The sequence below is a fragment of the Biomphalaria glabrata genome, chromosome 8 (assembly GCF_947242115.1).
Source record: "Biomphalaria glabrata chromosome 8, xgBioGlab47.1, whole genome shotgun sequence".
Lineage (NCBI taxonomy): Eukaryota > Metazoa > Mollusca > Gastropoda > Planorbidae > Biomphalaria > Biomphalaria glabrata.
The window spans coordinates 22,217,583-22,468,540 of record NC_074718.1 but is presented as its reverse complement, the minus strand read 5'-3'; the positions used below and the strand labels follow the sequence as shown (position 1 = coordinate 22,468,540).

At 36.5% G+C, this 250,958-nt stretch overlaps 8 protein-coding genes and 2 non-coding genes across 22 annotated transcripts; 5 read left to right on the top strand and 5 right to left on the bottom strand.

Moving 5' to 3' along the window:
* Positions 1-7,865: 7,865 nt before the first annotated feature.
* Positions 7,866-34,499, top strand: LOC106054550 (uncharacterized). 6 transcript variants are annotated; one of them, XM_013210455.2, is made up of 3 exons: positions 7,866-8,168; positions 29,018-29,937; positions 30,263-34,499. In XM_013210455.2, exons 2-3 carry the CDS (start codon positions 29,615-29,617, stop codon positions 31,368-31,370), a joined length of 1,431 nt encoding a protein of 476 aa, XP_013065909.2. In that variant the 5' UTR covers positions 7,866-8,168; positions 29,018-29,614; the 3' UTR covers positions 31,371-34,499. The 6 variants fall into 6 exon arrangements, with proteins under 6 accessions (XP_013065909.2, XP_055894398.1, XP_013065908.2 ...); XM_056038423.1 differs by having other exon boundaries at positions 7,866-8,178; XM_013210454.2 differs by lacking the exon at positions 7,866-8,168 and adding an exon at positions 22,021-22,332.
* A 1,949-nt stretch (positions 34,500-36,448) lies between these two features.
* Positions 36,449-56,524, bottom strand: LOC106054551 (major facilitator superfamily domain-containing protein 6-A-like). 4 transcript variants are annotated; one of them, XM_056038419.1, is made up of 10 exons: positions 56,445-56,524; positions 52,996-53,049; positions 50,672-50,701; positions 49,863-50,039; positions 49,434-49,619; positions 47,889-48,720; positions 47,188-47,377; positions 45,662-45,926; positions 44,684-44,860; positions 36,449-43,636 (listed from the first exon to the last, which is right to left on the bottom strand). In XM_056038419.1, the coding sequence occupies exons 3-10, from the start codon at positions 50,685-50,687 to the stop codon at positions 43,563-43,565; spliced, it is 1,917 nt and encodes a 638-aa protein (XP_055894394.1). In that variant the 5' UTR covers positions 50,688-50,701; positions 52,996-53,049; positions 56,445-56,524; the 3' UTR covers positions 36,449-43,562. The 4 variants fall into 4 exon arrangements, with proteins under 4 accessions (XP_055894394.1, XP_055894397.1, XP_055894396.1 ...); XM_056038422.1 differs by lacking the exon at positions 50,672-50,701 and having other exon boundaries at positions 56,445-56,516; XM_056038421.1 differs by lacking the exon at positions 56,445-56,524 and having other exon boundaries at positions 36,449-43,633; positions 52,996-55,120.
* Positions 56,525-72,495: 15,971 nt separating this feature from the next.
* Positions 72,496-74,853, bottom strand: LOC106051117 (uncharacterized). Its single transcript, XM_013206245.2, has 3 exons — positions 74,617-74,853; positions 73,432-73,765; positions 72,496-72,829 (listed from the first exon to the last, which is right to left on the bottom strand). The coding sequence occupies exons 2-3, from the start codon at positions 73,738-73,740 to the stop codon at positions 72,773-72,775; spliced, it is 366 nt and encodes a 121-aa protein (XP_013061699.2). The 5' UTR covers positions 73,741-73,765; positions 74,617-74,853; the 3' UTR covers positions 72,496-72,772.
* Positions 74,854-97,508: 22,655 nt separating this feature from the next.
* On the top strand, positions 97,509-104,027 carry LOC129927755 (uncharacterized). Its single transcript, XM_056038429.1, has 3 exons — positions 97,509-97,592; positions 102,017-102,620; positions 103,965-104,027. Exons 2-3 carry the CDS (start codon positions 102,171-102,173, stop codon positions 103,980-103,982), a joined length of 468 nt encoding a protein of 155 aa, XP_055894404.1. The 5' UTR covers positions 97,509-97,592; positions 102,017-102,170; the 3' UTR covers positions 103,983-104,027.
* A 744-nt stretch (positions 104,028-104,771) lies between these two features.
* LOC106051118 (uncharacterized) lies at positions 104,772-122,570 on the top strand. The gene is made up of 7 exons (XM_056038426.1): positions 104,772-105,546; positions 113,467-113,657; positions 114,541-114,739; positions 115,749-115,843; positions 118,398-118,483; positions 118,891-119,011; positions 121,829-122,570. The coding sequence occupies exons 1-7, from the start codon at positions 105,388-105,390 to the stop codon at positions 121,890-121,892; spliced, it is 915 nt and encodes a 304-aa protein (XP_055894401.1). The 5' UTR covers positions 104,772-105,387; the 3' UTR covers positions 121,893-122,570.
* Positions 122,571-125,349: 2,779 nt separating this feature from the next.
* Positions 125,350-126,378, bottom strand: LOC106059079 (histamine H2 receptor-like). The gene has a single exon (XM_013216612.2). It carries the CDS (start codon positions 126,376-126,378, stop codon positions 125,350-125,352), a length of 1,029 nt encoding a protein of 342 aa, XP_013072066.2.
* A 712-nt stretch (positions 126,379-127,090) lies between these two features.
* On the bottom strand, positions 127,091-128,073 carry LOC106059078 (probable G-protein coupled receptor No9). Its single transcript, XM_013216611.2, has 2 exons — positions 127,432-128,073; positions 127,091-127,198 (listed from the first exon to the last, which is right to left on the bottom strand). Exons 1-2 carry the CDS (start codon positions 128,071-128,073, stop codon positions 127,091-127,093), a joined length of 750 nt encoding a protein of 249 aa, XP_013072065.2.
* Positions 128,074-135,640: 7,567 nt separating this feature from the next.
* Trnah-gug (transfer RNA histidin (anticodon GUG)) lies at positions 135,641-135,712 on the bottom strand. The gene has a single exon. It is a non-coding gene; the product is annotated as a tRNA-His (tRNA).
* An 8,512-nt stretch (positions 135,713-144,224) lies between these two features.
* LOC106056671 (mucin-17-like) lies at positions 144,225-250,519 on the top strand. Of its 5 annotated transcripts, XM_056038409.1 has the most exons (9): positions 181,801-182,044; positions 203,557-203,985; positions 204,078-204,203; positions 238,854-238,981; positions 239,138-239,975; positions 241,920-242,096; positions 242,548-242,958; positions 243,448-245,009; positions 246,587-250,517. In XM_056038409.1, the coding sequence occupies exons 3-9, from the start codon at positions 204,080-204,082 to the stop codon at positions 246,641-246,643; spliced, it is 3,297 nt and encodes a 1,098-aa protein (XP_055894384.1). In that variant the 5' UTR covers positions 181,801-182,044; positions 203,557-203,985; positions 204,078-204,079; the 3' UTR covers positions 246,644-250,517. The 5 variants fall into 5 exon arrangements, with proteins under 5 accessions (XP_055894383.1, XP_055894385.1, XP_055894384.1 ...); XM_056038408.1 differs by lacking the exon at positions 181,801-182,044 and adding an exon at positions 144,225-144,436 and having other exon boundaries at positions 203,557-204,203; XM_056038410.1 differs by having other exon boundaries at positions 181,800-182,044; positions 203,557-204,203; positions 241,932-242,096; positions 246,587-250,519.
* On the top strand, positions 152,166-152,237 carry Trnah-gug (transfer RNA histidin (anticodon GUG)). Its single transcript has one exon. It is a non-coding gene; the product is annotated as a tRNA-His (tRNA).
* Positions 250,520-250,958: the final 439 nt, after the last annotated feature.

Here is a 250,958-nt window from a genome sequence, read left to right as displayed (position 1 = left end):
TTCTTTTACTAGTTTCCACAATTACGGGTATTGCATAATGCCGTTTTTTTTTTATCGCGCTTAGGATTGGCGTTTTTCACATTTATTGACACCCCAAAATGACAATTTGTGTCTATATATTTCAGGTGATTTGAATGAGTTTTCTAAAGATTTTAATAATTTTGGGATACTTCCTGGACTTTTTCGTATATTTTGCAATTTCAGGAGATTTCCAGGAGCTCCTGGTAAATCGACAGGAGGCCGCGGGAAATCTGTTATATGTTATAAAATGGTTTCATTTTAAAATTTATACACCTAGAATTAGCGCTAGCGGTAAATGTGGGAATTTTAAGAACTCCCTCACGATGCTCTGACCTGGTCATAAGAAGCAGTGACATTGCCAAATAGATGTGATTAAATAATGATCTAGTTGATGGGTGCCAATCTTTCATCCCTGGTCTCTGGAAGAAGTCAGTCCCTTTAGCTAATGGTCACAAGGTTCTTTGGATTGACAGATAACCAATATCCAATACTGAGCATTGCACAATCAATAATTATCACGAACAACTGCCTTTTAAATGTTATTTAAAATATATTAATATAGTGTAACAAAGAAGTAGACAATACATTTTGAACTAGATAAATGACAAAAACATACCTTTATTTATATTAATTATATTGTTAGCTACCCTTCCTAACGTACAAAGCAATTGTGTTAGTGACGGTAGTACATTTGTTTGTAAGCATTATTTCGAAAACATACATATTTAATTTTTAAAAATATAAGGTTACTCTTCCACTACAGTTCCATAGTACCCAATGGGTAAAGATTTTTTTTCATTAAACAGAATCTTAGTTTCTGTATTGGATCTCTGGCCAACTAAATGAAAAACTGTTTCTTTGTCTAGAACAGAATTACGTTTGTTATGTTTAAGAGAGGGAGAGGACAACATTGGGTTTGATATTTCAACTACCACTAAGAAATCTTTTCATCTCTAGAGAAAGATCGGGAAGATAACAGCTAAAAATAGGCTTTCTAAACTACTGATGTAAAGAATGAGAACTGAATGGTGAGGAACAATTGAGAATTGTTTTTTGGTCAATTGTATTCTTTGTCTTCTAAACCCAAGGTTCAACTGTTTTAATTGCTACTATAGTTCAAGTTTCCTATGAATGGCCACACCTCTAAAGAAGACCGTATTTGCTTTCAGTTAAGTAGCACCTGTTATAACGAGAGAGAGAGTTTATACTATAGGAAGTTTTGCTTACGTCGCAACCTGGGGGCAGTGGAGACCAATACATCGTTGCCACGTCACTGGTCTTCACTACCCACAGGTTGCCACGTCACTGGTCTCCACTACCCACAGGTTTCCACGTCACTGGTCTCCACTACCCACAGGTTGCCACGTCACTGGTCTCCACTACCCACAGGTTGCCAGGTCACTGGTCTCCACTACCCACAGGTTGCGACGTCACTGGTCTCCACTACCCACAGGTTGCGACGTCACTGGTCTCCACTGCCCACAGGTTGCGACGTCACTGGTCTCCACTGCCCACAGGTTGCGACGTCACTGGTCTCCACTGCCCACAGGTTGCCACGTCACTGGTCTCCACTGCCCGCAGGTTGCCACGTCACTGGTCTCCACTGCCCGCAGGTTGCGACGTCACTGGTCTCCACTGCCCACAGGTTGCCACGTCACTGGTCTCCACTGCCCACAGGTTGCCACGTCACTGGTCTCCACTGCCCGCAGGTTGCCACGTCACTGGTCTTCACTGCCCGCAGGTTGCGACGTCACTGGTCTCCACTGCCCACAGGTTGCCACGTCACTGGTCTCCACTGCCCACAGGTTGCGACGTCAATGGTCTCCACTGCCCACAGGTTGCTACGTCACTGGTCTCCACTGCCCACAGGTTGCCACGTCACTGGTCTCCACTGCCCACAGGTTGCCACGTCACTGGTCTCCACTGCCCGCAGGTTTCCACGTCACTGGTCTCCACTGTCCGCAGGTTGCGACGTCACTGGTCTCCACTGCCCACAGGTTGCCACGTCACTGGTCTCCACTGCCCACAGGTTGCGACGTTAATGGTCTCCACTGCCCACAGGTTGCCACGTCACTGGTCTCCACTGCCCACAGCTGGCCACGTCACTGGTCTCCACTGCCCACAGGTTGCGACGTCACTGGTCTCCACTGCCCACAGGTTGCCACGTCACTGGTCTCCACTGCCCACAGGTTGCCACGTCACTGGTCTCCACTGCCCACAGGTTGCTACGTCACTGGTCTCCACTACCCACAGGTTGCGACGTCACTGGTCTCCACTGCCCACAGGTTGCCACGTCACTGGTCTCCACTGCCCACAGGTTGCCACGTCACTGGTCTCCACTGCCCACAGCTGGCCACGTCACTGGTCTCCACTGCCCACAGGTTGCGACGTCACTGGTCTCCACTGCCCACAGGTTGCGACGTCACTGGTCTCCACTGCCCACAGGTTGCGACGTCACTGGTCTCCACTACCCACAGGTTGCGACGTCACTGGTCTCCACTGCCCACAGGTTGCGATGTCGCAGGCCAGTGTTGAGGCCTACTCTAACGATTGGTCTCACGTGTTTCTGCTGAATAATGTTCAAAGAAATTGTTACGACACAATCATAACAAACTTCCGCTTTTTAAATATACATACATACATACATATATATATATATATATTATATTAATTTCCCATTCTAGTTAGGGTAGTGGTGCAGGAGAGGAGACAGACTAAAATTGATGAAAGAATTCCAAACCTTAGCGGAAATTCAACCACGCGCCAAAACTCCATCATTTGTTCCCTTGTTTAGCTTTTATTAAATCCCTCCGATCCTTCATAGGTAGCCAAGCCAAGTCAGAGTGTACTTAGCCTCTCGACCACGCATCCCACAATACATCGTGCATACTTTCTGTTGGTCTCAAGACCTGCAATCCTCAAACAAATGGTTTCGTTGGTAATACATACTAGATCTAGTAGTGCGGTGGATACGGACAATACATTGAATAACGTGAGAGTTCCGTCAGTGGACCAGATCTTCATGGAACAGCAGAGCCGGACAGGAAGGTCAGTGTTTGCTGCCGTTCCAAAGAAAGAGTTATTGTGTGTGTTGTTGTTGTTGTTGTTGTTTATGTTCACATATAAAAACAAGAAAAACATTAAAAATACTTTTTAAAACTTTTTTTATACGAAGTGTAATTGTATCAATTAGTTTAGGTCAGTCATGTCAATACATTTGTAATACATTTAGACAGGGGCGTAATGAGCAAGACATGCGCCCGGGGCAAGGTACATTATTGGCGCCCCTTTCCCCAATTATTCAATTAACATCATATAAAAATAAAGGCTGCACGTGGCACCCCCTTGAGTGTGGCGCCAGGGGCATCGTTCCCCTTGCCCCCCCCCCCTCACTACACCTCTGGATCTAGATTCTAGACCAATAACAAAATTAACTTGTGGGATTAGAATTTATTTACCATTTGTTTTTTGTTTAGCGCTACTTAATGCTTTCTCACTACACTATGATCCTGTCACTTATCTGGACCAGTTGGGAAAATTGAGAGAGAGGGGGGGGGGAAGAAAGAAAGGGATAGCTGTGTGAATTTTTAAAGTATTCGCTTTTTAATCTCGAATCAAGCTGAAAATTCACAAAGTTACTCATTAACATAGACAATACATGAATCAATAAAAAAAGTAACCAATTTGACAATTAATTACTGGTAATTCATTATTTTGTTTAATAGCATCAAGGGAAACTAATACTTCAGTATTCACAGATAGGGCTAAATTTGTTGGGTTTAAATTATTGTTGCGCTTTTTGCTCCCTCACGAATTCTCCGATCTTTAAACAATTATTTATTGTTTGAAATCGAATAAGGGAAATAACTTGTAAGGTAACTTTTAACTTGTAACTTTTAAGGACGAATTTCTTCTTATTGAGATATGCTTTCTTTTTGTTTTAACGGACACTTATATTTTGCTTGTTTGTTACAAACGTACTTTATAGCGTCGATAATTCAGATTATATCACCAAACAGTGCTATATTTCAGACAAACAGTGCTATATTTCAGACAAACAGTGCTATATTTCAGACAAACAGTGCTATATTTCAGACAAACAGTGCTATATTCCAGACAAACATTCCTATATTTTAGACAAAAAGTGCTATATTCCAGACAAACATTCCTATATTTTAGACAAAAAGTGCTATATTCCAGACAAACATTCCTATATTTTAGACAAAAAGTCCTATGTTTCAAATGAACTTCACGGCGTTTTATACATTAGGAAACTCTCTATACAGTTTTATCTTCTTAACGAGTGTTCAGTGGCTAGTATCTTGTTTCGGCCTCTAGATAAAGTACGCAGCTTTCAGCATTTTCTGTTGACACTCCACTAGGGAAAGTCTCACTAGTTCCAAGTATAGTTCTTTGATTCTGTTGAGAGCCAACTTTCTTCTGAAGTTTGGTTGGGACGATCTAACATATTAAACATTGAGTTGAAATCTGTTGATTGAGATGGAGTGCTGATATTGTTGAGATTTGACCTGGGGCTAAGCTTTGGTCCAACGGGCGTAAAGCTAGCATAATAAAATGTTAATGTAGGCGTCTTTGATTCAATGATATAGTGGAAAATATTAGAACTACGCTCTGTGAGCAGCTCACTGAACCTTATCAATGATCACAACAATTTAATCCATGTCATTTTCTTCATGCGAATACCTGGATCGTAAAGTTTGTGGGAAAACATTTATTGAGTTTAGTTGACATAACTGTCTCTCTCTCTCTGACTAAGCATCCACTCATAAACATGCACAGACATTTTTTTTAAATTTCATTTTGTTCCCTCTTGGGATGTCCCATGTCCTTGTTTCACACAAAGCAGAACTAATACTTTTAAATGTCCTTTTTTTTTTCGGCGTTGAATTTTTTAAATATTATTTTTCAAAGCGCAATAAAAAAAAATAAAAAAATTTATGTCTGGTTGTTAAGTGCCTTCATAGTTACTCAACTCTCTTAAATATACAATTACATACAGTTTAGTAATGGTCACAAAACGTTTCAAAATATAGACAAAAATTGTATTTTCATTAAAAACTACCATAATTGTTCCCAAGTTATGAAAGTAAGTAAAGAGCCGTGAGCTGTGGGTAGGTGAGCTGTGGGTAGGTAAGATGTGGGTATGTGAGATGTCTATGCACTGGTGTTCAGGAAATATAAATATAAAATACGAAGTGCTTTTTAATGCATACAGAAATTAAGTTTACAAAAACTTGTGTTATATACTCAATGTTTACAATTGTTTACATTGTCTTCAAACCAAAACTAAAAGAAGGTGCAGAATTATTTTTGAGCATAACGACATTCATGTGAACAAAATCTAATACTAATGAATGCATTGACCACCTTGCCTCTAATGTTAATAAATGCATTGACCACCTTGCCTCTAATGCAAAGGAATGCATTGACCACCTTGCCTCTAATGCTAAGGAATGCATTGACCATCTTGCCACTAATGCTAAGGAATGCATTGACCACCTTGCCTCTAATACTAAGGAATGCATTGACCACCTTGCCTCTAATGCTAAGGAATGCATTGACCACCTTTCCTCTAATGCTAAGGAATGCATTGACCACCTTGCCTCTAATGCTAAGGAATACATTGACCACCTTGCCTCTAATGCTAAGGAATGCATTGATCACCTTGCCTATAATGCTAAGGAATGCATTGACCACCTTGCCTCTAATGCTAAGGAATGCATTGACCACCTTGCCTCTAATGCTAAGGAATGCATTGACCACCTTGCCTCTAATGCTAAGGAATGCATTGACCACCTTGCCTCTAATGCTAATGAATGCATTGACCACCTTGCCTCTAATGCTAAGGAATGCATTGACCACCTTGCCTCTAATGCTAATGAATGCATTGACCACCTTGCCTCTAATGCTAAGGAATGCATTGACCACCTTGCCTCTAATGCTACGGAATGCATTGACCACCTTGCCTCTAATGCTAATGAATGCATTGACCACCTTGCCTCTAATGCTAATGAATGCATTGACCACCTTGCCTCTAATGCTAAGGAATGCATTGACCACCTTGCCTCTAATGCTAAGGAATGCATTGACCACCTTGCCTCTTATGCTAAGGAATACATTGACCACCTTGCCTCTAATGCTAAGGAATGCATTGACCACCTTGCCTCTAATGCTAATGAATGCATTGACCACCTTGCCTCTAATGCTAAGGAATGCATTGACCACCTTGCCTCTAATGCTAATGAATGCATTGACCACCTGGCCTCTAATGTTAATGAATGCATTGACCACCTGGCCTCTAATGCTAATGAATGCATTGACCACCTTGCCTCTAATGCTAAGGAATGCATTGACCACCTTGCCTCTAATGCTAATGAATGCATTGACCACCTGGCCTCTAATGTTAATGAATGCATTGACCACCTGGCCTCTAATGCTAATGAATGCATTGACCACCTTGCCTCTCTTTTCTTTGGTCATCGCTAACTTTTCTTTACGTCTAAAAGTTTTAAGCTCGATGTCCAACGTCTTTGGTTTCTCTATCCCGCCTAAAAGCCAATGTTTTTGCTCCTAGGGGAAGTAAGCTGATATCTGAGTTGGGTTTTAAAGGACTAGCACGAAACTTAAGTTTCATTTTTTTTTAATAAAAAAATCTAAACCAAAGGATTGCATCGGCAAGCGGTTATCTCCCATGACGTATTAATACATACCAGGACGGTGTTTGTTTTTAAGTGGCTCACCGCAGTTAAACTGTGTACAATTAAAACTGTGAAAGTTGGGCTCTGATCCTGAAGGAAGAAGTGAAGCTTTGGAAAGTAAATGCGACAGAATATCGCTGGCAATCGGATACATGGAAAAGAAGACAAACGAGTTTGACATTTTTGACTTGGCTGGCTCAAAGAAGGAATTCCTGAATACTGTGAATAGACGAAAGCTGAGCTGGTTGGGTCATATCGTAAGACTTGACACACACAGTCAAAAGTCATCTTTTCAAGGTACAGTGGAGGGAGCACGAAGAAAGGGACGTCCAAAGAAAAGCTGGCTGGACAACGTAAAAGAATGGACCGGCCTCTCTTGTGGATATCCTGCTAAGAACAGCTGCTGACCGAAAAAAAAAAAGAAGGATTCGGTTATGCATGGTGTATTAGCACCCTTAGGACGAAAGTTTTGTTTTTTCTACATAATCATTTGACGTGTATCGTTCTAGTACATTGTCTTCAGTATTCCCTTACACTAACAAATAAAAGCAGGCTCTGAGCTTAACGGAGCTCGGGGGAGACTGTAACGTCTATAATTCATGAACAGGTCAAAGACATCATCTATTTATATCTCTCTATATATAACAGCGTCATACATTCTCAGATTATTTCCCTCCACTGATGTAGCTCTTGCAAAAAAGACACAGGCGTCTATCGGAACAAGGCTTATTGTTTTGAGTTCTATATGTGGAAAAACAAATGACATAAAAAGTGTTTTTTAAAAAGTCAATTCCTCCCCATTCTTAACTGTGTGGTTTCTGTTGTCCACTTCACTGTGTAAATATAAAAGTATTTTAAAAATACTATGTCCTTGATTGGTTAAAACGAGGGGTAAATAAAGCCAACGAACTACATCTTATTGCAGCCGACACTTTTACCCTACCTTCCTGGCCATTTGTTGACTATCAATCTTGCCTTCAAGCCTACAGGATCTAAATCTACAAGTGTGTGGCGGGGGGAGGGGGGGGGGCTAAGAAATAGATAAACAGAAGATATAGGCCCCTACACTGAGAAAGAGAGGGGGGAAACTGTCGCGTACAAAAAGAATGAATGCACTGCACTAATCCAAGTACACACGAATGTGTCGGAGACACAGTGGGAATAACAAGGAAAGCGCGAGTTTGTTTTTATACGGCCGTCAACAGGTGGAATGCACAGACGTGTACGGCGACACATGGCCCCGGTGTTGACTGTATCTTTGAACATGTTTAATACATTCCTTTCACGCTAAACATTATCACTTCAAACACAGTGGTAGAAAGTGTTAACAGAGATATTGTTCCTTGGAGTACAGTCAACATTCAGCTTTTAGATCTAAGTACTCACAGTCCATTTGATATCGACTGGATATACACATCAAGAGAAGAGGTAAATAATTGTAAGCTTCAGTAGGTTTTCTTTCATGACTCTTTGTTTCAAATTCAAATTTATATTATAATAACTTTGTATACACACACACATATTATCATATATATATATATATAATAAGGCTTGTCTTCGAGTCCGAAGATTAAAGGGAAACTCCGATAGTTTTTCAAATTTTAGTTATTGACATATTTAAATTCTGCGTAAAAAGTTGTAATAGTAAACATTATATCATTTTTTATTTAAATGCTCGGAAAATTTTATATTTAATAAATTAGACAGAAAATTCTCCACGCCCCCAAAAAAACGGGGTTCTGCGAGATGTTTTTAGTTTTTAAAAACGTGACGTCACGAAGGTGCTGGCTAAATATAGATCTAGACCTATATAACCGATAAACTCTCTAGTCTAGATCTAGACCTATCGGATCGCATTTATTGTTACGCTTCACAGCTAGATCTAGTCTCCACGTTGATTTATAATCGGTCATTGTTTATAAACCTCTATTTCTACTTGAAGAAAATTAAATATTGTTCTTCAGCTTGTTGCAGTAGTTCCAATCACAAAGATAAAATCAGCAAGTATGCTGATACAGAAATTAGTGTCTCTTTTCATTTGTTTCCAAGAGATGAAGTTTTAAAGGGAAAATGGGGAAAATTTATTCGCCTGAAGAGCAAATATTTTACAAAGGCATTAGCTAATTCCTGTTTATGCTCAAACCATTTTGAGAGAAGCTGTTTCAGCAACTTCACTGCTGTGGAAATGGGATTTAAAAAAAAAATTGAAGTTAATACCAGGTGCAGTACCAACAATACATTGGATTTCCAGGCCAAAGAATTCAATTAATGATACTACTGAGACATTTTAAACAACTGAAGTTCATAAATATAAATGAAATCAGATTTGTGAGCTAGAAATTTACTACGAATACTAGATCTACTATTAAATTTCTTATTTAATAAGTAGATCTATCGTCTACGAAACTCAATTCCAACTTTTTAACTTTTGACTTGGGGGTGTGTCTCGCCGGCTGAGCCAGCGTCAAGCTCTCTCATCACTTTTTCCATGTCAACCAATGTTAGGTCGAAACAGCACAAAAAAATCATAATTTTCTTACGGTCAAACATACAGTCATAATTTATACACCATTAGAAATTTCTTTTAAAGTATTTTAATGATGTAATAACGAAAATTTTTTTTTATCAAAGATAATTTCTTTTTCGCCTCCCTATCAATGAGTATCAATAGGATTTGAGTGCACCGTCGTGACGTCACACAGAAATTCAGTGAAAATCTGACTGTTTTGGATGCGCAGAAAAATTATGTCACAAAAACATCAATTACTAAGTTATTCTTGCAAATAAAAAAAAAAGAATAATATATTCATTATCTATAAATCAAAACACATATTATATCAAAAATTGTCAAAACCATCGGAGTTTCCCTTTAATGAGGAATACAATATTTCCAGTGGCTGCGCAGCCCCAGCTGTGACCTGCATATTTTGCCACTTTTATACATGTATATATATATATATATATATTTGTATGAATTTAAAGGCCCAAACTACCGGCTTAACGGAGCTCGAGGGAGACTGTAACGTCTATAATTCATGGGACAAACGTATTTGCGAGGGGAAGATTAATGACTCGCATTGAACAGGTCAACCTTTATCTTCACTTTGCACTATTCAATGTCCTACTAAAGCACATAGGTTACAATTGGTTCCATCAAGAATTCAAAAGTATAGTATCTGATGGCACACAACCGCCAGGGTATGAAAGAAGTGGCAGAGAAAAAACCCAGAGCATGAGACAGGTAGCCTCTTGTTCGAGTCTTAAAAGCAATGCTTATGAGGCAGCTAGTGAAAACACAAGTATTATCTGAGAAGTCGGAGATAAACTCTGGTGCCCGATGGGCCGGAGGATATTCCAGCTACCCGTCGCCTCAGCGTGGCCCTCCGGTGGAAACATCCAGAGGTGGATCTGGACAGGCAAAGAACGAGTAGCGAACCAGGCCTTCTAGCAGGTCTCCCTGGGTGAGCTTTTGTTTTTTTTTTTTATCTCACTCGGGGTGGGGATGGAACAAGTAAACTGCAACCCAGTCCAAAAAGTCCGCCACGCCGTTCCACAAAGGGGGTCGTCATCAGTTCCGGATTGCTGGATTGGCGGCCCTTGCATGGAACAGTGGCGGTTACAGTATAGGAATATGAGACAAGCTCCCCGCAGTTAGCGCTGTCCCTGACACTTATAGCGGGTGACTTAAGATTCGGGGACGGTGCGCTGTGTACACGGCACGGCCCGGTCTGGCCCAGTCAACCGATATGGCCGCCTACCGTTGGGTGCCCTCAGACAGGACAGGGGTGAAGAGCCCCATGTCCAGGCCTGGTGGTTGGATAAAAGCCTTTCTAACCATCAACGGGATAATGGCGCCTCCGGCGCCGATTCCCTACTGGACTTCATCGAAGGTGCCCGATGGGATACAATGTTTCCCTAAGAGTCTAGCTCATATCTATTTTAGTTGGACACGCTGCTAACACGAAATTTGTTTTTATTTTTCGTATCAATACTTTGACTTGAACACTTTGACTTGAACACTTTGACTTGAACACTTTAACTTGAACACTTTGACTTGAACACTTTGACTTGAACACTTACAAAAGTACGCAGTAGGCTTTGGTCACATGGGACTGCTTGAAACAGGGGTGACTCAATTAAAACTCTCGAGCTAGTTGATTGTATTCTACTTTTAGATCGTTACATAGGGACGTTACACCTTTGACCTGATTAGGTCCACTCCGTGATTCAATGACTATGTGTAATTATTTATAGAAACCATTTCGCTTTGGGCGATTACCTGAAATGTTTTGAACTTAATCAGAAGCTAAAATATTCATGGAATGATTTTAGTTTGTATTAACCAAACAGACAGAATAATTTCATGGCTGTATCGTTTAATAATATATTATTTTTATAAAATACCACTCACTGACTGACTCATTGATTCTAAGATCTCTTAAACTGTCGTATTGATCAACACAAAAATACGTACACATGTTCATTTTACACCCTAGGCGCTCACTAAGAACCGGTTTCGACAAATTAGCAAACTGGCCATCGCTTTCTATCAAACCTTTGTATTTTATTGTTGGCAGTTTCCTTTAACTAGGTTACAAAGACAGTTAGTGTGGAAACACAAACTCAAAATCGGCCCCCGAAGTGGTCCATCCAGGGAGGTAAAAGGCAGGTTTCAATATTTTCAGAAAAATTATTAGATTAAAATTCTATCAAAGGCTAAATGACAAAGAAAAATGGAGAAAGAAGGTTGACAGATCTTGTGTGGTGCTCCAACGGTTCAGCACACCAAAGAGGTGAATGTGAAGCTGCATATGAGCATGTCCTAGCTGTTGTCTTATAATGATTATCAAATTGTTTTGTAAAGGGTCAATCTTTTATTCAAAACCTCAAGAACGAAAAATTTTCGTAAAAAAAAAAAAATCCCCTAGATATGTGTTATACAAGTTAGATTGGCTCTGCGTTCATGAGATAATATTGTTATAAACCTGGTGGTGGCACAAATGGGGGTAGTGGTGTGTGTGTAGTCAGCCTACGCAAATCGCCCCAGGCCAGCGCTAGACGAGCGGTCAACCGTGACGAGTTACGACGGTCAGCCGAGACGAGTGTCAACACGGCGGTTCGGGAAGGATCGACGTCGTGAACAGAGCTCAGGAGCGTCACGAGAGTTGTAGTCATCTGACCACCTAGAAACGTCGAGCGGCGTTCTGTCCGGTTCGAGAAGGCCAGTAGGGACCCTATATAAGAGCGGAGGTGTCGCAGTCAAGACGGTTCACGGCAGGGGTTCAGAGCCCGGTTCAATACAGTACGGTCGACTACAGCACAGTTCAGCGGTGTGGTTCTGTACGGAGCATTACGACGGTTTAGTGCGGAGTACTGTCAAGTACAGTTGAGACGACTGGCGTCTTGATCTTGGTCTGTGATCGAGTCCGACATAACGAGCCTAGTGTGTGAAGTCAGTCCTGAACTGTTGAACCCAGTGCAAGCCCGGAACGAGAAGGAGAGGCCAGTGCAAGAGTTGATACGGCGGAACGGTGTTATCGGAGAGATATTTGTACAGTGTACGTGTTGCCAATTGTACAGTATTGGCTATTATTTATTCCACTATTAAAGTGTTACGTTACTTTGGAGCCCTGAGTTGTCAAGTTCTTTAAGTTGGTGGTGTAAGGTGCAGTTTGCAGTGAGCCTGGATAGTGAGATTTGTAACAATATGAAAAACTATTTATTAATTGTTGTTTTAAATTATGTTTCACTGATATGTTTAGTAAATAGATTTTTTTCTCTTTAAAACAAAAAATAAACATTTTCTTTTTAGTAAATGTGGTAGTTAGTATGATATAACTTATTTAACTTAGCAGTAAAAAAAATATTTTTTATCAAAAAATCTATAACCATTTACATAAATGTGCTAAAAATAAAGTAAATAGTCATCTCCCTTACTCAATACTCAATTTTTATGAAAGAACTGCTTGCATAATTGATTTTAAAATTAGATTTTTCGCTTTCAGAAAAGAAAAAAGTAGCCGTTGCATCAGAACATTGAATGGTCTAAAATATTATGATGCCAGATTTTCACTATCTTTTCTAGTTTACGAGATCTTAATGGGACGGACGGACGGACGGACATTCCACACATAACTAATAGCGTCTTTTCCCCTTTCGGGGGCCGCTAAAAAATGGCATTAAAAAGACAAATCTAAATCTGTTTTTATTTCGCTACATTCAAAATGGGTTAAATAAACTTACAAATAATAAAAATAAATTGATATTCCTATTTATTTAGAGAAAAAATTAATAAAATAAATGTAGAAAGGGGAATGGGGCGTGGCATTCAAGTGGGGCTTTCGGAAAATGCATTTTTCTATTCTTGAGGCCTGAAACTAATCGTTCACAATGGAAACACAATAGAGATTGCATAAAACAGCCTAAGAAAAGTCATAGAGAGTACGAAAGACTAATTTTTATTTGATGGCGGGGGGCGGCGGGGAAGCGGCGCATTATGAAGCGGGTTTTCTTCCTAAATCAAGTCAAAAGTCTAAGTCAGAGAAATTACGATACGCAGGTCTAAAAAAATTGGGGGCTCCAGAGAGCGAAAGAAAGAAGGAAAGAGAGAGCGGGCCAAGAACTTTCATTCTAACAGATACACTCATTCACGGGCTACAAATGTAGGTTAGGTTGATCGTTAAAATGCGTCCCGTTTATTACAATAAAAAAAAAAGAAAAGAAGGGGGTGTACGGCCATAATAAACAATGTAAAGCCTGGGAACAAATCAACGGGCGTAACCGCGTATGTTTTGCTAGTTATCTATTGACAAGATCAAACAAACATTAAACATACACCTCTGACAATATTTTTTTTGAAAGAATGCTTTCGTTACGTCACTGAGAACCAACTCTTTCAATATTATAAATATTTCATTAAACTGTTGTTTTATAGCGACCAATGGAACATGTGCAGGTCAATCAGATTTCTGTTTGCTGTTCGTGCATTTTTTAAGGTTACCATTGAGTCTGATAAATGTGCAGCACTTACAGGATCTTTCCAATAAATCATTTTGTTCATGTCTTCCCCACGTCTGATCTAAGGATGCAATTCTACGTCCATGTTTCTCACGTTCATCCCACACAAACACACACACACACATGGAGCGACGTGTCTCAGCGTGGTGTCAGCGAGAAAACTTTCTAGAGAGGAAATTCTATGCTGCCGAGTTCATTGCGCTTGGTGGGGATGAAATTTTGTCTTAGTAATACGTGCGCAGCATAGTGTGAATATGGAAGGGTGCGAATGCGTGTTGAAAGAAGAAGAGAGGGATATCCGAAAACGGAGGAATGTAAATGAGGTTATTATTGACATACTGTTATTTGTTAAATCGAGATTAAAGTCCTCATAATCTACTAGAGACAAGTCTGTTTGGGGTATGATTAAGAGTCTCATCTGCTCGTAACACTCAGCTATGACCTCGCAACCTCTCTAGGTTGAATTTATTAGAGGGCCTCCCAGGAAACTGGTGAACACATGTTGGAACGAAGTTGATGATGTCACTGGCCACCAAGGTAACTTGCCGGAGGACCGGCTGAATCAAGTAAATTTGTATTAGCTAGTAATGGTTGTTCCTGGATAGCATGGTTTGTGTACACTTGAAATCAAATCCAAAAGTTTGAGCGGCATTAGTGTTACTATACTTAGAATTCAAATGCACGAACAAGTGAAACAGAAACTTACACAAACTTACAGAAACTTACAGAAACTTACACAAACTTACAGAAACTTACACAAACTTACACAAACTTACACAAACTTACACAAACTTACACAAACTTACACAAACTTACGCAAACTTACACAAACTTACACAAACTTACACAAACTTACACAAACTTACACAAACTTACACAAACTTACACAAACTTACACAAACTTATACAAACTTACACAAACTTACACAAACTTACACAAACTTACACAAACTTACACAAACTTACACAAACTTACACAAACTTACAGAAACTTACACAAACTTACACAAACTTACAGAAACTTACAGAAACTTACAGAAACTTACAGAAACTTACACAAACTTACAGAAACTTACACAAACTTACACAAACTTACAGAAACTTACAGAAACTTACAGAAACTTACAGAAACTTACAGAAACTTACACAAACTTACAGAAACTTACACAAACTTACAGAAACTTACAGAAACTTACAGAAACTTACAGAAACTTACAGAAACTTACAACTTACAGAAACTTACAGAAACTTACAGAAACTTACAGAAACTTACAGAAACTTACAACTTACAGAAACTTACAGAAACTTACAGAAACTTACAACTTACAGAAACTTACAGAAACTTACAACTTACAGAAACTTACAGAAACTTACAACTTACAGAAACTTACAGAAACTTACAACTTACAGAAACTTACAGAAACTTACAGAAACTTACAACTTACAGAAACTTACAGAAACTTACAGAAACTTACAACTTACAGAAACTTACAGAAACTTACAGAAACTTACAGAAACTTACAGAAACTTACAACTTACAGAAACTTACAGAAACTTACAGAAACTTACAGAAACTTACAGAAACTTACAGAAACTTACAGAAACTTACAACTTACAGAAACTTACAGAAACTTACAGAAACTTACAGAAACTTACAGAAACTTACAACTTACAGAAACTTACAGAAACTTACAGAAACTTACAGAAACTTACAGAAACTTACAGAAACTTACAGAAACTTACAGAAACTTACAACTTACAGAAACTTACAGAAACTTACAACTTACAGAAACTTACAGAAACTTACAACTTACAGAAACTTACAGAAACTTACAACTTACAGAAACTTACAACTTACAGAAACTTACAGAAACTTACAGAAACTTACAGAAACTTACAACTTACAGAAACTTACAGAAACTTACAGAAACTTACAGAAACTTACAACTTACAGAAACTTACAGAAACTTACAACTTACAGAAACTTACAGAAACTTACAGAAACTTACAGAAACTTACAACTTACAGAAACTTACAGAAACTTACAGAAACTTACAGAAACTTACAGAAACTTACAGAAACTTACAGAAACTTACAACTTACAGAAACTTACAACTTACAGAAACTTACAGAAACTTACAGAAACTTACAGAAACTTACAGAAACTTACAACTTACAGAAACTTACAGAAACTTACAGAAATTTGGATTCAATGTCACGCTTCATTTCACACTCTCACGAAAAAAAAATCTTTTACTGCTAGCTTATGGCTGTTTATAATTTGGAGCTATTTACTAAAATATTGAAATCGTGAGCGGAACATAATTATTGTAAAACATATATATCAACTCTCGGGGGCGAGGTCGCTGAGTGGTTTAGCACTTGGCTTCCGAACCAGGAGTCCAGGGTTCAAATCTCGGTGAAGACTGGGATTTTGAATTTCGGGATTTTTAGGGCGGCCCTGAGTCCACCCAACTCGAATGAGGGAATGGGGAAAGTAAAGCAGGTTGGTGGTTGTGCTGGCCACATGATAACATACTCTTTAACCATTGACCAAACAAAAAGATGACCTTAATATCATATGCCCCATACAGCGCAAGGTCTGAAAGGGGAAACTTTAATTTTTACTTTTATATCAACTCACTCTGTCTGTCTATCAGTCTGTCTGTCAGTCTATCAGTCTGTCTGTCAGTCTATCAGTCTGTCTGTCAGTCTATCAGTCTGTCTGTCAGTCTATCAGTCTGTCTGTCAGTTTATCAGTCTGTCTGGTAAAATTTGTTTACATGTTATTTCTCCCATACCCAATCTCGGATCAAGCTGAAATTTCGCACAAAAATTATTTCTTGTACCCGACAAAACAAGAATCAATTTTAAAAAAATAGCCAAAATGTTAATTAATTATTGGTAATGAATTGTCTTGTTTGGTATAGAACAAGGACAAGACAGACACTTTGACAGATGTGGTGGGATGTTGAATTAGTTCCCTTTATACTTTGTGTAGAGAATTACGTCGTCTCTTAAAAGTTTAAAACTGACAATAAATAGCTCTTGAAATCTTTTGTTCTCATAAGCACTTCGCTGGCACAGTGGTTAGTGTATTGACATGAGGATTGAGCCGTCGAGTTCGAATTCAAGTCGTACAACTTTTTGTTTGTAAAATACATTAAAAAGCGATCACGGTAACCTTCAGACAGAGACCCCCCTCCCCTTTTCTTTTCCGAACTGGTCCAGACAAGTGATAGGATCATAGCGTATTGAGAAAGTGATAGGATCATAGCGTATTGAGAAAGTGATAGGATCATAGCGTATTGAGAAAGTGATAGGATCATAGCGTATTGAGAAAGTGATAGGATCATAGCGTATTGAGAAAGTGATAGGATCATAGCGTATTGAGAAAGTGATAGGATCATAGCGTAGTGAGAAAGTGATAGGATCATAGCGTAGTGAGAAAGTGATAGGATCATAGCGTATTGAGAAAGTGATAGGATCATAGCGCAATCAGAAAGTGATAGGATCATAGCGTATTGAGAAAGTGATAGGATCATAGCGTATTGAGAAAGTAATAGGAACATAGCGTATTGAGAAAGTGATAGGATCATAGCGCAATCAGAAAGTGATAGGATCATAGCGCAATCAGAAAGTGATAGGATCATAGCGTATTGAGAAAGTGATAGGATCATAGCGCAATCAGAAAGTGATAGGATCATAGCGTATTGAGAAAGTGATAGGATCATAGCGTATTGAGAAAGTGATAGGATCATAGCGTATTGAGAAAGTGATAGGATCATAGCGCAATCAGAAAGTGATAGGATCATAGCGTATTGAGAAAGTGATAGGATCATAGCGCATTGAGAAAGTGATAGGATCATAGCGTATTGAGAAAGTGATAGGATCATAGCGCATTGAGAAAGTGATAGGATCATAGCGTATTGAGAAAGTGATAGGATCATAGCGTATTGAGAAAGTTATAGGATCATAGCGTATTGAGAAAGTGATAGGATCATAGCGTATTGAGAAAGTGATAGGATCATAGCGCATTGAGAAAGTGATAGGATCATAGCGTAGTGAGAAAGTGATAGGATCATAGCGCATTGAGAAAGTGATAGGATCATAGCGTAGTGAGAAAGTGATAGGATCATAGCGTAGTGAGAAAGTGATAGGATCATAGCGTAGTGAGAAAGTGATAGGATCATAGCGCAATGAGAAAGCTCCAGACAAGTGATAGGATCATAGCGCAATGAGAAAGCTAAAAACATGAAATAGAGCTAAACAAATACAATTGTATAAATATTTCTAACCACAAAGATTGATTATAGTTAGTGTAGATCAATTAGAAATGTAATGACATAAATTATCTAAACTTATTGATACAATTACACTTAAAATCAGCTAGGTTTTTTAAAAGTATTTTTTAAAAATATTTGACTTGATTTATAAACATACGTACACACAAAGCCACATGAGCTTTCTTGGCAGTATCCGGGATGTATTGACACAACTAGGCACGAAGATCATTGTGTATCATTGTGTCTGGATGAGGACTTCAGAAATACCTTCCACAGTCTATGGTCTATGTTCCTCAGTAGGATTCACATTAAGAAGATATCAGAAAGACTTCAAAATGGTGGATAGGATCATCGTATGGGGCTTTTTTAATATTTAATTTTTTTTTTTTTTTTTTGAGCTGGAGATTACTGCTTTTGGAGGTAGAAAATTGATGTGGGTTTTTTTTTTTTTTTTTTTTTTGTCGCTTTACGTAATTAAGGATACTATCTGAAGAAGGTATTAGCTCTATTAACTTAAGATGTTTTACCATAATAGAGATACAATACAATCTTATGGTAAATTCAAGCCATCGAAATGTAGGCCCTATCTTTAGGGTGACATATACACGTTTCGCCATCGTAGCGGAAAAACCATCTTGGAACAAATGAAACTTACACAAATTTGGATTTAATGACACGCTTCATTTCACAGGCTCACTTCTAGCTTATGGTTGTTTGTTATTTGTATTGACTAAACTCTTGAAATGATGAGCGATCTGTTGACAGGTTTGTTCTTATATAAATTCAAGTGTTATTACATTATCAATACGTTTTTACGAGGAAAACATCAATTTTCAGAAATAATTCCCACTACAAACTCCTAATAGTCTCCGATTCCTATTTGTCTAAAGTGGATGAACGAAATTAATGTTCTATTCGATTGGTTCTACCTTCCTTGTCATGACATATGTAGGGAAGGTGAGGTGGGGGGTTACAATCAAGTATTTACTAAGTGACTTTAAGTACTTTGCAAAATGTTTCAACTAGTAATGAAACTCTCTAAGTACATTTCTATTTATAACTTCATGGAGAGAAGTGGGAGGATAGTGTTTTGTTTCTGACCTTGGAGTGAGTAAATTGTGTTCTTTCTGACCTTGGAGATTGACATGTATTTGTTCTTTCTGACCTTGTAGAGCGACATGTATTTGTTCTTTCTGACCTAGTTGAGTGACATGTATTTGTTATTTCTGGCCTTTTAGAGCGACATGTATTTGTTCTTTCTGACCTTGTTGAGTGACATGTATTTGTTCTTTCTGGCCTTTTAGAGTGACATGTATTTGTTCTTTCTGACCTTGTTGAGTGACATGTATTTGTTCTTTCTGACCTTGTTGAGTGACATGTATTTGTTCTTTCTGGCCTTTTAGAGCGACATGTATTTGTTCTTTCTGACCTTGTTGAGTGACATGTATTTGTTCTTTCTGACCTTGTTGAGTGACATGTATTTGTTCTTTCTGACCTTGTAGAGCGACATGTATTTGTTCTTTATAGACTTTTCCTCCTTATGTTGAGCCATCGACATAATTTAACTTAATATTATTCTTACTCAGAGAGAGATAGAGAGAGAGAGACTTTGTGTGAGAAAGAGAGGGAGTGAGCTGGTATGTGAGAGAGAGACGGAGGAAGAACTATTTTGATAATAATGCACTCTAACACTGGACTTTTTATTTCTCTATTTGATTTTAAATAATGCACTCTAACACTGGACTTTTTATTTCTCTATTTGACTTTAAATAATGCACTCTAACACTGGACTTTTTATTTCTCTAGTTGACTTTAAATAATGCACTCTAACACTGGACTTTTTATTTCTCTAGTTGACTTTAAATAATGCACTCTAACACTGGACTTTTTATTTCTCTAGTTGACTTTAAATAATGCACTCTAACACTGAACTTTTCATTTCTCTAGTTGACTTTAAATAATGCACTCTAACACTGGACTTTTCATTTCTCTAGTTGACTTTAAATAATGCACTCTAACACTGGACTTTTCATTTCTCTAGTTGACTTTAAATAATGCACTCTAACACTGGACTTTTCATTTCTCTAGTTGACTTTAAATAATGCACTCTAACACTGGACTTTTTATTTCTCTATTTGACTTTAAATAATGCACTCTAACACTGGACTTTTCATTTCTCTAGTTGACTTTAAATAATGCACTCTAACACTGGACTTTTTATTTCTCTATTTGACTTTAAATAATGCACTCTAACACTGGACTTTTCATTTCTCTAGTTGACTTTAAATAATGCACTCTAACACTGGACTTTTCATTTCTCTATTTGACTTTAAATAATGCACTCTAACACTGGACTTTTCATTTCTCTAGTTGACTTTAAATAATGCACTCTAACACTGGACTTTTTATTTCTCTATTTGACTTTAAATAATGCACTCTAACACTGGACTTTTCATTTCTCTAGTTGACTTTAAATAATGCACTCTAACACTGGACTTTTCATTTCTCTATTTGACTTTAAATAATGCACTCTAACACTGGACTTTTCATTTCTCTAGTTGACTTTAAATAATGCACTCTAACACTGGACTTTTCATTTCTCTAGTTGACTTTAAATAATGCACTCTAACACTGGACTTTTCATTTCTCTAGTTGACTTTAAATAATGCACTCTAACACTGGACTTTTCATTTCTCTAGTTGACTTTAAATAATGCACTCTAACACTGGACTTTTCATTTCTCTAGTTGACTTTAAGTTTCAGACATTCACTAATCATCTCCCTCAACTGATGTAACTCTAGCAAAGAAGACATTCATGGAACTAGGCTTATTGGTTTTAGTTTTATATCTGATAACATGTAACATAAAAATTGGATTTTAGAAAGACAATTTCTTTTTTATAAAGCTGATGACTTTTTGTAAGAGCAATTACTTTATTTATAATAACTAATTAAATAATGAATAATACATTTTTACTCCACCCCTAAAAAAATTACGCCCTTGAATGAATCTACTCACAGAGTAGGTACAATTCTAGTTTGGTGATCCAGACTTAGACGGTTTCTAAATGTCTCTTTGATTTATATCTATCCTTCATGAACACACATATCAGAATACCCGCTGACGTTTCTGTGCTCAAGATTAAAAGCCAAGACTAAATTTAATTTTATAAAATCATATTTTGAAAAATTATAACGGTCAAACCAGAGGTTTTTTTTTCTGTTTGGCTAATCAGTTAGTAATTCATAAACTGTCAGATTCCTAGGAAAATCGTTAGAGCCGTTTTCGAGATCCGTGTCCATCCATCCAGGTTTTTGTTTTTTGCGTACATTTTTGTTCTAGTGAAAAACTTGCAGGCTGATAAGAGGAATTGTAAAAAAAAAAAAACTTTTCAAAAAAAGTGTTCTTGTTTCTTGTTTCTTGTTTCATTTTTGTGTGTAGATCTATGTTTATACCTTTATGTTTCAGAAGTTCCGTCAGAATTGACGATTATTTTGTCGCAGCACCAATAGTTTCTGGTCTGCTGGCAACTCAAGACCATCGCGACAACAAACTAATGCCCAAAACCTAAAATTCAGACAACTAGCCAACAAAAAACTATCTTTTCAACGTAAACATTATTGTCTGACTCCATGAGTTCTGATTCGTTCGAGCGACTACAACTGGGCACTAAGTTTTAGTTGTAAGTCTACGTCACAGCTGCTTCAAAAAGTCTCTTCGTCTGAGAAATAGTCTATTTAAAATAATAGTTTTTCAGCCTCTGATTTACTGGCATGTTTCCTCAATGAAATGGAAATCCTAGTTTTTAAAACTATTTCACTTTGTGTGTGTGTGTGTGTGTGTGTCCTCCTAGATAAAACTTCGTCTTTCTTTCTGTCCATCTTCAGGCGTGTTGGGTAGAGCCCCTGAAAGGGTAAGGGGTTGAGGGGGAAGGTAAAAGACAAAATCCTTTAAATAAAAAAAAAAACCACTATTTTTACCATTACAGGAAAATACGCAGTCAATGTAATGTACTACTAAAGGACATAGTCCACCACTTGTAAATACTTAGAGGAATAGTGCTATCAACATTCCCAATTTTCATTTCACATTTTACAAGTGTGTTTTTTTTTGTTACTACCACTGAAAGCTTTTGGTCAAGTGTTAACTTGGGACACAGGATTTGTTACACAATTCATCACTGGAATTCATCAATGGAAATGGAAAGTTGTTCAAAGTGTTGCTCTTGTTTTCTACAAGCAGGGGATCATGTTTGTTGGTGTTGGTGTCGATCGTGATGTTCTACCGAGTAAGCCTAGAGGTCTAGATCTTTATTGGGAAAGAAATGTAAAGTAAAATTGCCTTGTTTATTTTACTAGTTATAGTCTATTTGCTTAGATTCCAGTTGATGTCGCCCACACATCAGTTCCCCCCTCTCCACGCAGCAGATGTAGCCTATCCAAAGGAACGGTAGTGCCGATACAGTTTGGGATCAGCGGCGTCGCAGGTTCTGCCAGAGTGTAGCACTGGGTGCTGCAAACTGCCTTAGGGCAGAGTCATATACCCATCGTAGAACACTCAACCAAGAGATAAAAAAAATAATTTTTTAAATTATTTTTTTAACAGAAATTTTTTTCTTGAGGATTTAAATAAGAAATTGACCCTTTACAAAAACAATTAGATCAATTAGATAATCATTATAAGACATCAGTTATGCCTGGTTCACATCTAACTTCTCCTTCACTTTCACCTATCCTTTGGTCTACTGGACCGCTGGGGCATCGCACAAGATCTGTCAACCCTTTTTCTCTATTTTTCTGTCATTTGTCTTTGATAGAATTTCATTCTAATGTTCTTTCTGAAAATATTGAAACCTGCCTTTTTACCTGCCTGGGTGGACCATTTCAGGGGCCGATTTTGAGTTTGTATTTCCACACAAACTGTCTTTGTAACCTTGTTTGTTTTTTTGATTCCTATTTTTTTTAATGGAAAACGAATTATTGTGAAAAGTTTAATTATTACAATGATTCGAGAGAGAAAGAGAGAGGGAAAAATAACGTGGTCAAAATGTGTACTAGATAGACAGACGTAGTGAGTTGATATAAACTTCGTAAATTATGTGCATTGTTTTTTTTTATTATTTTGTTCCATAAAAATATTTTAAACTTTGGGCAATAACAGAAACTCAAATTGTCAGACAATTAGGTGGCTGGTCATTCAATTAGGTGGGTGCTTTTCTTTTTGGCTAGTATGCCGCTCTAGATCTGCCTAGTCTTAGATAAGTTGTCATCGAGTTTCCGTAACTGAACCTTTAATTATAATAATAATATAATAATAATCTCTATTGTCCGTATGGAAATGTGTCTTACAATTTGTGCATTACACCAAACAAAACATTATAACTATAAAAACAAAATGTACATTCACGCTGCCTTGTCGGGTAATTGAGAAACAAAACATACTGAGTCATTCAAGTGTCTAAACATGTCTTTCTGTCCTAGAAGTAAAAAAAAGTATGAGGGAGAGAGAAAGAGAGAAAAAGAATGAGAGAAAGAGAGAGAGAGAATGAGAGAGAAAGAGGGAGAGAGAAAGAGAGAGAGAATGAGAGAGAGACTTAGAGAAAGCGAGAGACAATAGAAACAGAAAGAGAGAGAGAGAGAGAGAGAGAAACAGACAGAGAGAAGTGCCCTTAACATCGGACAAGGTAGACAGAAGGAATGCAAAGTGTGAACACCCTACTGAAATTGGATCACCAGAGCACTGTAAATATTTCTGTCCTATGAAGTACACTTCTATCCTGTATCTCAAGAATGTCTCCAAATATATCAACCATGACAGTCTTCGAACGTTTCGTGATTGTTTTGGAGTTATCTTTCTTTTTTGACTCGCAAATAGTAAATAACTTTCTGATAGTGTTCGTCTGTTAGATCTAATTTTGTACAAATATATTTATGTTTATCTAAACCATTGGACTACCCTTGGTTACATCCGGGTTGTGACGTATACCAACATTTGTTTTTTTTTCCTCCTCCTCCCCCCCCCCCTTTTTAAAAATAGAGTGAGAAAGGACGTCAGAAAGTCAGAGAAGGCCCCTGTGGGTATGTCCTCTAACCCTGTGGGTGTCCCCTAACCCTATGGGTGTCCTCTAACCCTGTGGGTGTGTCCTCTAACCCTGTGGGTTTGTCCTCTAACCCTGTGAGTGTGTCCTCTAACCCTGTGGGTGTGTCCTCTAACCATGTGTGTGTCCTCTAACCCTGTGAGTGTGTCCTCTAACCCTGTGGGTGTATCCTCTAACCCTGTGGGTGTGTCCTCTAACCTTGTGGGTGTGTCCTCTAACCCTGTGAGTGTGTCCTCTAACCCTGTGGGTGTATCCTTTAACCCTGTGGGTGTTTCCTATAACCCTGTGGGTGTGTCCTCTAACCCCGTGGGTGTGTCCTCTAACCCTGTGTGTGTCCTCTTTCTCTATACACGCACCTAAATAGAATTCACAAGAGTGGCTGCGGTGATGACTTAATCTCATAATATCAGACGTCAACATTAAATCCAACAATTCGGTTTACTACAGAATCAACGAAGTCACTCTTTATGCATCTACAAACGTATTCAAAACTGATGACTGTCCTTCAAGCAACTATAAGGCTCTCACGTCTCTCACATTTACATTAAGACATTCGCACCGCGCTGTACTAGTTCAACCAAATAGATACATATAAAGAGTTGCAACTTAATGTCAACACTCCAACACTAAGCTACAAACACACACCCAAGAAAAATACATTTACACTTTGAGCATTAAAATGAAAGGACTTGTAGGAGAATTAAAAATAAATCTGTATGAAGTGTATTCACATTATTTCTAGGGCCAACTTACCAAACCTATATGTGGTGATTATGGCTTGGGTAGGGCTCTAGGAGTTAAATCTTTGTAAATGTTTTCGTATAATTCAAGAATATTAAAAAAATCATTTGAGATCAAATAGTCCACATGCAGTTCACCTTCCCGTATCCCTTAGTCTATTGAACCGTTGGAGCACCACGCAAGATCTTTTGGCTGTCTTTCTAAATCCCTCTCTGTAATACAGCTGGTGAATTACATTGGTAAAAAAAAGTTTTGTCTGTGAATACTAGGTGTACTACAAACCTAATTATTAAAGGCAAAATGCCGCACTCATAGTAGACCATACATAGGTCTAGATCTAGCCGCACCCAATTTTAACACACTTATAAAATTATGATTATGAATTGAAAGACTGTATTTACCTCGCGAGATGAAGCAGTATGACTTAAAGTTTAAACATGTTTCAACAAATGTAGTCTTTCAGAAGTAAAGAGGTTAAAAAAACAACATGGCGTCTTTTATATGAACTTAAATTTGTAAAAATAAATGTTATCAATTTCATATTGAAACAGACAGGTAGAAAGCACAAACACAATAGTTGGCAGCTACAACGAAAACAACTAGGTACAGGGAGGTACCATTGTATGAGTACAATAATTGTACATCCTGGTCAGTAGCCAGCAGATCGGAGCAGTTCACAAGTACAGTCACAACTTGAAAAGCTTGGAGATCTTCTGGACTAACTAATAGGAATGTGTTTTCTCTACTCATATACAGTTAAGAGGGGATAAAATAAGGGGGGGGGGGAATACAGCAAAGTTTTTAAAGGTCTAAGAAATCGGCGCAGTTCACAAGTACAGTCACAACTTGAAAAGCTTGGAGATCTTCTGGACTAACTAATAGGAATGTGTTTTCTCTACTCATATATAGTTAAGAGGGGATAAAATAAGGGGGGGGGGAAATACAGCGAAGTTTTTAAAGGTCTAAGAAATAGTGCCTGACATATTTCATAATAGATTTGGACTAAAATGTTTTACGATGCTGTCATTTCATGTGATGCATTTTAATATCAGGACTTTAGTGGTTCTTATATCTTCATGACAGTCTCTCATAATTTGGTGAGGGTCTTTTATTCGTTGACGTGATTTTCTCGCTCCCGGACCTTGCTGTGAGTCGCTCAGTCCTTGGCGTCAGTCACTAAATACAGGGATTCGACTCACGCAATTCTTTGATTTAAATTTCTCAACAATTAAGTAACCGTTTGTAGTTTCCTCTATATCAGGCATGTCAAACTCGTTAAGGTATATGGGCCGCATAAAACACTATGGCCGCAGCCAAAATTCCGTTGCAAAACAGCGTACTAGTTTTATGTAAATTAGAAACAATACAATAGAATACAATAATTAATGGCATATCTGTCCCTTAGCTAAATTTTTAGTGCAATTTGGTAATTACAAATTACCATGATTACGTTTTTTTTTCCCTTGTCCTGATGCTTGACATCTTCCTGGGATACAAGTTTATTTTATATCGGGTGGAAATTTGTTTGCCACTGACACTAACATCACTGACGACAAATTTTGATCCGATAATCTAGAACGGTGAGGTGATTTATAGCTTTTATTATAGAAAAGAACTGCTCACAGAGATCAGTGCTTGCAAAAATAGCTAGAATTCTGGCTGCAAATTTGTGCAATTCAACGTACCGTTTAGGTAAATAACTAAATTTTGGCGCACCCACTTCTTTATACTTCGCTTTCAACAAAGAATTCGACTACAATTCTATCAGCTCTAGCTGCCAGCAGCATTTTCAGAAGCAAAAATGAAAGTGGTTATAAAAACAACGAAAACTCTTGCTCGTATGAAACGAAGTCATGAAAACGGCCAGTGGAAGCATCTACTAACGATTCCAGGTGTAAGACATATTTACCAAATGTTGTAGCCGTATTTAATCTGTTTAGTTCCTGACACGTTGAGAAGTGGACAAGATTTTCTCTTCATATTTGGTTTATCCACAGTCGTAATTTTGCTTGAAGGTACTTTATATGATCACACGCAGTGGTGACAATTTAGTCTTTACTTTGAAGTTTCAAATTCAAGTCTTGCAGGTGACCAATGAGATCAATTGTAAACGCCAAAGCCTGAACCCATTCGTCAGTATGGAAATGTTAAACAGGCTCACCTTTCATGTTCAGAAACAATACAAATTCTTCACGCAGTACAACAAATCTCTTCAATTCTTTATGACAGGAGAGCCAGCAAATTCGTGTCCAATGTCATTCAGAAACATTGAAAATTGGCGATGATTAAAGCCATGAGCACGAATAAAATTGATAGTGACTGAAACCAGTCTTATGACATGTTAGAACTGTAATGGCTTTGTGCGTTATGTTTCTTGGTGAATGATGCACTGAAAATGAGCAAATTTAAAATTAGCATGTCTCTCTTATTTTTGCAATGGTTAGTGCGCCATCCGTTGTTAGACTAGCTAGCTTTACCAAAGGTAAATTGTACTGCAATATCACCTGTTATTTCTCAAAAACATCCTCGCTTGTTGTGGCCTTATGCATAAAACAAGTAGCTCCTCATGTATCTCAAAATTCCTGTCACAGGTCCTTATGAATATAGCCAACTGTGCTACACCCGTTACATCAGTTGACCCATCAAGAGCCAATGAAAATAATTCAAAATCTATTTTGTTCTTTAATTGTTCATGCGAGCTGATTGACATGTCATTTATTCTATCTGCAACAGTGTTCCTAGTTAACGCTATTTCTTTGAATGCTTTCACCTTTTCTGGACAAATTACTTCGGCAGCTTTAACGATACACTCCTTCATAAAATCCCTTTTCATTAAATGATTTGCTATGGCCTGCAATTAAGTTTGAAAAATGTAGCTGGCTTTCACTGCTGATTCATTATCGTTGTTCAGTTTAACAAATGCTATTTTTCAATTTAAGTAGCTTGTCATCTTTTATTTTCCAGTGTAATAGTTTAACATTATTTTGATAATTTTTGAGGTGGCCAAGGGGGCCGCATGCAAGGTGGTCGCGGGCCGCATGCGACCCCCGAACGCCGTGTTTGACATGCCTGCTCTATATGTTGATGGGATTCACTCAATATATTAATATCTTCATTGCAGTTCAAATGAAAAAGTTTACATGTATTAGAGCCCTAAAATTTAACAGTTCTACTACTGCTACCTGTTCTCCTTCAGAGATGCTGGAGATGGATAGGTCACACCCTTGGAGAGATTCGCATAGAGGAAGCTGCTTGGTGGGCTATGCCCCAGACGGGACAAAGGCAGAGATGAGTGCTGCTATCATCAAGATTCTAGAAATATGTTTCAAGTCTTTGACAAAGTGCTAAATCAGAGGCGACCATCTAGATGATAGATATAACCCTTTCAAGAGACAAGAGAAACTTTGAAAAGTGATTGAAAATGTATAAGACTTCAATTCTCGTAGACTACATATGAGAGATCTAGATGTAAAGATCTATAGTGATACATATCAGAGATCTAGATGCAGAGATCTATAGTGCTATTAAAATCCGATCTAACTAGGAAACAGATCTAACTCGCTCTACTTGGAAGATTTCTTTTTCAAGTTGTTTTTATCTTTCATTGTTTATCTTCTTGAGATCATTGTTTTGTAGGCTGTTAGACAAAGTATAAGCTTCCTTTCCCGGATGTATTTTAAGCTCAACGTAAACTTTGTACTTAACGGTATCTAATGTTATGGTGGCTGAGTTCTATAGCGCTTGGCTGTTATGGTGGCTGAGTTCTATAGCGCTTGGGTTCCGAACACGAAGTGTCTCTAGCTCGAATCCCCGTGAAGAATGAGATTTAGAGATTTTAAATTTTGGGATTTTTAGGACACCAGTGAATCCACTCAACTCTAATAGGTACCTGACATTTGTTGGGGAAAGTTAAGGTGGTTGGTTGTGGGCCACATGGCCTTCGTTAATCGCCATAGAAACATCTTCTCTGGCCTATAGCTCGAAAGGTCTGATAGGAGTACTTTAATTTACTTTCGATGTTTATGAATGGTTTATTGTAAAACAAAGAATCAATTTGTAATACATATCTAAACTTGTAATGTAGGATGCCTTTAACCTAATGTAGTAATCGTTCTCGTTTTATTTTTGTCATTAGGTCATTGATAACAGATCATCAGTGGTGCTCTTACTGACATGATTAGCCTACGTACTGTTCGTCGTTGACCTCACTGGTCAGTAGTGACCAATAACTGTGTCAACATATGGATAAAAAAAGAGAACAATAAAAGCAGACAATAGGCTAAACACAATGATTATCAACCTCAAGATGAATGGAAATGGACGAATGTTACAATGCTTCGAAGACTCCTCTGCGATCTAAATATTAGTCACATCAAATGTGGACTAAGGCAAATGTGCACAATTTATACAGACTCTCAGACAGCAAACACTAAAAACATATTTGTTTTATTAGGCTAGAAATGTTTTCAACTAATCAAGGTCTCGACTTTGACTTTTTGGAAACTACCTGATCGACACATTGTAAACACTACCAGAAAATGTGATGGCCTTTAGACTCTAACTGTATGTTTATGATAAATTCAGTTTATCGTATGCCGTATGCCCATCTCACAGTTTTACAGTAAGCAAAAAGAGACTTTTCAATGAAAGCGCTTCCTTGTTTCGAAGTTTGCATACGAGGTCACGTGTCACATCAGCGGGGAGATATTGAGTTGTGATCTTTGAACGGAACATGTCTCAAACGCAAGAGAACACAAGTCTGCTTAACGTCTCAAATGTATCCAGCCACACCTTGGAAGAGATCAACGATGAGATAGCCTTGACCTTACTTCCAGCCATGCTGGTGCTTGCAATTCTCATGGTCGTCGGAATCTGTGGCAACTCTCTGGTGGTCTACGTGTTCTGTTTTAAGATGAAGTCCGGCACACAGAATGTCCTAATCGTCTGCCTAGCAGTGTTTGACCTTCTCAGCTGCACACTGTCCATACCTAATGAAATAACGGACATGAGATATTTCTACACATTCCCATCAGAAGCAGCGTGTAAAATAATGAGGTAAACAATGACAGGATTACAATTAGCCGCATTCCATGATTACATATAGTTCAACTTTTATTATGATTTCTATGATATTTTTTTATAATAATAAATGTAAAGCATTCGCCTTCTTCTAAAGCAAACCTTGCCAATACTCCATCACTCGTCATAACCAATGTTTTGCCAACATTAAGCAACAACTAGACATTGGGCAGATTCCTATTTAAGATTATTAAAAGAGTCTAAAGATTTTTTTTGTAGCCTATAAACATTGAAAACTGATTAATTATTTTCATGAAATATTGTCCCTTACTTGAGTCCAAAATGTTTCTCTACTCTACAGATTTGTGAATACATTCTGTGCTATCGGTTCCATCATGACTTTGATTGTCATCGCTGTAGACAGATTCAGGAAGATCTGCCGACCTTTCAAAAGGCAGATGCACACCAAACACGTGAAGCTTTCTCTCATCCCAGTCATCGCCCTGGCCTTATTCTTCTCTCTGCCCGCCTTCGTCATGTACGGTTTGAGAACTGCTGATACACACGTGCCTGGGTTGGTTGGACAGGACTGCTCCACACCCAACGCCATCGGGAGCACCATCCTTCCACTGCTGTACAACTTGCTCCTCTTTGTTTGTTTCATCATCTTGAGCGTCACCCTTAGCGTCTTGTACTTTTGCATTCTCCGTGAAACCAACAGGCACAACCGCTACATGAAAAGAAACTCGGATTTCAGTTTGTCTTCAACGGTGCCATCCACGGACGATTCTGGGTCTAGCCTAGACCGAACACCCGTGGCCTGTAGCGTCTCTCCGACGGATACTGCTCTGGTGGTGTGCAATTCTTTGGTGTTCGACTACAGTTCCGAATGTCCTGCACTCCCAGAAGTTACCGTTGGCGACATCAATGCTAACAATAATGAGAACAAACATGCCTTAAACCAAACTGACTCTAATTTAAAATCACCAATACTTTTAGAGAAAGATGAGAACTCTACACATCCACTAGATGTCATAAACACAAGCACTCTACAGTCACCAGCAACAATTAGCGTGAACAGAAAACCTTCCATTTTAATTTCATCCAAAGCTGACTACGTCAAAAAAGATTTAAAAATTGCAATCCTGGAGCCGGTGGATTCCTTTAAATGTTCAGCTCTGACGAAACCTCTGAAGAGACATGTGCGAAGTAAAACGACAATCATCGCTTTCGTTGTGACCGTCGTGTTTATTCTCAGCTTTTTACCACACTTATGCTTGCAGGTGGCCAAGATGATCAAACAAGGTTTCGACTACAACCTCCAGGGGTCATCTCTTGTGGCCTATAACATTTTCCTGCGATCCTATTTCTTAAATTCTGTTTCGAACCCGTTCATTTACAGTATTTTAAACGTCAAGTTTAGTAGTGAAGTGAAACGATTGTTTCGTAAAATGTCCTGTAAAACATGATCATAATTTTGAATGATTTTATGAGTGAACAAATCTAGTCAACTATTGATATCTGGGTGTTCTTCGTGCAGCATTTAAGATTTTTACAAGGCTTATATGAACTCACTCTGATAAAAAAAAAAGTTTGTACACGTTATTTCTCCCACACCCAATCTTGGGTCAGAAATTTAGTACTTTTATTTCTTTTACCTGACAACACAAGAATGAAAAAAAAAACAACAACAATTAGTTAATTAACTATTGGTAATAAATTATTTTGTTTGGTAGGCTATCTCGAACAAGGGAAAGAAATTGTAATTGACTGAAGTGGTGATATACGCCGAATTAGTCCCCTTTATATGTCGTCGTCTGAGTCTTAGTGAACACAAACCTGACAAATAGGACGAGACAATAGATAACTCTACAATCTCCCATGTTCATAAGCAATGATTGGTTTGTGGGCTTGAAAGATTTGTACCGTGAAAAGCGTGTATCAAGTTAGAGACTAACTATAGATCTATAGATCTATGAGTTTCAAGTGTTGTTCTATAGATCTATGAGTTTCAAGTGTTGTTCTATAGATCTATGAGTTTCAAGTGTTGTTCTATAGATCTATGAGTTTCAAGTGTTGTTTTGAGTGTGTCTGTGTTTCGAGAACAACAAAAGTGCCATCAATGAAGTCAATGAACCATTATTAATTAACTACATGTAACATCTTAGACATGTCTCTCACAGTTGTCTTTCTTTGACTGCTTTATTTCCACTTATGCAATGTATAGAACTAATGTGAAAATAAGTTCTAAACTCGATTAATGTTCCTTTAACTCAACTCTCAAGAGCTTCTAGATCTAGTGCAATAATTAGTAGACACCAGAATAGTGCTCGAGTTTCCAGTAGTTACTTAAGCTCTTTGTCCTTTGAAATTCTATGGTACAATGGCTACATAAAAAGGTCATTGGACTTTAGTCTCTCCTTGAAAATAGGCCTACGATCCCCCAGTGGCGTAGCTAGGGTGGGGTGAGGGGGTCCAAATTTGAAAATCTCCCGAGCCCCTACTTGAGGGGCCCCAAACGAGTGTCCGAAATGTGTTTTTACATTAAATATTAAACCATTATCTCATGTCATAATTTCGAATGTCAAAAGGCAGGGGCCCCTAAAGAGGTCAAGCCTCTGGGCCCCCAAATGCCTAGCTACGCCACTGCAATCCCCTGACGACATTGGATCAAGTTCAATGGTCCTTGTTTAAGTATTAATTCGTGTTAAAGAAGCCATAAGACAAACTAATGCAGATTTGGTTTTAGTTATAAAACTATAAACTGTGTTAGAATTAAAATTATTAAAAAGATAAAGTCTTCTTGTAAAGCATCTTTTGCTGAATTGACTGGATCTTAAAATCTGATGACTAGACATTGATCTTTTGTTCGCGTTAATTTGATTGAAAATATAGATTGACTTTGCTGAAGCAGTATATACTATTTTTCTTTCGCACTTCTTTCTTTCTTCATTTCTCTCTTGGCGCTCTTTATGGCCTAGTCTTTATGATGGCCTAGTCTTTATGGCCTAGTCTTTATGATGGCCTAGTCTTTATGATGGCCTAGTCTTTCCCTCGTCTCTCTAGCTCTATAGTTTTTCTCTTTTTTTTTCTGTCCTAGTCAATTTATTCTTTCTACATTATCAGAGCAATTTTGTATTTGATCTCCTCTAGACCTATGTAACATCTCTGACGGAATCAATTTTGTATTTGATCTCCTCTCGATCTATGTAACATCTCTGACGGAATCAATTTTGTATTTCATCTCCTCTAGATCTATGTAACATCTCTGACGGAATCAATTTTGTATTTGATCTCCTCTAGATCTATGTAACATCTCTGACGGAATCAATTTTGGTTTAATACTTTTCTCTGAATCTCAATTAATTATTTCACGAGAATGCTTCAACATTCAAAAGTTATGACACTAACTTTATAAACATCTACCGACATTTTTTTTTAAATCTTCATAATGATCAATTCCCCATTCCCCCCCCCCGTTTCTTTTCATTTTGAAATGAAGATTATTATGTCCGAAGCTTCTGCAGGTAGACGGTGGATTCGAACACGGCAACATGTCGACAGACCATAATTCATGCTCACGCAGCCAGTTTTTCTTTCTAACGTTTTTCCACTGCTAACATAAGAAGGAGTTCTGGAGAAGTTCTGAAGGAGCTCTGAAGGAGTTCTGAAGGAGTTCTGGAGGAGCTCTGAAGGAGTTCTGAGGGAGTTCTGAAGGAGTTCTGGAGGAGTTCTGGAGGAGTTCTGGAGGAGTTCTGAAGGAGTTCTGAAGGAGTTCTGAAGGAGTTCTGGAGGAGCTCTGAAGGAGTTCTGAGGGAGTTCTGAAGGAGTTCTGGAGGAGTTCTGAAGGAGTTCTGAAGGAGTTCTGGAGGAGTTCTGGAGGAGTTCTGAAGGAGTTCTGGAGGAGTTCTGGAGGAGTTCTGAAGGAGTTCTGGAGGAGTTCTGAAGGAGTTCTGGAGGAGTTCTGAAGGAGTTCTGAAGGAGTTCTGGAGGAGTTCTGAAGGAGTTCTGGAGGAGTTCTGGAGGAGTTCTGAAGGAGTTCGCCTTCTCAGACGTTGCACATACTTTATCAAGTGTTCTCCGCTTTTCCTCCCGTATCGAACCTTTCTTGACCTTCGCCCTGATTATTTCGACTTTTGAGGCAACAAGATGTATCCTGCTTATTCTAGTTAAGGGGCTGCCTTTTACCAATGTAGAGGTCGCTGTACATTTCAGCTTGATTATTGTATGGCCTGCTCGGTCTCAAGTCTTTTTTTGGAACATGTTGTGCACTTTCATATATGCACCTAGTTTTAAGATTTCAACACATTAAGAGACATTAAGCTAAGTGATCAACACAGTTGAAGAAGCAAACAGAACCTTGGTGTCCATTTGGTTTTTTCTTCTTTTAGAATCTCTACTTTCTACAAAACATTCTCATTAGTATGTATTTTGTTTTTTTACATTGTGTAAACTATGACATCTGAAGTACATCAGATATGTCATCTAAATGACACGTGAAACAGTATTCTGTACATATATACCAATTGTTTTTATTAAGTTCATCTTTTATATCCCCTCACTCTGACTTCAATAAATATTTGATTTCAACCAATTCACTGTTTGGATTTGTAGACTTTATCCATTAGAATAATGAGAAAGAGAGAGAGAGAGAGAGAGTGAGAAAGTGTTTGAGAGAGTGAGAAAGTGTTTGAGAGAGTGAGAAAGTGATTGACTAAGAGAGAGAGAGAGTGTTTGAGAGAGTGAGAAAGTGATTGACTAAGAGAGAGAGAGAGAGAGTGTTTGAGAGAGTGAGAAAGTGATTGACTAAGAGAGAGAGAGAGTGTTTGAGAGAGTGAGAAAGTGATTGACTAAGAGAGAGAGAGAGTGTTTGAGATAGTGAGAAAGTGATTGACTAAGAGAGAGAGAGTGTGTTTGAGAGAGTGAGAAAGTGATTGACTAAGAGAGAGAGAGAGTGTTTGAGAGTGAGAAAGTGATTGACTAAGAGAGAGAGAGTGTTTGAGAGAGTGAGAAAGTGATTGACTAAGAGAGAGAGAGTGTTTGAGAGAGTGAGAAAGTGATTGACTAAGAGAGAGAGAGAGAGTGAGAACGTGATTGAATGAGAGAGTGAGAAAGTGTTTGACTGAGAGAGTGAGAAAGTGATTGACTGAGAGAGTGAGAAAGTGATTGAGTGAGAGAGAGAAAGTGTTTGAGAGAGTGAGAAAGTGATTGAATGAGAGAGAGAGATTGAGAACGTGATTGAATGAGAGAGTGAGAAAGTGTTTGACTGAGAGAGTGAGAAAGTGATTGACTGAGAGAGTGAGAAAGTGATTGACTGAGAGAGTGAAAAAGTGATTGTCTGGAAGAGTGAGAAAATGATTGATTGAGAGTGAGAAAGTGAATGACAGAGAGTGAGAAAGTGATTGACTGAGAGTGAGAAAGTGAATGACAGAGAGTGATTGACTCAGAGAGTGAGAAAGTGATTGACTGAGAGAGTGAGAAAGTGATTGACTGAGAGAGTGAAAAAGTGATTGTCTGGAAGAGTGAGAAAATGATTGATTGAGAGTGAGAAAGTGAATGAAAGAGAGTGAGAAAGTGATTGACTGAGAGTGAGAAAGTGAATGACAGAGAGTGATTGACTGAGAGAGTGAGAAAGTGTTTGACTGAGAGAGTGAGAAAGTGATTGACTGAGAGAGTGAAAAAGTGATTGATTGAGAGAGTGAGAAAGTGATTTTCTGGAAGATTGACAAAGTGATTGATTGAGAGCAGGGCCGGTCTTAGGCCACTGCAACCTATGCGGTCGCAGTGGGCCCCGCGTTTTCATGGCCCCGCGCTAATTTTATGTGTAAGTATTAATTGCAAAATATATACGAAAAATTTTGGAAATGTCCCGCACTTATTAAAATCTCCTGAAAACTCATAAAATTCTCATGAAAAATAGACAAAATTATCATTTGTGTGTGTCATTCATTATAGAAAACGCCATTTCTACGCGCGTTAAAAAAAGCAATGTCAGCTTTGATGTAATAAAATGTAATGATCGGACAATTTTTCCCCAAAACCGGAAGTTCTAATACCGTATTTACTTTTATAGTCACTGGCATAAAAATATGCCATTGGTTGCAAGATTCGTAAAGTTAACTTGATCGCATTTTTGTACTTAGAAAAGAAGGAATGAAATGCGAAAGCCGAATTTATTTTCTAATACAAAATCTTAATTTTCACTTACTTCTCACCTAGACTAGGCCCCGCGCAATCAGTTTCGCATAGGGCCCCTCAATTGCTAGGACCGGCCCTGACTGAGAGAGTGAGAAAGTGATTGACTGAGAGAGTGAGAAAGTGATTGAGTGAGAAAGTAATTGACTGAGAGAGAGAAAGTGATTGAGAAAGTGATTGATTGAGAGTGAGAAAGTGATTGACTGAGAGAGTGAGAAAGTGATTGTGTGAGAAAGTGATTGACTGAGAGAGTGAGAAAGTGATTGATTGAGAGAGTGAGAAAGTGATTGAGAGAGTGAGAAAGTGATTGACTGAGAGAGTGACTGCACACACAATCAAGAACAACATAAAATGTATCTCTATTTAGCTTTATTTGAAGTTTACGTTAACATTTTGGTTACACCAAGGCACAATTGAAATACACCCACATCCTACATGGCACCATCCAATGGTTGGCATCAACATGCTACACAATGTGAACTAGACATTGTTCTGTATCAATACATTGGTTAGGAAAGGACACACTATAACAGCACAGTGTTTGTTTAAGTCCTCCAGGCTAAGCCCTAGTAGATGTTAAGAAAGAGTTTAGTCAATAAATTGTGACAACAATGTTGATGTCTTCAATGGCATCATTCTAATTCATCTTAAAACACATGCACCAATTCATTTTCTTCAGGATGGAGTTGAACTCTAGGCAATTGAAATGTACAAGGTCAAGTACACATTTACAATGAACCTTAACCAATACATTGAAGAAACTCACAACATAACTTTGTACAAGGAACATAGAGGAGACTGACTGACAGAACTATGTAAGCAGAATCTATGGAATTTGGAGGCATTTTGAACTTTTTTTTGTTTACTTATGAACAAGCTGAATTGGTTTTAAGAAAGGTCATGCAAGAAAGAACTTTTGCTCTGCATATAAAAAAACAAAACCAAAAATCATGAAGTGGTTTGTCTTTTTTTTAAAGACTGCACAATTGTTTTTCTTTCTTTCAATTCTTCTTCTATCAAGTACTGGCCGTACATGCCAATATTGCAGAAATGTTTGATACAAGCTGTCCTCTGCCAACAAAGTGTTAGGATTCTATGCGCCAGAGCTCTATAAACAACAACAGCCTAAGCGGTGGTTACTAAACACACTGCATGGACTGAATTAGATGACAAATGATGACATAAATGTATTGTACAAGTTTCTTTGGATTCTTTGAACTCCTAATAATACTGACTCTGTCAGTTTGGTGTGCAAACAAGTTTGGACTTACATCATCAAATTAGACTTGAAATGTATTTGTAGTTGAAGATTAAAGAAAAACTAGAGACACAAGACTTTGGGTTGCTGAAGGTTGAATGCTCTGATACACAAGACTTTTAAAGAAGGGAAAATGTCTTGATGATGGGGTCTCACGGTAAAAAAGATTGAGGATCCTGGAAATGACAGCCTTTGATTGAAATCAGAAGTAAGAAATAAATAAGATTTTAGATGGACAATGAGTTAAGATTAGGTCTAGGATTAATTATTAATTAAAATTGTACCAGAGACACTATCTCACACAAACTTATTTGCCAGTTAACCAAACCTAATAGCATAATGCCTTGTCTACCAATGACTACATTCAAGTGCACAATGTAAAAAAAAAGGTACATACTTTGTAATCATTAAATATTTGGTTTTATTTCCTGATAACTTAAAAGAAAACAAAAACAAAAAAACAACAACATTTAAACAACATATAGATATATAGCTTTCAAAACCATAAAAAAAAATTTTTACATAAAATTTTTTTATGCCTGTGTAAAATATTTTTTTTTTATGTAAAACAATGTCAATTTGTGTATAAAACTACAAAGACTTTTTTTTTAGTCTCAGTTTCAATTTACTTTCCTCATTTCTCACATTCCTATCAAACTTTCAGAAAGAGATTTCTAAATAAACTAAAACTTTTTTTTTAATGCACAAGCTGATTAAAAGACAACATTTGAGAGAAATGGGGATATGAAAACAAACACACAAAAAAAACAACAACTTACAAAAACTTCTTCACTTTTTCTTTAAGGAACAATGGAAATTGGAACATTTAGTTTTCTTAAGATCATTTGACAATTAGTCAAAATCCATTTTTTTAATGCAAAAACAACCTTCTTTTAAAAAAGTAATACCATTTTAAAAACTTCTTAAAAATGGAACTGTTCATTCCTCTTGTAATGTATAAATAAGACAAATGTAACACAGTGAGAGTGTACTATTGAATCAATGTTTTACAAATTTTACACTGCAGCAAAAAAAAGGAGATTCTGTTGATTTTTGTTTGTTTGTGCCCCTTTGATTTCAACACAACTGAACACACTGATACCCTTTGATGGGTTTGAACCAATACAATGTTGGAGAGTGCATGATGAGAACATTATTGAATTAAATTAATAAACACACGTATACATACATACAGATGTCTGGAGACACATTTAAAAGACCTAGCTTGTTATAATACTGATATGTTACAAATAATGATTGATGTCCATCGCAATATTTACACATTATGTTTTGTTTCAAGAATTATAAGGCTTTGTCAATGAGTCTGCAGAATAAGCTAGAGTGCAGTATTGGACCATGAAGACCCAGTTGCAACCTGCGTATATTGTCACATTCACTGCAGACAAAGCCATTCAACAAAGAGGATTTATCTGAGAAGTAAATATAATTGTGGCTATTTTAACTTTTTTTTTTACCCTCATGCAGTTGCTTGTAATGGAAAGAATCCTTGAAGCAAAGGTGGCTGAGTGGTAAAGCAATTGGCTTCTGATCAGGGGCCCTGGGTTCAAATCTCGAAGAAGACTGGGATTTTGAATTTAGAAATCTTTAGGGTGCCTCTGAGTCCAGCCAGCTCTTGGCTTGACATTAGTTGGAGAAAAGTAAAGGCTGGCCACATGACATCCTCCTTAACTGTGGACCACAGAAACAGATGACCTTTACTTCATCTGCCTTATAGGTCGCAAGGTCTGAAAGGGCAACTTTTAGAATCCTCCACAAAACCTTCACTACTTATTATGTCTAAAGCCTTGGGAAGATTGACAATCCAAGTTCAGCTCCCTGCGTTTTATCTGGAATTGTAGATGCAAAGTATCCAATCTGAACCAAGCATTTTTAAAGTGGATTGGATAATGCTGATAAATACTACACTTAAGTATTAACTAAGTAAACAAATGTGAAAAGATTTTCATAACCAAAATTTTCAACAACTTCCATTGTTGATTATTTAGCAAATAACTGCACAGTGAGTCTTCACTGGAGATAATCTGCTTCTTTAAACATATTCCATGAGAACCTTGTTAAAGTGAAAAGTTGAATCATTCATACAAATAAATTGATCTCTATGTGGCTAACACCCATGGAAATTATAAGCAACATAAAAAAAAACACACAATGTTATGGTGAAACACTTACGATCACATTTCCTGATTTTAGGAACTTGGGTAACAAATTGTATCTATAACATCAGTCAGTGACTAGAATAAAACAAGATCATAATAAAAGTCATCAAAGTGAGACACTTGCCCTAGTCTAACAGTTAGAAAACTAAACAGAACAGACGAATGGGCTATGCTTAGTTGAAGATGTGAAGTGGTGGAACACTTTCTGGCACACTAACACTAGACTAGACAACAAGAACAAATGGCCATGAAATATCCTCCCACAATGGCCATGAAATATCCTTCCACAATTGGTCAATTCACATTTCAATATTTGGACAAGCCACACTTAATGTTTCTTTCCAGGTAAAAAAAACAAAACTTGCTCTACAGTAAAAACCTGATCACTTTGATTTCCAATGCACATAGTAAGTATAGAAAGTCTACTTTGAACAGAGCCCATGTGTTGTAGCTTTTCTATTCAAATAGAGTCAACTACTTTCAGTGCCCTTATGTTTGGGTATAATGAGGCATTAATATATTTAGTATACTTGTGTGAATAAGGTATAGAATTAGTAGCATGAATATAAATAACATATCCAAGGAATACACTAAGTTGATATAAGATCATGCTAGATATTAAAAATGAGACAACATTGTTTGTTTTAAAGCTCTATAGTATAGACAAGGTTTGAAATGTCATCTAGTATCTTACATAGGGAATATTGTATTTCTTGGATGCCAGGATCTTTGGAAGTCTAGTGAAGTCAGAGAATGACAAAAGTACAAAAAAAAAAAAAAAGATCCTGCTACAGCAGTAAACTGTTCTGATATATGAACCAAGACCTATGTGCTAGTTAGTTTCATCCAAAAATAAAATAGGTAAACAACATAGAATAAACTATTACCATATAGAATATGATATATCAATATGATCAGAGAGCTGAGTTTCCACTTGGCTGACTGAAATATTTTTGTTGCATCAAAACAATGTCAAATCAAGAAATGAAAAAGAAATATACATGCATACACAGTACACATCACACATGGAACAAACAAAAGTCTTGTTTAAAAATGACATCCAATAATGTCTAGAGCTGAAGCTTGAAATGTTGAAATAATCAAGTAACAAGTATAAGTTGAACTAGTGAAAATAAGAAACCTAAAAATATAATCCTAGAGTTATTTAAGAAATTGAATATAAATGTAAAAATAACCCAGGAACAGCAGTAAAAAGTATCAAGAAATATCAAAACTTGAACAGTGCAAAAGTCAGTAATAAACATTTTGACCAAAAAGCAAGTCATGCAAATCTGAATGAGATTCTGAAAACTCAATAAAAAACTAAAATTGTCATAGAGTATTAGATTTAGTACCATTAGTTACAGATAAAAATGTTTTATATTTATCAAAAATCTGAAGAAAAATAATTATCTGAAATAAATGTCATGATGACCTAAAAACAACTGATACCCACAAATGTTCTGGGAAAAGCGTATTCTGATTTGTTTTGGGAAAAAAGGGAAGAGGGTGTAGAAGTTTTGAATTAAAAGCTGTCCCAGATCTTATGTTTTATTTGTCAATGGGATATTTTGAAGAGATTTTTTTTTTTAAATCATACTCAACTAGTTCTTTATTGTTATTGTTTTTGTCACTAGCTCATGTACTTGCCTAAAATAGTGCAGCCAAAGTTCCTAACATTAAAGTTGCAGTTCTTATGTACTAGCTCTATTCCAAGGTCATTCATGAGTGTCTATAACATGAAGGTCAAACAAGTCTAGTAGACTACATATGGCTATTCTGAACATCAAATATATGGAATCAAGAGTCTCATTGAGTTCACTAGAACTAGAATATATTGATATAGTGGTAGTATTGTAAACATGGTAAAAATAAACTGATTATATTCACTATCAGTTATATACATACATTCAAAGGGAATACCAATGTTTGGTTACACTATATTCAATTGTATTCAAAAAATGATGTAAAAAGCTACAAGAACTAATAAAATAATTTTGAGGTAGTTGTTCCAGGAAAGTTGAGGGTATGAATGAAATGTTCAAATATCTCCCTCTACTCTGAAACTCAATGTCCAGTGTATCCATACTTTATCATAGGACAACTGTCAAGTTTTTCATTCAATAGATAACAAGCAGCACTTAAGACATTGGAAAGAGGTGCTCAATAGTAGAATCTATTTAGTAATACTACAACATCACTAGATGCTGGAGGAGTTAGGGTTGTTTAATTACTTGAAAGACTTGCAACTACTTAGATGTGACATAGCAACTTCAAGCTGACAGTCAACTGTTCCAAGTCCTATACAAATGTTCTGAACAAATTTTGTTCAAAATGCCAAATGTAAAAACTCACCCACCCCCCTTTATTTAAATTAAATTTAAAAAATACACAAAAACTAATAAGCAACAGTACATTGATTTAAAAAAACAAAAAGCGCTCTGGTCCACTCCTCACTCTGTCTTTGATTAGGTACTTCCACAAACAAACATGTCAACCTAAGCAGATGTCAGTGACCATACAGTTCAGAAATTAATGAATAAAGTTGTAAAAATCAGAAATAAAAAATAAACACAAGGTCAACAATTGTTAAAATGACAAGGCTAAAAATTCAAGATTTTTGTATCACCAGAATCCAATCTGTGTAACCATGACATACAAACCAAGGATCACAATAGCAATAACAAGATCAAAACAATTAGAAATCATACAAGATCATTAATGTATAGCATAATTCACATGTATCAAAACAAAAGTTTGTTAACAAACAATATATTTGCCTGACTATAATGGCATGGTCCTTTAAAAAAAATGATGGTCTCATTAAGAAACATGTTCAAATGACATACCCTATACATAGACTGGCTTTGTTAATATACAAACTTTCTTTATGTCAGGAAAGTTCTCTTTAAAAAAACAACTTGGCCTTAACTTTTTTGACTGAATCTATTAACACCAGGACTTCACTAGTCAAAACTAAATGTTGAATAATGCCAGTTTAGCAGAGAATTGAACAAATAATTTAACAAAAGACTAGTAAACTCAATTTATTACATTATTCATTGTGCTTCTTAAATGCTATACCTCTCCTATTAAGAAGTTACTTTTGGATAGTACACATATATTTGGGCTTCACATTTGTTTCAAGAGATTCTAGACATATACAGCACAATTCAATGCCGCTGCTAGTGTATTTTGTGCTAGGCATTTGTAAACAACAGACCTAATGAGCATTCTTTACATTTGAAGAAATGAATATCAATAAAATTTGATGTTGTAAAACATGACATTAGATAAAGTCACGAAAGTATGGGTGGAGAGCCTTAAATGAGTTGAGATTCAAAAATGATGTTCATAGGGAATGCTACTGAAGCTTGCATCATAAGGCTTTGTGCTTTGGTTCCTTGCAGTATCATCTGTTAGTTTGAAGCTAATAGCATTCAATTTCTAAAATCCAATTGAGAAAATTATTCAATGTTACATCTTGGATTTTTTTTTTTTAAAATCATGATTAAAAAAAATATTTATTAAATGAACTGTATCAAATTCTAAATAAATACATTTTAAAAAGACTTATCAAGGAATTTCCTTTTTTTCCACTTAAATTTGCCTAGTTTGCTAAATTGTTACTATATTATAAGCCATTTGTTTAGCAAGATTTAAAAAAAATAATAACTTTTAACATGTAATCAGTATAGACCTTTAAGTCTAAAGACTTTATGTAAGATAAACTTTGAATTTGCAATGTCAGAATTTAAAGTAATGTTACATATCAAAATTTTTTTACAAATTGAGCTCTGCAGTTTTAATTGCAATGCTAATTCTTAAAAATGTTTTCACAACAATATGAGTTAAATTAAACAAGTTTAACAGTGCAATCATTACATACATCACACAAAAGAACAATAATTTACTGCACATCTGTAAACAACATCAATTACAGAAACACATTAACTTGTTTGATTACAACATGATTCTATATAAACTTTTCCAATGTCTTGCCTCATATCACCAGTAGTGATGTTACACTTTCAGGCCACTTCCATAGTCTCATTCTGGTCTTTAATAAGATTCTCTTTTTGTCTGGTCTGTTCATCAGGCACTGCTAAAAACATATTGATTATGAATAATTTGTACTTGTATGACATGTAGATATATATATATATATATATATATATATATATATATATATATATATATATATATATATATATATAAAATTACCAACAATTAGCAAATTTAATATACAGACTTATAAATATTTTAGAGTAAATTTATTTTACATCATTGTCATTAAATGAAATTTAGAGATACCATTCATATCTTATATACAGCTTTGAAAACTACGCAACAAATTACAGGATAGGAATGAAAAGTATTAAACAGATTTTAGTTTATCCACCTTTCAAAAACATATTATAAAGCTTTTCATGGTATGTGTCAAACAAAATCCTTTCTTTTTTAGTCTTACACAATATTCATTTTTGAACTCTGCAATCATCACAGTAGACCCACAGGGGCCAACTATGAGTTTATGTGATAACATAAACTTTCATTGTGATATTGTTGTTTTTTCATTCTTTTTAATTAAAAGGAACTTTCTTTTTAATTAAAGGCAAAAAAAATTTAAGTGTCTTTTTTAATTGATTATTGTAATTAATAAAGGTTAAAAAAAAAGGCATTCATAAAATGTGAAAGAAAATTTTTAAAAAATCTAAGCAAATTAGAGCAGAATGAAACATTCTAATAAAAGAACTGTACAAAAACAAATCCTATTAAGTATGATGACAAATCAATTCCCTTGAGGAGTGTAAGATCTTATCACTTCACATCCAGCAATTGTTGTATAAAATTGAAACGGAGCAATGAAATCAACAGGGAAATGAAGTACTTTTAAGTCTATAGAACTATACAGAAATGAAGCACACCTTAATCAACTGCAAAATAACAGCTTCATAAATTAGCTTATCAATTAGTTTTCAAATCTCAAAACTCCAATATTGATTTAAATATAATTAGCTAAAAAAAAAACAAAAAACGAATGCCAGAAAACATTTTAGTTAGTCTCCCAACAAACGAGAGCTTGCACATTGGAAATGATTGTGAACATTTCAATGTCTTAGTAATTGTAGTAAAATCAAGATTTTCTTACCTGTAGCCGCTTTGTTTGTTGAAGTAGGGGGTTGATGGCTGCCAGTGAATACAGTTTTGTTTAGAATAAAGTATCCAATTAGAAGTAAGACTGAGGAAATACAGTAGGCCCGCCAGGTCCACGTGGCCCCAATACTGTCAAACATGAACCCAGTTATCAGACTTCCAATTCCTTTTCCTAATTTGAAAAATACAGCAAATACATTTTTTAGTTTAAAAAGAGCTGTCTTTACTTATTATTTTTCAAAATATATAATATTCATACACAAATTCACATCTAACCGCAAACAGAAAATAATTATGAATTGACCAATAAAAGATCATTATTATTTATGAGCTGGAAAGTCCTCATGAAGGTTGCCAAAGACACAGAAGACAAGAAAGGAAACAACGACTTTGTCTGCACCAGATATAGCAAAGTAAACAGGCCGCAACTGGGTTTGTATCATCGTTTGAAAATATGCCACTCATTCTTTGGAACTGAAGCAATGAACAGTCATTCTTGTTTGTATGTTTGCTGTATTTGTATGATGCACAAGGGACTTGAAACTGCATGATGCATTAAGCATAGCATGTACTATATAGTTAATAAAACCAAAACCAGCTTTTAGGATCCAACTGATTGTGTCCAATATTTAGTTTATATTCATATTTATGAAGAAAACTAAAATATCACTAGGCATTGTAGAAGATTTTCATTTATTTAGGAGAGTTCTCACATTGATTCTGAACTTTCTGGAGCAAATGCTTCAAGTTTAATATCTCAACCATAATTCTGCATGAATTGCTAGTAATATTTTATTTGAGCAGCTCATGCAGATGACTTGTCTAATGTAATGCCAAGAATTCTCTGTATGACAAGGATGAGGGAGAGACCTACACTCATGGGTTATACAGAATCTCAAGCATATATTTTATTACTGCCTGTTTGGTTACATAACTAAATTTCCATGTAACATAAGAAAAAGATTGGACTCACCAAAACCAAAATGAACCCCTCCTAGTAGACCTTGAATGGTAGCAGACATGCCAGGAGGTGCTATGATGCTGGCATAGGATGAGGCTGCAGCATACATAAGACCAAAGCAAATACCATAGAGTGGCTCGGTGATCAGAACATACCAAGGGTTGCTAATCAGTGAGATCACCAAAAACCGAAGGGCATAGCAGAATAGTGTCAAGTAAAGACAGTTCACTAAACCCAGCTTCTTGATAATAAACCCAGCAGTAAACAGCATAATTAACTGGAAAATATTTTAAAGTTATTTTAATAAACAATAAAACATAAAAAATACTCTAAAAAAACAACAAAGTTTATATTAAGTTTAATTATATCAATTAATTGGCTCAGTCATGAAATTATATGTATTATTGACCTAGACATAATAAATCTGTGCAATTAGAAATAGTTTTACCAATATGTTTAAGTTTTAAGCTTTCTCAATGTGCTATAATCCTATCACTTGTCTGGACCAGTCTTGAAAAGGGGAGGGAAGAAGGGGGTATCTTGGTGAATGTTTACACTAGTTTTAAAGAATTTCACATGACTAATTAGTCCTAGGGACACATAGCTTCTGAACTTAGGGTCCAAGGTTTAAATCCTGGTGAAGACTCTGGGAGTTTTAGTGCACCTCTGAGTCCAGCCAGCTCCTGACATTAGCTGGGCAAAAGTAAAGGTAGTTGGTCGTTGTGCTGGCCACATGACACCCTCGTCAACCATGGGCCACAGAAATAGATGACCTTTACATCATCTGCCCAATAGACCTCATGGTCTGAAAGGGGAAATTTACTTTACTTTTTAATTAGTCCAATTTTTGTCTGTATTTAACAGATTACTATTAATTTGAAGTGCATTCAATTGGACACATTTATTAAATAGTACTAGTTCAGTTGATTTTGTGGTACCTATAGGTTTAGACTCTAAGAGAAACAAAGAAGTTCAGATATCCTGGCATATAACCAAGCTTTGCATTTTTAGAAATAATAATAGCGATAATAGTAATCTTTATTATCATTGAGGATATTTGTCTTGCGGTTGTGAATTACATACTATATAGTAACATAATACATTATAAAGGCAAACAAATAATTGATAGCACACAAAATATATGTTCATACCAGAGTTTAACTTTTACTAATTTAAATGTAAAGTTAACATCAAAAAGATTTTAGTCAATAATATAATTTCCAAGGGAACATGAGAGTTTTTTTTGTTTTGTTTTGTGTGTAATGGTGATGGTAACATGTTAGTCTGGCCCTATCTCTATTGGATTGCATCATACATCTTTTAGAAAACCTTTTAGGCTAAACTGTCAAGACAAATAAAGTGTCTTATCTTTAAAGTGTAATAAACAAATAAAGTGTCTTACATCTGAAGTGCATTGGACAAATAAAATGTCTTACATCTGGAGTGCATTGGACAAATAAAATGTCTTACCTCTGAAGTGCACTGGACAAATAAAATGTCTTACCTCTGAAGTGCACTGGACAATGAAAATGTCTTACCTCTGAAGTGCACTGGACAAAGAGCTCCACAGCAAGCACCAGAGAGTCAGCTCCAATCCCAAAGAGATACACAAAGAGAAATGCTTCCAATGCCCCAGTCAAGATGCCAAAGTACATGACAACAAACAAAAATGTGGAGACCTTAGCGTAAGACAGAAGCTGGAAAACATTATGTACAAACTGGCCACACCTGAAAGAAAAGATTATAGTGGTAAGTATGGTAGAATGAGTAGTATTGAGTAACTATCCCTCTTAAGTCTGTTGAAATTAAAATGTTAGGCTCTAAAAAGGCAAACCACCTTTACTCTATTACTAAATATTTTCAACTGACTGTTGAACTGTTGAAAGTCTATTTGTGCACAATGATAGACATAGAAAGAGAGACAAAGAGAGAGAGAATAATCATCATCATAATCATAATAACCTTTATTAAATATGCATGAGGCTATTTGTCATACCAATAGTGCATTACACATAACAAAACATACCAACTCTAGCTAAGAAATATAGGCTAACACTAGTGTCCTTCAAACCTTACATGTGAAGTGTTTACATCAGATAGTTGGATTGTATTAAATAATAGGATTGCCATAGGAACAAAAGAGTTTTTCATGCTTACTGCTCTACTCTATAGTACTATTAAATACATTTTCATGACTAAAAATAGATTGAAATAAAGTTATAAAATTAAGAATACTTACTTAATATCTGATGATATGGGCAAGAAGAATGCTATAAAAGTTGACACTATGCACAGTGGCAAAAAAATGTAAAAGAAAACAGCAAAATCTTCTATTTGACCTTGTTTTATCAGCATAATGGTCACTGATGACACAGCAAAACCAAAAGTGCCCCAAGCACGCTGCATTCCCCAGTGATTTGGCTTTTCCCCTAAAGCCTCATATGCAGATGCATCAAGAATAGGGAAAATAGGTGCAAATGCGATGTTAGCCAGCAGGAATAGGAAGAAGAAAAAATAAAAGGTGGAGTCAAACAAGACTATCTCAGTTTCACATTGGTTGAACTTGGGGCAGGAAACAATGCAGTCGAGATCTGTCTCACTCTCACACAATATCTGAAATGCTTGGTGTGTAACCTTGTTTTCAAATTCTATGTTTTTCACATCATAACTCAAGCACTTGTCATCACTGGCCGATGTGTTTCTATGAATGAGTGTTGGCAAGCTGGGAATGGTGAAGTTTAAATGCTTCCCATGGTTCAATGTGCCGTTGCAGTTGTTGGGCTCATATGAGCCTGAGTTATCAGTGAAGCAGGCTCTAAACTCATGGACTGTTTCTTTAGCTGCAATCAAGCAGGAAAAGTTGCAAGTCACTGATTGGTTCAGGCTGTCAATTTTGAATAAGGTGACAAATGATTGCAAAGAGAGTCTACCCTGACAACTGGGTTGCATTGCATCTCTATAGCAGTCAGAAACATAGGAATCTTCAGTATTACATTTGAAAGCAGTCAAGACCTGAACATGAATAGACCTTGACCTTCCAGGAACAAGGATCAGCAGAAAGTAAAATACACCTGTACAAGAAACAAAAATCTTTTAGATAAAACCATGAAGACGATGTGTTAGGAAAAGGGAAGGTATGCTAGCATTGTAAAACATTATTTTTATCTCTAAGTATTTAACTCCTAATTACTAATTATGTCAGTGAAACATGAATATTAACTATTGAATCTATTTGATCAAAAAAGCTTCAGAAGAGTTAAGGAGTAAAAACAAACTGCAAATATGTAACTAGCAGTAAATAACTGGTCTTGAAAATCTGTCTAAAAATATATTGTAGTGTGGCCCCCAAAATGATAAATTAAAGATGAAAATGCAACAGGATAACCCATGATCCTTTAGAGGGCAACATACAAGAAAGACTTTAACAGGACCAATACTGAAAGGGTGAACTTAGGAACACTAAATCTATCAGATGATCTGTCATTGAGTAAATTTAACTATAGAATTTGAGTTAACTTTTTTTTAAAAATTATACAATTTTATAAAGGTACATGCAAAAAAATATTTTGTTAATCAGTGAAGAAAAAATATATAGTGTTGAGATACCATGTGCATGATTATACATTTATTTGTGTATTATCAAATGATGCTTTATTACATATCAATTTGTTTTTGTTTTTTTTATTATATAAGATCAAATGTTGACCTACCACAGAAGATATATGTATATATATAATAAATGTTATAAGCTTTAAGAAAATTACCATTAGTTTTGCTACCTTACCTGTAAGAACAGTGACTATCATCAAAGTCAATTTGTGTTTCTTAAACTTATCAGCTACTGCACCAATCAATGGTCTGATGAAAAAGCCAACAAATGGCATGACCCCATAAATTATTCCAATTTCTTTAGAAGACAGTTTAAGGTGCATCATATACAAGGCTACAAATGGCAAAAGAACTCCAACAGCTGTTTAAAAGAAAGAAAAAAAAACATTAGGCCACTATAACGCAAAAGAAAAATGTTCCTAATTGGTGAAGATAGGCATGAAGTATAGCCACAAAATATACAGCATTTGTAGCCTGTCAGGGCTACTGCTAAGCAGCAAAAATCACACACAAATACATATTTCAACTGAAATAATAATCTTAAGTGAAATTCATTTAAACATTACTACATTTTTAAATATCAATAATTGTAATATCTTGTTACCTGCCATGAAAACTAAATAAAACAATTTAATAGGTAACAATTTCAAATTGATGGTGTAGATGGAGTTATTGACTACTCTTCTAGCTGGTGATGGTGCTGGAGTCCTCTGAGGATGGTATTCCTCTGCCAACTGTCCATTTTCAGCCATATTTAGAGCTATTCGCTCAAAATTTGTACCTTTTGAGTATGGATAAAAAAATCATGATTAATTAATAAATTGTACTGACTGTATAACTATACACTTTCTGTTTAGATTTAATGTTTATATTGAACTAATAACATTTTATAAAGTGAATAGAATACTTCATTATTCATTGAAAAATAAAGTACATGTAGAACTTAGCTTGTTTCAAACATGTCTAAATAATGAAAGTACAACTGTAACAATTTTATTTAACATTAAAAGTAAAAACAAGATTAAATATACAAGGAAGAGTCAAATGTTAATGTAGCACAGCTATTGCAATGGCCAGGCAACTAGTGGCAGGGAGACTGTGACACGACTAACAAAGCAGGGGGTGGGATTAAGGTCAAGAAAATAATTTGAATGTTCATCTGGCACCATACAAGCTTTTTACTTTCTTCTACTCTGTGGGATTAGGCTTAGCCAACTGGTGGTTAACATTTTACAAGTCAATCTCATTGGGAGAAAGATTTAGACAAATCTTTTTTTTTTAACTGACTATTATAATTCAAGCATGCACTCTATAGAATACACAGAAGGAAGAGATGTCAACAGAGTGAACACAAAGCTAATTACACAAAAACAACAATAATAATAATAATAATAATCGCAACGATGCCATTACCAGTAGCATATTCCATTATCCTAATAGCAGCTTTAAGCAGCATTTTAAATACAAAGAAAGAGTATAGTATTAGTAAAACTAAATTAGTACCTACAAGTAGCCAATTACATGAAGATGATTTTTTGGGGTTTAAAATTGACATTCATGTCAATTACACTGTTAAAGCAAGAGAACAAAATAGCATTAGTTGTAAAGGATGACAAGACTGTAAATAGACTACAAATGCATAAATATAAGGAGTTCCATTACATTGTTAGCTACTAGGACTGCTTAATAACACTTCAAGAGGTTCAGATTTGGAACTGACATGTTTACTATATAGGGCCTCGGGGGGTGGGTGAATGAGAGAGAGTTAAAAAGAAATGTTACCACAAAACCAGACTATCTATATTAGGTGAAGAGAAACATTTTAGTTTTTTTGTGAATCTCAATATTGCGGCCTTGAACATTTTGAGTTGGAAAATTTACACTACTATTAGATTCAATAATATTTTTTTTTTAGAGATTGATATTTCATGCATGTGTTAATTTATGTAATGGTATTTTTACAAAGCTTATATCTCCTCACTTTGTTAGGGGGTTAAATTATTACATTAAGTTACATATCTCCTTTTGAAATGCTGGAGTTATTTCTAAATGAATGTATGTAAATTAAAGGATTATTAAATGTAGTTTAGTCTAACAAGGTATATTTCACTTGGTGTTTGAAAGGTATTAAGAGGTTAACACAAAATACATGAGCTAGTAATATTAATGAGATTGACTGACTGTTACAGATTAGAAAAGATGTGTTTATTTACAAAACAGATCAATTGTAACATTTTTCTCTTTGATTAGCACCAAAATTTCTGCTATCAAATCATCCTATACACAATTGTAATAATAATAATAATCTTTATTATCCATGGGGAAATTTTGTCTCACGATTTGTGCATTAAAAAATGCATTAAACTATAGAAATAAAATATAAATTCACACTAGTTTCACTCAAACATTACATGTGAAATGTTGACGTCAGATTGGTCAAATCTGTTCAATGATTTGATTGCTAGAGGAACAAAGGTGTTTTTAAAAGGGTGTTGTTTTTTTTCCATCTTTTTTAGCCAAAATGTTTCTCTCAAACAGTTGTCTAAAGAAAGTTTGTTTGCTACCATTGAAAATTTAAAAGAACTCTAACATTCTTCATTGTGAGATATTTAGATGCTAATAAAACTTGATTGAACTTTGATCAAACTGAAGCTACTATTGGACTTGTTAGGTAATAAGTTCAATTTTTGTTCAACTGGTATATTTCAGCTTGAGTAAGCATCTATGTTAATACTAAAGAAAATATAAATAAGAAGAGCTCACAACAAACAAGATATCATTGTAACAACTATTTTCATCTTAATCCCTAACCTATTGTTTTATTTCAAAGAAGTTTTGTGTTAAGTGACAAACTTCCCAATACTACCTAACTGACAGGCTATGTATTTTAGCACACTAAATCGAGACTAAATGAATGGAAAGAAAGGAAGTGAAAGTGTGATGATTAATGGTTGTGGATATTCCCATTGTTTTGGGATCTATTTTATTAAACTTGTTTTGTCATTGTTCCCTTGGCATTGAGTATACTCCTTTAAAGGTTATAACACTATAAAGCACCATGTAGGCTGTACCTATGTTCCATATAGAAATCAACACTGCTTGAACTATCTAGATGAAACTTTGCATGATTATTTCTTAGACCATTGCAGAGGTTGTGGGACAATTAAAGCCCCCACAACCATCTGCGAGGTTCTAAATTTTTAAAAAATATATAACTTCAGTTGTAATGGCTCTAATGTTAACTTTTAGAATAAATACTGGCAACACAGCGTATTTCTGCTAACAGATATCTATATGTTTAATGCAACATTTAAAGAGTTATTAGTAAAGAGATAGTTTCTTGCTCACAATACGACATGCTAGATAATTTTTTTGAAAAGCAAAGAATGAAAGACTTCCAGTTAGTGTGTTAAAAAAAAATTCTGAATAACAAACATCATGCCCACAAGGTAGAGTTATTACAGGAAATAAGAATTAAATCTTAATATTTATATAATAAATCAAATAATTGTCTTTGAATTCATTTTAGAAAAAATGATAAGTTCAATTAAAATCACTACTTAAACAATTCACTTTACTTGCCATAGTTTAACTTAGAAGAAATAGACCAAAGAAATATTTCTACACTGATTGCTTTTTTTTTTTTGTTACTTTTTATTTTTTTGGACACTATATTCTTGGTTTAATGATGAACAAGACATTTTCCCAATGTGAGACATATACAAGGAATTACTTACTTATGGAGACAAGTGAGGTGTTTTATGCACTGAATGTGAACTTGTGTTCACTAGCTGAAAATAAATGATTACCATCATCACTATCACACATCATCAGTATTGTCCTTCAATTTATAATAAACATATTGACTATAAGCACAGTCAGTCAAATATTAAGATGAGCCGACCCGCAGTGTAGCATACATCACTATTTAGTGACGGGTGAGCACTTCCTGAAAGACACAGTAGTCAAAATGGGGTAAGTTTGAGTTTTTGGCACATCAACACAACTTAGGCCATGTCGTGCCCGTAATCCTTCAAGGGTTACTCTCCCTTCATATCACAAAAGCTAAATTTTATACAGTTAGGTCATTAAAAGCAAGGTTTATTCAAAGTTAAGATAATAAAATTTATAAATTTAATAAAAATCTGTTGTAAAAATATTGTATGTTCACAATTTCTTTGCCCTATCACAAATCAAATCTTCGCAGACAACCCCACCTAACGGACAAAGTCTAGTACCTTCCTATCGTCGACATTATCAAACATCGTTTTTAAGCTGTGTGCTCCAAAATATGTCCCCCTAATATCCTGGTATATGAGAATATGTTCCACGGTGAGACAAGAGTCACAGTACTCAAAAAGTGGGGGCTCCTCTTTCTTCAGCACAAAGGAGTGCATGATGTAGGTGTGGCCAATTCTAAGTCTGGACATGGTCGTGCTTCCATGCCGTGTCAGACCCTTAGATGTGGGCCGCCACCTGACATCCACCACAATCTGTCTGAGTTTGTTGTGGGTCTCAGCCTCCCACCGATCCTGCCACTCTCGATAGGTGGCAGAGGCAATAATCTCTCTGGGGTAGGTTTGGGCAAACAACTGTGTGCGCATGCCTGGAGTGCAAGGAAGGCCTGGGTGGTTAGAGGGTTAGAGATTTGGCGTGTGTGCATGATGTCCCGCATGGTTGGGCGATGCAGAGAATTATATATATATATACATGTTGTCCCCCTCTTTTTTTTCTGAGCCGCACTCTCTGTCTCCAGGAATGTTACGTGACGTAACTCTAGTCCGACTTGCAGAAATAAAAGAGTTATTTTTCCATGACTTTCTCATCGAGGGTTAGAGAGTTGGTGTGCGTGCGTCTTGTCCTGCATGGATGGGCGACATAGAGAATTATATATCAGATTATTTTGTTTAAATTCTTTTTATTAAGTTTGTTAGCCTTTAGAAGGTCTGCAGGTTGAATCCTTTGAAAACTGGAAATTTATGTCAATTTTATTACGTCTTTTATTCTTACAGATCTAAGGGGTATGTGTGACACTTATTGGGTACTTATCCCATAAGTAATAACATTTAGTTGATTACTTGAAGACACCTTTTAACCCTCATTTTCTGAGAAACAGAAATTCTTAGACATTGTTGCAAAATTGGATTTGCATGTAATGCTGCAGTTGCTAGCTGATAAAGAGAAGAGACAACTCAGCTGTGAGAGGCTTACTAGCACATGTATACAACCTGTCCATGTGGTTTCAAATCTTGTATTATTTTCTTCCCAAATATTTTCATTGGTAGATGTTTTATTCTGTTTTCCTGCATGCATCTCTATAGGTTTATGTTGGATACCTTTAAGATTTGGTTTCTTTAGCAAGCTGTACATGAAATATAGATTAGCATTTGACTGACATTGTCCATTTGACAAGGCTACAGAGGCTTTTTCTACTCAGACACTTCATAGATTGTTGGTAATAGCTGAAAACCCTCAGCAAGATGTTGATTTCAGACAGTTTTTCCCAGTTGTGTCCTTTTCTCATTTCTGAAGGGAACTATTGAGAGTATCTTTATAGATCTTGTGTTGGCCTTCTTGAGAATTCTTTCCATAGCAAGCTCCCATAAAATTTTGTTAAGAAGTCAACTTTTAGTGCTTACATGACCAGCCTATCATAGTAGGGATCTTTTTATGTGATTACCCTCCATTTGTACAAATACAAATTAGGATTTCAATCTGCTATATGTGTAGAAATACAAAAAAAATAGCTTTAAATTTTTCTTAAAATAGATGGTAAGAATTGAGCTGTTTGATGTGGTGGGAATATAAAACTCAGAAGTCTAGAAAGCATATCCTTGCCCCTATTTGTTATTGAAGGCAAAATTAGGTTTGATTTTTATATTCCTGAAAAAAAAAAGATACTTTCTTGTTCTAATAAAATAAAAAATCCCCATAACTGTTTCTACTTAGTTTCTGTGCCAGATTTTTATTAAATATATATATATATATATATATATACAACTTACATACACGGAGAGAGAATGCTACATATATAACAAAAAATTAAATTTTATAATCATAGAATATAGTGTGTATAGATCTAGCATCTCTATATAGTCAATATATTCTAGTGAATAAAATACAAATAGTTTCTCTACTAGAGATCTAGAGATCCATATCAGATATTTTATACATCTAGATTAATCTAGAATCTAGATGCAAGAATAGTCTCTACTCTCTAGAATCCAGATCAGACACAACGTAATCTTATACATTGTAGATATGTTACTTCAAAAAAGAAAATAATTGTAACTGTTTTAATTTAGCAATATGTGGGCCCAGAAAAAGGGTCATATATTCTAGAATCTAGATTCTAGGTCTAACTAGAATAATAGTTTTATTTTTATGTATTGCAGTCTTTTATTTAAGTCATTAGATCTAGATCTATTTTAATATTAATAATATTTATAAATTATATATTATACATTATGTTTCATGGCAAAGGTCCCCTATAATATTTCTGTTGTATTTAAATTAGATTTGTATCATAAATACTGATCATGATGATACTATGTCATCTATATCTAGACTAAATTCTAAATAATATTTGAATTTGAATAACAAATGACAAATGTGTATCTAAAAACTAACTCTTTCAAATTCTTTGGACTTAGATCTAGTCTTAGAATCTAGGTAGACAATCTTGTAACTTGTGTTAAATTTATCTAAATCATAAATCTAGATCTAGATCTATGTCTATATGATATATATATCAATTATCATGTTCAGTTTCTGAGACTGTGATGTGACTACTGTGAGTCCGAGTATTTAATTATTAATTTGTAACCAAATTTGTTTTTTGAACTTTGATTGATACTTTTAAGTTTATTCAATTTATTCATTGATATTGAATCATATTGGGATTGGGTTTTCAATTTTTGTTTTTCTATCTTTAAGATTATGATTATCTTTAATTTAATATTAATCTTATACTTATTAAGTTATTATTATAATCTTACTATCAGTAACTATCTAGACTCTAGTCTCTAGATAACCTAGATCTACAAGGCCAAGATGATAAATAAAATGTGTAAATAAGCATTTGAAAAGCAGAACGACGCAAAAAGCAATTAATCTAGATCAACAAAATAAAATGAAAAATAGATGTAATATATCTAGGATTCTTTCTAGATCAACAAATGTGTACCATCATCCTCCATGTTTGTTATAGATTCTATTTAGAATCTAGATCTAGATCTAGTGCTCTAAGCGTAGTCTCCCTTCTTCTTTGTCTAACTACTAAAAAAATGGATTTCTAGGCGCCACAAAATAATTTTTATAAATAAACAAACAAAAAAGATATATTAATTCTATTATTTTGTTTCATCTGAGAAACTAATATTTATTTAGATCTAAAGACAATGTCGTCTAGTCCGAAATCTAATTGTAAAGCTTCTATGAATCATCTAATTCTCATGATTAGCCAATTTTTACCTCTGAGCGGAACGATGTCATTCACACAACAGTTTCTCCCCCAAGGGAACTTCAAACCGATACAGGTTGCTATTAGCTGCGTCGTAGGCTCTGACAGGCCTGGGTATACTATTCTGCCTCAGCGTGGCACCTCCTGAGGAAACGATCACTTGAAGAAGTGATTAGACTAAATAAATAGCAAAGCAAAAAACTCCAGTGGGAGTGTCTAAGGGAATGCGAGGGCTTTCCCATTGCACAGTGCGGAGTTGAAAGAGAGCTTCCCCGTCCCTGCGTCGATAATTCATGCGCCGTTCCTCAAGGGACCGTTTTCTAATGGTGAGTCCTGCACGATTAGCTTGGTAATACATGGGAAAATGACGGGGTTTCTCAATGTGCTTGGTCTTCGGCCATGTATTCTAGTCCATGTGCCCGAAGTTCCAGATATATCGGAAATAGCAATGTCTTGCATAGGCACTGACTTGGACCTCTTCCATACAGAACGATGTGTTTAAGCAGACTTACACGCCTAGATTTCGAAGAGCCTTAATCGGCTCAACTGTTTTGATAATCAGACGGCTCTGACAGGGTGTAAAACTGTGACACCGACTCCTGGCATGATTTTTTTTACTCAGAGTTGACTATCGAAGTTTTATCGAGGATTGAATTCAGCTTTCTTCTCCTGCGTGGGTAAAGTAAAGTGGGTAACCAGCCAATGGGTAAAGTAAAGTGGATAACCAGCCAATGGGTAAAGTAAAGTGGGTAACCAGCCAATGGGTAAAGTAAAGTGGGTAACCAGCCAATGATAACAAGCTTCACTTGCCGAAGCTTACTGATTTAGGCGCATGCAGTTATATGCCTTATAACTCTTCTGTTAGTTATTACAGTTCCACCGGACGCACTTCGCCCAGAAGTTGGACTAGTCAGAAACAATTTGAAACGAATATTCTATTGTATTGGATGCTTATTTTTTAAAATTATATATATTTCCACTAATTGTAGAAAACGTGACAATGTATAGGATGGCTTGAAAGCATTTAATTTCTCACATATTCTACAATAGATCTTCTTGCTAAAGTCAATGGCTCATCTCCTGGAGGAAGAGAAGAGAGCCTGGTCATTGGTTGGAACGTTGTCTCACACACAGCAGTGCATTCCCCCTTTTCCCAAAGCCTTTCCCTTGTTTGGGTTTAGTCAAAAGGCAACGCTGGTTTGGATTAAGAGTTATCCGCTTCTCCTAGGTGGGTAGTCAAACAAGATGAACGAGCCTTTCTTGTCCGAAGCTTTCTGGTTAAAGTACATAAAGGTAACGATTCTAAAGACGATCTTTTTTGTCAATTTTTATAAAATTATTATTAAACTCTTCAGGTATTACGCTAGACAACTTAATTCTTAACGAATCACCCTCCTACGTACCTTGGATTTGTCCTCCTTCAGAAACCAACAATGTAGGCCCTACGATTGTGACAAGGAAATCAAAGTTCATAATCGACAAAGACTACTTGGAACAAAATGGAATAAGCGCGAGGGCTGATGTGCTAGACATCGCTCTTCATGGTCGCGGCGGGCTCTCAAATGGACTATAGTGTACCAGAACAGTTGTTGTATGGGATTTTAATGCCCTATCCTGACATGTGGAGTTGCAAGGAAACTGACAGATCTGGCCATAGACTGCTCAAAATGTGTGCCTCTGTTTGCCAACAATCACCAAAGCCTTATTGATCTGAAGATAGAGAGACTGTTCTAACCTGACAGGCTTCATCACAATCTTTACACACAGTTTTGTAAAAAAAAAAAAAAAAAAAAAAGCTGCGGGGCTTATGAGAGATTGATATGGTGTTTTCCTGGCAGTCGCGAATGTTTCGAACAGACGGTCCATGCTCAAGAAGGTACAGTTTCGAAGCAGAAGTAGAAACAGTCAAACAAGCGTTAATTTTTTTTTAGATGGAAACATCAGTAAGGGAACCCTCGCCTGTAGCCCTGTAGTCGACGTGGTGAAATTAAAATACTTACTCTCAAAACACAAATTTAGGGGCCTTCTTAAGTGGGAGCCCGGAGGATTTTCAAATTTCCCCCCTCACTCCCACCCTAGCTACGCCACTGCTTCAACGGGCAACTAGCATGGTCTGGCAGATTGGAGAAGTACTTGGCGTGAGTGGTGCGCCTACCCATTGTACTTAATGCGAATGTTGTTATACAGAGAGAAAGCAAATGGTTGCAGTGAGAGAACCAATCTTAGAACAATGCCTGAAGAGCCACTCTCTCTAGCGCTAGTCTGTGAAAGAGAACAAATATTACGGTTTGATGGCTGGGACATGTCCGAACAGTGAACTAAATTGAAGAGCGCTTTGGGGACATCTGAGAAAACCTTCAGTGAAGTCTAGTAGGGCATCGGCACCATAGGCGCCATTATCCCCTTGGTGGTTAGAAAGGCTTTTATCCAACTACCAGGCCTGGACATGGGGTTCTTCACCCCTGTCCTGTCTGAGGGCTCTCAACGGTAGACGATCATATCGGTTGACTGGGCCAGACCGGGCCGTGCCGTGTACACAGCGCTCCGTCCCCGTTCCTGGGCCCCACTCGCTACAAGTGGCCGAGAACAGAGCTAACTGCGGGGAGCTTGTCTCATATTCCTATACTGTAACCGCCACTGTTCCGTGCTTGGACCGCCACTCCAGCCACGGGTCTCTGATGATGGCCCCCTTTGTGGAACGGCGTGGCGGACTTTTTGGACTGGTGTGCGGGCTACTTGTTCCATCCCTACCCCGAGTGAGATAAAAAAAAAAAAGCTCACCCAGGGTGTTCCGCAAGGGCCTGATTCGCTCGTACTTAGCCTATCTAGGTCCACCCCTAGACGTTTCCACCGGAGGCGCCACGCTGAGGCGACGGGTAGCTGGAATCCACCAGATAGTGTGGGTGTTCGATAGGTACCACAGCTTGAAGAACGGGCAGTCCATGCCCAGTTAAGAGTCGGCTACAGCCCTCTTCCTATAAAAAGAAAAGCTACAGTCACTAAATTACCGTAACATAAAAGTAGATAAAACGGATTTTGAGTTTAACCCCATATTTACTGAAGGATAGCTAGTCACCAAATTCCATAATCCTCTAGCCAAGGGAAGTTTAAACGTTAAAATCCAACTTCTAATTAAAAAAAAAATAAAGCTACAGCAACAGCATACCATGAGCGTAACCAAGAGAGGTTTAAGGTTAAAACTCCCAATAAATAAGTAGGTTCTAAAGGGAAACTAAAGTCAACACATTCCACGAGCGTAGCCAAAAGGGGTTTTGTGGTTAACCCCTCCCCAATAAAAAAAAAATTAAAAAAAAAAATAATAATAAAGCACTTTAATTAGAAACCCGTAGATATAATAATTACACTAATTCCTGGTATGTTGGAAGTTTATCCAAAATCAACTTCTGAAAATCCCACTGCATTAATGAGACATCAAGTTGAAGCACTGGCCATGGATAAAAGCCTTTCCTTGGTCAAAAGGTCCATAAAAGGGAACCGGAAGTTCTCGGACCTTAAGGACATCTGATTCCTGCTAATGACTATAAGGAATGTCTTGTATAGTGCGCTAATGTCATCTTATACATGCGAAATCAATTTTTTTTTGTAGTTTGTTGAGTTCATATAGATATAATGTGGTGCCGCTTAAAAAGCTAAATCCACAACCATGAGAGGTCGTTAAGTTGAGGCACATGCTCAATCTGTCATAAAAATCTCAGTTTCATGTCTCATTAAAAAATTTTTTTAGAACCTTTCCTCTTCTTAACCAGCGCACTGTGACAAGTCAAAAGCTTGCTGTCAGAGTCACTCAAACTTATCACAGCATTAATTATTATTAATTATTCATTGTATTTTAATTATTCCCCCGTCCTATCCCCAATTTTATCACCAGCCCCACCTTTTCCTCTTCAGCCTAGACTTGGTCCACCAACTTGGCGTCCTTTCATTTATCTGCCCTTGATCGGGGAAAGATAAAGACACAATCTCTTTTGTCTCACCCGCCGGATGTCTGACGGTCGCAGTTGACACCACCTTGGGTGGAATGCAAACCAATCTTTCTCCCCCCCCCTCTTCTCCCACGCCTCTCTTTGATCAAAGAGATTACTCGGGTCAACACGCCTCGTGACACTCCAAGGTGCGACTCTTGTCGGATTCACCCACGTGTATGATAATTCTTAGCCTGGGACATTTCCTGTTTCCGCCCATCTCTCCCAGGCCTTTAAAAGGTAAATTAATTCAGACCAGACCCGCTCATTTCTCTATCGCTGGCAATCGAGTCTGGACTATTACATTTATTCTTACTCTTAGAGGAATACCTGGTGGTAAGCCGAACTTAATCATAAGTTCCATCTTAATTACTCTGTGTATATTTCTCACTGGATACTATCATGTGTATTTTAGTATTTCATTTATATTTAATTAGTGCATTGTGTATTTCTCACTGTCGTAAGTAGAAAGCATAAACATGGCATATGTATTTATTTATGTATTGCATTAATCTATTAATATTACGTTGCTCAATTGATCGTTGATGCAACCATGTATATATTTGTACATCTTATTTGTGATGATTTTACTAGCGCACTAATACTGCGTTTAGAAAAGAGATATGAATTATCTCCTCTGTAGTCATTCTACTTTGACAAGGGTTGTGCCCCTTGAATGGACACTCTCCCCATTCAAGCGCGCTCCATTGTTCTCGGCCGACGGTCGTATGTAAACAAACCGTCAAGTCATGGTCGCTGACCACCGCCCATTCCCCCCCCCCCTTTGTTTTTTCTCTTCCAACTTGTGTTGTTTATTTGAGATTATTATGTCCCCTTATATGTGCATTTTTATATTATTACTTTCCCATTTTATGTACATTTTTATATTGCTACTATCTGCCGTCTATTTTCCAAATCCCACTTGTCATCATCTCCCCTTTGTGCTCTAAAGCAATTTTTACCTCAGTCGAGGGCATCGATAAGATGCATGAGAGACATGTCCTAACTTGTCTTTATTTATCCGCAGCCTCCCTCAGGTGTCTGCCTATTTACCTGCCTATTTATTTGGCATTGTCTGCCTAGTCAACTATTGCCTTCGTACTTAGTGCTATTCAGCACTGCACTACTGCCTACTTGTTATTGAGTATCATCTCCTGTCTACTGGGGTCTACTCACTGGCGGATCCAGGGGGGGGCGGTAGTGGCGACGATCGCCCCCCCCCAGTCGGCCGACCCCCCCCCCCCCCCCGGCCGAATTTTAGTATAGAATTCACACAATTTTTATACGAAATTATTACTTTTGTTTATAATATATACTAATTATTTATATTTCAGCCTATTTTTATCAATCCCGCCCCCCTCCATACACTTTCGAGTAGGGGGGGCGGTCCAATTTATTTGTAGAAATCACAGCTTGCTAACAGAATCAATTAAATATCTATATAATTAAAACTTGTTATTGATATTTTAACCGATCTGTATATTATGTCGTTCCCTGTTTGCCGAGGGGGGGGGGCGAATATTTCTACTGCTTTTCCCACCTTAACCCTTTGAGTGGGGGGGGCGGTCCTACTTTTATGGAGAAATCATAGTTTGTGAACAAAATTAGTTGAGTTAATATATACATTTTATATTATGTCGCTCCGTTCTGGTATCTTGGCCGATTCGGTGGATTTGAAGGGGGGGGGGAGGGCGATTGCATGTACTGCCCTCCCACTCTAGCCCTCTGAGTGGGGGGGGGGCGGTCCTATTTTTATGAAGAATCATAGTTTGTAAACAAAATTAGTTGAATATCTATATAATAAAAACTACGTATTGATATGTGGACCCATTGTATATTATATCGTACCACACTCTAATCTCAAATTTTATCCTCAGTAAATTTAAATGAAAAAGGGTTGTACCAGGGTTGTACCAGGTGGGAGGGGCGATACATGCAATCGCATTTCCCCCATCGGACAAACCAATACTTTTTCTTTTAGTATTATAGTTAAGAAATTGCAAAATTAAAAAAAAATCTGTCATTAATATAATTTATATATGCTATTAATTAAATTATAATATCGAGTCGCCCCACCCCTATTCTTTAATGCCAAATGCAATCTTTAGCAGAAATTATTAAAGAAGCGAGGATTAAACTTTTACTCTACCGCCCCTTCCATTTCCATACAGAGTTTATGTAATTTCACATGAATTTATCATAATTATTTTAAGAAAGACTTGGAAAAGTTAGAATTCAAACGAAATTTTTCAGTATAAGAGTCATGATTGAGATGAGTTCTAAACCCAAATAATGAATTTATAGTCGCCTTTTTCCAACCTTTACTCAATCTTATATTTTTGTAGTTGAATAAATTTGGGACTAGAACTCACAACTTATACTTATATTTTATTGAATATTATTCATCGAATAATTTTTTTCGGCGGCGATCCTCAAAGCCAAAATCTAAATATGTGGGGTATCTTATCTTTTTAAGGAACAAATCGGTTTTATCTGCAATATATTAAGGGCTATAAATTCATATTAGAATATTTTTCAAGTACAACATTATTCAAAAGTTCCTTTTTAATAGTATGAATAATGAGCTTTAGGTCAGGAGAATGCGTTTCTTCTAGGAATTATGCAAGAAAACGCTTTTGGCGTCGGGGCTTCGCCCGAACCCCACTGATGAATAATGAGCTGTACTTTTCAGGAGAATGCATTTCTGCATTCAAAAATGCAAGAAAACGGTTTTGGCGTCGGGGCTTCGCCCCGAACTCCATTGATGAATAATAAGCTGTAGATGTCAAGAGAATGCGTTTTTGCAATGAAGAATGCAAGAAAATGCTTTTGGCGTCGGGGCTTCGCCTCGAACTTCATTGATGAATAATGAGTTGCAGATGTCAGGAGAATGTGTTTCTGCAGTGAAGAATGCAAGAAAACGTTTTTGGCGTCGGGGCTTCGCCCGAACCCCACTGATGAATAATGATCTGTACTTGTCAGGAGAATGCGTTTCTGCATTCAAAAATGCAAGAAATGGCTTTTGGCGTCGGGGCTTCGCTCCGAACTATATTGATGAATAATAAGCTGTAGATGTCAGGAGAATGCGTTTCTGCAGTGAAGAATGCAAGAAAACGCTTTTGGCGAACGGAGCTTCGCTCCGAACTATATTGATGAATAATAAGCTGTAGATGTCAGGAGAATGCGTTCCTGCAGTGAAGAATGCAAGAAAACGCTTTTGGCGTCGGGGCTTCGCCCCGAACCCCACTAGGGGACCTTAAAACGCTGCCCCAGTTGTTATGTTTTTCGCTGAATGTTTAGAAATTCTGCTTTTTTTAATTCTCATATATATATAATATGTGTGTGTGTGTGTGTGCTGTACGCACGTTTATGCATAGGGTTAGGGTTTACTGGGCGTTAGGGTTAGGGTTTGGAAAAAAATCGCCCCCCCTCCAAAGTTCTGGATCCTGCCTATTTGCTGTTGAGTATCTTCTACTGTCTGCGTAGATCTACTCAACTCTACTACTTGGCGCTATCGGCTCTACTTGCTCGCCTATTCGACAGCCCACCTGTCAACTTATTAGGTGCTACGTCCCTATAGACCCAGATCTGTGCGAGACGTCATAGCTATGCCAACCCTCTGCAGCTCACTGGACTTACCCTGTTAACTACGCTGCCTACAGCAGATCAGCTCTGCCCGCAGTACCCTTGTGCCCACGGTAGTCGGCCACCCGCCCTACTGTGCCCACTACCGATATCAGAACTTTGGATTGAGACTCCATGAGAACTGTATCACCGGCGTCCCTCTACCCGCTAGAGCGCCACCTCCAGCTGCAGAACCTCAAGCCAGGATCACAGCCAGCTGCGACATCAACAGGACAACCAGCTAAGTTCAGAAGACAAAGTGACATACTCTCTTATTAAGTGCACGAGTGATGATTAAATATATTATTGATTAGAGATAGATGCAAACCCTCCCCCTTTTTATTCTTATCTGTAAATATTTATGTAAATAAATATTCTTCCTTTTTAACTTTGTATCTTTCTTTCATTGTTTGTCTCGTTGCGTGCCTGCTCCCGATTTATATGCTGACGGATTGGTGTGTGATAATTTCAAAAACAATAATCCCCTAGACATTAAACGCGCCACACAAGTCACTTTCTCCAAATTCACATAGTTCTGATTCCACACCTTGCCATAGAGGTTACGTTGACTACATTTGATCTAATAACTTATGCTGCCAGTTTGCTATGACATCCTGGATGATCCAGTCATACTTCTGGTGGTATCCGTATATATAGACACTTCTACTAATGTCTCACAAGACGAGAAACATCCTCCATATGTCTAAAACTTCTATGAACGTTTTTTGCAGTGGTGGTTCCATGCACGTTCCTCCTAGCAGCTATCTCTTCTGCGATTTTAAAATTGCTTTTCGTACAGCGAATAAATAGCAAAAGTCGAGAGGTTTCAGATATTTCGGAGGTAGTAGTAAACATTTCGAACTCTGCTGTTCTATCTCCTACTTTTAAATTGAGATTTCTAATTGTCATGCGAAAAAGGGTGGCGGCTTCAACTGCTTTTTTAATTTCATGACACATTTCTTCCATCACTGATGGTAACCCCTTTTTACGCATTCACCATCGAGAAATGGCTTCATGTCACTACATATAAAGTGTCGTTACCCCCGACTCATTTTCTTGTCCATTCTTGGCAAATATTCTTGTCAATCCTCTAATCTCTAGACGTTACTTAGCAATCTTTTCTTCGTGTCTCAAATTAAAAATGCCGCCATATTTGTTTATGTTTTAAATTTCATAGTGCTATTTAACGTTACGTTCTAAAGAAACAGCCACAAATAGCTCTATACAAATCATACCTATTGGATTATTTCATGCTCCACAAAAAAAGTAAAGATCTGTCCACTTTCCTGGTAGTCTCTACATTCAGAGTCTTCTTTTCGTTTCTTCGAATCTCCCATTTCATTATTAAATTTTCACTACCTTTACTTTCTTAACTGTGAATAGAACTTGTTTTTAATAACTTAACTAAATAAAATTTAGCTCTCCTGGTATGAAGGGAGAGTAACCTTTTAGGGATTACGGGCACGACATGGCCTAAAGTGTGCCGATGTGCCAAAAAACTCAAAACTCAAACTCATTAACGCACAATTATATAGTGATGATACCAAAAGAAGACAGCCCAAAATGATGCAGGAAACATGCATGTATAAGATGTAGCCTACAGACACGGCTCAAGACAGCAGCAGAATTTCCCAAGAATTAAAAAGAACTGTCTCGCTGAAAACTGGTTGTTTTTTTAAAACACTACTGCAAAATCTTTGATTCAGTTCGGTTAAAGTAAGGACATTTTGTTCGGTTCGGTTCGTACCGATCGTAGTTTTAAAGTTCGGGTTCGGTTTCCCACTGCTAGGCTCACACGGAAACTATATTTTTTGCTTTATTTTTTTTTTATTGGAAAAGGGGAGGGGGTAGCAACAAAAAATCTTTTTGCTACGTCCCTGGAATTTAGTGATTGTAGCCTTTCTTTTCTGAAAGGGTTTTTTAGCCTCAACCCCCCCCCCCCCCCATGGCTACACTCATGGTATTTGTTACCTGTACTTTTCCTTTAGTTTTGTTTTATTGGAGGGTGTTTAATCTCAAACCTCTCTAGACTACGCTCATGGAATGTAAATGCTGTAGCTTTGCTTTTTTTTATATAGGAAGGGGAATTTTAATATCTAAACCCCTCCCACCCGGCTACGATTATGGAATTTGGTGACTTGACAGTTTTTTATTGGGAAAAAAAGTTGGGAGTCTCACATTTATGGAGTTAAGAGACTGTAGAGAGAGCATTTTCTTTTAATTGGTGGTAGAGTTTAAAATCGCACTCCCCCCTTCCCATTGCTACGCTCATGAAATTTGGTGACTTAAGGTTGGGGTACTACCCCCCCCCCCCTTTAATCCGGCTACGTACATGACGTATTCACACTTCTTTATGCTGTTCATAAAATGCATGTCAGTGACTCTGAACCGGAAACCACTGTCTGTTATTTACTCTTCAAAGAAAGAATTACAAAATAAACAATAGTCAGGTGGTTTATAGAGTCTCTATAACTATCTAGACTAGATCTATATTAATCTGATCCTAGATCTAGATCTAGTATAGATAAAGACTAAAGAGTCTATAATATTAATAGTATTATTAATAGTCTATAGATTTACCCTTTGCTGATAAGTGGAAAGTCTATTAATCTAGTATAGATCTATTCTAGATTTTTTTCTAGAAGTAGATCTAGAAGTCGAGATCAAAATCTTGAGTGAGTTTTGGCTTTGGGTTTCAGTCACTTCTTTTTTCTGTCAATTCTAGTCTAGATCTAGAATCTAATTTGTAACTTTAAACTTGTTCACTTGTGTTTTGTCTTGAGTTGAATTCACGTAGTTTCTTGATTGAGAAGATTCATCTCTACTATTTCTATATAATTTTAATTTTTAATTGTCAATTCTTGAGTTATTCTATCTAGAATCTAGATCTAAATCAGTAAATCTAGCTAGAGTCTAAAAAAGTCGTATCAATTCAAAGTGTCGAGACCAAAGATTGAAATATTATATAATATCTATATAATATTATATATTTAATACATATATATAATATATATGTTATAATATATTATATATATATTTGTAAAAGTCAGGGTCTGAGGGTGTGAAAGTCACTGAAAGAAGTCAATGTTATTCATTTATGAACTAATAAAAGAGAATCTAGATAGATCTTGTCTTATTCAACCAATTAATTTAATAATTAATTAATTGTCTAGACTCTAGTTTATTATAGAATCTAGAACTAGCTACAGCTAGAGTGAGTAGAGATCTTATACTTTAATATTAACTTAATTAACATATATATAGATCTCTCTATTACTATACTCTCTCTATATATATATTTATATATCTAAACTTCTATACTGTCTAACTATAGTAGATAGATCTAGAATCGAGTCGAGAGACGAGTAAAGTGTTCAAACAGCAACTGATCTAGAATTTAGTTTTACCAAGAAATTTTAAGAATAATAATATGTATATATATAATTTATATAGATCTAGCTATCTATCTACTATTAAATACAAATACAGTGCTTTTTTTGTGACAGTACAGCGTGCCTGCACTTTTTTCAATGTGGGGAAAAAATTATTACTTTTATTGTATTTTAACATTTTTATTAAATTTAATTTATTAGTACGGTAGTTAAAAGTTAGGCAATCCATTACTGATTACCGGCACCAATTTTTTTTTTTTTACAAAAAAAAAAGCACAATATATATATATATATAGTATACAAAATATCATTAATTATATATATATATATATATATATATTATTAGAATAATAACTTAAATCTATAATCTAGATCTGGATCTAGTCTAGATCTATATTATAAATTCTATATGATGAATGATGATCTAGATCTAGTCTAGTAGAGATAAAAATTAACTTTACCACTGGGGGCACTGGCACTGCAAAAGATAATTATGAGTAATAATGATAATGTCTTCAAAAGTAGGACACCAGTAGATAGAAATGAATGAGTTGATGTCCTTAGTCTTAGTTGTTTTGTATTGATATTATGAAATATGTTTCTCTAGCTACCTCCCTGTTATAGATCTATATTATATGTATATATTATATACTAATATAGAATTTTAGATCTAGTTAATATTAAATATTGATTCTAAAGTAAACTTCTATAAGATTTATTTGTCCAGACAATATCATGTTAGTAAAGAAGAATTAACCACATAAGATAAAGGAGTGAAAAGGAAAAAATGTTAGAACTATCCCTTTATCTTATCTCATAAATTACAGATGTTGCTTAAAAAAGAAGATAATTATGTCCTACGCATTTCATGTGTCAATTTAGTCATGCATGTTAATCAGTGACTTAAACTCTGATAAGTCGCTGGTTTTCCTGGCTGACTCAGGCAACCCATAATGTATGCAAACTTAAGACATTGGTTACTGCTTTCTCTATGCAGACATCATTCAAACATCTACATCAATGGCTAAGTACCTCTGTTACCTATATGTATGTCCCACCAACATGTCAAGGCTTGTATAGTTCTTGTTAAAATAATTTTAAAATATTTTTTGTATTTAATTCATTACAAAATATAAAATTGTGTCTTCACAGTATTCCAATTGGTGATACATCACATCTAAATCCTCAAAAATGAATGCGCCCAAAACAAGACCAGTCAACTCAGTGATGAACACTATGCTCGTTTTCACTATTATGATGATTGTCCTACCTATATTCTCATATTTCTTTAGTAAATCTTTTATTTTTGAAGGTAAAATATCTTTAGGTTTTGTAGATGCAACTTAATGTTTGTGTATCAATTTAGTGGAATTATGATAATTTAAATTTGCTTCATTGTTAAGAGTTTTTCTCAGTTCTTGTTGAAAAAAGGCATTAAACACTTTCAGTGGGAAGTACATAACTAGTTTGTTTTTTTAACTCAACCATAACAATCCAGTGATTACTGGTGTCATTCACCAATCTTAACCCTAGCACACTGCTATTGATTTATTTCTATCTTGGCATTGTGTGTGCTTTTGGCATATATTTTAAAATATAATATTTTAATTTTGTTAGTTTTTGTTGTTCCTTTAGTATTGAAGATTATTATGTCGTAACCCAAACCTTGTTATTATTTTAAATCAAGCAGGCTTGCTTTTTGTTGTATTCTCTGAGGCATATAACACCACTTATAATCATACAATGCCCCACTGTTGGCCACCCTTAGCATAACCCCTCTCCTTCTTTGTGGCTGAACATGTGGACAGTGTTGTAGTCACTTAACCAAATTAATCAATACCACTTCTTTATTAACTTTAAGACAAGTGGGGTAGCTATCTCTTAATTGTTTCTTTGAATGTAAGACACAACAATTCAACATTAAGTTTTTGGATTTATAACTATATAATATTGGTTCTTTATTTACCCTAATTTTCAGGTTTGTTTGGAATGGTACACTCCAGTAGCTATTTCTATGCTGCAGCAGTGGCTATTGCAATTGTGCATGTGATCCTTGGTATGTTCATCTATGTTGCTTGGACAGAGGACTCCAGGCCCATACCCCAGTTTAAAGCTGACTAAACACAAGAGATTATGTATGTAATGGTTACTTTTCTAAAACAAAAAAGTATAAGTGCTTGTGATTGGCAGTTTTGAAAAGGGTGTAAGTATTGTGTAACATTTAGTGATGTATGTTAGCTTGATGTTCGCTTATGTAAATAATAACAAAGTTTATTTATACTTATGTATTACATTACTTCAATGCTTGTTTTATTGAGATCGTAAAATGTTTCTGTTAATTTTTTGGTAAATAAAATAATAGTCAATAAAATAGTTTGGATGTTTGCAAAGTTCTAGCTGAACTAGAAGAAGTGGACAATTTTGTTTCAGAATCTTCAGTATCTTAAGTTTTTATGCCTTTGAAATTTTAAAATTAAATTACCAAAACATTACTCACAAAGCTTCATTAGACAAGATTTCCCAACATGAACATTTTGTTTGTTTATTTTTTTTTTATTTCGCTGCACCTCAATGGGTATTGGTGTGACCAAAGTTAATGTATTTTGGAATCTATCTTAACTTTTTTTTTCTTTTTTTCTGAATTTTGGGTTTGTTATACACCAATTAAAATATTAAAAAAGTTTTAAAAACTTGAAATTTTATTTGTGTAAATTTCTTTGGACATTGTTGAAGATGCTATTGTAAAATATCTTAGAGCATTTATTATGCCATCTTTGAATTAGTTATTGAATAAAGTTTTTACTTGAAAGAAGAAAAGGTTATAAAACTTGTGAATGTTAATATAAAATATATATATGAAATATTTTCAAACAATACATTAGAGTCTAGATTTGTCATGTGACAGAAGTTCACTGAATAGATCTGTATTATGACAACAAAATGTTGAAATTGGTTTGAAAAATGTTCAACTTATTCAACTTGAGGCAACTTTTCAATTTGAGTTAAGCTTTCGATTCTGGCTTTTTTATCCAAATCAGCTAACTCCACCAGGATATCATGATAACTTTATTGCATTCATAATACAATTTTGAATTTAGCTATCATGTATAATTGTATAGAAAGTGGCGTAGAAAGGTACCCATGGGTCCGGGTTCAAGAAGATCTCGGTGGGACCCCTTCCCCAATAAGACTAATGTAGAGTGTGACAAAAAATTGAGTGATCTGAATGTATTGGTACAGTTACTAAAGTTCTCTATTCACTCCACAAGGTCTAGTGTAACCAATATGTGTATTTAGTATCCTAAGCATACATAAATTTTGGATGAGTGAATGCAATACTTCTTTCTCTTATACATTAGTAATTTATGTTAGCAATATTCTTATTTTCTTGTCACTAGCATCTTTTAGTGTTGCTCAATTAATATTTCTGGTCATTTTATAATGGCATCGTCAAGCTGAATATGTTGAAGCACAACAGAAGATTAAAAGACAAAAGTTCATTGACTTAAAATGTCCCAGTGAAATGAACAAAATGTCTCCGGGATTGCCACTGACCTTTGATAAAGAGAAATTAATAGAAAAAGTTGCATTTCATCTTAGATCAGTGAGGGAGTCCTAGACCTAGTCTTTTAACAGCAAGACTATTTCATATTACATTCTAATCTATGTTTGGGTGAGGTGAAGAAGTATTTGCATTATCATCTGGTAGGCATAGCACATTTAACTTTTTGCTGGCCAGACTATTATCATTCCATTGTAACTTTTTCTTCATTGTGAAGTTCTTTCTTCTGACCAGCATTGCGACTTGCCAATGTTCATTACTAGATTATTATCATGTGTTGTGTCATTGTCTTTGTCTAGCTAACATGTCACACGGTTCTAAACATTATTTGCTATTCGGAGTGTGTTCATTTAACAGGATTATCTCTATATGTTATTGCATTGTATATAGACTCATACAAATTAAATATTTTGTTTGTCTTAACGATTCAGCTTTTGTGTTAGTATTTGTTAAAAAAAAAGGTTTTATTTCAGGTAATCAAGAAAATGATGTCTATGTATTACAACTTGGCTCTTCTTGTATTTAGACTACTTGTAAGAAAACAAAAAGTGTACTTAGACTGAACTGATTTAAAATTGTGAGTTTCTAAAGACAGATTATCTTAATAAAACATTTATCATAGATGTGTGTTGACTTAAGCTAAAGAGTTTTTCGACGACATAAGCTTCTTAAGATGTGGTACCATGGGAAGACTTGATACTTGGTCATCTCTGTAATGGAAACCAAGAGGAGGGAGCACAAACCTAATACAATAGATCTTCCAACAAATCATTGGTAGTTTTTAGTCTAAATCTTACTCAAGCTAACAAGCAACTCAGCAGTCTCTTTCTTTCATACCCTTTCACACCTTGACATATATAGGGCAGATGATGTAGAAATTAACTGTTTTTATGACGAGGGTGTCATATGGCTAGCCCAACAACCAGCCATCTTTACTTTTCCCGAGTTGAGTGGGCTTGGGGGACCTCCTAAAACTTAAGGAATTCAAAGTCCCAGTCTTCACACAGATTTGAACTTGAGACCCCTCAATCCAAGCGCTTTACCACACAGCCACCATGCCCCATAATAAAGTCAAACAAGGTAGACAACACTTGTACCTATTGGTTATCGACCTTCTCTTAGCGCCCAGAAGGTCTGTTTGGAATTACATTGAAGAAGATTCTTATTTCCCTTGCTCAACAACTTGAAAGTACAAAGTGAACAACAACTCAGTCTAAAGCACTAAATCATTTATTCAACAAAAAAAAATCGCCTGGCTGCTCTTATAGTAGGCCCTAATCAACAAGAATGCTTTAGAAACAAATACTGGTACCAGTATATAACTATGTTTAAATGTATTAAAATGAAAAGCATTGTCATTATATGAAGTCTAAAATAAACTGATGTACCGATGATAATATTTCTTTCAAAACCAGTAGCTAGACTTAATGTTGTTACTTGTATATACTTGTTTGGAGGCAGACGTCAGATGGGTCAACATTGTAGTAGTCTTCAGTCTTTTTTGTCTTGCTCACATGGACATGCAGCTGAATTCTCCACGAAATGTTTCTGTGAAAGCAAATAAAAGGTTGGTCTTGGATTGTAGTTGTTGAAAACGCCAACATATGTATACCAGTACTTAGTCCTCTAAGCACTGCTGGTATGGGGCTTATGGTTTATGATCTTTGACTTACGAACAGCTAAACTTTATTCATAGCAATCGTTGTTGGTTTAATTTTTTAACATCAAAAACATTTATTTCCATTTTTTAATTCACGCACAGTTTATACAAATGTGAACAAATCTTTGTATAAAAAGTTGTTGACACAAAAATATGATAATTATTTATTCACTTTTTAAGTGCCTATGTTTGCATGGATCATTCAATGATAAAAAAAATTTAAAATAAACTTACCTTAAAAAAGTGAAATTTTTCACAATAAATAGGGCAAAATAGTCACACACAAAAAATAAATACTCATGTCAAGATATTTTCAAATTAATTTATCACTACAGACACACACACACAGACTCTACCGCTGCACTGACTTTGCGATGACTACATTCACTTAAGTTTATTTCGATAGATCAACCTTTAGGACACGACATACAACTGTGCTATAAACAAAAAGATCATCAAAGAACTCACAAACATTTTTATGTAGACCTACCATGAATACTGCTACGTAGAAGATGCTGTGAATAGACAGGACATAAAAGGCCTCCAGGCTGTACATGGACAAAATGGCCGGCGTGATGAAGAAGATCCCCAGTGTGATCAGTCTGCAGACCAGGCCAGCGTGCATCAAGAAGATTGTGTTCGGCACCAGTATCAAGCAGGCAAGCTCAGCACTGATGGCAAAGGCTGCCAAGTTGACAAAGAAGAAGCTGAACAAAAGTGCCACCCTTTCGAAGGTCAGCAGTTTCAATATACAGCAACGTTGGAAGAATGGCAAGGGGGGGTCTTTACGTTTAGCCATTGCAAGCTGTTCACTCTTATTTTACCTGTTCAACCAAAGGAAATGAAACAATGACCACATTAGAAGCTATTGTCAATTGTGGAGATACATCATCATAGTCAGTAAAAACGTCAAGTGTTGCATAAGAGACAAAGAATCATAGTCAAAATGTCAAGTGTAGCATAAGAGACAGCATCACAATGAGCACTTCGTTTTGACCGAATAGTCTTTGGTGATTAATAGTAATTACTAGTATTCATGAGAAAAATCTAAATACAAAGATTGAGTGATTCACCATGTAGGAAACATCTAAATTATCGAAATAGTCCAATAGCCCAGGACTTCAGCTTCATCCTAATACACAGGTTCAGTAGCTCAAAGTACAATCTCTCTCTAAATCGGTTGAGCAGTTGGAGGGCATGAGATCACTAGATTCTCACCTTTCTGTTACACTCCTAAAGGATTTTTATCAGAATAACAGATTCATTTGCACACATTACCCTCTAATTTATTTCCAGGCTAATTTGCGAGTTGACCACGTGACTGCAGCCTTGACCATTTTCAAACTTTGCATCCCATTATTTTCTTGGTAAGCCTCACATTTTTTAAATCAATAAAAGGGGGGGGGGGAGGATGGGGTAGGCAGTAGGCTGGATAATCTTCTGGTGTATCAACATAAGTAAAAAAAAAAAACAAAAAAAACCCTTAGACTCTAGATCTAGATCTGGACCGGATCTTTAGATGTAGGCTACAATAGACCCGATGGACCTCATTCCCCAAGCGTAAACAAACAACACTTAGCCACGTGATAATATTGATAAAACAACGAAAAAAACTGTCACGTGATAGCCTGTGTGTATTACGTAATTTGTATAGAAGAGATAGAGAATCACATACCTGTTAAAAGTTAAATAATAGCCAAACATTCTTCTGTGACTTTAGAACAACTACAACTAATGTTCAATACCTAGACTTTCTTCTTGTTTAGCTTCTTCCATGTAGGGCTTACTAAGCTTTAGATCTACTATAGACTACAATTATTATTTTTTTGTAAAATAAAACCTAGATTGAGTTAGAATCCAAGCCCCCCATAGAAACCCGTTTCTTGCAATTTGCTTGAAACCATTCACTTAAAGTGCACACCGACCTACAATGCACAACACAATAAAAGATATGAAAAAAAAAGTGAGAGATGCGAAAATTGTAAGTTGCATCATGGACCTTTCTAACATTTGAGGGGAGATAATAGTTCTAATTAGTAATACAAGCCAAGTGTCGAGCACTGTCCCAACATGGACTCAATGAATCAAGAGCAATAAGTGTTAGAAGTATCACAGCATGGACTCAATGAATCAATGGTAGAGAGCAATAAGTGTTAGAAGACTATCATAAGCTCATCAGAACATGGACTCAATGAATCAATGGTAGAGAGCAATAAGTGTTAAAAGTATCACAACATGGACTCAATGAATCAATGGTAGAGAGCAATAAGTGGTAGAAGACTATCTTAAGCTCATCACAACATGGACTCAATGAATCAATGGTAGAGAGCAATAAGTGGTAGAAGACTATCTTAAGCTCATCACAACATGGACTAAATGAATCAATGGTAGAGAGCAATAAGTGGTAGAAGACTATCTTAAGCTCATCACAATATGGACTCAATGAATCAATGGTAGAGAGCAATAAGTGGTAGAAGACTATCTTAAGCTCATCACAACATGGACTCAATGAATCAATGGTAGAGAGCAATAAGTGTTAGAAGACTATCTTTCATGGGAAGACCACCTTGGAACTCTGACAAAGAAAACAGCCCAGCGACTCTTTTTTCTATACAAACTCAACAGTTTTAAATTAAATAAGAAGATCCTTGAGACATTTTACGGCGCGACTGTACAAAATCTGCTAACATACGGAATAAGTTGTTGGCAAGGCAACGCCTCATCTAAACTGTTGCAACGTCTAGAAAACATCATTAAAAAAGCATCAAAAATTACACTCACAACATTACCACATTTAAAGGAACTTTTTGAACAAACGTGCCTAAGAAAAATCGAAAAAATCTTGGAAGACAACGGCCACCCGCTCCATCAGAACTACGCCAGGTCGTCGCGAAGTGGGCGACTGCTGTCAATCAAAACAAGAACGGAGCGGTACAAAAACTCGTTCGTACCTCACTCGGTCAGACTCTATCACCGCCACTCATTGATCAGGGAACATGAAATGCACCAAGATACCTGTGTGTAGTCGCTGAATGAACTCTTTATGTTGTCTGTTGTATTTATGTGTTTTTTTTCTGTTGTGTTGTCTTTATATGAGAAACGAGTCCTTGTAATCACAACAAATTTCCGTAAGGATCAATAAAGCAGTCTTAGTCTTAGTCTTAAGCTCATCACAACATGGACTCAATGAATCAATGGTAGAGAGCAATAAGTGGTAGAAGACTATCTTAAGCTCATCACAACATGGACTCAATGAATCAATGATAGAGAGCAATAAATGTTAGAAGACTATCTTAAGCTCATCACAACATGGACTAAATGAATCAATGGTAGAGAGCAATAAGTGGTAGAAGACTATCTTAAGCTCATCACAACATGGACTCAATGAATCAATGGTAGAGAGCAATAAGTGTTAGAAGACTATCTTAAGCTCATCACAACATGGACTCAATGAATCAATGGTAGAGAGCAATAAGTGGTAGAAGACTATCTTAAGCTCATCACAACATGGACTCAATGAATCAATGGTAGAGAGCAATAAGTGGTAGAAGACTATCTTAAGCTCATCACAACATGGACTCAATGAATCAATGGTAGAGAGCAATAAGTGTTAGAAGTATCACAACATGGACTCAATGAATCAATGGTAGAGAGCAATAAGTGTTAGAAGACTATCTTAAGCTCATCACAACATGGACTCAATGAATCAATGGTAGAGAGCAATAAGTGTTAGAAGTATCACAACATGGACTCAATGAATCAATGGTAGAGAGCAATAAGTGTTAGAAGTATCACAACATGGACTCAATGAATCAATTGTAGAGAGCAATAAGTGTTAGAAGACTATCTTAAGCTCATCACAACATGGACTCAATGAATCAATGGTAGAGAGCAATAAGTGTTAGAAGTATCACAACATGGACTCAATGAATCAATGGTAGAGAGCAATAAGTGTTAGAAGTATCACAACATGGACTCAATGAATCAATGGTAGAGAGCAATAAGTGTTAGAAGTATCACAACATGGACTCAATGAATCAAGAGAGCAATAAGTGTTAGAAGTATCACAACATGAACTCAATGAATCAATGGTAGAGAGCAATAAGTGTTAGAAGTATCACAACATGGACTCAATGAATCAATGGTAGAGAGCAATAAGTGGTAGAAGACTATCTTAAGCTCATCACAACATGGACTCAATGAATCAATGGTAGAGAGCAATAAGTGGTAGAAGACTATCTTAAGCTCATCACAACATGGACTCAATGAATCAATGGTAGAGAGCAATAAGTGTTAGAAGTATCACAACATGGACTCAATGAATCAATGGTAGAGAGCAATAAATGTTAGAAGTATCACAACATGGACTCAATGAATCAATGGTAGAGAGCAATAAGTGTTAGAAGTATCACAACATGGACTCAATGAATCAAGAGAGCAATAAGTGTTAGAAGTATCACAACATGGACTCAATGAATCAATGGTAGAGAGCAATAAGTGTTAGAAGTATCACAACATGGACTAAATGAATCAATGGTAGAGAGCAATAAGTGGTAGAAGACTATCTTAAGCTCATCACAACATGGACTCAATGAATCAATGGTAGAGAGCAATAAGTGGTAGAAGACTATCTTAAGCTCATCACAACATGGACTCAATGAATCAATGGTAGAGAGCAATAAGTGTTAGAAGACTATCTTAAGCTCATCACAACATGGACTCAATGAATCAATGGTAGAGAGCAATAAGTGTTAGAAGACTATCTTAAGCTCATCACAACATGGACTCAATGAATCAATGATAGAGAGCAATAAGTGGTAGAAGACTATCTTAAGCTCATCACAACATGGACTCAATGAATCAATGGTAGAGAGCAATAAGTGGTAGAAGACTATCTTAAGCTCATCACAACATGGACTCAATGAATCAATGGTAGAGAGCAATAAGTGGTAGAAGACTATCTTAAGCTCATCACAACATAGACTCAATGAATCAATGGTAGAGAGCAATAAGTGGTAGAAGACTATCTTAAGCTCATCACAACATAGACTCAATGAATCAATGGTAGAGAGCAATAAGTGGTAGAAGACTATCTTAAGCTCATCACAACATGGACTCAATGAATCAATGGTAGAGAGCAATAAGTGTTAGAAGACTGTCACCGCGTTATTTTATATGTTATGAATGTGGCTGTGGTTATCAATGTAGGCGTGGTGGTGACATTGGGTTCTTGTTACAAATCACTGAATAATGAAATGACGCTGGGTGTAGCAGATACAATAAGTTTAATATAACACCACATAGTGAATACACCATACAATTCGACCCAGGAATGGTCAGTATTAATCCAACAGTAATATACGAATATCACAACTTAGCACTTATTCTATAACCAACTACTTTAAACATCTAACTCTACTGCTTATATCTTAAGTCACTCAATACAAGTGCTTGCTACGAGATCTCTATGTGGACTGACTGCCTTTAACTCTCTGGTTCACCTAAGGTCAAAAGTGTTCACCTTAGTGCAACATGGGTTGTGAATAAGATTCACAATATGGAATTAACATACACAATACAGAATTAGGGTTTCTACTCTATGGCACCAACTTTGAGGTGGTGACATTACCTATCACCCCCCTTTTGAAAAAAATTTTGAAGAAATTTTTTTCAGCTTGACGACATAATTATCATAAGTAGGATCAATTGGAATTCTTGGGGTCTATCAAATGTACAATTGCAGAGTTCAAATAGAACTACAAACTTCAAATAAAATATATAATATGACAGTGTTACACAAAATATTTGCTGAATCAAAAAAAATTCATACAAGGGCAAAATTCTCTAATTCATCATATTCTTGTAAGGCAATTCAAATAATTGTCTGAGTCAAATACTTAACCTCTCACATAATTCTTTACATGTAGTTCTAATATATACATCAATATTCAAATGTGTTCAATATTTACAAGTCTTCTTCATAATAATATGTGCAAAGTGTGACAAAAATTTCAATGACAATCTCCTATGTCATAATGTGAAAAATTAATACAAGTTTTTTTATTCACAATATCTATTTATAAAAAATCTTTGACACTATAGAAATGTTAGAAGTCTGTTTTTTTTTTAACACCAATAGTACAATATGTACAAATCATGTAGAAAATGTTACAAGTAAGTCTCAATATGTAAGTGATAAGTATAGAAAAATTCAAAATATGTGTCAAAATTCAAGATTAAATTGCTTAATGATCATTGTTACAAAGTCAATGTATCTGTTTACTTCAATATGAGGTTTGACATCTCCATAAAAAATTGTTGTGCATTAATATTACACAAGTAAATATGTATGATTCAAGTATCAAAATATTGGATCAAAAGTATGAACATCAAATCAAAATAAATATCTTTCATGGTGCTTGTTGCATGCACCTTATGTTTCAATTAAGTATTTCTCCATATGACAGTTCAAATAATTTGTAGCTAGTAATGGCAAAAGTTTAATGTTACATTGTTTATCAAATAATTATTGTGTACAAAGTTCAAAAAACTCTTTTGTCAAAAAAGATTCAACTGAGAAAATGTGTCAGTTGTGATACAATCTTTGAGTTTACATTAATTTGTTCAAGCATATATATACAAGCATAACATCATAATGGTTTAGTTGTATTTATTTTAATCTGTTGTGAAAAAAAATGCAAGTCCAATTTAAAAAATAATATCAAGTGTCTCTTTTAGTACTTGAAATATCAAAAAGTTTGTACAACAATCTTCTTGTTTACATCAATGATTGTTACAAAAAATATAGTCCATAAGAATAGTTTGACAAAAATGTTTTCAAAAAAATACAAGTGTATGTCAATATTTGATTACACTAATTGACATTAAATAAATAAGTTACATTATGAATCAATCTCTTGTTTCAATAGTATTGGAAATGTGACTAAGTTATATAATTGTGATAAATGACATAGTAAAAAAAAATTCCAATCTTGTTTACAATAGCTGTAGAAAAAAAAATTTGTCACAGTTGTTCTCAATACAATGAGAAAAAATAATGTTTACATTGTATGGAAAAATAAATTAAGCTAGGTACTGAATAAGTTTGGAAAAAATTCAATGTTTGTTTACATTGTTGAGTACAAAAATGTTATTCTTGTTGACAAAAGAATGTGAAAAAATTGTTGGTTACAATGTAGTAATCAAATTCCAAAGTTTGTTTACAAATAGAGTTTTTTTTTTAAAAATGGTTTCTAGTTCAATGTTTAAAAATAGTACTCATTGTTTACAAAATAATGCTCAATGTTCACAACATAATGCTCAATGTTTACCAGATGCGATGTATTAAGTCAACAACACTGATATTAATTGTGAGTCCTTTAATTGGTGTTCCATATATTTTATGTAATAACTCTTTGTAATGGCCAAAGTTTTTTATTTGTACCCACATTGACTCTCCAAGTTCTGGATGTTTCCAAATTTTTTTATATCCAAAATCACAAGTTATATCTTGTACTATTTGAAAAATTTCTTTCTGAAAATCAGAATCAGACAGGTCATAAAACCATATTGTTTTATGTATTACTGGCTTTTGATGCACTTTAACTTTTGGATAAGATCCAATAATTACTGGACTGATAGTATTTTCAAGTACTACAACTTTTATTTTCCCTTTTATAAATGGTGATTTGATTTCAGCAATGGCAGTTTTACATTCTATCTTTCTAGAGTTTGGTAAGGTTACAATGGCTATATCATTCAAATAATCTTCTTTTTCTACTAAATTGGGCTCTACAAAAGTGATTGTGGATTCTTCATCAACTATGCATACAACATCCTGATAATTGACTTCTAGATCATATACTTCTATCTGTTTGCTGTTTTTAAATGTCAAGGCTAATATTTCCTCTGTTATTATTACTTTAGGTGAGCTAGTGTTAATGTCATTTTGTATTTCTTGTTTTTCAGCTTTATCTTTATCATCTATTTGTATTTCATCTGTTTGTATTTCACTATCATTTGTGTGTTAATTGTTTGGCAATCTTTATTTAGTTTAGATGCTTCTGTTAGCAAGTGAGTTTGACATTCTACATCTATTTTATTTGCATTTGTAATTGACTGATTATCTTTAGTTGCTTCATGTATACTGACATTGTTGTAATCATGTGAATTAGTAGTTGATGCTAACTCAATGTTTTCTTGATTCACACTATTAGCCCATTTTACTAAGGCTTCTTCTGACAGTTCAACTATGTTTTCTATGTTCCCTATAATTAGTTCTTCAGCTGGGTTGTTCATTACTATGGCTTTGTATTGACCAGTGAACCATGGTGATTCAATGAAAACTAATGCTGTTTCACATACTTCCCATAAGTCTTTATTCGCATAAGTCAGTGTGACCTTGTCTTCAAGTATCTGTTCAGGTTTTACTAGTGATTTCTTCACAATGATTGAGGTGCAGCCGCTGTCACGTAATGCATATACCTTAATGCCATCCACATAGGCAGGATACACTTTTAATTTGGCTACCTTTGTATGTATATATGCTACTGTTTCATATTCTATTGGTGTTTCAGTTGCTACAGCTGCTATGTTTTGTCTGGTATGATTGTTATAGTGGTAAGTATGTTGTCTATCTTGAAATTGATCTCTCCTAGACATTCTGTTGTTTTGCCATCTTCTGTTTGTTTGATGTGATCTACTGTTAGTTGGACTGTAGCTTTGCCATGTTCTTCTGTTAAATTGTTGTTGATAGGATCTATTGTAGTTAGGACTGAAGCTCTGGAAAGTTCTGTTATCTCTTCCATATTTATGGTTTTTATTTACATATTGCTGTTTTTCTGATGCCATTCTCTTTCTGCACTCTGCTTTGGTGTGACCCAATATGCCACAGAAAAAACATTGTATGCTCTTGGCATATTTAAATTTATTTGTAGTTCTTGGATGGTTTTCTGTCTATGTTGCAGCTACAATTTACAATTCCCTTTTGTCAATGGTGATGTTTGGGTGGGAGTCCTTGTATGTTGTTAAGTTTGATATCAATTCAGCTTCATTTTTTATTTTTCTCTCCTTCAGGAATGAGAAAGCTGCATCTGTAACATTTATTAACACATTCTCAATGAGAAAAAAATCTAAGATCTGTTTGGGGTCATCTAAGTTACAGTTTGCGAGTTGTAGCCACTTTGTCATGTTCTGGCGCATGTCATGTATTGTTCTTTTTAAATCTGTATTCTTTGCTAGTTTTATTTCTCTAAAAAGTTTTCGATAGTGCTCCTCCGTTTTGCCAAAATGTTCAATTAGTCTTTGTTTTACTGTGTTGTAGTCTTTTCTTTGCTCCATAGTTAGTGTGTCGATGATGTTTAGTGGTTCACCTCTTAGGTTAGCTAGCAGTTGTTGAGCCATTTGTGCACTATTCATATTTGCTGTTTGACAGATGTATTCAAATTGAATAATGAAATTTTCCAATGTGTCTTCTTTTGGGTCAAAGTTCCTAAATTTGCTATGATACTGATGATGAGATGAAGTTTGACTTGCTGAATTGTCTTTATTTTCTTTTGCTAGTTTTGCCATTTTTTCTTCATGTTCTTTTAATTTTATTTCATGCTGGCGTTCTTTTTCTTTCTCTAAGTTTTCTTGTTCTTTCTCTCTGAGTCTTCTTTCATGTAGCCTTTCTTCCCGTTGCTTGTCTTTTTCTACTCTAATTCTATCTATTTCAATTTTAATGAATGCAGCTCTATCATCTTCTTTTAACTTTAGTTTATCCACTATCTCTATTAGTTTTTCATACTCAGCCATTTTCAAAGATTCAAATTAGTAATATAGTTTAGTAATAGATATGTGTACACTAGGTAGTTGTAAATGAATATTGTACGATAAATAATTATTATAGCTCAAATAGTAATTGCAGGTAATAGTAGATATATATTTTGTGCGAAACAATTGAGGTTATGAGGTATCTTAAGTTATTCTTGGTACTTTGTCTAGTTCGTAATGTAATACTTTACTGATCAATTATGTGATTATGTATTTTTAGTATCTCCACTTGCAATGTAAAAATTTATTGCAACAAATAATTCACAATTATGTGAGCCTTATTAGTCTGATAAATAGTGATCAATGTATCAATAGTATCAAAATAGTTCAATGTGCTCAAAGTATATATTATATACAATCAATCTTGTCACAATCTCAAATCAAAATATATCCCATAGTGTATCAAGTGTGTAGTGTAGTGTTGATAATAATAAAAAATAGGTTGAAATAAGAAGTAAAATAAATATATATATTAATAAGTAATTAGACAAACATAAATACACTATAGATACTAAACAGTCTGCTTTAAAGAGACATTACAAGATAGTAGAAATAGTAGACAAAAGAATTACAATGAGTAATAACAATGACGCAAAAGAAAATTCAACAAATGTAAACAAGACAATATCAATACAAGAGTTTAACAATATGATAGATACTTGACAAATACAAACTTGACTAATACAGCTATACGATCAAGTATTTACTTTATCTAAAGAGTCCCTACCAATACCTGGATGCTGACTTGAAAAAAAAATATAAATGCTCAGACTCAATAGATAATTAAATTTAGTCCCTAAAGGTCAGGTGTATATATAAATACAAATGTAGACAATGAAAAAAATTGTGGTGTAGTTCAAAGAGAACTAATCAATACTGATAATACTAAAGGGTAATTAAAGTTACTTCCCTTAAATATTCACTTGATGCTTGACTTGTACATAAAGTTCCGGTGATGCTCCACATAAAATATGTCCACAGTACAGTTCATAAGTAATCCACTTGCTAAATCCGCAGCACAACGGTACAGTTCATAAGTAATCCACTTGTTAAATCCACAGCACAATGGTACAGTTCATAAGTAATCCACTTGTTAAATCCACAGTACAATGTTACAGTTCATAAGTAATCCAATAAATACTTCAGATGTTTGACAGGTAATCCATTTTCATACAGTTGCTGAAACAAATATAAATAACTAAAAATGACCATAGGTAGTGACGACAAGAGAGGTCTAAGAGTAAGAGCGCTCTCTTATTAAATGTGCTGTTAGACAGCGACAATAGGAGTGTGTCAGTAGAATTATGACGAGCACTCGATGTAGATGATTCTTGAATATGTCAGCTACTTCGACTGACCATATATCAGCTGTCTTCAAACGATGACTTGAATGACTTGTAGTACTAGATTTTCACCCACACCGGTTGTAGTATCACGGTTGTCTAGTTTCACCCACACAGGTTGTAAGATCAGGGTTGTCTAGTTTCACCCACACAGGTTGTAAGATCAGGGTTGTCTAGTTTCGTCCATGCAGGTTGTCTCAGCATATCATGTTAAAGTGACTTTGAACAATGCTGTCATAAATGTAGTTTTCGGCCGCTTCTGACACCATAAATGTCACCGTGTTATTTTATATGTTATGAATATGGCTGTGGTTATCAATGTAAGCGTGGTGGTGACATTGGGTTCTTGTTACAAATCACTGAATAATGAAATGACGCTGGGTGTAGCAGATACAATAAGTTTAATATAACACCACATAGTGAATACACCATACAATTCGACCCAGGAATGGTCAGTATTAATCCAACAGTAATATACGAATATCACAACTTAGCACTTATTCTATAACCAACTACTTTAAACATCTAACTCTACTGCTTATATCTTAAGTCACTCAATACAAGTGCTTGCTACGAGATCTCTATGTGGACTGACTGCCTTTAACTCTCTGGTTCACCTAAGGTCAAAAGTGTTCACCTTAGTGCAACATGGGTTGTGAATAAGATTCACAATATGGAATTAACATACACAATACAGAATTAGGGTTTCTACTCTATGGCACCAACTTTGAGGTGGTGACAAGACTATCTTAAGCTCATCACAACATGGACTCAATGAATCAATGGTAGAGAGCAATAAGTGTTAGAAGACTATCTTAAGCTCATCACAACATGGACTCAATGAATCAATGGTAGAGAGCAATAAGTGTTAGAAGACTATCTTAAGCTCATCACAACATGGACTCAATGAATCAATGGTAGAGAGCAATAAGTGTTAGAAGACTATCTTAAGCTCATCACAACATGGACTCAATGTATCAATGGTAGAGAGCAATAAGTGGTAGAAGACTATCTTAAGCTCATCACAACATGGACTCAATGAATCAATGGTAGAGAGCAATAAGTGTTAGAAGACTATCATAAGCTCATCAGAACATGGACTCAATGAATCAATGGTAGAGAGCAATAAGTGTTAGAAGACTATCTTAAGCTCATCACAACATGGACTCAATGAATCAATGGTAGAGAGCAATAAGTGGTAGAAGACTATCTTAAGCTCATCACAACATGGACTCAATGAATCAATGGTAGAGAGCAATAAGTGTTAGAAGACTATCTTAAGCTCATCACAACATGGACTCAATGAATCAATGGTAGAGAGCAATAAGTGGTAGAAGACTATCTTAAGCTCATCACAACATGGACTCAATGAATCAATGGTAGAGAGCAATAAGTGGTAGAAGACTATCTTAAGCTCATCACAACATGGACTCAATGAATCAATGGTAGAGAGCAATAAGTGGTAGAAGACTATCTTAAGCTCATCACAACATGGACTCAATGAATCAATGGTAGAGAGCAATAAGTGGTAGAAGACTATCTTAAGCTCATCACAACATGGACTCAATGAATCAATGGTATAGAGCAATAAGTGGTAGAAGACTATCTTAAGCTCATCACAACATGGACTCAATGAATCAATGGTAGAGAGCAATAAGTGTTAGAAGTATCACAACATGGACTCAATGAATCAATGGTAGAGAGCAATAAGTGTTAGAAGTATCACAACATGGACTCAATGAATCAATGGTAGAGAGCAATAAGTGTTAGAAGTATCACAACATGGACTCAATGAATCAAGAGAGCAATAAGTGTTAGAAGTATCACAACATGGACTCAATAAATCAATGGTAGAGAGCAATAAATGTTAGAAGTATCACAACATGGACTCAATGAATCAATGGTAGAGAGCAATAAGTGGTAGAAGACTATCTTAAGCTCATCACAACATGGACTCAATGAATCAATGGTAGAGAGCAATAAGTGGTAGAAGACTATCTTAAGCTCATCACAACATGGACTCAATGAATCAATGGTAGAGAGCAATAAGTGTTAGAAGACTATCTTAAGCTCATCACAGCATGGACTCAATGAATTAATGGTAGAGAGCAATAAGTGTTAGAAGTATCACAACATGGACTCAATGAATCAATGGTAGAGAGCAATAAGTGTTAGAAGTATCACAACATGGACTCAATGAATCAATGGTAGAGAGCAATAAGTGTTAGAAGTATCACAACATGGACTCAATGAATCAAGAGAGCAATAAGTGTTAGAAGTATCACAACATGGACTCAATGAATCAATGGTAGAGAGCAATAAGTGTTAGAAGTATCACAACATGGACTAAATGAATCAATGGTAGAGAGCAATAAGTGTTAGAAGACTATCTTAAGCTCATTACAACATGGACTCAATGAATCAATGGTAGAGAGCAATAAGTGGTAGAAGACTATCTTAAGCTCATCACAACATGGACTCAATGAATCAATGGTAGAGAGCAATAAGTGGTAGAAGACTATCTTAAGCTCATCACAACATGGACTCAATAAATCAATGGTAGAGAGCAATAAGTGTTAGAAGACTATCATAAGCTCATCACAACATGGACTCAATGAATCAATGGTAGAGAGCAATAAGTGTTAGAAGACTAAGTGTTAGAAGTATCACAACATGGACTCAATGAATCAATGGTAGAGAGCAATAAGTGGTAGAAGACTATCTTAAGCTCATCACAACATGGACTCAATGAATCAATGGTAGAGAGCAATAAGTGTTAGAAGACTATCTTAAGCTCATCACAGCATGGACTCAATGAATTAATGGTAGAGAGCAATAAGTGTTAGAAGTATCACAACATGGACTCAATGAATCAATGGTAGAGAGCAATTAGTGTTAGAAGACTATCTTAAGCTCATCACAACATGGACTCAATGAATCAATGGTAGAGAGCAATAAGTGTTAGAAGACTATCTTAAGCTCATCACAACATGGACTCAATGAATCAATGGTAGAGAGCAATTAGTGTTAGAAGACTATCTTAAGCTCATCACAACATGGACTCAATGAATCAATGGTAGAGAGCAATAAGTGGTAGAAGACTATCTTAAGCTCATCACAACATGGACTCAATGAATCAATGGTAGAGAGCAATAAGTGGTAGAAGACTATCTTAAGCTCATCACAACATGGACTCAATGAATCAATGGTATAGAGCAATAAGTGGTAGAAGACTATCTTAAGCTCATCACAACATGGACTCAATAAATCAATGGTAGAGAGCAATAAGTGTTAGAAGTATCACAACATGGACTCAATGAATCAATGGTAGAGAGCAATAAGTGTTAGAAGTATCACAACATGGACTCAATGAATCAATGGTAGAGAGCAATAAGTGTTAGAAGTATCACAACATGGACTCAATGAATCAAGAGAGCAATAAGTGTTAGAAGTATCACAACATGGACTCAATGAATCAATGGTAGAGAGCAATAAATGTTAGAAGTATCACAACATGGACTCAATGAATCAATGGTAGAGAGCAATAAGTGGTAGAAGACTATCTTAAGCTCATCACAACATGGACTCAATGAATCAATGGTAGAGAGCAATAAGTGGTAGAAGACTATCTTAAGCTCATCACAACATGGACTCAATGAATCAATGGTAGAGAGCAATAAGTGTTAGAAGACTATCTTAAGCTCATCACAGCATGGACTCAATGAATTAATGGTAGAGAGCAATAAGTGTTAGAAGTATCACAACATGGACTCAATGAATCAATGGTAGAGAGCAATAAGTGTTAGAAGTATCACAACATGGACTCAATGAATCAATGGTAGAGAGCAATAAGTGTTAGAAGTATCACAACATGGACTCAATGAATCAAGAGAGCAATAAGTGTTAGAAGTATCACAACATGGACTCAATGAATCAATGGTAGAGAGCAATAAGTGTTAGAAGTATCACAACATGGACTAAATGAATCAATGGTAGAGAGCAATAAGTGTTAGAAGACTATCTTAAGCTCATCACAACATGGACTCAATGAATCAATGGTAGAGAGCAATAAGTGGTAGAAGACTATCTTAAGCTCATCACAACATGGACTCAATGAATCAATGGTAGAGAGCAATAAGTGGTAGAAGACTATCTTAAGCTCATCACAACATGGACTCAATGAATCCATGGTAGAGAGCAATAAGTGGTAGAAGACTATCTTAAGCTCATCACAACATAGACTCAATGAATCAATGGTAGAGAGCAATAAGTGGTAGAAGACTATCTTAAGCTCATCACAACATGGACTCAATGAATCAATGGTAGAGAGCAATAAGTGGTAGAAGACTATCTTAAGCTCATCACAACATGGACTCAATGAATCAATGGTAGAGAGCAATAAGTGTTAGAAGACTATCTTAAGCTCATCACAACATGGACTCAATGAATCAATGGTAGAGAGCAATAAGTGGTAGAAGACTATCTTAAGCTCATCACAACATGGACTCAATGAATCAATGGTAGAGAGCAATAAGTGGTAGAAGACTATCTTAAGCTCATCACAACATGGACTCAATGAATCAATGGTAGAGAGCAATAAGTAGTAGAAGACTATCTTAAGCTCATCACAACATGGACTCAATGAATCAATGGTAGAGAGCAATAAGTGTTAGAAGACTATCTTAAGCTCATCACAACATGGACTCAATGAATCAATGGTAGAGAGCAATTAGTGTTAGAAGACTATCTTAAGCTCATCACAACATGAACTCAATGAATCAATGGTAGAGAGCAATAAGTGGTAGAAGACTATCTTAAGCTCATCACAACATGGACTCAATGAATCAATGGTAGAGAGCAATAAGTGGTAGAAGACTATCTTAAGCTCATCACAACATGGACTCAATGAATCAATGGTAGAGAGCAATAAGTGTTAGAAGACTATCTTAAGCTCATCACAACATGGACTCAATGAATCAATGGTAGAGAGCAATTAGTGTTAGAAGACTATCTTAAGCTCATCACAACATGGACTCAATGAATCAATGGTAGAGAGCAATAAGTGGTAGAAGACTATCTTAAGCTCATCACAACATGGACTCAATGAATCAATGGTAGAGAGCAATAAGTGTTAGAAGACTATCTTAAGCTCATCACAACATGGACTCAATGAATCAATGGTAGAGAGCAATAAGTGGTAGAAGACTATCTTAAGCTCATCACAACATAGACTCAATGAATCAATGGTAGAGAGCAATAAGTGGTAGAAGACTATCTTAAGCTCATCACAACATGGACTCAATGAATCAATGGTAGAGAGCAATAAGTGGTAGAAGACTATCTTAAGCTCATCACAACATGGACTCAATGAATCAATGGTAGAGAGCAATAAGTGTTAGAAGACTATCTTAAGCTCATCACAACATGGACTTAAGGAATCAATGGTAGAGAGCAATAAGTGGTAGAAGACTATCTTAAGCTCATCACAACATGGACTCAATGAATCAATGGTAGAGAGCAATAAGTGTTAGAAGACTATCTTAAGCTCATCACAACATGGACTCAATGAATCAATGGTAGAGAGCAATAAGTGGTAGAAGACTATCTTAAGCTCATCACAACATGGACTCAATGAATCAATGGTAGAGAGCAATAAGTGTTAGAAGACTATCATATGCTCATCACAACATGGACTCAATGAATCAATGGTAGAGAGCAATAAGTGTTAGAAGACTATCTTAAGCTCATCACAACATGGACTCAATGAATCAATGGTAGAGAGCAATAAGTGTTAGAAGACTATCTTAAGCTCATCACAACATGGACTCAATGAATCAATGGTAGAGAGCAATAAGTGTTAGAAGACTATCTTAAGCTCATCACAACATGGACTCAATGAATCAATGGTAGAGAGCAATAAGTGGTAGAAGACTATCTTAAGCTCATCACAACATGGACTCAATGAATCAATGGTAGAGAGTAATAAGTGTTAGAAGACTATCTTAAGCTCATCACAACATGGACTCAATGAATCAATGGTAGAGAGCAATAAGTGGTAGAAGACTATCTTAAGCTCATCACAACATGGACTCAATGAATCAATGGTAGAGAGCAATAAGTGGTAGAAGTATCACAACATGGACTCAATGAATCAATGGTAGAGAGCAATAAGTGGTAGAAGACTATCTTAAGCTCATCACAACATGGACTCAATGAATCAATGGTAGAGAGCAATAAGTGGTAGAAGACTATCTTAAGCTCATCACAACATGGACTCAATGAATCAATGGTAGAGAGCAATAAGTGGTAGAAGACTATCTTAAGCTCATCACAACATGGACTCAATGAATCAATGGTAGAGAGCAATAAGTGTTAGAAGACTATCTTAAGCTCATCACAACATGGACTAAATGAATCAATGGTAGAGAGCAATAAGTGGTAGAAGACTATCTTAAGCTCATCACATAATGGACTCAATGAATCAATGGTAGAGAGCAATAAGTGTTAGAAGACTATCTTAAGCTCATCACAACATGGACTCAATGAATCAATGGTAGAGAGCAATAAGTGGTAGAAGACTATCTTAAGCTCATCACAACATGGACTCAATGAATCAATGGTAGAGAGCAATAAGTGGTAGAAGACTATCTTAAGCTCATCACAACATGGACTCAATGAATCAATGGTAGAGAGCAATAAGTGTTAGAAGTATCACAATATGGACTCAATGAATCAATGGTAGAGAGCAATAAGTGTTAGAAGACTATCTTAAGCTCATCACAACATGGACTCAATGAATCAATGGTAGAGAGCAATAAGTGTTAGAAGTATCACAACATGGACTCAATGAATCAATGGTAGTGAGCAATAATTGTTAGAAGTATCACAACATGGACTCAATGAATCAATGGTAGAGAGCAATAAGTGTTAGAAGACTATCTTAAGCTCATCACAACATGGACTCAATGAATCAATGGTAGAGAGCAATAAGTGTTAGAAGTATCACAACATGGACTCAATGAATCAATGGTAGAGAGCAATAAGTGTTAGAAGTATCACAACATGGACTCAATGAATCAATGGTAGAGAGCAATAAGTGTTAGAAGTATCACAACATGGACTCAATGAATCAAGAGAGCAATAAGTGTTAGAAGTATCACAACATGGACTCAATGAATCAATGGTAGAGAGCAATAAATGTTAGAAGTATCACAACATGGACTCAATGAATCAATGGTAGAGAGCAATAAGTGGTAGAAGACTATCTTAAGCTCATCACAACATGGACTCAATGAATCAATGGTAGAGAGCAATAAGTGGTAGAAGACTATCTTAAGCTCATCACAACATGGACTCAATGAATCAATGGTAGAGAGCAATAAGTGTTAGAAGACTATCTTAAGCTCATCACAACATGGACTCAATGAATTAATGGTAGAGAGCAATAAGTGTTAGAAGTATCACAACATGGACTCAATGAATCAATGGTAGAGAGCAATAAGTGTTAGAAGTATCACAACATGGACTCAATGAATCAATGGTAGAGAGCAATAAGTGTTAGAAGTATCACAACATGGACTAAATGAATCAATGGTAGAGAGCAATAAGTGTTAGAAGACTATCTTAAGCTCATTACAACATGGACTCAATGAATCAATGGTAGAGAGCAATAAGTGGTAGAAGACTATCTTATGCTCATCACAACATGGACTTAATGAATCAATGGTAGAGAGCAATAAGTGGTAGAAGACTATCTTAAGCTCATCACAACATGGACTCAATGAATCCATGGTAGAGAGCAATAAGTGGTAGAAGACTATCTTAAGCTCATCACAACATAGACTCAATGAATCAATGGTAGAGAGCAATAAGTGGTAGAAGACTATCTTAAGCTCATCACAACATGGACTCAATGAATCAATGGTAGAGAGCAATAAGTGGTAGAAGACTATCTTAAGCTCATCACAACATGGACTTAATGAATCAATGGTAGAGAGCAATAAGTGTTAGAAGACTATCTTAAGCTCATCACAACATGGACTCAATGAATCAATGGTAGAGAGCAATAAGTGTTAGAAGACTATCTTAAGCTCATCACAACATGGACTCAATGAATCAATGGTAGAGAGCAATAAGTGGTAGAAGACTATCTTAAGCTCATCACAACATGGACTCAATGAATCAATGGTAGAGAGCAATAAGTGGTAGAAGACTATCTTAAGCTCATCACAACATGGACTCAATGAATCAATGGTAGAGAGCAATAAGTGGTAGAAGACTATCTTAAGCTCATCACAACATAGACTCAATGAATCAATGGTAGAGAGCAATAAGTGGTTGAAGACTATCTTAAGCTCATCACAACATGGACTCAATGAATCAATGGTAGAGAGCAATAAGTGGTAGAAGACTATCTTAAGCTCATCACAACATGGACTCAATGAATCAATGGTAGAGAGCAATAAGTGTTAGAAGACTATCTTAAGCTCATCACAACATGGACTCAATGAATCAATGGTAGAGAGCAATAAGTGGTAGAAGACTATCTTAAGCTCATCACAACATGGACTCAATGAATCAATGGTAGAGAGCAATAAGTGGTAGAAGACTATCTTAAGCTCATCACAACATGGACTCAATGAATCAATGGTAGAGAGCAATAAGTGGTAGAAGACTATCTTAAGCTCATCACAACATAGACTCAATGAATCAATGGTAGAGAGCAATAAGTGGTAGAAGACTATCTTAAGCTCATCACAACATGGACTCAATGAATCAATGGTAGAGAGCAATAAGTGGTAGAAGACTATCTTAAGCTCATCACAACATGGACTCAATGAATCAATGGTAGAGAGCAATAAGTGGTAGAAGACTAATTTAAGCTCATCACAACATGGACTCAATGAATCAATGGTAGAGAGCAATAAGTGGTAGAAGACTATCTTAAGCTCATCACAACATGGACTCAATGAATCAATGGTAGAGAGTAATAAGTGTTAGAAGACTATCTTAAGCTCATCACAACATGGACTCAATGAATCAATGGTAGAGAGCAATAAGTGTTAGAAGACTATCTTAAGCTCATCACAACATGGACTCAATGAATCAATGGTAGAGAGCAATAAGTGGTAGAAGACTATCTTAAGCTCATCACAACATGGACTCAATGAATCAATGGTAGAGAGCAATAAGTGGTAGAAGACTATCTTAAGCTCATCACAACATGGACTCAATGAATCAATGGTAGAGAGCAATAAGTGTTAGAAGACTATCTTAAGCTCATCACAACATGGACTCAATGAATCAATGGTAGAGAGCAATAAGTGTTAGAAGACTATCTTAAGCTCATCACAACATAGACTCAATGAATCAATGGTAGAGAGCAATAAGTGGTAGAAGACTATCTTAAGCTCATCACAACATGGACTCAATGAATCAATGGTAGAGAGCAATAAGTGTTAGAAGACTATCATAAGCTCATCACAACATGGACTCAATGAATCAATGGTAGAGAGCAATAAGTGGTAGAAGACTATCTTAAGCTCATCACAACATGGACTCAATGAATCAATGGTAGAGAGTAATAAGTGTTAGAAGACTATCTTAAGCTCATTACAACATGGACTCAATGAATCAATGGTAGAGAGCAATAAGTGGTAGAAGACTATCTTAAGCTCATCACAACATGGACTCAATGAATCAATGGTAGAGAGCAATAAGTGTTAGAAGACTATCTTAAGCTCATCACAACATGGACTCAATGAATGAATGGTAGAGAGCAATAAGTGGTAGAAGACTATCTTAAGCTCATCACAACATGGACTCAATGAATCAATGGTAGAGAGCAATAAGTGTTAGAAGACTATCATAAGCTCATCACAACATGGACTCAATGAATCAATGGTAGAGAGCAATAAGTGGTAGAAGACTATCTTAAGCTCATCACAACATGGACTCAATGAATCAATGGTAGAGAGCAATAAGTGTTAGAAGACTATCTTAAGCTCATCACAACATGGACTCAATGAATCAATGGTAGAGAGCAATAAGTGGTAGAAGACTATCTTAAGCTCATCACAACATGGACTCAATGAATCAATGGTAGAGAGCAATAAGTGGTAGAAGACTATCTTAAGCTCATCACAACATGGACTTAATGAATCAATGGTAGAGAGCAATAAGTGTTAGAAGACTATCTTAAGCTCATCACAACATGGACTCAATGAATCAATGGTAGAGAGCAATAAGTGGTAGAAGACTATCTTAAGCTCATCACAACATGGACTCAATGAATCAATGGTAGAGAGCAATAAGTGGTAGAAGACTATCATAAGCTCATCACAACATGGACTCAATGAATCAATGGTAGAGAGCAATAAGTGTTAGAAGACTATCATAAGCTCATCACAACATGGACTCAATGAATCAATGGTAGAGAGCAATAAGTGTTAGAAGACTATCTTAAGCTCATCACAACATGGACTCAATGAATCAATGGTAGTGAGCAATAAGTGTTAGAAGACTATCTTAAGCTCATCACAACATGGACTCAATGAATCAATGGTAGAGAGCAATAAGTGTTAGAAGACTATCTTAAGCTCATCACAACATGGACTCAATGAATCAATGGTAGAGAGCAATAAGTGGTAGAAGACTATCTTAAGCTCATCACAACATGGACTCAATGAATCAATGGTAGAGAGCAATAAGTGGTAGAAGACTATCATAAGCTCATCACAACATGGACTCAAATAATCAATGGTAGAGAGCAATAAGTGGTAGAAGACTATCATAAGCTCATCACAACATGGACTCAAATAATCAATGGTAGAGAGCAATAAGTGGTAGAAGACTATCTTAAGCTCATCACAACATGGACTCAATGAATCAATGGTAGAGAGTAATAAGTGTTAGAAGACTATCTTAAGCTCATCACAACATGGACTCAATGAATCAATGGTAGAGAGCAATAAGTGTTAGAAGTATCACAATATGGACTCAATGAATCAATGGTAGTGAGCAATAATTGTTAGAAGTATCACAACATGGACTCAATGAATCAATGGTAGAGAGCAATAAGTGTTAGAAGACTATCTTAAGCTCATCACAACATGGACTCAATGAATCAATGGTAGAGAGCAATAAGTGTTAGAAGTATCACAACATGGACTCAATGAATCAATGGTAGAGAGCAATAAGTGTTAGAAGTATCACAACATGGACTCAATGAATCAAGAGAGCAATAAGTGTTAGAAGTATCACAACATGGACTCAATGAATCAATGGTAGAGAGCAATAAGTGTTAGAAGTATCACAACATGGACTCAATGAATCAATGGTAGAGAGCAATAAGTGGTAGAAGACTATCTTAAGCTCATCACAACATGGACTCAATGAATCAATGGTAGAGAGCAATAAGTGGTAGAAGACTATCTTAAGCTCATCACAACATGGACTCAATGAATCAATGGTAGAGAGCAATAAGTGTTAGAAGACTATCTTAAGCTCATCACAACATGGACTCAATGAATCAATGGTAGAGAGCAATAAGTGGTAGAAGACTATCTTAAGCTCATCACAACATGGACTCAATGAATCAATGGTAGAGAGTAATAAGTGTTAGAAGACTATCTTAAGCTCATCACAACATGGACTCAATGAATCAATGGTAGAGAGCAATAAGTGTTAGAAGACTATCTTAAGCTCATCACAACATGCACTCAATGAATCAATGGTAGAGAGCAATAAGTGGTAGAAGACTATCTTAAGCTCATCACAACATGGACTCAATGAATCAATGGTAGAGAGTAATAAGTGTTAGAAGACTATCTTAAGCTCATCACAACATGCACTCAATGAATCAATGGTAGAGAGCAATAAGTGGTAGAAGACTATCTTAAGCTCATCACAACATGGACTCAATGAATCAATGGTAGAGAGCAATAAGTGGTAGAAGACTATCTTAAGCTCATCACAACATGGACTCAATGAATCAATGGTAGAGAGCAATAAGTGGTAGAAGACTATCTTAAGCTCATCATGACGCAAGTTTGGAAGTCTAGTGACAGGAGTCGAATGAATTCTTAAACTGGGACTCTTCACATCACTAATGAACAACTTATTTTAGTCATACAATCTTGAATCACTAAATTTAGAAACCTATCAGGATTGAAGACTTAAAAGTAAAATAGCAATTATACATAAAACACTGAACCATAATCTTTAAATACAAAAACAAAATCTGATAAAAAAAAACAAACTCGGTAAGACACAAAGGCACCCCTTGTTCCATATGCCAATACAAATTTATACAAATGCTCCTTCTTTCTTAGAGCATGGAAGGAGCTGCCTGAGTCAGCTAGGAAAACAAAAGACTTGACAGAATTTAAGTCATTGATTAAAATGCATGTCTAGATTGACCTAGGAACATGCGCAGGAGGCAATAATCTTTTTACAGTAACGTCTGTATTTTAGAAGATAAGATAAGATAAAGAAAAAAGCAGGTGTTGAAGAAACTCAACAGTTCCGGATTTCGGTAAGTGGGAGCCCCACACTTTTTTTTTTATCTTCAATATAAATGCATCTAATAAAATGAATAAATCTAAAATCATGTCATAGTGCTTGTACATTGGTCTTAGTTCCCTTTTGTATATTTCATTGACCTATACATGACTCTTTGTATGGCCAACTAAGTGAAGGAAAGCGCTCGCAAAGCGGTCAAAGAAAACGCTTCAGGGACACCCTCAAAGCTTCTCTGAAAACGTTCAGCATAGACCCAGCCACCTGGGAGACAGAGACACATGACAGAGCATCATGGCGTCGCGCTGTGAAAACTGGCGCACAGGTTCCTGAGGAAAAGAGAACAACGCTGGCAGAAGAAAAACGCCAGAGAAGAAAAGCAAGGCCAATGACACTTAGCTCCAGCTGAAATAACCTGCCCAGTGTGCAGCCCAACATTCCGGGCTCACATAGGTCTCACCAGCCACATGAGGAGGCACAAAACCCCAGTGCAAAGCCCTCAGCCCCCTGGATGACAAAGTGGTCATCATCGAACCACGATGGACGAACTATAACATATTTTGTTACAAATTTTATTTTTGTAATGTGGATGCTGCCTGGTCGAGTGATTTGCGATTTGGACTGTAGTTAGGTGGTCTCAATGGTCCCTGGTTTAAACCCTGTCCGCGTCCTGCGGGGCGTTTGGACTAGGATGTAATTATCTTCAAATCTGAAGACACATCCGAAAAACGTATGAGAGAGGTATTGGGTCTCCCAACATTTGGACCCTTGGTAGATAAAAATGATTAAAATGTGAAAGATATGGTTAGATAACGCCTACTACCAATAACCCTAATGGTGCGCACTTTCGACGCGTATTGTCTTATGAAAGTACACTAAACTGCACTTGAAAAAAAAAGAACAATACGTTAAAAAAACAAAAACAACAACTCATGTAACACGCACAGCATGAAGGGAAACTTGCAGCACTAATTTTGTAAGTGCACAAATCACAGATATTTTTACTCTTACTTTAGATTTTGCAATCTAGATCTAGAACCGAAATAGACTTAGGTGAACCTAATCTAGATCTAGATCTTAGATTAGTTAGATATATCAACATCTACTCTAGATTAGTAGATCTATCTAGATCTAGATATAATAATGATAATCTATATATAGGTCTATAAGACTCGATCTAGATAGATCATTAGATATCTAAATAATCTAAGATCTAGATCTATATTAGGTTCATCTAGCCTAAGTCTATTTCGGTTCTAGATCTATATTTTACTCCTCTCATCTCTGCCTGTGGTCCCTATAGGTCACCAACCAGCTCCCTCCAGGCGTCTCGGTTCTGGGAGAGTCCAACTGTCCCAACGTTTTGCCCATCTGATTGACATTTGCTTCCAAATCGCGGCGCCAATAATTCCTGGGCCGTACCCTCTTTATTTTATCTTTCCTTGGGGGGGGGGGTTCCAGGTTAGGCTTGGCTTGTTAGGCCTATGTTGGATGCAAGCTTGCGAAGGGTGAGACCTAGATCTATCCATCTCTAGCGTCTCTGATGGATATCTACTTCAATGGGCTGCTGCTTTGTTCTTTGCCACAGATACTCATCTTGTCTGGCCAGCGGATCATAAGAATCTGCCCCTGGCAGGTATTGATAGAGCCTGTTAACGTCTTATACTCTAGATGACTAAATTTAGGAGCCGTGAATGGACCTGGATTTTTTGCATGGTGGGGATAGTGCTTCTCCACGTCTCTGCTCCATAAAGTAGTGTTATTTTACTTAACTATGTTAAATCTGGCTAGAGTCCAGGACTGGCCAAGTGTTGACACTAGCTTTGGGTGTCTCACAGTCTTAGCTTATGCACGGCGCCCCCCCCCCCCCCCGCCACCAATTGTCCCCATAAAATTATCAATAAAAACAATCGTTAGTTTGTTCATTTTGTTGAACGATATCTCACTACTGTAAAATTGATGTATAATTTGATTTTAAAACTCCGTTGTTTAACACAATATATCAAAATTTATAAGACTAGTTATCTTAAAATTAAAGATAATTAAATTTAGTACCAGACTTAACATCAACTGAACATCGCTGAACATAGACCAAACTATTAACGTTCACGGCTCCTTAAATCGAGTCATCTAGCGGGTATGGGACGTGAACAGAAGGCTGCTAGTCATACAACGTTACTCGGGATTCTGTCTGCTGAGAGAAGAAGACCGGTAAACTCGTATCGGCGAACAGGTTGTGAATCGAAACGGCTCTAACGACTTTCCTAGAAATTCCACAGTCTATGTATATCTTTGGGAAACAATTACTAGCTAATTGACTACACGGGGAAAGCTCTGGTTAGACAGTTAAACTTTTTCTCAAAATATGATTATCTTACAATTAAGGAGATCTATACCTATCTATAATATGTATAAGCTACAATGCAAATATATAGACGTTTTATCCTTTGAAAAAAAAAATGCTTTGCGCCCCCTTTTATTCAAATGTAAACAATATCTAGAATCTAAATCTAGCTAGATTATTTCTATAGGTTTCTATAGGATATAACTAGATTTGAATATAAATAGACATGACCTACATAAATTCCGACATCAGAATCAAACATCTACGGACGGGTTTGTAACTATTTGGATATCTGTGAAATAATAGACAGTGAAACAAGGGGGTGGGGACATTACAAGTAACTATTTCATAGTTATACATACACTCCTGCTTTATTGCTAGACTTGCACATTTTAATGATACATTGATTCTAGTGACTTATTTCAATTAGAGCAGTGGTTCCCAAACTTTTTTGTCTTGTAGACCCCTTGCCACGTTTTCTGGTTTTCTGTAGACCCCCTGCATGACTTGCAATTTTTTGCAAATTCATTGCCATTTCTAAAAAACTTATTTCTAACTGTAGTGAGTTGAAGAGATTAAAATTATTTAAAGCTACAATAAATGCATATTGATCTATTATTTTTTATTGATAAAATTCAAATTTAAACCAATTAAAATAACAATTAATATTATTATTATTATAGCTTTTATATAGCGCTACTTTCATGCTTATAGCATGCTCAGAGCGCTTTGGTCCAATCTCACTTGTGGTGGGTGGGGGGGGGGGGGGGAGGGGTATCTAGGAGTTGGTTTTCCGTGCTGCCTTTAGGCGCTCAGTAAACACAACTCTGCCCGAGTCGGGTGTCAAACCTCGAGCCCCCTTCTAGGTAGCCAAGCCAAGTTCAAGCGCACTTAGCCTCTCGACCACACTTCCCACAATATGTACTGCAGGAACCACTAAATGCGCTGGAAATGTGTTGTTGTTTTTTTTTTAGGATATGCATCCGTTGCTACGGATATTATGTTTCATATAGGAATTTGTTGTTGTATAAAGTAGACATTCAAACATTAAATATCAATTAATCAATTGATTTGGCTTAAGTATTATTGTAAAAGTTTTTGCAAAGAGTAGTTTCCAGTGTATCTCTTGATCTTTCACGTCTGGCTCAAATATTGGTTCCGTGGAACTATTTTTACCAAGAGGAGAAGGAGCAAAAGTGAGTAACTGGCGCCTTAACCAGTACGCTTCAAGCAGGAATGGCTCATTAGCCTTGGCTTACCATCCACCTAGTTGATGGAAAACTGAATTCAAACCTCTGCTGCCTTGCAGTTAAACCCAAACATAGGAAAGCTTCTTGGGTTAACCCTCAGCAAAAAATATGGAGCCGGCGACCTTTATGCAGTTTGCAGCCCACAACGTTTACCCTGTCCAAGCCTGTGACGCCGCTGATCCCAAACTATATATATGTCATTTGCAAAGAATTACATAAGAAGCTTTTAATTTTATAATTCATGCCACCAATGAGCCCTTGAGCTGTATTGTTGTTTAATGAAATTCTTTTAATAACATCAGATGTAGGTTTGTGTAAAACAGTTTTTACAACTACAACGGCTGGTAATATTACTAGTTTTACCTTTTGTGTTTTCCATATTTTGTTATAAGTAAAGAGATATTGTAAGACTTTCACAAACCATCATCTTCTCTATATGATGTCGAAGAGAGATTTTGTGGGTCTATTATTAACTTTGAGTGTTCGAAAGTTTTTCAAATCTGTATCTATTTTGACAGGGTGGCATTGTCTCAGATGATCCTCCAGTCATATCATCATAAAAAGGCGACCGCTTGTTTATTAATGAAGAAATGAATCCCAATTTTAAATAATCATTGCTGTACAACCCATATTTCTTTTTGTTAGACATTAGTTACATATGAATAAATTAAGCTATTTTAAAAAATAGTATAGAAATTAAATACAACAATTTTTTGTTTGAATAGCAGGATAAATATTTAAATGATTGATTAAGGTACAAATCATATATTAATGTATTAAAGAATTACATTAATGGGATGTAACAGTTAAAGTCACGACCTGATTAAATGAAACCTATTATCGTAGACCCCCGTGGACATCTCATTGACCCCCAATAATATTTTTCACTTTCGTAGACCCCTTGGAAGTCTTCGTAGACCCGTAGGGGTCTATATAGATCACTTTGGGAATCACTGCATTAAAGTGTTATAATTGTATATTATTGTTCAATACTATATCATATAACAGTATGTTGCTATTGCTTTTGTTTCACTTATGTATCGTTAATTTATTTTAGTTGTTAAACTTAAGCATTAGAAACAAATAAAGATGGTGCTTTTTGTAAAGTGTTATCTACAGTTCATCTTTATAATCACTAGCGCCGCGAGAGTGCCGTGTCACAGCGATATCCAAGAGTCTCTATTCATTTAGAACTAATCAGTCTTAGCGGAGCAAGAGATATTAGGCCTTTCTAGTTTTTAATCGAGTGGTAGCCAGCTAGAACTAATCAGTCTTAGAGATAGACCTTTCTAGTTTGTATTCGAGTGGTGGCCAGTTAGAGCTAATCAGTCTTAGAGATAGGTCTTTCTAGATTTTATTCGAGTGGTGGCCAATAACTGATTGAAATAGGTTCCATATGGCTACATCTTAGAGGCGTTTCCTTGTTGTTTCCCCATTTCCCCATTCACGTCTTTGGACGTTTTCAGACCGACGTTCCATTGAATCCAATCATCCCTTCGTTTACGACCTTCTCGGCGAATTGTTTGCTTCATTGAGAGATCAATAGTTTGCACGCACTTTTTGTCTCTCCCATTCTCCTAAGTTGTTCATCTAACGTTTGAGAGGTCTAGAATGTTCGGTAGATTTCTAAACAGCTCATTCGTAAGTAACCCTAACACATTATTTTGTATGTATAACGTTGGCACCTCCAGTGAGGTTGTATTGCTGTATAGTGTGTGTCCTGGAAGCATTGCCATAAGACTACATTTCGTATAGAAGTAAAATATGTAGACATTGAAATATTTTTTTTTTTTAAATTCTCCACAGCTGCCCGGAGACAAGAAACCATCAGAAATATCAACGCTAAAAACAAATACATCTATTTAGGGGCGCATATTAACATCAGTTTCAAAGTGGCAAAAAGAAAAGCGTGAAAAAAACAACCCAGAACACATTAGAAAAGAACATATATAAACTGTAAATGACGAAGAAAGATTTTAAGGTCGAGCTCCATGTGGGAGATAAGCTCATAAGTAAGCTGATAAAGCTTGCGCCACAATTCCTGAATAACCTTGCCCCATTAGCTGAAGCACTCAAAGTAAAACCTAAGAAACCAAAAGACCCCGTGAACAAAATGTCTCCCGGCAGAAAAAGTCAAGCAGTGTCCTTTATCAGCAAGTATGATTTAAATATCCTGGTAGTGATCATCTTCATCGCGGCCAGCGTGGCGTCCATCTTCATCGACCTGGTGTACGGGGTGATGCTGTTTACTGAGGGTCTTTTGATGCTGGGCTACTTTAACAGTGTCAGAATCATTTTTCTGCTGCCCTTCATGCTGGCCAGCCTTGGTTTCTTGATTTACCTCTCGGTGGAATCTTTCTGTGTCCTGGCAATTCACTATTTATTTCTCATCACTGTAGTTTGGATTCAAGTAAGTTAACTTTATAGAGACTGTAAGACAAACGATTGACTGTTTAACCTGACAACCGTATATATTCGAACCTTGAAATAAAAGAATATAGGCCTACACTCAAATTTTGGTATTTAAAAATGGTCTAACATATTAAATGGTCTAATTTTGAAAGTTGTTGACATTTGTGCACCTTTGTGACTGTCCAATTAGTGAGAAGAAAGGATTGCTTCCGAGTAATCACAAATGAGTTTTGCCTGTCAATGACTTCTCTGTCCCCCATCATTGATGATCATTTAATCGTATCCGTTTTGCGAGGTCAGTGCCCCATTTCTTCTGCCCTATTCCTACATTGTATAGTCACATAGCCGTGTAAGGGCCGCCACCATATAAGGACCCCTGTAAGGAAACGATTCGGTTGGCAAGCCTTGCTTTCATTCTTACCTAGTGCAATTTAGTTGGCGCTGAGGCAGCTCAAGGAGGCGATGTAATAGGCACCAAGGTAGCTCAAGGAGGCGATGTTATAGGCACCAAGGTAGCTCAAGGAGGCGATGTAATAGGCACCAAGGTAGCTCAAGGAGGCGATGTAATAGGCACCAAGGTAGCTCAAGGAGGTGATGTAATAGGCACCAAGGTAGCTCAAGGAGGCGATGTAATAGGCATCAAGGTAGCTCAAGGAGGCGATGTAATAGGTACCAAGGTAGCTCAAGGAGGCGATGTAATAGGCACCAAGGTAGCTCAAGGAGGCGATGTAATAGGCACCAAGGTAGCTCAAGGAGGCGATGTAATAGGCATCAAGGTAGCTCAAGGAGGCGATGTAATAGGTACCAAGGTAGCTCAAGGAGGCGATGTAATAGGCACCAAGGTAGCTCAAGGAGGCGATGTAATAGGCACCAAGGTAGCTCAAGGAGGCGATGTAATAGGTACCAAGGTAGCTCAAGGAGGCAATGAGGTAGCTCAATCATATCTTTTACCACAAGAATCAATTTTAAAAATTAACCAATTAGCCAATTGACTATTGGTAATAAATTATTTTGTTTGGTATATCAAACAAGGGAAAGAAATTGTACTTGACTGAAGTGGTGGTATAAGCTGAATTAGTCCTCTTTATAGATTTCCATTTGAGGCTTAGTGAACACAAATATGAAATAGAAACAATATATAACTATACAAAATTCCATGTACATAGACTCTTCACTAGTAGAGGGGTTACCGTATTGGCCAGAGAAGGCTTTAGCCCACATGTTAGAATTCAGATTGTTCCCTTTTTTTTAATACCCCGTTTTCTCTCCCCCCCTCCCCCTTTCCAACTGGTCCAAGTGTCAGGATCAAAATGCGTTCATAAAGATTTTGTCTGTATTTCAGAGTCGATTCATTAAATAGACACGACCTGCTGAAAATGACGACTACAGAACTACATAAGTGAGTATTTGGAAAATACTGTTTTAGCAAACATAATTATTGAAATCAATTGTCGAGATAATAAACACAATTGGTTCTTGTGTATACATTTAGATGTAATGGAAATGTTTCAAGTTTGAAGGTGAATTATTTGAAATCAAATGGTCAAGGAACTTAGTTTTTTTTTATTGACATTATTTTCTTTCATCAAAACTATTACGAATCGTAGTTTAAGATGAAAGCTAGTGCCATCAAATGTCAAGAGTCTACATAAGCTAACGGAAATGACAGTAGGAGTCCCAGGGTTACTAGAGTGATTGGACCCCACGATGACCTGCTAATTAGTGTCAAAAAAACGTAAACTTAAACTCTGTGGCCATATTACAATGTCTTCGGGGCTTGCCAAGACCTTCCTTCAGGGAACAGTACCAGGAAAAAGAAGAGGGACAGAAAGAAAAAGCGATCTGAAGACAACATAAAAGACTGGACGGGCCTGCCATTGAAGAGGTTCAATCTAAGACAACGAATAGTGAACAGAGAGCCCTTTTCCGCTCTTCTATGTCTAACAAGTTACTTATATCAGGTCAGTAGCAAGTCAGTTCAGCTTCATGGCCTTATTCTAGTTTGTGCAAGGAGGACAATGTGTCGCAGTGTGAGTATTGATTCATGTGTTATAAGTATGTCTATACTCCAGCTGTGCTCACTACGCACATGACATTTTTTTTCCTGTCATTTAAAAAAAATTCTTATGTGTTTGGGAATAAAATAAGAGTAAAAAAAAAATTGGAGGGAGTCACAAAGTCATTAAAAAAAGGAGAATTCGATAAAGTTGATTTTATTTTAAATTTTGTTCCACGACTTTAAAAAAATCATATTATCTCAAAATCAAATGTTTACATATCTATTCACGTCTGCTCGACATAAAGTGAATTATTTCCCCTTTACCTATTAATACAACAAAGCTGAGCACACGACGGGTGTTGTGCTTGACACGTCTGGCGGAACATATTCTGATAAATTAGTCACCAGCATGAAAAGGAAGAAATTCGATGAGGTTCATGGTGCGATCAACTAGAAAAGTGTTTGACTATTGTTTACCATCGTGATTTGTTACTCTGATACTATTATTTCAGTTTATGAAAGTAGCCATATTGTGATGTGGTTAAGAATTTCTAGCAGCAGAGGACGCAATAAAAACGTTTCCACGCCATTGTGTTCCATTGACCGTGACAAAAGTCTTTCCCCTTGAAGCCCTTCAATACCAGGAGCAAGTGTGTGAGAAACAAAAGTGGACATTCTCCTCCTTTTCAAAGTCCAAGTTTCGCAGACAGGAGGACACGTTCCACATCGGCTTCAAGAGAACTGCAATTTGTTGAAGGCAGTAACTATGTGGTTTGATTCCATGCGCCCATACGCCCCGGGGGCTGGAAAGTTTGCGTTGTGCTTGATATGCCTCCAGATCATTGCAATCGCCCTGATGGTAAACGCGACAATTGCTTTTGCACTGGCTGTGTCTGTGGCTGCCATTCTTATAAAATATTATAAGGTTAGGTCATTATTTGTTTCATTTCTTCCTTAGTGAAGTACTTTGACTAATCGTTGGTACTACAATGTATTATTTGACCAAGCATTGGTACTACAATGTATTATTTGACCAATCATTGGTACTACAATGTATTATTTGACCAAGCATTGGTACTACAATGTATTATTTGACCAAGCATTGGTACTACAATGTATTATTTTACCAATCATTGATATTACAACGTATTATTTTACCAAGCATTGGTACTACAATGTATTATTTTACCAATCATTGGTACTACAATGTTTATTTTACCAATCATTGGTACTACAATGTTTATTTGACCAATCATTGGTACTACAATGTTTATTTGACCAATCATTGGTACTACAATGTTTATTTGACCAATCATTGGTACTACAATGTATTATTTGACCAATCATTGGTACTACAATGTTTATTTTACCAATCATTGGTACTACAATGTTTATTTTACCAATCATTGGTACTACAATGTATTATTTGACCAATCATTGGTACTACAATGTTTATTTTACCAATCATTGGTACTACAATGTTTATTTTACCAATCATTGGTACTACAATGTTTATTTGACCAATCATTGGTACTACAATGTTTATTTGACCAATCATTGGTACTACAATGTTTATTTGACCAAGCATTGGTACTACAATGTATTATTTGACCAATCATTGGTACTACAATGTATTATTTAACCAAGCATTGGTACTACAATGTATTATTTGACCAAGCATTGGTACTACAATGTATTATTTGACCAAGCATTGGTACTACAATGTATTATTTTACCAAGCATTGGTACTACAATGTATTATTTTACCAATCATTGGTACTACAATGTTTATTTGACCAAGCATTGTTACTACAATGTTTATTTGACCAATCATTGGTACTACAATGTATTATTTGACCAATCATTGGTACTGCTATGTATTATTTGACCAATCATTGGTACTACAATGTATTGTTTCACCAATCATTGGTACTACAATGTTTATTTGACCAATCATTGGTACTACAATGTATTATTTGACCAATCATTGGTACTACAATGTTTATTTGACCAATCATTGGTACTACAATGTATTATTTGACCAATCATTGGTACTACAATGTATTATTTGACCAATCATTGGTACTGCTATGTATTATTTGACCAATCATTGGTACTACAATGTATTGTTTGACCAGTCATTGGTACTGCTATGTATTATTTGACCAATCATTGGTATTACAATGTATTATTTGACCAATCATTGGTACTACAATATATTATTTGACCAATCATTGGTACTACAATATATTATTTGAGCAATCATTGGTACTGCTACGTATTATTTGCCAAATCATTTGTACTACAATATATTATTTGAGCAATCATCGGTGCCATGTGCACTTGTAGCTAAGATTGTATTCTCTCTCCATTAGTACATGTTTTATTTAGTTATTTTTTGGTGTTCATAATTCTAGAAGCGAACGATGTTTTAAAGCAACATTAGACTTACAAATAACTTTCCCTATAGATTCATAGATGATTTGTTTTAACACAACAAGCCAATAGTGAACTGCAGAAGGCAAACAAATCTAGACTTCCGTTTTAAAGACTTTAAACAACATGATGATGATTTATCATTATGATAATAACAAGCTTGTGACTTTTTATTTTTATTTTGGGAGTGCAACCTCTCAATTGCCCATGCAGTTTAAAGCCCAAAGCTATTTGAGATAGGAGGCTCTTTATAAATTTATATATTATATGTCAATGGTAAATATTTTTTGGGATACTAGGCTATTTTTTTTTATTATATACTTTTGACAGAACATTTTCCATTTTTAAAAATAGTAAAAGGAGCGGTATGAGATCTTTCATTACTTTCGACATGTAGCCTCTACATAATAGAACTGTTTGGTGTTTGGATAGGACGTAGTCAGTTGTAATTGAATAATGTATATAATAGATCTGTTTGGTGTTTGGTGTTTGGATAGGACGTAGTCAATTGTAATTGAATAATGTATATAATAGAACTGTTTGGTGTTTGGATAGGACGTAGTCAGTTGTAATTGAATAATGTATATAATAGAACTGTTTGGTGTTTGGTGTTTGGATAGGACGTAGTCAGTTGTAATTGATAATGTCTATAATAGAACTGTTTGGTGTTTGGATAGGACGTAGTCAGTTGTAATTGATAATGTCTATAATAGAACTGTTTGGTGTTTGGATAGGACGTAGTCAGTTGTAATTGAATAATGTCTATAATAGATCTGTTTGGTGTTTGGTGTTTGGATAGGACGTAGTCAGTTGTAATTGAATAATGTACATAATAGAACTGTTTACTGTTTGGTGTTTGGTGTTTGGATAGGACGTAGTCAGTTGTAAATGATAATGTACATAATAGAACTGTTTACTGTTTGGTGTTTGGTGTTTGGATAGGACGTAGTCAGTTGTAATTGAATAATGTCTATAATAGAACTGTTTGGTGTTTGGATAAGACGTAGTCAGTTGTAAATGATAATGTACATAATAGAACTGTTTACTGTTTGGTGTTTGGTGTTTGGATAGGACGTAGTCAGTTGTAATTGAATAATGTCTATAATAGAACTGTTTGGTGTTTGGATAGGACGTAGTCAGTTGTAAATGATAATGTACATAATAGAACTGTTTACTGTTTGGTGTTTGGTGTTTGGATAGGACGTAGTCAGTTGTAATTGAATAATGTACATAATAGAACTGTTTGGTGTTTGGATAAGACGTAGTCAGTTGTAAATGATAATGTACATAATAGAACTGTTTACTGTTTGGTGTTTGGTGTTTGGATAGGACGTAGTCAGTTGTAATTGAATAATGTATATAATAGAACTGTTTGGTGTTTGGTGTTTGGATAGGACGTAGTCAGTTGTAATTGAATAATGTATATAATAGAACTGTTTGGTGTTTGGTGTTTGGATAGGACGTAGTCAGTTGTAATTGAATAATGTATATAATAGAACTGTTTGGTGTTTAGATATTACGTAGTCACTTGTAATTGAATAATGTCTATAATAGAACTGTTTGGTGTTTGGATAGGACGTAGTCAGTTGTAATTGAATAATGTCTATAATAGAACTGTTTGGTGTTTGGTGTTTGGATAGGACGTAGTCAGTTGTAATTGAATAATGTCTATAATAGAACTGTTTGGTGTTTAGATAGGACGTAGTCAGTTGTAATTGAATAATGTCTATAATAGAACTGTTTGGTGTTTGGATAGGACGTAGTCAGTTGTAATTGAATAATGTATATAATAGAACTGTTTGGTGTTTGGATAGGACGTAGTCAGTTGTAATTGAATAATGTATATAATAGAACTGTTTGGTGTTTGGTGTTTGGATAGGACGTAGTCAGTTGTAATTGATAATGTCTATAATAGAACTGTTTGGTGTTTGGATAGGACGTAGTCAGTTGTAATTGATAATGTCTATAATAGAACTGTTTGGTGTTTGGATAGGACGTAGTCAGTTGTAATTGAATAATGTCTATAATAGATCTGTTTGGTGTTTGGTGTTTGGATAGGACGTAGTCAGTTGTAATTGATAATGTCTATAATAGAACTGTTTGGTGTTTGGATAGGACGTAGTCAGTTGTAAATGATAATGTACATAATAGAACTGTTTACTGTTTGGTGTTTGGTGTTTGGATAGGACGTAGTCAGTTGTAAATGATAATGTACATAATAGAACTGTTTACTGTTTGGTGTTTGGTGTTTGGATAGGACGTAGTCAGTTGTAATTGAATAATGTCTATAATAGAACTGTTTGGTGTTTGGATAAGACGTAGTCAGTTGTAAATGATAATGTACATAATAGAACTGTTTACTGTTTGGTGTTTGGTGTTTGGATAGGACGTAGTCAGTTGTAATTGAATAATGTATATAATAGAACTGTTTGGTGTTTGGTGTTTGGATAGGACGTAGTTAGTTGTAATTGAATAATGTATATAATAGAACTGTTTGGTGTTTGGTGTTTGGATAGGACGTAGTCAGTTGTAATTGAATAATGTATATAATAGAACTGTTTGGTGTTTAGATAGGACGTAGTCAGTTGTAATTGAATAATGTCTATAATAGAACTGTTTGGTGTTTGGATAGGACGTAGTCAGTTGTAATTGAATAATGTCTATAATAGAACTGTTTGGTGTTTGGTGTTTGGATAGGACGTAGTCAGTTGTAATTGAATAATGTCTATAATAGAACTGTTTGGTGTTTAGATAGGACGTAGTCAGTTGTAATTGAATAATGTCTATAATAGAACTGTTTGGTGTTTGGATAGGACGTAGTCAGTTGTAATTGATAATGTATATAATAGATCTGTTTGGTGTTTGGTGTTTGGATAGGACGTAGTCAGTTGTAATTGAATAATGTCTATAATAGAACTGTTTGGTGTTTGGTGTTTGGTGTTTGGATAGGACGTAGTCAGTTGTAATTGAATAATGTCTATAATAGAACTGTTTGGTGTTTGGTGTTTGGATAGGACGTAGTCAGTTGTAATTGATAATGTATATAATAGAACTGTTGGGTGTTTAGATAGGACGTAGTCAGTTGTAATTGAATAATGTCTATAATAGAACTGTTTGGTGTTTGGATAGGACGTAGTCAGTTGTAATTGAATAATGTCTATAATAGATCTGTTTGGTGTTTGGATAGGACGTAGTCAGTTGTAATTGATAATGTATATAATAGATCTGTTTGGTGTTTGGTGTTTGGATAGGACGTAGTCAGTTGTAATTGAATAATGTCTATAATAATACTGTTTGGTGTTTGGTGTTTGGTGTTTGGATAGGACGTAGTCAGTTGTAATTGAATAATGTCTATAATAGAACTGTATGGTGTTTGGTGTTTGGATAGGACATAGTCAGTTGTAATTGATAATGTATATAATAGATCTGTTTGGTGTTTGGATAGGACGTAGTCAGTTGTAATTGAATAATGTCTATAATAGAACTGTTTGGTGTTTGGTGTTTGGATAGGACGTAGTCAGTTGTAATTGAATAATATCTATAATAGAACTGTTTGGTGTTTGGTGTTTGGATAGGACGTAGTCAGTTGTAATTGATAATGTATATAATAGAACTGTTTGGTGTTTAGATAGGACGTAGTCAGTTGTAATTGAATAATGTCTATAATAGAACTGTTTGGTGTTTAGATAGGACGTAGTCAGTTGTAATTGAATAATGTCTATAATAGAACTGTTTGGTGTTTAGATAGGACGTAGTCAGTTGTAATTGATAAAGTCCAATGTCCATTGTTGAATATTTTTGTTGTAGCAAGTGCCAATCAATACCTTGGCTCGCTGAACAATGCAATCGTGTGTATAAGAATGTTATCTACCAGAGTTGCGTGTGTAGGGAGAGGGGAGATAGCTTCGATATGACTCACATTGACAATATCAATATTGAATGCAGTCAATAGCAAAAAGGCGCAGCTGCTCTGGGCATAGTCTATCGAAAACTTTGGAGATTGTTTTTTTTTTTTTTGTTTGTTTTTTTTGTACTTTAAGAAATTTCTAACGCGATGACTTTCCTCCCAATGTAGTGGAACTATTTTGTTTCCAACGAGCTCGCAATTACTTGCAATGTGTATCGCTATTGGGTTGATCAACGTAAAAACACGTTCGTCCTTGACCTTTTTTATGCAATTCTTGTATTGTTCACTAACATTTTCCTCCGCGGTTTCATCGTTGAACTCTTGTTCAGCCAAAGTAAAACTGTCATTTGATCAACAGTTTCTATTGTTGAACTCTTGTTCAGCCAAAGTAAAACTGTCATTTGATCAACAGTTTCTATTGTTGAACTCTTGTTCAGCCAAAGTAAAACTGTCATTTGATCAACAGTTTCTATTGTTGAACTCTTGTTCAGCCAAAGTAAAACTGTCATTTGATCAACAGTTTCTATTGTTGAACTCTTGTTCAGCCAAAGTAAAACTGTCATTTGATCAACAGTTTCTATTGTTGAACTCTTGTTCAGCCAAAGTAAAACTGTCATTTGATCAACAGTTTCTATTGTTGAACTCTTGTTCAGCCAAAGTAAAACTGTCATTTGATCAACAGTTTCTATTGTTGAACTCTTGTTCAGCCAAAGTAAAACTGTCATTTGATCAACAGTTTCTATTGTTGAACTCTTGTTCAGCCAAAGTAAAACTGTCATTTGATCAACAGTTTCTATTGTTGAACTCTTGTTCAGCCAAAGTAAAACTGTCATTTGATCAACAGTTTCTATTGTTGAACTCTTGTTCAGCCAAAGTAAAAGTGTCATTTGATCAACAGTTTCTATTGTTGAACTCTTGTTCAGCCAAAGTAAAAGTGTCTTCTTATCAACAGATTCTATTGTTGAACTCTTGTTCAGCCAAAGTAAAAGTGTCATTTGATCAACAGTTTCTATTGTTGAACTCTTGTTCAGCCAAAGTAAAACTGTCATTTGATCAACAGTTTCTATTGTTGAACTCTTGTTCAGCCAAAGTAAAACTGTCATTTGATCAACAGTTTCTATTGTTGAACTCTTGTTCAGCCAAAGTAAAAGTGTCTTCTTATCAACAGATTCTATTGTTGAACTCTTATTTAGCCAAAAGTAAAAGTGTCATTTGATCAACAGTTTCTAGTGCATTTTCTGCAAGTACAATACATGCACTGCATGTTAAGTTTTTGTTTATATTCTAACATTGACAAATGTTGCTCAGCAGTGTGCATCATTGTGTTGACAATATGGCGTTTGTGCCAAGTTTCTTTTTATTATTTAAATGTACTTCAAGAAATACTTTTCATCATCATCATAAAACTCCATTTGAGTGAGGGCTTGAGAGGCTCAAATCCTCTCATGCTAAAGCCCTGGACAGAAACCCTGCTGTATTGCGTAGTGCATGCATGTCGAGAATTTTTGGTTTCCCAGACCTGTCGATACGGAGATCAGCAAGTCTGGGGCAGTCAAACAGAATATGAGGCACGGTTTCCTCTTCTTCCCCGCAGCGGGGGCATCGTGAATCGAACTTTGGCCATAGCCGTGAGAAATATGAGCCAACGGGACAATGGCCTGTCTTGCACTGTGCTTGCTCAGGCCTGGACAGCCTCCACCACGGGGAAGTGTGGTCATGCGCTCCCAGACTCCTCGGGCTTTTTGGGACTTGTCCCAGCACTCAAACCACTTTTCCATTTCTGTTTTTTGAATTATAGCCAGAGCATGGTGGAAACTTACAGCCTGTTCGGTGGGTGGAATTAGCCCTCCCTGGTGGGCCAAGGAGTCTGCAATAGTGTTGCCAGTCACACCTATGTGACGCGGTACCCACTGCATTATTACAGGGTTGCAATAACTTTGCTTTATGCTGTGTGAAGCCATGATGACATTGTCGATATTGGGGGGCCATGGTCAGGGGCTTTGCAAAGCCTGTAGTACAGGTTTTGAGTCAGTGACCACAACAATCTATGTTGCCCTCAAATGTCCCTCGCCGAGTTGAAAGTCAATGACTTTTAAGGCTTCACAGACTGCCATGGCCTTCGCATCAAAACTGCAAACACTACCACATGGTCCAAAGATTTTGACTGTCAGAGCCAAGAAAGTCAATGTAGGCTCCAAAGCATGCTCTTCCAGAATCTAGTGATGCCGATCCATCAGTGTATGCAAAAATAGCACTGGGCTAAAGGCGTTAATGGTCTCCAGTGCTAGAATTTGAAGATCGTTAGACGAACGACTTAGCTTAGGGTCTACTAGTTTCAAGCGTATGTCTAGGGTCGTTGGGCGACTTTTAACCTTGAACATATCTTTTCAGTTTCACTTTTAAAAAAATACTTAGAAAACTCCAGCTAAGTGAACACTGGAACTACAATGGTTGAGTTTGTAAATATGACAGGCTGAGCTAATGTTTTTTGTTTCTCCCCAGATTGACCCCGAGCCCCTCTTTCTGCTCCTGATGCATGGCATTGTCAGTGTCTCCATGTTGTACGACCCAATTACAACTTTCGCTTTCATTCTAGTAATTGTGTCCGTCATTTTCACCTTTGGAGACTGCGACCTACCCACTGAACGCCTGGTGATTTTTGTCATATCTGTCACAGTACCAGCTATCTTTGGGTAAGTCACTGAACGCCTGGTGATTTTTGTCATATCTGTCACAGTACCAGCTATCTTTGGGTAAGTCACTGAACGCCTGGTGATTTTTGTCATATCTGTCACAGTACCAGCCATCTTTGGGTAAGTCACTGAACGCCTGGTGATTTTTGTCATATCTGTCACAGTACCAGCTATCTTTGGGTAAGTCACTGAACGCCTGGTGATTTTTGTCATATCTGTCACAGTACCAGCTATCTTTGGGTAAGTCACTGAACGCCTGGTGATTTTTGTCATATCTGTCACAGTACCAGCCATCTTTGGGTAAGACACTGAACGCCTGGTGATTTTTGTCATATCTGTCACAGTACCAGCTATCTTTGGGTAAGTCACTGAACGCCTGGTGATTTTTGTCATATCTGTCACAGTACCAGCTATCTTTGGGTAAGTCACTGAACGCCTGGTGATTTTTGTCATATCTGTCACAGTACCAGCTATCTTTGGGTAAGTCAACCCTTAGTATGGAATAAGTCCTAACAGTTAACGGCTTGCTATAAATAAAGAGAAAGGGTAAACAATCAAATCCCCTTAGACGAATCTCACTATCATATCATCTTCCACCTAGTAGTTGTAGTTGTTGGTCACCCAGAGTGATCATTTCATCCTGTTATTGCTAAATATCATATGTAAAAATTTAGTTTTTATTTTTGTTTAAATTTACGATGTGTAAGTAATATAGAGTAGACAGATGGTATGTTGTTGTTTCATTTGGAAGTTTATAAGTCCAATACGAAATTTGATTTTGTAAGTATAGCAAACAAAAAATGTAGTTCATAAAAATTACTGACATTATTATTATTATTATTATTATTATTATTATTATTATTATTATTATCACCCTCATCAGGAAGGTGGCAGCTTCCATCACATGCGTCCTTGTTGGAGTCGCCATCATCTTGTACCGGTTGCGCCCCTTGTATCCTGAATCATTGGCCCTGCTGGCTCTTGGTTCCCTGGCAATCACTCTCTTGGTCAACAAGGTCGTTGCGACAATAGTAGTCTTCACTTTAATCACAATATTGACTGGACTTTATGTACTTAATAAAGTAAGTCTCACTTCTGTCCTATCTAGAATATAATTTTAAAAAGCTTATATCAACTCAAGCTGAAATTTGCACAATTATTTCTTTTATCTGACAAAACAAGAATTTAAAAAAAATTAACCATTTAGTAATTAACTATTTGTAAATAATTATTTGTTTGGTATTTTGAACAAGGGAAAGAAATTGCACTTGACTGATAACTTGGTATAAGTTAAATTAGACCCCTTGATACTTTCTAGAGATAGAGATAAACGTTTGAAATTAACAATAAATAACTATAAACTCTTCTATTTTCATTAGCATTTCCTTAGCTCAGTGGTTAGTATATTAGCTTGAGGAGGCCCACGAGGCCTTAGCCATCGAGCTCGAATTCAGGTCGTTCACCTTTTTTTTAAATAAATGCAATTAAAAATTAATCCCTCAGATACCCCCCTCTTTCTCCCCCATCTCTTTCCAACTGGTCCAGACAAGTGATGTGAAGTTCTTATAGATGCATTTACCAACGAAAATGTTTGTTTAGACATTATCTGTTGCCCATTTACCAGAGAAACCTGAAAAGTACAATCTTTTGCACAGCTTCTCAACTATTTTTGTTTCTTTTTCACTGTTAAGTATCTTACTCCGTGTGTTTAATTGTTTGCATATTTTGCTTCTCTGTGTGTGTGTTCGAGTAAAGCACTGTCGAGTGGTGTTGCTCTTGCGTTCAATGAATGTGCAACATTGTCTTTACCCAATATTTCTCCATCTCTTACTTCTCTGTTATTGACCAGCATAATGTAATAGACGGATGGACTTATTACAATAAACATTTCCATTGAAACTTGAAACACTGTGTATCTCTGTTTCATTGATGAACTTTCAAACTGTCGTAAACGCAATACTACAGTACCACGAGATGAATGCTCTGGATCTAGGCTCCTATTTGTTTCATGCATGTAAACTTCTAAATTAAATCTTTGCTCAATCTTCTTGAAGGTTTCCATTAATCCTTTGTTTTTGTTTTGTTTTTTAGGTGAAGAAAAGAGCATTAGAGGTAGCACCTGTAACAACTCAACCTCCACCCAGAAACATTTCATCCCATCCGAATGGTTATCTCCCTTTGAGCAAGTAAGACAGATGGGACACAACTCTGTTTATACTTAAACGTAGACCAGTTGCCTAAATACAAGCTTTGTCGCGTGGTTGTGTTTGTAAGTGAATGATTGACAGAAAGAAAAGAAACAGAGAGAGAGAGAGAGAGAGAGAGTATGAGAAAGAAGACACTAAAGTCTGACTATATTTATCTATAAAATCAACTTACAGAACAACCAATGTAATGAGTGGCCCTATTAAACCAATCCATACGTCAATGTCTCTTGTTGTCATTAAGTTTTGTTTACAATTGAACAGTTTCTAGTTTTACATTGATCACAATTTAGTGTTTATAACGTACTGAAAGACCCAAGCCTCCATTGATGTCATATGACATATTACATTTAGAACTACTTTGTAATCCTTCTTGCTCATTTTAAAGGAATGAAATCTTAGGGGAAATAAACAATTATCTTTACTTCATCAAACAAAATTTGAATAACTTAGGAATGTTCTGTCTGCTTTCATCATTGGCTAGACATGGTAAGTGAATCTACCAATCTGTTTGGCGGTGGTTCTGAACGAACTGTCCTCGTTTTGAAGACTAGGTTTAAATCCGCTTTGCTGAAAGAAAACAGTTGACTAAGTTAATGAACAAAGTTCACCGAGTCTACAAACGTTAATGTGGGATGTTCAGAAATTAAAACAGTTGACTAAGTTAATGAACAAAGTTCACCGAGTCTACAAACGTTAATGTGGGATGTTCAGAAATTAAAACAGTTGACTAAGTAAATGAACAAAGTTCACCGAGTCTACAAACGTTAATGTGGGATGTTCAGAAATTAAAACAGTTGACTAAGTTAATGAACAAAGTTCACCGAGTCTACAAACGTTAATGTGGGATGTTCAGAAATTAAAACAGTTGACTAAGTTAATGAACAAAGTTCACCGAGTCTACAAACGTTAATGTGGGATGTTCAGAAATTAAAACAGTTGACTAAGTTAATGAACAAAGTTCACCGAGTCTACAAACGTTAATGTGGGATGTTCAGAAATTAAAACAGTTGACTAAGTAAATGAACAAAGTTCACCGAGTTTACAAACGTTAATGTGGGATGTTCAGAAATTAAAACAGTTGACTAAGTTAATGAACAAAGTTCACCGAGTCTACAAACGTTAATGTGGGATGTTCAGAAATTAAAGGAAACGTTGTAACAGAGTGCCCCCCAAGAAAATACTTAAAAAAAACCAGCTCAGGCGCCACCTTGCTTCAACTGTCTTAGAGGAGAGCATTAGCAGACGGCTGGAAATGTCTAACCCAGGCCGCGAGCTACACACTCGAGAGCATGAGAAATCGACTGCCCGAGACAGACGAAGACATCGCAAAGAAACTAACATCGACTAGTGAAACGGTTTTAGTCTGCATTGGATGTGGCAAAGCTTGTAGATGACAGCTAGTACTGCGTAGCCATGTCCAATACTGTACTCCTCCTTATCTTTGGACTCGCTTTATTGTTTTAGTGCTAGCTTTCTGAATGAGCTCGTCTACAGAATACGGAGGCTATGTCTATAAAAAAGCATATAATACTTTCTATACACTTTTTAACATTTCTAGGTCTTTACCACTTGTACAAATAATTTTACCAATTAGATGTTAAAATTCATCGTTCATAATAGCATCATTACTCTTGCAGTATTTTCTTACTAGCATTTGATTTTCGAATGTCAACCTATCATTCCTGTAAACAAAGAGCGAGCAGCTCTTTCATGGTATATAATTAATAGAAAAAATCTGTATATATTTTACTACTAAATTTTGTGCAATAAAACTGCTTAGTAGTAAAACTACAATAATGAACCAGGCTATAAGCACAATGTCTTATACTGTTTGTCGCAGTATATCACGCTAGATTCATTGTTTGATACTATACTATATACAATTTTAAGAAAGTATTATTCAGTATTAAGGTTAGTGTGATTTTCAATGCGCCACAAATAACAAAACAATTGTTTGAAATTATGCATAGGCCTACATGTGCCTGTTTTCTTTCCAAGTATAAACCAATCAGACACATGTTCAGGCATAGGGTGTCTCTGAAAACAGAATAAACAAAGGTCATAGGCTTCCACAATTAAAAACAAATTAAAATAGAATCTTGTTGAATCTCTCTGCAGTTCGTGTCCGTATCCTTTATTTTTGGTGTGTGTGTGTGTGTGTGTGTATTAAGTTCCTACTTCTTTTATTATTATTGTGTTTATCTTGACGGAACTAAACACTCATTGTTGACCAAACAAAAGTTTTAAATTGTGTTTATCTTGACGGAACTAAACACTCATTGTTGACCAAACAAAAGTTTTAAATTGTGTTTATCTTGACGGAACTAAACACTCATTGTTGACCAAACAAAAAGTTTTTAAATTGTGTTTATCTTGACGGAACTAAACACTCATTGTTGACCAAACAAAAAGTTTTAAATTGTGTTTCAATTCAACATGTCTTGTACTTGTACATTATGTTGTAATTCTGTAAAGCCATTCATATTTTGTGTTTTCATTGGACTGAAGTCAATCTCCCTTGTTTGTGTTTCAGTCCAACAGAAAGTCTGGACCTCCATGGACACTCAGTGACCGGTGCCATGAAAGTTTTGCACATGTTTCTTCAGGAGCACGAAGAAGGTAAGTGACGTCATTAGAGTCATTTCTCTTGTGAAAAAAAATTGAAACATGAATGAGACTGGAAAGTTAGCACAAAATCGACATTTCGTTGTTTCACATAGCTGATGTAATGGTGTTTTAATAAATCTAGTTTCAGTTGAATAATAGATCATTAATAATGTTAGTTGAAGCCAAACTTTAAGCACTGGTATTTTTTTTTGTGTTTCTTAATTGATCTTTACATTTTTATTTATAAATGTTTATAACTGATAATAAATAAGGACAATAACTTACTACTACTACTAATAACTACTAATGTAGTTCTATACAATATCATTAAAAACTATTTGCCTAGTTTGATATTGACATGCACGCTGACACGGTATTTAATTTAAAAAAAAAAAGCCTTATATTTGTTGTGTGTCCAGAGTACAGGAAGAATCGCTCCAGACACATTCGTCACGTGACTATCATTACTGGCGATACTTGCGACAACAAAAACCTCATCAGACCCACAGTTGAGAATTTCTTAAAAATCAACAGATACAAGTAAGGTCATCTAGTCAATTTTTTTCAATTCCTCAATTCAGCTTGCTAATTCATGTGATCAAAAACCTGGGTGGGTGTACGCATTTCTCGAAAACAACTCTAACGTTTTCCCTAGAAATGTGACAGTTGATGTAAATCTTTGGGAAAATAATTACAAACTAATATGCCACACTGGGGAAACTCTAGTTTGACCGCTATAATTTTTCAAAATATATTTAAGATTTCATAACTTTAACTTTTCAACTCTTTGCATTAGTCTGAATGTGAATCAGATTGAGACTTGTGTGTAAGATACACATTGGTACAGGATGGAAAGCACTGTCAGAATAAGATGGACATTTAAACCGATTTGTTGTTTGGTATGGATCTAATCCTATATTATTAATTGTTTGTTATAAAAAATATATTTTAATTTTAAGATAATCTAGAATATTCTAGACCAGGGGTGGGCAATCTTTTTGGATCGAGGGCCGCATTTCTTTAAATTTGGGAATGGCGGGCCGCATATGTATATACAACTTAGAAAGATACTCTGGCTATAACTTTTAATTCATAGTAACACTGTATTATATTCACGTTTCTTTTTTTTCCACACTCCACGTTAATGAATTACAAGAGAGTTAGCAATTTTTTTAATCAATTAATATTTTTTTTAAATTGCTGTCGTCTTTTTATATTACAATAGCCCCACTAATATATAGTTGTACTTAATGTACAGCATTTTACTTTTTACACTCGTGCATAATGTTCCGAAACTGTGGAACTAGCTTACTAGTTGTTACCCTTGTGACTGCTGTCAAATTACAGTCAGTCGAAATCGACCAGTAATTATACTTGTATAGTTTCCCCACACCCAAAATCTAATGCTTTTCACTGGATGAGACAATATATGTTCCGGAAGTTAAATATCGGGACGAGCGAAACTTGCCCTTTTGGAGCATTACCAGAGAATGCTGGCCATGTCCTTCAATGGTGCATAATACATCAGAGACCCGAATAGGACTCTGGCCCCAAAGCCCTCCTATAGAACCAAGGCTATTTGGAGAACTGCCTGTATCTGGAAAACATTGCGCGGTTCATCTTAGATATAGGATTACTGATCTGAACCCTCCAACATGTAAAATGAGAACAAAGAAGAAGAAGAACAGATGTATGTGTACACTAATAGTGTGAACAGCAGCACATTTTTTAAAGTGTTGACATACAGATTCTGGCACCCAATAAGACTCCTATGGAAGTATTGACTAGAAATTCTCTTTGCTCGGAGTTATGTCCTCTGGAGCTAAATCAGCTTCTGCGCTAAATGGTGAGCTAATGGTATTGAAAACCGGTTCTTGACGTCTTAAAATTTGCTTTTATAAATGTGTTGTACTTTTAATCATTTCACTAGAAATAATTTCAACTTTCGGCAAAGGAAAATGACAAAACCTGTTTTCTTTTGCTTGCTTGTAGGAATGGGAAGGCCATTTACCATCCATTTACATTTCATATGCAAGGGAATCATTGCAATGGCAATTATAAAACCTGAAATCTGTCTTCCACTCTTCAATAGAAATATTGGTAACAAGGTCACAGTCAATGTCCTTCAAGTAACAGAACAATTTCTTCCTTGAGATTTTATGGTGTTCTCGTTTACCTTGCCCATGCTTAGATGGCGGATATATTGGATTACTTTGTTCATAATCGGAACTACCCTATCTCTAGTATGTTTGATTACTATTTATATTCTGCAATAATTTTATGAAGCTTTGTGCAAACTTTCCTGTTTAAAGTTTATGGTTGATGTATTTAAAAAACCCACAATTTTACTCAGTCAAAGATCGAGCTCCACCAGTTGTCACCCTTGCCATCTTCTTCCAATCATACCCAACATTCAACATAGTTCTTCATAGCATTGAATAAATACTGATCAGAGATTGTGTCTTGAATTGAGTGTATTGATGTATAGCCAATAAGCATAGTCTTCGTTTGCTTGAAAGTTTTTATAATGACAGTTTCAATAATTTATATTTATATTATTTTTAATATATTTGCATTTTTATAAGTATATACTGTGGGCACACCTGACTTCTGTAGGTGTCGGCGGGCCGCATAAAACACTCCGGCGGGCCGCATGTGGCCCGCGGGTCGTAATTTGCCCAACCTGTTCTAGACGAATGCTCTTTCATATTGAGAGCTAGTTCAATGAATAAATACAAATATTTTTTCGGAGCATCTCACATTCATCTTACATTTCTATTACATTCATCTTACATCTCTATAACATTCATCTTACATTTCTATTACATTCATCTTACATCTCTATTACATTCATCTTACATCTCTATAACATTCATCTTACATCTCTATAACATTCATCTTACATTTCTATTACATTCATCTTACATCTCTATAACATTCATCTTACATCTCTATTACATTCATCTTACATCTCTATAACATTCATCTTACATCTCTATTACATTCATCTTACATTTCTATTACATTCATCTTACATCTCTATAACATTCATCTTACATCTCTATTACATTCATCTTACATTTCTATTACATTCATCTTACATCTCTATTACATTCATCTTACATCTCTATTACATTCATCTTACATCTCTATAACATTCATCTTACATTTCTATTACATTCATCTTACATCTCTATAACATTCATCTTACATCTCTATTACATTCATCTTACATCTCTATTACATTCATCTTACATCTCTATAACATTCATCTTACATCTCTATAACATTCATCTTACATCTCTATTACATTCATCTTACTTTCATCTATCGCGACTCTTTGAACTTGAATTTCAGATATGACGTGTCCACTGAGGTGCCAGGTCTAGTCAAAGTTGACCTTGAGTCTCATGTCCTGTAAATGACCTGGTGACCTACCATGACATAAACTTGTCTGGGACGATGTGAAGGAAATGTTTCAACCTGGCTTGGACTGTTATGAAACATATTTGAAATACATGAATGCTCGGTTTTAATAAAACCTCTGACACAGTCAATATTTTCCAGTCTAATTTGATGGCCATGGTGACAAATATTAGTTTCATCTATACTATTGTAATATCCAAAAAAAAGTTAAGTTTTTTTTTTCATACAAAATTATCAAAGATACAAGCTTATGAACTGAATGTATATATTATAGACTTATTACTGCTGATTGTTTTTTGTTCAACCACTGTGAAACTAATGAAAAATAATCTTAATGTCTTAAATGCTGTATATTGATTGAATGGATTTTATTATCTGTTTCATTTCTAGTCAAATTATACTTTTAGCTTTAACTCTCTAACTGTACATCAAATGTAAATAGCAGTTCTCTTTCGTCTCTTCTCCTTCTCTCTCTTTCTCTTTACGTTTGTCTCTCTGTCTTCTCTCTCGATCTCTCTCTCACTCTCTCAGATTCTCTCTCTCTCTCTCTCTTTATCTATGTTAACACTTTCTTTGTAATTCCTTTTGATTCTCTCTACTAAATGTTTTACATCTCTGTCTGGTGCTGAAACAAACTATTTGTCAACAAAATAAAGATGTTGACCTATTTAGCGTTCTTTAAGTTTGATCCTTTTTTTTTCTTTTGCCATAAATTGAACTGATATTTGATCTACATTTTGTTTAGAATGAAGAATGAATTAACTTATTATGTGTTTCAATTCAGCTACGCACAAGTCAATTAAAGGAAAAACAAACAAAAATATAAAGTTTACATGAGATTTAAAGTCTTCGACTCACTCAATACCATGTTCAAGACTCACTAGCTAGCTACAGTACATTGTGTTTGACTCACTAGCTAGCTACAGTACATTGTGTTTGACTCACTAGCTAGCTACAGTACATTGTTTGACTCACTAGCTAGCTACAGTACATTGTTTGACTCACTAGCTAGCTACAGTACATTGTTTGACTCACTAGCTAGCTACAGTACATTGTTTGACTCACTAGCTAGCTACAGTACATTGTTTGACTCACTAGCTAGCTACAGTACATTGTGTTTGACTCACTAGCTAGCTACAGTACATTGTGTTTGACTCACTAGCTAGCTACAGTACATTGTTTTTGACTCACTAGCTAGCTACAGTACATTGTTTGACTCACTAGCTAGCTACAGTACATTGTGTTTGACTCACTAGCTAGCTACAGTACATTGTGTTTGACTCACTAGCTAGCTACAGTACATTGTTTGACTCACTAGCTAGCTACAGTACATTGTTTGACTCACTAGCTAGCTACAGTACATTGTGTTTGACTCACTAGCTAGCTACAGTACATTGTGTTTGACTCACTAGCTAGCTACAGTACATTGTGTTTGACTCACTAGCTAGCTACAGTACATTGTGTTTGACTCACTAGCTAGCTACAGTACATTGTTTGACTCACTAGCTAGCTACAGTACATTGTGTTTGACTCACTAGCTAGCTACAGTACATTGTGTTTGACTCACTAGCTAGCTACAGTACATGGTTTGACTCACTAGCTAGCTACAGTACATTGTGTTTGACTCACTAGCTAGCTACAGTACATTGTTTGACTCACTAGCTAGCTACAGTACATTGTGTTTGACTCACTAGCTAGCTACAGTACATGGTTTGACTCACTAGCTAGCTACAGTACATTGTGTTTGACTCACTAGCTAGCTACAGTACATTGTTTGACTCACTAGCTAGCTACAGTACATTGTGTTTGACTCACTAGCTAGCTACAGTACATTGTGTTTGACTCACTAGCTAGCTACAGTACATTGTGTTTGACTCACTAGCTAGCTACAGTACATTGTGTTTGACTCACTAGCTAGCTACAGTACATGGTTTGACTCACTAGCTAGCTACAGTACATTGTGTTTGACTCACTAGCTAGCTACAGTACATTGTTTTTGACTCACTAGCTAGCTACAGTACATTGTGTTTGACTCACTAGCTAGCTACAGTACATTGTGTTTGACTCACTAGCTAGCTACAGTACATTGTGTTTGACTCACTAGCTAGCTACAGTACATGGTTTGACTCACTAGCTAGCTACAGTACATGGTTTGACTCACTAGCTAGCTACAGTACATTGTGTTTGACTCACTAGCTAGCTACAGTACATTGTTTTTGACTCACTAGCTAGCTACAGTACATTGTTTGACTCACTAGCTAGCTACAGTACATTGTGTTTGACTCACTAGCTAGCTACAGTACATTGTGTTTGACTCACTAGCTAGCTACAGTACATTGTTTGACTCACTAGCTAGCTACAGTACATTATTTGACTCACTAGCTATCTACAGTACATTGTGTTTGACTCACTAGCTAGCTACAGTACATTGTGTTTGACTCACTAGCTAGCTACAGTACATTGTTTGACTCACTAGCTAGCTACAGTACATTGTTTGACTCACTAGCTAGCTACAGTACATTGTGTTTGACTCACTAGCTAGCTACAGTACATTGTTTGACTCACTAGCTAGCTACAGTACATTATTTGACTCACTAGCTATCTACAGTACATTGTGTTTGACTCACTAGCTAGCTACAGTACATTGTGTTTGACTCACTAGCTAGCTACAGTACATTGTTTGACTCACTAGCTAGCTACAGTACATTGTTTGACTCACTAGCTAGCTACAGTACATTGTGTTTGACTCACTAGCTAGCTACAGTACATTGTGTTTGACTCACTAGCTAGCTACAGTACATTGTGTTTGACTCACTAGCTAGCTACAGTACATTGTTTGACTCACTAGCTAGCTACAGTACATTGTGTTTGACTCACTAGCTAGCTACAGTACATTGTGTTTGACTCGTTTCACTTTTCCGTAATCTCTTTTTTATTTGGTAAGTGCACTATAAAACTACATTAGGAATAATCAAGTTTATTAATGCACTGGAAATACGTCTTAGGAACATACATTAAATAGAATGGATCTATTATGTTATCTTATTAGTTACAGACTTTCCTTAAAAAAAGAAATTTATATTCTAATGAGAAGTTCTTTTACTCTTACCAACTAGTGCATACAAGAAACATTGGAACAAAAGTTTGTTTCGAAAAAGTTCATTCTCTCTGTTTCATAGCATGAGACCGGTAAAAAAGTGAAATTTTTAGAAAATCAAGTACTACTTCGTGTAAAGTATCTATATGTTATGGACAAATCCCGTCTAAAAATGTTTTATCCGTAGTGAGACTTTGTAGCTGTTGGAAGTGTCTTCGTTCTTGTCTTCATTGTAGTACATACAAATAGTATTTCATGCTAAGATTTGTAATTGTTTTTTTTTTTTAATGTAGTCGTTTTGCTCATCTGCAATACATTATGAGTTACCTCCCTTTGCAGTGCATCCCGGTTTAGCTTATCGGGTAGAGTTGACATCTCGGGTAGAGTTGACATCTCGGGTAGAGTTGTTTGGCAGAAATCGTTTCAAGTTCAGAAGTTTGATCAAAGCTCCACGAAACTCTTTGTTCTGAAATGCGAATATAATAAAATTCATGCCAGAGTTGGCCATAGCCAGCATGACTAAGAAGCGGTAGAGGGTGACAGGAATGGGCACAAAACAATCCAGACCCATCGCCACTACCACTGGAGTCAGACACAAGAAGAATACACCGAAGAGAGTAAGGAAAAAATAGAAGCCTCTGTGATTTCCTACAGTGGCCGAGCTAACCTGGCTGTGTGGCCCCGTGTGTGTTTCCACGGCAGCAGCGGTGACGCGAACTGCGTTTCGCTGTTTGAGGGCAGTGAGAAAGATGAGAGAGTACATGACAAAGATGACCAGCGACACGCTGAAGTACATGGTCCAGATGCCGGTGAACAGGTGCCACGTTGGCAGAAGTTTTGTTATTTCACAAGTTTCTGCCTTGCTTCCATCTTTATGAATGACATGCGGCATGAAGAGAAGAAGAACGCCAATGGCCCAGGAAGAGGCTATGAGTGCGGACACCAGCCGAGAGCTCATGACTTGCTCGTAGTAGTACGGCCGCACGATGTAAATGTACCTGTCCACGGAGATGACCAGCATGTGCATCAAGGACACAGTGGTCATGCCCGTGCTCAGACCGTTCATCAGCAGGCACATGTGGACGTTGCGATTGAAGAGTCCAACTCGCGTGGGCGGGAGGAAGTACAGGGACATCGGAAGCAGCTCCAGGCCAACCATGAAATCCGCCACGGCCAGACTGACCACGTAGGCCACGGTGAAGGTACGCAATGCTGGAGTGCGCCATACGACGAGGATGGTCAGGACGTTAAGTGAACAGATGAAGGAGGCCAATGCGATACACAGAGTGGCTATTAAAACATCCACGCTAGTGACTTGAGTCGTCTCCTGGTTGGGTGACGTCTTATTCTCTGTCGTATCACTATTTACGGAGGTAACATTCATTCTGCGTTAGTATGTAAGAACTTTGACGTCACATTCATTACCTGCTCTTCTTTTGGAATTCGTTTTTTTTTTCTCAAGCGGAACTAAGAAAACGTGTACTAATCTAAAATCCTTTCTTCGAACGAAATAGTTGGTAATACATAACACATAAAATGCCATCTATCTTTCTAACTAAACATATTGTAATAATTGTAAAGAACATGTTTGCAAGACACATCTGTTTTACTAATAAAATAATAACCAAGTACTTTTTACAAAGTTTCTGCTCGGAAGCCTAGATGCAGTTGCTGTTTATTAGGAAGAACACAATGTCTACATGTCTTGTGTACTGGTGAAATTTCTAATCAATATCGCCATTGGTCGGTTCATTTAATTCTAAATTTCCTACATGTAAATGATTCTGTATTATTCACTACAATTGAACGGAGCGACACTTTATTCAATAATTAAGTACGGTCGAACTAGCATTTCAAGGTTTGGAAATCACTGACCTGGAAATATGATAGGAAATCACTTTTTCACTATCAATGCCATCTAAGTTTTAGTCCTAGACCTCTCTTTCTCTCTCTGTCTCTCTCTGTCTCTCTTTATATATATATTAGTGCATGTGTCATGCGTGTTCTTCTTCCTACTTTTTCTCTACTTAGAATTGAACTTATTTATTAACACACACTCATACGTGTGTTAGTGAAAGATTATTGAAGGTAAAAGGTTATTCATGTTTGATCAACATACACTTCCAATGGTTGCTTTTCTTGGATACAAACAATGTCCCGAACCTAAACTCTTGCACAATGTCCAGAGCTGATGACGAAACTGTCTGTTTTGTAATATCAAAACCAAAAAATTCATTCCAGAATTGAATAGAGCCAGGACGATGAGATATCTGTACAACCAAGGCGGACTACGAGTGACGTAGTCTAGCCCCGAGCACAGTACTACAGGAGTTATACACACGAAGAAAGCTCCAAACATTGTTAGGAATAATTTAAAACTTTTATACGTAGATCTTGAATGTTGTTTACCGGTGTCCCGTACGCGAGAAGACGCTACTTTCCAAGCGTGGATACGCCTCTGGTGCTTGTAAGCAGTTCGAAGGACGATAATGAACATGGTCAAAATAATGCAAGCAGACGTGAAGTAACCTGTCCAGGTAAAGTAGAATAAGTACCACCTGGGGAGAAGCTGGGTGGCATCACAATAGCTGGCACTCGGGCTATTGCGGAAGACAAAATATGGAGGAATCATGTAGCACAGGCCGACGACCCAGGCCACTGCAATGCAGCAAAGGACGCTGCGGAAGCTGACGAGCCTCTGGTAGAGGTAAGGCTTGACGATGTACAGGTACCTGTCTACGGAGATGACGGTCAAGTGGGCCAGTGAGTTGGCGATCATGCCCACGTTGAAGCTGTTGATAAAGACGCACAAATAAATGTGACGATAGTAAAGGCGGACCCGAGAGGATGGAAGAATAAACAAGGAAAGCGGAACCAGGAAGAGTCCCACAAGGAGGTCCACTGAAGCCAGGCTGACCACATATAAATTGGCAAGCGTCCGGAGAGTTGTCGTACGCCAGATAACAACAATGGTCAAACTGTTAGCTGTACATACGACCAATGACAAGATCAGAGTGATAGCAAATAAAACCTCTCCGAGTAGATCATCAGGAAGAATTTCCGTCTGATTAGCCGTCATTGCAATTTTCAGTTTTATTGTACGAATAGTCCTTGACCTTCAAAGTTCAATTTTTTGTTGTTGTTTTTTTCCGAGTGAGTTCGGTATTGAAGCAGTGTGGAGACAATGTCAATGGTGTGAAGACAATGTCACAGTGTGGATACAATGTCACCGGTGTGAAGACAATGTCACAGTGTGGAGACAATGTCACCGGTGTGAAGACAATGTCACAGTGTGGATACAATGTCACCGGTGTGAAGACAATGTCACAGTATGGATACAATGTCACCGGTGTGGAGACAATGTCACAGTGTGGATACAATGTCACAGTGTGGATACAATGTCACCGGTGTAAAGACAATGTCACAGTGTGGATACAATGTCACAGTGTGGATAGAATGTCACCGGTGTGAAGACAATGTCACAGTGTGGATACAATGTCACAGTGTGGATACAATGTCACAGTGTGGATACAACGTCACAGTGTGGATACAATGTCACCGGTGTGAAGACAATGTCACAGTGTGGATACAATGTCACAGTGTGGAGACAATGTCACCGGTGTGAAGACAATGTCACAGTGTGGATACAATGTCACCGGTGTGAAGACAATGTCACAGTGTGGATACAATGTCACCGATGTGGAGACAATGTCACCGGTGTGGAGAAAATGTCACAGTGTGAAGACAATGTCACCGGTGTAGATCCAATGTCACCGGTGTGAAGACAATGTCACAGTGTGAAGACAATGTCACCAGTGTGAAAAAAATGTCACCGGTGTGGAGACAATGTCACCGGTGTGGAGACAATGTCACCGGCGTGGAGACAATGTCATTGGTGTGAAGAAAATGTCACCGGTGTGAAGACAATGTCACAGTGTGGATACAATGTCACCGGTGTGAAGACAATGTCACAGTGTGAAGAAAATGTCACCGCTGTGAAGACAATGTCACATTGTGGATACAATGTCACCGGTGTGAAGACACTGTCACAGTGTGAATACAATGTCACCGGTGTGAAGACAATGTCACTAGTGTGGAGACAATGTCACCGGTGTGAAGACAATGTCACCGGTGTGAAGACAATGTCACCGGTGTTAAGACAATTTCACAGTGTGGATACAATGTCACCGGTGTGAAGACAATGTCACAGTGTGGAGACAATGTCACAGTGTGGATACAATGTCACAGTGTGGATAGAATGTCACCGGTGTGAAGACAATGTCACAGTGTGGATACAATGTCACAGTGTGGATACAATGTCACAGTGTGAAGACAATGTCACCGGTGTGAAGACAATGTCACAGTGTGAAGACAATGTCACTGGTGTGAAGACAATGTCACAGTGTGAAGACAATGTCACAGTGTGAAGACAATGTCACCGGTGTGAAGACAATGTCACAGTGTGAAGACAATGTCACCGGTGTGGAGACAATGTCACCGGTGTGAAAACAATGTCACAGTATGAAGACAATGTCACAGATTGAAGACAATGTCACCGGTGTGAAGACAATGTCACAGTGTGAAGACAATGTCACAGTGTGAAGACAATGTCACAGTGTGAAGACAATGTCACAGTGTGAAGACAATGTCACAATGTGAAGACAATGTCACAGTGTGAAGACAATGTCACAGTGTGAAGACAATGTCACAGTGTGAAGACAATGTCACCGGTGTAAAGACAATGTCACCAGTGTAAAGACAATGTCACAGTGTGGAGACAATGTCACTAGTGTAAAGACAATGTCACCAGTGTGAAGACAATGTCACCAGTGTGAAGACAATGTCACAGTGTGAAGACAATGTCACAGTGTGAAGACAATGTCACCAGTAAACAAAAACTTATTCACCATGTCCAATTCTAAGAAAAATATCTCAGATATTAGAATCTCTGAAAATTTTCTTTTTCATCCAAGATTTAGATATCTACAAGTCTCCATCTTTTTGTGGTCAATTCATTTTTCTTTTAATTTTGAGATTTAAAACCTTGGATTGCACCAGTAATGCTGTCAGCTTGAGTGAAATAATGTAGATCTAGATCTTCACTGACTACGTCTGGATATCATGTAATAGAGATGTAGATCTTCACTGACTATGTCTGGACATCATGTAATAGAGATGTAGATCTTCACTGACTATGTCTGGATATCATGTAATAGAGATGTAGATCTTCACTGACTTCGTCTGGATATCATGTAATAGAGATGTAGATCTTCACTGACTATGTCTGGACATCATGTAATAGAGATGTAGATCTTCACTGACTTCGTCTGGATATCATGTAATAAAGATGTAGATCTTCACTGACTATGTCTGGATATCATGTAATAGAGATGTAGATCTTCACTGACTATGTCTGGATATCATGTAATAGAGATGTAGATCTTCACTGATTATGTCTGGACATCATGTAATAGAGGTGTAGATCTTCACTGATTATGTCTGGATATCATGTAATAGATATGTAGATCTTCACTGATTATGTCTGGACATCATGTAATAGAGATGTAGATCTTCACTGACTATATCTGGATATCATGTAATAGAGATGTAGATCTTCACTGACTATGTCTGGACATCATATAATAGAGATGTAGATCTTCGCTGACTATGTCTGGATATCATGTAATAGAGATGTAGATCTTCACTGACTTCGTCTGGATATCATGTAATAGAGATGTAGATCTTCACTGACTATGTCTGGACATCATGTAATAGAGATGTAGATCTTCACTGACTTCGTCTGGATATCATGTAATAGAGATGTAGATCTTCACTGACTATGTCTGGACATCATGTAATAGAGATGTAGATCTTCACTGACTACGTCTGGACATCATGTAATAGAGATGTACATCTTCACTGACTATGTCTGGATATCATGTAATAGAGATGTATATCTTCACTGACTATGTCTGGACATCATGTAATAGAGATGTAGACCTCCACACGTCTGAATATTCTCTAATAGAGTGAATGTGAAGTTGTTTCTCTTTGTTCTTTTCTTTAACAGAGATAATACTTAAAAAGCTCCACAGATCGACCTAACTTGATCAATGCATTGAATTCAAAGACACTCTGGTAGTTCTTGGTTCATGGCGATACCAGAATCAGATTAGAACAGTGATGCCCAAACTACGGCCCGCGGACCATATCCGGCCCGCGACGTGGTTCCATCCGGCCCGCCGCAATGTTGGCACTAAGTGTAGAAATCTACCTTCCAAACAAAAAAAAAAGTTCAAAAAATGTATCTTTGCTTACGTTTGGGCCCTCACTTTTTCTCTGATGGATTGGTATCATGATCTTTAACATTTGTGTGTTTTTGAACATGATAATAAGCCAACATATTTATTTTATAAAGAAAGTGTGGCTGTTTGATAAAACAACAACATAAAAACGGCATTATAAAATTAATATGGTGGCATTCTAGGTTTGAGCCGCGAAAAAAATTTTTAAACTATGTTTAGATATTGGAGAATCCATGGAAATTTATTAAAAAGAGACCACAAAATGAGCCGGTGTTGCTCACATTTAAGTAGAGCAGGGGTTCCCAACCTGTGGGTCGCGACCCCCTTGGGGGTCGATTGACCATTTGCCAGGGGTCCCCTAAGACCATCAAACTATGGATTGTTATTATCTATTCTTCTATTGCTGTATGTGTGTGTGTGTGTGTGGGGGGGTCGCGGCAGAGTGGGGGATTGTAAAAAGGGGTCGCCGAACTTAAAAGGTTGAGAACCGCTGAAGTAGAGAGATAATTGTATTATCTATCGCGTAAAAAAAATATAATTGTCAAATAACCTATTAATTAAGTATTAAATCCATAGGTTTCTACCGAAATAGTTTCAGATCAATTTCATTTCATTTTATAACTTTTCGTTCATGTGGCCCGCGAGACGAGTGTAGAAAATTATAAAGGCCCGCGGGCCGAATTAGGTTGGGCATCACTGGATTAGAAAACTGGTAACACTATTGAATGTAAATGAAGCTAATTATTTCTTTCAACACAAGGGAGACAAACATCATCGATAAACACAAGAACTGATTGGAAATCCACTAAATGATGAGTTATCTGCCTTACTAATATTTCGAGTTTTGTTGTTTTTGTTCCAAACCTAGTATCATAAATGTTTGTACACGTTATTTCTCCAACACCTTATCTCGGATCAAGCTGAAAATTTTCACAACTATTTCTTGTACCTAACAAAAAAAGAATTAGCAAATTAATTATTGATAATGTATTATTTTGTTTGGTATTGAACAAGTCAGAGTACCCTTCTCCTAGATGAACTGCCTTACTAGGCTGACGAGCTCCACCGACTGTGGTAACATAAGAGGACTATATGAGGGCATGAGAAAAGCCTTTGGACCTCACACCAGCAAGTGTGCTCCGCTCAAGTCAAAAGATGGCTCAATCATCAGCGATCGTGCGCTGAAAATGGAACGATGGGTTGAACACTATGCAGAACTCTACCAGATTGAAAACGCCATCTCACCAAATGCTGTTTCCAACTTCCCATCACTTCCAGTTTTGACGGAATTAGACGAAACGCCCTCAGTAAAGGAGCTGAGCATTGCCATTGACATGCTTGCACATGGGAAAACACCCGGAGGAGATGGCATTCCTGCTGAAGTAATTCAGGCTGGAAAACATGCCCTAATCAAACCACTCCATGAACTGCTAAGCTTGTGCTGGGAACAAGGAATGGTCCCCCAGGAATTGAAAGACTCCAACATTGTTACAATTTATAAAAATAAAGGCGACCGCTCTGATTGTAACAATTACAGAGGCATCTCACTGCTTAGCATAGTCGGAAAGGCTTTTGCTAGAGTATTACTAAAGCGATTACAGATCCTGGCAGATCGTGTTTATCCAGAGTCGCAGTGTGGCTTTAGGGCAGGTAGATCTACAACAGATATGATTTTCTCTCTGCGGCAGCTACAGGAGAAGAGCAGAGAACAAAAGCAGCCCCTCTTCATAGCTTTTATTGATTTGACCAAGGCCTTTGACCTTGTTAGCAGAAGCGGTCTGTTTGCTGTACTAGAGAGAATCGGCTGCCCAAATAAGTTAAGAAAACTAGTGTCAGCTTTTCACGAAAATATGCAGGGCACCGTTCAGTTTGAAAGTTCTTCCTCCAGGCCATTCTCCATTAAGAGCGGTGTAAAACAAGGATGTGTACTGGCCCCTACACTATTTGGCATCTTCTTCTCAGTCGTACTATCCAGTGCTTTTAAATCCCTGGAAGACGGAATATACATCCATAGCAGATCCGATGGAAGGCTCTTTAACCTGGCACGTCTTAAAGCCAAAACGAAAAGACGTCGTATCTTGATAAGGGAACTGCTGTTTGCCGATGACGCGGCACTCGTATCTCACTCACAAGGAGGTCTACAGAAGCTAGTGAACGCCTTAGCAGCTGCTTGTCAAGAGTTTAGCCTTACTATAAGTCTCTCCAAGACCGAAATCCTGGCACAAGACGTCGCAGAAATACATATAATACAAATTGGGAACCACACCCTTTCAGTGGTGCAGGAATTTACCTACTTGGGTTCAACAATTGTCAGTAACCTAGACTTAGACATCGAGCTGACAAAAAGGATAGGAAAAGCTACCACAGCATTGGCAAAACTCTCCAAGCGCGTCTGGGAAAATGGTAAATTGACCACAGCGACCAAAATCCTAGTCTACAACGCCTGTGTTGTGAGCACTCTCCTTTATGGCAGTGAAAGCTGGTCAACATACATGTACCAAGAGCACAGATTGAATAGTTTCCACTTGCGCTGCCTGAGACGCATAATGGGCATCTCTTGGAGGGACCATGTCTCCAATCAGGAAGTTTTGAGATTGGCCAATATGAACAGCATGTATGCTCTCCTGACACAAAGAAGATTACGCTGGCTCGGACATGTCACCCGCATGCCAGATGGTAGAATCCCGAAAGATATCTTATATGCTGAGCTTGTGGAAGGAGTCAGACCCAAGGGCCGCCCAAGACTAACATATAGAGATGTCTGCAAGCGAGACATGAGAGCCTCAGGCATCAGTGAAAGTATGTGGGAAAACATAGCCAAAGACCGGAGTGCATGGAGACAGACTGTGCGTGCTGGGACAACCCTTGCTGAGAACAAAAGAATTGAAGCGGCTTTAATCAAGAGGGAATAAAAGAAAGCTGCCCTGTCTGCTAGCCCTAAATCAGAGGCATACACATGTACGAATTGTGGCAAAGTCTGCCGTTCTAGAATTGGCTTGATTAGCCACACCAGATTCTGCCCCGTCTCAAGATTAAGAGAAAACCAGTGACTCACTTGGGCGCATCCATTGCCTTTCGAGACAAAAGGAGCCATATATTGAACAAGGGAATAAACTTGTACTTGACAGATGTAGAAGCGTAATTTGAATTGGTCCCCCTTTATGCTTAGTGCAGTAGGTCGTGGCTTAAAGAATTGAAACTATCAACATATAATAATAAAACATTATATTTTCATAACCTTTTAGCTGGCAGAGTGGTTAAGTGTATCGGTTTGAGAAGGTTTGGGCCCTTGAACAAAATCGAATCGTACAAAGTTTTGTTTTTAATTTAAAAAATGCATTTAAAGAGCTATCACGGTAGCCTTCTTTAAATCATTGTAATCATAAAATCAGCACATTTTGATTTTTTACAAGTTTCCCATAATAGGCTAAGGCTTTATAAAAACAGGCACAAAATTTGACATGAAGTTGTTGAGAAGAAAAAAACATTACCTCGAAATTGTAGAGACTAAAAAACATTTTAATTTTAAATGTTAATCCATCACTTGCCCCTGATAAGCTTCAGGGGGAGGGGTGGTTTGAGGTTAAAACACCCTCTTCAATATTAAGAATAAACCATACCCCCCTTCATCCTGATAGTTTTGACGATAAAATTCCCCTTTTCGATAAAGAAAACTACAATTGCCAAAGTACATGAGCGTAGCCAAGAGGGTTTGGAGGTTAACCATCCTGTCAGGAATTTAATTATGTATTATTAGATATTTTAAATGTCTAGGTAGCTGAGTATAATTTATAATATATCAGTTACTAGGTTCAGTCTAACAGACACACCATGCGCACACATTCATACATAGAGTAATAAACCATATGTGTGCGTGTGCGCGCGCGCGTTTGTGTGTAAAGACCCCTCCCCCCCCCAAAAAAAAAAATTCTTGATACTCCCATCATGGCCTATGATTGATATAGTATAGGTAATGTATAATTTAGTTAATAGTCAGAATGAAAAATTAATCAATCAAATTTAAGCACAAAATCTATTTAGGAAAAAAAAACAAAAAAAAAAAACAAGACAAATGTCTTGAATGTTTTGGATGTTTTTTTGTCAGAAATTACAAATATTCTGTTCTAGTTGAAACCAGACAGGCTAGCCATTGAGTTGTTTTTTAAATAAGATTTTACAGCAAATAGAGCTGATATAATTTTCGGACAGGAAAAAAAACAACAATTAACATCTAATAATAAAGATTCAATTACAATTAAAATGAAATTCTAATAATTATAAAAAAAAAAATAATTAAATAAAAATTATGTGAGCTTGGCAGTGCGAGACCACACAGCAACATGCCGTGACCAGGATTCGAACCTGGGTTGTCGCGGCCACAACGCGAAGTACTAACCACTATACGATCACGGCCAGCGCGCTCACATTGAAGGTATTGAAAGTAATCACAACAATTTTGTCTGTTCCTAACTCCCCTTGAAAACTACATTGCCTTGAACCAGAACCATAGGTCTGAACCAGAAACTAGTTCTCACTATCACAAATGTTCGTTTATAAAGCCTTATCCTAGTATACAAAACTTGTCAACAATCAAAATATACTGATTTTATGATTACAATGATTTAAAGACTTGATTTTGTCTGCTTCATACAGCAAATGGTCAATAACACAATAGCTTTCAAAACTAGGTCACGGAGGTCACTATCAACTCCCCACCGCCCACTGTATGTATCATTTAGATCTAGTTGAAGGATGCAGAAACTCGGACCTGGACATGTTTGCTTGGACAGAAGTTCATAATCTAATTCGGCGAGTTCGCTTTGAGGAAACGAGACAAAACATCAGAGAATTGTAAGAATGAAATAGTCGCTCATTCGAGTCTATATTTATAGGCATAGTATCAAACAGCCCACCGTATGTATTATTTAGTTCTAGTTAAGGTGATAACAAGTCATATTATTATACCGTACTATTAAGTCAATCCATAGTTGTCCGAAGGGAGATAACAAAATACATTTTATTTATACCAATATATGCAATTAATTCCCTTGATTTAATACTTGTAGATTGTAGAGAGATGGGTTAATTTTAATTAAATTCTATTTAACAAAGGCTAAAAATATAAACTTTTAACTTCAAAAGAAAACAAAAAAAAATGTTACAAATCTATTATAATCTTTAAAAGAGAATATATTAACATTCTACGCGCTTCCTTTTGATTAGCTGATATAGGCCCACACTACAGTACGCCTATTCGAAAATTATGTGAAGTCATTGGTATTTCCAAGCTGATTCAGGCATACAGTGGTGAAATTTTAAATAATATAAACTTGAAACTGCCAAAAGTTTATTTATAATAAACAATTTGAGAGAACCCCCCCCTCCCAAATCCTTTATAATCGTATCGTAATTAATCATTAAAGTCCAACCCATACATGGGCGTAGCCAGGGGGGGGTTCTTGGGGTTCAAACCCCCCCCCCCCCGAAATGAAATCCCCCCCCCCCGCAGGGGGGAGAACGGAATTAAGTGACTGATTTTTGCTTTCATTTTGTTTATTTTAGGTGAGATTTTAATACTAAATCATCACTTACCACAGCACAGCCAAGGCAGTTTTGAGTTAAAACCCTCTACCAGGGGGTTTTGAGTTTAAATCCCCCTACCAGGGGGTTTTGAGATTTAAAAAACACCTATCAGGGGGTTTTGAGATACAAATCCCTCTACCAGGGGGCTTTGAGTTTAAAACCCCCTACAGGGGGGTTTGAATTTTAAACCCCCTACCAGAGTAATTTTGCAGTTAAATCCCCCTCTTGTATAAAACAAAACAAAAAAAAATGCAAACAACAATCCCCAAATTCCAACAGCACAGTTGAGGAAGATTTTGATTTTAAAACCCCCTCCAAAATTTACGATAAACCCCATCTTCAATATAAAAAAAAGCAAATTACACACTAAAAATTCTATGAGCGTAGCAAAAGGGGTTTTGAGTTTAAACCCCCATCCCCTCCAGTTAGGGTTTGAAGCTAAAAAGTACCTCTTCAATATAAAAAAAAAGCAAATTACACACTATAAAATCTATGAGCGTCGCCAAAGGGGTTTTGAGTTTAAATCCCCCTTCTCCAGATGGCTTTTTCTTTAAAGTTTAAAACCCCTCCAGATGGTTTTGAGTTTAAAATTCCCCTACAGTGCGTTTAGAGTTGAAAACCTCTCTCTTCAATATTATTTTAAAGCAAACTTCAGTCACCAAATTCTATGATCGTAGCTAAATGGGGTTTTGAATTAAAAACAAAACAATAAAACTCCAGAGATTTCTTAGTTTAAAACCCCTCAACAGATGATTTGACGAAAAAACTTTCCTTTTCGATATAAAATCTAAAGCGAATACAGGCATGTAATTCCAAGAGCGTAGTCAAGAAAGGTTACAAATTTCTACCAGTGGCTTGGGCTCCATTAATAAAGTGTGAATAGTCTTCTGCCGAAATTGAAAATCATTAAATATGTCTCAACAAAGATGGCTAAGACAGATTTTAGGAGTCAGTCATAGAGATCGGGTCTAAATCAAAGAAATCATATGCCGAACTGTGAGTCGAATCCTTAGTAAGGTTGTGACAGAGCGTCGCATGAGGTTCTCACACAAAATGAATTACGCAAAATAAGAGTTGCGGAAACAGCTTGCCGGAAAATGCGCCGAACGGCGCGAGAGGGTCTAAGTCAGTAAGAATAGCACATTAGGTTTTTGAAATAAAACTTTTTAATAGCAAGATAATGCACTGTAGATACCTCAGAATATGCATTTTGTTGGCTTTCAATACCAGAATTAGTGCTCGGCGGCGGGGCTTCGCCCCGCGCTGGGGGAGCGCTGCGAACTCCCCCAGACCTCTTGCTTGCAAGGGCGGGGAGTCTACAATAGACAATAAACGTCTTCCGAAAGGGTCAGAATGTAATAAAGATTAATTATGTACACAAACACATATATATATATATATATATAATTTTTTTCCGCGGGGGGGGGGGAAGTCAGGGGGGAATCTCCCCCCCCCCCAAAACCCTCCCCGAAAAAAAATCCTGGCTACGCCCATGAACCCATATCTACCCTAATAGGTAACACCACCAAAGCTGAAAATCATTTGTTTCAAAAGTCGCAAGGCCGGAAGTCTTGTCCACTCCGAGGCACTCGCATGAATATTTCTTTTTTTTTTGTTTTTGTTTTTGACTAGGCTACTCGTTAACTTAGAGAAAACCACGATTTTCAAAATGTTGACTTAGGGACATATATATTTTGAATTCAAATGAGTAATTATAGAATAAATCTTTTTAAAAACATCTATTTCATTATGGCTTTTAGAGGTACTAAAATATTTTTCTAACAATGGAATTAAGATGCTACAGATAGATCCTAGGTATTACATTTAAAGGCCACATCGCAAACGAAGAGATTAGAGACAAGGTTACTGCAGTGATTGGACTCCACGATGACCTGATAACTAGTGTAAAAAAAAACGTAAACTAAACCTCAATGGCCATATTACAAGGTCTTCGGGGCTCGCAAAGACCTTGCTTCAGGGAACAGTACCAGGAAAAAGAAGAAGAGGCAGAGAAAGCGATGGGAAGACAACATCAAAGAAAGGACGGCCCTAACATGGAAAGAGGTTCTATCCAAGTCAAAAGACAGAGAGGAATTGAGAAAGACGGTCGACAAATCTTGTATGGTGCCCCAACGACCAAGAGCTATGTGAAGGTTATAATATTTGATTGCGCGTTTTATAATCCTAAAGTCAGATAAGAGATATTTTATACAAAGTTTTGTCGCATCTAGTTGTTCCGTTCTGTCTGATGTAATCCCAGAATATTCTCTAAAGTTCAAGAACATCTTCAATGGACTTGGTCATGAATTGATCAGTTTTAATCTCACAGCGAATAACAATCACAAAGTCTGTCTGCTTGCTTCGTTGGATTTGTGAAAACTTTCAAATTTCATTGCATTCACATCTAATTTTGCTTTCCAGATGTTTCTCCAAAAGGTTTCATAATCAACGTACGGCGTATTTTGATTGGCTTTCTACCCGTTGTGAATCCTACAATTATTGGACTGGGAAATCTCCTGCTCGCAGATAATCCTACGCAATAATGATGAAATAAAAGAAGATCGAAATGTGAACTGAATGAAAACAAAATGGATGCAATATTTTGTGGTTTAGTTTGCTGCTGCAATACAGACACTATTCAGCACTGTGGAATGAAAATTAAGTTTTTTCAGCTTGCAAACTCCCTGGCTCAAAACAGGGTTGGAAAAAACTAAAAGTATAAAATAAAGTAACCTAAATTTAGCTAGAGGACTAGACAATTTTATTTTCAACAGACTCTCGTCCATCTTCGGGTATTTCCGTAGTCACTTACAAATTGTATCCATTAATAGACTTTATGGAACACTCTGCTCACCGTCTTCAAAGTCTGCAACTATAGGCCTATCAATACAGCTTTAAAAACTTTTCTAAATTTAAATTTTCGCTTAACCAGAAATTTTTTGTTCTCGGGTGGGGAGGAATGGGGCGGGTAAAAAATGATCATATTAATTTTTTTAAAATTTAAATCTAACATTCATTAGCTATTAAGAGTCAAACAATCGCTCTATAAGCTGTATCAAGGAGGAATGTCTTCTTCTTTCTTACGTTTCGGCCCAGAGGTCTTCCTCAGCTACAAAACAAACTAAAAGACAAACAATTAACACAAAATAGTAACTTCTCTGTCCGATGAGACGAAGGCCTCGTGGCCCACAAGTGCTTTGTTTTTACTGGGTCCGGTACGGTTACTTGCATGGGCGTAGCCGGGAGGGGGGGTTCACCCCCACCCCCTAAATGAAATTCCCACCAACCCTCAAGGGGGGAATCGGAATTTAATGACTGATTTTTTGCTTTCATTCTGTTTATTTTATATTTTAATATTAAACCATTACTTGCCCCAGCGCAGCCAAGGGGATTTTGAGTTTAAAACCCCCTACAATTTCCCCCTAATTCTAGGAAGAACCTATTCTAGGGTATAATAAACGTCTTCCGAAAGAATGAAGAGGTCAGAATGTAATAAAGATTAATTATGTACACACACGCACACACACACACATTATATATATATACATATATTTGCAGGGGGGGGGGTAGATAGAAATCCTTGGTTACATGTTCGCATGTTAATTGCATGCTCTATAAGTCGTGCACCCATGCTGCAGTACATCTTTGTTAACTATTGGCAATTGGTATCGAACAAATGATCGTACTTAACAAATGTGGTGGTATAAATTGAGTTTGTCCCCTTGAGGAGGTTTGAGCCCTGAATGAACTATTGTTTTATGCATTTAAAAAGCGATGACTGTAATATTAACACAGATATCACTTCTCCCCACCCCCCCATTCCCACCTTGTCCAGATAAGTGATAGGATTATAGCGCATTGAGAAATTTAAAAGCGTGAAATTGCGCTAAATTTGGTAAAAATATTTATAATCGCACAGATTTATGATTGTGAGTCTATTATAAACTAATGGATACAATTAAACATAAAAATGACTTTTAGAAAAAAGTATTTTTTATGTTTTTATTGTTATTTTGTTTTTTTATTGTTAGATTATTTTCTATTCCACTATATCGCCACCACGTTTCTTCTTTCCTCACTCTATTAGAAGACACAGAGCAACAACAAAAAAAAAGAGCCGATGAACGTGATGAAGTTGTAGTGTTGAAATCTCCCGTGAGATAACTCTGCGCTTCTTGTTACATCTCCAACCTCGTCCCACTGATACACATATTTTTAACAACTGGCTCACTCTGCGTCATGTGACTTGTGTGGTTCCGAAATAACACAATCACAAGAATAATTAAGGTAAGTCAATAAATTGATAACAAAAATAAAATACTCCACCATATTGCAAGGGCCCACCAGCCTGTAAGCCCACAGAAAGCCTTTAGAAAGCGCTCACTCCAGACGTCCTCCATATTTGTGTACTCAGCTAATGCAGTCCGTCAGCGTATACTCCATCATTTAACGGCGTCACGTGACTGGCACGGTGTGTTTCCGGTCAGTGAGCTCTGATCTGATGAAGACATATTAGCTAACATCGACAAATTTATTTGTTTGAGTTTTCCCTTATGACGGGCTCTGGTCCCCATATCGGGTAGTGCTGAGGTTTAGCGTTGGCGAAGTTGACAATTTGCTTAGGACTTTAACAATTCGTTCTCATAAAGAGTTCTTGGGTAAATGAATAAGTAGCTCTTAGTTGTAATTGGTCGTTGGCTTGTAGCTCCAAACAGCTAGTAGCCTACAACTGAACCGATATAGGCGTAGTATAGTTTTAATAAATAAGCTTTAACAATTCTCTTGTAAACAAAAAGTCAATTTAAATTGTACTACAATCTACATAGGTTCAACCTGAAGTGAGCTAGAAATCTAACTTAAACCAAATCTAATTTACAACGAAAACAGGTCTTTATTCTGTAAGTCTCTAGATCGTCTCCCGTTCTCAACACTACTTAACATACATTGACATACCCTATAGTGACTAAAAATGAATGCTCTCTACCTTCATCGTCACCCAGGAAATACACAGACTCCATAACACACTTTCAGACCTATGGGGGGGGGGAGGATGTAATAGGTTATTTGTTCTTATGACGGCTAACTAGAGTAGAGTAACACCTTTAGTAAAATCACTAAATTTAAAAAGCCTTCAGGAGGAGAGAGTAATAATAATAAATTAGCAATTGTGCACAAAACACTGATCCATAATCTCCAAATACAAAAACAAAATCTAACAAGGTTACAAAGACAGTTTGTGTGGAAACACAAACTCAAAATCGGCCCCCGAAGTGGTCCACCTAGAGTCTTCCCCAGGATTCGAACACGGGATTCCGTTTCCCAAGTGCTTTACCCCTCAGCCACAGCATCTCCATATATTCATTTAGCGTACACTTATATAACCCTAACCTTATCCATACATTCAAAATTAATAACATGTTACATGTAATAAAGAGAAACTAAACAAGATTTATTCTTCTAACAAAATTAGATAAATAGGCAATACGAAAAAAATAATTCTTGACCTATTTTAGTTACAATTGTGTATACATGACTTTACAAGACATACCCTTCGCAAATAAGACATTGCATCTCCATTGTCATTTGTCATACAAACTAGACATAGACCTAGCTAGATCTAGACCTAGTTTTAGATCTAAATCTAGATTCAAGATCTAAGGCTAGGTCTAGAACTACATCTAAGTCTATATCTAGATTTAAGCCTAGATCTATAGAACTAGATATTAAATCTTGATATAGAATCTACTATATCTAGATTAGAACTCGTATGAATTTACACGTTTAATCTTAAAATTACTAGATTTAGGCCAATGTTATAATCATGAATAGTAAGCCTTTTGTTACCGCGTAATGGTGTACTATGCTGTTCGTATCCGATTCATTTCTTAATGTGATAGGCCTACCATTGTTTACATAATACATAAATCTGCACCCCTAAGCTGTCAGAAGATAAGTTATCGCCTTAATAATTAACATTTTGTTCAAATTATCAATACATTTATAATGTATATATTATAAATATATCTAGATCTAGGTTTTATCTAGTCTTATTTAGACAGTTCAAAAAACTGCGCGCAATAAAAGTAATTCGTTATTTTTGAAACTTTCAACTAAAACGAAGTTCGTATCAAAATTCTTTTTTAAAAACATCATTAGAATCAGTATTCTATTCAATAGTTAAGAAATGGAAAATATATTTTATAATAATCCATTGAAACTTTTACCATTGTGACCATAGATGAAAATCTTTTGTACCAATGCGCGAATCTATGAATGAAGCTTGAGTTATTAATGAAAAAGTCCATGACCTTTAAAAAAAAAGTTACCTCCCCTGAAGTTTTCATTGAAAAGTGGTGTAATTGTTTGAAAAATCTGCTTGCATATGTAATTTAAAAAATTAGATGGTTCGCTTTCGGAAAAGAAAAAAGTAGCCGTTGCATCAGAATGATCTAAAATATCATGATGTCCGATATTCATTTTCTCGTCTAGTTTCTGAGATCTAAACGGAACGGATGGATGGACAGACAGGCCACATAAAACTAATAGCGTCTTTTCCCCTTTCGGTGGCCGCAAATGAAATACTCAGAAAGACACACACATTCCTCGTTCCATATGCTAGGACAAATTTGCACAAATGCTTCTTCTTCCCTAGAGCTATTAGAGCATGGAATAGGTTGCATAAGCCAGCCAGGAAAACCAGTGACTTTGCAGAATTTAAGTCATTGGTCAACATGCATTTTTGAAGTAACGTCTGTATTATATAAGATAAGAAGATAACTAGATGACTATTAAACATGTCCTGTTCACTAGATACACCAAATAGGTAGCTTTCTAAAAACTGTCCCTATAAATAAATGAACTACGTTAGCTTTCAAAACAACTAAAACTACTCTTTAAGTAGGATAAATACATTACAAACATAAATACATTACAAACATAAATACATTACAAACATAAATACATTACAAACATAAATACATTACAAACATAAATACATTACAAACATAAATACATTACAAACATAAATACATTACAAACATAAATACATTACAAACATAAATACATTCACTTTAAAAACATGTAGAACTACTCTCGAAGTCTAAGCCTGTCGCGCTCTCTGGAACTGATGTGCCCTGTCTCACTCACGCGACATCACGTCACCATCCCTTTTCCTTGCAATGTGCTCACCTCCTGAATGACAAGGGGAATAACTCATCCCAGCATTATGACGGTCTGCAGGTGTGCTGTTTTCACAGAAATAGCTCTGTCCTCGGAGAATTTCAAACAATGAATGTATCATTATAGAATTCCTATTGAGCGTTGTCTCCTACCCTGGGGATGTGCCTATGTATCTACACACAATGAACTACTGACAGATTATATTGTTTTACCTCTTCTTGATGGTGTAGTGATAAAAGATTTCTAACAGATTTGATGGATGTACAAACTCAATGAAATACATACTTTGTTTGTTCAATAAGGATTTTAACTACATTAGGCCCAGACCCACATCCCACAAAACTTGGTTTAGTCTTGCCATGTTTCAGTCAATGAGTAAGTAGCCTGTATTTCATTAATATAGAGTTTTCTAGTTGTTGTTTTTTTTTTTTTACTGAAAACAGAAGGTTAGATTAGTAGAACTAAGGTAGAGGTAATTAGCCCTGAAGTGGGGAGATAGAACTGTCTAAAGGTGGGCTATTCAACACAGTGTAGGTTTATTTGGAGGCTAATTTTAAGTCTATTGATTTGTAAATAATTATGGCTTTACCTTTCACTTCGCCCATCAATAGTTTGTAAACAAAAATGTTTTGCATGTTTCGGATGTTCCTTCAGAGATGAAGATATCTACATCCTAGTCCAAACCTCCCGCATGACGACCAGGTGGTGGGGGCAGCGGGAAGGGTATGAACCCAGGACCATGGAGGCGACCGAACAACAGTCCAGCGCGAATACTGCAAGCGACTTTAGATAGTTCAGATGTCATACTTATCACTTTAAGAACTGGTGTCTTGATTACCTTATAACAGCAGAATATTCGCTTTGACTTGGCTCAGTTAACATTTACATATGAACTAGGCAGGTGGATATCTGCCTTCGTTCCATTCATGAACTCTATGAAGCATCCATTGATTTGTTCTCTAAATATTTCGTTTCTAGTACAGTTTCTATGTAAATAACAAAAGGGGTAAACAAATGTTTCTTCCCTTGGTCACGCTTGTACAAATATGTCAAGAAGAACAAATGTCATTGAGTTTCCGAAGACACCCTTGTTTCAGTCCATTATTGCTTCACCATCACCTACTCTATACACACTATTGGTAGTTGACTATTAAGACTCTACTACTGAAGAAATATAAATCCTATCAATAATTCAATACCAGTGCGTTCTAAGTCAATAGTCTCAACCCACACATCTTTTTTTACAGCCCACCTTTCCATTTATGTCGGTCGCTAACCTTTCTTTCTGGCGGAACTTTTTCTTTCCCCTCATCTGAACAAGACGTCAACACAAGTGGGGGAGGGGGGAGCGCCATAAAGAACTCGCAAAACACGCGCTACTAGCAAAACGCCTGGATTATAAAGTAACCTCTGCAAACGTGTCACGTGACCAACTGATCAATGGGCTCTCCTCACCTCAATGATTGGGGAGGGGGGGGGAAGTTCATCCGTCCGTATCGACACTCATCTACTGAGCACAGGCCAGACAGATTCTGAACTTTCTCGATCAATACGTAGTTCAGGTGGTGCTGGGGTCTGTTCAAGAACAAAGCATGAGGAGTGAGTTCTGTGATCTGGGTGATCGGAACATAGGGATAAAAACTTAGAACTTGGTTGATTTACTGATCACGAGCTGATGTTCAACTTTGTAGTTTGTTGCGAACAATTAATTCCAAGAGAGTTCACAGTGAGACACAAATAATTCGTATTAAATAACTGAAACTTAGAACATTGCTTAATTAGCTTGGGCTCGTTGATTGTCAGATGGCGTTAGTTTCTTGTCAAGTTGCAAGATATATCCCACTTTAGATGGGATCATTGATCACCACTTCACCTTCACCTATCCCTTAGTCTGTTGGGCCGTCACATATGAACCGTCCACCGTCTCTCTCCATTCCTCTCTGTCTCTTGGCTTGAATTAAATCTCTTTCAATGATATGGCCGTCCATTCTTGAATGTAGACATTATTATTTAAAACTAGACTAATCTCTTTTGGACTGTGATTGTTGATAGGAAGACATGTTTTGAAATGCAACATCAGAGAGGTCGGCCTAAAGACTTGTTAATTCTAGTTGATTAATTGCCGACTTCTGAGCTAGGAATAACCTGACAGACCTTTTTTAGTGGTGTGTATGTATATTATATCACTTGACCATAGAGCGCACGATTTGTCGTCTCCTGACAAATTCCCCAATACAATTTATTTGTCGTTGCATTTTTATATATTTTTAAAATACATACACCATTAGATTGACATTTTAAAAATACATACACCATTAGATTGACATTTTAAAAATACATACACCATTAGATTGACATTTTAACAATAAATTAAAATGTCTGTGTGTGTGCATGTGTGTGTTTTTAATTTTAAAAAATTTGAAAATAAAAAAACAAAGAAACCAAATTCGTTTTCTTGCCATTCAAATAACAGTCACGTGACTGAACCGTGGGCTCACTAAACAAACAAATATTTGTGTATTTCGTTGAATTGAATCGTTGACTTCGTCCAATAGTTACAAAGGGAAGGAACATGTTTCTAGGTCAGTGACAAAGAAATTTGTTTCTATGTTGTTTAATGTAGATCTAATGAGTTCATTTCTAGTCAGTACTACAAGTACTAGTAGAGTCTTTGAAGTACTTAATGGGCTATTACTGGCGTTAGAAACAGTTTTAGAATTCAAATTATGCTCCAATATTTCCTCCCGTTATTCCGACAACGTTTAGATATAGGCTATTTATTGTTATCGAATTAGTTTTTTTTTTTTTTTTACATTCTTTGACTCCTTCATTGAAACAATTTAGAGAAAAAATATTTTTCAAATTGATCTTGCCTTGAAATAATTGTTTTCACTGGTGTGAATATATTCAATTAAATGACTACATTTGAATTGAAGAGTGATCCTTGATTCCCCCGCATGTGCCAGTGGCCAGTTTGAGTATAGCGATAGTACCGAGTTATGTCTCTAGCATATTTTATATCCTCTATCCTCATTGCCCATTATTTTAATCTTATTTCCATTAGACCGGCGTTTCCACGTTGTTTTGTTAAATCATATAGATTTGCTAAAAATAATTATATTTGAATTAGACAAAGGTTTATGACAGATAATTTAATGGAATCCACCTTGATGATACGAATCTTTACATAAGCATATAGTGCTGCATTATAATATACAAGTGGATTGAATTCGTTGACGTAAGAATGAATACTTAATGGATAATTATAACGTTTTATTTCTGTTAAAATTCGGCAATCCCTTGACCCGTTTCAATATCGCAAATTATTTTAATTAGGTCAATATGACTGTAAAGAACCAAATATGCAAGCAGAAGTGCCATTTATCCTGTACGATTTAAAAAATCTGACAAAAATATAATCGATCATTATTGAATGCAATGGTATGGTTGTGAACGCATTGGCTACGTATTTTGATTATAAATCTTTAATATACCGACGTTATTTTAAAAAAAAGATGATTACGTCCTTCGCGTGTCCTCGAGTCATGCATGTTCATCAATGACTTAAACTTAGATCAATCGAGTCATGCATGTTCATCAATGACTTAAACTTAGATCAATCGAGTCATGCATGTTCATCAATGACTTAAACTTAGATCAATCGAGTCATGCATGTTCATCAATGACTTAAACTTAGATCAATCGAGTCATGCATGTTCATCAATGACTTAAACTTAGATCAATCGAGTCATGCATGCTCATCAATGACTTACACTTAGATCAATCGAGTCATGCATGTTCATCAATGACTTAAACCAAGACCTTTGTTTTCATTTCTGATTTATGCAACCCATTCTAATTAGGGAAGAAAGAGTTTTTGAACAAATTCTTCCTGGTATGTGGAATAAGAAATGAGCCTTTATCTTTGTGTCTTTCTGAGTATTTTATTAGGTTTTGTTTTCACAAATCTTATACCAACTTACATTGTCTCTTTGTTTTTCTGTCTGTCTGGTAAAAAGTTTGTACAGTTATCTCTCCCACACCCAATCTCGGATGTACGGTAGTTGAAATTTTGCACAATTATTTCTTTTACCTGACCAAAAAAAAAAAAAAAGAGTTAATGAAAAAGAACTAACTATTTAGTTAATTAACTATTCGTAATACAATATTTTTACAAAATATATAAAAATAAATAAAAAGAAGTCGTACTAGACAAATGTGGTGGTATAAGTTGAATTAGTCCCCTTTATTCTTTGTGTAGAGAATCAGTTCGAGTTTGAAACGAACAATAGATAGCTATGAAACCTTAGATTTTCATCAGCATTTCGTTTAGTGTATTGCAATTTAGGAGGTTTGAGTTCTCGAGTTCGTATTCAAGTACTCAACTAGTCCAGACAATAGATAGTATCATAGTGCATTCAGAAAACTATAAGTATGAAATTTGCGCTAGACAAAAAAAAAACAAGATTACAAAGAGAGTTTGTGTTACACAAACTCAGAGGCGGCCCCCGTCGAAGTCGGATCCCTGTCGGATCTGCATATTCGCAAATAATATTCAAGAGGTGATTTAATTTTGATGTAAAATGTTTTACACGTTTCGGATGTTCCTTCAGAGTTGAAGATAATTACTTCCTAGTCCAAACCTCCCGCAGGACGACGGGGGATGGGAGCGGGCAGGGTTTGAACCCTGGACCATCCATAAATCTGAACGACAGTCCAGCGCGCAAACCGCACGACCAGGCAGCCATCCGATGGTCAAAAGTAATAATGTTTCAAAGATTCATTTGCCGTAAATTTAAATTTAATAAAAAAAATAGTAGATTAGTTTTAGTATATTAAAACATTACAATATTGATCAAAACGTTTGGAAATGAAAATCTACACTTTTTTTTTACACTTTAAGTTTAGAAATTGAAATTCTACATCTTAATCTAGTCTATTTTAGTCTAAACTAGATCTAGAAATTCTAGATCTAGACTCTAAAATAATTTTAATTAGAATATAAATCCAGATCTAGATATACTGTAATAAAAATCTAGATCTAGTTTAAAAAATCTAGATTAGATCTAAATCAAGATATCATTCCTTTTTTAAACGCGAGTCACATAACGAAGCTTAATAAACATTACTATACCGAGTTCTTTTTTCATTTCATTTGAAGAATTAATTCCATATAACGTCAGAGGGAAAAAAAAAACACTACGTCACACGGCCTAGCTAGACTAAAAATCGCCTTCATCTATAAGAGCCATTTATCGAGTGTTCATAGACTTTGGTGCACCGAGTGCGTTCTTTAAGCATTTCATTTAAAGAATTCATTCCATATGACGTCAAAGGAAAAAAAACACTACGTCACACGGCCTAGCTAGAATAAAAATCGCCTTCATCATAACGAGCCTTTTATCGAGTGTTCATAGACATTGGTGCACCGAGTGCGTTCTTTTAGCATTTCATTTAAAGAATTCATTCCATATGACGTCGAAGGAAAAGAAAAAACACTACGTCACAAGGCCTAGCTAGACTAAAAATCACCTTTATCAACACGAGCCATTTCTCGAGTGTTCATAGACATTGGTGCACCGAGTGCGTTCTTTTAGCATTTCATTTAAAGAATTCATTCCATGTGACGTCAAAGGAAAAAAAAACACTACGTCACAAGGCTTAGTTAGACTAAAATATGTTTTCATTAATACAAGCAATTTTTTCGAGGGTTAATAGACATTGGTGCACCGAGTGCGTTCTTTTAACATTACATTTAAAGAGTCCATTCATATGACGTCAAAGAAAAAAAAATCCATTACCTCACAATAGGCTAGTACCGGTACCATAAAAAAAAATGTCTTTATTTACACGAGATATTTAACGAGGGCTCATAGACATTGATGCACTGAGTTCTAATAGATATTATTTAAAAAGGATCAAAGCCACATTGTTTTTGCGTTTTGTCTGTCAGTCGGTCTGTCCGTTATCTTGATATAAAAAAAACAACTAAAAGTTATTAAAAATTGATTAACCTTTATTTTACGTTTCAAAACATCGCAATAATTTGTAGGTATGAACACAATTGAAAAGTTTATATAATAGATTGTTCCGGATGTTTGTATAAATAGTAAAAGAAAAAGAGAATTTCAGATAAATGTAATACCGTTAATTAAATTTTTTGGATGGTCTCGTATAAAAATTAGATGTACTACAGCCACGTGGAGAGATTTTCATACCTTACTTTGGTGTTTGGATTCTGTTTTCCTTAAAAATCGGAACATAATATTAACGATAATTAGATTTTTTAATGTTTTAGGTAGAAAGTTAAATGTACTGTAAGAGAGTAGTGAGTTAAAATATTTTTCATAAAAATCCGTAAAAACATTATTTCGTAAATGAGAAGATTATTTGTTTATTAATTAGAAGAGGGAGTTGAAACAATTATTTGGCGTTAGTAGATTTTTAAATAAATTCGGAAATTTCTGGCGACGATTTGTAAGAAAAAAAATCCGGAACATTCTTTATCGATTACAAAACTTCTATGTTATGTTTTACAAGAAAATTAAATGTCTAAAAAGTAATTTTCAGTAATCAATTCTAGTAAATTACTTTTTTTAAAAGCCTTATGCGATTTCAAACAATCATTAGGTATAATTCATGTTTTATAAAACAATATCCGGAACATTTTTACACTTAATGAAATATAAGTCAGTATAGAGATTATGATTTAGCATTAATATGCTATTTACCTAAAAAACGGAACAACATATTATTGATAATGTGTTTTTGCAACGTTTAAGCATGGAAATTGAATGTAATATAAGTTAGAAGAGCAAACAAACATTTGTTGGCGTTGATTAGTTTTGCACAAAAAAATCCGGAACAATCAATTTTAGATACTTAAAACTATTGAGATGTTATGGGAGGAACATTAAAGGGTAAATCAGATTTTCAATAGCTTTTAGAGTTCTAGTTTTTTAAATCTAATCGTGACGGACAGACCGACCAACAGACAAAACGCACAAAAATAAGCTTCTTTTATTCGGATGGGGGCACTAAACAAAAAATAAATAAAATCTGATTTTTAAAAAAAGTTTAAGGAATTGGTTTAGCACCTGTTCATGTTGCGACGTTACGCTACTGCACGAAAATCGCTGCATAAAAAGTCCATTTAAAAAAATGTGCGTGATATTTACATACTAAGTGCATTATTAGCCTTTATAAACAAACAGAAATGTTTTCTTTTAATTTTAGCAGCTAGTTGACCAGAAAAAACGTCTTTAACTATTATTTGTATTTGTTGTAAACATTTCCTGTACATTTTAAAAATATATTTGACTTAGTGATACTGAAAATACACAAAAATTGTCCATCTTTGTTAGCATATTGTAACATTGCCTCCCTTACATTTACGTAATTGTTTTAGAATTGGTGTATTTTTATGAAAAAATCGCTTGCATAATTAATTTTATAAATTAAACGGTTTGCTTTTAGAAAACCAAAAGTAGCCGTTGCACCTAAACTTTTCAAGCCGGATTTAATGATGAAATAATATTTTTCATATCTCTTCTAGTTTTCGAGATCTGAGTGTGACAGACGGACAGACGGACAGACGGACATTTTGCACAAACCTAATAGCGGCTTTTTCCCCTTACGGGGACCGCTAAAAATTGTAAATATTGTTCTAATAGCACAGATTTATTTTTTTGGTCTTTATCTATTCCAAATTGAATTACATGACTGGTCCAAACCAATTGATAACAATTACACTTACCATAAAGGTATTTGTGTGTGTGTGTGTTTAGTCATTGTAGATGAGGCTATGGTTCTCAAGTTCAGTGTTTTATGTAAAACTGGTACTTTACTTTATTACTTTTTAGTCTTCTATCCGAAGGGTTTCTAAATGTAATGATTTCAACTAAATGTGTTACTTTGAAGACTATAGTGTATACCTTTGTAGACCTAAACTTGACCGTCAAACTTAACTTTTTAAAAACATTTCTTTGTTAATTTTGTGGGGCAAGTTTTTGTTTATTACACAGGATCATGACAAGTTCAAGGGGAGATAAGAACAGACAAAATTGTTCTGATTACTTTCATTACTTTCAATGTGAGCGCGCTGGCCGTGATCGTATAGTGGTTAGTACTTCGCGTTGTGGCCGCGACAACCCAGGTTCGAATCCTGGTCACGGCATATTGTTGTGTGGTCTCGCACTGCCAAGCTCACTTTTTAATATTTTTTTATTTGACCAGAAATACATGTAAACTCTATTTTAAAAAGCTTTTTGACTACAATAAAAAAAATTATCTATCTGCAGTCTTCTCTTTTCTCTTTGTTCTCTGTATTAAAAATTCTTTCCAGTTTATTTTGATTTCCCATGTTAAACTATTTCTTCACTCCTTTATTCGAGGGTTGAACACTTGTCGAGAAGACCAAGGAAAAGCGATTAAACTTAACTATAACCTTTTCATTTATGTAATGAACTTAACAAATATTACAAAGTCTCTGTTTTTTCACGGTTTTTATTTGTTTTGTTTCTCATTCAAGTTTTTTTTGTTTCCATGGAGAAAAAAACAGCAAAAAAAAAAAAACAAAAAAAAAACGTTTACGAAAATGCTTTAAAAAACAAAAACAAAGCTTATCAAATTAACCGCAAATTCACAGACACTACAGTTAAAGACATTTTAAAAAAAAAACAAAAAAACTTTCTTTGATACGGTAAAAAAGGTTCTGCGTCCACGACCTTAATGATACCAAGGTTGCAGTTACAATTTTAGTTCGCCTCCGCCCCTGACTGTAATCAACAAACAGCACCCCACAAAAACTCGGAGAATTAATTAGGTAAATGTGAACCAGTGAGTCCACTATCACCAAGGTAACCAGACACGCGAGACGCAGAGAGTAGTCCAATCCTTCCACTGTGTCCCATGACACCAGACTGAGTTGTCTCCAGGGAGATCACCCACAACAATGCTGATAAGAAGAGTTGTTTTGTTTGTTTTCTAGTTAGAAAAAGTGACAGTTTCTCTTTAAAATACATTGTAATCATCGCTGAAAACTATGTGTCATAATTATCAACAACTTTGCTATGTACATTTTGTTACTTAGTTTGTAACATTATTCCAATACATAATTTCATAGTTTTCTCCTGTATGGGTAACCGAAACTTAGGTTGTCGTGGCCACGCGAAGTAACTAACCATTATTCGATCACGGCCAGAGAGCTCAAGATGAGTAAGTAATAGTAGTTGAAACATTTTTGTTGTCCTTATCCAGATATCAAGTCAACTGACTGCATATACATTCACATTTTTAGCGGCCCCCGCAAGGGGAAAAGACGCTATTAGTTTTGTGTGAAATGTCTGTCCGTCCGTCCGTCCCATTTAGATCTCGTTAACTAGAAAAGGTAGGGAAAATCCGACATCATAATATTTTAGTCCATTCAAAGTTCTGATGCAACGGCTACTTTTTTCTTTTTTGAAAGCGAAAAATCTCATTTTTAAAATCACTTAAGCAAGCAGATTTTTCATAAAAATACACCACTTTTACAACTACACACTATTAATAGTAACAAAACTGGAGGCTCTTTATTAAGGGAGATCACCAATTACCATAGTTTTAACACATCTATGATAACGGTTGTAGATTTTTTGTCAAAATTTTTTTTTACATTCGTATTGCTAAGTTATGTAAGTTCTGTCGTACTAATTACTACATTTACAAAAAAAAAAAAGTGTTTAAATTTAAATCTATTTAGTATGCATATACGTTGGACATAATTTAAAACAACAATTGATAGGTAGTTTTTTATGTTGTCGCGTGAACTGTAGAGGCACAATAGCAATACATTTAACACTATAGAGGAATTATTTTTCTTTAGATTGGCTCTCTACAAAACATTGAGATCAATTAGATATACATTATAAGACATCAGGTAGGCCAGGTTCTTATCTAACTTCACATTCACTTTCGTCTATCGTTTGGTCTGCTAGACCGCTGGGGCACCACACAAGATCTGTCAACCTACTTTCTCCATTCTTCTATGTCAATTGTCTTTGATAGAATTTCATTCTGATGTTCTTTCTGAAAATATTAAAACCTGCCTTTTTTTACCTGCCTTCGGGGGTCGATTTTGAGTTTGTATTTCCACACAAACTGTTATTGTAAAAAGGAATTGCGTATTTATCAGTGGTTTTTTTTTTTTTGTGATAATACGCACCGGTACGGCGTATCGGCACCTAATTCAATAGGGGGAAAAAGTATTGCTTTTCTTGTATTTTAACGTTTATTATTAATTTATAAGTATTTAAAAGTTAGGCATTCCATCACTGAGTACCGGCACCTATTTTTTTTTTTACAAAAAAAAAAAAAAAAAAGCACTGGTATTTATACATAAAGCAATTTAGTTACGTGGCTCCACAAAAAATAGGACGTTATAAATGGATGAGCCCTAATGCTTCAGTTTCCCGTGTTCAGCATTCACACAACTAGATCTAGCCAAAGGTGTGATGTCGAATGAACGTTTTTTCCTTATCGAAACTCGAAACTGTACAAATGATTTGGATTGAGCTGCAGACTAAACATTTTTAAATCAAGTAAAAAGGGGACGAAGATTTGTATCCAAATAAATAATAAATTAAAATAAACATTTTAAAAGGAAAACACGTCTTTTTCCTCATCATTTCCAAGATTTCACAACATCACGTGACCTCACAAAATCATCACGTGACATCACAACATCAACTTATTTTGGATCATAATTTATTTGTTTTTTTTTCCGAATGATGATCTTAAAAAAAGTTCAATTTGATGCAGTCTTTATCTTTTGCTCTCAATTTCCTCCCCCCCCCTTCTCTCTCTCTCTTTAAGCCTCTCCCTAGAACTAAGCAGTACTCTCTACAAATATATCAATGGACTCTAGGCCTGCATGCTAGTTAAAAATGTATGCTGTAAGAGGATCGATGGCCAGTAAGCGGAGAAGATAAAGAGAAAGAAAAATCTAATTAAAACAAGTATCGACCGCATAACTGAAGTATCGATTCTAAAATGTGCGCTATGAAAGAAGTTTGGGGAAATCACCAGAAATACCGACAGGGGGACGTAACCATCATTGATAGGGAGACAATTAAGTCCACATAAATTTGTGTTCCCTTGAAAATGTTGGAGGACATGTGGCGGGCTCCTCTCGTAATGTATTGATGTCAGATGTTTTATGTCTCAACTAGAGTCAGATGTTTTATGTCTCAACTAGAGTCAGATGTTTTGTGTCTCAACTAGAGTCAGAAGTTTTATGTCTCAACTAGAGTCAGATGTTTTATGTCTTAACTAGAGTCAGATGTTTTATGTCTCAACTAGAGTCAGATGTTTTATGTCTCAACTAGAGTCAGATGTTTTATGTCTCAATTAGAGTCAGATGTTTTATGTCTTAACTAGAGTCAGTTGTTTTATGACTTAACTAGAGTCAGATGTTTTATGTCTCAACTAGAGTCAGATTTTTATTGTTTAATAATTATATTCAGTGGATTGCAAAATGTACACACAATTTTTTGTATCTACTTTTTACAAATGTCTAAGTTTCTCGATATATTCCTAGTCTCTACACCGGAGACACCAAACATTGTGCTATTTATAGTTTAGCCTCCATTTTAGGCATATAAACAATAAAGACTTGTAGACACATATACATTGGATCGATTGATCATTCGCTCCATGTAGATAGATAAATGTCACATAAATGTAACATAAAATACTTGTTAAAAAAATACCTCTTTTAGACAACGTATAGAACGTATAGAACGATTATTTTGCTCTGAATAAACGAATGAATGTAAGATTCCGAGATCCCGAGAACAAACATCCTCGTGAAGCGAATGTTTAATCTACTCAACTTTATCCTAATGATAGACATTTAAAGCCAGACTTAGAAGACGGTTTGCTAAATGACCCTGAACATGACTTCAAACAGGACCTACACGTGGAAATACCTGAGGATGTATTGTTCGATCAAGTTATTTCCTAGTTCTCTAGCCAAAGTTTAATTAATTTCTTTTTATACTTTGAAAATAATATTGGGCAAACTAGAGTTTTCTTAGTGTGGCCAATGAGCTAATAATTCTTTTCCCAACAATATTTAGCAACGGTCAAATGTCTATGAAATTCGTCAGAGCCGTTTTAGAGATCCGTGTCCACCCAGGTTTTTAAAAATTTTATAGCCCACCCACCCAGAAGGTTTTAGTTTCCACGAATGTTACGATTTGAATAGAGGTGCTGTAAAAACAAAACTGTGTTGGTTACAAACAATGCCTTTTTGTAGAATACTGGCATTAAAACAACTCACTGCATGTTAAAGCTAACCTATAGACTGTACACCTAGACATAGCGATGCAGCCACCGCTGGTATTGATTACTACATGTATCGATTGACATGCATTGTTACCTTGAACGTGAGAGCATTTCAGTCTCATCCGCCATACTTGAACGTCTCCACACTCCTGAATTCTGTAGACACATCCGCCATACTTGAACGTCTCCTCACTCCTGAATTCTGTAGACACATCCGCCATACTTGAACGTCTCCTCACTCCTGAAGTCTGTAGACACATCCGCCATACTTGAACGTCTCCTCACTCCTGAATTCTGTAGACACATCCGCCATACTTCAACGTCTCCTCACTCCTGAATTCTGTAGACACATCCGCCATACTTCAACGTCTCCACACTCCTGAATTCTGTAGACACATCCGCCATACTTGAACGTCTCCACACTCCTGAATTCTGTAGACACATCCGCCATACTTGAACGTCTCCTCACTCCTGAATTCTGTAGACACATCCGCCATACTTCAACGTCTCCTCACTCCTGAATTCTGTAGACACATCCGCCATACTTCAACGTCTCCACACTCCTGAATTCTGTAGACACATCCGCCATACTTGAACGTCTCCACACTCCTGAATTCTGTAGACACATCCGCCATACTTGAACGTCTCCTCACTCCTGAATTCTGTAGACACATCCGCCATACTTCAACGTCTCCTCACTCCTGAATTCTGTAGACACATCCGCCATACTTCAACGTCTCCTCACTCCTGAATTCTGTAGACACATCCGCCATACTTGAACGTCTCCTCACTCCTGAATTCTGTAGACACATCCGCCATACTTGAACGTCTCCTCACTCCTGAATTCTGTAGACACATCCGCCATACTTGAACGTCTCCACACTCCTGAATTCTGTAGACACATGCACCATACTTGAACGTCTCCACACTCCTGAAGTCTGTAGACACATCCACCATACTTGAACGTCTCCACACTCCTAAATTCTGTAGACACATCCGCCATACTTGAACGTCTCCACACTCCTGAAGTCTGTAGACACATCCACCATACTTGAACGTCTCCACACTCCTGAAGTCTGTAGACACATCCACCATACTTGAACGTCTCCACACTCCTGAATTCTGTAGACACATCCGCCATACTTGAACGTCTCCTCACTCCTGAATTCTGTAGACACATCCGCCATACTTGAACGTCTCCACACTCCTGAATTCTGTAGACACATCCACCATACTTGAACGTCTCCACACTCCTGAAGTCTGTAGACACATCCGCCATACTTGAACGTCTCCACACTCCTGAAGACTGTAGACACATCCACCATACTTGAACGTCTCCTCACTCCTGAATTCTGTAGACACATCCGCCATACTTGAACGTCTCCACACTCCTGAATTCTGTAGACACATCCGCCATACTTGAACGTCTCCTCACTCCTGAATTCTGTAGACACATCCGCCATACTTGAACGTCTCCACACTCCTGAAGTCTGTAGACACATCCGCCATACTTGAACGTCTCCACACTCCTGAAGTCTGTAGACACATCCGCCATACTTGAACTAAGGCTTTATTGATTTAATAAATTTTTAGGAAAATTTTGCGCGTCGTATCCTAAGTGTAGATCTAAAGACCTATCCTTGGGATCGGTACGTGACGTTTTGGCGCCGCCGTTTTGGCCCCGCCGTTTTGGCGACGGGACGTTTTGGCGCGAGCCGTTTTGGCGACGGGACGTTTTGGCGCGAGATATCATTTGACGATAATTTAATAAGCACGTAGCTTTTATAACAATGTTTTTTTCACTCTACCATAATATTGTATGTATAGTATGAATTCTAACACCGTTCAGCGAATTTATTTTTTTTTTAATTATAAAGGTTTTGGTTATTTCATGAATATAGGCCTATAATAAGTCAGATTCCTGAATGGTAATGACATGCTATATGTGAGTTCTGCTAATCACACTGGATGACATTTTTGGATTTCTTTCCAAAAGATTTTTTTCTATTTGACATTAGTGTAATATACGAACTAGCTAAGTGTCACACTTTAATATAACAAAAACCATGTTAACATCTAAAGCTCTATTACGCTGAATGATGACAATAACTCCACACATAGTAAAGATCAAGACACGGAATGTGGTCAGTACAAACTCTAACGTGAAAAGATATATTTTGAGAAATTGGGTAGGGGTGATTTGTGTGACACATCTCGCATTGACGCAGGTAGAGTTAAACAAATGAAGACAAGACCAGCACCGAGCACTGGTCGTTGGCGTCATGCGTCTGGCGATCATCTCCTTGGGAATGGTCATTACATGTGACACCTATCCAGCCCCTCTCTTCTGCTCACATTTCACTCCTTGTATATACTCTTTTCTTCACCCCTCCCCTCTCCACGCGATTTTTGTTTTTAATTTTAAAGTAATATCTTAAAAAAAAAATTTGAAAATAAAAGTGTGCCTCTTAATAAACACACATACACAAGCCAAAATGTTTATTAAAGAAAATGATGTGAAAAACAAACACACATTTACATTTAGAACGTGAAAAATATGTCTTAACACAAACACTCATGCAAAACATAGATATGAGTAATTCTTTTAAAAGAAATAATACAATAAACGTACATAATGTATTTCGCGCCAAAACGTCCCGTCGCCAAAACGGCTCGCGCCAAAACGACCTTCGCGCCAAAACGGCGGGGCCAAAACGGCGGGGCCAAAACGGCGGCGCCAAAACGTCATGCTTCGATTGGGATATATTATAAACTGTATTAGATTTATACATTCGCTTAACCAGGATTCTTTCCCAGAGAAGGGGGTGAAAAAATGTTCAATTGTTTTTTAATCTAACATTAATTAGTTATTAAGTTAAAAACAATCGCTCTATAAGTTGTATACAGGAGTTATTGTCTGTTTTAAAACGTATTTTTAATGTTTTTAGCGAAATGGAAAAAGACGCTATTAGTTTCGTATGGTTTTTCTGTCCGTCCCGCTTAGATCTCGTAAGCTAGAAAAGAAAGTGAAAATCCGACATCATAGTATTTTAGTTCTGATGCAACGGCTACTTTTTTCTTTTCTGAAAGCAAAAAATAACATTTTAAACAGTTTTTTCGTAAAAATACACCATTTTTACAACTATTCACTATTAATAGTAACAAACACGGGAGGCTATTTAGTAAGGGCGATAACTATTAACCATATTTTTAACACAATTATGCAAATGGTTTTATATTTTTGTAAAAAATTTTTTTTTTACATTTTATTGCTTATTTAAGTAATTTCTGTCATACTAATTACTACATTTACAAAAAAAAAATGTTTACAATTTTTTTAAAGAAAAAATATCTATTTAATATGCATATAAGTGGAACATAATTTAAAATAACAATTAATAAGTAGTTTTTCATATTCATGTTTAAACTACACTGCGCTGCAATGCCTGCTAAATGAATTATTTTTTTTACGGAAATGTTTTGTTTTTTTCTTGAGGCTTTGAATAAGAGATTGACCCGTTACAAAACAATTAGATAATCATTAAAACACATCAGTTAGGACATACTCATGCGTACGAGAGCATTCATTTTCACGTATCTCTTGGTGTGCTGAACCATTGGGGCACCACACAAGATCTGTCAACCTTCTTTCTCCATTCTTCTCCTACATTAGCCTGATCATCATCAAACTCCATTTGAGTGAGGGCTTGAGAGGCTCAAATCATCCCTTACTAAAGCCTGGACAGAAAGCCTGCGGTCTTACGTAGTGTATACATGTCACCATGAGAATTTTTTGGTTTGCCTTTGATAGAATTTCATTCTAATATTCTTTCTGAAATTATTAAAACCTGCCTTTTTACCTGCCTGGGTGGGCCACTTCGGGGGCCGATTTTGAGTTTTCCACACAAACTGTCTTTGTAATCCTGTCCTTGTTTAATACACTGAATGTCAATGTAGTGTAGCAAAGCAAGCAGTAGAAACACTTAGTAAGGGAACTCAGGACGTCATACATCCTACAGCTCACATACACGTACAAACAATGAGGAGTTATTTGCTCTTGAGTCACTCATGTATCCTATTTTACTTCTCCCTTTTGTGCTTATTATTAGTACCGTTATTCAATTTGTTTGATCCCTACGAACTAGTACTTGAGTGTCTGTTAGATCTGGCCAGGTTTGCCCACCAGTCTTGAAATCACAGGAAGTTATTGATTGTCTCCCCCTAATGATCTGATGAGTCCGCCTTTGGGGTTTCATTGACATTGCTGACCGTAAAGTACTAAGGGTTCATTGCCTAGGGGAAGATAATTAAATGATAATCTTTTTAACAGGGGAGACAACCCAAGAGGATTTCAATGGTCACCTCGTAAAGAATCCTGTCTGTTTAGTCCACACACGTAGTGGTGCATTATTTACTTAACAAAGTAACGAAGTGGTGCATCATTTTTTTTTTCCAAAATGATTTTGTAATCTTCAAATAGTATATTTTTTTAATATTAGCATATATGTGATACAAATATTTCATATGGTTGGATAGCATATTGTTATTGTTTTAGTAGTGTAACAATGAGGCGGACAACTAATAACCTAATTGATTTTGATAAATATAGGTTAATAGAATAGTAATAATCTTATTTTATAGTTATAAACGTTTATCAACAGTGAAACTATTTGAAACCATTGTTGCTTATAAGCAGTTTCTGTAAGCAGACGACCAGAAGATTTAACCCCCAGGTAGTTCTACATGTTGGTCGAATTAGAGTATAGCAGATGTTTACATTTCAATATTTTGATGTGATAGTGTGCCATTACCTCAGTGTTATGACTTCTTTATCAAGATATCTGTTGTTTACATATACAATTAAAACATTATCTCTGGTGCTACACTGGTAGTAAAGGCATTACTTTTTACAGATAAATTCATTTAACATCATGTCCTTACTTACAATAAAGGAGAGAGGGAGGGAGAGAGTCAATGAACATTATATAGAGATATATGAATTATTTATTTCTTGTAAAGGTTAAACGTTACATGTGTTGTTATTTTTTAATAATTATTTTAGAATTATCTCCCGTTGAAACGCCTTGTAATTTGAGATGTAAATAGCTTTGGTTCTTAGAATGAAACCATTTTGAAAGAATTCTAACACTTTGAATTCAACTTGTCCAACTTTTAATGAACTCACCCATTTTTTACATGGCCCCCCCCCCTCTCTCTCACACACACACAGACTTCCCAACTCTCTACTTTTCATTTTCAAACGTTATCTTTTTTTCCTTTTTTTTTTCTGGCCACTCTTCCCTTAAACATTGTCAAATTTGTGGCAACTAAAAAATGGCACCCTTTCCAAGATCATATACGCCCCTGGCTACGACACCGGCCACTCCATCAACTGTTTCAGCTAATCACCGCCATCAACTTCAGGTCCCTCCTCCACATCCTAGAGCATCCGTCACATCATGTCAAGTTAAGTTGGCTGGAATCTCTTGTCTTCATCACTACTGGCCGTTTGGAGCTTCACTGGCATGCACTATGTCTCTGGACGTGCAGATAGCATCTCTGTTTCCTGTTTCATTGACTTGATCTGCTTGAAAGTACCAGTAGAGTGCAGAGGTCTGGGGAGGACTTCTCTGTTTTTTTTCATATAAGGTGTATATGTGCCCTTACTTTGATCAATCGTATTAATGTAAACCGAGGTTTACTGTTGACATGAAGGAGGGCAATAATGACCTAGTTGTTCCCAATATCAACGAAATACCCTTGTTTTTATATGAGCACAAAATAAGAAGGTCAGAGTATGGGTTAACCTATTTGTTGCTCCCTATATTTGTTACTGATTGGTACCATGCTTTTCCTTGTTCAAATACTCCATACATAACAAATAGTTCAAAAAAAAAACCTTTACACTATGACAAGGAAGAAAAGAGGGGGGGGGAGAGAGAAACAGTTTGAAGCAAAGAATGGATCTGAGATCTTGGTAAGAAAGAACAAAAGTTCCTGGGTTACTATTGGCTTACATAGTAGAAGTCCCTGATTTAACAGAGGGATTTTAAAACTAGTCAGTAAATGTTGTCTTGACATCAAATAGTTGCAAATAGTAGCTACATGATATCTGTGTCATTTCTTGTAGTAATAATTCAATGAGTATTTCAGTTCTATCGGCTACCTCCCCATCTCCCTGTCACTTGGTCCCCTCATCACCCACGACGTCTCTCAGCATCATCATGACCCTCTCTACACTCACCCCCCCCTTTCCTTGACATCCACTCTCTCATTTCTGTACAACCAAATATCCGCTTCGAGTTCAATCATGTCTTCAGCAGTGGTCTCATGTGCGACCCCAGGCGCGGACCTCATCTGCGGCCCTCTCGGCAAATCTGCTCACCCATAAACACACAGGATGCTCTCACCACTTCCGAACTCAAAGATCACGCACGTACTACAAGTGTGCACTGCTCAAAATTGGATTTTAAAAAAAACAGTATCGATTCTCCATTCCATTATTTTGTGTCACAACGTTAAATTGCAGACATCGATACATGAAGACATAGATACATGAAGACATATAGATACATGAAGATATAGATACATGAAGACATATAGATACATGAAGACATAGATACATGAAGACATATAGATACATGAAGATATAGATACATGAAGATATAGATACATGAAGATATATAGATACATGAAGATATAGATACATGAAGATATATAGATACATGAAGATATAGATACATGAAGATATAGATACATGAAGATATAGATACATGAAGATATAGATACATGAAGACATAGATACATGAAGACATAGATACATGAAGACATAGATACATGAAGACACAGATACATAAAGATATAGATACATGAAGACATAGATACATTAATACATAGATACATGAAGACATAGATACATGAAGACATAGATACATTAATACATAGATACATGAATACATAGATACATGAAGACATAAATACATGAATTCTGACAAATATTTATAGAGCTATATCACAAAGTGGTACGAAGTGTCAGTGTTTTAGATGAAAGCAGATTTCTATAAACATTCTAATCAAGACATAAAGTCACATATTTAAAAGTACCATAAGCTTAAGCATAAGCATGAATGAAATGAAAAGGATTTTTCAATAGTTTTTTTAATTTCATTTCAAATCTGAACATGACAGAGAAACAACATAACGAGATTTAAAAAAAAACAATTCCCCCTCCTCCCAATAAATTGTATTTGTTCTCACCGTGCTATTGACAATTGCAAAAACCTATTAGAATGTGTGTGTGTGTGTTTGTTGGTTTATATTTGGGGTAAAATATTAGTGATCATGATACGTCATCATTCCATATATATATATATGTTTGTTTAATACGAGAAAGCTTCTCAAAGATCATGGGTCTCTACCAGCTCTAACATGGTCCCCAATCTAAATGATGTCTGTACTAATGTACACAAGGGGAGTAACGCCCAGAGGTTGTGAAAAGATTCAACATTTGAAAATAGGAAGCACAGGTCACAGAAGAATGAATGACATGCAGAGTTATCCTCCCCTGATGATGTCGCCGCGTCTTACAACACAGATCCTTACACCGGCAGCCTGAATGGGCATTTGGCATGGAATTAGCCAAGACATGGCATGTAGGATGGATGGAAGGGGGGGGGGGGGTAGTGAAGGGGGCTGAGGCAGGAATCGTGTGACAATCTGCCTTCAGGGGTCGTTCATCAAGGGAAAGACAGCACATGAGTTTTTTTTTCTCCTTATGCTAAAAACTACACTTATAAAAAACAACTCAGTACGCTAGATAAGTTGAAAGGAATATTTTATTGAAATCTGGGAAATTTCGAAAGTTTTCGAAAGGATTAATGAAATGTATTATTTGAAAAGAACAAGTGCACATTTGGAATAAAACCACTAAATATACATGCATATATGTCAGACATTCATTCCGCTATGCCCACAAATCTATGTAAGTCGCTCAGCTAAGTTCGAGAATGATTTACTCCTTAATCCGCTTGCTATTGACAAGACCAGGCAATGGACTTCTTGTCTTCTCTACGTGACTAATTTCGTGTCAGCGGCCTGGTCATCTGTCACAAGACTTGAGGGACGAGGCCCAGAGGTCAGACATTATTTGTCTAAGTTCACGCAGGAAATCGCCAGGTTCTTGAACCGGTTCTGGTGAAACTTGAGGACACACATCGTGTTCCGACCACTTTGGTATTCGTTGAGAGACATGGGATACTAGAGAGACATGGGATACTAGAGAGACAATGGCATTAGACAGTGAAATGAAATCAGTTTACAAAAAGTTTACAAAAAGACGCTTAAATAAAGTGTTAGTTTGTGTTTCTGGAGAACTATAAATATATATTTATAAAAGAAAAGACAGAGAGAGAAAAAGAAAAAGTAATTGGTGGAGAAAAAGATGAAACAATTTAGTTTACAGTTTCAAAATAGAAGCTTTTAACAGAAAGTTATATAAAGAAAACAAGATGATCTCTATTAACGACCCTTCGTCAAAGTAGAGAGTTATAATTAAGTTGATAAGTTCTTTCCAAAAAGATTATTGTGGAGAGGACTACGGCGCGTACTGGTTTACTTGAGACCATTGTTAATCATGCTAATAATCAGAAATGTAAATTGTACTAAATAATTGTTTTTCTGTGTTAATATAACTTTTTACTTATTATGAATAAATATATTAATTATGAGCTAGATATTAATTGAGCTGCTTTTACAGTGTAGATTTCAATGAACTACATTCCGACTGGTTCAGGAAAAAATGATATGGATCTAGAAATGCAAAGAAATGAGAAAACAATGAGAAGAAAACAAGAAAGAAAAAAAAGAGTTAAATGAAGAAAATGAGATCAAATAACAGGAAAAAAAGGTCAAATGCCATGTTTTCTTGGGACTACTTTTTGTCTCGTTTCGTTAATTGAATACTTCTTCATATCCCTTCACGTAGGCAAAGATTGATATAACCGATATATATATATATATATATATATATATATATATATATATATATATATATATATATATATATATATATATCCTTTGATTTCAGACTAACAATTTGTTGCATTAAAGATTAATTAAAGCAAGTAAGATTTAATTTGAATATCAATTCACCCAATAAGGACCTGGTTAGCAAATAGAAAGGATCAGTGTCGTGTAGGTATGGAAGTCATTTTTTTAGTCAACATTTCTCCCATAATGATGGTCGTGTAGTGGTTTCAACTCCATGTTGAGACACACACACAAGTTAAACGTGAGACCTGTTGAGACACTTTACATACTTCACTGGTCTTGAAGTTCGATAAGATATTCTAGAAAATACAGGTAAATGACCAATAATGTAGACTTTTACTCAATAACTCAGTCAGTCAGTCAGTTTGACCATGCCTGAGAAAGGAAGAGTATTACGTTCCAGCCAAACATCAGTGACGTCAGTGGTTGAAGGCTGGCAGGGTTTGAACTCAGGACATCATGATGACAGACGAAGTGCATACCACATGTCTAGGCCATCCTTAATGCATACCACATGTCTAGGCCATCCTTAATGCATACCACATGTCTAGGCCATCCTTAATGCATACCACATGTCTAGGCCATCCTTAATGCATACCACATGTCTAGGCCATCCTTAATGCATACCACATGTCTAGGCCATCCTTAATGCATACCACATGTCTAGGCCATCCTTAATGCATACCACATGTCTAGGCCATCCTTAATGCATACCACATGTCTAGGCCATCCTTAATGCATACCACATGTCTAGGCCATCCTTAATGCATACCACATGTCTAGGCCATCCTTAATGCATACCACATGTCTAGGCCATCCTTAATGCATACCACATGTCTAGGCCATCCTTAATGCATACCACATGTCTAGGGCATCCTTAATGCATACCACATGTCTAGGCCATGCATGTTACTACTTATATGTTCGGTTAGACAGCACTAAGTATGATTATCTAATCTATAGTCCATGCTTATCTGATAATCCTAAAGTGACAGATGATTAGGGTAACAAACATTTCAAAATGCCAGCCTTCATCGATTCGTGTAACAAACAAATACCTCCAAAGTTTATCTCCCTCAATGTTGACACTTCGTGCCCTTATGGAGTTGTTAGTTTTACTAAATAATCATTGTTATTGGTAGTAATCAATAGTGAAGGACGATGGTCAGTTCATGGGGTCAAAGGTCAAATGTTGTTTACACGAATGTTCAAGTTAATATTATGGGAGGATCTAGTTCTTTTGAAGGGAGGGGGCGATTTTTTTAAAAATTTTTTGTTTACTAGAGCCTTACTCAAATCTTAGCCAGAACTTTGCATATCAAACTGAATGTTTTTATATATGAATGTATGTCCCACATAGAAATCAAAACCGTTTGACCAATAGTGATAAAAATTGGTAGAAATGTTCCTCAGATCATGGCAGAAACTTTAGTGAACGTTTAATGTCCCTCCGACAGCCGGAGGACCCTAAAATAAAAAAAAAATAAAAAAAAAATTCATCTCTATTAAGAACGAAACTTTTTAACAAATCACACTCTAGTTATATTTTCATGAGAAAATTAAAAAAAAAATGTCAAGGGAACATTCTCCATATTTGATGGCTGAAGTTTAAATTTAATCTAATAGATCAGTATAAATATCTATAAAAGCAAATTTATTTTGATAAATCAAGACTTAAATTTGAACCTGGTGTAGGCCTATAAGCTCAGTCTACAAACACAATGGTAAACATCATTGACGAAATAAAGACCCAAAATTCTTTTTTTATTTAATGCTTCATTGTCATCTATGGGGGATTGCTTTAGGTGTGAGCATATCAATTACTACTGATATAGTGTGCAGACATTAGCAAGACCTAGAGATGTAGTGTGCAGACATTAGCAAGACCTAGAGATGTAGTGTGTGAAATAAAAAGGTAAAAGAAGGGGTACATAAATTACAAATCTCAAGAGAGTCGTGTGCATTGTGAGACCTGGAATATCGGCTATAGAATGTGGGTAAAATGTTAATTTATTTTTTATTGAAAATCTTTTTCAAAGCTAATATCATCTCACTTTGTCTAAGTAAAAATTGTGCACCTTATTTCTTCTACATCCAATCTCAATCAAGCTGAAAGTTTGCACAATTATTTTTTTTACCTGACAACACAAGAATCAATTTAAAAAATTTAACAATTAGCTAATTAATTATTGGTAATTTGTTTTTGGTATCTCAAACAAGGGAAAGAAATTGAACTAGACTGAAGTGATGGTATAAGCTGAATCCGTTCCTTTCATTAGTTGCTGCTTTATAGTTAGTTTAAAACAAACAATACATAACTATACAATCTACTATATTCATAAGCAGCTCACTAGCAGAGTGGTTATAATGTCGGCGTAAGGAGGAATGAGTCATGAGTTCGAAATCAGGTCGCTCCAACTATGGGCGTAGCCAGGATTTTTTTCGGGGGGTGGGGGGGGATTCCCCCCCCTCCCCCCCGAAAAAAAAATTTGTATGTATGGATGTGTGTGTATGTGTGTACATAATTAATCTCTATTACATTCTGACCCTTTATTCTTTTGAAAGACGTTTATTGCGCCCCAGAATAGGTTCTTCCTGGAGTTAGTGAAAAAAGTGTAGACTCCTCGCTCTTGCCATCAAGGGGTCTGGGGGAGCGCTGAGAGCTCCCCTAGCTCGGTGCGAAGCCAAGCACTATTTCTGGTATTGAAAACCAACTAAATGCATATTCTGAGGTATCTACAGTGCATTATTTTGCTATCAAAAAGTTTTATTTCAAAAACCTAATGTGCTATTCCTACTGACTTAGACCCTCCCGCGCCGTTCGGCGCATTTGCTGGCAAGCTGTTTCCACAAAAATCTGTCACTGGCAATGTCTGAAGCCTCTTCCCACCTGCTCTGAGGACATCCGCAAAGTTGTACTAGGATGTCATCGCAACTCTTTTTATGCGTAATTCATTTTGTCGGAGAACATGTCCCGCAAACCTCATGCGACGCTCTGTCACAACCTTACTAAGGGGTCGACTCCCACTTCGGCATAGGATTTCCTTGATTTAGACCCGATCTCTATAACTGACTCCTAAAATCCGTCTTAGCCATCTTTGTAGAGACACATTTAGTGCTTATTAATTTCATTGCACTTTAGTAATGGAGTCCAGCCACTGGTAGACATGTGTAACTTCTCTTGACTACGATCTTGGAATAAGGTGACTATTTTGCTTTAGATGTTATATCGAAATGGGAAGTTTTATCATCAAAATCACCTGTTGGGGGGATTTAAACTAAAATATATCTGGAGTTGTTGTTGTTGTTTTTATTCAAAACCACATTTAGCTACGGTCATAGAATTTCGGTGAATGTAGTTTGCTTTAGAAATAAAACCTTAAAACTCTCTGTAGGATTTTAAACTCAAAACTATCTTGAGGGGTTTTAAACTTTTAAAAAAGCCATCTGGAGGAGAGGTGTTGAAACTCAAAACCCTCCCATTGGCTTGGCTACACTCAAAGAATTTTAGTGTGTAATTTGCTTTTTTTTTTTATATTGAAGAGTATTTTTTAGCATGAAACCCCTCTGAACCCCAAACCCCCCCCCCCTAAGTGATAGGATCATAGCGTAGTGAGAAAGCTAAAAGCATGAAATATCGCTAAACAAAAATAATTGGTAAAAATATTTTTAATCGCACAGATTTATTGTTGTTGTTCTACATTTAATACAAATTTAATTCGATGCCTGATCCAAACTAACTGATACAATTTTACACTTCGTATAAGCATTTATTTAAAAAGTATTTGTGCTATGTTTGTGTTGTTATTCTTATATTTTTGTTTTCTAAAACCAAGTGTGTCATCGAACGGGGAAACAAAAATAACTTCTGATGGTCCCAGATAGAAACAAAGCGCTTTCAAAAAGGCTGTACGTGCAGACTATGCTATGTGGTTACAATGTCGTTGTCATCTCTAGTTTCTTGCCTGTGTATAGGTTGTCATTTGTGTTGTACAATTGGTCTGGTCCCTGTGCTAATGGAAAGTGCGCGAGTAAAAATCCATACCCAATTGAAGTGTAGGAACTGTTGAGAGAGTTATTTGATTCCTCCATAAAGACAATGTGTCCCTTGTGGACGTGGTTTGCTTCTAATGGAAGTACTAGCAGTTCACGTGAGAGACAATTCAGGGACAATCATTGCAGCACTCGTAGAACTTTCTTTTATAATAGCTGTATTAGATTTGATACATCCTGTCATGGAGTTCAATATTTTAAATTGAAACAAAGGTTATAAAATGATTCGAAATTGACTTTGCGTTTATTTAATTTTTTTATATAGCCACATACTATCTAGTTGATAACGTATTGTCATAATGTATATCATATTCTTATCATTCTTAATACTTTCTTGCTACAGCGTTTAAAAAAAATACAATTATCTATTCAAATTCATGTAATAATTTATTTGGTCAAGTTAATTATTGATTCAAAAAACTGATTCATTACTTATTCTTAATACATTTTCTCAAATCCCTGGACATATAGCTAATAGCCTTGGACGTCCGAATCCATCTTTCTATATTTAGGCCCCTTGAAATTTGAAGTCACGCTGACCTAAATGAGTCCTAATTCTGGTCAATTTCTAATTTTCGGAGTAGTCTATGTTAGGTCATGAAAAGAAAAAGGAACATTTCAGTCTCTACCACACCAACCCCACCACACCAACTCTAATGTAAAAGATCAGCTAGAAGCTGTGTTGTAGCCTAGTACAGCAGTTCATAGACACGTTAGAGTTAATATTAAGATTTTCATGCCATAAAACAGTACAGATCCATTCCTATATATCATCCAAGCACCTTTAGAGCAAAGGTATTCCATTGAAGTCATCATGTCAACACACTAACAGAATGACAATCATTGAGTTACAGTTTGAGTTGTATTGTAAGCCCAATTATTACTTCAATGATACAATCACCTTTGTTACGTTCTGGAAGAACCACTACTGAAACTGTCAAACAGTTTTATTTGCACCAAGTCTTTTTATTTTCAATTAACATCAAGGGTGTCAGTTTCGTTACAACCAAGAGATAATCAACATAAAATGGTTGGTCTACTACCTCTGATTACTTTTATATAATTGTTTTATTAAACACAGTTAGATTTAGGTGCTTGTTAGGGTGGAGGGAAAGAAGACAAAAAGTCTATTGCGGTAAGTGGCAGTGAAGTAGGACACAAAAAATGTCGACAATTTCCGTTGCATCTTAGAGTTCAACGTGTCAACTCAAACTTTATTTCAATTGATGTCTACGAAGGTTATGTATCTATAGTTCGATGATGACCACTTTTCTCATCCAGGGGGCTGAGGGCTTTGCACTGGGGTCTTGTGCCTCCTCGTGTGGCTGGTGAGACCTATGTGAGCCCGAAATGTTCGGCTACACATTGGGCAGGTTATTCCAGCTGGTGCTAGTGTTATTGGCATTTTTTTCTCTGACGCTTTTCTTCTGCCAGCGCTGTTTTCTTGTCCTCTCCAATTTGTGCGCCAGCTTTCACAGCGCGGCGCCATGATGCTCTGCCATGTGCTTCCGTCTCCCAGATGCAGGGTAAATGCTGAAGGCTTTCATGGAAGCTTTGAGGGTGTCTCTGAATCGTTTTCTTTGTCCACCTTGAAATTGCTTCAATTCCCTTTTTTGGCAATAAAGGATTCATTTCAGGGATGAGGGAGTCTTCCATTCTGCAAATGTGATCTGCCCATCGCAGCTGGGACTGCATCAGGAGCTTTGCAGGCCCGTTCTTCGAAGGACTTTTTGCAATATAACATTCAGTATTTTTTCCAATATTAGTATTCTTGTTCTTCAATATTTTTAAATGCAGGTCTTAGTATACAAGGCTTCCAAATTGTCGCGGTGTACTAAGCTACCAATGGGCAGTGGTGTATTAAGCTACCAATGGGCAGTGGTGTACTAAGCTACCAATGGGCAGTGGTGTACTAAGTTACCAATGGGCAGTGGTGTACTAAGCTACTAATGGGCAGTGGTGTACTAAGCTACCAATGGGCAGTGGTGTACTAAGTTACCAATGGGCAGTGGTGTACTAAGCTACTAATGGGCAGTGGTGTACTAAGCTACCAATGGGCAGTGGTGTACTAAGTTACCAATGGGCAGAGGGGTAATAAGTTATCAATGGGCAGTGGTGTACTAAGCTACCAATATGCAGTGGTGTACTAAGCTACCAATGGGCAGTGGGGTACTTAGCTACCAATGGGCAGTGGTGTACTAAGTTACCAATGGGCAGTGGGGTACAAAGTTACCAATGGGCAGTGGTGTACAAAGTTACCAATGGGCAGTGGGGTAATAAGTTACCAATGGGGAATGGTGTACTAAGCTACCAATGGGCAGTGGTGTACTAAGTTACCAATGGGCAGTGGTGTACAAAGTTACCAATGGGCAGTGGTGTACAAAGTTTTGTTTGGTTAAAACAACAACACTATCATCTCTTGATCTCACCATGTCTCTCTAGTCTCAATTGTTAGTGCTCAGATGACGTAGTACAGACATCACGTGACTTGCCGGACATTGATTAGAAACTGAATAACAAAATGTTTCGTGAAAAAAAAAGAAAAATATACCATGAAAAAAGAATAAATAAAATTTAATAGAAACACATCTTAAAACTATTTTATCTAAACATTTCTTGCTACTAATCCGATATTGATCAAACGTGTTCATCTTTGTTTTGTAACACACACTCGCCACATAACCTAAAATGTACTGATGTGTCAAATAGCGACACACGCTAGCACACACTCTAAAATCATCTCAATTATTATACCTGGGACGAACAAGCTCTCAGTCCAATTATTGACCAGCTGACCAGCTCTTAGAAACACTACTGCAATCAAACCGGAAACAATCACTTGTATCAGCCTCTCGGTTCGGATAAACTGTCTCTCATGTTGTGGCTATCGGTTGGTTTCAAATTAAAAACCAATAAACATGATCAATATTAGATGACCATATCTTGGTGAACAGAGAGACACATCCGGGTAGCTCTGACATATTCAATGTCTTTGAAGTAAACAAAAGAACTAATCAATGAAACAAAACTGGCAGCAATGTGTACGTCCTAACACTGTGGATCCTTAGATCGAACTGTCCACTATTGACATTGATAGACAGAGAGTTTCGTTGAATAGAAAGTTTAATGTATTGCATATTGTCACAGATGCCATTATAGATTTATTTGTATATTTCACATTTAAAAGCTTATGTGTAAATAGAAATATAAACCCTTGACTGAGCCTCAGGAATTACCCCACAAATCTAGATCCTTGACAGCGCCTCAGGTTTTACCCGAGACGTAATTACGATGTTGCAAATCTATTGGTTGATTTGAAAATAAATAAAGACATTTTAGCGCCAGAGAATTGACGAGAGTAAAAAGAACGCCAGTCGATAAAAGAATTTCCTAGTAGACAGTCGCGTTTTCTAAGAGCTCTGATTTAAAGCCTTTGTAATGTTATTTGTGCTTGTTGATCTGTAACATGTACATAAGCTGTACTTACGTTTTATATTTAAATAAAGTTCCAGAGTTGTGTTTTAACAAAGAATCTTTTATTGTGAACCCTAGATCGTCATTTATTCAATTATTTTAATTCAAGTGAAATCCCCGGCACCACAACACACGTTGTGACACATATAAACTGTTATTGAATGTGTGTCTCTGGTTCAACCAACACAACATCTCATCAAATGGTATTTAATTACACGCCAGCTTAGACCTGGCGCAGTGACCAATCATTCCAATAGATCTTCTAAACGTAACTAAGCTATGTTTTTATATTATGTAAGGTCTATGTCAGGGGTGGGCAACATTTTTGTATCGAGGGCCGCATTAAAAAGTTTGGTAATGGCGGGCCGCATATATATATATCTTAGAAAGATACGCTTGCTGTGTAGAATGTCTTTTAATTCATATATACACTGTATTACGATTTTTTAAAATTGCTGTTGTCTTTTTATATCACAATATACCCACAAATATACAGTTGTACTTAATGTGCAGTATTTTACTTCTTACACTCGTGCATAATGTTTCTTAACCGTGAAACTATCTTACTAGTTGTTACCCCTGTGTTTGAATGCTGTCAAATTACAGTCAGTCAACATTGACCAGTGATTATACTTGTTTAGTTTCCACAAAAAATGCTTGCCCACTGAATGAGACAAAGTTAAATGTCGGGAGGAGCGAAGCCTCCATCACCAGAGAATGCTGACCATGTCCTTCAATGGTGCATACTAAATCAAGGGACCCGAACAAGACTCTCCAAGGACTATTGGGAGAACTGCCTGATCTGGAAACCACTACGCGGTTCATCTCAGATATAGGATTGCTGATCTGAACCCTCCAACATGTAAAATGAGAACGAAGAAGAAGAACAGATGTATGTGTACCCAAATTGAGTGAACAGCAGCAAAGTTTTTTTAAGTGTGGAAATACAGCTTCTGGTACCCATAAAACTTCCGTGGTAGTGCTGACTGGAACTTCTCTTTGCTTTGAGTTATGTCCTCTGGAGATGAATCGGCTTCTCTTAATAAGTGTTGTACTTTTAATCATTTTACTAAAGAGAGTTTCACCTTTCAGCAAAGGAAAACGACAAAAACATTATTTTTTTGCTTGCCTGTTGAAATGTGCGAGTCCTGTTTGAAGAGATTTTAAATGCATTTACATTTCATATGTTAACGATCAATTGCAATGCAGATTATGCAAAACATTAAATTTTGTCTTCCACTCTTCATTAGAAATATTGGTAACAAAGTCACAGTCAATGTCCTTCAAGTAACAGAGCAATTTCACCCTTGAGATTTTATATTCTTCTCATTTGCATTGCCCATGCAAGGCTAGCGGATACATTGGATCATTTATTCATAAATCAGAGCTACCCGTGGTTAACTCCCCATACCTTTAATAAGTTTTTTTTCTTTTAAATTGCAGAATTACTAAATGTTGAATTATATGCAGCTTTGTGCAAACTTTCTTGTTTAAAGTTTATGGTTCTCAGTCAAAGATCGAGCTCCATCAATTGTTACATTTGCCATCTTGTTCCAAGCCTACCCAACACTCAGACATAGTGTCCTGAATTGAGTGTATTGATGTAAAGCCAATAAGCATAATCTTCGTTTACTTAAAACTTTTTATAATGAGACAGTTTCAATAATTTATATAGATATTTTTTTTAATATTTGCATTTTTATATCTATATACTGTGGGCACACCTGATTTCTGTAGGTGTCGGCGGGCCGCATAAAACACCTCGGCGGGCCGCATGTGGTCCGCGGGTCGTATTTTGCCCACCCCTGGTCTATGTTATTATTGGATCGTATTAACAGCTTTATGAGAAGTACATTTATTTGTGAAGTACATTTATTTGTGAAGTACATTTATTTGTGAAGTGCATTTATTTGTGAAGTACATTTATTTGTGAAGTACATTTATTTGTGAAGTACTTTTATTTGTGAAGTACATTTATTTGTGAAGTACATTTATTTGTGAAGTACATTTATTTGTGAAGTACTTTTATTTGTGAAGTACATTTATTTGTGAAGTACATTTATTTGTGAAGTACATTTATTTGTGAAGTGCATTTATTTGTGAAGTACATTTATTTGTGAAGTACATTTATTTGTGAAGTACTTTTATTTGTGAAGTACATTTATTTGTGAAGTACATTTATTTGTGAAGTACATTTATTTGTGAAGTACATTTATTTGTGAAGTACATTTATTTGTGAAGTACATTTATTTGTGAAGTACATTTATTTGTGAAGTACATTTATTTGTGAAGTACATTTATTTGTGAAGTACATTTATTTGTGAAGTACATTTATTTGTGAAGTGCCTCATTTACTCCGGAAAGTCAGCACAATTGTTTTAAAAACTTTTCTTTGTTCTCGAGTATCTGGATCTGAATGCTGGGTGAGTGGAAATACATCTATGTAAAAGCTGTGAAATACATCGTTGTAATAGCTGTGAAATAAATCGTTGTAATAGCTGTAAAATACATCGTTGTAATAGCTGTGAAATACATAGTCGTAATAGCTGTGAAATACATGGTTGTAATAGCTGTGAAATAAATCGTTGTAATAGCTGTGAAATACATAGTCGTAATAGCTGTGAAATAAATCGTTGTAATAGCTGTGAAATACATGGTTGTAATAGCTGTGAAATACATCGTTGTAATAGCTGTGAAATACATCGTTGTAATAGCTGTGAAATACATCGTTGTAATAGCTGTGAAATACATAGTCGTAATAGCTGTGAAATACATCGTTGTAATAGCTGTGAAATACATAGTCGTAATAGCTGTGAAATACATCGTTGTAATAGCTGTGAAATACATCTTTGTAATAGCTGTGAAATACATCGTTGTAATAGCTGTGAAATACATCGTTGTAATAGCTGTGAAATACATCGTTGTAATAGCTGTGAAATACATCGTTGTAATAGCTGTGAAATACATGGTTGTAATAGCTGTGAAATAAATCGTTGTAATAGCTGTGAAATACATCGTTGTAATAGCTGTGAAATACATCGTTGTAATAGCTGTGAAATACATCGTTGTAATAGCTGTGAAATACATCGTTGTAATAGCTGTGAAATACATCGTTGTAATAGCTGTGAAATACATCGTTGTAATAGCTGTGAAATACATGGTTGTAATAGCTGTAAAATACATCGTTGTAATAGCTGTTAAATACATCGTTGTAATAGCTGTGAAATACATCGTTGTAATAGCTGTGAAATACATAGTCGTAATAGCTGTGAAATACATCGTTGTAATAGCTGTGAAATACATAGTCGTAATAGCTGTGAAATACATCGTTGTAATAGCTGTGAAATACATCGTTGTAATAGCTGTGAAATACATCTTTCAAATCATTGCCGTAAAAAACAACTGATGATGTTGACTTAGCAAACCAAGTGTGGCTCAAAGTTTCAAACGCTCATCGTTTTATTATATTATTTTAAACAAAATGTCTAGATTTTTAGAAAGAACTTGTTAACCATTTTGACTCGACCAGAACAAAATAATTTCTGACTAAATACTTGTGGCTTTTAACAGCTATTGAAATGAACTTTTTTTCTACACTTGGCAGTTTGAACAAATATTCGGGACATATTAGCTCAATCAGACGGTCAGAGTAGTCCCCACTACCACAATGCCACAGCTTTTAGCGTCAGTAAACTTAGCTCTTGAAAACATCGAAGAGACCAAAAGCTCCCCCGCGAGCTTGAAGATCTAATGAGTCATGTTTACACTACAGGCTTTCAAACAGTAATAAAAAGCGAATTATGGGTAGAGCAATATTTGTTTTACAAGATACTTAACATGTCTATAAGCAGATAACGTTTTATTCCGGACTGTGAAGGTTTGTCCTTTGTTTGGTTTAAATGTTTGTATGCATAGAATTAAGTCAACTAAACGTAGACTGCTGTTGTTTGGTCTGCAACATCTGAATAAAACTTTAGTGCTGTTATCTTACTGTAGCCGCGCTTTGGTGCTTTAGGAAATAAATAACAGCTCCGAAGTTATATCCTAACAGCCACTTTCTATGAACAATTGATGACTCAGAAAGACGATACGACTTGTGTCTTCTCTTTAAACAAAACAACAAACAATTACGTTCATTTCTTTGACAATTGAATAATAAGTAAACAATAGCACACTAAGCATATTAAAATACAATAGCAGACTAAGCATATTAAAATACAATAGCAGACTAAGCATATTAAAATACAATAGCACACTAAGCATATTAAAATACAATAGCACACTAAGCATATTAAAATACAATAGCAGACTAAGCATATTAAAATACAATAGCAGACTAAGCATATTAAAATACAATAGCAGAATAAGCATATTAAAATACAATAGCAGACTAAGCATATTAAAATACAATAGCACGCTAAGCATATTAAAATACAATAGGACGCTAATATATTAAAATACAATAGCAGACTAAGCATATTAAAATACAATAGCAGAATAAGCATATTAAAATACAATAGCAGACTAAGCATATTAAAATACAATAGCACGCTAAGCATATTAAAATACAATAGCACACTAAGCATATTAAAATACAATAGCAGACTAAGCATATTAAAATACAATAGCAGACTAAGCATATTAAAATACAATAGCAGACTAAGCATATTAAAATACAATAGCAGACTAAGCATATTAAAATACAATAGCACACTAAGCATATTAAAATACAATAGCAGACTAAGCATATTAAAATACAATAGCAGACTAAGCATATTAAAATACAATAGCAGACTAAGCATATTAAAATACAATAGCAGAATAAGCATATTAAAATACAATAGCAGACTAAGCATATTAAAATACAATAGCACGCTAAGCATATTAAAATACAATAGGACGCTAATATATTAAAATACAATAGCAGACTAAGCATATTAAAATACAATAGCAGAATAAGCATATTAAAATACAATAGCAGACTAAGCATATTAAAATACAATAGCACGCTAAGCATATTAAAATACAATAGCACACTAAGCATATTAAAATACAATAGCAGACTAAGCATATTAAAATACAATAGCAGACTAAGCATATTAAAATACAATAGCAGACTAAGCATATTAAAATACAATAGCAGACTAAGCATATTAAAATACAATAGCACACTAAGCATATTAAAATACAATAGCAGACTAAGCATATTAAAATACAATAGCAGACTAAGCATATTAAAATACAATAGCAGACTAAGCATATTAAAATACAATAGCAGACTAAGCATATTAAAATACAATAGCAGACTAAGCATATTAAAATACAATAGCAGACTAAGCATATTAAAATACAATAGCACACTAAGCATATTAAAATACAATAGCACACTAAGCATATTAAAATACAATAGCAGACTAAGCATATTAAAATACAATAGCAGACTAAGCATATTAAAATACAATAGCAGACTAAGCATATTAAAATACAATAGCAGAATAAGCATATTAAAATACAATAGCAGACTAAGCATATTAAAATACAATAGCACGCTAAGCATATTAAAATACAATAGGACGCTAATATATTAAAATACAATAGCAGACTAAGCATATTAAAATACAATAGCAGAATAAGCATATTAAAATACAATAGCAGACTAAGCATATTAAAATACAATAGCACGCTAAGCATATTAAAATACAATAGCACACTAAGCATATTAAAATACAATAGCAGACTAAGCATATTAAAATACAATAGCAGACTAAGCATATTAAAATACAATAGCAGACTAAGCATATTAAAATACAATAGCAGACTAAGCATATTAAAATACAATAGCACACTAAGCATATTAAAATACAATAGCAGACTAAGCATATTAAAATACAATAGCAGACTAAGCATATTAAAATACAATAGCAGACTAAGCATATTAAAATACAATAGCAGAATAAGCATATTAAAATACAATAGCAGACTAAGCATATTAAAATACAATAGCACGCTAAGCATATTAAAATACAATAGGACGCTAATATATTAAAATACAATAGCAGACTAAGCATATTAAAATACAATAGCAGAATAAGCATATTAAAATACAATAGCAGACTAAGCATATTAAAATACAATAGCACGCTAAGCATATTAAAATACAATAGCACACTAAGCATATTAAAATACAATAGCAGACTAAGCATATTAAAATACAATAGCAGACTAAGCATATTAAAATACAATAGCAGACTAAGCATATTAAAATACAATAGCAGACTAAGCATATTAAAATACAATAGCACACTAAGCATATTAAAATACAATAGCAGACTAAGCATATTAAAATACAATAGCAGACTAAGCATATTAAAATACAATAGCAGACTAAGCATATTAAAATACAATAGCAGACTAAGCATATTAAAATACAATAGCAGACTAAGCATATTAAAATACAATAGCAGACTAAGCATATTAAAATACAATAGCACACTAAGCATATTAAAATACAATAGCACACTAAGCATATTAAAATACAATAGCAGACTAAGCATATTAAAATACAATAGCAGACTAAGCATATTAAAATACAATAGCACACTAAGCATATTAAAATACAATAGCAGACTAAGCATATTAAAATACAATAGCAGACTAAGCATATTAAAATACAATAGCACACTAAGCATATTAAAATACAATAGCAGACTAAGCATATTAAAATACAATAGCAGACTAAGCATATTAAAATACAATAGCACACTAAGCATATTAAAATACAATAGCAGAATAAGCATATTAAAATACAATAGCACGCTAAGCATATTAAAATACAATAGCAGACTAAGCATATTAAAATACAATAGCACACTAAGCATATTAAAATACAATAGCACACTAAGCATATTAAAATACAATAGTACACTAAGCATATTAAAATACAATAGCACGCTAATATATTATAATGCAATAGCGCGCTGATATATTATAATGCAATAGCGCGCTAATATATTATAATGCAATAGCGCGCTGATATATTATAATGCAATAGCGCGCTAATATATTATAATGCAATAGCACTCTAAGCATGTCAGAATAAATAAGATGATATTAAACTCACAAATTACTAAACCTCATAAATAATGTGTAGGCTCACTTGCCTAAATAATCTCCAGAACGTTAGTACTTTTAAGTGTCAACCTAGAATGCCATTTCCACGATCCCTCATCAAATACTGCGAATTCCGAGTAGGGTTGTTGGGCAAACCATTGTCCAGAGAATGCCGGGTATGCGGCTCCAATGTAAGAAATTCCTTTTTAACTCAGTCCCCAAGGTAAAGTCATTCTATTGGTAGTTTGACAGTCGAGTTCCACAGTCAAGTTTCCCAGTCAAACGAAAAGACTGAAGACATACCTTCCAACGATTGAGTCTTGTACACTAGAAATGATTGAAATTCTTGTACAAAGTTATGCATTGAGACCGAGTTTCGATCAGTTCAATGAAAAAAAAAAGGAAATGTCGGGCGTGAATTCAGAAAGTTGTAAGGGAAAATTGTAATTTTATTCATAGCGCACTCCTTCGTTTTTCGCTTCTTGTATGTATGCTATTTCTAGGTCATAACCAGTAAAAATAGGTGCCGGTACTCAGTGATTCTAAGGTGCCAGTACTCAGTGATTCTAAGGTGCCAGTACTCAGTGATTCTAAGGTGCCAGTACTCAGTGATTCTAAGGTGCCAGTACTCAGTGATTCTAAGGTGCCAGTACTCAGTGATTCTAAGGTGCCAGTACTCAGTGATTCTAAGGTGCCGGTACTCAGTGATTCTAAGGTGCCAGTACTCAGTGATTCTAAGGTGCCAGTACTTAGTGATTCTAAGGTGCCAGTACTCAGTGATTCTAAGGTGCCAGTACTCAGTGATTCTAAGGTGCCGGTACTCAGTGATTCTAAGGTGCCGGTACTCAGTGATTCTAAGGTGCCGGTACTCAGTGATTCTAAGGTACCGGTACTCAGTAGTTGGTTGCCTAACTTTTAACTACTAAAAATTAATAATATACGTTAAAATACAAGAACAGTAATTTTTTTTTTCAAAAAGGTGCCGGTATGCCGTACCGGTGCGTACCGTCACAAAACAAAAAGCCCTGGTCATAACTCTCTAAAGAGTTCATTGAGACTAAAAGATGTTCAGATTTGTATTCAAACGCAAGGCTATTTCCACTAGGTCAATATTCATGATGGGAGTAGATGCCACAATAAGTTAACCACCTAGATCTATACAGTTTTTGTGTGTGTATTCATTATAAGCTTAAGAAGTGCTATTATTCAGTTAGATTTCTTTACTATAATACTAATTGCAATAGATTAATAATAATAATAATAATAATAATAATAACAATAATAATAATAATAAACTTTGAATTTACTTTAACCTAACCTACTGCAACCAAATTAGTTTTGTGGATTAAATATATTTATAATAGATCAAGGAAAACTTCAGGATTTCACTATTTGACATTCGGTAGTCTTTTGGCGATAATCCCTTATAAAATAATGTGCATGCTGAATATTAAACTTCACATGCCAGAAGTTGATGTGCTCCCCTTGTTGACATTGTTTCCCACACCTAGTCCTGTCCCCCCCCCACACACACAACGTTACTGTGTTTAAATTTAATGTGACACCCCCCCCCCTTTTCACCTCCCCTCTCCTTTTATTTCTAGATCGCCCCCCCACCTCCCAAGCAAGACTTCCCCTATATTGTGCCCCCCAAATCTGATCCCCTCCCCCCTCCATTGCGAAGTTTGAGTCCGCTGAACGTTCGGTACGACCCCTTCGACAGCCAGCTTGGAATCACTAAGCCATGTGCCGCGTGCTATGTCAAGCGTTTCACGACTTTGTCGTCGGGTGTACACAGAAACACCCATACACACATACACGGTCAGGCAAAGTTTGTGTACTGAGATTCAAAAATGACGTTAGAAGTTGACACATTCGTATCTGAAATACGTCTGGACGTTCTTCTGTGTACACAATGGATATATTTGTGTGTTCTGTTGACAGACGGATACTAGACCTATACCAACAATAAAGGTAGTTATTTCAAGAATATAATCTAGACTCTAGATCACTAGCTGTATATCGGTATATCTTCATTGATCGGAGATATATTGCATATAGATTGGATGTAGATCATATAAATCTAGACTCCAACTAGAGTGTTGTGCTATTGGAGATTTGTCTTTTTGTCATTCATGGCTGGGAAACAAAAAAAAAAAAAGAAATAATTAGCTTTTTGGTGTATCCGGTGTGCAAACTCAAGAAGCTGTTGATTCAGTGTTGATTCAGTGTTGATTCAGTTTGTTGATTCAGTGTTGATTCAGTGTTGATTCAGTGTTGACTCAGTGTTGACTCAGTGTTGACTCAGTGTTGACTCAGTGTTGATTCAGTGTTGATTCAGTGTTGATTCAGTTCGTTGATTCAGTGTTGATTCAGTTTGTTGATTCAGTGTTGATTTAGTGTTGATTCAGTGTTGATTCAGTGTTGACTCAGTGTTGATTCAGTGTTGATTCAGTGTTGACTCAGTGTTGATTCAGTGTTGACTCAGTGTTGATTCAGTGTTGACTCAGTGTTGATTCAGTGTTGATTCAGTGTTGATACCTAGACCTAGGTGCCTTTTTCAAAAGTACGTGATCATTTGCGTACACTTTTGAGCACTACAGACTCCAATGTTCCTAAGCTCTTCTGTTTGTAGCACCAAGTCATTTCAATGTAGACAAAGTTTTAGATTTTCATTGATCACTTCAAACTTGTTACAAAACAATGGACAATTAATCAGCAGTAATAAAAGAGAGTAGATAAGAGGAGAGAGGTGTAACTGCCACGCATTAAGATATTAGAGCTTTTTTTTTTTTTTTATTAATTAAGATGACAGCAATCGAGTCCAATGTAGCGTCCTTGACATTTAGCTTATCATGAAAATCTCCACTATAGATTTTAATCTAGATTCTAGATCTGAATCTAGAGACAGTAGAGTATTCTAGACTCAATCCCCCTGTCTTGTGTTCATTAAATGTGTCAAATGTCTGTAGATTTATGTCATGAATAGCTCAAAATATTTAACTTATGAACTTAGATCTTTGACTATTTGATACTAGATTTAGATATAATATCTAAAAAGACTAATCTAAATTCTAATAAATTAGATATCAGTCGGTTAGATCTAGATTATTTCAAAAGTTATTTTCAAAAGTAAAGGATTTCAACACCTTAGATCTAGAGTCTAGATAGATTGCAAGTTATCGTCTAATCCGCGGCTAAAGCCTTACAACTACAAGATAGGGGAGAAACAGTTAATGCTGTTAATATGAGCCAATATTACTAATTTACCAAGATCTACTTTAGATAGACCTAGATATCATGGTCATAAATCAAGTAAAAGGCTTTATGCATTGGCTTGTTTGTGTGAAATGTTGAATGGATTAAAGCGCTTCGAACTGATGACACGAAGGGCCGGGTTTGAAACTCGCATGCCAAACAATGTTGTCTAATTTGTTTGAAATGGTTACTTATAAAGTGAGTTTGCTTGGTATAACTTTGTTGCATTGAAACATTCAGAAAAAAAGTTTCTTAGAAGTAATACAACAAACCGTGATATAGGGATGATCAAACTACGGCCCGTGGACCATCTCCTATTCGTGACAAGATCCTTCCAAACTACGGCCCGCGGACTATCCCCGGTCCCTGGCAAGGTTCTTCTAAATGTCTGTCTACAATTCGCAATGAAGCCGCACATAAATAATGTCCATAGGACGGCATGGGTCGTTTTGAAATAGACATGGCCTTTTTGTCGAAGAAGGTTGCGCCTCAATGACTATGTAATCTATATAGACTATGTAAGGCGCATTAATGTCTTACAGTCTTGTAAGGGGCCTCAATGACTTATAGACTATGTAAGGGGCATTAGAGATTTAGAGATTATGTGAGGGACCTCAATGACTTATAGACTATGTAAGGGGCATTAGAGATTTAGAGATTATGTGAGGGACCTCAATGACTTATAGACTATGTAAGGGGCCCAATGTTATAGACTATGTGAGAGGCATCAAAGATTTATAGACTACGTGAGAGGCATCAAAGATTTATAGACTATGTGAGAGGCATCAAAGACTTATAGACTATGTGAGAGGCATCAAAGATTTATAGACTATGTGAGAGGCATCAAAGATTTATAGACTATGTGAGAGGCATCAAAGATTTATAGACTATGTGAGAGGCATCAAAGACTTTTAGACTATGTGAGAGGCATCAAAGATTTATAGACTATGTGAGATTCATCAAAGATTTATAGACTATGTGAGAGGCATCAAAGATTTATAGACTATGTGAGAGGCATCAAAGACTTGTAGACTATGTGAGAGGCATCAAAGACTTATAGACTATGTGAGAGGCATCAAAGACTTATAGACTATGTGAGAGGCATCAAAGACTTTTAGACTATGTGAGAGGCATCAAAGACTTATAGACTATGAGTAAGGTAGGAGGGTGAGGTAGCTAATTCGAGGAAGTTGGAGATTGTTTTTTGTTTTCACTGTATTGATTGTAACATTAAACGCTTCTTCAGAACATAGCTTCAAAGTCATACTATGAAGTTTTTGAGGAGCCATGATCGTTCCTCTACGTCACGTGGGCAACAACAATAGTCTGCGATCATTGCTGGATGTATGGATCTATACATCTGAGGGTTTATGAACAGCATGCACACAACTTAAAGAAGAACTGTGTTACACGCCAGCATCTTGGGACATAGTGGAACATGCTCAAATGGGCTCTTGATAATTGATAAGTTTCACATTCTCAATCAGTAGCTCTAAGATCTTAACTAGAACAATTATTATTATTTAAACCCTCGTTAAGAAAGCCACTATAGACGCTAATGACGTAAACATACTCAAGAATGCGTCTACTATTTAAGATGTTTACATAAATGCCGTGCAATGTGTTGATAGTTCATTGATTTTGTTATAAACATTTCTTGTGTTACGTTGCATTGATGTATACTTGTAGTGCCAACCATTCTTGTGACTGTTACACGCACCCATCTCGACGCCTGCTTATTGGCTCATACTTTTGATCTAAACCTTGTTGGGGCAAGTGCTAAGGAATCTCCCCCCCCCCTACTCCTTGACCTATTTCCATCACGATCTACTTGCCTCTTGCTTTTATCACCCCCCCCCCCTTTTCTGCTTTAGTCCGATGTGCACTACATATGATCTGACAACCGTCTCTATCCATTTTTGTTTGTGCCATAGACAGGCCGACCATTCATTGAGGTTGTCCTCCTGCCGTTGCGTTTATCTGTCTCCTGTCACTTCTACTGCTTCAAGTTTAATTTCTGCAGAAAAATCTTATTACATATAATGTAGTGGGTTTTTTAGCGATCAGTAGGCCATCATGGGCCCAAATGCCATTGTGATACAGTTTCGTGTTTTCCCCATGACGGTATGTAGAGTTAATATTTGACACAAACATCTGTAGTGTTAATCATTAACTTTCTAACACTAAGTTTTAATTTGCAACATTTGTGGGCATACTAACATTGTACAATGTCCAGCATGTCCAATGTCAGTATATCGAATAGAGATTTGTTATAGACTTATCTCTTACCTTTCAGTCTTCCTCCATTATTTGATTTCATTAATCTATTTGTAAACATCGAACTCCGTACTGTGACCAAGTTATACTAACTAGTTCACCAATCTTACTCTAGTTCTCCAAAATACTACTGGAAGTATTCGTGGATCGAATTCACACTCCTTCTCTATGTCCCGCTCTATGTCCCGCTCTATCTTCTAGTATCCTGCAGGTGTACCAGAATTATGTTGCCCTTCAGCATGGGCTCAGGAATTATGGGATTAGTCGACGCCACCCTCAACATTTGAAGACTATTTGAAAGAAAATATTGACATTCTTTAAGTCTTCTGATATGTGAGATAAATGGTGACACAAAGAGCCCGATATCTCGGTGATCCCAGTACCGCTGGGATCTTTAGAAAATGTTCAACAACTAGCACCCCCAAAATAAACATTTATCACACCTTCTACCATTAAGTACCGCGAGATAATGGCTACTGGACGTTTGCTATAGTGACAGATGAGGTGCATTTAATCTTTTATTGTGTACTATTGACTACATTGAGTTTTCTCGACTCACTAAAGTGTTCTTCCATCAAGGGCCACTGAAAGAAGTAAACCTAGAGAGTACTTACTATATCATAGAGTACAACATACCATACTGGCTAGTATTTAGTGGCTACGTAAATGTCGATGTGCATATAAGGATGAAAAAAAAAATCTTTGGAGGGTCATTTGAAAAAAAGAAAGTTCTCATGCAGTCACTTAAGCTCAGAATGTACTCATAACATAGCCACTCTCTCTCTCTCTCATTGTTGTCAGTGTCATGTTCCACCATATATAACATAGCCTCTCTCTCTCTCTCATTGTTGTCAGTGTCATGTCCCACCATATATAACATAGCCTCTCTCTCTCTCTCTCTCATTGTTGTCAGTGTCATGTTCCACCATATATAACATAGCCTCTCTCTCTCTCTGTCATTGTTGTCAGTGTCATGTCCCACCATATATAACATAGCCTCTCTCTCTCTCTCTCATTGTTTTCAGTGTCATGTTCCACCATATATAACATAGCCTCTCTCTCTCTCTCTCATTGTTGTCAGTGTCATGTTCCACCATATATAACACCCAAATCGACGTATCTCCCCCTCCCTTCACGTGTCCTCCCGTACAAATTTGACCAGCTTTATGAAACAAAAGTATGACCAAAAGTAAACATCTTTGTTCGTCTTTGATCTCTCTCCTAGAGTCACACAGAGTCCCAGAAGTCTCCACTAGTATGGACTGGGTTATTGAGTGCTCAGCGAATAGGAAATTGTGTTAGAAGAGCGATGCGGTAGAAAATAGATCGTTTAGAAATATTAAAAGGTATTTAGTTATACAAAACAACAATTTGTCAATAATCATCTTACAATTGTTATGCTTTATAAAACTTTAACACTTGGTCTCAGGGGCTTGACTCTCGCGTTTAGTCAGTAAGTAAATACACAGTCTATTTTAAACAAGTATTTGAAATGAAGAATACAAAGGATAATAATTGGCTTTTTATTTTCATTTATATATCTGGAGAGTCTGATCACAGATCAGCCTTATATGTTAGGCCAATACATTTCTTCAATCTACTGCACTCGGGTACACACATTGATCTAGACTTGTGATGGTTGATAACAACTAGGTGTAAGGTCACCGGGTCGAACAGGAGACATCCAATAGGTGTTGTTTAATTAGCGCATTCATAGACGAAGAAATGAGCGCGCACACATACACACACACTGGGACAAGGATTTCAAGTGCACTGCACCACATTGTTGAGGATTAGACATTGACTAAAAGTTCAACACTCAGACTAAAAAAAGGGGTGGGGGGGGGGGGGGTAAGGTGAGACTCAGTGAACTTGCCATGTGTAGACTACAGTGATTCTCACGTCTTCATGTCACAGGCTTAACGGGCTTGAAGTATGGAGGCAATGCTAAATGTGCTGCTTCGAGCACACTCTCTCCTGTAAAAGAACACACAACACGTTTCTATTGTCTTACAGTTTGTGTGCGAATAGCGCGGGAATATTGTCTCCCCGTGAACAAGCCAGTCCGTGGTAAAATAATTGAAGACGGTTGAATCAGAGGCGGCCTTAGTGGGTGGCGAGTGGGGTAACCGCTATAGGTCCTGCGTCTTGGGGAAAAGAAAATCTTTTGTCCCCTTCAGCCCATAGTACACATATTCGTGGCCTGATACTCACCCAGGCCCCCGCGCACTGCCATGCTGCCTCAGACTGATACATTTTTTGTTTCAATATGCCGCGATGCCCGCATGTCTAAAAATTGTATGTATTTTTACTAATGTTGGTGAACCTGTTTGTTATACTCATCTTTGTTATTATTGTATCAAGACAACTAGTAGTCACTATTTGTGACTTGAAATTAAAAAAAAAATGTTTTCTAAAGAAAGTTGTAACAAAACGTTTCAATTGTTCTCTTCATTGGCGAGGTTATCAGTAGGCAGCTGGATAGGTTCTGTTCACGCTTCTGTTGTACTAGTTGAGAACTATTCCGGCTGAACAAAGACCTATATTTGTGTAGCTTGGCGTCTATTTCCAGCCCTAGACTATTCTAAATAAGGCATCTTTGGTTTAGAAAAGGTCAACAGTAGACTAGCCCTGTTCCTTTATTTAGCTCGCTTTCAATACATTCAATGTTCTTTTCTTGACTTTTGACTTAGTCAAAAAAAAAATAATTCTCACATAAGTTAGCAGAGTGTTCTCGAATTGTCTTCTTAGCTCCCCATTGCTTTATCGAGACTTGACAAAATCTTGTAGAAAGCTTATTGTTTTGTAAGCTAGTATGGAGAGCTTTAGGAATGCATTTTTTTTTTACCGAAGTCGTACATCATTCTTTTTAATCAGAATAAACTACTAAATACATTTTAAGAAATGAATTAACTTCTAAATGTAAAAAAAAAAAAGTTATTATTATTTATTTTTAATGACATGAACAAAGTTTTCCACCAAGAAAAAAGAAAAGCATTGCTATTTCATTATTGTGTGTGTCCATTAGGTAGCACAGTGGTCATCGGGGTCACCTTGTTGTGTTAAATACCTGATATTTCTTGGTCACAGATGAATTGAAAAATGAAGTATCACATTGACCACCAAGTCTAATGAATACTTGACCGTTTACCTCATAGTCTAACCTAACAATCAGATAATGTCACCGTATTTTTTTCACATGGACTACAACTTTAATCGTAGAATATAAACTTCTTCCTATTTATGTAAACATTGATTTTTTTTTATAGTTTAGAGAGATTTGGCATTACCAATACACGAGACACAGTAGCTGCAAACCAACGTAACTAGGAATCTCGTTGAACTTTCTGAAACGTTTTTAGCGGCCCCCGAAAGGGGAAAAGACGCTATTAGTTTTGTCTGTCCGTCCGTCCCATTTAGATCTCGTAAACTAGAAGAGATATTGAAAATCCGACTTCACAATATTTTAGACCATTCAAAGTTCTGATGCAACGGCTACTTTTTTTTTTCATGAAAGCGAAAATTCTAATTTTTTAAATTAATTATGCAAGCAGTTTTTTATAAGAAAAAGCTAATTAGTATGCATTATATGTTAGACCTAATTTCAGACGAATAGTAATCTTATAAACATCATTTTCGTGAACATTTTTTATATATGGCGGAATTTTTTTTTTTTTGAGGATTCGAATTGAGCCTTTTCAAAACAATTAACTTATTAACGGGTTCGAATCCTGGTGAAGACTGGGATTTTCAACTTCTTAGTCTACCCAGCTCTAATGGGTACCTCACATTAATTGGGGAAAAGCATAGGCGGTTGGTCGTTGTGCTGGCTACATGACACCCTCGTTAACCGTAGGCCACAAAAACAGATGAACTTTACATCATCTGCCCTATAGACCACAAACTAGTTAGGCCAGGTTCACATCTAACTTTACATTCACTTTCACGTATCCTTTGATCTGCGGGACGGTTGGGGCACTACACAAGATCTGTTAACACTTCTTTCTCCATTCTTATCTCTCATTTGTCTTTGATATAATTTCATTCGGATTTTCTTTCTGAAAATATTGAAGCCTACCTGGGTGGACCACTGGTCGTGCGGTTTGCACGCTGGACTGTCGTTTGGATTTATCGACGATCGAAGGTTCAAACCCTGCCTGCTCCCATCCCCCGTCGTCCTGCGGGAGGTTTGGACTAGGAAGTAAACTATCTTCAACTCTGAAGGATTATCCGAATTATGTAAAACATTTTACTCCGGGGGCCGATTTTGAGTTTGTGTTTCCACACAAACTGTCTTTCGTAACCTTGTTTTTTTTTTAGTGTTAATGAACTTTTAAAAAGTTTCAAGCCTGAATGTGCTGACGAAATGACAAATCAGTGTTAACTCTTGGACTTCTGTGGAACTACTTGACGCTGTCAGGTGGCACAAGCAGCATGCGGGAGCCTCATTCTCACCTCCTTTGTTTTGATCTTCCAGCTTATCACTGGCGATTCTTCCTCTCAGCTCCAACGTAAGAAATGGCAGGAGGTACGAACCTGGTCGTGACCTTTTCAAAGAAATGTGTTTAATTAAAAAATACCGCGTTGACTTCTGTTTACTCCCCCACCTTTAGTGGAAATATCACACGCCCCTCTCATCCCTTCTCTCCTTAAATCTGTTCCCCCCCAGGTTCAACTGTCCCAGAGTGGGAGAGGGGGGGTAAGTCAACAGAAACGTTCTTGAAGGAGAGACCCGCACATTGGGGGGGGGGGGGGAAAGGGTAAGAGGAAGAAAAGGACTGGGGGGGGGGGTCGTCGTATTAAAAAAAAAAAGATATCGGAAGAACCTGGATTTGCATGAGTGTCAATTGAAGTTAAGAGGGGGGGGGGCTTGTCTGATTTCCAGAAGATTACAATATAACTGCCTTATCGGCCGTGAGATCTTTGATGTCAGCCCGTGACCAAAAAAATATAATTAAATATTTCTTCCGTGGAACTTGTGTGTAAGCCTGGGATAACTAAACATTTCAACTGAACTTAAGGAGACCCCGCAAATTGTGGACTGGATAGAACTATCCTAAATATTCTTACCTATAAAAAAAACACTTTCTGGAACAAATTTGCTGCTGATCTTTCATTTTTGGAGTATTGTACTAGCAAAAACAACTAAGGAAGTTTTTATTAATCTAAATTCTAAATAGTGGCAATTATTTTTAAAAAGTTATTCGCTGTGTAAGTATTTGTGAAAAACACTTTTATTGATTTGTATGAAGAGGTCAACATCTTTAGAACATGTTGTTGGATATTGTGTTGGTCAAGGTAGTTTGGTTTTGGGCGCTAAAGAAGCTAATACTGGCCAAAGTTTCGATAAGTTTCTTTGTACATTTTTAAAATGTGGATTTGTGGAGATAATGTTTTGTATGTACTTAGTGCTCGTGAGCTTAAAACGTTTCCTTGGACATCAAGTTTGAATATTGTAATTCTATCACTAGAGGACATCAAGTTTGAATTTTGTATGCTATCACTAGAGGACATCAAGTTTGAATTTTGTATGCTATCACTAGAGGACATCAAGTTTGAATATTGTAATTCTATCACTAGAGGACATCAAGTTTGAATATTGTATGCTATCACTAGAGGACACCAATTCAACATTAGAAAACAAAACCCCAAAACATCATGTTTTTGTCCTTACGTAAGTGTCTCAACTAGTTCTAACAATGAGAAACATTTATTTGTGCACCACTGACTAAGTCCTAGTTACCGTCCTAGTACGAGGTATATACGAGGTTGGAAAATTCACACAGAAATCTGAAGTGACTGTTGGACATCATGCTATCCTGACTGACCTTTTCTTCGTGGTTCTTCTAAAGTTTGGCAGTACACATTTGTTTCCGTTTCTCTGACATTTCCGTCAATAGTTGACATTCTTTCGAAAGTTTACAGTCTTTATCTTTGTCTTCCTCCACGGTTTGAAACTATTCTCCCAGGAGTTTATCAAGTGGTCAAGTGGACCTGAACTTAGGTCTTAGATTTAGACTTTGATCTTTAACTTAGGTCTTCAAAAATGTTTTTACAAAGCTTAAATCTACTCTGTCTGTCTGGTGAAAAAATTGTTCACGTTATTTCTCCCTCACCCAATCTCGGATCAAGCTGAAATTTGTGCAATTATTTCTTTACATGACAACTCAAGAACCAATTTAAAATAATAACCAACTTACAAGTGGTAATTATTTTGTTTGTATCAAACAAGGGAAAGAAATTGTATTTGACTGATTTAGTGGTATAAGTTGAATTAGTTAGTCCTCTTTAAATTATGTAGAAAGAAATAGGTGGCCGCTTGAAAGTTTAAAACTAACAACAGAGAACTATAACACCTTCTATGTTCATAAGCACTTCCCTGGTAAAGTGTTTGTATATAGGCTTGAAGAGGCTTCAATTCGAATTCAAGTCGTCCTAACTATTTAAAAATTCTATAAATGCATTCAAAAGTGATCACGGTAACCTTCACATAGATACTCCCTTCTTCTCCCCCCCCCCAAAAAAAAACAAGTGATAGAATCATAGCGTAGTGAGAAAGCGAAAAACATGAAATTGCACGAAACAAAAAAAAAGGTAAAAATATTTATAATAGCACGGGTTTATTATTGTTAGTCTAGATCTATTACAAATTTAATTACATGACTGATCCAAACTAATTGATACAACAACGATTTTTAAGTATTTTTATATTTCTTGTTTTTCCTTAATACAGTTTCATCTCCTCATTCTTTCACATTCTTGTATTTAAAAAAAACATGTTTGGAGATGGCAGTAATTGTCTATCACATTGTGACATTGAAATGTCTGGCAAGTAAGTGTCACATGTTTGAAGAGTTTCTGGCTTGTGACGGACACTAAAATGGCCCCGTTTTGACAATGTCAATGTCTCTGTCACCAGTATTCTTTCGCTTTATCACGGCGGCGCTGCATTTCGCTATACACGTGTGTCTGTATCCAACTAACTCTTAAGTACTACATTACATGAGTGTCTATGTAACTTTCAGGAGCCCCAGTTCAGGAATTGAGGCACTGAAATATCTTTGTGAAGTCCTGTAGGACTAAAAACTTTGAAGACCGTTACAAACGACCATTCACTGTCCTGCGACCTCTGGAGCGACTTAGACTACTGCAGTGACTTCTGTAGTGACTACTGGGTTAAAGATAACAATGTTACTATCGTCAAATATTTAGGCCATGATGTCATGGTCAGAATCAACTGTTGACATTTTATACATGAAATAGAAATAATTGAGATCTTATGTAACAGGCTTGTAGTTTTTGATTAAGAACCATTCTTTCACTGTGCACTATTTGATTGATCTAATAGAAGGATTGTAATGACATATTGAACATATTGTTCATTTTAAACAGATCAGGTGGTATCCATCAGGCTGTCGTAACCCTAACCCTGGTTTGAAACCCTTCTTCGCGTCCTTCCCCCCCCCCCCGTCCTACTTCCGCTCTGCAAGATGTTTAAGCTAGTCAGTTCTGAAGTAATTTTTTGAGGTATTTATCAAAATCACCCGATTTTTTTTTATTGGCGTAAACTTCTTAAAATCGATCTAAAACTTAGTTAAAAACAGGATAAACCTTAAATATACTTTCAAAGAAAAAGAATTACCTCCCTGTATACCACTTCTAGAACGATTGTTTTTCTCTTTATAACGTATGAACGATTCAAGACAACAACAGTGAAACGGTGAACCACTCTGGACCTTTTTCTTTATATCTTGTATACTTTGATAAATTAGAACGGTCAAACCGTGTGACCAACGAGCAAGTAATTCTTTTCTTAGCGATATAAATCAACTTTTAAATTTCTAGGAAAATTGTTAGATCAACGTCCAGGTTCCTCCATGAGGTTCTGACTTGAATAGAGGCATTGTAGAAAAATACTTTCTACACTTGCATATTTGATCTATACCTCCTTAAAGCGCCACCTCTGCTATTTTAGATAAGGAGGAATAGGGAACTAAAAGAAGGGTGGGGCGTCAAGCCTCTAAGTGCCGAGCATTTCAAGAGTTCCCCAAGCAATCTACTGCACGGGGTGAATCGGCACCCCGTAGTCTGCTTAATGGTCCGTTAGAACTGCTCTTTTGACGACTCCCGGCTTTGTATGCAGTCATTCTTACTGCTCCTGCGAAGGTCTTTAAAAAAACAAAATTCGCCAAGTGCTTTGAAGAGAACCCTAGCAGTGGTTGCCCTTGTACGCCAGCTTTATTTAAAGTGTCGCTCAGAGCCGCTTCACTAATTAGTAATCGTATTCTCCTCCTCAGCACCGTTCCTTTGACGAGTTTTGATGACGTGTCTATCTTCAGCATCGCCCCGTCCCACTCCCAAGAAATATAGAGTTCATTAATGCTCTATTAAATATGAAATGGGGATTACAAATGCATCTGGAACAGCAAACAGTGAAGTTTAGCATCCGCTGTGATAGACGCCACATCTAACGCTGCTATGTTATAGAACCCCCCACCCCCCTTTTTCAGATTTAAGTCATTTGTCTGGTACTATTTGTGACTAACTAGGCGTAATATAGTTCAGCCGCGAGGATTATAAGTCGGTGGTTGTAGCCTTGCTGTACCAAAGATAATTATTCTAAAGTTAATCCTTTTTTTTTTTTTTGTTTAAAAGCCTTGGTTCTTACAGAATTTGTAGTCGTGTCTTAGTATGTACAGGAACAGATGTAACTAGTTTGACAAGGGCTGATTAAAAATTGGATAAAATGAAACTATAGATAGTTAATGAGTTTTTGGTTACGATTATTCAGAAATAATTTGAAAACGTTGACTTAAACATAGAAGTCTTTGGTCAAGCTTCAATGACTGAAACATAAAAGGACTGAATTAGTTTTTAATTTTTTTTTTTAAAGTACTTTTGATGATACATGTCACAGTAACCTTATTAGACTTTATTCAAAGCCAATAATTAAAAAAAAAAAGTTACATGATTGAAATGGTAACGAACATGTATTTCTTTATGACCTTCATCCCAGTTGACCTCTGGTTAATTGGCTGACGCTCACGTCCGTATCAAACTTCTCTGCACCCTCCCCCCCCCCCCCCGCTATCGTTATCAATGTCCCAGACAGAGCAGGGGATACGACGGAAGTCTGGGGGCTAATTTTATTGCCTCTCAGGTGACGTGCCTTGTTGTTTTTGTGCTAATCGAAATAGGAAGATTGTAAAGAAATGACTACAAGTGAATCAGATAATGAGCGGCACAAGCTGATCAAGTCAAGGGGCGGCTACAAGCTGATCAAGTCAAGGGGCGGCTACAAGCCTCTGACACAGCTGTTGTCTTTAATTACGTTCACTGACATTTTGTTCTCCATGTTGAACAAACAAACAAACAAACGAGTGAAGTGTTTGAAACTAGTTCGTCTGATCAGCCAAATGTATTGTCCCTTGCTCCACTGTACTAACAAAATTACATCTTACTTGATAGATAGTGAGAGTGATTCATGAGGAGTACATTATTTCACGTGGCTACGCAGTCCCATCTGCAGCCTACATATTTTGCCACATTTAGTTTCTACTTTGAATAGTAAAAAGTAAAATTAAGTTCCCCTTTTAGACCTTACTATCCTTAGGGCAGATAATGTTAAGTTCATCTGTCTCTGTGGCCCATTGTTAACGAGGGTGTCATGTGGCCAGCACAACGACCAACCGCCTTTACTTTTCCCCCAACCAATGTTAGGTATCCAATAGAGCTGGGTGGACTCAGAGGCGCCCAATGATCCCGAAATAAAAAATCCCATTCTTCACTAGGACGTCTGGTTCGGAAGCCAAGCACCTAACCACTCAGCCACAGCGCCCCCTCTCTACTTTGAATAGAAAATCAAATTTGTTTGCGTGCAATTTGAATGGGTATACTTTTGTTAACATTCTTTTGATCTTGTTAGAAATAAACATTTACATCTAGCACAACATTCCTACCATTAAGATTGCCAGATTGTTTAATACACAAAACCCGACAAGACTTTTTGTCTTTAGTAACAGAAAAAAAAAACTTTCTCAGTTAGTGCATAATTTAACATTCATCTGAAGTTGATGCTCGCTTAACAGAACCACTTCACCAGGATTTGAGACTCCATGCCTTCAGTTTGTTGCATGTGATGAGCTACTTCTGAAACATGAGACTAGGAACTGCCACGAAATGTTGAAATGACAACTAAATAGAAGCAAACCAGGTGTCACCTGAAAAACATTGCCGCCACATAATGTCACTCTATATGTCAACGTCACAATGGATTTCTTTATTGTTAGACCATTTGTAATCATTTGAAGTTTATGTATAGAAAATGTAATGACATTAATGTCACAATTCTATTGTGGCTACATGTGGCTGTATTGACATGGTCACACCACACGCAAAGTGTCGGCCTTGTGTCCTCTGTATTGTCACCTAGCAACACCATTGTCCCAGAGAAGGCTTGCACGTTGATGCGGAATGAAGGCCGAAATCCCGAAGGGTTATATTGCCTTGTAATCTTTACGCCTCTGGGCAACAACTTTCCACCAAGGAAACAATTGGTCAGGGGAGCACAACTTTTGTACATCTTTTTGTTACCGGTCAAAACGTTTGTTCATCTTTAGCCACTGGACCGTGTTCGTTTTGTAACCTCTAAGTGGAGGGGAGAGGAGGACATACTAAAATCTCTGTCAAGACATCACTAGGCCATCTTGACCCAACCATTGATTCAATAAGACTAGTCCCAGATGTTGTGCCTGTAACCCCTCCCCTTCCCCAGGGACTGAACTCTGCACACATGATTTCTTTGAATCAATACTTTGTTGTTTTTTTTCATTTTAACAGCGAGATGTTTTGTTTTCATTTCCTCTTCACTAATGTCAACAATGTCAGTGACATACAAATAAGAACTTTTAAACGTCCTTCTAAAGCTGAATAAGCAGCTGAAGGGAAGTTATCATGGACGGTCATTGAACTAGTAGGAGCTGCTACAAACTAACAACTGATATCAGCGACCTGAAGAAACTATATTTGTGCACTCTAGTCCCAAATCGCTGTAGTGTTTTGACTATGTTACAATGGATGCATTTATTTCAGTAGTTCACTAGAGACTACCAGACCAGCAAGTGGTTTATTTCTTTCAACTCGTTGTGTAGCCCAGTTGTAACGTTCAAATAGAAATGCCTGGCAGTAAAGTCGTCCCTCCCCTCCCAGCTGTGTGTAACCGGCCCCCCCCCCCCCCGAGCGATGTTACCATGCCTAGTCCATCACATGTCTTGCTAGTTGATTGCTTCTGTAATTCCGTAAAGTTCAATCTTCAAGTCATCTCTCTTTTCCCTCAATGTCCTATCCGCTTCATTACAAGAGCGAGTCCTCTGTCCGTAATGGTGGATTAAGTTGCATCGATGTATCCAAGCTATGACTTTGGTGAACGATAGTCTCAGAGTTGACTTTTAATTTAGTCTTTAAGCAGATCAGATCTCTGTCTTTGTATATTTCAAACACATTCACACCCAAAGTTCAGAATTGGAGAGTTCATTAATTATTGAAACTATTATCTGCTTTCAAAATGAACAATGATCAAATCTGTTGAATAGAGTAAACAATGTCTTGGTTAGAATGTGATATAACATTTTCAGATTATGATGGAACATTATCCCCACTTCCTACACATCTTTTAGCCCAAATATTTTGGTAGCAATGATAGTTGTTTCTTCTTTCCCTGTCAGTCAAGTGAATGTTTTTTAAGCCCACTGACCTATGTAACAGTTGTAAAAGTGTTAAATTTATAATACCAAGTTATTCTGCCAACGACACGACAACTGTGTCTAAATACCTAATCTATTCCCCGTCCACAATGAACCCTGTGTCCCAGCTACCTTTGTCTCGTGGACTCAGGCTTGTTCCCTTCGACCCTAACCCTCTCCCATCGTGGACTCAGGCATGTTCCCTTCGACCCTAACCCTCTCCCATCGTGGACTCAGGCTTGTTCCCTTCGACCCTAACCCTCTCCCATCGTGGACTCAGGCATGTTCCCTTCGACCCTAACCCTCTCCCATCGTGGACTCAGGCATGTTCCCTTCGACCCTAACCCTCTCCCATCGTGGACTCAGGCATGTTCCCTTCGACCCTAACCCTCTCCCATCGTGGACTCAGGCATGTTCCCTTCGACCCTAACCCTCTCCCATCGTGGACTCAGGCATGTTCCCTTCGACCCTAACCCTCTCCCATCGTGGACTCAGGCATGTTCCCTTCGACCCTAACCCTCTCCCATCGTGGACTCAGGCATGTTCCCTTCGACCCTAACCCTCTCCCATCGTGGACTCAGGCATGTTCCCTTCGACCCTAACCCTCTCCCATCGTGGACTCAGGCATGTTCCCTTCGACCCTAACCCTCTCCCATATCTCCATTATTAAATATGATGTGAGTGTGTGTGAGTGTGTGTGTTTCTAGACCAAGATCCATGCAGCAAACCTACCAATAGGTGATTGTGCCTGTCTGTGTGTGTGTGTTGAGACGTTCTGATTAACTCCCTTGATCTTTTACTAGCTCCCTGGTTAAGAAAAGAAGCCGAGGTCTCAGGGGCCAACATTGTGTTTCAAATTTCACTTGCACTCGACGAGAGATAGTAGGTAGATCTAGCTAAGAGTCAAGTTTTGACTTAGATTGAATTTTAAATGAGCGCGGGGCTTAACCAAGATAAACTAGTAGCCTATTAGTGTGTGTTGGCTTTTGTGTGTATGTGAATTGAAAAGATAAGATTTACCTGAATTCCTACTGTATAAAAAAAAAATAAACGCACTTTGTAATGTATCCATACGCGAATACGTTAATCTGATATCGATAACTAATACACCAAAGTATTCCTGACGGCGATATCACGCTGAAAAGAATAAATTCCTTGTACACCCTCACAGCCATGAGCTGATTGAATATGTAGCTTCTGACAGACTTGTAATCAACACATTCTTTGGCTCTCCCTGTTTCGAGATAGAAAAAGAGTTTTAAAAAGATTATACTTGCATAAGAACCTTGTTTGTGCACAATATCACTGACGTATGTAATGTGTGATTTTAACAAACATTGAAGTGCTTCATCTTGTTTGATTCTATTTCATTGCTAAGATCTGTACACGGTAGAAACAGAACGAAACTATTCTTGAAGAGAAAGGGACTCTTCCATGGCAACGTTTTTCTCGTGTGAACACATTGGTTACAGTGAACACATTGGTTACACGAACACATTGGTTACAGCGAACACATTGGTTACACGAACACATTGGTTACAGTGAACACATTGGTTACAGTGAACACATTGGTTACAGCGAACACATTGGTTACAGTGAACACATTGGTTACAGCGAACACATTGGTTACAGTGAACACATTGGTTACACGAACACATTGGTTACAGCGAACACATTGGTTACACGAACACATTGGTTACAGTGAACACATTGGTTACAGTGAACACATTGGTTACAGCGAACACATTGGTTACAGTGAACACATTGGTTACAGCGAACACATTGGTTGCAGTGAACACATTGGTTACACGAACACATTGGTTACAGCGAACACATTGGTTACACGAACACATTGGTTACAGCTAACACATTGGTTACAGTGAACACATTGGTTACAGTGAACACATTGGTTACAGCGAACACATTGGTTACAGTGAACACATTGGTTACATTGAACACATTGGTTACAGTGAACACATTTGTTACAGTGAACACATTGGTTACAGCGAACACATTGGTTACAGTGAACACATTGGTTACACGAACACATTGGTTACAGCGAACACATTGGTTACAGTGAACACATTGGTTACAGTGAACACATTGGTTACAGCGAACACATTGGTTACAGCGAACACATTGGTTACAGTGAACACATTGGTTACAGTGAACACATTGGTTACACGAACACATTGGTTACAGCGAACACATTTGTTACAGCGAACACATTTGTTACAGTGAACACATTGGTTACAGTGAACACATTGGTTACGCGAACACATTGGTTACAGCGACTAGCTTGACATCTTGATGAAAAGTTTGATCTGCAAGATCTGCAATCAATTTTCATGGACAGTGCATTGTTCGAATCTATGAGTATCTCTTTATACGCCCACGCTAATCCTATTTCATGTCTACAGATGTTGTACGCGTGCTGAACAAGGAAACCTTCTCCCCGAAACATTCAATGAGTAGTATATTAGCAATACCTGTTTTTCTATAGCGCTATTAAAGAACCCTTAAATGTATGGCTACATATATAACACTTTGAAACATTTCATTTGATTCGATGTAAGTAGCTGTCCCTTATTATGTAGGTAACAGTCTCATACATTATGGGTAGCAATCTATCTAATACGATTTGAATAGCTGTCTCATACAATGAAGGTAACCGTATCATATAGTCTAGAAAACAATGGCATGCTATGTGGGTTGCAATCTCATACAATGTAGGTAGAGTCTGGTAGAATTACCCAGTATGTCTTGGCGTCTCTTAAACTATTTAAACTTCGTTTGTGTGACAATCTTTTCGACGTTTTAAAATGTTCTTCCTAATTCTACAACTGTGCATGTTCTCCTGTTATATATGACCTACTTTACATACCTACACTTCTATGCATATATTCACAGAACAAACTCACGTGGAAGAGTGAGGTAAATACGCAGCCACTCACGTTTCCCTATTCTTCGAGAAAACATGTCATTAGACATTGAAAAGACATGCCATTAGACATTGAAAAGACAAGTCATTAGACATTGAAAAGACATGCCATTAGACATTGAGAAGACATGTCATTAGACATTGAAAAGACATGTCATTAGACATTGAAAAGACATGCCATTAGACATTGAGAAGACATGTCATTAGACATTGAAAAGACATGTCATTAGACATTGAAAAGACATGCCATTAGACATTGAGAAGACATGCCATTAGACATTGAGAAGACAAGTCATTAGACATTGAAAAGACATGCCATTAGACATTGAGAAGACATGTCATTAGACATTGAGAAGACAAGTCATTAGACATTGAAAAGACATGTCATTAGACATTGAGAAGACATGTCATTAGACATTGAGAAGAGATGCCATTAGGCATTGAGAAGACATGCTTTGTAGAGGCGTCTCATTTCTAAAATAGAAATATTCTAAAATATGATTTCAAAGTATTTGATCTAAGGTGCTCAGGTCTGCAGACCGTGGTATGGTTATCACACAGCTACTGAAGGCAAATTCTTTTATCAAATGAATGTGAAAATCTTCTATCTGAGGTCATTGGTAAACTTCAATGAAATGCGGAAAGTCACTCTGTGCTTACTGCACTTATTAATGTTGACACATGTATGCAACTTAGCGAGCTGTTAAAACGTTGGCAGTCATGCAGACATTGCTACGAAAGATCTTCACTTTGTCCACATTTTTAGTGCCATTACCTTGTGCTGCATCCGGTTTGAGTTCAGGTCAATCACTTGTCGGGGTCAGTACACTCATTTCTGGGCCACTCAACATTGGTTTGGGTAAATCTGACTAGGTCTGAGGAATCAGCCATCCATATAAAAAGAAAGATAAAGTGCATTAAGAACGTTCATTTCAAAATCAAATCCATGACTGCAGATGATTCAATGTGAATGGTTGCTCAGTTGTTGCTTTCATTGCACTTGATCAGTGTCATTCTTACAGATTTCTGGCTTTGCTATTCTTTCTTTTTGAGGATCACCCGATTAGGTTTCTATCTATAGACCTGCCTGTTTTTGTTTTTTAGCATCGAAACAATTAAGCGGTGTTCTATACTTACTAAATAAAAAAAAAGAATCGAAACAAATATCAATAAAAACAACAAATAAAAACACACTGGTCTTACTAATATGAAAAACAACAACAATAACAGACAGGTTTATAGACTGAAACCAAAGCGCCTGTTTATTTCATGAATGTATTGCTTTTTTTTTTAAATGTGTGATTGAGTCCAACCTGAAAGAATGAATTGGTCTGTCAAAAACACAATTTCTTGTTCCATCATCTCAGGACCGAGAATCAGACTTTATGTCACTGTTTGAAAACGTATTTAAAATCAAGTATTACGAAGTTTAGTGAAGGCGATTTAATAATATGCTGCAATGATCTTTGATTATAGTCACTCTAGTACGGTGTGATTGTATATTTCTTAGCCATCTTCGTCTAATGCTCTACTAATTTATGAAACTTTTGACTTTAAAAAATATGTGAAGTATTTGTTAAAAGAGTGTCTTCTCTTATAAAATACAGACGTTACTTCTTATCTTATAAAATTCAGACGTTGCATCATTAGGTCAATCTAGTCATGCATGTTAATCAATGACTTAAACTCTGCTAAGTCATTGGTTTTCCTGGCTGACTCAGGCAACCCACCCCACGCTCTAATAGCACTAGGGAAGTGTCGTGTCTCGAGAATGAGATTTCCTTTATAAAAAAGTAAAATTTGTTGACAAAAGTGATACTTGCAATGTGTGTGTCTCGCTCTACAGTCTACACGAAGCTAACAGACTAAACGTTGAGGTGCTTTTGAGTGTCGTGTCTATTATTCCTCTACGTTTGGTGTCGTGCAAATCAAATGACCCCCCGTACAGTCCGTACATTGCTCGACTACACTGAAGTGCTGGCCCTCAGAGAGTCGTGTCTGTAATTTGTTGATTCAACGCCGACACTCCATGTCGTTCAACTTTTGCCACCCCCCTCTCGGGACATAGTTTATGGAAGGTCAATAAATCTGCTAAATGACTTAATCGCCATTCTAATAGAATGTTTGTTGGATTAGATCTGATGTTGTATTGTATCATTAAAATAGAACTCTGTGCAAGTTAACCTATTAATTCCATAAACTAGAGATATTATTACAGTGGACACCACATTGAGTTTACAAAGTCTGACTACAAAAGAACACAGTGAGTAATAAAAGCTCAAGCTTAGACAACGAATATCCGAGTCATCTCAAGGAATAGGCTACTAAATGAGAATTACAATTTGTTATATTTTTTACATTGTTACAATAGGTTATATTTTTTATATTGTTACACTTGACCAAAAGTTTGAATGACTTGAATCCTGCATGTTACTGTGAAGTAAATATTTACATCCAAAAGGATAATTTATCAGTCGGTGTTAACAAATATTTGGTTTTCTTTTAGACATGTCTGGAACTAATCTAACAGTCAATAAAAGACACTATTGAAGGCCTATTTCTTATAACTTACTAATGTCTAGAACGTTTTGAAATGTGACAAGTATAAAGACAGACTGCATTGAACTGGTTGGAATGTGTTTCCTATGTACAGAAAGTGTTTATCAAAGAAACTTGTATATTTGCTTTCCGAAGTGGAATGTTAAAAATGTTGGAGGCTATTGATCAGTCTGTTGACAAAAGGTCACCAAATGTTTCAATGTCTTGTGACATCTTGAAGATGATATTAACTAGGAAATATTTGACTATGTATTGGCTATGAAAACTATTTCATTCATAATTCAACCCTCTCCTGATCGGATTATGTCCATGGACAAACGTATTGCTTATGTCTTTATGAGGTTATAGTTTACAGTAGAACTGCTACATTTGTTAAGCAGTTGTACAATTTTGGATCACAGAAAGAACACTTTGGTGTCAGGAATTCAGTTGTTAGGACACTTTTTAGGTGTTAGGACACTATTCAGTTGTTGAGACTAAGCTTACAAATGTTAAGACATTTCTTTCCATTTTTTAGATAATGATACCATTATAGTTCTAAAGCATAATATAGCAATGCATATTCATAATTTTTGCTAAGTGGTGTTGTATTATAATTTTGATATAGCACTCACACATTTTTATTGACATTGAAAAAAAATCCTTTTATGTAAGACTATAAAAAAATTAATTAAGATCTAAATCTATTTTCTTTCTTTCTCTGATTACAGAGTTCATCAAGAGTAGACAATCCAGACTTCTGTAAAGTCACACACCTATAATTAGACGTACCCCAGGCATCAGTGACTAAACTACCGTATGTCAATAAGATTCCCGCAGCCACACCTGGACGTCCAAGAGAAACGCTCCAGATAGAGCGAACACAATTTATCACCAGAGCGAACACAATTTATCACCAGAGCGAACACAATGTATCACCAAGACTAAGATTTACTTTGGTGTAAACGTAGTGTCAGACTGAGCAATGGTCGTGTACGTGCTACTTTACAAATCAGCCTGGCCAGTTGACTGCAGTGACGTCATAGAGGGGAAATAGATACCAAAATGATTTCTGTGATTTCCTTACGACCTTGTTAAAAAAGTTGAGATATAGATCTGCCGAGCTCTCTCTATATTTGACACATTCAGTTGGCGTTGTTGTAAGCTAGGATTCTCATCTTTTTTTTATCAAATTTAAAGTTAATTTGATTTTTTAAAAAATGTGATTGATTACAGTGAACATGATTTCCAGACATGGATCGTGGATCACCCAATGGATATGTACCAGCATCAAAAATGGAGAGGTGCTCCATCATCCATGGATTACACTGGATTATTTTAACTCTTGGGATTTTACAATCTCGTTTCAGTGTGGTCGGTAAGTTGCAATCAATAGTCAGATTTGTACCTGGTTTAAACCTATAAATTAATACATAATCAAAATGTTATTTTAAGAAATCTTATAAAATTTTATATTATTTATCAGTACCTCCATTTGTTCCCATCTATGATAACCAGACATGTGACATGTATATAGAGACTCGTGAGCTCTTTGCGTTAGGCAGATCTGTCAAAATCATATAAAAAGTCAGAATAAGAATCAAAGTGTTTGAAATTTTTGTAACTGAATTCGTTCACCCCATGAAACCATTCAAGTTCAGTATATTGTTATGACTTTGCCATGCGCACCGCCATCCAAGATAGTGCAGAAAGAAGGTGCGCACTATCAGTGACCAGACAAGTCGGATGTTGACATAAGAGACTAACGATTTCCGCCCAAGTAGATAGCCAATATGGAGATGCTGTACTCAAGGCAGATGCCCTTTGTGTTTGTCATGTCTCCATGTAAATAAATGTCTATGTCTCGTTGAGTTGCCTCCCTTAAGTTATTACAATTGGTTGTCAGAAGTGGGATTATAGGCAACTCAACGAGAGGAGGTAGGATTTACAATGGCAGCTTTGAAACGATTAGACCAACTCTCAGTTAGAGAGCTTAGGAAGGAACTTCGTAACCGATATGAGATAATTGGTGGTACCAAGGAGGTGCTTACAGCTCGTCTCCGGCAAGCCTTGATAGATGAAGACGAAGATCCAGATACCTACTTATTTGAAATTGAACCGGAGATTTATGAGCTTATTGGCAAGATAAATGAAGCAATGTGTGAACAAATTAACAGTATGGGGAACAAGGTAGATAAAATGGTGTCTCGAATGAAAGAAGGGGTAGACTCGTTGGTAAAGGAGCAGTTGCCTGTAGACTCGTTGGTCAAGAAGTTGCGTGGTCAAGACTGTGGTTGCACAAACAGTGGTGACGGAGACGCTGGGGATTTGAGCGCCGTCTGTGTCTGTGTTGTGGGCAAGTCTTGTGGTTGTGACTTTCAAGACGAGAAACGTGACAATGATTGCTGTGATGATCTCAACGAGGTGTACCGAATCGAAGGGAAAGAGACAAATGAAGAAACTGAAGACTGTTACGTGCCTGAAGCGTTTGTTCCTGTTGTACCTGTTACCAGTACCTTAACTGAAGTCTGTTATGTGCCTGAAGCGTTTGTTCCTGTTGTACCTGTTACCAGTACCTTAACAGAAGTCTGTTATGTGCCTGAAGCGGATGTTCCTGTTGTACCTGTTACCAGTACCTCAATGAGTCTGACGGAGCAAGACAACGTTGTGTCTGCGTTCAAGCCTGTTGCTATGGACCTTAAAGACCTCTGCCTATCTGTCGGTGCTCACGAGGGAAATTCGAAGCTTGACAACTGCATCCAGAAGTTTAGCATGAACTGTACGTGCGGCGCTTCACATATAGAATTTAGATGCCAAGAAAACCACCAACAGCGCATATGTACTTCTACCATCATCATCGACATTGGCATAGATGAATGTCAATCAAATCACTCTAAATATGAGCTGTCAAGAGAAAGACATTTTTTACTTGAACCTGAAGAGACCTATCTTCTGGACGTAAGACTGTTGTCTGAGGATGACTTCGGTGCTTTGGACTTTGCTTGCAACGTGGCTGCAAGCGAACCTGAAGCTCCCTTGAGAGGCGTCTGTCGGGAAGGTCTGCTGAGACAGCGTGTCCGATCAACGGCTGTGCTGAAGAAAACAGTGCTCGACCCTATCTCTTTGTGTGGCAAACGGCCACGTCATTATCGCAACAACAGCCTGGTCAACTGGAGAAAGAGAAAGCGGCACTGGAAGAAAACAATGCGGATGGCCTCGTGGGGAACACGCTCCCTGCCGCCTGTGGCTCCCACTGATCGACCTCCACCTGAACTGTCAAACCTCAGCTGCAGTGTTTCTTTTCGGGACGAAAAGTGCTAAGACGGGGGCAATGTTATGACTTTGCCATGCGCACCGCCATCCAAGATAGTGCAGAAAGAAGGTGCGCACTATCAGTGACCAGACAAGTCGGATGTTGACATAAGAGACTAACGATTTCCGCCCAAGTAGATAGCCAATATGGAGATGCTGTACTCAAGGCAGATGCCCTTTGTGTTTGTCATGTCTCCATGTAAATAAATGTCTATGTCTCGTTGAGTTGCCTCCCTTAAGTTATTACAATATATACAATACAAGAGTATGTTATTATAGTTATCTGTGCATGTTTTCAAATACCTTTAAAAAAAAAATAACTGTTCTCATTGTGTGTTGTCTGGTGTGATTTGTGCGGTTGACACAGAGCCATACATTGGGTATCAGCAGCCACACGGACTTTAAATGTAACATAATATCAGGGCAGTATCTTATGCGTCAGTTACAGACATTTATTTATCATGGTTTTGTTTCCAGCCATTATTTCCTGGCAGTCCAAAACGAAGTGACAGGTTGGTAAACCTTCGAGTTATTATAGCCAACCCGAAAATGTTCTCGTTTTGTTTGCCTTCTATTCTGATTGAGCTCATTTCTTGCAAAGTATATTACATAACATATTTTTATAGTATAACCATAAGTGCGTGCAAGTACAGATTAATAGAAAACAACAAAACCTTCAGTACTTCAATAGTAAACGTATTCACTTGTTTGTGTGTGTGTGTGCGTGCTGTTAAATCATGGATGCACTTTGACATAATTGATTTAAGTTGAATTGTATTCTGAATGATGACTTAAGTCAAGCATTAAGGGTGGCATACATGTGTCGTACGAATGCCTTTCCATTGCCTCCTATGCGCTATGAATGTCTGGAATTGTTACAAAGTTTGCAGGATGAATGGGATCTTGCTTTACATTATCAAAAAGTCAAAACACCGGCTATCGTTTAGTTATACGTACTTGTCATGCAACTAGATCTGTTGACTTTATCTTGTATCTGCAGTTTTCAAGTTATTGTCATGCAACTAGATCTGTTGACTTTATCTTGTATCTTTAGTTTTCAAGTTATTGTCATGCAACTAGATCTGTTGACTTTATCTTGTATCTGCAGTTTTCAAATTATTGTCATACAACTAGATCTGTTGACTTTATCTTGTATCTGCAGTTTTCAAATTATTGTCATGCAACTAGATCTGTTGACTTTATCTTGTATCTGTAGTTTTCAAGTTATTGTCATGCAACTAGATCTGTTGACTTTATCTTGTATCTGCAGTTTTCAAGTTATTGTCATGCAACTAGATCTGTTGACTTTATCTTGTATCTGCTGTTTTCAAGTTATTGTCATGCAACTAGATCTGTTGACTTTATCTTGTATCTGCAGTTTTCAAGTTATTGTCATGCAACTAGATCTGTTGACTTTATCTTGTATCTGTAGTTTTCTGCTGCACTCCTCTCTGCTACATTCCTCTCTCCTATACTCCTCTTTGCTACACTCCTCTCTGCTACACTCCTCTTTGCTACACTCCTCTCTGCTACACTCTTCTATGCTACACTCCTCTCTGCTACACTCCTCTCTCCTATACTCCTCTTTGCTACACTCCTCTCTGCTACACTCCTCTTTGCTACACTCCTCTCTGCTACACTCTTCTATGCTACACTCCTCTCTCCTACACTCCTCTCTCCTACACTCCTCTTTGCTACACTCCTTTCTGCTACACTCCTTTCTGCTACACTCCTCTCTCTTACACTCCTCTCTGCTACACTCCTTTCTGCTACACTCCTTTCTGCTACACTCCTCTCTCTTACACTCCTCTCTGCTACACTCCTCTCTCTTACACTCCTCTCTGCTACACTCCTCTCTGCTACACTCCTCCCTAATACACTCCTCTCTGCTACACTCCTCTCTCTTACACTCCTCTCTCTTACACTCCTCTCTGCTACACTCCTCTCTGCTACACTCCTCTCTCCTATACTCCTCTTTGCTACACTCCTTTCTGCTACACTCCTTTCTGCTACACTCCTTTCTGCTACACTCCTCTCTGCTACACTCCTCTATGCTACACTCCTCTCTCCTACATTCCTCTCTCTACACTCCTCTCTGCTACACTCTTCTCTCCTACACTTTTCTCTCCTACACTCCTCTCTCCTACACTCCTCTCTCCTACACTCCTCTCTGCTACACTCCTCTCTCCTACACTCCTCTCTGCTACACTCCTCCCTAATACACTCCTCTCTGCTACACTCCTCTCTGCTACACTCCTCTCTGCTACATTCCTCTCTGCTACACTCCTCTCTGCTACACTCCTCTCTGCTACACTCCTCTCTCCTACACTCCTCTCTGCTACACTCCTCTGCTACACTCCTCTCTCCTACACTCCTTTCTGCTACACTCCTCTCTGCTACACTCCTCTCTGCTACACTCCTCTCTGCTACACTCCTCTCTGCTACACTCCTCTCTCCTACACTCCTCTCTGCTACACTCCTCTCTGCTACACTCCTCTCTCCTACACTTCTCTCTGCTACACTCCTCTCTCCTACACTCCTCTCTGCTACACTCCTCCCTAATACACTCCTCTCTGCTACACTCCTCTCTGCTACACTCCTCTCTGCTACACTCCTCTCTGCTACACTCCTCTCTGCTACACTCCTCTCTGCTACACTCCTCTCTGCTACACTCCTCTCCCCTACACTCCTCTCTGCTACACTCCTCTTTGCTACACTCCTCTCCCCTACACTCCTCTCTGCTACACTCCTCTCTGCTACACTCCTCTCTGCTACACTCCTCTCTGCTACACTCCTCTCTGCTACACTCCTCTCTGCTACACTCCTCTCTCCTACACTCCTCTTTGCTACACTCCTCTCTGCTACACTCCTCTCTCCTATACTCCTCTTTGCTACACTCCTTTCTGCTACACTCCTTTCTGCTACACTCCTTTCTGCTACACTCCTCTCTGCTACACTCCTCTATGCTACACTCCTCTCTCCTACATTCCTCTCTCTACACTCCTCTCTGCTACACTCTTCTCTCCTACACTCTTCTCTCCTACACTCCTCTCTCCTACACTCCTCTCTCCTACACTCCTCTCTAAAACACTCCTCTCTAAAACACTCCTCTCTTCTACACTCCTCTCCCTAATACTCAAGCAAGCTAGAATTTTTTATGTATGCGCTTTCATTTTTGCTCAGGGAGTTTTGAAAGTTAGTATGGACTATGAGAAGTATCAAGAGACATACAATAGTATTGGTTTCTTATTTAAACCTAGTCATCAATCCCCCCCCCTTTTTTTTTTGCGTTTTGTTTTCCTTTTTCTCTTCTCTCATCACAACTTGTCAGCAGCCTACTTATTGTGTAGTTCAGGAAAACTTTCGGCGAAGAATTTTTGTGTATTGTTGACTGTGCTACATACGTTCTATGACAGGTATTCAACTGTCTGCATAACTTGTGTGTGGACCAATGTTTGCGGACCAGATCACCATGAATGCACATGTTTAGATACATTACAGAATCAAACATACACTACATACATTTAAAGGCAACTGGGGGAGGAATTATTTTCTCTGTTGAAAGTCTGCGGGTGGTCTTTTGTTATTTCCATTTTGTTGTTGAGATACTGAAGTTTAATTGTAAATGTTAGAATGTCTGCCTTACGATGTCTGCCTTACGATGTCTGTGTATCATCCCGCTTGTATGTGTTAGTGAATTTCAGTGATAGTGTTTAGTTTCATCTTGCTAAGTAAGTCATCCATAAATCTCATCATTTGGATCTGTTCTAGTCTTATCTAATAAACAAAAAACGAGAGAGTATTATACAAACAATCACCACAACATGTCTTTATCAGTCACATTTTAACATTGGAGAAGTGTATTATGTAACCAACTAATCTTGTCCACGTTCTCTCTCTCACTTCCCATTCTGGGATCAAGTTGAAACATTTATTCATTGTCGATAGCAACACACGAATTAGCCGCCAACAATTATTTCTCATTGATTTTTTTTTTTTATTTAAGAGACTTAAAGTATAAATTTTGTGGAGAGATTATTTTGTTGGCTAAAAATTTGAAAGTAACAAAAGAAAACTAAAAACCGTCTAATTTTATATAATTACTTGTATAGCTCAGTGGTTAGCGCGTCATCTTAACGTCAGGAAATTTCGAGACATTGAGTTTGAACTCTGGACTTTAAAAAAAAAAAATTGCTTTTGAAAAGGCAGCACGGAGGAAACAGATTACTTCCCCTGTTTACTCCAAAGATTGGACCCGAGCACTGAGCATGCGAAAAAACAAAAACGGTAATGAAACTATTTCCAATCGCACAAATGTATCAGTGTTAGTGTAGATCTATTGAAAATAACTTCATGGATCAAAATAAGTGATACAATTTCACTCAATATAGTATAAACTTTGTGGGTTTTTTCTTTTCTTTTTTTTTGTTATAAAAAAGTTTTTTTTTTTTTTGACTTGTTCAGAAGAGTAGTGACGTTATTCTGAATGAGTACTTTGTCGTTAGTTGAACATCGATCCTTGAGTTGTAAAGCTCCAATGTCCTTGACCGTCATGTCGCATTAGTTATGACATAATCACGCCACATTTATGGTGAGCCGGTGGTTTGGGTAACCGGGCTCTAGAAGTGACGATTGTTAGCAAGTTGTGATACCTAATGAGACTTATCTAGCAAGTTGTGATACCTAATGAGACTTATCTAGCAAGTTGTGATACCTAATCAGACTTATCTTCTTTTTTTTTTAAACTGCAATCCGCAGTTGGTGTGAACCTGGAGAAGATACTGAAATATGATCTTTCAGGATTGTTGATTCAACTCTCTTATATCTGTTGCTAGAACTGACAGCCCTCACTCGTCTGCTGCTATAACACCGGGTCTCCCGCTTATAATACGAAATAATGACCTGGGATCTCTCTAATATTTCTGCTGTGTCATTCACTGCTGCCTGCCGAGGATGATGAATGTGCTGTTAGCAGGCCACGTCCTGACAGTCCTATGATTGATAAGACCTACATGGCATTGTCCCTATCCCCCCCCCCCTCGTCTCAAGCCCGTCATCTGATACAGGTAACTCTGCTCAATATGACACATACCAGCATTCTTGCCCTTGCTTCCATTACTTTGTTCTGGTACTATTGTAAGACCATTGTTGCCCTCGGATGTGCTTGCAGTCTCGATGTGGGCTTAGGTTACTTCTTCGATTTGATGCTTTGTTTCCTCGAGTTTGTCAAAAGTTGATATTTGAAATCAAATCTTTATTTCCATTTATTAATTTTTTACATTTCTTCGTGAGGAATTTCGTTGACAGTCTGTAGAGGGTTTAGCGTAAAGTAGGGAGTTAGGAGATGACGCTTGATATCTGCCTTCATTGTGCTGCTGATTGGAGGGAAAGAAAAGTACAAACTAGCACGCAAAGCACTTCATTATAGCCATAATAATAATGTGGTGCTAGAAGGCAATAGCAGGAGAAATTGTTCATTCTAAGACTGGAGACCAAACGTTGTTTAGTATGAGTTGAATTTCACAGAATTATGTGCTACATTACACACACATATATGTGCTACATTACACACACAAGTATGTGCTACATTACACACAGAAGTATGAGCTACATTACACACATATTATGTGCTACATTACACACACAAGTATGTGCTACATTACCCTCACATAGTCTCTCAGGAAGTTCATATATATTATAATCTCAGTAAGCTTAGACATAACAGTGACTATTATAGATTAAGACCCATGCCGGTAACACTAAAAAAAATCTCTTGTATGATAACGCTGACTTAAGGACCTCATTTAAAATAAACAACTGCCTTAAGAATATCGAACACTATCCAAAAAATCCAAGGCTACCAACAGGGTTCGCAATGATCAAATACTAAGAACCACTTTTTGACAAGTCAACTTGAAACAGTTTAACACGTTGTGTATCAACCTTGCCGAAAATCCCCGAGCATTATCTTTGAATCCTATCTCTGAGTCTCAAGCTGCGGCATTGTACTGATTCTGTTACATAATAAGCCTTCTAGCCAACAATCTGACTTTATTAAACAGACCCTGGTCAATTGACAGGAAAGGTAATCCATTCTTTCCACTGTATTTAGCTCGTCTTGTCAATGTGAAATACTATTGTGTAATTATTAAATATGAGAGTTTCATGTAAAAGTTCTTTTCAACATTTCTTATGGGACAGATATAATTATTATTCTGAATAGTTTTATATTTGCAGCCCCCACCACATAGTGATGAAGAGATCAGTCTAGGAGTTATCAAATATCTTATTATCGTTTTATTTACTGGCAAGTCTTTCAAAACATTTTAAAACTTTTTTTTGATGTGCATGACTCGGGACAACAATTAATTGGAAATAAACTTTAAAATAAACACTTTATATACCCCCCCCCCGGCCACAACTTACTGGCTACTGGAGGAGGGATGGATTCTTGTCCTAGACATCTTATCTTCTACGTCCTACGCATTTCATATGTCTACATCACTGTAGTGTCCAGGTACTTGAAGCAACCTGGTCCTAAATGTCTGAGGAGCACAAGTCAACATCTACATTAGTTCTGTGAATGTATTTTGAATTGGATGTTGTCCATCCAGTGACATGTCAAACTGTACTATTGGTTTAATCATCGGACTCAAGGCAAAACTTATCACTACTCCAACTTCACTTCTTCTCGTTCTATGGCTCTCTGTTAAAAGGAAAAATAAATCATAGTATTATTATGTTAATAATTATTTTCATTATAAATTTTATTATCCCTTCAAGTGTGTTCTTGCTCCAGTTCTTCAGTTTATCTTGCTGTAAATGATCTATTGGGGGGGTGGGGGGGTTGAATTACCTTTATGATGGCCTTATTATGTTATGATGGCCTTATTATGTTATGATGACCTTATTATGTTATGATGACCTTATGTTATAATGTTATGGTGGCCTTATTATGTTATGATGTTATGATGGCATTATTACATTCTTGTCGAAAATGGTCAAGGCAACGGTAGAAATCATGGCTTGTTTTGTTGACTAAATACTGAATAAGTCTCAACTCTCAAGTGTGACTGTCAACTCGTTATTCTGATCAATTGATGAATTCAACTAAAGTTTCACTAGCACGAGAAATGTTGAGCTATACAAAAGTTTAGCCATTTTTAATGTTTACGACCACAAAGCGCTAAGTCCCGCCATAAAACGTATCAAATATCTGGCAAAGTAATTCTGACGCTCTGTTAGAGACCCGAGGACTGATTCGTGCTTCTATTCTACTGGAAGCTCTAGTCCGTGTCACACAGACCTCTATTGTCACTTCCTTTCTCGCAAAGTCACTGACGCGTTCCGTGAATGGAGTAAGGCTCGAGTGTGAATAGCCTTCACACAATGTGTGTTTAAATTAGTTGACACAGAATGACATAATTATATTTTCTTTATCGGATTGTACTGCATAGGTAATGACGCGGTTGGTTCCTTTGAGGTGGATGGTTTCTTTACATGAACTTAACAACTCAGTTGATAGATTATTCAACCTCCGAGTGTTTGGTTTTGAGTGTTCCTTTACTTGCTGAATTAATTGATTCCTTTACTTCTGAGCTGTCTGATTCCTTTACTTCTGAGCTGTCTGATTCCTTTACTTCTGAGCTGGCTGATTCCTTTACTTCTGAGCTGGCTGATTCTTTTACTTCGAGCTGTCTGATTCCTTTACTTCTGAGCTGTCTGATTCCTTTACTTTTGAGCTGTCTGATTCCTTTACTTCGAGCTGTCTGATTCATTTACTTCTGAGCTGTCTGATTCCTTTACTTCTGAGCTGTCTGATTCCTTTACTTCTGAGCTGTCTGATTCTTTTACTTCCTTCGACACTTGAAATGCGTAGGACGTAAGTATTTTTTTTTAAAGCAACGTCTGCTATAAATAAAATAAGCTGGCTGAATCTTTTACTTCTGAGCTGACGGATTCCTTTACTTGTAAGAGGGTTAGGGTTAGGGCAATGCTCTTGAGCCGACGCTTGTGGTGCGCACTAACGCCTAGTTCCGCATGGAATATGGACGTAATGGGGAGATAACAAGGAGAGACTGTTGATTCCGGGTAAGTTATATAAAGAGAGACAGAACTAAGCGTACTGAGGGTTGCATTGTATCGTTTCGGTTGCATTGTATCTTATTAACTCATGTTTTACTTAATGCTTAAGCTTTTACGATTATGCATTTTCTTTCGTTGAGCTGCTCAAATCCCACTTCTGGACACCTTTACTTGCTTAGCTGATTGATTCCTTTACCACTGAATGGTTGATTTTTAGAATATATTCCAACTCTTATCTCTGTGTTAACAAAGAAGAAAAAGGGACAGGCTATAAAGGATATTTGAGGAACTCCTCACAGGAAATGTGTCGACATCATGTCTGTACTACTTGACGAGGTACTGTGTCGACATCATGTCTGTACTACTTGACGAGGTACTGTGTCGACATCATGTCTGTACTACTTGACGAGGTACTGTGTCGACATCATGTCTGTACTACTTGACGAGGTACTGTGTCGACATCATGTCTGTACTACTTGACGAGGTACTGTGTTCAGCGCTCTGTCCAGTGTGTTTGACGTCATTGATTTATTGACACAGTTTTACAACCTTAGGAGACATACAGTTCTGACTGTTTAAGGGAAGCACTAACAATTCCTTGAGTTTATGTCTAGGTGTCCAAACACATCCAATATCTCGTGACGTTATGCGTTTATCTATAATATAATCTGCCCTAAGGCTTTGCTGGGCTGAAATAGATTATCGGTACTTTGAGCCAGTCAATAATTCCAAATATTATCTATAATATATAACATCAGATTTGTTAGGAATGTTCAGAAGCGAGGTCTAAGCTTGTTTATTTATTTATTTTTGATCGATTTGAGATAAGGGTCTGAGATGTCAATTCTTGTGAGACAAGGATTTTATCGAAGGATCTGAGGAAGTCTAGAAGTCTACTCAGTTCTAAAGGGTACTAAACAGCTGTTGCTTAGAGTAAAATCTTTTGATCATTCATAGTTGGCCAATAGTTTTAGTATTCGTTGTTGGCCACTTTAACTTTTTTATTCATAGTTGGCCACATAACTTTTTTTTAATTCATAAATGGAAGCAACTTTTTTATACTTTGTAGCTTTTTATTCATAGTTGACCACATAACTCTTATTCGTAGTTGGCCGCATAACTTTTTTATTCTTAGTTGACCACTTAACATTTTCGTTCATTGTTGGTCATCATCATCATCATGAAACTCCATTAGAGTGAGGGCTTGAGAGGCTCAAATCCTCTCTTGCAAAAGCCCTGGACAGAAACCCTGCTGTCTTGCGTAGTGCATGAATGTCGCCATACAGGTCGAGAATTTTGGGTTTCCCAGACCTGTCGAGACGGAGATCAGCAAGTCTGGGGCAGTCTAACAGGATATGAGGCACGGTTTCCTCTTCTTCCCCGCAGCGGAGGCACCGTGAATCAAAATTTGGCCACAGCCGCGAGAAATATGGGCCAACAGGACAGTGGCCTGTCCTGCACTGTGCTATAATAGCTTGCTCAGGCCTGGACAGCCTCCACCACGGCGAAGGGCGGTCAGGGCGCCTCATGCGCTCCCAGACTCCACGGGCTTTTTGGGACCTGTCCCAACACTCAAACCACTTTTCCATTTCTGTTTTTTGTATTATAGCCAGGGCTTGATGAAAGCTTACAGCCTCATCAGTGGGTGGAATTTGCCCTCCCTGGTGGGCCAAAGAGTCTGCAATTGTGTTGCCAGTCACACCTATGTGACTCGTTACCCACTGCATAATTACAGGGGTGCCATAGCGTTGTTTAATGTTATGTGAAGCCATGATGACAGTGTTGATATTGGGGGGCCATGGTCCGGGGCTTTGCAAAGCCTGTAGTACAGGTTTTGAGTCAGTGACCACAACAATCTGTGTTGCCCTCAAATGTCCCTCGCCGAGTTGAGAGTCAATGACTTTTAAGGCTTCACAGACTGCCATGGTCTCCGCATCAAAACTGCAAACACTACCACATGGTCCAAAGATTTTGACTGTGTAAGAGCCAAGAAAGTTGATGTAGGCTCCATAGCCTGCTCTTCCAGAATCTATTGATGCCGACCCATCAGTGTATGCAAAAATAGCACTGTGCTTGAAGGTATTAATGGTCTCCAGAGCTAGGATTTGAAGGTCGTTAGATGAACGGCTTTGCTTAGTGGCATTAGGGTCTACTAATTTCAAGCGTATGTCTGGGGTAGTTGGGCGACACCAAGGGGGAAGGGTATGAAAGCGTTGAATGTTTTGTTGGTTGGTGGAGAGGCCAGCTTCATCAGATAGTCTAGTGGCATGATGCATAAAAGACTGCATCTGGATACGTCTTCTGCATCTCCAACCATCCACTAGTTTTCTAGCTGGGAGGTATTCATCCAGCCTTTTATACCGCTCATAGCAGGTCAGTACTGACCTTTCCCTCCTAAGGTTTAGTGGACCTATATTAGCCATTATTTCAGCCGCATTTACTGGACTTGTCCTAAAGGTTCCACAGACAAATCTTAGTGCTTGGGACTGTATTTTATCAAGTTGTTCAAGAGCAGTCCTAGAGCCATAAATTTGCACAGGTAGGCTGTAGTCTATCTGTGATCGGACTGCTCCTAAATACAGGGATTGGAGCATGTCTGCTCGGGCTCCCCACTTCGTGGATGCCAGCTTCCGCACAATGCAAAGTTTCCCTGAGGCCTTTCTTACAACATCCTGGATGTGCTCACACATTTTTAGTCTGCGATCTAAAGTTACACCAAGGTACTTGGATAGCTTTCCCATGCTGAGAGCCACTCGTTGAGGGAGAGCTGGAAAGGTTGCCCGAGAATGCCAGTCCCGAGCGTGAACAGAGAATAGACCGTCTTGGAGGTGCTTATTTCTAGCCTCCATTTTGTGTATATGAGCAGAGCGTATGGAGATCTTCTTGTAACACTTTTTGTATAGAGGTTGCGCTCCTTCCGGATTTCCAAAGGACAATATCATCAGCATATAGCAGCTTTTGGCATTTTAGCTGAGCCGGTAGGTCATTTATGAAGGCCGTTAAAAGGGCGCATGACAGGACGGAGCCCTGGGGGAGGCCGTGCTCGAGGGTCATTTCCCCTGAGACTTCTCCGTACATCTTTGTTCTTATTGTACGCTCTTGTAGGAAGTCTCTAATCCAGTAATATATCCGTCCCCGCACCCCCACGGCTCTTATCTTATGAAGCAAACCAGGCCGCCATACTTTATCATATGCCTGTTTTAAGTCAATGAAGACTGCGTATGTGCTTTCGGTCCTTTGGAATCCATCTGCTACGCTCTGCACAAAGATGTTGACTTGGACTATAGCGGACATTCCAACCCTGAAACCAGCCTGTTCTGGAGCTATAAGACGGCACTCTCAAGGTACCAAACCAGACGCTCATTTACCATTTTTTCAGCCATCTTTCCCACACAAGATGTGAGTGAGATGGGCCTGTAGCCCTCAGCAGTGGAAGCATCTTTTCCCTTTTTTGGTATAGGAATAATGATGGCACGTTTCCAGGCCCTGGGCAGATGACCATCTGCCCAGGTTCTATTTACGAATGCCAAGAGCACGGCCCTTCCTTTCCCCCCTACATGCTTAAGCATTTCGGGGGTGATACCATCCGGCCCGGGAGCCTTTTTAAGCTGGCATTTCCTTATTGCAGCATTAAGCTCGCCTATCGAGAATGGGGAGTTCATCGTTCCCTCAGCACTTTCGGTCTGTGGTTCCTTTCGGTCTTTTTTTTCATCAGCTTTGCGAGCTTTATCAATGGCTTTGGACATTGGGGACTTCTTTGCAGCCTTGTTGATCTTAGCAAAATATTTGTTCAACAAGGTGGCAATTTTCTTCTTCGATGAAATGGTTACCCCACTGGTTGAAGATAATGGGGTTGCTGTTTTCATACGCCCAGCATTTTCGAGATTTCTCAGAAGACTCCAAGCCTTAGAGCTATCCCTTAGGTTTAACCTTGCACAGGTGTTGGTCCAACGTTCTCGTTTTTCCCTGTTAACAGACGTTTTGACTAGTAGGCTGAGTCTGTTGTATTTCTGCCTGAGTGTTGGATTGTTTGGGTTCTTTTGGACCTTTTTGTATGCCCTTCTCCGAGCCATAACAATTTTCGTTCATTGTTGGTAACATGTATAGAAATATCAAAATGTACTGCAGAATATTATGCATATGACCATTTATGACAACAATACCAATAAGCATTTCTGACTAAAAATACACTGATCTAGATTTGGTGCTTGACCTAACAAAAAATGCTACGTTTGACAAGTGTACACAACAACAATAAAAGAACTCTAGCTTGTACACAATGCATTGAATGCAGTGTTTCTCAAACAGAACGATATGGGGCTCACTTGGAAGGAAAGATTACAATTAATCTTAGCCACTCTACGGCACAAGAAACTCTTATCGCCTCTCTTTGTTCTCACTAAGGTCGTGTTTATCTTTCATTCCGTACGCCAGGTTTTTGATCTATTCACACGGCACATAAACACACTTGTTTGCAGTGGTCGTTTAAGTTCTAGTACGAAGCACCCTTCCGCCGTGCCCCCTCTAGCCACTGCCTGAGATTAGCACAATAGTTCTAAATCATGACATAGCGAATTAGTTGCCGAGAAGACGACATGGTCCAGATGTATTATCTAGGGTCAAGTTAGGCCTACAAGTCCGTTGTAGACTGCACTGTCTGGAACATATTGAAAAATGATTTTACATTAATAGTTTTAAGCGAAAGAAAAAAAAAACACTCAAACAACCTCAACGCTGATATTGAATTTTCTTTTTTTTTTAATACCTCAATTCAAGCCAGAACTTCATGCAGGGTGGGTGGGGAAAAGGTGGAACCTGAACGCTGATCTCAAAAACGGCTTTAACGATTTTTCAAGAAATTTAATAGTTGATGTATCTCACTAAGAAAAGAATTACTAGCTCGATGACCACACGGGGAAAATTCTAGTTTGACCGGTTTAATTTTTTTTCTAGTAAAAAAAAATAAAATAAATTTAATTTGGCTTGGGAACTAGATCTAGGTCTAGATCCAACATCGCTTTTGAAAGGACTATGGCGTTCTTGAAAGGACTATCGCATTCAAGAATTTCCAAATGTAAGGCTTTATTGATTCAAGAGTTTAATAAATTTAATGTTCATCATCTTCTTAGTCTAGATCTACAGGCCTATCATTGGAATATATAAAGTGTAGTAGATCTAGACATTGGCTTAACCAGGATTCTTTCTAGTGGGTCGGGAGGAGAAGGGGTAAAAAATGTTTCACTGTTTAAGTTTATTGATAATCTAGATCTAGATCTTAACAGTTCTAAATCAGCAGTCTAGATTTAGTTCTAGATGTGTCTAGAGTGAAAGTGCTAATAAATGACAAAGCATTTACAATTATACAAGAGCCATAACAAAATGTATTCACTATTTAAAACTTTTATTTAGAAATATTTTTAAAAAAATTCGACAAACTTTAATATTACTGTTTAATCAAGAGTATATTAAAAACTTTCTGGCAAGAGGTACACATTTCAGAATGATATGTTAGATAATATGTTTCAGAAACTAACCCAACTTCTGCTACTTCATCTAGGTGTTGTTAATAATCTGGTTGGTCTAGCTCTAAACAGCTACTACATCTAGGTGTTGTTAATAATCTGGTTGGTATAGCTCTAAACAGCTACTACATCTAGGTGTTGTTAATAATCTGGTTGGTCTAGCTCTAAACAGCTACTACATCTAGGTGTTGTTAATAATCTGGTTGGTCTAGCTCTAAACAGCTACTACATCTAGGTGTTGTTAATAATCTGGTTGGTATAGCTCTAAACAGCTACTACATCTAGGTGTTGTTAATAATCTGGTTGGTCTAGTTCTAAACAGCTACTACATCTAGGTGTTGTTAATAATCTGGTTGGTATAGCTCTAAACAGCTACTACATCTAGGTGTTGTTAATAATCTGGTTGGTCTAGCTCTAAACAGCTACTACATCTAGGTGTTGTTAATAATCTGGTTGGTCTAGCTCTAAACAGCTATTACATTTAGAACTATACCGATGTAGGTATCTTTTACAAACAAAACTTTTGTCCATACACAGAGTCAGAAGCTGGATGTAGAAATAAAAAGGAAATTATAATTGAAAGAAGATACAACTCACTAAAATACACATCTCCTCCAACTTTCACTTTTTTGTATTACGACAGACACCTCATGGTTTCATCAGAAACTCTTCAGCCTACACAACCAAACACATCCGCCCGCCATACTTTCCCCATAGTTACATCAGAAACATGCACACACACACACACACTCCCGAACAGAGATTTTTGGCTCGGAAATGCATCTAGTTAAGTTTAAATGGGAGTCGGTAATATGAAGAACTGGGGCTCAAAACGTTGAGTCCATATCCCAATCAACTATTGTAAACTACAGTTGTGCATTCATTTCTCTCTCTCTCTCTCTCTCTCTATCTGGATGTTTTAAACATGTAATGGTAGGATTTTATGCTCTTATGCTACTTACAAATACAATAAATGTAACTAGATTGGTCAACCCAATAAATGGAGTCCACTTTGATTTACAGGAGGTTGCTCAAAAACTACATACGTCGTTGACTACTGAATAAATAGTCTAATGCATGTTATACTGCAGGACATCTATTTTAACTATTCAAATGACAAAGTCTGTTAGTTGTGAGCATAGAATGGGCTGATCACACTCAAGGTTTAGTAGAGAACAAAAATTAGTTGGATGAAAAGCAAGTTTAAGTATAGGTCATGACCTCAAGTTCTTCACTGATAACAAACTGCAGCTATCATTGGTTCAATGATTGTCTGAACCATGCCACTCTCTGTATTTAGTGATTTAGACAAGGTATGCTGAGCACACCTGTCACCACCAAACAGTCTCTAGTTTTTCTCTTCAAACATTTTGCTTTACCCGCTTACCACCTCATCTCCCCTCGCCATTAGGTGCGGTCAACGAATTCACTCAAACTGCTAATACGCCCTTTCAAGGGTCTCCATTTGATGTTCTGTGCAGCTAGGGAGGAGTGGTACACTAAGAAAGATATTAAAGATAAACTCAATGGAAAACTCAATTAACATGGATGTGCTACAGGAGATTTACCAGGTAGATTTGAAGAGATCAGACCCACCTCAGCTAGACCATGTAATCCTTTTGACTTTTCTAGCGCCCCGACACTTAATCTCTCGGAATAACCTAAGAATATTTTAATCACATGTACTCGAATAATATATTTTTTGTTTCAATGCCACATAAAAAAAAAAAAAAGAATCACTTTCAGACTAGGAGACTATAAAGTGTGCAGTGAATCTATTTGATAAAGTCATAACTTTATCAGATACAATCTTCTTAGTAGAAATATGAAGAGTTTATTTTAATATCAAATTTACCTAAAAATGTGATCATATATTCACGTTTAAAAAATTAATTAAACCGTATATTGGATAACAAGAGGCTTGACACAACAACAAAAAAAAAAAAATGTATATATTGAAAGCATTTTTAATTCTCAAAATTATGACAGTTCAGTCTGGAGATTGGAATTTAACATTACGCATTTCGGTAGCATATTGATTGTGTTCTTTGTTAATACATGTCTATATTATACTTATATCATACCACTGAATGACTGACTTATGGATCAAAAGAACTGCCAGGGATTCGTATGAAATTTCGTACATTTTAGGTGCTGGCTAAGACGAGGCTTTGACAGATTTGCAATTCGCCAAAAAACCGCAAGCTTTCTATCAAACCTTTGTATTTTATCTTAGGTATTTCCCCAAAAGGCCGCAGTCTTTATAGAAAGCAAAAATAAAAATTGCACAAAAATTCCGTAATTTTTAAAGCGAATTCTTTCTTTTCCCCTAAGTCTACTTTTTAGCGGCCCCCGTAAGTGGAAAAAGCCGCTATTAGGTTTGTGCAAAATGTCCGTCTGTCCGTCTGTCCGTCTGTCACACTCAGATCTCGAAAACTAGAAGAGATATGAAAAATATTATTTCATCATTAAATCCGGCTTGAAAAGTTTAGGTGCAACGGCTACTTTTGGTTTTCTAAAAGCAAACCGTTTAATTTATAAAATTAATTATGCAAGCGATTTTTTCATAAAAATACACCAATTCTAAAACAATTACGTAAATGTAAGGGAGGCAATGTTACAATATGCTAACAAAGATGGACAATTTTTGTGTATTTTCAGTATCACTAAGTCAAATATATTTTTAAAATGTACAGGAAATGTTTACAACAAATACAAATAATAGTTAAAGACGTTTTTTCTGGTCAACTAGCTGCTAAAATTAAAAGAAAACATTTCTGTTTGTTTATAAAGGCTAATAATGCACTTTGTATGTAAATATCACGCACATTTTTTTAAATGGACTTTTTATGCAGCGATTTTCGTGCAGTAGCGTAACGTCGCAACATGATCAGGTGCTAAACCAATTCCTTAAACTTTTTTTTAAAATCAGATTTTATTTATTTTTTGTTTAGTGCCCCCATCCGAATAAAAGAAGCTTATTTTTGTGCGTTTTGTCTGTTGGTCGGTCTGTCCGTCACGATTAGATTTAAAAAACTAGAACTCTAAAAGCTATTGAAAATCTGATTTACCCTTTAATGTTCCTCCCATAACATCTCAATAGTTTTAAGTATCTAAAATTGATTGTTCCGGATTTTTTTGTGCAAAACTAATCAACGCCAACAAATGTTTGTTTGCTCTTCTAACTTATATTACATTCCATTTCCATGCTTAAACGTTGCAAAAACACATTATCAATAATATGTTGTTCCGTTTTTTATGTAAATAGCATATTAATGCTAAATCATAATCTCTATACTGACTTATATTTCATTAAGTGTAAAAATGTTCCGGATATTGTTTTATAAAACATGAATTATGCCTAATGATTGTTTGAAATCGCATAAGGCTTTTAAAAAAAGTAATTTACTAGAATTGATTACTGAAAATTACTTTTTTAGACATTTAATTTTCTTGTAAAACATAACATAGAAGTTTTGTAATCGATAAAGAAAGTTCCGGATTTTGTTTCTTACAAATCGTCGCCAGAAATTTCCGAATTTATTTAAAAATCTACTAACGCCAAATAATTGTTTCAACTCCCTCTTCTAATTAATAAACAAATAATCTTCTCATTTACGAAATAATGTTTTTACGGATTTTTATGAAAAATATTTTAACTCACTACTCTCTTACAGTACATTTAACTTTCTACCTAAAACATTAAAAAATCTAATTATCGTTAATATTATGTTCCGATTTTTAAGGAAAACAGAATCCAAACACCAAAGTAAGGTATGAAAATCTCTCCACGTGGCTGTAGTACATCTAATTTTTATACGAGACCATCCAAAAAATTTAATTAACGGTATTACATTTATCTGAAATTCTCTTTTTCTTTTACTATTTATACAAACATCCGGAACAATCTATTATATAAACTTTTCAATTGTGTTCATACCTAAAAATTATTGCGATGTTTTGAAACGTAAAATAAAGGTTAATCAATTTTTAATAACTTTTAGTTGTTTTTTTTTATATCAAGATAACGGACAGACCGACTGACAGACAAAACGCAAAAACAATGTGGCTTTGATCCTTTTCAAATAATATCTATTAGAACTCAGTGCACCAATGTCTATGAACCCTCGTTAAATATCTCGTGTAAATAAAGACATTTTTTTTTATGGTACCGGTACTAGCCTATTGTGAGGTAATGGAATTTTTTTTCTTTGACGTCATATGAATGGACTCTTTAAATGTAATGTTAAAAGAACGCACTCGGTGCACCAATGTCTATTAACCCTCGAAAAAATTGCTTGTATTAATGAAAACATATTTTAGTCTAACTAAGCCGTGTGACGTAGTGTTTTTTTTCCTTTGACGTCACATGGAATGAATTCTTTAAATGAAATGCTAAAAGAACGCACTCGGTGCACCAATGTCTATGAACAATCGAGAAATGGCTCGTGTTGATAAAGGTGATTTTTAGTCTAGCTAGGCCTTGTGACGTAGTGTTTTTTTTTCCTTTGACGTCATATGGAATGAATTCTTTAAATGAAATGCTAAAAGAACGCACTCGGTGCACCAATGTCTATGAACACTCGATAAAACGCTCGTAATGATGAAGGCGATTTTTATTCTAGCTAGGCCGTGTGACGTAGTGTTTTTTTTCCCTCTGACGTCATATGGAATGAATTCTTTAAATGAAATGCTTAAAGAACGCACTCGGTGCACCAAAGTCTATGAACACTCTATAAATGGCTCTTATAGATGAAGGCGATTTTTAGTCTAGCTAGGCCGTGTGACGTAGTGTTTTTTTTTCCATCTGACGTTATATGGAATTAATTCTTCAAATGAAATGAAAAAAGAACTCGGTATAGTAATGTTTATTAAGCCTCGTTATGTGACTCGCGTTTAAAAAAGGAATGATATCTTGATTTAGATCTAATCTAGATTTTTTAAACTAGATCTAGATTTTTATTACAGTATATCTAGATCTGGATTTATATTCTAATTAAAATTATTTTAGAGTCTAGATCTAGAATTTCTAGATCTAGTTTAGACTAAAATAGACTAGATTAAGATGTAGAATTTCAATTTCTAAACTTAAAGTGTAAAAAAAAAGTGTAGATTTTCATTTCCAAACGTTTTGATCAATATTGTAATGTTTTAATATACTAAAACTAATCTACTATTTTTTTATTAAATTTAAATTTACGGCAAATGAATCTTTGAAACATTATTACTTTTGACCATCGGATGGCTGCCTGGTCGTGCGGTTTGCGCGCTGGACTGTCGTTCAGATTTATGGATGGCCCAGGGTTCAAACCCTGCCCGCTCCCATCCCCCGTCGTCCTGCGGGAGGTTTGGACTAGGAAGTAATTATCTTCAACTCTGAAGGAACATCCGAAACGTGTAAAACATTTTACATCAAAATTAAATCACCTCTTGAATATTATTTGCGAATATGCAAATCCGACAGGGATCCGACTTCGACGGGGGCCGCCTCTGAGTTTGTGTAACACAAACTCTCTTTGTAATCTTGTTTTTTATGTGTTGTCATTTCGCTTCCTTTTAGACTCGCTTCAAATAAAAAAACAAACTAATCTTAATACTTTAAAAAAAAAAGATAGACCTAGATTATTTTTTCTACTTCGAGATAGCAAGGAATGATACTTACTTTTACTTTGTAGCACTGTAATTTCTCTACATTCAAAAGGAATCAAATAAACGATTTCAATTAATAAATCCAAATTGACATTTCCTTATATTCAGAAGATAGCCAAAATAAATGTAGTTTGGATAACACAATATGGCATTTAACGAGGGCCTTCGAAAACGCATTTCTTTTTCTCTAGGCCCGAAACTGATGGTTTAAAGAAATAATAAGAGGATTAAATCCATATATACATCCACATATCTCATTAAGTAGCATTTATTCCCCTTATTTCGATATCAAACAAAATAATTAATTATCAACATATCTCATAATAAAATAATTGGTTAATTTTTTTTATTGTCTTGTTAGGTTTAATGAATAATTGTGCGAAGTTTTATCTTCATCCGAGAATGGAAAATGGGATAAAAATACTTGTTCAAAGTTTTTTACCAGGCAGACAGATAGACAGAGTGAGTTGATAAATAATAAATCGAAATAAGGGGAATAAATGCTACTTAATGAGATATGTGGATGTATATATGGATTTAATCCTCTTATTATTTCTTTAAACCATCAGTTTCGGGCCTAGAGGAAAAGAAAACTAAAAAGTAAAAACGAACCAATGCTATACATATAGAAATAGCTGACAAGTGTTTGGTGAAGGGCCGATCAGTCGGAGGAGGCTAAAAAAAAATAAGTTAAAGGTTGTCAATGTTATAAAAAAAAGGGCCGAAAAGTGTGAAAGCGGGTTTGTGTGTGCCCGGGGGTTACGGTCGACAAATAAACCTAGGGTACCGGTATATTAAACATGGAATTGAAAAGCTGCAGAAAAGTCCGAGATTGTGCTTAGGCCTAGCTTGTTTTGTTGTGGGCGGGAGAGCGGGGAGGGAAATCGAACAATTAAAGTGATACTAGGATTCATGGGCCAAAGGCATATGTGCGTGTTTGTGTCGGGTGTGCTGTTATAAGGCGGTCTTTCCAAATCAAAAGTCTATGTCAAAGAAATTACGATGAGCAGATAAAAAAGAATGGGGGTTTCTGAGAGAGAGAGAGAGAGAAGGAAAAAGAAAGAGCAGGCCTTTTAATTTCATTGTAACAGATACACTAAATACGTGCTAAAACATAGGTTAGGGGGGTTGTGGCCCTTTTATTGAAATTTCGAAAAAAGAATAGGAAGGGATGTTCCGGCCATACTAAACACTGTCAATCCTTGGCACCAATCAGCGGATGTAGCTGGTGAGCGACTTTCTTTTATTTAGGACTACTTGTTACTTCTCTGATTGTATCCTAGCTCAATGCAGTGGAAGGCTAGAGGACTAGAGGAATGATCTCAATACTTGGACCACGTTTTGTCAAACTCAAGTTGACACGATGAATATTTTAGGGGTATCAACTCTCCTTGAGGTATCAACTCTCTTCGGGGTATCAACTCTCCTTGGGGTATCAACTTTCTTTCTCCAAAGGGAGTGTATTAAAACCAATCCCAGCCATTCTTGGTGAAAGCGAGCTGGAACCCTATTGTAACAGTAACGCTATTAAAGAGCAGCTCTATTAAGTGCATGTTGTAGTTTGGACACCTTTATTACAGTGCAGCAGTGATGCACAAACTGCGAGCCATATCTGACCCGTGAAGCGGTGCTATCCGGCAGATGGTTAGAACCATTGAAAGTTGCCTTTTTTGTTTGCGTTGATACGGTCAGTAATTTTCGTGTAGGAAGTTTATATCCCCCCCCCCCCCATGTGGCAAAAGACTGGACACCAGTGACAGAGATATTGAGTGTTTCTTTTTTAAACATAAAAGTTCTTCAAAGAATTACTGATTGCAGATACTCTCCCCCCCCCCCCTTCCCAAACCAACCAATGTTTAAGAATGTATAATAGAATACTGCAGGAATCAACCGACTCATATGTCAGAATAAATGTCTGAAATCGTTGAAGTTGACACACATTTATCCTCTAGAGCCGCAAAAGGCCTATAGTTCTTTTAACTACACTAAGTAGGTCAACACAGATTTAGTTAAGGAGATAAGATTAAGTGGATTTGAAATAAGTAGGTCAGAAGTGATTTAGTACAGAACAAGATAAAACCGCACATTCTTTATTTACTTCGTAAATTAAACGCTGTATTCTATGCACTGTGTTGCCGCTAAACTATTTGACTAACCACTGAGTCTATCAAATAGTGTGTCCACAGTCTGTTACATTACTTTATCAAATAGTGTGTCCACAGTCTGTTACATTACTTTATCAAATAGTGTGTCCACTGTCTGTTACATTACTTTATCAAATAGTGTGTCCACTGTCTGTTACATTACTTTATCAAATAGTGTGTCCACTGTCTGTTACATTACTTTATCAAATAGTGTGTCCACTGTCTGTTACATTACTTTATCAAATAGTGTGTCCACTGTCTGTTACATTACTTTATCAAATAGTGTGTCCACTGTCTGTTACATTACTTTATCAAATAGTGTGTCCACTGTCTGTTACATTACTTTATCAAATAGTGTGTCCACTGTCTGTTACATTACTTTATCAAATAGTGTGTCCACTGTCTGTTACATTACTTTATCAAATAGTGTGTCCACTGTCTGTTACATTACTTTATCAAATAGTGTGTCCACTGTCTGTTACATTCATTTATTACACCTGCTCCCCTTTTGTCACACTTAAGACTTAACTTCAGAGTTTAGAGTACGTAGAATAGACTTCTGTAAAAAACAACCAACTCAAATTTCTGGATAAGTGTCATATAAAATAAATAAATTATAGCTTTTATATAGCGCTACTTTCATGCTTATAGCATGCTCAGAGCGCTATGATCCAATCTCATTTGTGGAACATTTGGGGGGGGGGGGGGTCAGGGGCTATCTTGGAGAAGGATTTCCGTGGTGCCTTTAGGCGCTCAGTAAACATAACTCTGCTCGAGTCGGGGGTCTAAGCTCGAGCTCACTTCATAGGTAGCCAAGGTCAAGTTCAAGCGTACTTAGCCCTCTCGACCACACATCCTAGGTTGAATTCGTTGAAGTTGGCACATTTGTCTATATACACATCATGGGCGTAGCCAGGACTTTTTTTTCGGGGAGGATTTCACCCCCCCCCCGGCCAAATTATATATATATATATATATATATATATATATATATATATATATATATATATATATATATATATGTGTGAGTGTGTCTCTGTGTGTGCATGTATGTGTGTACATAATTAATCTTTATTACATTCTGACCCTTCATTCTTTCGGAAGACGTTTATTGTACCCTAGAATAGGTTCTTCCTGGAGTTAGTGGAAAAATTGTAGACTTCATTTTGAAAGTGTGGTGTCAAGTTATAATAGGAATAAACCTCATTCACCAAGCGTAAACGAACAATATTTTGCCACGTGGTTCTCTCTCTCTTCTATACAAATTACGCGCTTGGTGAATGAGGTCCATTCCCTGTTTTCGCTTTCCTCCTAATGGCCTCTATGTCATCGTAACTCTTATTATTATTATTATAGATCTAAGAAATAAAATTATATGTTACATAGGTTAGGGTTGAAAAAAAACAACAACAACCTTTACTTCTTTGAACTACTTGACAAAACAACGCCTTGATCCAACTTTCTACACAATGTTCACGAGCGATCAGTCGCGGATAAGAATTGATTTCCGGTTTCCAGTCTAGTAGTAGATATATAAGTCTATGATTCATATCTATTAAAAACGAAAGGAGCGATAGATGAATAGTATATAAAGTACAATTAAAATAAGTTTACCCGATTTGTTAAATGAATGTTATTATAAGTAAGTCAGGACGTTCTGAATTCGCAGATATAAGGAACGAATTTATGTAAAAATGATTTTGAAATACAAATTTGAAGGTTAATTTTATTAAATAATGAAATCAATAGAATATATTTTGTATTTTCATGTGTCAAAGTAAAAAACTATATGTGCAAAGTGTAGTTCTTAAAATTAGATCTAGATCTTAATAATTTCGATCTTTTCTCATGTCAACATTGTAGACATGGCCTAGATCCATAAAATACTATAGCTGTAATTGAGTTGGTCAACTTTATTTTTTTTTTTTTTGAGGTTTGTTTCAGGGCTACAGAAATACACTGCGGTCTAAGTTAGTAACCAAGGAACATTTCTGTCAAGTTTTAACAAGATTGGTCAAGCGGTTTTGATTTCTATTCGTAACATACATACATACGCTTTACTTTCTACTTTATAGTTTAGAGATAGATATTGATATATATATATATATATATATATATATATATATATATATATATATATATATATATATATATATATATATATATATATATATATATATATATATATATATATATATATATAAATGATTTTATCAGCAGCATTTAGGATTCTATAAAGTTTATTTTTATTTTTAATTCTCAGATTGCCATACCAGGCAGTGATATTGAAACTTAAAATATTGCAGATGTGAGCGTGATAAAACATAGCCAAGGCCTTTTCGCTAACATTAAACGAGGACAGCTTTCTTAGTAATCGTAATCTTTGCTGCCCTTTTTTGCTGATATAATCAGTATTTGCAGTCAGATTGAGTTTATTGTCTAGGAAGTCTGGAATCCTTGTGTGTACCTGGTCAGTTGAGCTCTTCAGAAAATTGGTTTCAACTAGAATTGAAAACTCCTATTGACAAATAAAATGTCGCAGATGTTTGACACCTCAGAACTGTTTTTTTTTTTAAAAGCACAAATACTGAGAACAGATAGGACCATACTAAAGCATGTAAATCAGGTGATCATCTGACTCTTCACTAAGCTTACTTATTCTGTACATGTTCAACGCTTATGTCTATGACCATCTCGTGACGTGCCTTATTAGTGTAGCCTCGTGGCTACCACCGCAACAATCAATAGCATAAGACAGCGTTCTCTAACTGTGAGCAAGGGATCCGCGAGGTCGTCTCAAGGGGGCGCAACGTCCTGACAAAAAAAGAGAGATGGAGTGAAGCCAGTCAATCTCTTTATCAAGGGGAACAAATAGCTATCTATCCATTTTGAACTATTAACCAAGTAAAATGACATTATTACCAAAATGTTTAAAAAATGAAAATATTTTAAACATCATTTCATCTATCAAGAACCTTTTAACGTGTATACTGCTACCCTGGAACTTTTTGAAGACGACATTCTCTAATCTCAAAACGTCTCCGCTAATCTGATTCTTCTCGACTTTCTTATCTTAGAATTCTCGAAATTTTCCCGACTGTTGTATATCCATATGTTGACAACATTTGTGTGACAAAAAAAAAATAAAAGGTCCGCTGCAAGAGGTCTTACTTAACACGAAAAGTATCTTACTAGTACGTGTTAAATACGTACTTGCGCTCGATTGTGCTCACATAATAGTGTTGGCCAGTGCTGCCTCCTATATTAGACCAAATATGATCTGCGACTTTGTTTGGAGAAGAACTAGTTGTGCTGCTTGACTTCCGTCTCGGTCTTTTTACTGGAACATTTACTTGCGCAACTCTTATTTTGAGATTTGATTCTGAAACTCAGATCGCAGTAAAACGTCTGGCGCCCATGCTGGGAAAGCTTACAGAGCTCCTTCAGACAATCTCCAGAGAGAAACTTTTCCAGTATACAAAACACTTAGAATAAACTACGAAACACTTTTTTTGGAAAAAAAAAGGACCCCACTTTGAGATGCTACAGTGCTTCCCGAGGTTCCCAGCTAGCTAAGGAGGGCGCGAACGTAATTTGTTTCGTTTTGAGGGGCACCGCCGATAAAAGTTTGAGAAACACTGGCATAAGGTATGTGCTAGCTCGCCATATGCACGCAGACCTATCAACCTAGATTGACTGCGGTCAATGGAAGCACACCTCTCCAAGCTAATCAATGTCTTCATTCCGAGCAGCGTACTGAGTTGTTCCGACGATGAGCGGCTTTTGGCTTACTGACTACTGTTTAGACAATGATACATTCACAACAGGACACGATAGGACACATTCACAACAGGACACGATAGGACACATTCACAACAGGACACGATATGACACATTCACAACAGGACACGGTAGGACACATTCACAACAGGACACGATAGGACACATTCACAACAGGACACGATAGGACACATTCACAACAGGACACGATAGGACACATTCACAACAGGACACGATAGGACACATTCACAACAGGACACGGTAGGACACATTCACAACAATACACGGTAGGACATATTTGACGTAATCTTGTTCAATGCCCTAACATCTCGACCTTCTAACTTTGCGTGTTGACAGTAGGCATAATACTTTAAAATGTGTACCAATACATATCCAGGCCAGGACATGAAGAAAACAAGTTTCGTACACATATTAATTAGACATGAAATAAATTGCCCCAAACAATTATGTTCCAGTTTTGGGCACGATCCTCTCAGTTACCCTGTAACGCAGTGTTCTTGCGTTACTTTAAACAAATCTCTCTGGGCCCAACAATAAGGTAATTTACAGCCTAGGTGTTGGCACACAATCCATGAAGCTAGTCACTAGAGAAAGAGAGACAGTGGGTTGTATTCCAGGCGGGTTGAAAATGGTGTTTTAAAACGTGATAATTTCTGTTAAGTTGTGTCAAATTTATGACATTATTACCTCGCGAGTTGAAGGAAGTAAATCTCAGTTGTCGGACACATGTATTTAATTACATTCTATCAAAAGAGAGTTTCCAGCGAGGTGCTAGGGGTCAAGTAGCCAACACGTCGTATTTCAACTTGAAGCTGTGAAAAATATGACTTAATATCAAAACTGACAATACACAGGGGAATTTTATTGAATGCAAAGCATTTCATAGTGTTAAGACAATAAGTCAAGTTTTAAAGAAAAATTTTTTTTGGAGGGGCGCTATATTTTTTTTTTTTTTTGAGTTCCAAGGGGGACTAGTAAAGTTCTGCAAGGCATATTTTCAATTTTGTTTAGGAAAGTATAGATGACTATATTGCGTTTTATTGGTTAGTCTTGAAGAAAGAAAAGGTGAGAGATGGTCATTGTGTTGGTCACACATCAAATGAGCTTTGCAGAATCCCTTGCGTGGATTTGAATGTCTCATTGATTTTAACTATAGCTGTTAAATACGAATTAACAACAAAAGAATCGAACAAAATACATTAGACTTGAAAAAAAGACATTAAGAAACTAACACCTATTTACTTCAACAATAAGAGGTGAGAATTGCAATTCTACATCAGACACCCAATCACTGGCCATCAATACAATAGTTACCAATAAGCACCTTTTAACAAGACATTGTCGTTACCAACATTCACGATGACCTAAAGATCCCCGTGGGGCTACTTGGATCTACCTGACAGGTGAGACACGATGTTGATGGCTACTAATGGCGTGACACCTTGACGTCAAGCTGTCCAGCGCTACTCCAGAGATTGTTATCATTAACTTAAGTCTCTTGACACGTGACCTAACTTTGCAGCCCCCCCCCCTCACACACACACGACCATTGTGCTCTTTAGGTTTTATCATGGCGCCAGTGAAAAAAAAAAGATAAGATTATTTAAACCATTTCATTTTAAGAGAGAGGATGTGTTTTGGTCTCGGAGTTTAGAGAATAGCAAAGTTCAAATGTCATTACAGCACAACAATACATCCCAGTGGAAAGGAGAACAAGTGTTTGTATAGTCCAACTAGATCTTGTCAAGGGGAACTACTTCACATGAGCATCCTTCATGTCGATTGATCAACGGAAGAGAAAATAGTTTGGATTTGTTTTGGGAATGCTTAATCACGAAACATTTTGTTAAAAAAAGTTGTATAGAAATAATATATTTTTTTATTGCTAGTTTAGAGTGTAGCCTTTATATATAAACACATATTAGCGTACTATAACAGACGTTTTTGACCAACAGAAAACAAAGAGGGAAGGGTCATATTTCCCCAAAGCGTAGACAGTTACTTACAACATTTCTCACATCTATAGGAAAGGCCCATCAGCGAAATGGCATATAAAGCGAACACCTCCCCGTAATTTTTATCCATTCTTATTTATTTCAAAAGTAACTGCAGAACTAATAGAATGGTATTACAAAGACTCCATTTTTCTACATTTCCCACATATTCACTTTCGTTTTCCCTCATACAATAAAGCAAAGCTGAAGGTCAAAGTTGACATGTATGGAAATTTCATTCTCAAAACGTTTCCGGATAAACGAGAATAGGTCCGAACTTAAGGCGATTTTAAAGCACCAATGGACATTGGCCGAAAAAGATTTGCATATTGTACTAAGGCTATTTATTCCGTTGAAAAAAAATATATTATGGGGTGTTCGCTCAAAATGACCTTTTTAACTGAAAACCTATTCAGCGAAAGCCCCTATAATAAGCTTAAAAAGCCATTAATGATAATTTAGTGACAAATTTAATCTGTTTTTCTTTTTCTCTTATCAATTGTTATTGTTTGTAAACTGAAATATTAAAATAATAGGCCTATTTTTAACCTTAACCCAATGTCTTCGATTTCGAAGATTAAGGATGAGTGCAGTACGTGTTTCACATGACTACGTCCAGTTGCGACCAGCATATTTTACCGCATTTTCTTTCCGTCTAAAATGTTTGACTCGCAGCTCTCCAACAGTCTCTCAGATGTCATATGCTGGCAGTTACTTTCCTCTCTGCCAGTGAGGGTGAAATGACGCTTCAATTGATCTTAACAGCACTTAGGCCTATACGGCTTATACGGGGGGGGGGGGGGAATGGGGGTTGACCTCTGTTTTGCCGTCCTCCTTTTTTTAACTGGCTGGTTAACCTCTTGTTACTAATTAATGATATTAATATGTGTATAAATGTTTAAAAGAAGTGCAGAATTCATTTTTACAGGGTTCCCCCACCATTCTGAGATTAGGATTTCAGGAGATTTCCAAGAGTTTTCCAGGAGAAAATATTCGATCTCAGGAGCGGAAAAAACGTGAACTATATATTTAGTAATAAATATACGAATTATCATATAATATACATGTACGTGTTAAATACGTACTTGCGCTCGATTGTGCTCACATAATAGTGTTGGCCAGTGCTGCCTCCTATATTAGACCAAATTACAAGATCTCTCCTGAGCCTTTCGTCTCCATGCCCGAAACCCAAGCTGTTGTAGATCTGCCCCCCCCCCCATACATCATCAATCCATCGCATTCGGGATGGATCTGCCTTTGGGTCAATCAGCGCGCGTGTGTGTATGTGTGTGTGTGTGGGGGGGGGGAGATCGACTTGATGGTGATTAAGTGCACTGAACATGTGATCTTAAAAAAAATAGTTGCAGTAACGAGAGTTTATGAAATGGAGAGTAGTACGACGTGGACTAGCCTATAGGGAGGAGGCGAGATAGAATTTTGTAGTTTCTTTCTTTAAAAAAAATATTTGATCGCAAAGTTTCGTAGGCTATATATAGACATCAGTTCCAAGCAGAGAAAGGAGATGTGGAGCACAAGAAAAGTGAAAACAAATTTAAGCCTAATGCCACAAGGAGGACAATAGTTATAATGCTTCATGGAAGAAGTTAGATGATAGAACTAATTGAAGCATAATTTCCTATATTTTAACATGCTATTTCGCTATTTTTTACGGCCTTTCGCTCATTATCACTCCCGCGAAAATTGCGTTCGCTGATTAGGTCCGACCCCTACCGTAAGTTGACTTGAATTATAAATTTAATAGCTGATTTGGAAAAAAGAGTCAAATTTAGTTTTATCGTCCAATAGCTGAGGAGTCCGCTGATGTTTTCATTTTTTAAATAAGTTTAACCATTGCGGAGTTATACATTCTAAACTAAAAACTGGCACACATTGGTCCTTTCCCATAGATCAATTGAAACAAAATATCGTCACTTTATGTACGATGTTTGACTGACGACAGGGAGATACCTTTTTTAAAGATTAAAAAAAAAAGATGTATGTGTTTTTACAAATGTACCGTGGAGTTGCTCAGATTCGTTATTTTTCTCATAACTAACTGTTAGTTCACTTTGGAATGATTTTTGATATTATTGATAAAAAAAAAAAAAACTTCAATGTAAAATATGCGACTTCTTCCGTCAGATTCTTTGTTCTAAGTGACTACTGTAAAATATGCGACTTCTTCCGTCAGATTCTTTGTTCTAAGTGACTACTGTAAAATATGCGACTTCTTCCGCCAGATTCTTTGTTCTAAGTGACTACTTCAAGTACACATTGATCGATGGCAGAATAGAGGAGGGCGGCGACATTGAAGAGAGGAAAGGGGCGCTGCCTTCCTCCTCAACTTTAGTTTTGTAAGGTCTAGTTGTCAAAGTAGCGTTCACTTCTCGTTGACCAGGCGTCATGAGTTACACTCAGTCACTTCTCTCCCCTTTCTTCTCTCCTCGGCCTTTTTGTTCCCCTTTGACCAGGTCAATAATGTTCTGCGGTCGTGGACGTAGTTTGATGGACAGCAAAAACAATCGGGCATCACCATTTCCAAAAGTTCAACGCCCTTGTCGAAATCAGCTGTTATTGTATCACTAATACCCGAGGCTTTCATTCCTGATTGAGCTTATTGATCTTGAGTCGAGAAATTAAAGATAGTAAATCTCAATTTGTCCAGGTCTCATCTTTCAAGGTCAGTCCTGCCGTGCCACACCAGTTGTGCTGGGTTCGTTTGGTCTCGCCCAGGGCGCTGAAGACATTACTTACTAAAATCCACGGAGGAACAACCCTAATGACGGTCATTTATACTTAATTAACGCAATAAATAGAGAGATTGCTGATTGAGCTTCGATGACTAATAGTAGGCACAATGAGAGAGAGAGAGAGAGAGAGCTGTATCTTAGTAGGTCAGGTTCCAGGTCCTACTGTTACTAGCAGTTTTTCTGTTTTTTTGTTGTTTGGGCTCATTTGAGCTAAGTTTTGCATCTATACATCACATCGAGTACAAACTATAGCTGATTCTTCGTGGTCACATGATGTATAAATGTTTCGGATGTTCCTTCAGATTTGAAGATAATTTACTTCCTAGTTCAAACCTCCCGCAGGACGTCAGTGGATGGCAGTGGGCCTATCAAGAAGTCCTTACGACAGTCCAGCGCGCATACTGCACGACTCAACTTCAATTTTTAGCGGCCCCCGAAAGGCAAAAAAAGACGCTATTAGTTTTGTGTGGCCTGACTGTCCGTCCGTCCCGATTAGATCTCGTAAACTAGAAAAAATAGTGAAAATCCGACACACAATATTTTAGACCAGTGATGCCCAACCTAATTCGACCTGGGGGCCATTATAATTTCTGACACTCGTGTCGGGCCACATGAACGAAAAGGTACAAACAAAATTAAATGAAATTTACCTGAATTTCTAACTAATTGATTAGAAACCCGTGGATCTAGTACTTACAGTAAGGATTTGGATATCTGAAGCGATTTATTTCACGCGTCAGATAATGTCTTAATTTCTGTACTTGAAATAGAGCAACATTGTAGCTCGCTTTACTACAGACTCATTTTGTTGTCGCTTTTTGGTAAATATTTCTATCGATCCTCCAATCTGTAGGCGTAGTTTAACTGTATTTTATAGCCACACTTTCTTTACAAATCAAATATGTTGGCTTATGATCAGCTCCACAAAAAAAGTTAAAATCCGTTTTCTTTTTCTGGTAGATTCTCATTTCATAAAACACACTAATGTTAAAGGTCATGGTATCAATCAATTAAAGAAAAATTGAGGGCCCTAACATAGGTAAAGATACACAAGTCAACCTTTTTCTTTTATTTTTTTTTTGGAGGTGGGGGGGGGGGTCTACTCTTCGTGCCAACATTTCGGTGGACCGGATGTAACCACGTCACGGGCCAGATTTGGTCCGCGGGCCGTATTTTGGGCATCACTGTTTTAGACCATTCAAAGTTCTGATGCAACGGCTACTTTTTTTCTTTTCTGAAAGCGAAAAATCTAATTTTTTAAATCACTTATGCAAGCAGATTTTTCATAAAAATAGACCACTTTTACAACTATTCACTATTAATAGTAACAAACACGGGAGGCTCTTTATTTGGGGAGACAGCAATTTACCATATTTTTAACACATTTATGCAAACCTTTGTAGATTTTTTGTCAATTTTTTTTTTTATATTTATATTCTTAAGTTATGTAAATTCTGTTATACTAAGTACTATATTTACACACACAAAACCGTTTATTATTTATTTATAAAGTATGCAGATAAGTCAGACATAATTTAAAACAACAATTAATAAGTAGTTTTTCATATTATCGCATGAACTGCAGTGCGTGTAATGCAATTAAACACCTAACCAAAGAAAAAAATAATTGTTTTTTGGATTTTTTTTCGTTCGGAAATGTTTTATTCTTGAGGAATAAGAGATTGGCCCTTTACAAAACAATTAGATCAATTAGATATTTTTTATAAGACATCAGTTAGGCCAGGTTCACATTTAACTTCACATTCACTTTCACCTATCATTTGGTCTGCTGGACGACTGGGGCACCGAACGAGATCTGTCAACCTTTTTTTTCTCCATTATTTTCTGTCATTTATCATTGATAGAATTTCATTCTGAAAATATTGAAACCTGCCTTTTTACCTGCCTGGGTGGACCACTTCGGGGGCCGATTTTCAGTTTGTGTTTCCACGGTCCACACAAACTGTCTTTGTAACCTCGTTTGTATTCAGACTTTCAAATACATTTCTGTTGTACAAATCTTTTTGGTGAACAATTTCTAAGTTTTCAATCTTGCGCTTTATGTCTAACCATCAATGAAAACGTAATTAAACTGAAGCATACAAATCTAGCACTTTATATACTATTAAGAAAGTACTGAACAATTTCAGGGTCGCGACACTAACGATTGATTTATATGTTGATAACTTACATTGGATTAAAATAATAATAATTTTATTTATAAAGCGCTGTTAACAAACAAAATGTAGGCTCAAGGCGCTGTGATAACATTACAAACATAAACACGAGAGCTAAAATGACAAACTAATCTAAAAAAGTTTTAAAATCTATAAATGAATATTTAAGCCTAAGCTGTATCAAACTTATTATGACGCCTCTGTCAACTTCTTAGGGGCACATCAGTCAGCTTTTGTTTGGCGGCTCAGTTAGTGGCGAATTTGTTAACTTTATAGTAAAGCCCTTGACAGCTTTATAGTGTAGCCCCTGATAACGTGTCTTGGGGCTCTGATTCCAGTAGACGCCGTTAGTCGTCGTTTTCTTACTTGTTTGATTGTGGACAATCTTTATACATACATAAATAATTGTCGTATCTTTATACAAACATAGATGATGATTGTTATCAAGCATAACTGATTTATGTGTATTGATTTGTCTCTACCTAATGCATTGGTTGATAACAAATTGTAGTATAGAAATGATGGAAATTACATTTGAAAATCATTTGACTTTTTATCTCATGTATCAAAAAGTTTCATTCTTGTCATCCTCAGACGGGCTGTACTTCATCTCAACTCCGGCCTTCTACGTCATATTCTCTGGCGACCTTGACTTTAACTACACAATTCCAGGAAACGTGTCGTTACCTCACGCATTTATCAGACTAGAGTTGAACAAACCAGTAAGTCAGTCTTATGTCGTAAGTCATTTAGTCCTATGTCGACTTTAAAAAAAACAAACATTTTTTAATACATATTTCCAAATATTTTACTCTCATCTATGTGATCATGTTTATGTTGAGACTGACTCAATGTACTTGCATTTATTGTTACTTCAGAATGAAAGCCCACACATCATCACCGCCCTTGGCTTAAGGCTCGGAAGGAAAACTGAAACTTTGCGTGTCACGTGCGGGGTCATCGAGTTCGCGGGAAAGTACACACTGAAGATGTATACACGTGTCAATGGGGATGTCCTCACCCAGTCGGACCTGGACGTCAGGTGGCCTGAGGTTACCATGTCACTTCCAGATACACATGAGGCTCAGACCCAGTCCGTGGAACTGAGGGTGCTGTCCAAAGCAAACTGCTCATCCCTCTTGCACCGACACTATCTGAGCATCCACCTTTACTTCCAGAGATCCGCCCCAAGAGATTCGGTTTTGGACCTTAGCCAGGCGCAGATTGTCCACTCAGTGAATTTCACGCAGGTCAACAAAACATACTCGGCACTCAAGCTTGGGTGTCATTTATTTGACCTTGACGGATACTACCAAGCTGTCCTAGTGTCCAGCGCATCAAACGCCCCCGTTGTATCGTACAGCAACATCATGTACGCTACTTGGAGTGAGGGTTATGTGTTGGGCTCAAGAAGCTCCAGTGCTTTCCCTTGTGAAGGAGCACTAACTCTATTCTATGCTCACCCACCTTGCTCGGGAATGGACAAAATTCGTCTCCATTCCTATCAACTTATGTCCCAAGGAAGTTTAGCGTCACCCCTGGAGCGCACTTACGTGACAGAGATGGTAGCACATCCAGACCTATCTAAAGTGACATTTGATTGTGGATTATTTAACCAGACATCCAGTGGGTTCTGCTTCACTTACGTGAGTGTCACACGAGCTACTGTTGTGACTGAACAAAAACACTTCTGTATTCCTGCATACCCAAACTCAGGTAGGTTCACTTCTGTATTCCTGCATACCCAAACTCAGGTAGGTTCACTTATGTATTCCTACATACCCTAACTCAGGTAGGTTCACTACTGTATTCTTGCCGACCCTAACTCAGGTAGGTTCACTTCTGTATTCTTGCTTACCCTAACTCAGGTAGGTTCACTTCTGTATTCTTGCTTACCCTTACTCAGGTAGGTTCACTTCTGTATTCCTGCATACCCAAACTTAGGTAGGTTCATTACTGTATTCTTGCTTACCCAAACTCAGCAGGTTAATCTCTGCATTCATTTATATCCTTACTCAGGCTCAGTTCTGTATTCCTGCGTACCCTAACTCAGGTAGGTTCACTTCTGTATTCTTGCATACCCTAACTCAGGTAGGTTCACTTCTGTATTCTTGCATACCCTAACTTGTGAAGGTTCAGTTCTGTATTACTGCGTACCCTAACTCTGGTAGGGTCGATTATGTTTTTCTTCATTCCCTAAACTCATATATGTTTAATTTTGTATTCTAGCATACCTTCAGGTAGTTTTAGTCTTGAACTTGTTAGACTAATGTGGTCTGTCCACTAGTTAAAAACAACTAAAGGGATTAAATATTTTCAAGCGATTTTAAATTACATTTTTTAAAACCATTCATTACTTTTCTTTTCTATCAAGGGATATAAGCAAGATAATTCATTAATAATTTAAAAGTGAAGGAGTTATCACCATTACTACCAAAAATTGAGATTAAAAATAGATCTAAAATCCTTTTCTGAAATATAACACAAATATAGTTAGATTTTTAAAAAGAAAACAAATATCTATTCATTTCTTTTTACATTTCCTGCTGCATTATGTCACAATCTAATGGGTAAGAAAATGTTTCACCAGAGACTTAATAATGGATGTTGTAAATTCTTTTTTTTTTTGGTATGATGTAATTGAGCTTCATATTTCTTTATTATAAATGGAATTAGTTTGAATTATTTCTAGTCTTTTTTTTTTTTTTTTTTTTTTTAAATTTTGTTTTTAAATATGTCTTATGTACTCCTGTATGCACATTACCATAACCCAATGTTTCTCATACTGTGCTCCTGACTTGGTGTTCCACTGGAAGAATTAACCATGAATTAACTAGTAAGCCTACACATGAATTAATCTTTAGTAAATGCAGAAAAAAAGTCTAATTCTAGAAATTGGCACGATGCGCCTGGTATCAAAAATGTGTTTTCTTCTATATTTTTTTAAGCAGTTTATTTTAATAACATAAAAGAATCCAACCTAAAAATAATATAAGTATAACAATAAATGTTCTGAATGTGCGAAGTGTTCCGTTATGGGGAAAGTTTGGGAAACACTGCACTAGCCTATATAAATGTTGGGAAACACTGCCTTAGCCTATCAATGTTGATGGACAATGTATTTTCCTTGTGTTGATATTTGTTTAAGATGTCAATCCATTTCAGTTTCTTTGTGTTGTTGTTGCTCATTAGTTTTTATTCTGTACAACTTAATATCCTTTTGTTTCTGTGTGCACTTCCTAGTTGTTTAGTTTCTTGATGGTGTAGTTTGTCAATTTAGTTGATTTTTTTGTTGCTCCTTGACACCTGTGTTTTGAATTGGAATGGATGTACCTTGTCATTTTTTAAAATTAATTAGTGTTCTATGTTAGTAAACCTCTTACAGTTTCATGCTCAATTTGAAAGGATTCATGTATAAATAATACAAATTGAGTACAAAATAATATCATTTAGCCATACTAAAGTATAGAAGTAAAACTTTGTTTATTAGATCACAAATCACAAAATAGGTTTGTGTTGTGTTGATTTAGAAACTAACCATACTAATGGCATTCAGTTAAACTAATTTAATATATCTCCATGTCTAAATTTAAAAATGTAAGTAATATTCAGTTAATAACTGATCAATTTCAAATTGTTCTACTTTTTTTTTGTTCTCAGTATTTCCAATAGATGGTGGCTGGAGTCAGTGGACAACTTGGACATCTTGTTCTGTAACCTGTGGCTCTGGAAGAAAAAGTCGTTTTAGAATCTGCAATGAGCCCACCCCAAAACATGGTGGTAGATTCTGTTCTGGTGACCCAGTGGAGTGGATGCCATGTGAAGTTCATTGTCCAGGTCTTTGTCTACCTTTTGATCAATGTTGTTGAATAACATGTCAATATTAATCATCAATATTCCACAACAATATTACACATTTCTGTAGAACTCACAGCCTCGTCTTTTTTTTTTGTTTTGGTCATTCAATTCAAGTGTTACTTTAGCTGTTAGTAAAACTTAGCAACCATTAGCTTCAACTCAATTCATATGTTCTTTATCATAAACATGATTATGGGCATGATTATTTATTATATTGAGAATTTTATTTGTCTCACTTTTTTTTATCTCACTTTTTTTATCTCACTTTTTTTTTAATCTCAGTTCTTTTTCTTTAAAAAAAATGTGCATTAGTCAGCTAATACTATCAAGATTTGTAGCTATGTAATAAAAAGCAAAAAGTTTTATATGTAGATTATTTCTATATATGATTAATATGATATTTATAGATACTTTTCTTTCAATTCTGCAGATGCTATACCAAGGACACCTCTTCACTCTCCAAGATTTGACCCGAACTGTTCTTGTGGATGTATTAAAACACATCCAAAAGATCAAATCATAGCCACTGGACGTTGTCATGGCTTCTCAGTGTGGATTCTCAAGTCAGAACCTGGATTTTATTTCACTTTAAAATTTGACTATTTCAGCCTGAACTTCACTCGCCAGTGGGTGAGGATCAGAGATGGGGAATCTCCATCAGACATTCTTCTTTTCTCCTCCTCTACAACTGGATATCCTTTAGAAATAATAAGCTCAGGTCCAGCCATGAGAGTTGAGTTTATGACTATCTTTGCCAAGCCAACCACAGTTACCACATTCTCGACTGTAGCCACCTTGCCCATCCATGTCCATGGGTTTATAGCAACATACTCAGTGGAAGGTAATGGAACACACTTAGCTGTAACACTGCTATTATACAAAAAAAATATATACAAGATAAAGATTTAAATGTGTATTTTAGAAAGTCCATTGAATCAAGCATTATTTAAACAAAGGACAGATAGGAAGTTTTGATTTCTCTATTTGGTACAATTGTGTGAAAACTTTACTGCAATACGCTAGCAATAACAGATAGGCATTAAAAGCCAAGCATAACAGATTAAGACTAGTTTATCACTAATGCAAAATACATAAACTTTTACTAAACTTTGTCTCTTCTTGAGTTATATTGTTTAATTTAGAACCATTTGATAATCTGAAATTCTATTAAATGGACAAGACATTTGTTTTTATTAATATTAACATTACATTTCTTTTTTTAAAATGTATAGTTTACAAATTGTTACATTAAAGATAAATTAAAAAGAAGTCAAAGCTTACTAACATTCAACTGCAATCATATGAATGAAATCTGTTTTCTCTATTTCAGCCACACTCCTCACCTCTACAGTCCCAGCTTTGTTCCAATATGAAAAAGAAACCATCATGGGTAACATCATCACCATTGTTGGCATTTCTGTTTGTGTAGTTGTCGTTGTTGTGGCCTTCATTTTTGTCATCATTCAGCGCACCATCATTCGTCGCCGCATCAAATACTCAGTAGCCATGTCTGTGGACAGTCCTGTGCACCACCACCCCTCTGATCACCAGGTGTCCAGTGGAGTCAGCAGCAGTCCTAGCAGCCCAGCTATTAATGTGGGCATGGATGTGCCACTGACTAACAAACACAAGCAGAGTAATGGAGGGAAGACGTCGAGGGCATCTAGTACATCAAGCTCCAAGAGCTCAAAACTAAAACCTGCCAAAGTAAAAAATGAAGGCACATCTCCTGCTGATGTCTTGACCAGTCCTTATGGCATTGAAATCATAGACATTGATGAACAATCAGATGTTAGAAATAATAGCCCTGTCAGGGGTAAAGTGCTGAAAGCAGCAAGTGCATCTGCCTGTCACAAGAATGCTCCAGTATCTCCCCTCTCCCCAGTGACTAAACTGGATATGCTCAACAAGAAACGCCTTGAGAAGAGAGGTACTGGAGTCAATGCCAATATGGACAGAGACATCACAGGATCATCAGGCTCTCAAAAGTCTGGAACACCATCAACCACTAAAGCAGAGGTCAACTGGCCCCAGCATGAGTTTGCCAAATCCACTCTGGTAGATTCCATAAGAACTTCAAGTGACAGGCACAAACGTTCAGGGGTTCGACCTCCATCAGAGGAGATCCCACTTTTAGACTCTATGACATCCAGCTTGGAATCTCCCTCTCACTTTAATTTTAACAATATGGTGAAAAGTGAGTCAACAGAATCGGCTACAACTTCCTTTGTCCGTCCTCTTCCCCCTAAAGTAAGGAGACCCACTTCCTTGACAGAATCTTATTCAAGTGATTCAAAATCAAAAGCTGAGCCTGAGGCAGCTACTGCTGCTGTGATTTCTACATTGACAGAAGGTCTTCCTCCTCAAGAACCTGATTCTAAATCAAGGCAGCTACCAACTGTGGTAGCACCTTTAACCACCACAAAAACAAAAACTCATCCATCCTCTGTTTCATCAAGCACAGCACCAACAAGACAAAGAAGACAAGTTAGACAATCACCATCTCAGTCCTCGCTCAGCAGCAACAAAAGTAGCACAATACTCAAGCGATCAGCATTTGAGGAGCGTCAGACTCTTCTCCCAAAGCCCGATGGACAGAGCCCAAAGCTTCAAAGGCATGAGTCCCCCAACATAAAATCAATGAATGGCCATGACATTAAAGACATATCTAGCCCTAGCAGAGCAAGTAGAGCCAGCAGCAAGAACACAGTTTCTTCACCAACACGCAGTATCAATACCCCCTCAGAAACTGAGGGCCTTGAGCTGGAATATGATGACTTTGTGGAAGATGATCCTCTTTCTTATTTTGACTATGAAGAAACACAGAAGCTAGCATTCAGGGGAACAGAGAAAATTGGAAGGACTCCAGTTGAAGAGGAAGATGAGGATGAAGTATGATAGTTATAGATAATAGTTATGTTGTTGAATGTGATATCTCTAGTACTTATAATCATGTGTCACAAGCCTCAAGGGTTATAACTCTACATTGATATGAGGTTTATATTTACATAAAGGTGCAATTAAGCAAAATATAAATATTACAGAAATATTATATTTTCACAATATTGGTTGAAGTCCTTATGGTAAGACCATTCCAATGACAGCAACATTATAATTATATAAGTGATTTATTCATGTTTACTTGTTTTCATCTCACATCTTGCTTTTAGTCCATTTTTGTTTCAATCGTATAAAGAGAAACAATGGCTGGTCTGTAGTCCTTACTGGTGTTCTCCTACTGAACCCTGTCAATTGTATAAAGAGAAACAATGGCTGGTCTGTAGTCCTTACTGGTGTTCACCTACTGAACCCTGTCAATTGTATAAAGAGAAACAATGGCTGGTCTGTAGTCCTTACTGGTGTTCTCCTACTGAACCCTGTCAATTGTATAAAGAGAAACAATGGCTGGTCTGTAGTCCTTACTGGTGTTCACCTACTGAACCCTTTCTATTTATGACTTTCTTCATTGCCTCAGCACTTTCCATACCTTAGAAAAAAAAAACAAGGCACATTTTAGTAAATACTTCTAATAGTCAAGTTGGGTTGTATCTCTGGAAAGTGCCTTAAAATTTAAACATTTCATTTAGCTGAAAAATGTTTTTACCTACTTATGTTTGACTTAAGGCAGTTTTTAAGTCAATTAAGACAATTGGTGTGTACATGATTCTCAACAAATAACAAGTGTTTATCCTGTCTTATTTTTCATTTTTGAGTTGACTTCATCAACTGCAAATAATCTCATAGACATATCTATCTAGGTCTATTATTTATTTTGTACAGGTTTCATTACTGTGTTCTCAACCCATTTAAGGGTTCTTTTCAAAGGAGATAATACATATCAAACAAAATATTATTGTAAGTTGTTAAATGATGTAAGATGTTAACATTTACATTAGTTACAAACATTTCATCCACAAAAGTTGAACTGGGTCAATTTGATCTGGCTCTGTGATTGAAGTGCATGTTGGGACATGTAGCATATCAAATTAGTTTCATCTAGCAGACTGGAAGCAGTTTATTTGACCTAACTCTCATTCAAAATCAGTTCTGATCCAATTGAACATCACCAATGCAGTATACCGTCCTATTAAGCATAGAATATTTTTTTACACAACATTAATATAACAACAATAATGCCTTGATTTTATTTGCACTGAAACTGCCTTTACTCTATTTGTAGATCAGCTGACATAATCAGAACAAATCAATGTTTTTTATTTACCATTTTTTTTTTGTTATTGTTGGATAGAGACTTATAGTTGCTGTCAGTTGCTGATGTGTTTTTAACAATGGGAAAAAATAGAGCAATATTTTATGTCATTCTGTTATACCCTTTTTTTTTTAACTCTACTTAATTGAAGGTAGTTTTTAATAGTTGAAATAAGGTCATGTCAAATTTGTCATTTTGTCACTTTCTCCTTTTGTTTATTTAAATCATTCTTTTTTTTTTTTGCCTTGTCAACTTTTAGAACTTCAAGAAAAATTTCTCTGTAAAAGAGCATTTCAAGATTGAGACTTCTGTTTAGTAGCGTCTTAGCAAAGAAACTAGTGTAAGTGACAGATTTTTGTATCTAAAAACTAGATTGTGAATATGAAGTGGATGGTTTAGTAATGTCTTTAAAGTTGATTAACTAAAAGTAGGTTATATAAATAACTAAAAACAATGTTTTAGTCAACTGATTTTGTTTTTTGTTCATTATTTTAACTTCAAAAATACTGCAGCACAGTACATTGTAAAGATCTTTATTCTCTATAAATTTTAATTAATATTTTTGAAATCATTATAAATATTTGATGAAGTTTAATGAGACACTGATATGCTTTGAAAATGTGAGCATTGTTTTAGTGCCTTGTGCCTTGTATTTCTTTAGGGTTGTGACAGTACAAATATATTCATTCCAATATAAATACTGTAGAAAAGCTTATGTATCTTTAGGATTTTATGTTTTGTATTGCCTTCTGCTCTGTATATTTATTTTTTATTTGTCTGTGTATGTGTATGCACAAAGCAAAAATTTGGGCATTGAGCAACATCAGCACAGTTTATACAATTCAATGACTTCTCTTGACAAAACAAAATTATGTATACTAAATTTGTAAAAAGAGAAACACTATTTTTTAAATGTTTTCATAACAACAAAAAAATAGTATAGGTCAATTTTAAAAAAAAAAGAATATCTCAAAATTATTGATAAAAAAACATATTTAATTTTTTTTTTAAAACTCATAACCAGATTATAACTTGCATGCAGGAAAGGCTTAATTTAAATCTGCAAGAAACTGTTATGAAAGTGTAGTGTCAAATAGAATGTAAACAATCTTTCATTGACTCTGAACTCGATATTAATTAATTGTGATCCAGTTTAACAGTTTATGAAATGGTGTATCAGCAGACAGTTGTGGTAATAGATATTCGAAGATTGTTTGTTAATGTATTGTGGACTAGAAAGATTGTGTATGTATTGTGGAGTAGAAAGTATGGTTTGTCCATCATGGTTCCATGATGACCACTTTTTTCACCCAGGGTACTGAGTTCTTTGCACTGTGGTTTTGTGCCATCTCATGTGACTGGTTAAACACTGGGCAGGTTATTCCAGCTGGATCTAGAGTTATTGGCCTTGCTTGTTTTCTCTGACGCCTTTCTTCTGCCAGTGCTGTTCACTTGTCCTCTGCAATTTGTGTGCCCCAGTTTTCACAGAGTGATGCCATGATGCTCTATCATGTGCTTCTGTCTCCCAGGCTGATTGTTGAAGACTTTTAGAGAAGCTTTGAGGGTGTCCCTGAAGCATTTTCTTTGTCCACCATGTGATTCTGTCTCCCAGGCTGATTGTTGAAGACTTTTAGAGAAGCTTTGAGGGTGTCCCTGAAGCATTTTCTTTGTCCACCATGTGCTTCTGTCTCCCAGGCTGATTGTTGAAGACTTTTAGAGAAGCTTTGAGGGTGTCCCTGAAGCATTTTCTTTGTCCACCATGTGATTGCTTCCTTTTCTTTAGTTGACCATAAAGAATTCTTTTTAAGGATGGGGGAGTCCTGCAGATGTGGCCTGCATCAGGATTGTATGGATGCTTTTCAGGCCAACTCTTCAGAGGACTCATTTCCATTATTTTTCTGAGGCAGATCATGTGGAAGTAGTTAAGTTATTTTTGTGTGTATCTTCTGTATACGTCAATGTTTCTGAGGCACAGAGCAACATGGAGAGGATAACAGCCAGATAGACCCCAGGCTTAGTACTAGTGGTAATGCCTCATCTATTTTAATTATTTTTAGACAATCTACCATAGGATGCACTGGCCTTGGCGATTCACAAGTCGATTTCATTATCGATGTTTCTGTTCCGTAATGTATGTTACCAAGGCAGGTGAATATGTCCACTGTATCAATGTCCTGTCCATTTATCTATCTATTTATTTATGGATCAGAGTAGACTCTACCTGGCGCTGGAAAGTGTAAGACCTTAGTTTTTTTGTTTTTTTGTGTGTGTTTATGGTGATACTGAAGTTTGAACATAAAAAGTAAAGTTCCCCTTTAGACCTTGCAATCTATAGGGCAGATGATGTTAAGGTCATCTGTTTCTTTGGCCAACGGTTAACGAGCAGGGTGTCATGTGGCCAGCACAACGACCAACCGCCTTTACTTTCCCCAACTAAAGTCAGGTACCCATTAGAGTTGGGTGAACTCAGGGGCGCCCTAAAAATCCAGAAATTCAAAATCCCAGTCTTCACCGAGATTCGAACCCAGGACCCCAGGTTCGGAAGCCAAGCGCTTAACCACTCAGCCACCGTGCCCCCGAAGTTTGAACATGCTCTTAAAAATTTTAAGACAATGCTTTGCAGATCAGTTTCTGAATGTATTATGGACTAGAAAGAGATTTAATTAAAACATATTTTTATTAAATGCTTTGATTTTTATGTTTGATGCAGAGTGACTGGTATATTGTTTATTACTAAAGAGAGTGATGTGTTAATCATGTTCAATTATCATAAGTGCAAAGATTTGTATGTGTATGACAGAAAGAAGAAAAGCATGACTACATGAGAGGATAGAGAGAGAGATAGAGAAAGATGAGTCATATTTTGTTGTTAAGTATAAAACTATAACGAGAATTTCTAACATCTTGTCATTTTTTTTTTCTTTTACAACTTGGTTGCTATTGCTTATGTTTTTGTGATTATCAACAAAATATAATTATAAATACAATTGCATTCATTGTACTTAAAACAGCCATTGATCAAGACATTGTAGAACACAGCTATCTTTTTGATGATTGAACTTTTAGCTCTAATAGAAAACTGGAAACAATTTCTAGCTGAAAATCAAAACATTTCAGCCAGAGTAAGAGGATTGATGAAATTCATTTTCAATGCTTAGGACATGGATCTGAATTTAATTGTGTTAATAATTGAAAATGTTTTTAAATATTTTGTTACCAAAATGTGCATATTCAGTTTTCTTCTGAGATAACCTGCTCTATTTTTTGCTTGAGTGTCTGCAGAAACAAATTTTTTTTTAAAGCTAAGAACAATGGTGACACATAATTTTTTTAACTTTTTTATAAAAAAATGAGGTCAACATATTTAATTGTTTCAAAGTTTCACTATTCTTTGTTTTAAATTGCATTTTTGTTCAAAAAAGATCCCATCAAATCAATTATAATATTTTGTTAGCTGTTTGAGTTTGACTATAACATTATATATTGTAAGATTGTATATTTTATTGTAAGAAATTAGACCTATCAGAATAGCTTGAAAAGAATATAGGACCTATGAAAATAGCTTGAACAGAACATAGGACCTATCAAAATAGCTTGAACAGACTATTGAAATAAATAACACAATGAAAGCCTTGAATACATTACAGAGCAGTCTGCTATTCCTATTATTATCTGCTCTACAGCTAAGGTCAAGGTTGCAGCTAGTGTTAGAGAATATTATTAAAAACTGTTTTAATATCTAATACTTCCTACATTAGTACACTGTCAATTGATTTAGTTCCTAGAATCAAAGAGTTCCTACTCCCCAAGTTGCTATATAATCATTAAAACAGCTCATATGTTTCGAGTGGAAAAGAAATATTTCCTTACTCTGAATATTGTGTACAAAATATTGGTTTAACATTATCATTGTAAAGATTTAATGCAAAATTTATATGTAATTTGTACATTTTTACAAAGCAATTTACACCAATAGACCCACAATGACTTTTTACTATTTTGTTTTTATAATAAATTGTTTTGGCCTTTATTTAATTGTAATGTCATTTCTTTTTTGTTGAATAAATTTGTTTTATTAATGAAAAAAAAAGTTTTCATAGAAACAGTTAGATATTGGTGTATGTTTACTGTCAGACTTAGCAGAGATTGTAGACCTATTCATTGACATTTCACTTTCATATCCAAGTGTCAGCCTAGTCTTGAATACTATCACCTACATTATACATATCCAATGTTTGTTTGAGAAGTGAATGGTTTGTTTTTTGAAACTACGTAGTTCATGAGAACTTTAACAAAATGACTCTAGTTTATGAAGTCCTATTTGTTAAATATAATTTGTTGTAAAATTCAAATAGGAAAAGATGGAAAATGAAATTTTATTCGAGAATGTCCATCTGAAGAATTGCAAGAACAAATTAAGAACCAAAATGAATAAATACATGAACTTTCATGGTAAAACTGTTTGTGAAACAACAAGAAAAATTAAGAAATCAAACAGTATTTTAATTTAAAACATTATATTAACTTAATTTTTTTTTTTACATTCTATTGAGAACATCGCAGTTATTTCCCCTGGACTAGTACTCTGTCTGGGATGAAGTCATTAGAGAAAAAATTATCTAACTTTAGAT

Coding starts and splice junctions, on each gene's coding strand:
- LOC106054550 (XM_013210455.2), top strand. CDS start 29,615: ATGTCTCAAACGCAAGAGAACACAAGTCTGCTTAACGTCTCAAATGTA. Junction 29,938..30,262: donor GCAGCGTGTAAAATAATGAG/GTAAACAATGAC, acceptor TCTACTCTACAG/ATTTGTGAATACATTCTGTG.
- LOC106054551 (XM_056038419.1), bottom strand. Junction 47,378..47,888: donor CCCATATCATCAGATATTAA/GTAAGTATTCTT, acceptor CTTTTCTTTCAG/GTGTGGCCAGTTTGTACATA. Junction 45,927..47,187: donor TTGTCCAGTGCACTTCAGAG/GTAAGACATTTT, acceptor AATATTTTCCAG/TTAATTATGCTGTTTACTGC.
- LOC106051117 (XM_013206245.2), bottom strand. CDS start 73,740: ATGGCTAAACGTAAAGACCCCCCCTTGCCATTCTTCCAACGTTGCTGT. Junction 72,830..73,431: donor TCTACGTAGCAGTATTCATG/GTAGGTCTACAT, acceptor TTGCTTTCACAG/AAACATTTCGTGGAGAATTC.
- LOC129927755 (XM_056038429.1), top strand. CDS start 102,171: ATGACGAAGAAAGATTTTAAGGTCGAGCTCCATGTGGGAGATAAGCTC.
- LOC106051118 (XM_056038426.1), top strand. CDS start 105,388: ATGTGGTTTGATTCCATGCGCCCATACGCCCCGGGGGCTGGAAAGTTT. Junction 113,658..114,540: donor ACAGTACCAGCTATCTTTGG/GTAAGTCACTGA, acceptor CACCCTCATCAG/GAAGGTGGCAGCTTCCATCA. Junction 118,484..118,890: donor TCTTCAGGAGCACGAAGAAG/GTAAGTGACGTC, acceptor TTGTGTGTCCAG/AGTACAGGAAGAATCGCTCC.
- LOC106059079 (XM_013216612.2), bottom strand. CDS start 126,378: ATGAATGTTACCTCCGTAAATAGTGATACGACAGAGAATAAGACGTCA.
- LOC106059078 (XM_013216611.2), bottom strand. CDS start 128,073: ATGACGGCTAATCAGACGGAAATTCTTCCTGATGATCTACTCGGAGAG. Junction 127,199..127,431: donor GGCGTATCCACGCTTGGAAA/GTAGCGTCTTCT, acceptor ATTACAAAACAG/ACAGTTTCGTCATCAGCTCT.
- LOC106056671 (XM_056038408.1), top strand. CDS start 204,080: ATGGATCGTGGATCACCCAATGGATATGTACCAGCATCAAAAATGGAG. Junction 204,204..238,853: donor ATCTCGTTTCAGTGTGGTCG/GTAAGTTGCAAT, acceptor TGTCATCCTCAG/ACGGGCTGTACTTCATCTCA. Junction 245,010..246,586: donor AAGAGGAAGATGAGGATGAA/GTATGATAGTTA, acceptor GTCAACTTTTAG/AACTTCAAGAAAAATTTCTC.